The 286,203-nt window shown below is 40.5% G+C and overlaps 19 protein-coding genes and 2 long non-coding RNA genes across 26 annotated transcripts in view; 10 read left to right on the top strand and 11 right to left on the bottom strand.

Moving 5' to 3' along the window:
* grik5 (glutamate receptor, ionotropic, kainate 5) overlaps positions 1-97,764 on the top strand; it is a 120,001-nt gene extending 22,237 nt beyond the window's left edge. For 2 of the 3 annotated variants that reach the window (XM_072460208.1, XM_072460209.1), the window contains 19 exons: positions 52,909-53,070; positions 53,683-53,847; positions 59,534-59,631; positions 59,881-60,046; positions 65,210-65,388; positions 67,546-67,599; positions 69,270-69,428; positions 69,740-69,892; positions 72,542-72,646; positions 74,741-74,848; positions 76,283-76,486; positions 78,299-78,412; positions 78,897-79,006; positions 79,243-79,416; positions 82,864-83,029; positions 85,747-85,972; positions 91,179-91,307; positions 95,384-95,550; positions 96,688-97,764. In XM_072460208.1, coding sequence (XP_072316309.1) covers positions 52,959-53,070; positions 53,683-53,847; positions 59,534-59,631; positions 59,881-60,046; positions 65,210-65,388; positions 67,546-67,599; positions 69,270-69,428; positions 69,740-69,892; positions 72,542-72,646; positions 74,741-74,848; positions 76,283-76,486; positions 78,299-78,412; positions 78,897-79,006; positions 79,243-79,416; positions 82,864-83,029; positions 85,747-85,972; positions 91,179-91,307; positions 95,384-95,550; positions 96,688-97,305 — 3,207 coding nt within the window. In that variant the 5' untranslated portion in view covers positions 52,909-52,958 and the 3' untranslated portion in view covers positions 97,306-97,764. The remainder of the gene's footprint in view (positions 1-52,908; positions 53,071-53,682; positions 53,848-59,533; positions 59,632-59,880; positions 60,047-65,209; positions 65,389-67,545; positions 67,600-69,269; positions 69,429-69,739; positions 69,893-72,541; positions 72,647-74,740; positions 74,849-76,282; positions 76,487-78,298; positions 78,413-78,896; positions 79,007-79,242; positions 79,417-82,863; positions 83,030-85,746; positions 85,973-91,178; positions 91,308-95,383; positions 95,551-96,687) is intronic. The other variant, XM_072460211.1, reaches the window with a different exon arrangement.
* A 4,900-nt stretch (positions 97,765-102,664) lies between these two features.
* On the bottom strand, positions 102,665-111,921 carry LOC140374095 (cell adhesion molecule CEACAM2-like). Its single transcript, XM_072460879.1, has 9 exons — positions 111,888-111,921; positions 111,500-111,820; positions 110,531-110,806; positions 109,357-109,605; positions 105,200-105,301; positions 103,969-104,307; positions 103,553-103,655; positions 103,051-103,085; positions 102,665-102,949 (listed from the first exon to the last, which is right to left on the bottom strand). Exons 1-9 carry the CDS (start codon positions 111,919-111,921, stop codon positions 102,678-102,680), a joined length of 1,731 nt encoding a protein of 576 aa, XP_072316980.1. The 3' UTR covers positions 102,665-102,677.
* A 3,128-nt stretch (positions 111,922-115,049) lies between these two features.
* On the bottom strand, positions 115,050-116,567 carry LOC140373630 (uncharacterized). Its single transcript, XR_011929039.1, has 4 exons — positions 116,508-116,567; positions 115,374-115,841; positions 115,213-115,244; positions 115,050-115,135 (listed from the first exon to the last, which is right to left on the bottom strand). It is a non-coding gene; the product is annotated as an uncharacterized lncRNA (long non-coding RNA).
* A 793-nt stretch (positions 116,568-117,360) lies between these two features.
* On the bottom strand, positions 117,361-169,887 carry LOC140374094 (hemicentin-1-like). The gene is given in 17 exon segments (XM_072460877.1): positions 117,361-117,674; positions 118,482-118,751; positions 118,819-119,100; positions 119,300-119,566; positions 119,645-119,899; positions 154,654-154,677; positions 156,386-156,637; positions 156,715-156,987; positions 157,137-157,403; positions 157,481-157,762; positions 158,168-158,491; positions 158,586-158,685; positions 167,504-167,535; positions 167,783-168,031; positions 168,901-169,176; positions 169,296-169,613; positions 169,766-169,887. Coding segments are annotated over 17 exon segments (3,825 nt in total). The 5' UTR covers positions 169,806-169,887.
* LOC140373998 (cell adhesion molecule CEACAM1-like) lies at positions 124,568-125,809 on the bottom strand. Its single transcript, XM_072460758.1, has 3 exons — positions 125,725-125,809; positions 125,328-125,651; positions 124,568-124,848 (listed from the first exon to the last, which is right to left on the bottom strand). Exons 1-3 carry the CDS (start codon positions 125,768-125,770, stop codon positions 124,568-124,570), a joined length of 651 nt encoding a protein of 216 aa, XP_072316859.1. The 5' UTR covers positions 125,771-125,809.
* Positions 126,435-129,445, bottom strand: LOC140373997 (cell adhesion molecule CEACAM8-like). Its single transcript, XM_072460757.1, has 6 exons — positions 129,406-129,445; positions 128,756-128,902; positions 127,598-127,876; positions 126,742-126,996; positions 126,558-126,657; positions 126,435-126,488 (listed from the first exon to the last, which is right to left on the bottom strand). Exons 1-6 carry the CDS (start codon positions 129,443-129,445, stop codon positions 126,482-126,484), a joined length of 828 nt encoding a protein of 275 aa, XP_072316858.1. The 3' UTR covers positions 126,435-126,481.
* On the bottom strand, positions 144,500-146,474 carry LOC140373621 (cell adhesion molecule CEACAM6-like). The gene is made up of 5 exons (XM_072460217.1): positions 146,365-146,474; positions 145,916-146,233; positions 145,409-145,684; positions 145,083-145,334; positions 144,500-144,813 (listed from the first exon to the last, which is right to left on the bottom strand). Exons 1-5 carry the CDS (start codon positions 146,405-146,407, stop codon positions 144,704-144,706), a joined length of 999 nt encoding a protein of 332 aa, XP_072316318.1. The 5' UTR covers positions 146,408-146,474; the 3' UTR covers positions 144,500-144,703.
* LOC140373620 (cell adhesion molecule CEACAM6-like) lies at positions 159,394-161,503 on the bottom strand. The gene is made up of 5 exons (XM_072460216.1): positions 161,374-161,503; positions 160,925-161,242; positions 160,418-160,693; positions 160,092-160,343; positions 159,394-159,822 (listed from the first exon to the last, which is right to left on the bottom strand). Exons 1-5 carry the CDS (start codon positions 161,414-161,416, stop codon positions 159,713-159,715), a joined length of 999 nt encoding a protein of 332 aa, XP_072316317.1. The 5' UTR covers positions 161,417-161,503; the 3' UTR covers positions 159,394-159,712.
* A 1,113-nt stretch (positions 169,888-171,000) lies between the features above and the next one.
* On the top strand, positions 171,001-185,502 carry LOC140374092 (cell adhesion molecule CEACAM5-like). The gene is made up of 10 exons (XM_072460875.1): positions 171,001-171,101; positions 171,305-171,625; positions 171,989-172,261; positions 172,339-172,605; positions 172,755-173,027; positions 173,106-173,423; positions 183,297-183,608; positions 184,632-184,913; positions 184,987-185,238; positions 185,312-185,502. Exons 1-10 carry the CDS (start codon positions 171,059-171,061, stop codon positions 185,407-185,409), a joined length of 2,439 nt encoding a protein of 812 aa, XP_072316976.1. The 5' UTR covers positions 171,001-171,058; the 3' UTR covers positions 185,410-185,502.
* Positions 174,616-175,884, top strand: LOC140373629 (uncharacterized). Its single transcript, XR_011929038.1, has 3 exons — positions 174,616-175,000; positions 175,581-175,667; positions 175,752-175,884. It is a non-coding gene; the product is annotated as an uncharacterized lncRNA (long non-coding RNA).
* A 2,207-nt stretch (positions 185,503-187,709) lies between the features above and the next one.
* pafah1b3 (platelet-activating factor acetylhydrolase, isoform Ib, gamma subunit) lies at positions 187,710-189,628 on the bottom strand. The gene is made up of 5 exons (XM_072460223.1): positions 189,202-189,628; positions 189,038-189,127; positions 188,832-188,948; positions 188,596-188,718; positions 187,710-188,262 (listed from the first exon to the last, which is right to left on the bottom strand). The coding sequence occupies exons 1-5, from the start codon at positions 189,280-189,282 to the stop codon at positions 188,002-188,004; spliced, it is 672 nt and encodes a 223-aa protein (XP_072316324.1). The 5' UTR covers positions 189,283-189,628; the 3' UTR covers positions 187,710-188,001.
* A 693-nt stretch (positions 189,629-190,321) lies between these two features.
* On the top strand, positions 190,322-192,457 carry prr19 (proline rich 19). The gene is made up of 3 exons (XM_072461432.1): positions 190,322-191,565; positions 191,634-191,746; positions 191,831-192,457. Exons 1-3 carry the CDS (start codon positions 190,332-190,334, stop codon positions 192,401-192,403), a joined length of 1,920 nt encoding a protein of 639 aa, XP_072317533.1. The 5' UTR covers positions 190,322-190,331; the 3' UTR covers positions 192,404-192,457.
* Positions 192,458-192,661: 204 nt separating this feature from the next.
* tlr21 (toll-like receptor 21) lies at positions 192,662-195,670 on the bottom strand. The gene is made up of 3 exons (XM_072460873.1): positions 195,438-195,670; positions 195,298-195,331; positions 192,662-195,157 (listed from the first exon to the last, which is right to left on the bottom strand). Exons 1-3 carry the CDS (start codon positions 195,659-195,661, stop codon positions 192,767-192,769), a joined length of 2,649 nt encoding a protein of 882 aa, XP_072316974.1. The 5' UTR covers positions 195,662-195,670; the 3' UTR covers positions 192,662-192,766.
* Positions 195,671-196,521: 851 nt separating this feature from the next.
* cnfn (cornifelin) lies at positions 196,522-197,836 on the bottom strand. The gene is made up of 4 exons (XM_072460948.1): positions 197,711-197,836; positions 197,505-197,630; positions 197,290-197,426; positions 196,522-196,631 (listed from the first exon to the last, which is right to left on the bottom strand). Exons 2-4 carry the CDS (start codon positions 197,626-197,628, stop codon positions 196,539-196,541), a joined length of 354 nt encoding a protein of 117 aa, XP_072317049.1. The 5' UTR covers positions 197,629-197,630; positions 197,711-197,836; the 3' UTR covers positions 196,522-196,538.
* A 1,581-nt stretch (positions 197,837-199,417) lies between these two features.
* On the top strand, positions 199,418-201,275 carry cxcr3.2 (chemokine (C-X-C motif) receptor 3, tandem duplicate 2). The gene is made up of 2 exons (XM_072461177.1): positions 199,418-199,679; positions 200,024-201,275. Exons 1-2 carry the CDS (start codon positions 199,644-199,646, stop codon positions 201,107-201,109), a joined length of 1,122 nt encoding a protein of 373 aa, XP_072317278.1. The 5' UTR covers positions 199,418-199,643; the 3' UTR covers positions 201,110-201,275.
* Positions 201,276-202,786: 1,511 nt separating this feature from the next.
* On the top strand, positions 202,787-205,599 carry LOC140374409 (C-X-C chemokine receptor type 3-like). Its single transcript, XM_072461297.1, has 3 exons — positions 202,787-202,866; positions 203,595-203,954; positions 204,633-205,599. Exons 2-3 carry the CDS (start codon positions 203,598-203,600, stop codon positions 205,365-205,367), a joined length of 1,092 nt encoding a protein of 363 aa, XP_072317398.1. The 5' UTR covers positions 202,787-202,866; positions 203,595-203,597; the 3' UTR covers positions 205,368-205,599.
* Positions 205,600-208,243: 2,644 nt separating this feature from the next.
* Positions 208,244-209,593, bottom strand: cxcr3.1 (chemokine (C-X-C motif) receptor 3, tandem duplicate 1). The gene is made up of 2 exons (XM_072461340.1): positions 209,271-209,593; positions 208,244-209,154 (listed from the first exon to the last, which is right to left on the bottom strand). Exons 1-2 carry the CDS (start codon positions 209,583-209,585, stop codon positions 208,414-208,416), a joined length of 1,056 nt encoding a protein of 351 aa, XP_072317441.1. The 5' UTR covers positions 209,586-209,593; the 3' UTR covers positions 208,244-208,413.
* A 3,833-nt stretch (positions 209,594-213,426) lies between these two features.
* Positions 213,427-216,390, top strand: LOC140373619 (nuclear factor 7, brain-like). The gene is made up of 6 exons (XM_072460215.1): positions 213,427-213,983; positions 214,896-214,991; positions 215,083-215,313; positions 215,419-215,441; positions 215,521-215,639; positions 215,815-216,390. Exons 1-6 carry the CDS (start codon positions 213,573-213,575, stop codon positions 216,354-216,356), a joined length of 1,422 nt encoding a protein of 473 aa, XP_072316316.1. The 5' UTR covers positions 213,427-213,572; the 3' UTR covers positions 216,357-216,390.
* Positions 216,391-217,480: 1,090 nt separating this feature from the next.
* On the top strand, positions 217,481-219,741 carry LOC140373618 (zinc-binding protein A33-like). Its single transcript, XM_072460214.1, has 7 exons — positions 217,481-217,566; positions 217,675-218,150; positions 218,260-218,355; positions 218,422-218,652; positions 218,737-218,759; positions 218,827-218,945; positions 219,025-219,741. The coding sequence occupies exons 2-7, from the start codon at positions 217,746-217,748 to the stop codon at positions 219,570-219,572; spliced, it is 1,422 nt and encodes a 473-aa protein (XP_072316315.1). The 5' UTR covers positions 217,481-217,566; positions 217,675-217,745; the 3' UTR covers positions 219,573-219,741.
* A 391-nt stretch (positions 219,742-220,132) lies between these two features.
* Positions 220,133-236,935, top strand: megf8 (multiple EGF-like-domains 8). 4 transcript variants are annotated; one of them, XM_072460207.1, is made up of 44 exons: positions 220,133-220,375; positions 220,905-221,094; positions 221,165-221,328; positions 221,417-221,626; positions 221,730-221,910; positions 222,003-222,091; positions 222,239-222,452; positions 222,547-222,730; positions 222,821-222,966; positions 223,033-223,143; positions 223,243-223,394; positions 223,594-223,695; positions 224,700-224,847; positions 225,216-225,379; positions 225,680-225,883; positions 225,980-226,177; positions 226,266-226,514; positions 226,579-226,697; positions 226,859-226,990; positions 227,242-227,355; positions 227,460-227,543; positions 227,610-227,849; positions 227,922-228,106; positions 228,183-228,396; positions 228,482-228,719; positions 228,808-228,940; positions 229,020-229,261; positions 229,332-229,442; positions 229,525-229,643; positions 229,737-229,962; positions 230,196-230,367; positions 230,447-230,610; positions 230,697-230,832; positions 230,935-231,166; positions 231,254-231,380; positions 231,463-231,661; positions 232,676-232,890; positions 232,968-233,163; positions 233,229-233,397; positions 233,481-233,673; positions 234,097-234,267; positions 234,353-234,483; positions 234,563-234,695; positions 234,794-236,935. In XM_072460207.1, the coding sequence occupies exons 1-44, from the start codon at positions 220,352-220,354 to the stop codon at positions 236,297-236,299; spliced, it is 8,631 nt and encodes a 2,876-aa protein (XP_072316308.1). In that variant the 5' UTR covers positions 220,133-220,351; the 3' UTR covers positions 236,300-236,935. The 4 variants fall into 4 exon arrangements, with proteins under 4 accessions (XP_072316308.1, XP_072316306.1, XP_072316307.1 ...); XM_072460205.1 differs by having other exon boundaries at positions 231,451-231,661; XM_072460206.1 differs by having other exon boundaries at positions 221,417-221,633; positions 221,734-221,910.
* Positions 236,936-238,490: 1,555 nt separating this feature from the next.
* Positions 238,491-240,566, top strand: LOC140374319 (uncharacterized). Its single transcript, XM_072461178.1, has 2 exons — positions 238,491-238,901; positions 239,067-240,566. The coding sequence occupies exons 1-2, from the start codon at positions 238,592-238,594 to the stop codon at positions 240,434-240,436; spliced, it is 1,680 nt and encodes a 559-aa protein (XP_072317279.1). The 5' UTR covers positions 238,491-238,591; the 3' UTR covers positions 240,437-240,566.
* The last annotated feature ends 45,637 nt before the right edge of the window (positions 240,567-286,203 follow it).

The raw sequence follows: 286,203 nt of genomic DNA, 5'->3' as shown, positions 1-286,203 counted from the left end.
GTTCATGGGAGTTTGCCCAACCAGTCCACATGTGCTTTGTGGATCTGGAGAAGGCTTTCGACCGTGTCCCTCGGGGCGTCCTTTGGGGAGTGCTCCAGGAGTACGGGGTCTGGGGCCCTTTGCTCAGGGCTGTCCGGTCCCTGTATGACCGGAGCAGGAGCTGTGTTCGCATTGCCGGCAGTAAGACAGACCTGTTCCCAGTGCATGTTGGACTCCGCCAGGGCTGCCCTTTGTAACCGGTTCTGTTCATTGTTTTTATGGACAGAATTTCTAGGTGCAGTCAGGGGTCGGAGGGTGTCCGGTTTGGGGACCACAGGATTCCATCTCTGCTGTTTGCAGACAATGTTGTCCTGATGGCTCCATCAAACTCAGACCTGCAACATGCACTGGGACGGCTTGCAGCCGAGTGTGAAGCGGCTGGGATGAGAATCAGCACCTCCAAATCCGAGGCCATGGTTCTCGACCAGAAAAATGTGGCTTGCCCTCTTCAGGTGGGTGGGGAGTCCTTGCCCCAAGTGGAGGAGTTCAAGTATCTCGGGGTCTTGTTCACGAGTGAGGGAAGGATGGAGCGTGAGATCGACAGGCGGATCGGTGCAGCGGCTGCAGTGATGCAGTTGCTGCATCGGACCGTTGTGATGGAGCTGAGCCGAAAGGCAAAGCTCTCTATTTACCGGTCGGTCTACGTTCCTACCCTCACCTATGGTCATGAGCTTTGGGTAGTGACCGAAAGAACAAGATCGCGGATACAAGCGGTCGAAATGAGTTTCCTCCGCCGGGTGGCTGGGCGCTCCCTTAGAGATAAGGTGAGGAGCTCGGCCACACGGGGGGAGCTCGGAGTAGAGCCGCTGCTTCTCCACGTCAAGAGGAACCAGCTGAGGTGGCATCTGTTTTGGATGCCTCCTGGGCGCCTCCCTGGGGAGGTGTTCCGGGCATGTCCCACCGGGAAGAGGCCCCAGGGAAGACCCAGGACACGCTGGAGAGACTATGTCTCTCGGCTGGCCTGGGAACGCCTCGGGATCTCCTGGAGGAGTTGGAGGAAGTGTCTGGGGAATCCCTGGTTAGACTGCTGCCCCGCGACCCGGCCCCGGATAAAGCGGAAGAAAATGGATGGATGGATGGAAGTTATCGCGCCAAGTTTTGTTCAACTTGGCGCGATTGGCATTTGCCATAGTAATGCTTAGTATTGTTGTCGCTACTCCCCACAAAAAAATGCTTAAACCATATTATCATTTGTCTGTAAAGCTGGGCAAGGTTGTCACCAGGCCCTTTTTAAATCAGCTGTACTTTAAGCTCAAACTTTCCTCACCTGGAGATGTCTGCTTTCACCATGCGTCAGGCTCCTGCAGGATCCAGACTGCTTTAGTGCAAAACTGTTGTTTGGTATTTCGAATGGGTCCTAAAAGCTAACCCGAGCATCACTACTACTGCACAGAGCAGGAAAGAGCTGGGACAGCACAAACGAGACCCGTGAGAGCGCTGCCTTGTTCTTAGGGATTCAGAGGTTGAATGTGCCTGATACTTAACAGCATATAGCAAATAGTGACAATCTGCCTCATATTCTGTTGTTAGCGGCGTAAACATTTGTGAAAGAATACGTGCGTAGCTCCAATAACGCGAGGACATTGCACCATGTGAGGAGAGGTTTGAAGCTTTCGTGTTGTCTGGACTCTGCAGGCTCTATCCACAGTCCACAGTCAAACAGTGTGAGGCTGCAAGCTCAGTTTGTCTGTACTCAAGCTCAACAATAGTGTAAATGTGCAGACTGCACTCTTATAACTAAGATGACCCGCACTAAGATGACCCGCACTAAGATGACCCGCACTAAGATGACACTAAGATGTCACTTTTTCAAAAAATGGTCATTCGCACACTCACCCCCCACCCTTTTGTTCTTTCCAAGAGGCTGACTACCATCAAACCTCATGCATGAGCATGCAACAGCGCCGCTGCTATACATGCGTTTGTTTATTAGTGTGGCTGGATCGCATCTCTTGTCTCCGCAGATTTCCGTCTCTTCTGAGCCAGCTTGAGAGTCTCCCCTCTTTCGCTGAGCCACAGTCTTTCTCTGTCGTCCCTCAGCCATTTTTATTTTGTGGTCCTAAGCGTGGAGCTACACTGAAGGAACTCGCTGCTAGCTTCGCTAAACACACACGGGCATATCAACCACGCATGCGCAGCTAGGGGAACGTGCTGATATCATGGGAACGAGCCAGAACGACGCTGCAGGTGTGCAGTAGGACGCAGGGAATGATTTACATGTGGGAGAACTACTTAGCTGTCCACGCCACGAGGAAATGAGACTCTGATTGGTTGCCAAAAATTCTCTATTCAACCTTTAACCCTGTGATAATTTGATGGCGTCTGTCCAGGGTGCACCCCGCCTAATAATAAATAATAATAATAACTTTTATTTATATAGCGCTTTTCAGTGACCCAAAGACGCTGAACATAATAAAAAAGGGGGGGGTATTTACAGACAGGGGGGGACAGCACGTACAATACACAATAATATACAGATAAAATGAACAAGACAGAAGAAGTAGAAAGAAAAAGATGGGGATGTAACAGGGGGTAGAAGAGTAGGCAATGGGGTAGAGGAGGCTAGGGGTAGGGGAGTGTCATGGAATTAGACATACACCCGATGCTATTCCTTAACACATTGAGAACACAATTCAACTTAGAATATGAAACGACACAGAAACATCAGACATTTGTGTGGCATGCATGGGAGAAAACGCGGGGACTGTGTCAGCCAGGCCGTTGTAAGGAGCCTGGCTGACCCTCCTGCGTCTGACCCCCGCGTCTCACACCGTTTTTTCCCATGCTGGTTGGTTTTATTAGATATTCTGGAAAAGGCGGGTCACATTTCTCATTGGTCAGCCTCACATCAAGGCACTTGGTATTTTTCCGTAGAGATCAAGCCTTGGGTAAACATTACCCAGACTCCTCTGGGTTATCACCCCCCCTAGGGTAAACATCCTTTGGCCCATCTTTACGACCCCTTCACAAACAAATGCTGTCACACACCCGTTCTTCTCTTAGACTAATGATGCAGATAAAATATCACTATTATGCAGATAAAATACATCACAGAAATATAATCATATATTCACATTTTATCACAGGGAGGTCATAGGCTTGGGTGATGAGGTATGTTTTTAGGCGGGATTTGAATGTTGTGAGTGAGGGAGAGTGGCGGACAGGTTGGGGGATGGAGTTCCAGAGTCGGGGTGCTGTTCGGGAGAATGCTCTGTCGCCAAAAGTTTTGAGTTGGGATGTTGGTGCAGTCAGGGTGAGAGAGGAGGCCCTAAGGCCTAAGGCCCAAAGTCACTAGAATAGGCTCCAGTCATTCGCGACCCCTACTGGGAACACGAGGTAGAAAATGTATCTGATTTGTGCAAATTTCTTGACGTTTCTGGGGCTGGGTACCTTTCAATTTTGGGAACCAGTACTTGAACAGTACCTGGTTTTGGGTACCTCTTCTTGTTTTAATCATTGTCTAGCATTGTCTAACAAGAATTATAATGTTCATAATTCCAATGAAAATGGATTAGGATTAAAATAACGGCAGGATAACAATTAAGTCAAGGATTTCAATGATAGACAATGATAAAGCAAACTAAAGTGAGAAGATTTGTCAGCCAGTCCTCTTCAGATGCCAAAACAACTGCTTGGTTGCTTAGGAATCAAGTCACAAGCTCCAGTAATTTATCTTGTTAGCTCTTTATTAAGTTTTCTCATGATATTGAGTGCAGCAGTTTGGCTTGTTTGTGTAATTATAATGTGAGTGACTGCCTTGTGTGGTCTTCTAAATATTCTTGCATGTGTTAAACTATATTTCTCTCCTTATGTGAAAATACCAACAGGTTCACAAATGTTGAGAAATTTTAGAAAGTGTTTGCTACAAGAACAATTGACTCAAAGACAGGAATCAAACAAACCAGTGAAACAGCGAACAGCCACGTTTTGTTGTTGCTCTGATCCCGAGCCAAAATCGGGCTCACTCACATATGTATGTGTGCAGCTGCCGAGTTGCCGTGTTGATCTGTGGCAGAAGCTTTACGGTAAATAAAAGCTCAAGTCCTGGCAGGGAGACAGGTGCAGCGGGGCCAGGCCAAAGACGGGCTACTGTAACTCCAGACTGCAACAAGGGGAAGTTGGGAGAGGGAGTGTGAGAGGAACGCGCCAACCGGACAGTCTTTTGAAGTGGTCTGTATTGGCATATCATGAATAAATATGAGGCGAGGCTGAAGGTGTGAAGCTCATTAGAAACCGAGAGGCCATGTTGATAAAGCAACTCAAGGCATGCCGAAAAGCCACGCAAGTTCAGTCACTGATGTTTATCGTCCTAACCCTTCTGCTTGTCTAACTGTGAAAATGAGGAGCCTGATTAAAAGAGAATCCTGTGAACCCGAAAAGCCCACGTCAACATGAAACATCTCACATTATTATGTATTGAATGCTTAATGTGTCAAAATTTGGCACCGATTATGTTGACACTAATAGCGCAATTTTATTTATTAAGGGATGCATTATCCAAACAGTCTTACTTTAATGTCATCCAATTTATGATATATTGAAAACTGTTATTAGCTATCTGTTGCTAATAACAACAATAACAACGATTCAACTGATTTATGCGGGTCACTAATTGTTTTAAAGGCTAACATAACTAATCCAGTTATGACCCAGACAATGATCTGGATTCACCAGAAGATACTAGCACAGACCTTTGATGTTGCTTAATGTACCGATATAAGCTTTTAGAATTCCATCTTCCATCCAGCATAAGCCTGTTTGTTTGTTTCCACGCCACAGGTGGTTGGACTGCTTGTTCATTGCTGTGGCAGAAAAGCCATGTATAAGTGGGTTTTAGATTTATCCATAGCAACAAGAGCTTTCAGTTTGACTTATAAACAACAGCTACAGGCCAAATAATAGTGTCATAGATTCTGCTGTTCATTTATTTCATCAAAACACCAACAGTCCTACGATGTCATTTTTAATGGTACTGTCTTCTTGGTCACTGGCTTTGTGAAAAAGTAGTTGCTATTTTTGGTCTGAGCAGTGCATGTAAACAATCGCAACATTTTTATTCTATTTATAACAGCAAAAAGTAAAATAATACATAACTAAACACATCCCCTGTAGTCAAGGTAAATATGTTTTCAGAGGTTAAGGCTAAAGGATTGTGTGGGGGATTATGGGGGAGTTGTGTTGTTCACACTGACCGGGGGTCGTAACATGTGAAGGGCTCGTCCTTTAAACTTTGTTTTTTTTTAATCTGCACGTTTATTTTAATTATTTGTTTGTTTTTTGTCCAAAGATAATTGATCACTTGAACATATTTTTATTAACGGTTTGGGATTCCTTCGTAAACAGTATATGGCATTTTCCACCTCGTTGTTTGCATTTGATGAGAGCCAAGGGTCGTAACAGCCTCAGACAGGTCTATTAAGAAAGCATTATCTCAACTGTCAAGCATCTTGTTCAGATAGGCATTTTGTAATAAACTTCATAATGTCGAGTATTGTTGATAACAATAACACAAATTTCATACTGTAACTCTCCCAGGCTAGACCAAGTCATGCCTACGCTCTCAGAATATTAAACCATTCTACCTTGAGGGCTGCCAATATGCATTTGCTCCGTATATATACGGACACAGCCTTTGAATGGCAGTGCTGTGATTGGAAATAGTTCACGGTGAGCTGTTAATAAAGTCCTCTGGAGTTTAATGGCCTTCAGCATAGCAGACTGCCGGTTATGAATCACCCTGTACATAACCAGCAATGCCTGCCAGCCGCCTGGACCTCCCATTGAGAAGCTCACACATTTCATAGCAGTCAGTGTTTTAGCCTTTCCTCTTGATGTTCTTAAAACCCAATCGCATGTCAGAGGTTCATGTGAAAGCTTCAGAAAAATCAGTAAGTCTTTCTAAAGGCGTGTCCGGGTGGAGATTAGGCAACCCCAGTTTAAAAGAAAACGGGTGAAGGAATGTGGTTGTGTCTTATAGCATCTGACGGCTCCTCTATAATAGTAGGCTAATCCTTTTTCTACGTGTCAGTCTTTCTTCCTTTTTGCTTTCCACATTGGCAACATTCAGCAAATCCTTAAAAGATACCCGTGCACTGATGATAGTGCACGCCATTTACATCAAATACATAAGAGAAAATAAGCAGTGTTTTTGTGTTACAGGCAGAAAGGAGCAGACTGTGGAAGAATACAGGATTATTAAGATGTGACATTAGAATGGGATAATTGAGGTGTATTAGGTGTGAAAGTTGACAGATTGATAATTTGTGAAGAAATATGTTTAATAAAAAGGGAAAGAGGGACTTTGTTGGTATTAAGTGGTACTTATACTTTTACTTTTACTTGTATATGTTAGTTCTTTAAAAAGCGTGAATCTTCTTCTAGATTCCTGGTGGTTTCAAACAAAAACAGAGGAATATTAAAAGCAAATGATCAGCGAATAATTATGTTTTCTTTTGTAGAATATTATGGCCGACAGCTCACTCTTTTTTCATTTTTGTCTCGTCTTTGTCAGCACCTTTCTCCCTCTCAACTCACTGTCCATGAAATAACTTAAATTGTTGATATATATATATATATATCCTTGATGTGTCCTGTCATTCAACCTGACATGTGTCAAAACTGGTCAGGCCAAAAAATCTGCCCTGGACCAGGACCCTTGTAAGTGGGTTCAAGTCACGCTCAAAGCCAGTGCTGAAGCAGTACGTATTCCTGGCATTGTTCTACAAGCTCTTTAGTCACCAAATTGACTCATTATAAGTGCTAATGACAGGTGTCTCTTTGTATTTGGTTGGCGGAATGGAAACACTGCCAAAAGCCTGCTGTTTGCTAGCTCTGAGTTGCGCCAATTTCTCTTGTGCCTGGAAGAGCTTTATCTTCTGTTATGCACTGGTCCAACTTACAGATAAATTAAATAAAGATGAATCGCTACGCTGACATTTGATATCCACCGCTGCATTGCTTTAATAACATTGATGTGACGTACTCAATTTAGCTAGTTAGGCTACTTCAAGAAGGAAAAAGCCATTTTGTCTCTTCCGTCATTATCTTTCTCATCGCACACAATGATCACTCGGAGCAATTAAAATGGATTAACCTCCCATCCAGTTCACATCGAGCTGTTGTGTCGTTTGCAGCCTGCCGTCTCCGAACCCTGCCTCATGCTTTTTCCCACCTCCGCTCTCTTCCAAGACCTGTTCAAAGTAATAATGGTGTTCTTGCTGTGCAATAATGTGGTGCTCTCGTCCTTTTGGAGGCTGTATTGAAATCTCGATCCAGGTCCCTGAGCAGTGGTCTATCTCCTTCCGTATCAGAAGGACTGATGTTATCTTGCTCCCGAGGTGAATTTTCTGCTTCACACAAATTACCCCTTCTCCCCCTCCACCACTACTACCTTTCTCCCCAGCTCTGGGCATCCAATATTTTGCTATCTCCTGGTTATCTTCTCTTCACCAGCACATTTCCTCCATCTTGGTTCTGTCTCACTCCACTCTCTTAATACTCAGGCCTCTTTGTCACACTTCCTTTTCGGCTTTATCAGCCCCCCTCAATCGGCTGTCCTCTGTCACTCCCCAGTATAATTTAGTGTCCTGGCACGTTCCTCAATACTTTCTTTCATGTCTCGGGTCAGGAAGCATTAGAGTGTAACCTGCTAAATTGGAATGTTATGGTTAGACAACACACATACGCATGAGAAACTCTTGACTTAATGGACAATTTAGCCCACCTCATTGTCAAGGCCTTTACATTCATTATACGCTCTCTCCGGCCCGCCATTATCTTTCTCTTCTTTTTCTTCTATCATTCTCAGCCTTGTTTGTCTTCATTCCCGAACCCGTGGCTGCTCATTTTATTGTCCCCACCCTCTCATATCCAATACCTCTCTCCTCGTCTTCCTCACCACCCGCTAGACAGACTGTCCAGCCTCGTTGCTCCTGCCTCCTGTAGTAAATGGTAAAATAATAGCAACAGCCAGCCATAAATCAAGCCAATTGAAAAACATCACTATTAGAGTCTCCCCTCTTTCCCTCATCTGTTCCTTTCTGTGCCCTTCACCTTTGTTCCAGGAGGGAGCAGGAGAGGGGACCGTGACTATTAGCTGGAGTCATGTCGAAGCAGCAGCTTTTCAGAGAAGGTCAAGGATAAACGTGGCCCATGTGTGCATTTGTAACCCACTCCACTGAGAAATTACATAACGTGGAATGATGGCATTTTAGTCCCAGGAAATGCAGGACACAGAGAAGGATAATGGATTGTGTATAAACCACGTGAATTAAAGCTATATTGCCATAGGAAGAAAAAATACATTTTGTTATATTAAGCAGTGGGCCTGAAATTAAATTTGTATCAAGCTTGACAGACTGTAAATCGTTTGCATCTTTCTTTATATTATGAATTTCATGTTACCATGTAGGTTTCTCCATTTTAAGTCAGTCAACATTTGATTTGCTGTCAACAAGAGATTGCTACAATAATAGTCTACCTAGAGCTTCAGACCAGAAAGAGCGTTTCTGCAGTGATTTGTCCTGTTTTAAGAGAGCTGATCTCTTGAGCCATTAGCTAATCACATTTCCATTTCACCAGCTGCTCAATACATTTGTACACTGGCACTTGATCTGGACAATGATAAGAAATATTTGTATGAAATGGAAATGTTTAACATTGATTGAAATGTATGGAGGTTGTTTGGCAAGGGATTATGTTTTCATTCACTGTGCTGCATCGTAATAGCATCAAATAGAATATTGGAGCGAGTTAATATATAGTTAGTGGGCTAGCAAAGGTTCAAAACTAATTGTCATATGAATTGAGTTCATTAATTGTCAAAACTCATTGTTAAAACACCAATTCATTTTAGGCTATTTTACATTGACATGCAACACAACATATGTTCTGCACATTTCCAGTCTTTGTAATTGATTTGCAGGGCTGACTTGGCGAGTGCTGGTTTGAAAATCGTGATGATCTTGAAGCTGTTACTGATGTGTGGTTGTGTGGTTGTTCCTCTGTGCACTTCTGTGTCTTGACCTGGAGCTTGGAGGAGAGGGTTCATGTGGAAGAAAGAATATCCTTGTGTCAGCACATCCAGCGTCCTCTGCTGTGTGTGTGGGCATGCATGTATTACAAGCTTAAGGCAGGGAAAAGACAATGCGTCACGCTGGAGAAATGGCAAAAGGCAAAATGAATGAAGTGATAGCGTGAACAAGACAAAGGCACAAAGCCTGATGGAAACAGGGAATTTGCAGCAATAGTTGTGAGTGAGGTCATGCGTTTAATATGATACGGTTAAGAGACACGTTTAGCCTCCTATTTTCATTCATAGAAGATAAGAACAGCGATGCGCACACAAATCAATGTACGCACATATTTAGTCACAGCTACTGATTACAGCCAACAATGCGTTGTTCAAGCTTTATTGGACCAATAAATACAGGCATCAGACTGAGGACTGTCTGGATGCGGTTGCTGTGGCAGAGTGAGGCAGGCGTTTTTGGAGGCTGTACTTGAAAGTGGCAAAAGCGATAAAAGACCAGATATAGTAGAGGGAATACCTCAAATATACATACATCATTTGCTTCTTGTTGTTGAGGCGAGATCAGATGATATACTGTATAATACACAAAATAAAATACTTTTTTCATGTAAGCAGGAGCTCATGTAAGCATGAGTCACAGTTTTGACTCTGAAATTGATCTGATAATTGCACCAAGAGACTACATAATTTACACTGTGTGTAATTACTTCAATAATTAGCTGTTTTACTACATTTTTGAGAACCTGAAATCATGAAACCTTCACTTTCCACATGCCATTTTGTTTTTGTAAAAAGGGTGATGGAGTGTTACAACAGAAATAGACATTGGTAGTTCTCTTACCAAAAGATTTATTGTGCCCCATGAATGGCAAGAAGGAGATTGACTTAATAAAAACAGCAACATTAACTGTTGGATATTATTGCATGCATCTGAAACATTTTGAAGACATTGTCAGTTTGCCACTTTTCCACTAGACCTGACATGATGATATGACATTATATCGACTTACTGTTCAATAAATATTTTTTGGAGCTCGATTGTGTGTACTTTTGCTTTGCACCAACGGGAAAGTTTTCCTTTTTGTTTAGTTTGACATTTGAGCTGAAAGGGGTCCATTACACTAACTCTTAACTAACTACTTAAGTTTAACATTTATTTATTGCAGCTCATGTTTTGTTTTATATTGCTCTTTAAAAAAAGCAATTCATATCCCAAAATGTTGAGGGCTGAACTCAAACCCACGGCCCTGCAGTGGCAGCAACCACACATGTGCAATGCTCTTAACCAATGCACCACCGGCGAAATACTTTATTGTTCATTTTAAAAACGTGTTGTTAGAATTATAATGCTTTTGGCTGTGTCAATGGCATGACTTATTTTTTTTGTTTATCATTATATTTTCTGTAATTTATCATGATGCGTTCTGTAATATTATCCTGATAGGTCAAATCCACTTAATTGATAAGTTCTATGTAAATACATAAATCAATCATCTGAATCATAAATAAGCAGTTATCGAATATTTTAGTAATCTAGTACTCTATTTACATTCCAAATATAATGCCAAATCGACTTTTCAGAGCTTTTACCCTTCCAGTACCTCATGTGCCCAAAGTGGTTCAGCTTTAGCTAGAGAACAGTGTCTATCCTTCTCCTCGGATGAGCTGATTAACAGGGACTACCACACTTTTCAGCCCATCCTCCAGGAAGCACTCTGTACCTATGACGTGAGGCCAGTGAGTCATTATGCAGCATTAGCTCTGTGTCGTTCACTTTAGCCTCTGTGTTTTTACCCCATCATTGCAGACTTTATATTTCTTACTCACAGCCAAACTAGAGCCACAAGTCGTTCTGTGCGCTCCAAGCATCACAGATTCATGTGGTTTTAATTAAACATGTACATTAAAAAAATCAGTGAGGCAATAAAATAATAATCAAAGCTTTTTATAATCTAATTACTCTATTTCATACTCAAATAATCATTTCAGTTAATGAACATTTTGTGGAGACTCGTGGACACTATAACGTGTGTGTTATTGTTACCATAATAGGACTGTAAAAATATCATTAGCCAATTGTTATTATGATCATTATTATTATTGTTAACACAATTTCTAAGCATTTTGGGAACAGTTGTCATTACATTTACATCAAGTCGTTGGGTATCTTCAAGTTGCACAGAGTGGACAATCAGCAACCATGTGATTAAGAAACATCTAGTAGGCTTTGAACTGAAGAACTCCACAACCACTGTACGACCATTATACTCTTAAAAAACAACAGACTTTTGCATCCAATTTGAGTAGTTACTCGTGCTGATGCTGCGCTCTCACACACCCGTGCAGTGACACATCCTGACAGTTACACACACTGCGTACATTCCTACAGAGCAGGAGGAAGCAGGCGCAAAGGGCACACTGCAGAGGTGCTGACGGCTGTCATGTTAATATGTCAGAGTGCTCTGACCAGGAGAGACGAGTACAAAGAGCCAGGGAGCCGCGTGAGCAAAGTGGAGAGACTTTTTTATTCTTTAATTATTTATCTGTCTATTCCTTAAAGTGACATCTACTCCGACAAAATGATTAAGAGCTGTGACAGGAGCTCCTGTATGTCATCGTACTAAATGTCCTGTTTGCTGAACTTGGCAGGTCCAACTGAGGTCAAGTTATTATTTAATGAAGAAATCACTTTGAGAATAAGATGGTTTTAAAGTCAAAGGAAAGCTTGATATGAGCTAACAAGATTTGTGGCATTCAGTTATGCCACTTTCAATGATGTTTTGAAAGTTGAAATGCAGTCCTAACAATCCAGCTACTTTGAAATCCACTTTGATAAGCAATTACAAAATAGTGGCACAACAGCAGAATAAGCAGTATATCAAACTAACTAAGATCTTTCAAGGGTTATGATACCGTCGCCATGGGCACGGGATCTTCTTGTTTTTTGACAGTATTTTCCAATTCCATTGACTTCCTATCAAAATGTCAAACAGCATCGTCTTATAAATTATACCTTGTTTGTTGTTGATTCCTCGTTTGTAAGAGGTTAAGTAACGTTCAGAAAACCAGGGTTGATTGCGGGTTGATTGCTTCACATTTAAAAAAGAAAAGCATCCAGTTTTTAAAAAAAATTACAAATTCTATGCAAATGATGGGCTCTGGCAACTTGAAAGCCATATGAAAACAATTAAAATCTTGTAATTAAGTTGTTAAGTAGCTGATGAATTATGCAATACATAACATATTATGCCTTAAGGTACTGCATTCTGCATTGTGCCATATTTTACAGAAGTAAATAATAGCACTATCAAATTATATTTTTAAAATTCCGTATTTTGCAGATTTAATACAAAATAATGAGGTAAAGGTGAATGCTGGAAAAGTGGAATAAATATAGGTGGGCTTTGGGGGGCCTCCTACTGTATCATATGTAAATGATTGTGTAGCAGATGAGAGCTGGCAGGGGGGAATGGAGATAATGCGGATCTGGGAATTAGGGGAGGAGCAGAGGAAGGAAGGCTGGGCAGAAGTCAGAACCGGGGAACGTGGAAGACTGCAAGATGAAATGAAGGAGAGTGTGGTCCTCTCCTGCCCCTAAGGCACTATCCTCATCCTCTTAATCAAGACCGAGAACAAAGATATGCATGTTATTAAAAATCAGGCCCGTCAAGGAGCAAGAGAACATAGAGAAAGGAAAGGATAGAAATAAATAATGGCATAGTAGAGTATAAATATAGAGATCCCCTCCAGGCATGTGCGGTTGCTCTCTTTTCTGGAGCCATGAAGGCATTTCTCTTTTGCCTTCTTCCTTTGTATAAATATGTGTTGATTTTCAATGCTAGGATACTCTGTCTCCATTTAAAGAGATCCATTTTCTGTTTTATTAGCTTTGTTCTCGTTTCCTGCCTTTCACCTGCTCTTCATTTTATCCTCCCGTTTGATTCATGCTTTCTACTTCGTTTGATGCCAAGCTAATCATCCCGTGCATTTACATACAGAGCATAATGGGGCTATAGGCCTATTACTGGATTAGGCTGGCACAAGATTTTTCACTTTGTTCTAGTTACCATGGATAACAGAGTGAACCAAACTGCGGCTCTGTGGTATTTACGGTAGGTTTTTGTACTGTAATTCAGTATAATCATAATCTAACCACAGAGTTTGAACCACCGTATTCTTTGTGTCAATCCTAAACTCTGATAAAATGAGAATTGGATCATGAAGTGCAGCAATGAAATATTCTACACTAGAAGGCCAATGATCCCTAGTGGCTCATTCATGATGTGGGGGAAATCATTTACTTGCTAGGCCCTTTGAGTCTGAAAGGCACAATATAAATACTTTTATTATCATTAAAGGGGACATATTAGGCTAAATCAACTTACATTTGTTTTTAACATTGTTACTAGAGTGTTTCTGCATCATTAGTTTACTCAAAGTTTTATGTTGATTGATTCATGAATGTTTGAATAACCCTGTAATGAGGCTCGAGTTTTGAGTTTCACTTACCTCCTATCCCCGCCCACATCCTTGTACTTAGTTATGATTATTTGAGAAATTAAGACTCAAAGTGACAGTTGTTCTAAAATGTCACATAGTGACTTAGAAATAAGATAAGTTAAAAACCTGCCACTAGTGATGGTAAAAAGGCAGAGCTAGTCAGTTCTACAGTTTTGAACAGGAAGTCTGTTTCTATTATTTAACCATTTTAGATATATATATTGGTGTTTACAATAAACAAAATGTATAATAGTAATATACATATGTTTTAGTTCACTACTAAGTATCTGAAAAACAAAACAAAACCTTCAACCAACAACAATAATTCTGTGGCAACCGGACAGTACTCAATATTATGGCGGAGGCAATCATCTAATATGTCTCAGCTCTTTATTCACACTCACACAATCAATGTGGTTTTCAAAACACTGAAACCTTTGAAAAAAATTTTTTAATGATTGATCACTCCTGGACAAATGAGAGACTACACCAACTTGAATCCAAGAAAATGTTTTTTATTTCAAACATATCTCAATAATGACTTAATGTTAGTTCCATTGACATTCTATAGGGCGCACATGGCATTATCCAGGCAATTGAGAAAAAAAGTGTACGCCTCGTCTACAACCTCACGTTACGCAAAGGCAATAATTCACATATTTCTGTCTGAATATAAGTGTGCTGATTGCTAGCCCACGCTGTCTCGATACCTTCACTTCTCATTGCTATTCCTCAGTGATGGGCTCTATCTCACTGTCTTATTAGCTTTGTTCTCATTCCCCGTCTTTCACCTGTTCCTCATTTCACTCCACCACTTGCTCGCCCAACCCGTCTCTCCCTCACTCCCTTATTTTGTCTGATGTCAAGCTAATCACTGTTCCTCTTCGCTCGCCTGCCTCTATATCCTTTGGCCGAGGCGGAGTGATTACAGCCCGTGATCTATTAGGTGTGTGTTGGCGTGACGGCGAAGGCGTGTGGTGAGGGAGGGCAAAGGTCCGAAGCGGAAGGGGGTGGTCTTATACTATTAGCAGGATTTAGCTGTAGGTTTGAGGGTGTCATGGTGTTTTTAATTTTTTGAGCATTTAGACTGAGATAATTGCAGGATCGAGTTGTGGCACACGCTCGCAGACTCATGATTACGTGTCACACAGCCCAGACTTCATTTTTCAAGCAATGTTAACCGATTAAAATAATTTGTGGCGTTGCAGTAGCCTAACTTTTACTGTATTGTTGATCTAATTAGATTAATAAATTCTAGATCAATTTTTTTTGGCTACCTCTTGTTGACCTTGTAATTCAAATAATATTCAAGGCCCCAGAAATCGTCTCTGTATGAGACTAGACACAACCGAATAAAACAGGTGGGTTTGTCGCTCTTGTTTTAACAAAATCCCAGCTGCTGTCAAAGAAAGAGCTCTGTGATTTTACAAAACAACATAATATTGTATTATTGACTAGAAAATATGAACACTGTCTTAAAAGTAAACAAATAAAACTATGTTGCTATAAACCTTTGGTGAATGAGAGCAGCAGCAATCCCAAGCCACACAAGACATCTTTTATAAATCACTATATATTGATGTTTGCAAGTAAGTTAGTTTTGAATATTCAAAAGAGGAGCCATTTCAGAATATTATTAGGAAGTCATTTGGAAACACCAATTTACTTTTAAAAGCTTGAAATCCTGTGGCCTTAAAAGATTTTGTGTAAATGGACTAAAAGCATGTACAATATGCTCCCCCCCTCTGGGGCAAGGACTCCCCTGCAAAAGAGATGCTGCATTTCAGTGGGACTTTTCTGGTTGAATAAAGGTCGATAGAATAAATCTCACTGGAGCTCTTCTTGGTGATCTTCTGGTTGTCCCCAAACAACTACATTTTAAACAGGTGAAAGTTTTTTCAATACTAATCCTAATACCCATACTGAGGTATTGAGAATCCGTTTGTATGTGTTTTTTGTTATCAATAACTCTGCAACAGTAAAGACTAAACCTACGTCATCAAGAGCTTTATGCAGCAATTTATTTTTAATTTGGGATTCAATCAAATATTGCGTCTATATAGCCTTTCTATACATTTTTGTAATTTGCAGAGGAAATGCAGGGTCCTTTAAAGAGATTTGTGGACAGTTGAGAATATTGAGCTCTGCATATCTCTGCATATCTCTGCACAGAAACTCCCAGTTCAGAGCTGTTGAATAGTAGCTTCAATTGCTTTTTTTCTACACATCTCGCACATTTTCTACTATGAAGATTCAGTTACTCTTGCTAAAATGCAATCATTGTTTCCTGCACTCTGCTGGCTGTGCTTGTGGCAGAGCTGTTGGCTTGAATCGAATTACGGTCTGGGTCGTCATGTTATTACATCTGCCTCTTTTATTTCTCACAATGTACTTTCCAATTGGTGCGACTTAATCTGACCTTCTCTTGTCTGCTCGTTACAAAAACACAACACCAGCCTGTTGACTACTTTGACCTTTCCCCAACCTTTGTCTTTATTATGGTTTGGACGTTTAAAGCAAGCACAGATGGCTATTTGTACCGCTTGTTCTTAGTGCCCTCTGCGCTGTTGAGCTCTACCTCTACCACCACTCACACTCAACACAATGTGACACAAAGCGTTTATTACAATAGTTTAACAATCTGCAAATGCAACCCCAATTTCTCCTCTTTTTGAGTCTTTTCCAGTATGACAAATGCACAACACGGAATGAGCACATTGGGAGAAAGCAGGTGAAATTCTCAGCACTAGATAGGACCAGGTGCACAACATGATTGGTTTTCTAATAGGGAAGTGGGCTAGAGACACAGGCATGATGCGGGACCACCTGGGCGAACGTATGTGCACATGTGTTTTATGGATCTTGTGTGTGCGGCGGTGAGGGCCTGTAATGCCTCCTGTTAGGCTCATTAGTCCATCACGGAGAAGCATCGTGGTCATTAACAATGCACCAATCCATCAAAATGAAGACAACAAGTCAAGTAGCCATTTTACCTCCAGGATTTAGTGAACAGTAAACAAGCACCAGAAAGTGGCAGTGACTCAGTTGGCAAAGTGGTCATCAGTTGGCGGAGCGATTCCAGCTCCCTCTGGTGAATGCTGCCATTGTGTCCTTGGGCAAGACACTAAACCCTCCTTGCCCTCAGTGTGTGTGAACACTGGTGTGTGAATGTGTGTGTGAATGAGTGGGTGAGTGGTTCCTTGATGTAACGTGCTCAAATTCCTTGAAGGTGGACAAGCGCTGTATAAACAGTGACCATTATCAAGGTGAGCTTACTGGCCAAATTTGCATTAATGTAAATTATTACTAAATGGAACTGATAATTTGCTTCTTTTTATTATCCACCACACACAAATTTACCACCAAGTCTACCATTTGCACTTGTCAAGCCAAAAGGGAGCTATTTTAGATAAAACAAGCTAATATTAACTAAGCTAATTGTCTTTAATGAAAAGTTTGCTGAAGAAAAGTATCTCCACTGCCTTAGTAAGTAGAACTCCTGCCAGCATTGTAATGACTAATCTTTAAGTGGGTGGATTTTTGGATTGTTTCCCCTTTTTAGATTGTTACTTGTGGTTAAATTTGTAAAAATAAATGTAAAGCAAGCATTTGAAGTCATAAACTGGATTGAAAGTGTTTTGTTATGGTTTTTCTGACAATGGCTTTTCAACTCAAAAAAATGTAAACGTGCACATTGAACTGAAACCATTTCTTTTGAGATGTTACTAAACGTAAAAATAAACCTTCAGATATAAACCAGTGTTGAGGCTAAAACTACCAGTATTATTGCCAGTTCTATACCATACCCTTTTAGAATGTGACTTCAAATTGAATGCTCAGGTCCCGTCCATCCGACCTAAACATCATTGTGCAGGCCACATTTGTTTGTAATGTGAGCGACCACATACATGAAAAAATTATGATTGATTTGATTTAGGCATCATACCCTGCAGTGTGAACGCAGCCTTTGATACAAAGGTAACCCATCACATCACAACCTTTGCTTTGGAAACCCTCTTTAAATCTCTTATCCAACTTCATCATTCATAGTGTTCATTCACAGTTCAATACAATTTCACATTGTGTGTTTTTTCTTATCAGTATACTTGATGATGAATAGCCAAACCTTTAATATTTGTTTTTGAACCATGATGTGAGCAGAGCTTTCTCACTTTCAGTTCAAACGCTGCACATGTGTATACTCATGCTGGTCCCACAGTGGTGCTGAATACGGCCAGTCAATCATTGCATTGGCTCTTTGTCGGGGAGTAACATAAGCTGCTTGGCATGCAGTAGACGTGGCCTCCTAGCAGACTTGACTAATGCAAATGGCACACAATTCACGTGCCAATCAAAAGCCGGCTAGACGTGCGTGGGTGGGCATGTGTGCTCACTTACTTTTTTATGTACGCTTAATGAAATTATTTGATGTGCTAAATATACCTTAGCGTGGATTATGACACAGGATCAAAAGAAGTGAAACATACACACAGCTACACACATTTTTCACATCTCCATTGTCCGTTAGCCTGATCTGAATCCTGCCGCTTCTGCCACAGGGATGGTCATGCTAATAAAGTCCCCTTTGAACTGCACCGAATTGACTCAAAACATGCAGAGAAAGGGGCTGGAGTGGAGGTCAAAATTGAGTTGGGAACAAAGGCAGGTAAAGAATAGATATATTGTAGAAAAGTTTCAGGTAGATTTTATCCAGGTATTTGCAGAGCGTGCAAAGAACTAAAGGCTACATGGATGGTTTTCAGTTGATGAAAGTTTCAACCTCCATTTTAAGTTTTAAGGTCATGGACGAGGGGTGTTTGACATCTGACATGTGACATTTAAGAGTAGATGTTAGTGGACGTCTCCCTGGCATTTTAGTTGTTTTAGGATAGTACGCAAAGGGAAGAGAGAAATTTGAATGTGAACTTTCCTCTGGCCCTGGTCTAACTGGAGTTATACACGCCGTTGTCAAAAGGCAATTATAATTTAGTTTCTATGCTTGTGTGAATACTCAAAAGGTATTAGTTAGATTAGTTTTGGTAGTAGATGGGGAGGCCATTGTTGAAGATTCAATATTATATTTGGTATCACTTTATTTTAGGGTACACATATTAACGTCTAACTAGATGCTAATTAACATACTAGTAAATGGTAAATTAGTAGCTTATTAGTACTTAATCTGCCCTTATATTTCTGTCTGTATCTGTGTGCAGAGGTACCACCACTGAGTGTGGGGGAGTTACTAAACAATGGCCTAATCTTGCTGCATAGACATGATCAGTGGCTTTGCTGATCAGCCTAAAATTTCAAGTTTTTGCTCCTCCACAACTACATAAAATGTCCCTGTTGGCTCACAGCCCTGAGTGTGACACTATGCAGCTTTCAGGATATTACTATCCTCGCTGACAAGTCCATGGCACCTGAGAATGAAGATACTTATTTGGACTGCAAAAAAGGCTGTAGCCGGACAAAACCACACTGTACTGGTCACTTATGGCCTTACTAGACGTCCGCAAGCATCCTGAGATCTACGGGCAGTGTGCAGTTACTGTAGCACTGTGGAAGCAATGTGACATCTTGTGTGTGGGCCTGCAGCAGCTCTAGCCCTGCCCAGGCTTTCTTTCCTACTAATGAGGATGGAGAAAGAGGTCATGATGATAGCCCATCTAAATAAGGACCTTGATGTGACTTTAACACTGTGTCATGGTGTGTTACTGTGCATGTGTATTTGTTTGCGCTGTGAGGTGATGTCCTCCCACCTTCCTGCTGTTATGTTATGACTAGCACACTTGATCCAAGCTCACTGTCAACAGGAAGTGTCATCCATGCAGCTCAGCCATCAGCAAAGTTCCAGCCATACAAGCACTCACAGGTATACAACAAGGAATACATGTCTAATTTAGTTTTGATTTAACCTTAAAGCTGAGATAAACAATGACATTCATGTTCATACAAACACTCTTGTCACTCCGCTGTTGGCCGGCGCTCAATGCCCATGTTTGGCGAACTTACAATAAAGTCTTGTCAGAAAGAGTGAGCACATCTCCGCTCACCTGACAGGAAAGTCAGGGCCATCTTCTGTCTCCGCTAACCAACTTCCCTCGCTCCAGCTCCGTTCTCCCAAGGCACTCTCTTTAACACGCCACTTAAATTCAACCCAAGCTGACATACTCTTACTTAACACTGACACGTCTCTTGCTTCTGTCACTTTTACTTATTTACGTTCCACCATGACTGACCACGTACGAAGTGATGACTGTTTTCAACCTAATGGATTATAAACCCCCACACAGGACCAGCAATCACTTACTTGAAATGACTGGTGTTTTTTTCTGTCTCAACGGGGCATACAATGAGAGCCAACCTGTTTAAAGTTTCATGCTGAGATGGATCTATGCCTTTAGTACAAGGCTTAGCGGTAGCCTTACATCAGTAATAATGCCACTCGGATCATTGTGAACGTAACTGTTAGAACAAAGCCTTATTCTGGATCAGATTCATGTGCACAGCAGATGAGCAGCTGATGGAAAAGGCGTTTGCTCTACATCATGTGACATTTGCTCGCTTGAGTGAATTCCCTGTTACTGTTGTTGAAAGGATTTTCTTTCTGTGTATGGACTGGTAAGAAAAATCTTTAGGAAAAAACCCAAATAACTTGCATCTTCGAGTTTGTATGTTTGTCAATGCTTTGTTTTTCTGTATCTGCTTCAGCGACAGTTAGAGTGACACCTTCCTCCATTTGTTCATATAAAGGTCAGTAGGCTATTGTAGCTAAAACTAATGTATTTCTGGCTGAATGAAGAGCGAGTACAGTGATGGCTGCTGGTATTATTGGGTCAGTGGGCTACCAAATGCTTATGAGATGCTACAGCACATCCCCAAGTTGGCATATTGTGTTATTATAAGAAACATTCGGCAATTCCACATTTTTTCAATGTCATATTTTACAACTCTGCACTCTGAACTCTACTGGTACTTGCTCGTATTTTTGCCCTATTGTATTACCGGTATATAGTGTCTGATGATGTATATGTATGTCATAACTCACTACATAACTGTTTTGATTAAAGGAATAATAGAGGATTTTTCGCCGATTTGAAAAATCAGCAACCTGTTAGTCCCTTTTTTTTGCGCACACTCACCCACACCCTCCTGTTCTTTCCGAGAGGCCACCTACCATCAAACCTCGTGCGTGAGCACGCAACAGCTCCGCTGCTACACGTCCAATTGTTTATTAACACGACGGATCGCATCGCATCTCTTGTCTCTGCAGATTTCCGTCTCTTCTGAGCTCGAACACAGTCTTTCTCTGTCGTCCCTCAGCCATTTTTGTACTTTGCGGTCCGAAGCGTGGGCCTACACTGAAGGAACTTGCTGCTTGCTTCACTAAACACACACCGGCATATCAACCATGCATGCGCAGCCAGGGGAACGTGCTGATATCCTGGGAACGAGCCAGAACGAGGCTGCAGGTGTGCAGTAGGACGCAGGGAATGATTGACATGTGGGAGAATTACTCGGCTGTCCACGCCACGAGGAAATGAGACTCTGATTGGTTGCCAGAAATCCTCTATTATTCCTTTTATAAATAAATAAAAAGTTAGCAAGAATAATTATCGATAATGAAAATGCAAGAATTTCGTTACACATATTAATCGCAGAATCATATAACAATTTCTATATTTTAAGTATCGAATGTCTTGAATTATTTAAAACTTTGGACCTTCTCTGTCAACATTTAACTCACAACTCTACACAATTTCCGGGTTTAATAAATGACGAGACAACAGCAGCTTTTCCTGACGTCTGTAACATGCTTTATCAAGAAAATCAAAATTAAAGAATTTAAATTCCTATTATAAACTGACTTGATTTACATCAAGCATGCTCTTGTGTGTGAGGTGTGAAACCTGCTGGTCAATCTTGGTAACACACATAGCAACAGGAATCTGCTTTACTGCTGGCCTTGACAACGCCTTTGTAATCAGTGTTTGTCTGTTTGTCCTCCGTTTTGAAGGTAAATAACATTGCCAAGAAAACATTGAGGACAAAGGAACATAATAAGGCCTTTGAATAATACAAAACAACTATAGTGTAACAACATAGATGCACCAGTGCCTTTGTTTGAAACTGTCTACAGTGGTGAAGAAGAAAGAGTTGATCCACTTGGAGCCATGCCCTGAGTTGATGTGTGCTTGTACTTGTTTGATTGCTGGCCATGAGTACAGATGCAGCAGCTGTTGTTTGTTGACCTGTCCACATTGTGTGTGTCTGGTACGCGTCTGCAGTTCATTACACCCGAGCCTGCAGTGGAGCCTGGGGCGAGCCTGCTCAGACTGATGAGAGAGCATCCACTCTCTTCAGCTCTATGGCCTTGGATGGCATACATACATATTACATATATTCTTCTACACATCAAGCACATTCCGAGGAGATTTTAATAAGATTTCTGTGCTTGTCAGAGGACCTCTCGCATGTGGAGGTAGCGATATCAAATTATGGAGCTGCCTGAATTATTCTTATAGCTTTGCACATATTATGCACAAAGCAGTGATTAATTGTTATGGGGTTACTTTAAATTGAAGATTATTACTTCTCCAAGGATGTTATTTCCTCTGGCATTCAATGTTATTGCTGGATTTGTTAGTCATCCAGATAAATGTTTGGAATTTATCATACTTTGTGGAAAAGGTGTAGCTTGGAAAAAATAACAAAGTACACTTTATATGAATCAGTAACAGTGTGTGGTGAGTTCAGTGATCATAATGGAGGGACTTTGTGGCTCTAGGACATTATTGTCACTTTGGAAAAGACATTCTAATTCTAATGTCCTGTTTCAATCATAGCCATTCCATGAATCTTAAGCATGCAACGTCAGTGCTATGTTATTGCAAATATTTTATAAAGCGCCACTATAAGCAAGCTTAACTGACCTTAATCAATAGGGTTTTCTGACCAATTTGTCTGCCAAGATAATAAATACGGCTTTCCAGCCAGTCTAGAATACTTCTAGAATTCATTGTAAGCATGTATGAGACCTCAGATAAGCCCAATTGCCATGCTGCTCTGTGCCCCCCGGAGCTGTCCTGGTGTACTGCAGATCACATATGCCCACACACAGATGGGCCGGGTGATGGGCCGGGAGTGCTCAGACCTGTGCTCCTCATCAGCGCTGTCCTGATTGGGTCGTGTCGGTCTGTGTTGTGTGTGGCTCTAACAAAGCCCGGGGGTTTTGTTTGAATACCAGGCCCGAGTCCTGCATCACTCATTCCCACACAACACATCAAAGAGGCAGGAGCTACAGCCATTCCATATAAGGTTGTTCTTGAATCATCCCAGTGTTGTCTTAGGCCCTTTGCAGAAAGTAGGGCAGAGTTTGGGCCTGATGACCAGATTTGGCTGGGTGCTCCTCCCCTGCAGCCATCTAGCCTGACTCCAAAGCGTGCTGTTCCCATCCCCCTCAGTTCCTCCACTCTTACTAACTTGTTTTGATTTTCTGCTTATGTTCTCCTCTGTGAAGGCTCATCCTGTTCGTGCTGTTTTGTCTTTTCTTTTCCCCCAAACAAACTTCCTCTGTCTCTTTGTTCTTGCACTACTCATCACTTCCCTTATTTTGCTCTCCTTTATCCGTCCCCTGCAGGAAGCGTCCAGCTTTACTAGTCTGGCAGTGTAAACTTAGTGCCGGCTTGCCCTCGGCATATTCCGCCTTCGTCCCTTGGTCTGCAATCAGTGCTGTCACAACATGCAGGAGTTGGCAAATTTGCTTATGTGCGTGAACACTTTAGTTGTGTTGGAAACTGTGAAGGTGTGAATGCACGCACACACACCCACACACCCACACCCACACCCACACCCACACACACACACACACACACACACACACACACACACCCACACACCCACACACACACACACACACACACACACCCACACCCACACCCACACCCACACACACACACACACACACACACACACACACACACACACACACCTCCTGGCTGTGGGTTTGATCGCCTGGAAAATGAATTCTAAATGCAGGGCAAAGTGGCTGGCAGGGATCACCTTGGCTCCAAGCGGCACTAAAACTGGAGCACACATCTCACATATTCTGGACCACACAGCTTGAAGAGAAGACACAAGCCAGAGCAGCTTTCTTAGAATATTTCATGCCTATAAGAGTAGAAAATAAAAGAGGAAGTGTCTCCTCCAGTGGCCCAGCTCTCGCCTTCCCTTTGAGTCCTTCCAATGTTCCCTTTGCTGTCTCTCTCCTAAAGGAAGCAGTAGGAAATGCTATGTTGAGATTTTCAAAGAACATATTGTAGTTTGAACACATCATGACTGCCTCAGACTTTTATTAAAGTTGCGCAGACATCAACCTTTCTAAACATAAAGAGGCTACAAAATCCCATTCACACACACATTCATTGACTGCAGGGACCTATTTGGTGCACACATGTGAATGACAGCCAAAGGTTTTATCTCGTTTGGAAATGGTTTTAAATGCCAAAGCAAGAAAGAGAGAATATAATATTAATCAGTTTTGAATGAACTCATGTTAAATATTTAAGCATATTGGTTTATTTGTGTTTATTTGCTCTTGTTAGTTATGTCCTGGAGAAACATTTTTCCCACTTACAACAGTGAGAAAGTAAACAGTGCTCACCAATAGAGTTTGTTTCTGTACATGAATACTACCAGGTACTACAAATAAAATTGCTCTGTTATCTAAAGCAACATACTACAGCAGACTAGCACATTTTTGGCTCAGGGGCCCTCTGTTTTAATCCACCCCCCTCAAGATAGTTGTAACTGTTATTGTAACTGTCTTCGCTATGTAACGTGTCTGCACTCATGTCCTTAATAAATATTACATGAAATGAATGAAATAATAGATTTAACAGCCTATATTTTACAGAAAATGATTGCACCGATGATCGCCTTTCGCCACTTGCCTCAATTCGAAAATGGCCCTTGGAGGAAAAATAATTGCCCACCTCTGTATTATAGGGTAGTTAAAAACGATCTATTCGTTAAAAAAAAGCCTAAATATTCGTACACTGCATAACCAAAGCAATCAAAATCCAACAAGTACTTATATGACCAAACTCTACAGTGAATACATTTCCAAATCAGGAGTACTTGAATGTTATGAAATACTTTTCGCTTGCCCGACTGGAACCTGGAGAGGCTCATCTATCATTGATCAAAGCCTTCTTAAGATTAAGCATTTAAACACTGATTGTCGATGTTTGAAAATGCAGATGTCAACAAGCATCTTACGGCAGCTAAGCCGCCTGCAGGTATGTTATTTAAAAAAACAACAAAAAAAACAGCACAAATCCATAAAAATAATCAGTTTTCTGAATAGGCAACAACTTCTGAAATAATAAATGCAGACTAAGATTGGAGCGTGGCTATACTCTGACACACTGAATCTTTTTTAGTTGTTGATGTCTATGCGCGGTGCGTTTTGAATAGTGTTTGCATGTGTTATCAATGCGGGCCAGACGACAGAGCCCTTTAGTGGAGAGTTAGCTCAGAATAGCATGAAGATGAGCTGCTGGCTGCCTTACTGGCCGCTGCTGTGTGTCAATGAACATGTGGATTTGTTTGATGCTGGATGCTACTAAGTGTTAGGTAATAGCGAAAAACACAATGGTTGATCTATTCCTGAACATCGGCCAGTATATTTAGCACTCATCCACCCACAGCCACTCACTGTGCCCTCTCTGCCACTCTGTGTCCTCCAGCTTCTACTCCCACTTTGTTATACACTATCGTTCTTTGTCTCTGGACCTTTTCCTTGTCATCTTTTTTTTTTAACCTCCTTTTTGCTTCTACAGCCTCTGTGCCTAAGCCCTCTTCACTCCTCCATCACTACCATTTCCCTCCCTTGCCCTTCTGCTCCAGTCTTTTGCACCGTTCCTGTCCTCCCTCCTCTCCTCCCCATCCATGCCTGGCTTCCATCACATGCATGCGTAGTGTCGGGGGGGTGTATTGATTGCACGCTTGGGCTGACAGGCACTGTAATAGATGAGTCGGTGTGCCTCTCTGCGTCCCTGTATGTGGCACAGGAGGGGGTGGGGGTGGAGTGGGGTAGGTGGTGGTTCAAAAGGGGGACCAGGCCATAACTCACCTGACCAAGCGGTAGGGCCAGCGGGTAGAAAGTCAGCCAGTTGGAGTGAGAGACATGTATGCCTGACAGGACACATATCCAAGTGAGCTTAATATAGGGCAACTTTTGGGGAAAATTGCACCACATTTAACTCGACAGCTTTAATGACCAGGAGTTTTATATGGATAAAAACACTGGCAGTAAAATTAACTAGGAAATTCAGCTGCCACAGTCACTTGTCCCTCCTGCTGTCAAATTATTTTAGTTACATTTGTCTCCCAGTGGACTACTTTTAAAAGAGCAATCGCATGTTAGTGGATTTATATGAGAACATCAATAATCAGAACCATGGACAGCGACATACACAGCCATTGAAATTATACATTCAGCAATCAATCAACAGCAATTTGGGCAGCAATCAGTAATATGGGTAATATCAGTCAGTAATATGTATCACTAATAATGAATAGGTATAGTAATGAATAATTTTTCTTACTTTCTTAGATTGATTATGAAATTGAATTTATAATTATATTTATCTTTATGAGTCTTAAGCAGGCTACAATGTGTAAATCTGATTATCATCATCAAACTGTAAAGTTGCAATTAGTAATAATTATATATATATATTTTTTAACACAGACATACTGTCTAAAACCAGCTGTAAGTGAAAATTGTTCAATTGATCAATGTCAAATTAAAATAAATAAATAAGAAATTAAATTCAAACTAATGCAACATATTGCATTAGTTTGATGGTACTCTGTCTTTGAAAACACACCATATTCTTATGTTGGTGAATTCAGACCCTCAATAATCTGCACTGCGGTGTGGACGCAACATAAACTGCAGTTAAAGTGCTAATATGGGCAATTCCCTTAAACCTATCTCCTTTCTATCACCTGGAAAAGGCGGTTTGCAGCTTTGTGTTGGCTGTTTTATACTTTATTATGGACACACACACTCTTCTCTCAAGGTCTTTGGACATTGTCATAATGATAGCACTGCCTTATGCAGAGCATAATTGAAAGTGGAATAGCTTTTGTTCTGCGGTGCTGATCTAATGACAGAGCATGTAACATCCGAGTTCAGGTTGAACTGCGTTGTGAATAAAATACATTGTATATAAAACTAATCCCTTCAAATCTGTTCAGCGCCTGTGGCCTAATTACGGGACACACCAACGTGTGTCATCGTGTGTGACAAAAATGTTATCATCGCTTCTGCTGGCATAGAGTACACAGTCCACATTCACTCTGAATGCAGTCATCATTAAATACAAAATGCTTCTATCATTCACAACACAATTGTATAATGGGTTGCCACCTAAGGAGAGGTATCAGTTTTCATTAGAACAAATACTACATATTAGAAAAATGTGTTACCATTACCACTATAATAAGGGTGAGATTATTGTAATTAAAAACTGTAAAAGCAACACAATACAGGATTATATAGAATTGTTGGTTTTCAGCATTGCCCAGAAGGCAATTAAGTTCACATTATTTTAAATAAAACGTTTTATGAGCATTTATTCACTTTTTTTGTGTGAGTTAAAAGGCTATTGTAGAAAAAGATTCAGTTATAGTCATCTGGACTTTTTCCTTTCTCATTTATAATGGGATTTTAAATCCTTGGAGAGGTAGATGCCCAGAAGCATTCGGATGCTAATCAGTTACTCAGGGAGGATAGAGAGTAAGCCAGGTTACAATAGGAGGCTGATAGCCCATTGAAGGGCTGACAGGAAAACAAAGAGGCTAATTTGATTGTAAACAAAGAGGGTTAGTTTCTGGTGAAACCAAAAATACCTTTTATCAGGAGGTTTGCAGATTGAAAATGACACTCGGTGTTTCAAAACGTTTAATTTTTCCAGATAACTACAACTGAATATTTTCTACAATGGAACAACAGTGGTGTGTTAACTGGATATTTCCCACAACTAAGCATATTCGTTTTATATTGTAAATAGAAACTTGTCAATGCCGTATCTTGTTAGCTCTTGGAAGCTAATCAGGGTTTGGCCTGGTTAGCATTTGGACGGATGACTGCAGTGAGGTGGTAGAGCATTCTGTCGTCGTGTCCTTGGCCAAGACGCTTCACCCACTTTGCCTCCAGTGTCCATGTATGCTGGTGTTTGTGAGAGTGAATGCGGGATAATGACAGGAAATTACAATCCGGTGTGTTTACATCACATACATATCACGTATGTTCATTAACATGCACTTTCCTAACCATATAAATAAACAAATAATTGGTCATAACTCAATCCTAATGTATAAATTATTATAATATATATTATATTAGAATATATATATGTTTCACTATATATATATATTTTCTGCTCCCGTCTTGTCTAAAATGTGATTGAGCTCCCCAAACACATTTGTCCACAGTTTTGATTACATTTTATTTGGGAGTTTATTAATCTATAATTAAGTGAAAATGACCTATATCAAGTCAAGTGAGTGTTTCTTATTGCTGATGCCACTTCTATTGGTATAAAAAATGCATGTTGATATCTATAATTCTGTTGTGAATCGCAGAACTCCAAAAGCTAATGTACCGTGGGCTAACTAAGTGCATTATGCAGCAATTCATCAGCACTTGCAACTGATTTACAGAACAATGAAGCAACCAAATGCAAATTCCGCATTAATCGTGTTGTAGTTGCATAAATATTCCAGCAGAATTAGCTTTAAGCATATGCCTCACGCCGGCTTAATTTGTTGCTCATAATGTGAGAGACCCTGACTGTTTAGTGAAAGTGAAGAGTTTGATCTCAGAAAGAGCATGAAGGGGGCTAATTGACCCTATTATTTTACGGTCATGGAAACAAATGCATGCAAATGATTTTTGGAATTGAAGTGTGATTCTGCTGCTTCGTGTCTTCCATTCAGTATTTGGTGTTCTGTAACAAAGCAATCTGTCCGAATGCTGAAATATTGACTTTCAGATTGATTCAAGGCCCGACTGGTGCGAATTATTCATAGTTTGTCAGACACAATGGTTTTGATCATGTGGACTGGTGTTCTGGTGCAGACCCCTGGCCCCAGTGCTTCCTTTCTGACCTTGAACTGATTCGGCTCATTCTCATGGAAAGATGGATTACACGTCACATTCAGCAGCTTTGCCCGCTAAAGCAGTGTGTAAGGATCTAATTATACAATTATGAAGATTTAGACAAAACAAACCCCGAAAGGGAACAAGCGGTAGAAAATGGATGGATGGATGTAGACTTCTTATTTAGTCTTTTGTGGTGATAATAAGTGCCTACTTTTGCATATTATTTAGTTGAAGCAGCACAATGCATTAGACTCAGTGCTAAAGCGCCTTTTACTTATTTACTTATTTAACAGCTTCTTATTTTGCATTCATTTGAAATCACTGCCGGAGTATCTGCTTGAAATAATGATCACAAGTGTCTTCATCCGCAGCACGTTAGGCTTAGAGCATGTCCTTTTGTGTTTTTCAGCCCCGTCCCAGAGGTAGGGAAGAGGAGAAAATGTCTCTTGCCTGGGGCATCTCAAAACAATTTGAAAATGCTGTTGTTGGCAGTGCATTTAGCACAGATGGATACGCACATAAAAAGCTTTTTATGCAAAAGTGATGCACATCCACGTTTCCAAAGTGCCCAGTCACTCCATATTTCTGTGTTTTGCTGAATGCCATGTCCCTCCCGCTCCTCTGCAGTCACACACAATCACACATTACAATGTGATGTGTGTCTTGAGCGCAGATGACCAATTTTAGGCTCACACATGAATGACAGAATGATACAACATATTGAGGACACATGCATGCACCATATTCAGGAAATCAGCCATTTTGGGCCAGTCCAATTTTGGAACATATGCATCATCATTAGCCTAAGGTTAGAGGACCTAGTTATTTGATTGATTTAGGCTTAATGCATTTAACTAAACAAGTAAGTCTTCTTTTGTAAAGGCAAACATCAAATATAAGGTAAAATAGTCATAGTGTTTCTAATTTGTAAGCTCATGCAATATCTACGGAAAGCAGAGTAAATGATGAAATCACTTGATTAAAGGAGAAATGTGTTTTCCCCACAACGAGAGTGAAGCAGTTAGGAAATATTTATCTTGTTGGCCGCTGCATATGAGATTCCCTAAACAGTAAATAGAAGTTTTGGTGTCATATCTAGAGCACAGGGTAGCAAAGTGAAAGGCAGTGCAGGGGAGAAGGACCGACACCATCCAAGGTCACAGGCCGTATTTGTAGCCATGGTGTTGATAACATGACACAATGAAGAAGAAACCCTCAGGGTTCCTCTGTGTTATCCTATCATTTCATTGACCTTCTTAAAATGGATAGGTGTGTTTCTTCTTTTAATCAAATTGCTCATAAATAATGTGATCAATTATGTAATCCAATACAGCCAGCAGGTGTTTTCCAGAAGGAACATTGTCCTTTCAAACACATGTGCTTTTTGTATTGTAATCCTTTTTAATACCGGTATATAGACATACATAGACAGTGACAGGACTTCTCATTCCAAGATGTTATTGGGAGCTCTGTATAATGTATGCATGCTATGATTTCCTATATCACCATAAACGTTCTCCTATTCATGAAGTAAAATATATGTTTTCTTTAGCTTATGCAATATGTTTTGAGTCAGCTAAGCAGTGCATAAAAGGAGTATGTTTATGTTCACTGTACTAGGAATCCGACTATGAGTTTGACAAAATAGGTTGTGGTCTTATGGTGTCATCATTTTCTATAATTTGATCTTAAGGTCAAGGATTGACAAGAATGTTAGCCTGGATTTCATTTGATATCACAACATTTAATGTAATGATATTATGAGTTTAATTATGGCAATGGAAATTAACTTATTAAGAGGAAAAACATACATTGGTTTGTTATTGTCTCATTTCTAACTTCAGACACACATATAGTCATCATATAAATGTGCAACACGCAGGTTTAATTGTAGTTTCTTGACAGGATAATTAGTCATAAGAGTAAATTAGTATTTTTTTGCACCTACTAACTGACCAACAATGATATGATTTGACATTTCCTATTTAAGTGATTTAAATCCTTCATATTAAAATATGTTGGAATATATGATTATATAAATGTGCTACGTAATAATACTGGTAGGTAATAAGTGGTAGTGATGTGTGTAAATACTTAAGTCTTCCACACATGGAGGTCTCTGAGTCAACACAGACTCAAGCTGCCTTGAGTTGCAGAGTATTATTCATGTTGTATATTCACCATCTGGCACCAACAGTAAGTCCTCAGCTATTTTAGCAGAAGCTCAACTTACAAGAAGAGCTGTAGTGTATTTTTTATGTATTTATCCCAAGGCACATTCCTAACAGCACAAAACATTGTCAGACAAAGAAGAGAAGTAAACAGAGTAATTACTACAGTTGTTTTCACATTTGTATCCTATATCCCATTGCACAGAGCAGACGTTTGAAAATGATGTGCAGCTTTTCAAGTCAGAGAACACTCAAAACTAACCAAAGTATCTTCATTTGTTTATTAGATGCTTGTCGAATAAAGAAACAGGAATTATAAAAGATCTGATAAAATAATAGCAAACCCGAAAGTCTTTTTCTTTTTCTTTTTTAGGGCGTTATTGGACTGGAGAGTGCAACGTGAAGTGGGGACTGAGGAAGGACATGCAGCCAATTGTCAGAGCCGGATTTGAACTCGCAACGCTGCTGCGTGGCATGTTTGCTACCCACCGAGCAACTATCAACCACTGAGTGGCACTCAGAAAGTAATTTTCAATCTTAAAGAACTGGTCTGAGAAGCTAAACTTGACTCTGTTCTGAGCTAGATTAGCCCTGCCTCAGGGAGGAGTTATCGCCTGATACTGCCCTGCCTTTGTTCATCTGTTAGATTTGTCTTGGGATATTCCAATCCTTTCCGTTTGATACTAATTATTTGATTGGCTTGCTTTCTCCCTTGACCAAGTTGTGTGAACACGTCTGTAAACAGATCAACTTGTACCTTAATACTTTCAGTTCATAGACTGACTTTCTTTTTTCAAATGGCCTCCTTCACACCTCTTTAAAATCTTCTCTGCTTAAATGCTGCTTCTCACTGTCATCAAACAAGTGGTTGGTGGCTTTAAGGTGAAGGTTGACAGCTGATTGCGAACCAAAGTTTGGTACAGTCTTTTGTGTTTGGTCTCACCAATGTCACAAATGTGACCTTCACTACAAGTAATTGATGGCACGAACTGTAGAGGTATTACTTTTTGTCATTATCTTTCATCCAAGGGGCGTCCTTATGATGTTATGGTAGCAAAATATACTGTTATTCTAGGTATTATGGTGAATATATAGTAATTGTAGTTTCTTGAGGAACTTATATTGGAAGTATTGGTGTTGATTGTAGTGTATTGCAGTAGAGAATTAATGGTTGTATTACTTCGATCATTACAACCACTGTGGTGGGTCACAAGCGTCTTGGTGTCAAACCCAATTCCCAAGATAGGGCCGATGATTTATGAAACACTAAATTTGCCAACCAGCGTTTATTTCTATTCCATTAGAACCCTAACCCGTTTGAAATAACAGTGCATTACACAGATGTATGACTGCTTAGAAAAGAATACTTATAACAAAACTTAAAGTACAATGCTAATAATTGCAGCCTGTCATTCCATATATTATAGCTGCACAATTATCAAGTAAACGCCTCATTTCAGTGTGACTTACAGTAGCATGAGAAACGATTGTTGCTCTTTGGAATGAAGACTCAGTAAACGGCTTTCCCTTTATTTTTCTCCTTTTCTAAATATATTGAATACTCACAAGATCCAGATGTTAAGCAACATAGTTGGCTTAACATCGCTCTCTCTCTGAGTGCGCTGCCTCATCCTGATCTCCGATGACCAATTTTAGATGTAGTCGTGGGTGACAGAATTACACAACCTTCTGAGTGGACGCACAATGCAGTCATAGAACTGCAGCAGCAGAGGCACACCAGGCAGGAGTCAGCGCTTGCACTACATGTGTCAGACTTACTTAAGCCTGACACAGTACAACGCCAGTTCAGAGGTGACTGAGGGAATGCATGTATTTATATTACCAAAACGGGTATTCAATCCAGCTGGGATACAGTATTTGTCGACTGATTGTTAAATTAGGTGGATCGAGAACGTCTATCTGCTTTCGTTAGTGAAAACATTGGTCTGCATTAAGGGAGAACACATAATTCAACATTCAAGTAGAATTTCTCTCTCTTAACGAGATTTACTTTTTTGCCACTCAAGATTCTTGCACCTTTTCACAAAATCCACACTTTTACCTCATAAAATTTTCATGCAAACGCCACGGCCATGAACCAATAGTGCGCCCTAGATTTTGATCTAGGGCGCACTAGATTTTGATCTGATCTCAGTTTGGTCTAGACCCGGGCCTGCTCACAACACAAACAAAGCATAATTATAGTGGCTGGAGATTATATTCATATTGCGACTATTAGAAGATGGTGAATGTTTCTTTCAAACGGTTTTGCTGAAAACAACTGTTTTAAATTCAAGTTCATGAAATATTGTGCAAATAGTCTTACAACATAGATCCACATTCTGATGGTTTCTTTATCAAATAAATCACCCCTCCCCTGCAGTGGTCTCTTTGGATATTCTTTTTTTTACTAAGTTTACTATAGCCTGTACATTAGGTTGGTTGTATATTAGGTTTGTTAACTCTTTGCCTGCCAATGTCCGTCTTTTGATATTTGACATTTCTGTCTTTTAAATCCCAACTGTTGTCTGCCAAAGACGGATATTTCTGTCCTCAGGACTAACGTATATCACGTGAGGGGGGCACCCTGGCGCACATGTTCTATCCCTACATGACCATCCTTGAGCAAAACTCAAGGTGCCGTAACTAGGACCCTGGGGCAACAATCCAGCAATAATACCGCTATCTTTATGAATATTCTGACAAAAATTGTACTGTTTAGCCACCTTTCGAGCCGATTATTTCAAACAAGAAATTGAATGATACTGGATCAGAGTTTGGGGAGGAGGAGCTGGTGTTTCCTGGGACACAGAGACCCGACAGAGACGATCACTTGCAAGAGAGTGGGCAGAACTATTCTCCTGGGGCCTAGAGAGTATTAGCAAGTAAAACTAGCGTGTACCGCTGCATATAATTTGTGCAGCCTAAAAGAGACAATTCATTAGGCACTTTTGTGTCCGTAATGCTGCTTTTGTTAGTTTGAAGTTGTAAAAAAGACAATTGTCATCTTTTCTTTGCTTTGCAAAAAACAAAGCAAAACCTAGCTGAGCAAAAGTTTGTTTTACAAAAGTTTTCTCCATGTGCTTTTTGTATATATTTTTTTTCTGATGAAAACTACGGGTTTTCAAATGGCTATAATGCCTATTAAAGAAGAGACATTGATGTTTCTTTTGGTGTACAACATGCAGTTAAACCTGTAGCACAACATGTTCTATTATTGAAACGTAGCGAAAATCCTGGCAGGCTAGAGAATTGAGCTGGCAGTGAAAGACATAATAATAACACATAATAATACAAATATTCTCACTTAAGCGTAAAGTGTTTTAAGCTGTAACTATCCAGCTTTATACCAGGTCCACACTGTGTATGCCCTCGGTCAATTGTTGGGAATTTAGGCACAGATGGACAGGATTTACGCTGGCAAATGAAAATTCCTACATGTGCTACTGGCCGATAGCAGAAGATATGTCACCCAGGCTGATATCTGTCTGTTGTTTTTGTTTCAAAAAAGTGTGTGAAAAGTTACTGATCACCAAAAAACAAAAAATGTGGCGACACATTTATGTAGATTCATGTCAGCAGCATGTAGATCAAGTCAGCAGAAAACAGGGTCCTCCTCAGTGAAGATCAACTGCACAAAAAGTTTAATTCTGTCTTTGTACAAATTAACTGCACCTTGTTTCTAGCAGTAATTTACAAATTAAAACATACTTAAGTGGTAATTACAAGAGCTATTGTAGGTCTTTTCAAAAACTGCACCGTTGCTTTGTGAATCAATACATAATGTTGACGCTTTACTTTGCATTAAGCACACTGATGTCATTGAATCCCTAGAATATCCCTAAAGTGCAATAGATTTTCTGTTTGTGAATGAATAGAACTAAACAGTGCACTGTAGGAAACATACCTTTACCTCCTGCACCAGTCTACACAAGAATTTGATTTACTGCTGGAGTGGAACTTTTTTTCATCTAACAACTAACAACATTGTTGGTTGATTAGTTGAATTACTTTATCCGTCACAAGAACAGTACACACTTGCTCTAATTTCTGAGAAGTCCCTGTGATTCAATTACTGCCTGCTCATCTCCTCCTCTTAACAAATCAAGAGCCAAGGCTTTGACTAAAGTTATATGCCGTCATGTAGATTTTGTGGCAAGAACGAGCTCGAGGCTTATGTGCGCTAACGAGCCCTTCCTTGTAAAGACCTGGGTACATGCAGGAAACATCATGACTGAACATTTCCCCGTCAGCCTCGACACCCGGTCACGTAGCTGGCGCACATCTTTCCTGACACTGCCGCAGTAGAAGAAACAGCAGCAGCCTAGAGCCCCGCCCCCTCACACACACATGACCACTCTGACTTCTCCCATCGCTCTTTTACCTGTTTCCATCATCCTCTCCAGTCTCCTCTTCACACAGACCCCCTCCCCTTCCCCTACAAACCCCCCCTTCCTCACCCCTCTTATTCCTCTCGACCTCCACTCGGTTGCCACGGCAGCGCAACTAAAAGCCAGAAAGAGAGAAAGACTGATGCAGCAAATGCCGTGTGAGTCATTTAATCCACTACCTGTGTGTCTCTGTGTGAGCACCAGGAGGGATATGTTAAGGTATGTTTTTGCGGTGTGTGGGTGTCCCAAGTGGGAGAAGAGAATAGTCCGTTCATAGCCTACTGTTTGTTTCATACATATCTGAGCCTTTTCTGCTTCTTGCTCTGCAAATATGCAGTTGCTGAAGTTGTTGAACGGCCTTTGGTGATTCATGCAAGTCTGTTGTGCTGCCCTTTACGCCCTAAGCTAAAGAACAACAAGCTACTGACTCAATTCTATCCAACAGAAGGGAAATGCTTTTCATTAGATGGCATTATCGGTCAAGTGAAACACAGCCAGCATGTCGGGATCCTATTGAAGAACAGATGTATGGGGGGCTAATGGAAACACGTGGTTGTAGAAATGCTGCCTGCTTTGAATTTATCAGACAATAAAAAAATATTCTTTTTACGATTGGACTTGTATAACGCTAGTTCATCTAGTCTGATAAATGCAGACTTCAACAACACGTGTATTGTTGCAGAAAGGGACCATTCAGTTAGTATCTCATTTTTATTTTTTTAATGATCACCCCTATTGAAAAAGTGTACTTGCACATAATTATACAGCATCATACATTACAAAAGAAAGAACATCCACTTATTTCTCTTGTCAAGTCCATCAAGGCACCATTGACTAGACGTGGCACAGTGGCACTGAGACGATGTTGTTTCATTCATTTCTTGAATCTTAACAAGAAGTTGATGCTTTTCTATGTGCAGTTTGTCCTATATCCCAGCAACATTAGAGGAAGGGTCAAATGCAGGCAACAAAACACCTTAAATGGCTATTGAGTCGCGGGGCCAAAAGAACCAACTAATTCTTTCCTATTTTATTTTACTAAGGTTACTGAGGGTCCAGCAATTTCCCACCATATTTCTTCCAGAGATTGCAAGCGCTTTCAGCAGCCCCAGAGGGACACTCACATGTCTGTGAACAACTCTAGCAAAAGAGCAGCCATGCTCTATTTCTCCTCTGGGCAGCTGCAGGGCTCGGGCATAGTGGAACCTTTGGCTCTTCCATTTTTTTAGAGGTGTTATGTTCTTATTATTCCAGTAAAATCAACTGGTGTTTTTTCAAGCTGAGGGTTCACTGTTAATGTTTTACATAAAATGTACACAATTTTTACTTTTTATATGCTCGACATTGCACAATAGTTAACTATAATCCACATCTTCTCTGTAGCTTTCATATCTCAAGGACATCTGCTTAATGCTCGCTCAGATTTATAGAATTATAGAAGCCATCAAACATAAATCTGTATGCTTTGTCGCTCTGCTGTAAATCTGATGTAGCGTCTCCTCATATTCGTTTCATTTTCATGAACTTGGATCTACTGAGGCTGACTTTTACAGTCATACTTCCCTATGTTGAGGCACACCATACCCATTAGGCGGCATTTACATAATATTATTTTACAACATATTTTCTCTCATTATTGTGTTGTGTTTTCTTTATGTCTATAATATTCTTCATGCAAATCTCTGTTAGAACTTTTTACATTTTTAGATTAGTAAATTAACTTAATACCCTGACTTAATGGGTGTAGCAAATTAAATTGGAGAAAGTCAACATGTAATTTAGGAAAAACGTCTAAAAATAGTCCACTCATTACTTGACTGTTTTAGGTGGCCCATTTTGCGACACAGTTTGTGGCACTTGGCTTTCATTAGTTTTCTCTGCTGGTACCCCTAATTACTGCTCTCTAATCTAAAATGGTGGATGTACGTTATACTATGAATTTGTTAAGTCAATTCTCTGAGGAAGCATGGAATACAGCATCAAGTTAAAGAGGATGCAAAGTTAGAAGGCTCAAACACTATTCAACACGGGCAGACGTTTCCATAGACACGTACCCTTTTGATACATAATGCGAACCCCAGGAGAGCCCATTCAGAGAGACAACCATCCTCTGCGGATCGCTGCGTACATTCACTCAAATCTCCAAAAGCATGAGTAAAAATGCTGAGGGAAAGGGAGCATTAAGAGTCTTTTGGAAATTGTACTTTGTACCGTAATGAGGCCAGTGATGGTGTCTGTCTCTGCCCTGTCATAATAGATAGCACATACAAAGATGCGGCGACATGATGCAAGTGAAAACAGCGGCTGACGTGGAGTTGTTCTCCACCAGTAATTTAAATTGACAGGAGTCTATTTTCTCTGCGCCATTGTTCTCTTGGCTGCAGCGCTTGCAAAGGGAATGTCACTCTCGCACTTGCCAGGCTTTGTGGAGAATGCAAATCGTGGCTCTCCAAATAAGCCAGGGGGCGAGTGAGTTCAAGGAGAGCTCTTCCTAATTGTGATTAAAATGGTGTGCTGCTGACATAAGCCAGTAGAGACAATCAAGAGCTGCTGTGTTCAAAATGCATGAAGAATATTGGGGAATATTACTTTTTTTTTAGTGCTGATTCAATTCATTTAGTTCTTGACGTTATTCAAAAATGCAACACCCTATTAACAAGTAAATAGGAGTAGTAGTAAGTAGGAGTGGGCGATATTGACAAAAGCATTCTTGTTTTTTGTGTGATTATTCTGGTAACAATATTCAGATGATATTATGGCAATCCAACAGAAATGTGCAAAAACCTGCCTGTAATGTCATAGCTAAGGTTTAAGTAGTCTGTTATCTGTGAATAGACTGTTGCATTTTTTTAAACCCTATCTGGAAGATCACACTGCAAGTTTCTGATTTTTTTTTTAAATTTGCTCTTTTCTAACCTTTTGAATTATTTTTATTATGGACGATAACTTTACGATTACTTCACATAGCCAAAAACTACAGTAGAGGTGGGATAGCAAAATTGATAATATTGCTATCCCACCTCTACTCCACTCAGGAGGCTGTGCATTGCAACAGTTGTCTTGACGACTTTGTGTAAAACCAAATAACAGGCTATGGAAGAACTGTTGAGAATAGTTTGGATTCTCACCAATTGTAAAATATATGGGCTTTGCGAATTTGAGAATTGCATATTTGAATTTAGTGCTGCTCAGTATCTAGGGTTCAATCCACCTGTCTGAAATAATCAGTATGTTCTTTTTGGCTTTGAACACAATACTTTAAGCATTAAGTATGTGACAAATGCAAAACAGAAAATGTTGATTATTTTATTAGCACCATCTGTATATTGCAGTGACATGCATTCAGGGGAGGCAGGGGAGGCAGAGCCTCACCTGTCAATCTTGTGAGAAAAAAAGTTCTTATAAAATATAATACGTGTTAATATTTGTCGTCTGGTATGTATTTTAAACCCCCTTTCTCTTTAATCCAATATGGAACAATAATCAATTAATTAGAATTCGCATGTCCCATAACTCCCGTTCAGATACCGGGAGGCGGAGCGATGATGCAGCACCTCGCACTGCCTCTCGGAGCACACTATAACGCCTCACAAACTGTGCTGGTGCGATGCAAATATTGTGTCTTACTGTCCCTCTGTTTATAAAGAATAAAACACTCTATGCACTCTATATGCTCTGTCCTTCAGAGAATATCGTCAGAGTAAAAGTTCGCTCGGGGAGGCAAACAATACGCCTGCCTCATGGCAGAGGGCGCTCCTGAGCCCGTGGATTGTTGAATAGTCTTCGTTCTTTAACTCATTTATATCTTACCAGTATTTACCATCCGGCTTATCAAAATGTAAAGGTAAGACCAGATTATTTTATTTATTTTGGCTTGAAATAGGCTTAGAATTAGAATTAATTTTGACCTTCTATAAAATATGTGTCACATGTTTGTGTAAAGAATGCTGAAATGAGATATATAGCATAACTCATGGTCTGTTGTCAATTCAATTATGTTTAAAGTGCTCTTTTGGGTTCATTCGCATTTGTAAATCTGACTCTGAAAGAGTCAGTGACTCACTGGCCCTGAACCTCGCCGCACGTCACTGGTATATTGTGAAAATCAATCTGTAGACAGATATGTTTTGTTACTTTGAGCTAGTATAAAATAGTGGTGAAAAAGTAGCAAAGACTCATTGATTTATGCCTTTTAAGTTTTTTTTTTTTTAATAGCCTCCCTACATTATTTATAAATAAACGCTGATGATGACGTCGTTCCCTTATTACGGGACAAGCAGAGTGAGTAAGCACCCTACTTACACATCTTTAGTCAAAACTGTGCACTCAGCTCCTGCTCCCCTCGCCACCTGCACCCATCTGAGCTGTGGGTGGCTTTTGTATGTTGTGTTTGCTTGGGCTTCAATGCAAAGAAACACTAACACAGTCATGCAACGGGGGACGCAGATGTAACAGAACAAAGCGGGAGCACAAGCTGACTGGTAAACAGGCCCCAACATGACAATCCTTGAACCTTCCTGGAGAGGCGGATCGTGTGTGACATGCTCAGATGTGACATTGTGGCAGGAGCTTCAGTGGTTCCCCCTAAAGCAGAGCAATGCCACTGACTTAAGGCCTCTTTGTCAAGGCGAACGCTGTAGCTAGAATTTATCCACATCCAATGGGAAAGAAAGTGGGAATAAGAAAGAAAGAATGGCACAGTTCAAAATGGTCAGTTCAACATTTGTGAATCTTTTATTTAAAGTATTGTGTTTAATAAGTAGACATTTTCCACAAGAACCTGTCCGTCAAGACCTTTTTGGAGATGACGAGTAAATTCTTGTGTTTCTTAACCTAAAGGCAATAAGGAAAAATAGTAGAAGAGGTGCTTTTTATCAATCTAGGCACTTTCTTCATTTTGAAATGCTTTCATCAATTAAGCCATGTCTCACTGGACCTGATTCCCAAAGCATTTCAGCCTGTTCACCTTTATCAGGGGGACAAACAGTTACTGTCTGCCTTATTCCCCTTTTCAATGCTTTGCACGTAGCATTCATCAGCGGTCATTGTAAAAGTTAGATTCTTCCTGGAGTCTTCGGTGTAAAAAATTAATTATACTAAACGTTGTAAATGTGAACTATGTAACTTTTCCGCCACCTGCTTGTCTCTATTTCATTTATCTATCTCCTTGGAGACATGCAGGTGATGCCACCAGGTCAAGTTACAGGTCAGATCTGTGGAGAGGCGACCCCTTTATTGAGCAATAAAACGCCACAATCCATAGAAGACTTTAAAGTCACACTGTGGAACTTTTTTTCTTCAGACATATTCAGACTTTTATTCAAGGAACCTTTTTACCTGACCTTCTTCTTCTTTACCTGACCTTCTACCTTCTTTAATCTGCTTTAAATTTTAGCTGTATTTCCTTTAACTGATGGCTCTGTTTGTGATGGTCTTTTCTGCAACTGAAAATGACCAAAGTAAATGGAGGAAGTTTGTCTTTGTACTTTTACTATACCTTTTGCACAAATATAAACTAATACAAACACATGCTTTTTAATATTTATGCAACAATTTGCTGGGTGAAGGATGAATCAAAGTATCCATGGCAGTGACAGCAAATGCAACACGTAATTCAAGAAACTTATTTTTACTTGACATATCGTGTCTGGTGCTCTATATCTTCCTCTTTGAAAAGCTCCAGTGTACCGTGCTGGAGTTGACACCAGGTCTTGGTCCCAGAGGTGTTCCAGTCGTATCGCAGTCTGAGTTGTTGTTCCATTACATTTCAGGTCCAAAAACTGTCCTACTATTGTGACCCATCTTTCACTTAAAACTATATCATACAACTTTTTCACCTGGATTTGAGGACAACTTGAATGATCAAATAGTACTATATTTAAACAAATGGCTATTGAAATAATTAGTTTGGGGAAAAAAAAAAAAGTATATTATAAGTCCCCATCTAATTTATTATTATATAGGCACTGATGCAAACGTTTAAATTAGGTGTGAAAATTTACATTTGTTTTGATCTCTGATTATACTGTATCTGGGACTGCCATTTAAAATAATAATTTGAATTTCCTTTATTTTTATAAACTGGAAAAGATTAATTGAACATTGATCGAGCTTTACTCGGTTAAAAACTGTTTTTCAGCAGCACAAGACAAAAGAAACACATGAAGAGCAGACAACCACAGACACTACACTCAAACCGTGACTACAAGTGTAGCTTTCATCAGGTGAAGTTTGTATGCCTTTTTAGAATGGGCCTCAGAGCTGCTTGTGCTGAAATAGAGCGACATCATTCCAGAGCCTGGTGAAGATGTGAAAGAAAGATCTCTTCAATTCAATTCAATTCAATTCAATTCAATTCAAAAACACTGTATTTAGCCCCACATGGGCTATTCAGGTGTTCCTTCAGACAGGCATCGGCAGCTCCTGTGAACATGATCACAAATTATGTGTTCACTTAAAACATATTCTGTTCTATTTACAACGGATTAAGGATTTCATATTGTGAAGATTTACTGGGCTGGTTAAAGCTCACACAATATGTCTGGACTGATAAAAAATGTCATGACATTTTGTATAAAGATCTTCATCACCCAGTACATGTCCATGTTTTATTTGGTGCAGGAATCAATTTGGGTGCCTCCTTATGTATGCTGCTTGTATTTTGTGAGATAGGAACAGTTCCTTCTATTCCTAATTTTCTTTTTTGGTAAATTTGTTTAATTTTGCTCAACAGCTGATATATTGTTATTTTATTCTTTCACAATGCTAAGGTGTTATATTTCAATAAAAGAAGGAATGGCCGCATAGCGAGACAACAAAATTTGGTGTTGATTATTGTTGAGGCTGGTTGGTTAAATGGCCTTCACATTTGCTGTTAAGGCCATTTAACAATGAGTAAATATACTTTGTGTTCAGATTAATTACTGGATATATTTTTGGTTTGACTTCATTTTAGTACTTAACTTTACCCATAACCCCTATATTCAGAGCTACATTTTTTATGCTTTTTAAGTAATTTTTTTCCAGTTGGATGAGCAACTTCTAAATAAATAATTTTGTTCAGAATGTGAGCCGGATGCTTTTAAAAACAAACCCTCAAAGTACTGCAGAGGAAACATCTCATAGATCAGGTAAGGCAGAGTAAACAAGAACTGAGGAAATGGTGCACATACAACAAAGGTTGGTTTTAAGAATGTATTAACAACTTTCAACAAAGTTCAAGTGGGGTTGGTTCTGAGGTTGTTTAAGAGTTAATGTGGTGCAAATGTTTGCCAGCATGTTTTGTGGTTTTGAACTTATAGAAACTTATTTTCACTTTTACAGATAGCTATGGGGCAATATAGGAACAGATTATAAGTTTATGTGAATTATTTTCTAATTGGCCCAATGGACTTTCAAAGTCAAAATTGGGTAATGGGGACAATGACTGATAACATACAAGAAAGTAGAAAAGATACTGTACTGTAGTTGAAAAGTTTAGGCGAAGAATTAGTTTAAGCTCGGCAAAATCAGACTTTTTCTGTTTGGGTGCTAGTTCTTGTTCTGTCAGAAAGATTCAAAAGGCAGTTGAAATTAGATAACTGCCTTGTTGGAAGGGGTAATAGTAAAAAGCAATATTGGAAAGACTACACATTAGAAGGAGGAATGGAATGGATGTAGGGAAACTGCTGACTCAATGTGACATGGCTGCTTTGATATTAAGGGAAGTATAGAACACTTCTGCGAAATTGAATAGCACAGGTCTTTTGTACTTCCTGTTCATGTTACACATAATATATTGGAGCTACACATGCACGCACGTACACACACACACACACACACATACACACACACACACACACGGTGCTTGTGTCCTGGGGTTATTCACTCTGATACACTCAGTTTATCGGTGGGCACTGGCCCAGCTGTGTCCAGCAGGCCGACATGGTCGATTAATTATGGGAAAGAGGAACAAAATAAGGATTTGGACTGGTAATAACTGTGTGTCTTCACAGCCACAGAAGCCACAGTGCTCACAAATGTTCTTATGGGAATGATTCATTCCTTTATTATAACTGTCAGATTTTCTTGTGTCATACAATAAGTGTGGAAGTGGAAGAAAACAAATGATTTGTCAAGCCCCCTCCTCAGAACCCTTGAGCTCTTTCCCTCCCTCTTTCTCACTCCCCCTTGTGTCATCGCTCATCCCACCTTACCCTGTTCGTCCTTTTCCCTCTTCGCCTCGGGGCTAGCATTCCCTCATCCCAGCCCATTTCCCCTCTTTTTTACATCCTTCCATCGCTCTCTGCCAAACCAATATCTCCTTCCTTCTGTGTAGTTTCTCGAGCCTGCTTTAGCCCTCCCGTCCTCTTTCTTCACACTCCCTCTGGATAATTAAGATCTCTGATTTTACGCTTTTCTCTTTCATAATAGGAACTGCAGACACTATAAGCTTACAGCCAAGTCCCTTCACACACAAACACACGCACACACACGCACGCACGCACGCACACACACACACACACACACACACACACACACACACACACACGCACACGCACACGCACACGCCCACACACACACACACACACACATATGTACACACACACACACACACACACACACACGCACACACACACACACATACACACACACACATGTACACACACACACACACACACACACACATACATACTAATCTTCATACTAGACACACTAAGATGAATGCCTGCACCGTGGAGCTAAATCTCTGACTGGTCCCCTCTCTAACTCTCCCTTCTGTCTTTATGCTCCATGCTGCACACACACATTCACAGATTCCACACAGTCATCCGGGATATTTATGTATTTCTGCCGTTGTGTATTTCTCAGGCAGTGCCAGCATGTGGGGTGACTTACAGCAGGGTGCAGAATGAAAGCGAGCGGAGGGGGGCTCAGAGCACTGTTCAGACTAGTCTGGTTCATCTCGGCCTCTTGTAGCTGCAGTGTCCCGCAGACTGACACCCAACTGCTACAGAGACTCCTCAGTATAGTACCAAGCACAGTCCATAATACAGGAGCCAGACATAGGCCTGGATTTCACACACTCGTGTGTCATTGCAACTGTGCCTCCTGCTTGTGTCACTGTCCATGGTGCTCACTGTGTAGTAGTTTCTCTTCCTATGCAAACACTGGCTGAGGTTTACTTATGCTACAAGGCTCAAGTAATGCAATCCCTATCTAGGGTGTTGTCTCCTTAACACTGGCTTTTGCAATTAATACATTTAGTCTTTAAATGCATGATCTGTCTCTAATCATTGCTGTTTTGTTTTCTTAATCTAGTGTGAGTTGTACGCTCTTTATTCAATTTGACATACTTGCACATACTTAGCACTTGTACTTCTTGTACACACCATAATGGCTTTTTAAATAGTGCAGTAAAATCCAGGGTTTTGTAGTAGTACAATAGTACTGGGGCTGAATGTTTTATGATTAGAATTATTGTGTTATTGCGTCACCACATCCCTGGTCTAACCAAGACAAACTTCTCCCTTGGGAGACAATAAAGGCTCAACTGATTTAGCCTAATCTCATCTTAATCTTGTCTACACAAAACAGATTGTTTAATGTATGGCCTTGACACTATTGATTTTACTATCTTTAGTTCTGACTCTATGTCAATCTAGGGCTCTATGTCAATCTGCCATCAGCACCAATTTGATGTCTTGATATAACACTTGTATGAGGACTTTAGTTTCCAAAATGCCTATGCTCAGTACAGTACCATGTATCCACACTGCAATTTCTGCCTTTGGTAAAACGTTTCCTTTTTTATTTTTAAAGTATTTTAAAGCAAGTATTTTTTTTGTGGTAAATCATAGTTGTACTTTACTAACAAATCAAACTTGTTTCATTCAAAGACTAACATGTTTCTTTTTGTTGTTTCTTTATGTGTTTCCATTGCCTTATCGCTACTGGCTGTTACAGTACATATCACGGATCTCATTTAAGTATATGGAATTCTGACTAAAAGACTATGTGGGGACAAAATCTAAACTTGTGTAGAAATTAAGAAAAATATTCAGATTTATAAAACCCTCCGCACACTCCAGCAGCTCATTTTCCCACGGATCACACCTGGAGCAGAAATCTGCACACATGATCCCGAATCACATACCGCCTCCTCCACTCCTCCATTTCACCATATAAGGACAATACAAAGTGCCATATGGAGGAAATTTTCCAGAACATGAGCAAATAATGAGCGGGTTTGATTGATGCACGAAGACCAAGAGAGAGGGCCAGAGAGTCTGCAGCAGAGACACAGGCACGTGATATTTGGTGATAACTCTACATTTCTGACTAATTTGCCCTGTCATTACATTTGAACAAAACAGTAAACAAGAGCTCAAGTGTGGCACAAGGGACAGAGAACCCACTAGATGCGCATGTGTGTGCATGTGTGCTCATGTGTGTTCATGTGTGTGCGCGAGTTCAGTAGGTCCCCCTATGTGTGAGTGTGTTGGCGGAAAAGACCTGTCAGCTATGGCTTAAATAAAACAAAAAGAGCCAGCACCTCGTGCATTCCCATGCCCGTTGTTTTCGAAATGACAAAACATTAAAATGACTTCAAAACACCCTCCTAATTCCCCTCACAAGCAGTTGTGATTAAATTAGTAATAGTAAAGAGACCTAAATGCTTTGCACACTAATCTCAAACAGGCTCCTTCTTTCTGAGTGCAGAGCACCTTCTGCCTCATCTCTGAAAGCTCTGTACACAAGGTGCAGAGTTTGGGGACACAACTGCACAATCCCACATCAAGTTGTCTTTTTTTTATAAATCTCAAACTTAACATATCTTTCTTTTGGACCCCATTTTGTGCAGGTGCACCCTTTATAAATGAGACCCCAGCTCAGTAACGCACAGCTTCGAGCTAAAAAATCCTGAAAAATACCACCATCTTTTTTTTGGAGTTTTGATTTAAAGTAGGTGGTTGGCATTGGCATTTCCACAACCTGAAACCTGAACATGTGTGTTTTTGATGTTCACCTTATCCCCGGATGTTCGTGTGGGCGCTGCCATCCGACATAATCTCCCTTCCACTTGTATTGGTTAACATAGGGCTACCAACCTCGAGAGAAAATAAGTTCAAATGTCAGGCCACCCAGGGAATCTTTTTAATGCACAGATGTGGGCGGGGCAGAATAAGGTGAACATGATACTATCCATATTTTTCAGTCACATATTTGACTTGTTTGTTGTCTCCGCCATTTTGAAGACTGTTAGCTAGTCATAAAAAACAGATATGAATTTATAAAATTTAAAATGAAAAGGGTTGCTACTTCAGGAAGACAGAAGTTATGTTTTTAGATCCTTATCTACAGCGGTGAGTAGCTGACACTTAAAAGCAGAAACAAGTCCACAAGCCCTCTGCACTGGACAAGCCCTCAAAGCTTTCAAGAGCACAGACTTTGTGTGCGGGTGAGTGACTGTCTGATCCTAAAATATAAAAAAATGGAAATTGGGCAAGTAGGGGAACATTTATTATCTTATCTCCCCATAATATGTGAACTAGCAATGGCCAGCTGCTAACGTCCTGAAACAAACTCAGTCTGGGGCGATTGCTGATCCCTCCTGACCACAGTAATACATTTCTGGGGGTCTTTTGGGGATGTTACTGAAGAGACTTTCAGCCCAGCCCACACTGCAACATGCGGCTTTCGTCAAGCGTGTGATGTCACATCGGACCCATGAATTAGACATAAAATCACCTTTAGACTTTTCTCTTTTGTGTATTTTACGTATTACATATGCAATTTAATTTTACATATGCATTCAATTTATTTGGAACATTTATGTGACTCTCTCATGTCAGGGTTTCTCGGTCTTGTAGAACAAGACAAGTAGAACCCGTAGATATGACTTATACTGTGAGGTAAACATCTCACAGGCTTGCAGCAGCATTGTTGTCTGTTGTTGGTGTTTTTAGCTCTATATAAATCTCATCAATAAAATTTAAAAGCATGTAATTCATTATTTTTGACAATATTACAAATAAAATTACACAGCACTGACACATAAAGCCAAAAGATTGTTTTAGCATTTTTGCTTATGAAAAGGATACTTGATTGGGGCCGATCCTTAAAGACAGTTGAGCAATTGTATAATCAAAAGTTACCTTTGTCGTAATGGTTGCCATGTCCTTTTTGGATGACATTACTTGTGAAAAGGTTTATAAATATGGAGTAAAAGCTTTTCAGTGTAGCAATCATACTAATCTCTGTAAGCATCTGATCGCATTCGCCAATGTCAGTGTGTCCATGCCAGTTCACTTCCCAGCACATGCCAAAGCCTGGCACCAAACTCAGGCATTCTACTTCAAATTATGTGATTTCAACTGATTCAAATTTCCCAACCTCTGGCATCTATCATTTGAATTTCTAAAAATGACTGTCCAATTGTACATGCTTATGGTTTAGTATTTATTTAGTTTTTCAGTGCAGTGCTCCAATTCTGCTCGTCTCACTGGCCTTTCACAACATAAATACAGTACTGCTGAAACATGTTCCAGTCACAGTGCAAAATTAAATTGTAGTCTTTTCAGAGAATTGCTCCCACAAGACTCATTTACACTTTCAGAGGCAATGAATACAATTAGAAAAATCACCTAGTCATTGACACTTGGACAACACCTGTACAGCCATAGAAGTGCTGAACATATTTTAAATAAAGCCATGTGAAAAACTCTTTTTTTGCTGCAGCAACAGTTTTATATTTTCTGGCCATCTTTTAATCTGGCCAATTAGACAAGAGATTGCATGTAGAAGCAGAGAGGGAGTAATAACGGGGGTGATATCTGTGTAAGAGTACCAATAGCAATAAATGGGTCTCCGCTCAAACACCTTTCAATCTCTCCTCTGTATTAAATTCTGTTCCTCTTTTAATTCTTTTCTCATCCATTCTTCTTTTTTCTCACCTCGGCTTCCCCCCATGCGAGTGTAGACGCTGTAATCTTCTCTGTCTAATGCTGTCGATAGCTCTCAATAACAATGAAATAGGCGGCAGTTCCATCCCATCATTGACAAAGGCACAGGCCCAGGTTAGGATCTTATTCATCATCACACCAATCTGCTTCCTGGTAATAACCAATCAGAAGGCTCCTAGCCAAACGCCGCACAGTCATGATAGGCTCCCAATTGTTTTGATTGACTGCACCTGAGGGCCCGCCACTTCTGCTGGGGGCCCGATCAATATGTCATCACGCTCACACACAAGGCAAGACCCAGCCCTGCCCCGGGATAAGCACAGGCCTGCTGCACGTCTTGTACACACCACAAAAGACACGAGTAAATTGAAAAAGAGGATGCAATGTATGGGGTCTCGTAATGGATCGCATTATGTACAAAAGCTATGCGCTGAATATTCTGTATCACTCTTCAAGTTCATGAGTTATTTATTAACAGGACAATGAATGAATGAATGAACTTATTTATTTGATCAGGGACAATGCACAAAAAACATACTCCTTATAAAAATAAATTATGTCGTTTGCTAGTTTTTGTTGTTTTTTTCCACCTGATAGGTATGAATTATAGGTGCACTAGTCAAAACTTCAAGACATTATTTCACGATGTCCTTTAAACATGCAGGTGGAAGCGCTGATCAAAAATGAGTTTTAACATGCTTTATCTTTTGGCTACTGTGTGCACCCATTTTCTCCACATCTGGAAGGAATAGTGTAATTTCCTTTCCCAGTAATGATTTCTTTGTTGCGGTTTTGTAAAAGAACATTTACAGTGAAAAAGAAAAAGAGAGTCTTTCTAAAGCTTCACAAGACATTTCTGTCTCACTACTCTTCATCCCACACATGATGATCGAGTCTGCACCTCTTGGTATATCGGAAATATTCTAATTCTACTAATGGAGCCTGCGTAAACTCAGCCTGGAAGACCTAACTCCACCCATCTACATCAAGGCCTCCATGGAAGGACCCCTCTCCCCAGCGCCATCATCGCACTCAAGCGGGCGCCCGCCTGTCCGTCTGTGAGAGTCAGATCCCTCACTTCACCATGGACTCTCCCAGGTTTCTGCGCTTATCCCAAAGAGGTTATGCAGTTTTTCCTGGCCAAAGAAGTAGGGTGAAAGGTCAGGGGGCGTCTGTACCATGGCCCTCGCACCTGCTCCTCATCCCCAATCAACGCTCTCAAGTGACTCCTCCCCGCTCCCAATCAGCACCAGGCGGTTGCATTTAAGCCCTCGGGCAGATGGCTCGGCCGCTCAAACCGTACTGCGACCCACCACCTCCCCAGCTCCTCCTCTGCATTCCCCTCATCCTCTACCTTCTCTTCACATCTACCACCACCAGTCTCCAGGCTCCGGGGGGAGACATCTAATACAAATAGATCATGGAGTGCCCATGATTGCAACGTCTTCCGCCGGGGTCTGAGCGCCAAATAACTCACGAATAAAGCTTGCTAAACAGTCCATTCTCGTGGTCTCTTTGTCTCTCCAGGGTGAAATACATTTCATTCTAATCTGATTTCTGTTGGCTTGGTCCCTCCATGTGTCCGGAATAACTTTGAATAACTCTTTAATATATTGAACACTAACATGACAAATACAAGCTGCACCCACGACATGCCTGCTATACAGTTGTCTTCAGACATGCTTACTTTGAGCCGCCAATAATGAGCATAGCCTAGCCATGTACTCAGCATGGTGCATGCTATTAGCCGTACTACTATGTGTACTCGCATGCTAGCCCACCCTTTGACATGACCAAACCAGTAATACGATTGAAAGAACGGTCAGTAATTGCAAGGAACGAGGAGTTGAAAAGGAAGGTCAAAGTTGGATTTATAAGTTACCATGAAAGATTAAAAGCGCAGGATTGTATGTACTTGACATCAAAGACAAACAGGCTCTGGAAAGGTTGGAGTGGGGGAGAAACAAAATGAAAAAAGCTGTGCCGCTCTGTGACTCCGTTCTACGTCTTTTGAGTATGTATTTGATGTAAAAGTAAAAGTAACAACAACAACAACATAGTATATATGCCTTCTTCAAATGTCCTTCCAGCTTTTAAAGCAGCCAGTGTCAATAGAAGGTCATGAGCTGGCTCTGGTTATGAATGTGTAAGTGAACTTGTCTGTTTTTTATACCTCACTCTCAACGATTTATGAAATATTCTCTCGTTATTCATAACTCCCACCAGGAATATGTAGAAAGTGTGAGGCAACGTGCTTTTCTAAAAAGTTTGACCCTTTACAAACAATAGAATAAAAACATTAACAATATATGTTATTTGTTCCAGAATGACAAAAAAATGAAATAGATGATACAACTTGTCTATTTTTTAGTAGAGTTAAGTAGATTTTTTGCCCCACACGGCAGGCAAAAGTGCTATCCACTCAACCACGAGCAGCACCATAACATTTTTAATATTTAACTGTAATCAGATCTAAATGTTTTAAGTTTTTCAAATTACATTATGTACCCTGCAGTGTTGTCTCCATTCTGGATTTTTTTAAATTTATATTTTTGTTAAAAAATGTTTAAAGGATCTATTACTTAATACATACTACTTATTTATTTAATAGTATTATCAACTACTGTATGGCCATTATTAGCCACACTTGTTGTTTTTGCATCTGCAGTTCTCTGAAATATATTGAACGTAAATTTGAACAACTAAAAAATAATTGCACATGATAATGTCATAAAACACATGTACATTTAACATGCTACTGTCTTGTCCAGTCCACTCCCTAAGCACTTGTCAAAGGTCATATTATATCCTTCCATCTCCCTGGGTCAGTGAAAGGTTATGAACCGGCTCTTTTCACTGTTAAGCTTGTCCCGTTGCAGTCTGGGGAGATTGAGATGTTTTCCCTGGTCAGCATCCCCCCCGCTCCCCTCTTTGAGTTGCCTTTCAGACTTCGCCTCCCCAGCGCCACACCATCATCCTGTCTGCTCATCACCCAGCGCTCCTCTGTTCTCACCTTGTCCGCCCTTCATCTCCCTCTCTGCCGCCTTGTCATCTTGTCATTCTGTGTCACTTTTAGCTTATGGTGCCTCTGGAACCAGCTCTGTCTGTATTTTGAGGTGGAGGTGCATACATTTAAAATCCCCCTCTGTGGCTCTGTAGAATATTGTCTGATAGAAAGCGTTTGAGGTGGTTCGGCGTGTGCTTGCCGCCCCATTGATTTTGGTACAATACTGTGGGCCTGTATGTTATTGTGATGCTCGTCTTTGAACTGCCTGGGTAGAGCTGCTAAAGGCTGAGTGTTGTCACTTATATATGGCAGACTTGTACACAGGAGACCCTAGCAGTGCACAGTGTGGTTTATTATGAGAAGGCTGTATGCATGGCCCACTGTTTGATAAGAGTAAATATCACAGTGCTGTCTGGAAGTTTACCCTCAGGGCTGTCAAATTACTAGAAATGTAAAGTGCACTCTAAGCTGGGAAGAGTGGACAAAGTTTACATTTTTAAATGTTTTATCAGTAGTGTGCAGTGACTTTTATGGATGGGCAAGCAGACTCGGGTGTGGTCATCAACATTTAGTAGTAACATTTGCACGCAACATTGGAAGAAAAAATAAACCCTGGTCTCCCACGAGAAGGGCAAACGCCTATCCTATACCTTACGTGTTCTATGTAATGATTAGCGTTTGTTAAATTACTGTCTGTATGTCTAACTAACGTCTAATCATTAGAAACGTGAATAGAGCCTAAGCTACACACAGACCTGTCTCTAAAAGATAGTTTTTAAGTCTGTTTGTTGAAACTTGGCGTTGCTGTTGCTTCGCTTCTCCTCCTGCACATGCTCAGTTAGCAAAACCTGTAAACATCCACAACAGGTTTTTTTCAGCGTGGTTTGAGCATAGATCCATGGTTTTGAGGCTGTGTGGTCCTCAGGGCGCATTTGCAGACATCTAAAGGAAGCTACTGTCTTCTCTGGTTCTAAAAGGGCGGAGCATGAATGGGCTCCTGAACATGGCCACAGACTGAGCGCTCAGACTGTGGGAAAAGCAGACCCAAGCTTCCTGCAGCATTGCACAGTGGACCAATTTAAATATAGTTCTGACACACGGTAATTTTAGATTTTATTGGTCAATCATTGCTTGCCATGATTGCTCTGACCGTACGCCACTGTTTTTACAGTAGTTTAAAGCATTCATCTATTTAAGTACCCAGATTATTTACTCTAAAAAGACATTATTCTCTATAGTCTATTCCCACACATTTACGTTGTCTGAATTTGTACATGCCATGTTTGTACTGTTTTTTCATCTGGTTAAATCATTGTTGTAGAGTAACAACACTCAAGTGTGCTAGTGACTCTTTTTGCTACCCGATGGTCGAGGTTAAGGCCACGTATGCCAGGCTCCAAGTGCACCATGTGGAATTTCCCCATTCTGGGACAAATAAAGGCTTATCTTATCTTAAGTTCAAATCCCGACTCGGACTATTTACTGCATGTCCTCCCCTCTCTCTCATTCCCCATTTCACACGTTCTCCTCCTGTCCAATAAAGTCTATGGGCCATCAAATCTTAAAAAAAAAAAAAAAAAAAAAGCTGCCAAACGTGTGCATTGGTGTGCATGCCTCTGTGATAATGAGCATGTTTCTTCTTCTCAGGTGGTGGTACAGGCAGCCAGCAGACCATTCTCCATGAGGAGCAGTAGAAGATGCCGGCTCTGCCAGCACTGCTGCTGTCAACACACTTCCTGTCCTTTCTGCTAGTCACCATGGCGCCGCGCTCCCTCAGTCAAGCCCCTCTGCTCTCTTCTGTCCGCATGGGTAAGTGTTTAACACACTGTGCACTTCATCCTACTCTGGTCCACTGGAGTCTCATCATACCTGGCCCAAACCACTGGACAGAAAACACCTACTAGATCAAACTGACAAATAAGAAGTGAAAGTAACATCAGGTGTACTGTACATTTATCACAACAATAAAATTATGGCACAGGTGCTATTCAATCGTTTCTTCAATCATTTTGGACACATTTTGTCTCCAAATTGCAATGAAAATCAAAGGCGCTCCCCTTGTGAAGTGACATTGCCAAGCATCATGTTTTATTGTTATTTTACTCTAAATCGTCTTGAGTGTCAAAAATGTCCACCGGCACATTTGTCATCACATGACTCAAACATCAAAGAGAGTGGATGCAATACATTTTTTAAGGTTATTTTGGATAATCTTATGCAAGACTTTTTATTTTTACTTAAATGTTTGTGTCCAAACGTTGACAACCTGAATTTATGTAACTAATTACGGATGAAAATCAACTCTCCTAATGGAAACTGCGTGGATCCCAGTTCCCTCAATGTTCCCTCACTGTTCCCTCTCTGTTCTTTTCTTCTTTGTTTGTTTGTTTGTTTGTTTGTTTGTTTGTTTCCTTTATGTAGCAGCGATCCTGGATGACCAGTCGGTGTGTGGGCGAGGGGAGCGGCTGGCGCTGGCTTTGGCCCGGGAGAACATCAACAGTGTGATGGAGGGTCCCACTCGAGCCCAAGTGGAGGTGGACATCTACGAGCTGCAGAAAGACTCTCAGTATGACACCACTGACACCAGTAAGTGCCCCACGCATTCCACACACAAGATGACAATGCACTGGCCTGGAAGGGTCTCAAAACAAAAGGTTGAAATTACAGATGATTCAACTTTTAACTCCTCAATAGTGTTACAGATTGGTAGCTATGATTGTTTAGTATTTTTCTCACAAAGCTTTAAAGAGAAATATTTTTTTTGTGCCCCCATTTTTTCATCCATTGCAGTTTAATTCAGCATTCGTGGTCAGGACCGTGCTATTCATATGGATTTTGCTAGTCACTGCTTTATCTGCCTCAAACGTTTATTTACTGTAAAAATGTGTCTCTAAAGTAGATTTGATGAGGTTTCACGTGGTTGCATTGATAGAAAGTGCTCATAGGGTCAAAATAACACATTTAGCACACTTTATTCTTAGAAAAGTCAGAGCCTGGAGAGTGCAGAACTCATCCAAGGCATTTTTCTCCCAGCTTAAAAGGGTAAAGTGTGATGAAAAAGTTGCTGGATCCAGATGCAATGCCAAAATGACTCATCACTCCTTTCAGAAATTTCATCACAATAAATTATTTGCTTCAAGTTGTTTCTTTTCACCTAGATTTTGCTCGACCCTTCTTGATTTGTTATCAACATGTCATCACAGTAAATTATTTGCTTCAAGTTGTTTCTTTTTACCTAGCTATTTGGCTTGTGCCTTGCTACTCGCATGTTCAGCCATGGTGTTCAATTTACTTGGCTCATTTCTCCCTACGTGTTGCTCGTGAGTCCGCTTCGTAGTCAATTAAAACACAGATACATAACTACAAACCCCTCTAAATTTGTTAAGACTCAATTGAGAACTTTAATTCGTTGGATATATGAATGAATGAACATGAATGACCCATCAGAGCGCTCCTTTTCATAAAGATGCCTACATATTTACAGAGCCTTACCCTCCGCCGGCTTCATACGGCCGATGGGCAGATTGGTGTGCACTAAGCTTAAACTGTATGATCTTCCACACAACTTGCAGTTCACAACTTTCTGTAACAGCATGTTGTAATGCAAACAAAACATGCCCCCAGCGACCACACATACTTATAGTGCTTCTTGTTAAAAATGTAGAAAATCAATTCTTGTGTGTATGATGCTTTTGCCCGATTGGTTAAAGCATCATGTAATTAGTTGAAAAGAGGCACACCAGTATATGGATTGACTGGAAACCAGTTAGTGTTTGTGCTGATTAGGGTACACGTCATTGGAGACCATTAATGGCCCTCTCTGCTTGTCTCATTAAAAAAGCGTGGAACAGAGCCCTTCAGTAACATCTGGCAGAGTGTGGCAGGCAAACCATGACAACTGCAAATCATCAAATACTAATACAGTTCAGTAACACAGGCCAGCTCAAACAAGACCAGTGCCACTGAGACCGCCCTATTAAAATGCTATCATTATAGGATGAGTTTAGGCTGAGTAAGGACAGCAAATTTTATACTTAGTGAGAATTATCTATATTCAAGTAAATGTACCTTATCAATATTTATCAAAAATGTTTCAAACAAGCAACAATAATGAAGCGGAGAAGTGTGATGCATTAAGAGGAGCAAACGAGATAGTGGAATTATGAACAATACTGGACAGAACACTCATAGGCAGTTGGTTATTAAAGGTGCACTATGTCACTTGTTTGTTTCAATGGAGATGTTATTGCTTTGCTTTGAATGTTGCACAGTATGGCATTAAACATACTTATCATGCATTTATTCAATTACAGGTGTTAATGCTAAAACAAACAAAAAGGGCCTATATCATGAAAAATCGACTTTTCAGAGCTTTTAACCTTCTTACAGCGCTATTGGTACCTCATATATGTGCCCAAAGTGTTTTTTAATTGTTTCCTGCAGTCTTTAGCTAGAGAACAGTCTCTATCATTCCCCTCGGATATGGACGGGGCCTACTCACCACTGGTGAGTGCCGCAGCACGCTTCTCTCTTACAGCCCTTCCTCCAGGAAGCACTCTGTACCTGTAACACGCCCCAAGGTGCCCTGTAACACGCTCACGTTGAGACTACGTCACGGCTTGAGCGGGGGAGAAGGATCTCTTCGCGAGGGTGGGAGCGAATCTCAAACTAAACCGTCTGCATTTCCGGGTTTGTGAGCGGGGTCCAAGATATGGGTGATACTTTATAACTATAGTACTTATAATTATCGACTACGCCCTTAGGGTAGACTATAAAATAGCATAATATGGGATTTTTAAGCCGTGTTGCCTCTCGGCTTATCTGATCGGTAACTTGGCCTGGTGGCATCACCTTCTTGTCCCCATGGAGATGGATACGTTAATGACACACTGTGGGACTTTCCAGTCAAAGCTATAACATCTGTACACATCATCCTCGATGGACCCCCCTCCACAAACAATATAAAGTGCACCGTTAATTCTTATACTGTTTTAATAAAATGGAAAAGTAAGAACTTTTCCTTCAGTGTAACGTCACCACCACTGATAAGTGTAAGTGAATGAAGCAAATGATCAAATACTTGTAATTCAGCTACTCTATGTGCCACTCAAACCAATGTGACATTACTGTGGACATTAGTATTTATAGTGCATTAATAAGCACTAGTTATGTGTTTATAGTCATTTATTAGGATATATCGCTTATAGGAGATAAATGCTTGATTAAACTCAAAACATGCACAATAGGTCAAATACTATGGTAGTCCAGGCCAAGTCAAGCATAAGTTCTGGAGATGGTCGCGAGGTGCTACAGCGACCACTGCTCCTAAAAGATTGTCCCAGAAATGTTTAAGAATGCAGAGCACAAACATCTCAAGGGGAACAATAAAGTGTACCTTTATCCTTATTGAAAACAGTTTGATAAGCAGGAAAGAAAAATAGGTACAATCTCTTTAATATTACCTTCTGGTCTCATAGTAGTTCTGATGTAGATGAAGACCAGTATACATTTAGAAAGAGCTCGCTAATAGTGTCTGGGCATCAATATTTTGAGTCTATTGATGCACTGAACAGTTGTTTTTATGAAGAGACTGAAAAAGCAATGCCAGAAATAAGACAATGCCGTACTAGTCTTTTAGTAATAGGTCATGGACCCTGCCCCAAGCTGCAGCAAAATGTCTGTGTTTTTGCCAAGGTTAGGGTTGTGCATGCCCTTGACCATTGGGCAGGACGTTCTGACAGCCCCATTTGCTCTTGGGGTCTTTTTGAATGTAAAACGCTCATCATCTTTGCACACACATCCTAAGCCCCCCCCCCCCAGCCCTCTCAACAGCCTTCTTGCTTGGGCACACACTTAATCACTAGTTCCCACACACAAATCTAACGCACGCAGCAGATTTCCTTCCACAAACGCGAATACTCCATCACAAACGGGGCGCAGGGAAACAAGTGGCGCGGACTGAAGAAGACTAATTGGGACGAATTAAAACACTGGAGCAAATATACCAAAACGAGTAGAGCTTAATGACTATCAAAATAAGTGCGACACGGATATGCTGTGATTGGGAAGCCACTGAGAAAATGATAAATTAAATAAGCTGCACAACGATGGTGATGGAATAACAGCTCTTAAAATGGTATGTTAAAATATGGGAGCCTTGATTTTTAACAAAGGCAGATGATGAACATGCTTTCCAGTTTCTTCTCTCGCATCAAAGGAACAGCTATTTTGTGTTAATTTATCAAAACAAGTATTAGATGCTATTGCTTTGCTTTTGTCTATTAATGGCTTGGGCTGTGTAAGAGATACACTGTGCTGATGATTTAGCCAAATTAGAAATATACTTTAAAGTGGCTCAAATGCTAGAGCAGTTGTCTTTACTTTCTTAATTACTATTACTTAGTAATTGCTTTGTAACAGCAATTTGTATTTGAACGTTTGAAATTCCATATTATATATACAATACAACCATTAAATTAAATTAACCGTTATTCAACCAGGGAGGCCAGTTAAATTACGGCCTCCCTTCTTCTGAGAGTTGAGAGTTCTCTTTTACAGCAGCACCCTAGGAATTAAATACAAATACATTACAATGAACGTTAAAGAAAAACAGTAAATAAGAACAAGACACAATTCACATTGAAGAACAGTCACAATGAGCAATTAAAATGGAGATTAAAAGGAATTCAAATAGTTCTACAGATGGAAGCTGAGTAAGCTGCAGTAATAGTTGCAATGGTCCATTTAAAGCACTCTTACCCAGTTCACTATTCATGTGTGGAACATCTAGAATAGAGTGCCGCTGTGCTCTAGTGCAATGTGCAGCACAGAATTGCTTAAAAAGTTATCTTAAATCAAATGGGAAAATACAGGTTAAGCGTCCATTAGAATTGATTCTCTCACAAATGTTTTTGAAGCTTCAGCAATACTTAGTGGCAATATATTCCATAAAGCTCTAAACATGACAGATCTGCCCACTGCTTCTGTTCGGGCTTGAGCCAAATGATCAGCATCCTGGTGCAATGAATCTGGAGTCTTTCACGTTAGTTTAAAACAACATCTTCTGTTTGTGTCCATGGGCAAGACACTTCAACTTTGGTGGTGACTGAAGACATAGAAAAGAATAGACACCCCTAAGAGCCAGTATATTTCGCAACCGTTCCCAAACCTGGCTAAGTGAGAAGAACTGTATCAAGAAGGGCATCTGATATAAACTCTTGCCAAAGTAATAAAACATTGACTTACATCTATAAATTACTGCAAAGTAGAGCGCATGCTGTATGGTTTGCTGCATTTGCACATGGAGGAAGTGTTGCTAAATTTAACTGTGACTGTTTCATGTCTCTGTGTGTTCTGTTCCATTTTATCCAGTCTATGATTGGATTCAAAGCACCTACATAGTATAAAAATGGGGGAAAAGAGCAGTTTTGTCAGTCATCATCTCGCTCCAGCTCAGTTTTATTGATCAGCAACACAAACAGCAGGCTGCTCAATTAGTCAGGTATATAGAGAGCAGGAGACTGGCTTGTCTTCCCTCCTCTCACTCCTAATCACTCATGCATCTGCTGGGAATATGAGCTTGTGGATTTTAAGCAAGTGAGCTCCCACTGATACATGCTGTGCACTCAAGCTTGCTTAAATGGAAGGGGGAAAAAAATGATTGAGTCAAAAGCCATGATGGTAGGTCTGTGCTGTGATAAAACAGTGTTGTATTGTTTTCCGATTCAGAAAACGGGCCCTCAAATCATAGTGCGACTTCCAGCTCTTGCTTCACCAATCTGTCAGCATTGTTCAAACGCACTTATGATAACGGTCTAAAAGTCATTAAAAAGCGCTCTAAACAAGTGAATAATAGCAGTAGGCAACCTGTGGGCTGCCCCGCCGTAGTCCTCCGAGTATTTATTGCCAAATAAATCAGCATATAATGAGACAGATTCCACCACTACAATGGAATCAAGGGCTTAACTCAAATTTAAATGCCATCCATCCATCCATTTTCTACCGCTTGTTCCCTTTCGGGGTCGCGGGTGACTGGAGCCTATCCCAGTGACTTCGGGCCTTAGGCGTGGTACACCCTGGACAGTGGCCAACTCGTCGCAGCAAATCACAAATTTAAATGCCACAATTTAAAATCCCCACACTTCTCCCCCCGCACTGCGCCCACTGTATTCCAAGTCTGTCATCAGAATGCAGGGGAGAACACAGCTCCACATCTCTGCATAGCTAATTCTAATTTATTTTCTGCTTTTTTTCTTCTTCTTTTTTTTTGCAGTGTGTCAGATTCTACCCAAAGGCGTCGTCTCTGTCATCGGTCCCGCCTCCAGCCCCGCCTCCGGGTCAACTGTCAGTCATATATGTGGGGAGAAAGAGGTGAGTGCATGCGAAGTAAGCCAAATAAACATCATGCCTTCTAGATAAAAAAGCATCTTGGGGAATTTTCGGAGCCAAATAATTAACGCCGATCTCTTCCTATATTTTCCCGCATAGCCTTTTATCTCTCTCTGTTCTCTGCCGTTTTGTCTCATCTTGCTTTTCTCCCTCTCCAGACTCACTAATGGATCTTCCTTGTGTAGGCAGTCTGTATGTGTATGTTTCATCTCATCTCTCTTCACACGGCAGATCCCTCATGTAAAGATCGGCCCGGAGGAGACCCCTCGCCTGCCCTACCTTCGCTTCGCCTCCGTGACGCTGTACCCTAGCAACGAGGACCTGAGCCTGGCCATAGGAGCCATCTTGCGGTCTTTCAGTTACCCGTCCGCCAGCCTCGTGTGTGCCAAGGCGGAGTGTGAGTGCAGTCTTCATTTTTAAGTGCAGCGTTTGTGTTATGAATAATTTACCATCAGTGAAAAATACTAAACGACGCTATGTGCGCCTAAATAGCCTACAGTTTATATTGACACTGTATAATCAGATGTGATTCTAGTTGGCTCAAATTGAACTGAATCTGAATATTTACGCTGAGGTGCTTACTATGGTTTGTAACTTATTGGGAAAAACTTTGGCTGCACCAAAATCATCTCTCAAGAGTCTCTATTTTCATTTATGAATACGAAATCAAATACAGATATTAAAAAAAATCATTGTCAGTTGTCCTTATATAGACTGATGAAATCAATTTAATTAATTTGATTTGTTTGATTCATTCAGCTAAAGAAAGAACAGGAAACATGGTTATAAACATGGACTACTACAGGGCAGGACACAGCTAGAAATATGATTAAAAAATACATAAAAATGCAAATATTCAATTTCACTACCTTGACATAGATGAATGGAAGCATAACTTGTCTGTATTGCCTAACTTCGTACTTTGATCATGTGGTATCATACTGACAGTTATTTCCTCATAAGCAAGATGTACTCCACATACTATACAAGTATTTTTGAAGTCAAGCAGGCTCCAGGTCTGTGCAGTGCATTGTCGCCTCTCCCTTTGATCCTCAGCTTGAGGGCCTTTTCTTGGTGTTATAACTCTCCAGTGGGATGTTCAAATTTTAAATGAGTCAAAAAATATTCGCACACCTCTTCCGTAGTCGAATACAAACTCCGGGTGAGTGAGTTTTTAAATTTACATTGCCTGGATGTTTTTGTGAGGTGTGAAAGGATTACCTCAGGGCTTCAATAAATTGATTTTTCAGTATTATTATAAACAAATCCAGTTATATGGGCCAAGGATAACATGATTAGTTTTGGTGCAAATACAGATTGCTGTTAAGAATCTGTGTTTCAAGGAATTCATTTCCAATTTTACATACTCCAGTTGTGTGGAGCTGTTTAATATTGTGAGATATACCCCGAAAGGGACCAAGCGGTAGAAAATGGATGGATGGATGGATGGATACATGTTTTTCAGGAAGAGCATTTACCCCTGGACAAAACATTTGAGTTAAAGTTCAGCTTGTGGTTCTATATTGGTACCATTGTGGATATTATATGACCAGTTCCCGGCATGTTTCTAGTTACTTCTCCTGTCTTAGATTGTGTTCTGCACAGTACAACACTCATTTGTACATAGCCTTCTTTGAAACAGTTCAAGTCTTTTGCACTGTACTGTTTTTCCTGCTGTATGCTGACTCCCTTTTTGTTTATGTGCAGATGCCAGCGTGGGAAGGTTTACACATTCAGTTTTGTTGTGCGGATATGACTATTTTACTCATTTTGACGGTCGCAGAGTTCCGCCAAAGTTTAGAACAGAACTCACGCACCGCGGCCATCCTATTACTCATACCCACGCTCACACCGTCTCTTATCCACCTCAGAGGGTTGATAGGCCATGCCAATTTAATAAATATTCCTTTTTTTGAAATGCCTTTCACTATTGGAGGAACATAGGGGATATTTGGCTTAACTTGCCAGGCATTCAGAGAGCTTTAACATCACAGGGGATTTGGGGCTTAGTCACCAGCTCTTTTTATATTCATTTTGAAACACTGCATTATTGATTTATTATGTACTTCCACCATCAAGAGTCATGGGATTTCAAAAAGCTTGGCCCTATTATGACAATAGCACTTGTTCTGACTGTTGTGATTAAAATGACATTGTGTACTTGAAAAATGAAACATTCACAGGGTTGTTAAGCAGTAATGGCTGTAGAAATTAGGGGAAGCGGAAAGAGGCCGGTAGCTGTCTCCACCTAAGAATTATGCAACTATATACAAGAATTAAGCATTGGGCCACTGGTGTAGAAACAATAACATCGTTTTGACAAAAGGAAAGCCAAGCAAAATTCCGAAATACTCATTGTGATGAGTGTTGTCTTTCTCAGTTTCCCTCAGATTCCTTATGGATTTGTCATTTCATTCAACTCAAAAGCTCTTTTAAATGGCATCCGATGTTTTGCCCAGTTTTGATGGAGAGTTGAAGGACTCGATGAGACTTTCTCTCTTCATAGATATCAGAGGCTTGAGATTTCCCCGATAGTTAGCATCCAGGCGGCTGCGGCAGAGACAAGGCTGTACGCTGTGTAATATATTTGGCTTGAAGGTGATCTTTACAAGGTTATCACTCTCTCAGACTCTGACCCACTTGGCTGCGCTATCTATCGCCATGGAGTTGGTTGCCATGGCGGCGGAAAAGGTGCTAACTGCCACTCAACAGGCTTGTTCCCGGCATTGAGAGGCTGTGTACGGATCACTTTGTCCTCATGCCACGTTTGAAAGCTTTACGTACTTGTGTGCATCATTGATTACTGTAGGTCTCCTGAAGCGCCAGCATCAGGACATTCAGGACCTCTTTCAAATCACTCTTTATGTTCCATCTCTCTCTTAAATTAAGAAGTTTGACACATTTTGGTCTTTTTGTGAGCGCCTGAACTCTTTTTCTGCATACCAAATTTTACGCAAAAATGTTAAATGCAATTGAAATAGAGAAAGACAATGAATTATTTAAGTACATAGTGTTTGTAACTATATTTTAACACATATGCATTACAAAAAGCTGTATCGTCAACAATACTGTAAACACTGAATAACTTTGTGTACAAATTGTGCGCTACAGATAACATTTCCTTGAGTTACTGTAGCTTATGTAGGCAATACGGGCTTGCTAAAATCACCAATGACATCAAATTAAATATGGATGCTCAAAGCTACTACCACTACTGTCCTTGCTGCAAGTGAAACCATAACTACTACTATTACGACTTTATCACCACCACTCAAATATTTAGCAGCCAAAAAACACCATGGCCGATGTTTTATTTGTGCCGTATGGATGGATGCTGCACTGTATGTCACTGGGTACAACATTCATTTTCTCGTCTTCTCGCACTGCTGTGGGTCATAAAAAATGTTTACCACATTTTTTTTATTTATCTTGTTTACTCCATCTAGTGTTTGTGTCCAAATGGAGTCTGTCTGTCTTTGCTTTCTTACAGACTTGCTAGTGTTAAAAAGTCAGCCACTCTGAAGGCATCCTAATTAAAAAAGAAAAGAATACCAGAGAATTTGGTCAGTGGAATTTGTCAAATCAATTCGCATATTTTGATGTGGGTCTCTCTCTCTCTCTCTCTCTCTCTCTCTCTCTCTCTCTCTCTCTCTCTCTCTCTCTCTCTCTCTCTCTCTCTCTCTCTCTCTCTGGGGAAGGGTTTTTTGCAGGATAGAGGAGGAGGAGGAGACAGGAGAGAGACTAGACTTGATGACGGAGGTAGCAGATAGAGAGGTTAGGGGCTTATAGTAGGGTGAGTGAGGGGAGGAAAGGAAGCTGTGAAAGTGCATTGATTTTTTTTTTTTTTTCCTCCTTCCTCAAACTAATTAAAGTTTTGGCCTGGTTCAGTGATTACCCCACTGCTTACAGAGGCTTTCTCCTGCTGAAGGGCTTCGATGCACTACCTCTCTCTGCTCCTACCTCCTCCTCCCTTCACACTAGATGCCAGCCCACTTCCTCTTATTTACATAGCTAGGGGTGCTTTACTAGGGAATTACAATTAGGAAGCAGCAGGGTTGACTTTCTAGTGAAGACTTATTTTGTGCATGATGTCAAGTGAGCCTTGACTGCCATTGGTTATACTCCATTTCAAGAGGAATTCACTTGAAGTGGGTAAATCTTGTAAGAGTATTTTGCGCATGCTGTGGTCGTGCCGAGCCGTCCATCTCAGTGTCTATTGAGAAATACATCCAGTGACAGTTATTTCATAATTTTTCTGAAAATCTACACCACGTTGTGAGAAGAATGATTGTGTACATAATTCAAACTAGTGTCTGCCAAGGCTCAGGAGTCATCTACATTTATTAATCCATTCAAAGTGTGTTTTTCTTTTTTTCTTTCTTGGCTGCGTCCAAACTAATGTGAATAAATGTTTTAAAGGATATTAGTCTAGACTGGTGTTTTATGATATCAGGAGGCACTCAATACTTCAATAATCCAAACCATGCCAGATATGAAGTTTTTTGTTACTTCAAATTAAGGCAACATATGCAAAATGAAAACTAGGACATTTAAGATTTCAAACCTAAACGTTAGGCTTTGTGAATTCAAGAGGTTCAAACAAGGATTTGAAAATTTGATGTCAAGTTAAATTGTGTTGGTTGGTAACAATTGAAAACATTTTGCCAAGGTCGAACAAGTTTAGTTAGTTTGTGATTTGAAACCTTTGAGCAGAATTGATTTAAAAATAAAATGTAAACACTATGTACTGAAGTCCACATGGTCTACAAAAATGTTTCAGTTTATGATGGCCTGAGGCTCAACACTTGTGTGAAAACAAAATGTGTTTATAAAATCAGGATTTTATAGACATTTGCTTGCAACAACATTATGTTTGTATTCTGTTTTTATTTTGTTGACCAAATACAAAGGACAAGGAAATGACTGCATTTATGTGTTATTAAAGGCAAACAACCCAAAACCACTCAAATCTTTGAATAACAGAATTTATTATAATTTATTTAATACAACCTTTTGTCATTCAGTGTTGTTTCTGTTGTAGTAAAGAGACTTCATGAAAGAAAATCCTTGTGTGCATAAATCAATGGAACCTATTTTGGAATAAACAGCATATTGTCGGCTTCCCTGCATAAGAACTATAAAGAGTAATAGACCAAATGCCGTCACAGTAGAGCAACAAAATGATTAATTTTGCTCCTAATCCAGAAGTATGGCTGCTTTCCAGATGGCTCTGAAATATAATATGTCAAGAGTGTTTCTCATCCAGCTTACAAACAGAAAAAAACAAACACAAAGGGCTAAAAAAGAACAGTCTCTTTGGCAGAGGTCATGATGAATAAAAAATAAAGCCTTACTGAGAGAGCAAAGTGTCGAATCCCAATCTAATGCTCTTGTTTATTTCCAACACATTTTCGTCAAACTGTTGATCACGCCCCACAAAGTGAGAGAAATAGAGGAAGTCAAGGATGAAGGAGGGTCCCAGTGTCCTCCTGTTCGAGTGTGTATGTAAGTGGTGCTCCACACATAGATATGAGCTTGTGCTGTGGCTGCTGTGTTTCAGGCCTGCTCAGACTAGAGGAGCTGGTGCGCCGCTTCCTCATCTCCCGGGAGACGCTGTCGGTCCGTATGCTGGATGACAACATGGACCCCACGCCGCTTCTCAAGGAGATCCGTGACGACAAGGTGGCCACCATCATCATTGACGCTAACGCCTCTGTGTCCTACCTCATCCTCAAAAAGGTATGGAAACTTTGCTTGTCTTTGTAACAGGAAGTAATTGAGACTTATTTCAAATATTAGCAAAAGCTATTTAAGTTAAAGCAGTGGTATACTGTATGTTGGTCAGGTGTTTGCAGGGCAAACTGGGGACTCCCAGGGTATGATAATGGTGGCTTTAAACTGTTATCCTGAAGTTGTCTAGACTTTTAGCAGAAAAAATTAACAGGTACTCTCACATTTCTCTGATTATCTTGCTTTGAAATAACTATATTACTTTCTTGTATAGAATGAGAAAGTCACATGGTTAGATGGCTAGCAAGGCTATGTCATTGTCACACTGTTACAATTAATACAATTACTTAAAAGTAAAATTACTATTCATTTAATTTACATGTATTGAAGGCTAGACAGACGCACACCACAAACAAACATTGGACAAGGGGATTCCTTTTAACCCATTAATGCCTACATTTCCCCCGGAGAAGTAATTATGAAATGCATTTTCTACGTTTTTTACAAAAATGGTCATTTGATGTGCTCAAAGTGAGAAAGATGCTGTTCTCACAAGTATAAGAGGGGCAGATCCAGATGGATACTGTTTGAGAGGACCTTGGATGTTCTTCACACTCGTTTATCTTGCAGCTAGAGGACCTTGGATGTTCTTTATGCTTGTTAATCTTGCAGCTAGAGGACGTTAGATGTTCTTCAGACTTGTTCTTTATTTAGTTAGAGAACCTTGGACCTTCAACCTTCATAGGACATGTTTCAATAGGAGCTCGAGCAAGCAGCATCTTGTTCTTCAGACCATAGCTTTTTAGTAGATGAGGATGGTGGAGCAGGGGAGGGGTGAACATCATTAATGTCATAATCTGATCATCCATCAGGTCAGTTTGATGTTTTAAACAACCTTCTGATTCTCTCCTCCTCGCAGTCTATATCAGACCAGTCAACAATGAGGGAGTCTTACTTTGTTGCAGGCCTTCATCCATCTTATAAAGAATGTCCCTCATAGTAATCAAATATTAACAAAACATATAAACAAATTCAGAGAGTTGAGATAGACATAACACATTTATGTTAAGATATGTGTGGCCCTATATGTTCTACCCTCTATATTGATACAAAGTTCTATCCCACTGGTCACAATAGTGACTGCCAACACGTTTAGCATCCTACAAGTTGATCTAAATAAAATAGAGTAATTGCAAATAACATTTGATATTGCACATATCACTTCCTATGGCTTTGTTCTTTCGGTTTTTACTTGAAAGTGTAAATATATGCAGCAACAAATTTAGAGCTTCAAAAGTACTGGTGACTGTTGAGTTAATAGTTTTTATATTCAGCCTTCTATTGTCAGGGTGGATAACGGCTATATGATTTACTTTGATCTTTAGGGGCTCCCTAAATAGATCACATTAAAACTGAAAACTGCATGGGCACACAGTAGTACATTTTAACCACCCTGGAAAAAACAGTAAAATGGAAACACACTGAGAAGAAATGTGAACTATAAGCAGCAAATTTAGTGTTGCAGTGCGTCTGTCTTGGGTTAGGGTGAATGTATTCTAATACACACATTATACAGCAGCACAATTACATAGAAGCACTCCATTACAAACACTGATACTAAAAGCTTTAATTTGTGTCATATTACTGGTATCATTTACACTCTTTTATCCAAAATGAGCACTTAAAATCCCCCCTCACTCCAAATGTCTCATTGGAATTGCCTTAACATCTTATTTTCACAATCAGTGCCTGGCGGATCTACATTGTGAAAACAACATTTTCCGCATATCTCCAAGGGACCCACTCACAATCTTAACAAAATGAGTCGACAAAAAGACATGTTTTGTGGTGGGCTGCAGCACAGATGTTACAGAGGCTGAATAAGGAAGCGCTCCGCCCGTAGCCAGTGAGTCAGGCTGGTTTGTGCGTATGGAACGTCCGCCCAAATGTCCGATGATAAAAACAAATCTGATTAACGTATTCTATTCCTCTCCTATTTTGCCCCCCTCCTTTGCTCCTTTGTACCTTTGAATGCCCCCTACATCAATCTTTCTTTCTCACATTATGTTCACCTGTCTGTCCCTTGTTTTACGCTTTTATTGCCAACATTATTTTTTTTCCCTGTCTCACTTTCTCCCTCCCTTTCTTTCTCTCTCCCTGCTGCAGGCATCAGAGCTCGGGATGACATCAGCGTTTTACAAGTACATCCTAACCACCATGGTAAGAGAACGCACATCCTCCCACCACGCAACGCCCTCCTGTCCGTCCCTTTATGGGCAAGCAAAAGGTTACAAAGTTGCAGATGACGTGATAAGGGAGAGGAAGGGAAGCAGCAGTGGTGTGGGAAGATATGTATAGGCGAGGTTGCAGGTAAAGGTGATGACAAATGTGCTAGGGCCCATTTTCCCCCTCTTTTCCCACTCCACCACCAGCCACCCTCTCTGGTTTTTCATCTCCTGCTTTGATATACTCCCCTTGCTTCCTTCCATTTGAATTAATGTGTCACTTTATGCAGCACTCCTTGATTTTTTTTTATTTTCTTCCCCGCTCTGCCCTCAGTATGCTCCTCATCTTTGAAAAAAAAAAAAAATTCCACTGGAGTCATTTCCATCAACCTCTCCTCCACCCGTATCGGTGTTTTCCCCTCCTTTAGGAGCTGTCTATATCGTTTCATCCTCTCTTTGTTGGAGATTAGATGTGTCATTCCCTCTCCTCTGTAGCTCTTTTTTCTTCATTACAATCTCCCTTCCCACACATTTATTTTTTCCACCGGTAAAAAATGTACACACTGTCAACACTGTCACTCACCTGGATTTTACGTCTCTGCCTGAACCAACGAAGGAGAAATTGTGTTTGGAGAGATGGGATCAGCTTGGTGACTCCATGGATGTCTATCAGTATTATTGAACTGCAATAATATGTCTTTACAAATCGTCAATATGATATTGTATTTGTTTATTTATACGAGGGCATTAACCAAGACGAATTCAAAGCTTCTAATCTTCACATTTGTGCTTTATTTAGGATATCGTGAACCAGATAAAAGCCCCTGCTCATAGTTGGTAGCCTGCAGTTCAAGAAGCATAGCGCTCGTTGACTTTAATTAAAAACGTTATCTAACCTTGTTGCATATTAAACAAGTTTTCAATTACCTAAGGATCACAGAGATTATCAGAAGATTTTAGCGTGAAATTCAGGTCAAGCATCTGTCAGAAAACAGCAGGTGGTCTGACCTTGCAATTACAACGAGCTGAATTACGACCTCCTCATCAAAGGTGGTTTTCAAGCATTACGGGTGATTATAATCAGCAAATGTAATGATATCCAATGAAAAGGCTGGAACAACTTTAAGTACATCAATTAGTTACTACATCTTACTTGCCTCTTTTGATTAGGCTGGGGGAAAATCACAGCCGGATTCATAGTTGAGCTTTATCTTATTGCAGGTGACACTGAAATCATCCGGACTTTTTTGTATATGTAAGGTATATGGACACTGTGGAGCACTTTCTGAATAACCACTCGGTGACATCACAAGAAAGTGTTTTGTAATTTGGAGGAGGAGGCTCCCTAAATGTACACAATTACTCAAATATGTATAACTATTGGTATGTTTTTGATTAGGAAATAAAACATGAAAACCTAATTCATTGCTCAGAACAAAAAAACAAAATAGTCCGTAAATGTGCTAAAATAGGCCTCTCCAGGGTCGTCCTTTAGACTTCTGCCCAAACTGCAATGCGGGTGTGATTGGTCCGGCCCACAGTGGCTTGAATCAAACTGAACAGCGTGCACCTGACTAGAGAGATTCTCAAGATTTTGTGAAACAAATATTGTGAGAATTCATCTGAGTCTTTCTACAGTCCTTACTTTCCAACTTTCTTCTCAAGGACTTCCCCCTCCTGAGACTGGATGACATAGTCGATGACCAGTCCAACATCGTGGGCTTCTCCATGTTCAACACCACTCATCCTTTCTACCTGGAGTTTATTCGCAGCCTGAACTTGTCCTGGCGGGAGGGCTGTGACCTCACGTACCCTGGCCCAGCAGTGAGTCCCATTCACACATACTCTCAACACCCACACATTTAGAAGTCATTTCAATATATTTGTCGGTTTGCCAAGCTAAATCAAACTACTTTTTTCCTTAACTGATTCACAGGGCTGTTAGAGACATTCTGCTCCAGTCCTTTTCTTGTATTTAATGGGTATTGATATATCCATCTGTGTCGGGTCCCCATTGGTTTTGCTCATACTTTACATCTATTCTCTCTCCCAGTATTCCGCTTTGATCCCGGGTAACTGTTCAATCAGCGCTCCCTCTAGCTCTTGTGTTGTTCACCTCTCTATGCCTCCTGCAGCTCTCGTCAGCGCTGATGTTTGACGCGGTGCATGTGGTGGTGGGCGCCGTCCGGGAATTGAACCGCAGTCAGGAGATTGGAGTGAAGCCACTGAGCTGCACATCGCCTCAGATCTGGCAACACGGGACCAGTCTTATGAACTATCTGCGCATGGTAAGTGGTTGAGCGTGTCCGTCTGCTATATGTCAAGTACAATGTAATTCAGAAAACGCATTAACAAGACATACTCAAGTGATTAGATGTTCTACGCTAGTGTCCATCACATTGTAGTTTAAAAATAGCAGTGAAGTAGTAATGTAGTAGCAATGAAGTAGTGGTGAATATAGGTTTTAATCTACTATATAAGAATGTTGATTGATGAACACAGAGGTAACACTTGGCATCTTATTAACCCCTATCCACTAGTGATGTGGAGTTTTTACCAACCTGCGGGTCCCTCAATCTTGGAGTTGTATGAACCGTCGCAGCCCGCACCGCACAAAACAATCTATTTTTCAATCCGCCCCGCATTAAGAAGTTTTCGAACGGAAATGCAATGGAGCTTAATTTGGAGTGGGAGTATGCGTCATTCCGTCGCATCCGCTTTCTCCCTCCCACTCGCTCGCTCTCAGTGCAGCGGGAGTCCAGATGTTGAGGTAAATTAGCTCACACAGAGCGATCATGGACAGTGGGGACAGTGACGACTGCACTGACACGTTAAGCTCCAAACTGTTGCTTGTTTTATTGCAATCCGACTCAAATTCATAGAGAAACAAGTCTGATGAGGAACTGAATTTAGACGCAACTTAGATGCGCATCACCACTATCACTACTATCATAAACTAACTTACATACCGTATTTTCCGGACTATCGTAACCTTTTTCATAGTTTTTCATACTATATACTTATACTTATACTCCAGAGCAACTTATGTGTGATATTCACACTTGCAACCGCATTTCATACTCTAGTGCGACTTATATATGTTTTTTTCTTTTCTATTATGCATTTTGTGGCTGGTGCGACTTATAGTCCGGTGCGACTTATAGTCCGGAAAATACGGTACTAAAAACACATATGTAAGAAAAACATTTTATTACCTGCCATGGCCTAGGAATTGAGTCTAAATAAATAGGACATATTGTAAGTTAATATCAAACACAATTGTTCTTTACACAAATAGAGTGAACTATTTGAATCAGTCGTATGATAATTACAGAATATCTCACTCCTTTTTGTGTACTGCATATATTTCTCTTTTTGAATTGAAATACTAATATGAACAAATGGACTTTTCCAACATATTCTTTTTTCTTGACGCACCTTGTACACTCTGCCTGGCTTTTCCTCTTGATCCATTTCACTTGAGGAAAACAATGATTGATGCTCTTGATTTTGTCCTTCCAAATTCAGAAACTAATATGTGATTGTTCTTCAACGACTCTGCTTTCAAATGAGAATACTATAGTAATTCAGTTACAATCCCCAAATGTCAGTTTCCATGTTTGACACATTCAAATCAAATCAAGAACAAAAAACAAAACAGGGAAGAAGACCATGTTTCCTCAGATAATGTCACATAGAACACATAAATAACTTAATACATCATAGCAAATCTTGTTTTTTTTTGCTCCATCGATAATTCTAAATCAGCTAATTACCTTGGTGATAAACATGTGTGTGAAGTACATCCTGTTCCATGCTCATTCTCCCATGCGTGTAACCCCTGTGCTTCTCTGTCATAAGCCATCCATGCGTGCTCTTCCCATTGATGACCTGTTGTCAAAGCAACCAGAGACCCATCTCTCATTGCCTCCGCCCCGACCGCCCAACATCTGTCTTTGTTAGTCAACATCACGGCATTCTCCATCTTCAGCAGGGTGCCATTCATCATAGACGTGCTAACTGTGCCAGCACCTGAGTGTAGTGTGGAACGGCGAGCGGCAGGTTTGGCTCTTATTAAAAGGGCTGTTGATTTTCTCTCCACTGCTCTGCTACAACCGCTCGCTTCCTCTCAACTGGTTCAAACGCTGGGCTGTCTGGCAGTGTTCACTCTGTAACTATGCAGAGTAAGCCTGGGATGAAAAGAACTAGTGTGCGCTATACATGGGGTCAGCTGCTATATATGGGTTAATATATGGGATATTGAGTACAATATTCTCAAAAGGCACCAAACTTGTGCTTACGTTGGTATAGTAGTGTAAGTCTCCAAGACATGTAAGGTATTTCTGAGTTAAGTTTACGTGTTCTCTTCACGTTTGTATGCGACTCTGTACTCAGGTCTCTAACACAAACATACGATTCCCTCTGAGGCCAAGACTCAGTTGTGAATTAAATTCTGATTTGATTTGCTTTCAGTGAATCATAGCACATTTATTGCTTTATTAGTATAAAAGCATAAAAACATATTGTTAATGTTTTAGCTTGACACCCATACATCTGTGTATGCAAAATGAAAACGACTGCTAATTAGTTTCAGAAAGGGTAACAGTAAGTGCATCATACATTTTGTCAGTTTACCCACCCACTATTTTCCTCTGCGTTTGATTGCTGTATTTATGTTTCATACAGTTAAATATACTTTGACACACAGTTGCTAGCGCAGGATTTCTGTATTGTTTGAATGCAAAAGTAACAACTGAATAATAGTTTTCTTTTTTCAAACACGAAGTTGAGCTTTTTAATAAATTAACTTAATGGACTGGGGTGTTTGTACATGTTTTCCTTCTTGCTCTATCTAGATTACATGAATTCCCATATGCCCAAACCACACCAGCTCTTGTTATCTCCTCCTTTCCTCACGCTCTCCCTCCTCGTGCCAGGTGGAGTACGACGGTCTGACGGGCCGCGTGGAGTTCAACAGCAAAGGGCAGAGGACCAACTACACCCTGCGGATCCTGGAGAAACACCGCAGAGGCCACAAAGAGGTCAGCAGCCACCTGTTATCACACAGCAGCAGGTCTGAGCCCCCGCTGGCTCTGAGCTGGGTATAGGGCGTTCTGTGCGATTCCACTGCCAGACGAGACGTTTAACTCTGGGGTCAACATGGTATGGGTCTGTCTCCAACCAAATGTCACTAATGTATATCAAGAAGGCCTCATGCTAATATCAAATAAGGCATATCATACAAAGACACATTTAAATTCCAAGCAGGTTATATATCAATAAAAAAAAAATAAAAAAGGTACTTTTTATTGTTTTGGATCCCTACAATTCTGTAAAAAACTATTAGAACCATACATTTGCTCCACTGCAGTTTGAGCAGACAACAGCATATGCGTTTTGAACTTTAGGAGCTGAAATAAATGAGATGAAATAAAGGCTCTTTAACTTTTCTAAACAGACAAAGTGTCGAACTGTCAATTATCGAGTTTAAAATAAATCTCTCAACCCAGTCACTTATTTTATATTACAATGTTTTGCTGTTGTAAAGTTACTGTAATGGTTGTTCAAATAATATTGTTAGGATATAATTATGGTATTAAGAAAGTTTTGATGAACTTTTAAGGAAAATAACCTGGTATTGGGTTGATATCTGGCATGGCTTGCATACACTAACTACATGGTAGTATTTGTAAGTTTACTTTAATTTTTGCTACAGGATAATATACTGGACAGGGTTGGTACAATGATATTATTACAACCTTATTTCACAAGACCTTGAAATAACATGTACAATAGTACAATAGTCTAAATGTACTATATTTTCCCTGTGGACCCGGCAGAGTGTGTTTTATTGTGAAACTGCACTGATGGGATTATCATTCTCATTCTGTCCATACCATGAATTCTAATTTGCAGTAGAGAATAGAGAAATATATAAGTTTGTGAATCATTCCACCTCCCCACTGCACAACACGTAACCCTCATAGTCCATATCAAGTTATTATTTTGTGCCATATACGGTATAGATGAAACCTGTCCAGTCGGAAGCGAATCATGCCGTAGTGGTTAAATACTTCTACATTTTTGTCCTCTCGCAACAGATGTTTTATACGTCTCCGACAATAAAACAAAACTTCAGACAGTTTTAGTAGCATTTGCTTTTCCTTAGTGAGCTATAAAGGGAAATGGCTGAGATAAAAACCCTGCTTTTAACCTGTATTTGAAAGTCAGGAAGTAATGACGCTTGAGCCCACACGCGAGTACATCCCCAGATTGAGGGTATAACTTCACACTTCATTGACATTGAGGAACACGTTTTGCCATCACCTCCTAATCTGCTAATGTCTTTCTGAGCTCTTTACGTATGTAGGCCAACAACGCCTGGTGTTAACTGGAAATGCCACCTGATAACCGCACTTAAATCTTGAGCTAACTCTATAGGCGAGTTAGCTTTTGATAACGAACATTTTCTCCTCTCAGTGGCAGCAGCAGCAGCAGCAGCAGGGGCAGCAGGAGCAGCAGGAGCAGCGGAGGCAGGCACCACTGCAGGCAGGCTGTGCTGTGCGACCACTCTTAAATGTCAGAGCAGGATAAAGAGTGTCATATAAAAAGGGTGATTCTGTCTAAGGAGCTATTACCTTCTTTCTGACCTGCTGAAAGATGTGTAGTATTATCTCTTAAAGAAATCCCTCTACAACCACACCTATCTTTCCTCCACCTTTGCTGAGCCATACTAATCACCATGGTAGTTAAGAGGCTCGTGAAAGGGAACCGTGAGCTGTTTAATGCATTACAATGACTGGATCAAATGAAAATAGACATTGAAATCAAATGATTAATCGTGTTCGTCATTATTATTTTCTTGTCTTGCCCCGATGGGCTCGAATATTTCATCATGGTAGTCAATGTCCCCGAACAGCTCCGTGGGGAATAATTGGATCCTTTTGCACCCGTTACAATGGAAGCAACACAAAGCTCCAGCCATTACACATGTACGCCTGCTTCTTTTAGAGTACTCAATAGGCCTGATACAGTGGCTGATACAGGGGACAGGTGAAGTGAATTTAGAGCTCACCAGTACATTATTTATGTGACAATAGCCATTGATTTCCCCCTTGTTCTCTCTCCTGTGTCAGATCGGAATCTGGTACTCCAACAACACATTGGCAATGAACTCCACTAGTCTGGATATTAATGTCTCGGAGACGCTGGCGAACAAGACCCTCATTGTTACCACCATACTGGTAAGGTCACACTTATGAGCTGTGGGCTGTGCTGTTGTGTGGAGTGTCGCAGCCAGTTTTGCTGTCACTGCAGCTGAGACTGGGAAAGACAGATGAATCAGCTCAGACTTTTTGAATACAATTGAATGACATTATTCTCTTGTTTATGGAATATAATATAATACTCCGAGCTAACAATGAGCCATAAATCATGCACATTGTATTTTAAATCTATACAAATAATCTAGGTACTTGATTAATATAGGTTTCACGTAACATTCATTTGAATATTTGCTCTTTTCAGCAACAGTATAATTCATTGATGTGCCTGTATCTTCGTGTTGTATAGAAAGAAGAAAGCACAGATTAAAGGTGCACCATTTCACTTTTTCTAGTGGAGTTGCTTGCTTTTCTTCATGGAGATATTATTGCTTTGCCTGAAATCTTCATGGAGACAAGTAGGTGACGCTTCTAGACCAAGTCAGATCTGTGGAGAGGTGGCCCCGCTCACAGTAAGAAGGCATGTTCTCCAAGCATTTTTGAGCTGGTAATTAAGTAAATGCTAGATAGATCAAGGGTGATGAAGGTGTTTTTTCTATCAAGTCTGTGTTGAATTCTGCTGATGTGTATTATGTGTTATTGAGGGCTCTCTCATGGTGCTTTGCATTCTTCCCACAATCCAAATATATAATGGAATGGAATGTAAATGCCCGTAGATGTCCAACAGCAGATGGGGATGTAATATTTTTATTTGTGTATTTGAATCTTTGCCCATGTTGCAGCCTAAACGTTAAACTAGCTTTTGACTATGCCTGAATAAATCCATTCCAGTTTCTGGGCTCTGCATATTGAATCATCTGTTGGCTATAAATTACAAAATCAATTTTACTCACAAGGTCAGGCTGTGGAGGTTGTTCGAAGGATTTCAGTAAAATATTTCATCAACAAAACTGGCTGTTTTACCCCCAGTTTATGGATCATTGGATGTGTTCCGTGAGTCTTCATCAATATGATTCATCTGTAGACATAAATGTTCGATTTATTTAGCTTTCTTGGGCTTAATACAAATCAATTTAGTCTATATCACTTCTGCCAATAACATAGTGTTGCCAAGTTAAACGAGTAAATGGGTTGTTTGTTGGAATCATTAATAGATTTAGTTAATCTTTTGTCTGGCATTCGCATATGTTGTAATTACTAAAAGACTTTATTGCATATATCTGAATAAGTCTGTGTGTTTTCTGTCATTTATGCATAAAGCAATATGTGCATCAGTCTTTCTCTTCCTTGGAAGCCATTTTGCTCCTTGGCAGCATCCACCAAGCCCAGTTTTAGCTGTGTTAAAAATGATGTTGTTTTTTATCACGCTGAATTGAATTCATCTTCCTTCTTGACGTCTTTCCCACATAATAAACAGCGTTGGCCTGAATCATGTCATAATCTCCTTCTGTTCAGGAAAACCCATACATGATGCGCAAAGAGAATTACCAGGACTACCAGGGCAACGACCAGTACAAGGGCTTCTGCGTGGACATGCTGAGGGAGGTGGCAGAGATGCTCAAGTTCTCCTTCAAGATCAAGCTGGTGGACGATGGGCTCTACGGCGCCCCAGAGCCCAATGGTTCTTGGACAGGCATGGTCGGAGAGCTAATCAACAGGGTGTGTATGGCTCCTATCTCCCCCTCACAGGCGCTCATTAGAAACACATAAACATGCAAAAGTGAGGTATCCAGGACTGCCACAGACTCAGGCTTATCACCAGGACATGCTGTCACATGGGGTTTCTGGAGTCAAAGAAGCAAATAATTGTCTTCTTTTTCTTACAGCGCGACATGCCATTTACCATTCATAACAAACACTATACCAGTGCCGAATTTGAGTAGCTATGGGAGCAAACAATTACTATTCTAAAAAGATCAGTTCTCTCACTGGCAAAGAAAAGTCACTGTAAGCAATATCGTAACTATTATAAGGATAATCTAAATATTATGTGGTATTTTTATATGTAAAGTTATGTTAGAGTGCTATTTTGCATGGAAAAAGAGCCAGACAGAGCTACAAGTATTTTGTGATGTGGCAGCGTAATGTTGGGATACCTGATTTTCAAACTGTGAAAATATACATTTAAATGTATCTAGTTCATTCCTAGCTCTCACAAACCCATTTTAATATTTACATTCATGAATTTTTGGGCTTTTACTGTATATTATCTTCAGAAAAACATACATTGTGTATGGTGGGGAATCAATCCACTGACCTTTCACCAACTGTGGAGTAATTTACCAGTTCTTTAGCAGCTTTACTCTCTTTCAGAATATTGGATCAGAAACTTCTTCCTCACACTTTTGCCTGACCTTTACACTGGTGTTTAAACACTTTCTAATAGAATTACCTCAGTCAAGGGCATATTCATCTTCTTTGTTTTTACTCAGTGTAAGAGTACTCATAAGAGGAAACATGATTAAATAGCCACAGATTTGCACAGGCACTGATGCTCTAGCCTCAAATCACAACTGTGCTGTAACTTCCCTTGTCTCAGATTGCCCTCACAGGGGAGAAAGACTCTTATCTAGGACAAAAGCTAACTTGATAATTCCCCATAAGAGAGTGCTAGTATTGCTTAAAATTGTCTGTGCTATCTTTTTCTTTTGCTGTGAACCTATCCCAGCCAGCTCCCTCTCTCCGGTCCAGGCCTATGGCAATGCTGACTGACACTCTGGTTGAAGCAGGCTAATGAGAACCCCTTTCTGCTTAATTACCATACGGTATACTTCAATTACCAGACTGTGGTCCCTATGTGGGGCCCGCCACACTGGTCTGCTCCCCCAGCTCTGCATGCCCTCCCTATTGCCTGATCTCTCAGTTCTAATTAGCTGTCCATGTTCATCAATTAGCTTTTAATGGAGGAGATGGGGGGGCAGCACAGCAACCAAAGACCCACCAGGTTTTATGTAGGTGCAAAGACCAGTCACCCAGTGCTTACTGGCAATTAGCCTTGTTTGGTTGGTGGTTGAACTAGAAGTTGAGTGGTGTGCAGCCTCTTATCCTTTCAAATGTGTATTTATTTACACCAAAACACTTTTATTTGTCAGGAATGTTTGTACTGTTTTTCCAACCCTTAGTTTCAGTTTTGTAAACTCTTCAGTAAATTCCAAATGACGAATGAATTTTGGCAAACTTTCATGTACCACCTTTTTGCAATTTGTGATTTTCAAGTTTTGTGCTTCTTTGAACTTGACTTTATTGACCTTGCTAATTCTAAATGATTGTTCTAGCAAATTTGCTGTCAGGAAATATTGTTATCTTTGTGTTTGTCTAAACAGACCGATATTGGTGTTACACTCATGCAGAAAAATCTACTGATTTCTAATAAATTACTCAATTGAATCCCCCTCCTCCCTTTTCCTCTTTCTTTTTTTCAAACCTACCATTATTTGTCCATCTCCCCGTCTATCTCTGTCAATCCTGCAGAAAGCCGACCTGGCCGTGGCAAGCTTCACCATCACGTCGGAGCGAGAGAAAGTGATCGACTTCTCTAAGCCGTTCATGACCCTGGGGATCAGCATCTTGTACCGAGTTCAAATGGTGAGGCTGCCTGTGTACCTGTGTGCCAATCCAGCCGGGCCATATTCTTCGATTTGCTCTAATATAAGGCAGCAGGGTCTCACCTAAAAAAACAGATCAAACTCAACGAGCTACACCACTTTTTGGGACACACTTTATTTTCCAAGTATTTGCGTGCTTGCTTGCTTCCACTTTGTCCCCGCTGAAATTTATAGGTGTAATTTAAATTGCTCGATAAGTCAGTGCTGTGTAACCGGGTAACAGTGACAGCTTTACATTGCTAATGAGGTTCTGGGCCCGGGCCAAGTCTTCTTCGGCAGTAAGTATTGTGAAACAGAGCGAATATGGATTGTAGCATAAGCGTATCAAAACGTCTGCAGGCTCAATATTAGAACAGACTGAGGGACAGTGCCCTCCTGTGGTGTCAATTGTCCTAACTCTGACTGCATTTCAACACTTGTCTCCACACAGTTATGACTTCTCTATTTTCATCTCCTTTTCACAGGGACGGAAGCCGGGTTACTTCTCCTTTCTCGACCCCTTTTCCCCTGCCGTCTGGCTCTTCATGCTGCTCGCCTACCTAGCTGTCAGCTGTGTGCTCTTCCTAGCTGCAAGGTCAATACATTACATCACACTATAGCGACAGTGCGCACATCTGGGCCACATCACCCTTTGTCTCATTGAGCACATGGCACCTGTCATGCACTAAGATTTTTTACCTCATACAACGTTGTAGACAGTTTTGATAACAATCCAGTGACTGATTGGTGATAGCTGGAAGGATACAAGTAATATTACTGTATGGTTCTTTGACCTTGATGCCTCTTCTCTGTGCTCCCATTTTGTGACAGGTTAAGCCCTTATGAGTGGTACAACCCTCACCCATGTCTCCGGGAGCGCAGGGACATGCTTGAGAACCAGTATACCTTAGGCAACAGCTTGTGGTTCCCAGTCGGAGGCTTTATGCAGCAGGGATCAGAGATCATGCCCAGAGCTCTGTCCACCAGATGTGTCAGTGGTGTGTGGTAAGTCAGACAGACACTTTTCTCTTTTTTTCATATACACATTTAAACAGATGAGCTTAGTTTGAATACATAATTACGGTATTGTTATAATATAATGGCATTCATAATTTTACAAATTGATGATAAATTCATCCTTGTTTAAAGAAGAAATATTGTTAAAGTTATTTAGTATTAAACTACAAGATACATAGATTTTCATTTTACATTTAGTTTATTATAAACTGCAATATTGGTTCAAAACGGCTTAATAATAAATAATAATACTTACATAGACTCTGATGATATTTTGTCTAGCTTTCAGTGTGGTTTTAGAAAGAATCATATTACTGTGTTGCTCTTTTCCTTCCATCAAAGGCTTTGGACACTGTAGATTCTCAGCTTCTCATTAAAAGTCTTAACAACATGGCATTTCTGGTCAAACCAGAAATCGATCACAATGTGCCAAATTGGTATGAGCCTCTTCCGCTTTTCAAATAGTATCTCAGGGCTAACCTGGATCATGCCAGATTGTTCTGTGTTTCACTCTGATTCAAGTTCTTCACATAAATCAATCTGGAAAGTCTCTTTAGGGGGATTTAAAAAAAAATAAAATACAGAGAAGCAGAAAAATCTAAATTATGTTAAATCCAGTTTTCAGAAAGGGAGTGTCTACAGAGCCGCGACGCGGCTCCTGAAACTGCTGCGCTATTTGACCGCGCTGGATTAGACCGCGCCAAGTTAGGGTTAGTGTTAGGGTCAGGGTCAGGGTCAGGGTTAGGGTTAGGGTTAGGGTTAGTGTTAGTGTTAAGGTTAAGGTTAAAGGCGCAATGGATGATTTTTCGGCGATTTGAGAACGCAGGCGGAAGTGCGCATGCGCACTCCCCCGTGCGGACCGATACAACACACACGTGCGTTTGTTTATTAGCGCAACGGAGCGCATCGCATCGCTCGTCTCCCGTAGATTTCTGTCCACTTCTGCGTCAGCTCGAACTGTCTTTCTCCGTCTTCATTTTGCCCCGTACACTGAGGGAACTATAATATAATATTATGATAGATCCATGGGCTTAGGCACGCGGAAACATGGGGAAGAACCGCACGCGGCTGCAGGTGAGCGGTAGGTGCGTTTTATGATTGATACGTGGCAGGACAAATGATTTATCTACGCCACGAGGAAATATGATAAAAAATTTGCTGAAAAAAATCATCCATTCCACCTTTAAGGTTAGGGTTAAGGTTAAGGTTAGGGTCAGGGTTAGGGTTAAGGTTAAGGTTAAGGTTAGGGTTAGGGTTAAGGTTAGGGTTAAGGTTAGGGTTAAGGTTAGGGTTAGGGTTAAAGTTAGGGTTAGGGTTAGGGTTAGGGTTAAGGTTAGGGTTAGGGTTAGGGTTAGGGTTAAGGTTAGGGTTAGCCATGAGGCTATATGGCCGTGCCTCGGTTCCTGAAACTGCTGGGTTATTTGACCGCGCCGCGGCTCTGCAGCCACGGCCTTTCAGAAAAGCACAGTCCACTTTCTCATCCATAAATGTACAAGTGCCATTGTTTTTACGTTTTTGAAAAACAAAACAGTTTTTGAAAAATCCTAAAATAGGCATAAGTTTGGCCGTTGGCGCCGCCATGTTTGTTTTGGTTCGGTTGTTTTGACTTTTGCCCAAACCACAATGCTGCTCTGTGAATGGTTCCAGTCCCGCTTGCGGGCCGCCCTAAATACCATGTGATTGGCCCGTTTACCACTGGGTTGGACTGCGAACTAATCAGCAGGAGCCATTCAATGAGGATTCTCAAGAAGTAACAAAAACCTCATGGCTCCAATTTAGAGCTAATTTTAATCTCGATTGATGTAAATAACCTTTGTGTAGACCTCTCAAATGTCATGTATAATTATTATGCCAATGATACCGCACTTTACTGTTGGGCAACATCACTGAGGCTGGCCTTTGAGTCAATAGAATCTGCTTTCTCCATAGCCCAACTTCAATCCCTAAAGCTAGTGCTTAGCTAAAGAAAACAAAAGCGAGGATTTTTTTCACGTAGTCGTGTGTTACCTCAGTATATTCCTCAAATCAAGACCTCTCAGTGTTACACCACTGAGTTTGTGTCAAATTTCAAGTACTTTAGGCTTTTTACTGTACAAAGGGTGTCTTTTAAAGCTCACATCAGAAAAATATATCTTGTTTTTTATTATTACAGTAAGGCCTGTTTTACCCTCCAAGCCTTTACTGGATTATGGCCATGTCTCTACATTAATGCAACTAATACTTGTCTGCACTCTTAAAATACAGTGTAACATAGCACTTTGAGATTTATAAAAGGATGTGATCAGCTCACCCGTCACTGTGAAGTATATGCAAAGGCTGGGTGTCCCTCATTGAGTGCCCGGGGCTTCACGCACTAGATGATTCTAGTTTATAAAAATATCTGTGGCTGTGCACCAAGTTATCAGTGTCCCCTTGTGCAGGGAGCGGAGGGTTTTTATGCTTATCATGCTATGCGATATGTATAGCTTGTTGGTAAGTCATGTAAGAACAGACTGGGGGAAGCAAGCTTAAACTCCTTTCAATCGGACTTGCGGTTGGGCAAACTCGTCTTGCTTAGGGGTTTTCACTCAATTTAAAAAATAAACTAAAATCCTACTAAAATGTCTGTGCTTTTAAATGATAATTTGCTTTTTATTTGTTCTTTTTTTGTCTCTAAATTGGGTTTTTTATGGTTTTTCACTTTACCCTTGTTCACCCTTGAAAAAGAGGTCTCGATCACAGTGGGTTCTCACTTGGTTAAATAAAGGTGAATAAATAAATTAATAATAATACAAACAAGCCCATTGGCTTCCTGTTAAAAACTACAGAACTGAAAAGCCACACTTCATAGTGACATTTCACCAAAGCAAGCAGCCGATTTTCATTTACAGGTTTTTATTGTTGATTTTTTTTTTTTAACGCTGTTTTGTGAGTCTGTATTTTTTGAACAATCCCCCAGAGAACAGGGCAGAGATGGGGGATGAAATCAGTACAACTTTGAGTAAGCTAATGATTTGGGAATACTATTATAACATGGTTAAAAGCTCATTAAAGTCTATTTTACATAATATATCCCCTTTATGTCTCTTACAGTATATTCTCCATTATTTACAAAATGTAAGGGCTCAGGGTGATGCGTAAACAAGGACAAAATCTCTGACTAAAGATGAGCACTGACCTAGACGGAGGAGGATCTCTACTATAATGTGTATATATATATATATCAGTTTTTCCATGAGCAGCTTATGTTCAGACAATTTTCTGAAAATAACAAGCAGTTCTAAAAAAAAAAAAAGTTTAAGCTTACCAATAGTTGTGTTAAACGCTGGATTAAGAAATAGCAAATTACACTGAAAATGAAAGTGTCTTAAAAGGAAGAATATGTCTACACACATTTAATCTTAACGCAAGGTCACTTAAGAGCCTCATATCAGTTGTTCGATCTGTCTCCCGCAGGTGGGCGTTCACGCTCATTATCATCTCCTCCTACACGGCAAACCTGGCAGCCTTCCTCACTGTGCAGAGGATGGAGGCCCCCATCGAGTCCCCGGATGACCTGGCTGACCAGACCAACATTGAATACGGGACCATCCATGGAGGCAGCACCATGACTTTCTTTATGGTATGACGAGCCTAGTAAAAATATATTATTATCGTTTTGTTTATGTTGTAATTACCCTGCTCATTACTACTTCTACAACAACACCAGTTCTTCCCACTCAAAAAATAAAGGCTGCTTTTATGTTGCTAAAATGTCAAAAGTAACTGGTTCACCTCCATAGAAGAATATTTTTAAGTGAGAGTTTTAGAAACCTAAAGCATTGCATTTAGCATTATCCGAAAGGCTTTAGTAATCAGAATCAATTTAATTATCAATTAACTAAAGCTGTCCCATTTTACTCCACTTCTCACTGTAGAATAAAGCAAAGTTAAATATGAAAGAACTGGTGGCATCATTTGGACAAAAGTAAAAGATAGCAGAATTTTAAGGTAAGTTTTTGACTGAAGCTCTAACCTGTCTCCTCTTTTTCATTCTAAAGATGAAATGGGGATGAGAGAGGGTAGAGACAACTGGCAAAGGGGCTGGAATCAAACCCACAACACATTTGCAACACCCTTTTCTTTTTCAAGTTTTTTTATTGACATTGTTCACAATTTAATGTGCAGAATTGAGTTTACTTTAGAATATAAAGCAAATTAAATTGCCTTTGTGTTTGACTGCATTTAAACCCGCTATGTTAGCCTTTAATACACAAACTGAGGTATGGGTAGAAAAGAAAGAGAATGTAGATAACAAATGGAAAGACACTTCACTCATTTTGCCTGAGAATGTGGTCAGTGCTTGAATGATTGGTGCTGGTGGTGGTCAAAGGTGCCTCTGTCGAAGTTTAGTCTATACAGACTGCGAGAGGCGAAGATCGTTCTCAAGTTCTTTATTTGATGAAAACATGGAAAAACAGGCAAAACAGTAGCGTGTTGTTCGTCTTGAGATTCGAGTCTTCACAAGATTTTGCTGTGTTTTATATCGCTGTTGCTTGGGTCTGATAAAAATGGCCTGACCTTCGCTATGACGTCCGCTTTAAGATTGTTTAGACTAGTCCACAGATGATCAGAAAATACACAGAATAGTTAAAATACACAGAATTGTTCATTTTAACCCATACGCAGCAAGATCGTCTTGACTCATGATAAATAGGACACAGACATGACAATAATTTGATCAATATCCACACCTCTGGCATAGATTGGCAGCCTCACATCCGTCAGTCTGCCCCAGGGCAGTTGTGGCTACAGAAGTTCTTACCACTGCACGTGTGGAGTGAATGAATAATGGCCACAGTGTAGCACTTTGAGAAGCTTTGACAAACCTGTAAAGCATAAGTGCAAGACATTATTATTATTCTTAGGTGATGTTTCCTTTGTGCCATTGTATATAATATTTCAATCAGAGACCATCCTGATCTATGTTGTTGCTACACTGTATCTCGCTGGTATCTTGTATTCTTTATGACTGTTGGTGCTGGTTTTAAGTGGCTGACTGCCTTTGTTTGCAACTGAGAGGGCTTCTGGCATCTGTGTCGACATCTGTGTTTGTCACCAAGCCTTCATGCTTATGTGTGTGTTGCTTTTAGTGTGGGAGTGTGTGTGGGTGTTCGTGTGGAGGTGCGTGTATTAAAAATATGTTTACTCAAGAGCTTACCCGGGAAATGGCGATGTGCCACACAGTGCCAGTCTGGGGGCCTGTTTGTTTATGCATTCTCTGGGTGTTTGTCCACAGCAGCGGTATAAGAACGAGAGGTCTGTGTTTGCCTACACAAGCCACCCAGTGCAACAGTACATTACCTGCACTCTAATCTAATCCATTATAAACACTTCTGCTTCCATACTACTTTGACACGTCTATTTTGTGCATTTTACACAAAAGTAACAATGTAATTTTCCACTTAAACACTTCATCTTGTTGTGTGATTTCAGTACCTGCCATTCCAATTCTAGTATGTATTCTTCTTCTGTCTGTGAGAAATATGATGCACCAGTGCACACCACAAGTAAATAACTTGTTGATTTATTTGTGTTTCTGTAATATATATTTCACCTTTTGGTCAAGAGGTTTATGTTATCCCAGTATAGTCTTTTGTCTTCTGTTGTTGTCCAAAGCCTTTCCAATCCAATCATTCATAAAGAGATAGACACACACAAAAATGAAACGTCAATTTGTCAACAAACTATTTTATTTTAACAATAGTATTACAGTGGAAGCGGTTCAATACTGTTCAATACTGACCTCTATTAGAAGTGTCTTTAAATGGCCTGTACCTGACTTGAATTATTTCTAGTCAAAGTAAATGTTCTTTACACCATTCACTGTATTACAAAAGCATCTAATGAGAATGAGAGAAAAACAATTGACTGTGAAACATAAGCAATTTGTTAAAGAGAAGTTACTGACACCACTTTTTTTTTTCAACCAGGCACATTTTTCGCAAGGAATGAGGGAAAACAACTGTCCTGACACCAGCCCAGACAATGTATTCCCAGTCATGGTGCATTATCTAGAGGGAGATCATATAAATAATTCACAAAGTGGGTGGCGACTGGAGAACCATGTAGAAACAACTGTTTGAGTCTATTCCAGACAGTTTCTTCTGTGTCATTGTGCAATAGTCAAAGTGGGCGGGATTAACAGCTCAAACATGTTCAACATCAGGTAGAGGCCATTTAACTTACACTTTGTTAGTTTTCACCTATGAGTGCAGAAGCAATACACTGTGTTATTTTGTTTTCTTGAGCTCAACGTTTGTTTCATGATGGATCTTTCTTTATTTGATCAACCTCCAGAACTCCCGGTACCAGACCTACCAACGCATGTGGAACTACATGTACTCAAAGCAGCCCAGTGTGTTTGTGAAAAGCACAGAAGAGGGCATCGCACGTGTGGTCAACTCCAAGTACGCCTTCCTGATGGAGAGCACCATGAACGAGTACCAACGCGGACTCAACTGCAACCTGACTCAGATTGGAGGCCTGCTGGACACCAAGGGCTACGGGATCGGCATGCCTCTGGGTACACCACCAAACTAGTCTGTTCTGCATTCATGTTTATTAAAGGAATTGATGGGGCGCTCGTACATAATTCTCTAAAAAATGGAATGAATAATGAATTAATATAATTTACTTTATTGAGAAAACTATGTTCTACAAAACGGAACTAAAAACAAAAACTGAGCTTTGCCGAACCCTTTGCTAAGTGATCTCTGTCAGAGCAAAGTATTTTGTCAATATCTGATATCTTAACAAGGCTTTTAACAAGCACTTTCAACCTAGCAGCAGTTAATTACACCATTCATCTGATCAAAGTCAATGGCAGAGTGACACTTCTTTTCTAGGGGAGACACAAACTTCAGCGCTGTACTGGCTCTACTTAGGAGCATGTGGTTTAAGGCCAAACAAACAAGATAATGTAGTAGACAAGCATGTATTCAATTATGCATGTCTCTATGTCTGGCACGTAAATGAATTCTTAACCTAGTTTAGAATTCCTAGCGTTCAATAGCCTGAGTAAACATGTATAGAAGAACTGTTTTGGCTGGTACTTAAGCTTAAGGAGATCTATAGATTTCTTGTCTCTGACTTCTTGGCCTGATCTAACATGACAATGTGCAGTGGCCTTCACAGGACTGCCACTTGAGAAGACACTTAATCTAAATGATGGTAAAATGGCACCTCTTGCAGTTAAAGAACTAAGAGAAAATGGCTCAAAGGTTACTCAAAATGCTCAGTGAGAAATTTAAGACTATGGGGGCATACGAATCTGTTATTATTATGATTATGGGTGTCATATACAGTTAGGGTTGATTAAATACCACACTTTTCACCTAGAGTATATTGTAGAGAGAAAAGCTGCTTTAGAGCGGCTTTCCTCAAACCCTAAATCTCAAGGTTGTGTAGTGGAAGTGGACTCTTATCCAAAGTGGTCAAGGACATAGTCATTAGTCTCTAGGAGCTATTTACAGTTGAGTGGAGTAAAGTGGGCCACCTATAGCCCCACTAACCTCTTTGAGGGAAATTGTGGTGATAAAACTGCTTGACTAAACTGGGATCAAGATGAGCAACAGATAAGACCAGAAAACCTGAATAAGCACTTTTTTTTAATCTAAACTATTTTAAAGTAATGGCAATAAATGCTTTGAAGAAAGTTCTTTCCAATTCTGGTAAAGCAAAAGAGACAAAAATAAGACCTGAGGAGAAAGACCATGTAGATAAAAGAGCCAATGTACAACTGCTTTCGTAAGTGCACTTCATGTTGAGTCAGTGGCAACGTTTGAGAATAGACTGTACTGTTCCAAACACTGCAATTCCCCCTGAGTGTGTTATTGCGATGGGGAGAGGACTATTTTTGAAAAGGCTTGGTTTTAGTGGCTTGTGATTTATAGCAGCTCCTCTGGGGTAACAGGCCGTGGAGGAGGTGGTCATCTAGTCACGGTGAACAAGCTCTCCACTTGTGCTCTTTTTTCCTTTCAACCTGGAGTTTGTGAAAGTGCTCAGAAGTATTGAGAGGTACAGAGAAGGTGATTGCGTACTCTGGTAGCTGCAAGTAAAGTGTTGTCTTGGTCTCTCAGAAATATAGAGCATAATGGTTTTGAAAAGTATGTACACAAACACTTTTTAGTCACAAAACTGACATTATAAAACAAAATGGAAGGAGGAGATATAAAAAAATCAAAAACATTTCAAACTTTAGCTTGCTCGGGGCTATTCAGCTATGTTGTTGCTAAACATCAAGGCCTATAATTGTTTCTGAAATATTTAGAAACTGCTAAGTTATTAAAACATTCCACTGAATTTTAAGTTTTAACTGTGTTATTTTGAGTTAAGAAATAATATCATGATATGGACATTAGTTACCACATATCTGGTTATAACTTGTATTATTTACAGTACTTGTTTTGTTTTTTTCTTCCATTTTTCCAAAAATGTATTTTGGTAAGAGCATTGGGTGCACGGTGTGGTTAGAGCTCTCGTTTTCCCATGTTACGTGGGTTTGCTCCGAGTACTCTGGCTTCCTCCCACCATCAAAACACACATGTGTTTGATCACTCTATATTGAATAAATGTGAGAATGAATGGTTGTCTCTGTGTCTATGTCTCTGTGTTAAACCTGCGATGGCTGGCCCCTGTCCAGTGTGTACCCCTAAGGGGTAAAGTCACTGGGATATGCCCCAATCATGGGAAAAGTGGTCAAATATATTTGACTTGTACTTGTTCAGCACATCACAGCAGAAACACATGATTTTATATTACTTTAGACCGTTGCCATAGCAAGTATTACATCTTTTGAATAGTTAACTATAAGGCACTGTCACAATACTTGCACTAAACACTATACACTTGACTAAAGTGTGCATTTTCTGAAAATGCAGAAAGTGTGTAAAAGCACCAGGGCACAGGGGAGATAAACAAGAGAATAGGGACAGTCTTCAGCTCTTCAGAGTGTTGTGAATGAAAAACAGCAGTGTAAAACAGCTGTCAGTGTGTTGTTCAACCACAGCTGAATTAATCACAGCCACATCTCAGTTTAATTTGGATCATTTGCTGAATTGGCCACAAACAAATAAGAACAGGCTGAATGTTTTTACAGAGTTTTTGCTGTGCAACATATCATTAACTGTTAAGACCTTTCCTTTGTCTCTTGTTAGCTCTCGTTGCTAAGTTGCTAAGGCAGAAGCTCTGCGCCATTTGAAAACATTACAATGAAATGCATTGTGGGGACTGTACTTAAAGGTGCCATAACATGCTTTTTTTTCACATTTCGTAGTCTATCCTAAGTGTATAATTGATGATAATAATAAGGGTTGTGCAACACCCTTAACATAATAGTTAAGAAATATCACCCAGACCTTGGACCCCCTCACCAACCCGGAAATGCAAACGGCTTGGTTTGATATTCGCCCCCACCCTTGTGAAGAGCAATCTGGCTCCCCCGCCCACCCGTGACGTAGTCTCAGAGCGTGTGTGCCCCGCCCACCCGTGACGTAGCCCCACAGCTGTCTGCTCCGCGCTGCGCCACTCCGCGCGACTCAGTGAGAAACGATAGAACTTCAGATCAACACTACTTTTGAGACTAAATAAATCTGGTGTTTATTCATCATCCCCCCTCCGGAGAGGGGGGATGATGACGCGTGCTTGCCCTTATGACGCGGTCTTGCCCCACCGCCCGTCAGTTTGGAGATTCGAGGAAAGGAGAGTCTGTAATATAGCTAAACACTGCGGGAATCAATTAAAAAAACACTCTGGGTACATATATGAAGCACAAATAGCAATGTAAGAAGGTTAAAAGCTCTGAAAAGTCGATTTTGCATGTTATGGGACTTTAACTGAAGTCTGCATCGCTCCACACTTGCTGGAAGTGCAGAGAAAAGCCTGTGGTGAAGTGCAGATCAAAACTTTCTAAGTATTGGGACACCCTGCACATCTCAGCGGCTCATGCGTGTATTGGGACAGTGCCATGATCTTCAAACTGACACCATATAGCAGGAAGCAACATAGTTTATAAACAGCAAATGTGTTGCCATCTTGCCCCATAACACATTTTGCGTGAAAATGTTGTCACTATCCTACCAATATTTTGCCAACACTATTGCTAACAATCTCTAATTAATCTGGGTAATCAGCATTGAATCCATTATTTCCATCAAACCGCTAACGAAAGACACTGCAATCTACTGCTGTCTCTTTTTTCTTACAAGGGACAAATACAAAGTACAGCACTGACTTTTGATAGTGTAGCCATCTCCTACTGTTCTGGCCTTATTACGCACCTTTGGAGAATAAAAATGGGTACACTTCAGACACCACAAGCCAGCACAGTGACTCAAGATGAAGGCTGGGTCTAAGAATCCTGAAAATATCCTGCAACAAAAGATTTCCGAAGGGGGCTCATCTCAGCAAGTCCCATTAGTCCCAAAACAAGCACAAAAAGGTGATGAAGAAATCTGCAAATACATCTGAAGTGGCTTTGAAGGATTTGTATTATCCAGCTCAGAGCAGGGTTATGATTATGCGCTTGTGCCGTGCAGCTTTCTGGTTAATAAAATTAGACTGGGTGATTCATACTTTGACATTTATTAGCTTGCAGTAACGTTGTAAACCTTACTGTATATTATGGAAGTCGTTTGTGTTTTAACGGTTATAAGAATATGCTTAACAGTCGCGACTAGTACCAAGCATAGGGCCAGTTTTTGACCTGATGAATAAAAAGGATTTAGCGCAAATCGGTGTGTATACATATCAATTTACAGCACAGTGACTGAGGTCTGTGGTTCGACACCCAGGTGCTGTGTGTTTTTTCTGTACAGTTTATGGTATATGTTCTTCCCTGTGTCTGAGTGAGTTTACTGCGGGTCCTCCGGGTTCTCTCTTTAACCTGAAACAATAGGTACAATCCTCCAGCAAAGGGAGTTGTTACGTGTACGTCCAATAGTTCTATAGTAGATCTGCGACACTGTGGCTTTGACTGGCCATTGCTCCTTCACCAATTGTCCTGCGATCAATACAATACACCTTAAGCAAGAAAATGTTGTGTGTGGCTTGCTAATGCTTAAAAGACACAATTCTGTTTCAATCTTTAAAACAACTGCAATTTTGTACTTTGCTTGCGGCAATACTAGCTTTACTAATGGATTGTTTTCTGCAATTGTCTTGACTTTTTCAACCCGTTAAGAATAGCATACAAAAAACTACAAACTAGAAAGTTTACTCTTAATTCTGATCATTTCACAACATAAATTTGGGAATAACTTTATAAAGGCATTAAAGCTTTTTTGTTAGGCCAAAACATTGAACCGCTATGGACTGTCTCATTTGTTTATCAGTCTAGTTATCCTGGACTTACAATGTCAGCCAGCCAAGGACAGGCTTTTGTGATGCCAGACTTAATGTTGCTTAATTCCGACAAGCCTAACTACTAATCCCTCTGTGGATTATGCAAAAATGATTCATAATTAAATCGTCTTTTTGACACCATTCATTTGATGTTGATGACCGGCTCTGATGGTGTTTGTGGCACTTTGTAAACATGATATGACATTGCAGTAATCTCACACTTTATCTGAATAATCCCTGTTTTGTGTTTACCATAATAGTACTTGTAGTAGCTATCTCCAGGCTGCTTTTGTGATCCTTTTCTTAGTTTCTGTTTTAAAAGATAGCGCCTCTAGCTTTGGCACGGTTCACCTCACCTTCTCCATCTCTTGCCCGTCTCTCGCTTTTAGGCTCTCCTTTCCGGGATGAGATCACGTTGGCCATCCTCCAGCTGCAGGAGAATAACCGTCTGGAGATCTTGAAGAGGCGATATTGGGAAGGAGGCCAATGTTCCAAAGAAGAGGACCACCGCGCCAAGGGTCAGTGGACTGCGGCCGTCTATCTGCCGCTGTCGTGCTAATGTCTGCAGAAATCGTCACAATTGCCCTTCCCAGTCCAGCTAATGGCCAACGTGCAACGTGGTGCCCTTGTAGGAAGGACAGTGGGATGCTGAGCACAAAACACTTTTCTTTGTTTGTTTATGCGCTGTGATTGGAATTGTACTGGAGAGGAGAGAATGACAGTGCTTCTTTTGTCTTGACTGTCAGATGAAAATCTCTTTAAAAAATGGTTTTGGTAACAACTTTAACATCAGAGTGCAATATGCAGAAAATTACAGAGGCAGAGAAGAGTTTTTGTTCACTTAGTGTTGTGCATTTGAATATGGAAGGGGGGAGGCAGAAGAAGAAAAAAAAACTTCTGTGAATCAGTACAAAACAGCACAAGAAGCAGAATATATTTTGTTCAGAAAAGCCGCAGTGTCTAAAAACTATTCATAAAAGGAACGAAAAAAGCTTTAGGCACACAGTTTCCAAGCTTTTTGGGGACATTACATAAATTTGCACTAATTTCCCAGTGACTGATCCTTAATCCTTGACTAAACTTTAAACAATGTTGTTGATCTAATATTGAAGGATACATGTCAGCGGCAGCAACGTTGGAACAAAAGAAGTAGCGCTTGAAGTTAACCGTGCCTAAATAGCCATGGTTCCTCTAGGGCGTGGGGGAGGGGGGCATGTTACTGGTACAGACTACTTCCTGGAGTATGGGCTGAAACAGAGCATGCTATGGCCGACCTGCTCATCCGAGGAGAAGGATAGAGACTGTTCTCTAGCCAAAGACTGCAGGAATCAAATCACAAAACACCACAACGTGGAGGAGCAGCGGCGCTACTCCGAGCTCCCCCCGTGTGGCCGAGCTCCTTACCTCATTTCTAAGGGAGCGCCCAGCCACACGGCGGAGGAAAGTAATTTCGACCGCTTGTATCCGGAATCTTGTCCTTTCGGTCATTACCCAAAGCTCATGACCATAGGTGAGGGTAGGAACGTAGATTGACCGGTAAATAGAGAGCTTTGCCTTTCGGCTCAGCTCCCTCTTTACCACAACGGTCCGATGCAGCGACTGCATCACTGCAGCCGCTGCACCGATCCACCTGTCAATCTCACGCTCCATCCTTCCCTCACTCGTGAACAAGACCCCGAGATACTTGAACTCCTCCACTTGGGGCAAGGACTCCCCACCCACCTGGAGAGGGCAAGCCACCCTTTTCCGGTCGAGAACCATGGCCCTGGATTTGGAGGTGCTGATTCTCATCCTAGCCGCTTCACACTTGGCGGCAAACCGTCCCAGTGCATGTTGCAGGTCCGGGTTTGATGGAGCCATCAGGACAACATCGTCTGCGAACAGCAGAGATGAGATCCTGTGGTCCCCAAACCGGACACCCTCCGACCCCTGACTGCGCCTAGAAATTCTGTCCATAAAATTATGAACAGAACCGGTTACAAAAGGCAGCCCTGGCGGAGTCCAACATGCACTGGGAACAGGTCTGACTTACTGCCGGCAATGCGAACACAGCTCCTGCTCCGGTCATACAGGGACCGGACAGCCCTGAGCAAAGGGCCCCGGACCCCGTACTCCCGGAGCACCCCCCAAAGGACACCCAGAGGGACACGGTCGAAAGCCTTCTCCAGATCCACAAAGCACATGTGGACTGGTTGGGCAAACTCCCATGAGCCCTCGAGCACCCGATGGAGGGTGGTCCAGTGATCCACGACCGGGACGAAAACCACTCTGCTCCTCCTGAAACCGAGGTTCGACTATCGGTCGGATTCTCCTCTCCAGTACCTTGGAATAGACTTTACCGGGGAGGCTGAGGAGTGTGATCCCTCTGTAGTTGGAACACACCCTCTGGTCCCCCTTCTTGAACAGAGGGACCACCACCCCGGTCTGCCAGTCCAGAGGCACGGTCCCCGAACGCCACGCAATGTTGCAGAGACGTGTCAGCCAAGACAGTCCTACAACATCCAGAGACTTTAGGTACTCAGGGCGGATCTCATCTACCCCAGGAGCCCGGCCACCGAGGAGTTTGCAAACTACCTCAGTGACTTCAGCTTGGGTGATTGATGAGCCAGCCTCCGAGTGCCCGGTCTCTACTTCCTCTACGGAAGACGTGACTGAGGGATTAAGGAGGTCCTCAAAGTATTCCTTCCACCGTCCGACGACATCCCCAGTCGAGGTCAGCAGGTCTCCACCCGCACCGTAAATGGTGTTGATGAGGCACTGCTTCCCCCTCCTGAGGCGCCGGACGGTTTGCCAGAATTTCTTTGGGGCCGACCGACTCCATCGCCTCCCCAAACTCCTCCCAGGCCTGGGTTTTTGCCTCTACGACAGCACGAGCTGCAGCCCACTTGGCCTGCCGATACCTGTCAATGACCTCAGGAGACCTACAAGCCAGAGTGGCCTGATAGGCCTCCTTCTTCAGTCTGACGGCATCCCTTACTTCCGGTGTCCACCACCGGGTTCGGGGGTTGCCGTCACGACAGGCACCGGAGACCTTACGATCACAGCTCCGAGCAGCCGCATTAACAATGGAGGCGGAGAACATGGTCCACTCGGACTCAATGTCCCCAGCCTCCCTCAGGATATGGGAGAAGCTCTCCCGGAGGTGCGAGTTGAATACCCTACTGACAGAGGGCTCCGCTACACGTTCCCAACAGACCCTCACAATGCGCTTGGGTCTGCCAAGTCTGTCCGGCTTCCTCCTCCGCCAGCGGATCCAACTCACCACCAGGTGGTGATCGGTTGACAACTCTGCCCCTCTCTTCACCCGAGTGTCCAAGACACGCGGCCGGAGGTCAGATGACACGACAACAAAGTCGATCATTGACCTCCGGCCTAGGGTGTCCTGGTGCCAGGTGCACTGATGGACACCCTTGTGCTTGAACATGGTGTTTGTTATGGACAATCCGTGGCTAGCACAGAAGTCCAATAACTGAACACCGCTCGGGTTCAGATCGGGGAAGCCGTTCTTCCCGATCACCCCGCTCCAGGTGTCACTGTCATTGCCCACGTGGGCGTTGAAGTCCCCCAGTAGAACAACGGAGTCCCCGGTCGGTGCACTGTCCAGTACTCCTCCCAAGGACTCCAAGAAGGCCGGGTACTCTGCACTGCTGTTCGGCCCGTAGGCCCCCACAACAGTGAGAGACCTGTCCCCCACCCGAAGGCGAAGGGACGCGACCCTCTCGTGGCGGCTGAGCTGAGGTCCTATAAGCAAGCCCACACCAGCCCGCCGCCTCTCCCCGCGGGCAACACCAGAGAAGTGGAGCGTCCAGCCCCTCTCGAGGAGATGGGTTCCAGAGCCCAAAATGTGTGTGGGCTAGCCGATATCGCTCAACCTCCCGCACAAGCTCAGGCTCTTTCTCCCCCAGCGAGTTGACGTTCCATGTCCCCAGAGTTAGACTCGGTGTCTGGAGATCTGGTCGCCGAGGCCCCTGCCGTCGACTGCTGCCCAGATCTCTTTGCACCGGCCCCTTATGGATCCTCCTGCGGGTGGTGTGTCCACGGAAGGGCGGCCCCACGTCGCTCTTTCGGGCTGTGCCCGGCCGGGCCCCGTGGGGTAAGACCCGGCCACCAGGCGCTTGCCATCGAGCACCCATTCCAGGCCTGGCTCCAGGATGGGGCCCCGGTGACGCCGATCCGGGCGACGTAAACGGCCTTGTTCTTTTACTCATCATAGGGGGCTTCTGAACCGATCTTTGTTGGTTGTGATGTGATTATTTAATTGATAAGCACTACTTTACACTACAGACTTAAAATAAACAGGCGATAAGCCCTCAAAGTTACATCAGTCTTTCATACTTGGTTGGTGCCATGAGCTGCATATAAAAGCGTTTCCTCTCTCCATGTTCTACTGCAGTTTCATACCTGTGGAGACTTGAGGATATCCTTAAATCTCCTTCTTTGAAACCTCAGAATGATTTATACATGAAGCTTATAAAAACATATTCTGAATCTCTCTGGGCATTATCCTCTTTTCTACAAGTCTTTTCCTCATGTCTGCTTGGTCAGTATAACATGTTCTTTCTTCTGTCTGTCTCTATTGGCCTGGCCGCTGCAGGTTTGGGCATGGAGAACATCGGGGGCATCTTTGTGGTGCTGATCTGCGGCCTCATCATTGCTGTGTTTGTGGCCATTATGGAGTTTGTTTGGTCGACGCGGCGTTCAGCAGAGACCGATGAGGTATGCCCCCATACCTGCCCTCGCCGACCCCACAGACACACCCCAGTAGGTTCCCATGGCATCCCGCCAGTCCTTTTGACGCTTGTGTTTGCCTGTTTGTCTGTGTGTACCTGTGTATCATCGGTGTAAATCTCTTGTCTATTTTGATTATTTTATGTGTTGTGCATGTGAAGTGACATGATTTGTGAGATCTGACAAAAAAAACTATCACGAATAAGTTCAAAAATTTGATTTCACTATGCATGTGTTAAGCCATTGTGCCCTGTTACTGTCCTGCCGTATAGCAGTTAGTGTAGTGTTAAACGAATGTGTGTATGGATAAGCAATATTGATGAAAGCCAATATTTGCTTGCATTAAGAAGTAGTGTGATCTTTTTCCTTGGCATTAAATGTCATGATGTATCTTCTCTTACATGCCTCACATGTACACTGGTATTCTTCGTTTCCATTCTTGGATTCCTTCGCATCCATCACATTGTGCGTTTATGTGTCTCTATCTCTTTCTCTCTCCTCCGCTCATCCATTTGACCATCAGTGTCTGTTCTCTAAGAGTGACTACTGTTTTTGTTTGTGTGAGCACATTCTTTCTTATTATTTCAATGGGTTTGTGAAAATGCATTGTGTTTTTGAACTCTAGTAGCAGTGTTGTTGGAATGATGAAGATCTATAGGTTTAGCTGCTGTGGCGCGTGCGTGAGTGTGCTCTGTGTTTGGGCCTGCTTGTCCGTCCATATTACATAGTGACATAATGAAGTGTCCATGAACTAAACAACATTTTGGTGTTTTTTGTGTTTAGATTGTAATAACCCTCTCTGCTCCTGGGATTCTCTCCCATTTCTACCATCACCTCACCTCCCCTCACCTCTCCATCACTGCTCTCCACGCTTCCATTTGTTGACTTCTGTGCCCTTGCTTCTCCTGTGACTCTTTGGTTTCCCACGCTTCACTGGGTCTGTTTTTTCTGATGTGCTCCTGCCTTGTTGTTTTAATTTCTGGCTTCTTTTTTCTATTTGCTTTCCCTCATGTCCGTTCCTCATCTTTGTGTCCTGCCTCACCACCGTCTTGTTCTGCTGCCTGCTTTCTTCTTCGTGTCTGTGGCACCCTTCCTTCCTCCCTACTTCCTTTTCCCCTCCTTTCCGTGTTTCCTTTGTCCCGCCCGTCCCTCCTTCTTTCTTTGTTGCAGGTGTCTGTCTGTCAGGAAATGATCACAGAGTTCCGAAACGCCGTCTCATGTAAGAAGAGTTCTCGCCTGCGTCGGCGCCGGCCCCTCAGCAGTTCAGCGGCCCTGCGACACCCTGCCCGCATCGCCATGGGTGCCCCGCGGCCTCTGCGTCTAGTCCGAGAGATGCGCCTGAGCAACGGGAAGCTCTACAGTGGAGCAGGACCCCTGACTGGGGGCACTGGAGGGGGGTGTACAGGACCTTCTGATGTTGGCCCGGGACCACAGCGTATTCTAGACGACCCTCTAGGAGCCAACACCACCCCTCCCCCTCCAGCGCCCACCCCAGTCATGCTGCCGGGGCGCGGGTGCACCCACGTGCGCATCTGCCAGGAGTGTAGGAGAATCCAGAACATGAGAGCAGGGGGCAGTATAGGCTCCACAAGCAGCAGAATACCCCCCTCATCTGCCCCCCTGCCCCGCCTACCCCCACCTCCACCCCAGTCCTCCTCTAACACAGACAGTGAGGGTGGAGGGGGGCCCAGTCCGAGGAGACTCCACCACAGCCCCCCGCCCCACAGCAGCCGGCCCTGTCCGCCCCAGAGCAGTAACACCACAGACCTTCTGGGGGACCAGGACTGAGAACAGGACACTTCTTAAAGGACCAGTGTTTTTGTTACTTTGGACAAAAGCTGTTAATCTTAAGAGTGATCGTCTTTGAATTGACTTTTTCAGAGAAATAAAACTGACAAAAGAAACTCTGCCCGTACACAGAACTGCTCAGTGGGAACAAGTCTGCACAGAAGAGAAGAGACAGAAACTTCTTTAGTTTCCTCACCTCCAGAATCAGAGGCTTTCACAGACACTTTGTTGAAAGAGAACAATCTCTCAATTGAAAGAGAACCCCGTCAGAGGACATACTGCATCTGTATGTGATTTAAAAGAACAACTAAAGACTTTCAGAGAATGGTTTCCTGTTGTTTTCTTTTTTCGGATGTCTTGTTTTGTTACCATTGTTCAAAGTGGGAATCCAGAGTTAAATACAATCTATTTGTGACAATATGGTGGATTATAAAATACGAGAAAAGAGATTTGACTTATTTTTGGAGTTTTGTGTCTTCTTCTGCATGTGCCCCCGGCCTTTGGGAGTAGCTGAATGAATGCATCACAACAACAGTAACAGATGATTCTACATTTTGGCATCTGAGCCTCCGGTAAGTCTCAGTATGTCCTCATAGTGAGAATCCATTCAGCCTCGCTACATCCAGAGATAACCAGCCCAAAGGGGAGTGTGTGCGGGACAGCCAGAGTTCAAAATGTGAAATTAATGTCCCTTGTTATCCTGAATAAGATTTGCCAAGCCTGTACTTTTTCACCTTTGTTCACAAAGCGTAGCGGAGATACAGACAGTGAGAGAATGGGAGAATCAAGTAAAAAAGTGGGAAAGGAGCAGAGCGCACGCAGGAGAATCCCAATGAGACATGCTCAAGTAGAAGGGCTCCATTAGATCTGTCCTCATCTGTTAATTCTGGGCATCTTCTTTGGGGCTTGTAAATGCGCCAGTGGGCTACTTCCTCGCTTTCTGTTTAACTGACAGACTTGGCCTTCCACAGTGGCGACTCCTGCCAGACTGATAGACTCAACACACCCTCGTCAATACTGTCTCAAGCTTTTGATCGCGTAATTACTCCCTTTGGTGGCTGCAAACCCATTCACGAGGGGATTGACTGAAGAAAACATGCTGATAAAGAGAACTGCAAGAAATGAATGTTTTAACATTGGCTATTAAAGGAATTGAGCCTCTTTTAATGGAGCGCTGCTAATGTAACAGCCCATTGTTTTGTAAAACTCCATCCCTGCCTTATACTTTATAGTACTGTAATAGTACTATATAGCAGTGTTTCCCAAAGTAGGGGTCAGGCCCCCGGGGTCACAAAGCATGAGTTAGGAGTCGCAAGCTGATTTAAAGATATAATGTTAAAATTCTGACTGAATGTATTTAATGTATTTTAATTGAAAACAGTCGGTTTTAGTGAAATCTGGTCAGATAAAACAATAAACTACTGAAATAAATACAATTAAACCTAATTTTAAATAGTTTAAAACTCCAAATTATTACAGAAATCTATTTCATTTTGCTGGGGGGGTCCCGGGTTGGTTTCATGGTTATTTTGGGGGTCCCGCCCTGAAAACCTGTGCTATATAGAATTGTATTAGCTCCAGAGACCCCAGCTGGCCTTCATGCTTGGAATTGTGCACGCTTCACATGCTGCTAATGCCTCTGTGCACAGTGTTGTTGTCAGGAGGAAAATCAGGCACAAGCCCGACAGAGGTAAGATGAAAGAACACATCTGTGTGATACACGTGATACTGAGAGTTTCCACCCAATCCTATGCCTTAGGTTCTGCCTCACAAATTAATTATAAGGACATTTGATCAACACCTGCCATGGTAGGCCCTGTCTTTTGAAATGATCAAGAACTGAACATCTCAGTGGATACATAGGTTCCTTTAACCTCTAAATCACATGACTCAGTGCTACTACTTACGTACAATAATAAGACAACACTATCTTTTGTGGCAAAAAGTATAAACGGCTTCCCTACAGTCAATGCTCAACAAACAGGATGTAGCTTTATTTGTGCTCTTCTTAAAATAAACCACAATTTTCTGTGCCCATACTTTGAGTATCATGTTTGTTGTTGCCTTTCAGATAACTATTTTTACAATTTTCATATTTTTGTACCTTTCTTTTCTGATCAACTTCCTTACCAACATGTGCTATGTCCACATTTAACTAAAGGTCTTCTGTTAATCGTATCGCTGTTTTGGGATGTGACATGATGATTGAAAACCACCACGGCAAATCCAAGGGTGCCTTTTTGTGGCAAAACATATCTAAATTATATTCAGACATTACATGGAGATTATGATTAATGTTATTGTTATATATTATTATTATTATTATTATTATTATAATATTAATAATAAGGAAACCGCAATTTAGCAGGTGTCCCTTGGAAATGTTGAGCGCATGACATGAAAGAATAAATTATACAAGACTACTAATTTCTCACTGCTAGTTTAAACTACTTAGCCTATAAGTTAAGTTACACAACCACTTCCTAATTTTGAATTATCTATACATGTTAGACAAAAAAGAGAAAAAAGTACTCTAGCTGTATCTTTGCATGCTAAATATTACAATAAGTATTTTCTTCCTTTACTAACCCTAAATGATTGGAGGTTGGCTCTTGAAATACAAATTCATATTTGGTACCACCACTCATAATTTTTTCAATCCTGTCTCTTAATATCTCATCTCTGAGCGCTGTTGTACGATGTGTTCCTACTCCATGCGCAGAAAGAGATTTGTTCACACCATCATGCCCCAAATAATGAATGATAAGTGTGTTTGCCCACATTACATTGTTCCCTAAATGGATTGCTGTCAGCTGAGGTCGGCGTGTATTCAGTGTGTCTTCCTCTTGCTCTTTGTTTACTCCTGTCTCTGTGCGTGGAATGCTGACAAGGCTCTGAGCATATACACCCGCAACATCTTCATTTGCCATTCCCTTGATGTTAGTAACCCCCAACCGCTTGTTATTCCCACAAATACATCTTTGGATTGGCCTTCCCCCTGTTGTCTGTGGTTCAGTCTGTGCACAAGCGTACTGGCAGCACATAAAAAGTCAGAATGAAATGTTTAAGACATCTGCAGCAACATGTTCCAGGAATAATGTGGGAAGACAGCAACACATAAATATTCATTTATTTGTTGCAGGAAGAACTAAGATGTAAGTTTCGCTCTCATCTAGTTTCCTTTATAAGATAATAGATCTAGAAATTGAGATCAAAAACTATTTCCTTCCATGATAGCACTTGTATTACATTTTTTTTTCTCCCAGTGTATTATTATTTCACCTATTCGTTCATTCATATTTATATACAACTTCAAATGTTTTTTTCTCTCTCAAAATTATAACATTGGGACATAAATATCCGCCCTGAAGTACCTACGATACTTTACTTTATTTTCTGGGATTTTTCTTTTTTTTTATTCATATACATCTATATATCTCTTCAGTTTTTTAAAGCATATAAAGAGAACAAAATATGTTATTAATGTCTATTACTCTGTCAGTCCAGTTCTTGATTGTCGGTTCAGTTTTTGTCATCCATTTTATCGTGATGGCCTTTTTTCCTGTATATTTATTTCTATATATCTATTTATTTATTTTGTCCATTGCAGGAGTTTTGTGGCCCAGATTTCTTAAGTGGAAGGACAATCTGCAGTGAGATTTATTTCAGATTCAACTCCAAAAATGTAGAATTAATACTCAAATACTAAATATGAAAAATATGACATCCAAAATCCACTCTGGATTTATTTAGCATCTAATATGTCAACAATATGAAACAAGACAATCAAACCTACCTCTCTTAATTTATTCAGATTTATATGTCTCAAATATGTACAATTTTAGCATTTTTGCACATCTAAAAAGCCTTATCTTTATTCTAAAATATGACATGATGAAAAAGTTGTACTACTGTCTTTACTTAAATTGACCATAGATCAACTATAACATTGATATCTCTCTGAAAAAAGCTATTCATCTGCAGAGTCTCCAATAATTTATCAATCACAGCTTTTCTTCCAGTCGTGCCAACATCACACTCTAAATCACATCCTGATCCAACTTTAAACAAAACACATTTTCTGTAAAAGCAGCACTTCAGAGACTTTGCACTTCAATACAACAAAGATGAATGCGATTAACGCGCTTTTGGGGAGAAAAACAAAGGTCTGCACAAATGTATTAAAAACAGTATCACTATTGCACAAGTATATTGGGACATTTTCACAATTTACAATAAAACAAGGAAACAAAACCATCTTCCTCCAGCAGGATTTAAATAAAAAAATATAACTACAACTAACATCAAATGTGGATTCCGCATGGCAGTGACTGAAAAACAGGATGATGGTAGATTTATTTTTATTTTTTCTAATAGCAAATACAATTAAGTTAATAAATAAAGAACTTCAAAATCAACTGAAAGATTGGCAAAGGAATAATAACATAGAACTTAGAACATTACAGAACACAACACGACCAGAGAGCGAACATCGAAATAAGAACACAAGAAGACATCAACTAAACTTCAATAGAAACAAAATCACACCACATTTAAATTAAATAAAAGTCCCACTTAGTCCTCAGTCTGTTAAATTTGTCAATTTTCAAATTAAGTCCGAATGTCAGTTTTCTATCTGTCTGATCAGTGTGTTACTCAGTCAGTCCAGTTTTTTCTCTCGTAAGATTTCATGTGAACAACAGTCTCGTAATCTGAACCTATTATTATTATTACTTCATTTACGGTAATCAAATTACATCTATAGATTTATACAGGACATTGTAACTTCAAAGTCTGTTTTTTCTCATTGATCATTATTTTTTCTCCCATAGAGACATAAAGGTTAGAACTTAAAGTAGCATCTCACACACCAAATGTTCCAATGTACTTCACAAGATTTTGACAGATCATACAGATATCCAGCTAGTCTATCTCTAACCTGATTTATTAAAGTTTTACCTCGCAAACATTTGGGCAAAATCTGAGTTTTTACTTCAAATATTGAATTTTTTTTCCAAAATCCCCTCTTTTTTAATCTAACACTTCAAAAAAATTGAGCAACACATTTAAACTGGCTCTGTGGATTTGCCAGATTAATAAGTCCCAAATGACTGTGATTAAAAAAAGAAAAATCAAATTAAAAATGCCTTATACAAAATCATTACAAAATGAAAAACATTATGACATTGCATTTATATAAATACATTGCAGAAGAAGTTTTAAATGGATATATTTAAAAAGAAAAATGAACAGATAGGTAAGGAACCGTGTGATTGGACAGATTGGAGCTCATCAGGTTTAAGACTTGTGGTGAACCATAAGGCAAAAGACTTACTATTTGAATATGTACATTCATGCTTCTTTTTTTCTTACTAGATTCTCATGACTTGAGTGTACAGTGTCTCATCTCGTCTCCTGTTCATGTTGACTTCTGAATATGTCACATGATTATATGAAAAGTTGACACGATTGTGATTGGACGGCTGCAGCTCTACATCAGAGTAAACCACCTGCAGTGAGAGGGACAGAAGAGACGATGACAACAGCAGAACAGCAGACAAGGTCCAAATGACAGTGAGGCAGCTTACGTCTTCTCTTTTTATAAGTGATGGTCTGGATGGATCCGTGACAGCATTTTGAGTATCTAAAGATAGACATTCCATTTATAAATTGAAGGAAGTAAAAATGAAACAAAGAGTCGTTAACAAAGAATCACTAAAAGAGGGAAGTAAATGTACTTCTCACCTATTGAGATATTGTTCCTGGAGGAAGTTGGACATCTGAGTTTGAAAGATAAAACGGTATTTTTAATGGTTGTTAAAAAAAAAAATTAAAAAAAAAGATTCAGTATACTGGTATAGTGACTAATATACTCATCTCAAAATCATCAGACTGAACAAACTGTATATTTTTGCTAAGGTTCCTATTCTTTAATGATAAATTAGCCATTTCTACACTGCAAGAAACATATTTCAAGTGAATCTACATTGACTGAAACTGACTGCTGATACTATTTAATGCAACTTACTGCTACTATCAAACTAACTATAAAGCATTACATGCTCCACTCAAAGACATAGTATTCTATTCTTTAAAATCTCTGTTATTAATTTACCACAAATTAGAAGTTGAAAATATAATTTTGATGATACTATTCTCATGTTCCTGTGCCAGACTACAGTCCAGACTACAGTATATGGACATGAATAGCTTTTCTTTAGTTTTCATTCCAGTACATTCCACTGACCGTCTGATGACAGTGAAGTAAAGTGTGGCAGCGATGATCCCGAACAGCAGTGTGATGCTGATCACTATAGCAGACACCACTCCCGCTGATAACGGCATCTGGGCTGGGGAAACATGCAGCTCTGCATAAGCATTAAGGTAATCAAGCACACACATTACAAACGACTTTGAATGCATTAAACTGTAATTAAAATGTGACTGTTTAAATATGAAGTAAAAGGTCAGAGTAAAATACTAGAACAAATTACAGTACACAGAGTATGTGTTATTAAATGTGAACAATTATTCATCTAATAAGAATATATTATATATATAAATATAAATATATATATATATATATATATATATATATATATATATATATATATATATATATATATATATATATATATATATTATATATATTATAATACTCACTTTTTACAAATAGTGTGGTTCTTCCTGGAATAGGACCACTTGGAAATGTTATCAGCGTACAGATGTACTCTCCTGCATCTTCTATATCCAAGTTTTTGATGACCAGGGAATATTCGCTCAACTCCAGTTTTTTCATGTACAGCTTATGTATAGATGTCTGCGTACTGTTCACAACATGCACAACAAGTCTGGTGTTGTTGACTCCAGGTGCCTGCAGATCCCACTGGGCTTGAGTAACTATTCCCTCATTTTGACCGGGGATAAGGTGACAGGGCAGCATGACTTCTTGTCCCACATATCCCCACACCTCGGGCATTGTATGGATTTCAGCCTTCAAAACTGACAAGAAGAAGGGAGAACACAAAAAGAACACACTATATGTTATATTTTATCTTGGTTTAACTATGAATATCCTATAATGGGCAAATAAGGGAAGGATTTAGGAAAATATCCAACTATTTTCTAAGAAATATTGCAATATTAAGTGGATTTGATCTAACTGCAGTTCCCTGTGCACTTTTCACATAGTCCCAGGAGATTTAATATTGGAGGGAAGATTGAAGTCTTAATTTGCTTAAATGATAAATGATAAAACACACAGTTTATGTCTATATTGCACAATATGAATTAGGCTAGTCTTAGGTTTGTAAAAAACAAAAAATCTAAACAGTAAATAGACATCCAGTAATATTTGATTGATTCATGCATGTTTGAGTAATCCTGTACTATTCAGTACTATTCAAAAAGTAATTTTTCAACAATAAAAACACATAAATGATCATCTACTGCTTGTTACGGTGAAATGCCACTATGAAGAGGTGGAGCTCATCAGTTCTACAGGAAGTCATAAGACTTGTTTCTGAAGCCGTTTCAGACCAATATTGTAATTTACAAGGAACAAACTGTAAAATAAAAATCTACATTTGTCATACCTTTGCGCTAAATACCCCATAAAAAGCATAATATTTCTTATTTAGCAACCAATAAATTACTTTGGGGAAACTACTACTGTAAAATGTATTTATAGTTTTAAAAGTTTAATCTGTTACATAAACATAAAATAATGCACAAAACATGGTATTTTTAAAGGATAAACCACTACAAATATAAACAAAGTTATCACAGAAGGAACAATTAACACAAATGTTAAAGCAATTTAAGTCAACTTGTAAAATATAATTCTCAGGTGAAAACTACTCTGATAAGTACAACTTATTAAACCGTTTCTCACCTGGGAGTAGAGCAAAGAGCACCATCAGCACAGCACAGACCTGGAGGGAACAGAGGCTCAGGGCCAGGCTTCGTTTCATAGTTGTAGTAACCTTCTGAAGCGCTGAATGAAACACAACGCTTTTCTCTTCATGTGAATTCACCATTTCCCCTAAACTCAGCGAAAACTGCACAGCAAAGTTAAGCAACACGGCACAAAACAAGTTGAATACGATGGGGAAACAAGTTAACGATACTGAATCATAACAGCAAAGAGGAAGTCCAGCTGAAAAAAATAAGTAATAATACACATGGATATTACTGTGAAAAGCAGCTCCAGAGTGTGCCTTTCTCATCAAGAAATGACACATGAACACTCAGATGTGGTTGTCACAGCATAGTTATATATAATACCTGACCCAGACCCCTAAACAGATGTTTACACATTTAATAACATCTCCATTGAGAAGAGCAAGTGGTGGAACCTCCTCCAAAATCCTTTAAGGTTAAATATACACAAAAACTTATGACTTAATACCTTGTTTCTCTCTAACAGTTTACACTATTTGATTATAGTTTGTGTGATTTCAATTCTAAATGACTGCACTCGTGGAACTGTGTGAAGCACATCATAATGATGTGATAATTACACCTGCTTGTCTCCATCACTTCCGATTGCACCAGAGCAGACCCTGCTGTCATCATGTGTGTGTCATAGTCAACTCAGCCCACTTCCTCTGCTCATGCACCAAACTATTCCTTTGCAATTCTATGTCTCTGCTGAGTGTCTCCATGATGTGAATGAGAGGTGAAAAACAAAATCACGTTTGACATTCAAAGAATCTGTTTTATTTGTATTTGCTGAAGTTGTTCACAGCATACAGTTTTCTGAAACTTGACAATGCTCTATTTAAATGAACAAACTTGAATATCTTAACCATGTCCTATAGACACCAGGAAGTAAGTCTTTGGATGTCATTAGTTTTAAACAGTCTAGTGGACCAATATGTTAAAATGTGTTAAAAAGATGTTAGACGATGTGTGCAAGTACAAGCCTTGGTACAGAAAATACTCAATGTTGTAGCCAATTCAGATTCTGAAATTAAAGCTATTGTAGGAGGAGATGATTCATCAGACTTATGAATAAAAATTCAGAAAGGATGTGAAGTTACTTGGGGTGAGGATAGTAGATAGAAGTAGATGAATCACCATGGTTATCCCTGAAGCACAATATTTAAATGCTGTCTGTGTAGGCAAGACAATATCTGACTTTAAGGATGTAAAAAGAGCAATAAACCCAACAGTGGATTAAGCATCACACCAATAACCCCATGTCAAACCTCCCACAGGACCCTCCATTTTAGAAAAGCCCTGTATTATTATCTCAACCAATCACAAGCTGTGTTACAGCGATCCCCTGGTGCTCAGCAAGGTAATCAGGTCATGGATGTAAAGCCTTGTGTGTCGGACTTGGCTGCTTCTCCGCTGCATGCAAATGAGTGGTCTACAGGGAGCCACAGCCATAAATGAATAGAATAGGCTCAGCTCTGCATCCTAAATTTTGTGCTCACTAATCAGAGCATGCACACAGTTAACATAATGGAAACCATCAAGTGAAGGCCAAGACTTAAATGAAAGGAAAAACACGTCCAAGATCATGCATTTGCATTACTGCGCTCCAACATCCGGTGGTTTAACAGGTCATTGGCTCGTGAGATTCATTTGGAGTAATATGGGTTGAATTTGCTGAACAGAACTTGTATCTCACTGCAAATGTTGAGCACAGTGGCTGAGTTGCTAGCACTCCCACACAATGAGAAGGTCTTGGGTTCGACTCCTGGGTCAGACCGGGCCTCACCATGTCTGGTTGGGTTCTCTCCATCAAAAGATCCACGACCTGCTTGTGTCCACAGAGATGCAATTGTTTTTTCATTATCTATGTTCCATGTCCATAAACGTATCCATGGAGACAAGCAGGTTACACCAGCAGGCCATTTGTGCATTCAAACACCTGTTGTTGAATACATACACAATAGAGACATGTAACACAAGAGGGTGGAACTTTCCAGATAAAGCACTAACATCTCCATGGAGAAAGGTTACATCATTCAAATAATGTACACGGAAATACAGTAGAATACAGTGTTTTTAACTTCATTGTCCCAGCATTTGAGCCATCCTTCAGCAGCTGGAGAAACAGGATACAGGCTTGGTCAGGAGTCAATGCTAGCTCCTCATCCACTGTGCTAGTATATTTTATGCTTTATTTAAACTACTACTACTATTACTATAAATCATTCTGAAACTTAATAATAAATATGCAGGACAAATTATTTCAACTTCCTCAATATGTAACATTTTGTCTACCACACTAAATGCTTAGAACGTGTAGCAGTAGCACTTCTTTTTAAACTGTACTATTTAAAAGTATCCATTTCCACCTTTGACTTTTATAGCTTAGCACCTGTCTTGCCTTATATAGCTGTTGGCCTGTTACTGTTAACCATCCTTCATGTGCTGAGCCCGAGGAGTTGAGAGCTCAGGGTCAAACCATAAAACCAAAGATCACACTAGCAATCAGCGGCACTGTCAGATCCTCCATGCATCAGAACCCTATTGTACTGACCGGGGTGAGTTTGGAGCAGGAGGGGGCCTGGCGAGCGGCGCACACCACACGCACACCACACGCACACCACACGCACACGCACACCACACAGGCCGGACCACTGCCTATAATAAGACAGACACCAGCTGACCTCTGAGGTGAAGATGTGAAGCTGTCCAAAGTGTGGAGCGATGAAGTAAACAGGCCTCCGAGCAGGTGGGAACAGCACCGGTCTGTGTGCTGCTATGTGTTTTTATGTCATAACCTACAGATATGTGGTATTTTAACTAAAAGAAGGCACGCACAAACACTCACAATCATAACACATGAGGATAATTCCATTTATTGTCTTATAGTATCTGATCTGGGAAGAGAAAACAAAAATTTAATTCATAAAAGCTTGAAACTTAAAGGGGCTCTATGTAAGTTTTTCTCCATGTGATGTTCTTGTGCGTCTAACATTCAATGTGATGGGAGTAAAAAACACCCATCATTGCAGCAGATATGTGAGGAGACTGGTATTATTGCTGACATCTGGCTGGGCGATGTATATTAAAAAATAAATAAAAATCTCAAAATACAATATTCAGATTATATTATGTCAATCCAATAGAAATGTCTTAAAACATATTAGTTAAGTTAAGTAGACATAATTCTAAGACAAATGTGAAATGTCTGTAAAATTATTCACAAAACTGTGACTCTTTTTGTAGCATTATTTTGTTTTAATTGTTTTTGTATAATATACCTGAAACACATAACACATAAAAATAAACCGAACAAGAAAGAGAAAAAAGCAAGAAAACGAAAAGTAAAAGAGTTCTCCAAAGAAAGTCAGTCTGGCATACAGTATGTCCCCTTGTGTACCCGTCCTATGTGTCCCAGTGTCCGGCAAAGTCTTTCCATTTTGTAAACGTCCTAAGTTATTTCAGTTCAGTCCTTACAGTCCGATTTATAGCATTTTTTTCTTTTCTTTTTACACACAACACAAGATATACCTGATATTCAAATATTGCATACTTTCAAAATTACATTCCCAATAGTATTTACATTTCGATATATTCCCCAGCTCAACAAAAAATAAGAAAAGTTTCCTGAACAAAATCAGTGAACCTTCTACATTCAGGTCATAGAGCAGAGCACTGATGTTTTATGGAGATAGTGTTTTACATGTCTTTATTAATGTCATGTTCTCATGTTTATTATACCTTATATATTTAAAGTTGTAGTTGTGTGACTGGCAATTACATACAGTAAAATGCATAAAACATAAAATAATCACTGTAGCCAGCCATTTCCTCACAGTGGATATACATACACCTGAAATGATATTAAAACACAACACAGCGAATAAGACATTGTCACACTTTATTATTAACATCACCTCTTCATATCTCACCTGCCACTTCCCACAGTTACATTATCTTGCCTAGGGTCAGCACACTGATCATCACCAGTGGAAGTGACCAGCAGGAAGCACTGCAGGACGCTGGGTGAGAGACACACAATGCTGTAATTAAACTGTCACGGGGACGACTTGGGTAGACAGTGATGGATGAACTACATCCACTCACCTCTCAGACTCAGGAGCGTAGAGTTTCCTTGCATGGTGACCGTATTGTAGGCCATACAGGTGTAGTTCCCTATGCTGTCCAAACCGAGGCGCTCTATGGTGTACACGGAGCTATTCACCTGGGTCCTGTTGCCGTTGAAGGTCCAGCTGAAGAGGGCGGGAGGGATAGAGTCTGCAGTGCACCGCAGATCCACCCTCTGTCCAGGGGAGGATGACCATGGGCCGATGATGGTCATGTTATGGGGTCCATCTATGCAGAGAAGATGAAGAAAGGTTTTATTAGGGGTCATTTTCCAGCAGGTAAACATAAACTAAAGTCATTTTAGTGCTGGGCTGAGTCTTAAGAAAAACATTTTTTAATAGTTTTGCTGATGATTTTGGTGATCTTTGTAAGTTTTCTTTCTGGTTGGACATGGGCAGCAGATTATAGGTAACTACAGAACAGCAATCATTTTATAAACAGGGGCCAAAATGACCCGATAGTTATGATTTGACCAATAACAATACCTGATAATAACACCTGTGAAATTGTGAATTGTGAAATTATTGTTTGAAGTGTCAGAAAAAGTGATTAACTGTATTTTTTCTTCTCAATCTGCCACTTATGAGATGTAAAACTATGTTATATTTACCACAGGGGCCATCCCACCAAACAAAGCAATAACAACAAAAAACAACAACCACGAGGACCTGTCATATGCACTTTAAGAATCCATAAATCCTGTTTTGTGTAAGTTATAGGTGCACTATGTTGCTTTTTTCCACCCTCTTGTTCACAGCATGTGTTGCCACCAGGTTAAAGATCTGCAGAGAAGCAAGCCAGCTCACTGTAGTAGTAGAATGTATCTTTCATTCTGCTTTTTTAATCTTTAAATGAATATACCCCTATTTCATTTTCCACCCTTGTGATTATTTGATCATTTACATTGCAACATTTTACCTACACAAAAAGACAAAGAGTAGCTCATTTATAATCTGGCAGCACTGCCCAAACTTCACAGAATTGCCCATAGGAACAAACCATGAGAGGAAATGTCAGCCATTTGATTAAGGGACATTTGTCCTGTGGCATCTTTCCTCCTCAAACAAAAATCATACACCACAACTTGTACCAGCCGTGAGGGAAACAATTGATCATAATAATGTCTTCTAAAACCAACATAACCTGGACTCACAGTTGACGGTGAGGTTGTAAACTGCTGTCTCAGTGCTGACTGGGTTGCTGACTTGACAACGGTAGTTGCCGTGGCTGGAGCTGTGGACAGGGTGGATGTAGACAGTTTTGTTGTTGATGGAGAAGCTGACCCTGCTGTCTTCCCGGAGGGGCTGGCCGTCTTTGGACCACACCCTGGTGCTGATGGAGCCCGAGGCCTCGCAGGTCAGGTTAGTCAATGTTTTACCTTCTATCAGGACCAGTGCAGGGCTGTGGATCTGTGCTTTTGTCACCATAGCTGGGGAAATATGTCAGCTTAGTCAGACATTGGGCGTTTAGGTCTGAATATCCACATTAGTCACTGCACAGGGCACTCAATATGATATGTTCTGTAGTGCACTAAACATTTCCCACATTTGTTATTTTTTTCTTTTTACATCGGACTGAGGTTTCCAAAAATTCAATGTTATTGTTTTTATTTAATTTTTTTCCTAAATATACTGACAAAAAATAATGAGTTGATATTCAACAATATTCAGATGATATTGTGTTAAACCAATAAAAATGTTAGAACACATCTTTAAACTTATTAGTTGTGGTCTAATTTTCAAACAAATAGGAAATGTTTGTCAAACTAATCACAAAAGTGCAGAAATATCTCCTTTTACAACATAACTATTTACATTGTTATTTTAATGAGCTATTTTTGTAGAGCTCATTAAAATAACAAATGAGCTCTTTTTGTAGCAAAAAGAGCTCATTTGTAGCTTCACAATGAACAATATACCCAATATTCAATTTTGCATCTCATTAAAACAACATTCACAATATTATGTAATATGATATTATTTAGATATCATATTTTAATAGCTTTTTTATATTGATACTCCAGCTTTGTAAATAGCACTAACTTTTAAAATGTTTTTTTGTTCATAATTTCCTTACATAACATTTCCTGTCCATAGGTTCTAAACTTGATCCTATGACTTACCATATACATTGAGTGTTGTCCTGCCTTGCTTCTGCAGCCCTCCGTCCGGTGTAATGGTCACTGTGTACTCCCCACTGTCCTCTGGCACCAGCCTGCGGAGCTCCAGCGCCCCGGTTCTGCGGTTCAGGGAGATGCGGCTGACGTAGCCGGGCCCGGTCACATTGGTGCTAGTGGAGGTGATGATGTTCACTCCTTTGAAGCTCCAGCTCACCGTTAGGAAGGGTTTTTCCGGAGGGCTTAGGCTGGTGATGAATGTCACTGTGCCCCCTTCTGCTCCGCTCAGGGGCCCAGCAGGTACGATCCCCTCTCCAGAACACAGTCCTTCACATATTAAATATAGATTATGTTACATTATATTACGATATAGATATGTTCATTTAACTCTTACCTGCTAACACCAATAGAAAAGCGAATGGAGGCATCTTCGGGGAGGGATGTGGCAGGAGTCTTCAGGGTTCTGGGTGTCTTGATCTTTTATTGTCCCACGCCCACAGAACAGAAGCCGTTGCATTTTCTCCCACTGCAATGACCTGCACAAACAGAGGCCATTGTTTACAATACTGCTGTGTACATACAGCTAATTGCTCCTATCTCTAGTGCAGTGAGTCATTCGGCTCTTTTGGATGCACTCACCCCCAGTCATCCAAATCAATTAGAATAGGTCCTGAAGTCAAAGAATTTACCCAGTTTTTTTCAGCATAAAACATAAATGGGATAAACTACCTCCACCTGCTTTTGTCCATGAAACATACCTTGTAGTTTTCACAGTATTCTGGGTATTAATTCTAGTGGAGTTTATGCACCACTGATTCTAAAGCACACTTTTTTTTGCTTTGCAGTTCAATGCGTTTACTGCTTAACTTCTGCAAAATACATCTGATAATTTGAACATCCATCAATAAATAATTTCCTCTTCTTATGTGGGTTCAGTTTCAGCAGTTTTTAATGAAACCTGTAACGTTTGAGTTAGAAGAAAGTTCAAAAGCTCGTCATAAGCGAACATTTGAAGCCCTTTCTTGATGAGTGTTTTTTTTCTTTAAAATTGTAATTTCACAGTCAGATCGATGTATGTTAATTGGAGTAATAGTTGTTGGGAAGGGTCTGTGGTTGGAGAGAAGCACGTTTGTTTACAGTACTTTTATGAGGTCCAAGTGAGTGATTTTGGTCTTTTTTTACGAGGTTTAAGAGCAGCAGCAGTGAATCATAGCATTCTTTGTTGAGGAGGATGAAAGCAGCTCAGGATGCCATTCACCCCCTTCAGGCGGAATCACGTACAAAATACATCACAGGCCTTACTGTCTCTACAGTTTAATCGTATATGTCTCATACTATGGTCCTCAGTCTCACTGTGATGGAACTGATAAAGCTTTATTACATGACACATGGCCCCATGAAAGACACAGCACATACAGCTAATAGACCATAAAACAATGTGGTAATAGAGATCTGTCAGACAAGTCTATATGTGACTTCAATGAATCATGTGCAGTGTGTCATCAGCAAGAATGTCTGTTATACAAAAATCTGTATAGAATCGAGATTTCTAAATAATATAGTATGGGATGTTCCATAAAATAATAAAATATCTTTACTATTATTGTACTTTTCTAGACCCTTAATAGATGCTTCACAAATTGGTTCTTTATGCCAACACATTTGGCAAAGTTGATAAAGTGTCTTGGCCGAAGACACAACAGTGCATACATTGCTGGTGGTGCAGGAGATTGAACCACCAACTCTTGTTTTTATAAATGCTTGAAGAAGCCCAATAATAGGGAAACAACAGTTCATGTAGTATATTTACAATACATCTGAGCAGAGAGTATTTTCCCCTGAACGACAAACACTACAACAGGAATACTTGTCCAGTTCAATCCTCTTTGATTGTGATCTTAGTAAAGTTAGTAATGCCAAAGGTCAAGAGCATTATAGCACTCCTATACGTTCAAAAAACACATTCCATCCAAGAGGCTTTCCAATGTTCCACATAATACCTAGATTTTAGGTGCTTTGCAGCTTAATTAAACATACATCCTGAAAGTCTTTGAGGTTCCCCTGGTGGAGGTATGAGTACAAATATTTATTTAAATAAATCATTCAACAGTATTGATATTGCCTCAAAGCACCATCACCTTATCTTCAAAAAAGAACAAAAAGCCTTTTATGAGCTCTTAACTAAGTCTGCAAATACTATATATCACTGCTGTAACATAAACACACTACTCAAGTTGACTGATATGCATTGAACCAGAACCAAACAAAGACCCATTGTGTGTGAGCGTTTTAGATTTTATATATATATATATATATATATATATATATATATAGTGCACTTTAAGAGCTCTCCACAGTTTGCTTGATTCTTTGCCAAACGCAAGAACAAACAGTTTGATTATATCAGAAATGTTAGCGTGGAAATTGGTCTCAATAATGTTATTTTTTGCAATGTTTTTTCCAGTGTTCTTGTGTACTAGGTGAGATATGATTATCTCTAATGGATAATAGCTATTGATCTTTGTTAGATTTGTCAGCTTGGCCTCTGCTCTCTCAACAGTGCTGCTCCAAAATCTACTGATACTAAAAAATAAAGCAGCTACTGCCAAATTCTGTCTTTCCAATGGACACCTCATCTCGTCAATTCCTACCGTCTCCCGACACATTGATAACGCACACATACCAGTGTATTAGGTACATACTACATGTGTACATACTGTATGTATACATGTAAACGCATGTACTCTACAACTGTGCAGCAATATAATATATGAATAAATATATATTATGTATATATTTTTTTACTTTGTTAAGCAGGATTCTTCACCTAGTGTGTCCTTTCTGTGATCAGTTAACCAGACCACAGCCTCACCTTGCCTGCCCTTGGCCCAGCGCTTGTCCCATCAATGATTCACTTGTGTCATAGTAATTGGCTGATAGCGGCTCAATGATAACATCAAATGGACGAGGGATCAGAACAACTCCAGCAGATGTGTCTTTGTGATGAACTGTCTCAGGATAAATGCACATTACAAAATATCATAAATAACAAAGTCCATTTATTTTCACATCGTAAAATATTTATTCCAAAGATGAATTATGAACTCAGAAGCACAGTGTTATTGGGCTTACAAATAATTATTAACAAGGGAGAAGATGTGGTGCAATTTTCCATTTGATTAATGGGTGACCCTTGTAGTACACAGCACTTGATGGACGTAAATAAACAGATTTTAGAAGACTATGACCAATAAAACTGCAGTACAAGTAGAAGTAAGGCATGCAGTACAAAAATAGTATAACCCACAGCAACATACATTCCATTAAATAGCTACAACCAGGGTACATGGTGTCCTGTACAGATTAACTTTACACTACACTAACCTTTGGTCAAAATTATGTTATTTTATTTTACGTTATATTTGAGAAGTACCCAACCTTTGAAAAAACTTCAGAATTTAGTTTGACCTTTCTTTTTTCTGCAGAGGGAAACACAGATTAGAAAAGGGACCACTTTGTACAAATACTGTCACATGTTAAAGAAGATCTCACTGACCTTCAAGGGGACGGCGTACAAGTGGTTCAGTTCTGGCCTTGTGATCTTATAGACATCTGAATGTTGCTCCTTCACGCTTTGCTTTTCTACAGAGTCCAAACAGATAAAAAGCTTGAGCTAACAACACAACAGAACAATAGCGCTGAATGAGATCGATGCTAACCTTTTAGATGTGCCGGATAATTGCTGTTTAACCTGAATGAGCGTGCGAGAAGCAGGAGGAAAAAGTCAGGCTCGCAATACCGCACTAGTCTATATGTCTGCGTATAATGTGATTACAGTGACATGGACCATTATGCAAACAGGTATAAATAGGTTTCTTACTTTTTTCTCTTTTTTACACAGCACACAAGTGTCACACACACTATGGCAACAAGGAGACAACTTCCAGCAGTTATAAGAGTAGCCTTTCCAACAGCATTCATGCAGTCGCAGTTTGAAAAGTCTGCAAAACGAAAAAAAAAGTCCATATATTATTCAACATTCTCTGGGCATTCATCCCACATATCAATGTATCTTTGTTATTTTTCTCACAACCTAGAACTTTTAACTCGTGGCTGGCTGCCTGACTCTGACTTGTAGCCAGATTGACAGCGTTACAGGTGTAAGTCCCGCTGTCTGTGCTTCTGGTTGACTGGATAACATAGACGGAACCCTGGTTGGCGATTGGATTTCCGTTGAAGTGCCAGGTGAACTTGGCCATGGGCAGGGACTCGGTGGAGCAGTAGAGCGTGGTAAAATCTCCGGCATGCGCAGAGCTGGGGCCTACTATGGTTGTCCTGTCAGGCCCATCTGTAACACGAAGAGGAACAACCCACTGAAGCAGTATTCTGAATCAATATACAACGTAAACAGGATGTGGCCTTGTTCGAGCACATATACGGTACACTACTGCCGTGGTGGGAATAGCTTTGAGACCAAGGAATCTTCTGACATATGAGAGACTGCACTGTGTTGTGGATGAGCCAATAAAGCCAATAAAAAAAGATCAATATTTAGCAACATTGGTGCTTTTGCAAGTTCATTTCACATATTTAAGTTGTTTTTTTGTTTTTAACTAATAAGACTTTGATTCACACATATTAGAGATACTGCAGCTTTAAAAAGTATCCATATCACTCAATTTTAGCCACTCAAATTTACTTTTCAATAGTTGCATAGAGAATAAAATGGCACTGTTTCTGATGGTATTATAACTATACATTTACATTTTCAGAATCAGAATTAGAAATCAAAATCAGAATAGTAAGTTTATTACCATTGACCAAGGAACAAAATTCAAGAACATAGGAACAGATCTTGATACTGCGCGTGTAAAAAATTTATATTATCATGTATTATTTGAGGTTGAAACATTTACCTTAAGGTTTTATAAATCATCTTTGTATACTGCGTATCATTGTGATATATTGTTACATCTTTTTAATGTCATAATAAGGCTATTGTTTTAAAACTTACGTTGGATGTACAAAGGAAGAGGCTGGCTGATTCGTGCGCTTACTCCATTTGACACGTTGCACCTGAAGGGCCCCTGGTCATATCTGCTGGCGTTTACTATAGTGAGAGTTGCGCCTCCATCAGTGAGACTCACTCTGTCACTGGCTGTGACTTCAGAACTTCCATTTAACCAGAGAAAAGACAGAGAGGAGCCAGAGGCAGAGCACGAGAGAGTCACAGAACTGCTGAACTCCATCAATACTGAGATATTTGATGTCACCTTCACAGCGTTTATTGGCTCTGTCGACAAAAATAACAGGCAACATAAACGTGTTCTTTGCGGTGAACTTTTATGAACGAATTACAGCAACTGAATTGTACCTTGTATAAAAATAGCTTCGTGACAGATGCTTCATATTTGAGAGTTTTGTTGTTGTAAGCCTGGCAGCTGTAATTACCACTGAAATCCATATTTACGTTCAATAGCTGGAGTTCTGGTTCTGCGTAAGACAGTGTGCTCCCATTGAAAAACCATTGCCACTGTGCTGCTGGTCTGGAGTCAGCTGAGCAAGAAAATGTGACGTTTGCACCTCTTGGATGGTACTCTTGAGGTGGAAATTGCTTCAGGTTGACATTTTCTGGCCCATCTAGAGACATTGTATAGAAGGTTGCATTTACTCATTCAAACAGGCGTGAAAAGAAAATGAACAAATCAAGGACGTCGATGCATGTGTGACAATTGCTCACACATGTAACAGAAAACGACAAAATTAAACAGCCAGGCGCGCAATAAACAGCAAATTAGCGTCAATCACGCGTGCCGTGATGGTTGTAATAATCATGAATCACGGAGCACATTTTTATGCAAATGGTGTCAAAGCATGGCAGACGGTAGGAGCGGTAACTCACAGCTGACAGAGAGGAGCAGTGCGTCACTAGTGCCATCACTGAAATGATTAAACGCATGACACAGGTACGGGCCCTGGTCATAGCGTGTCGTGTTATTTATAGTGAGGGTAGAGCTTTCGTCAGTGAGGTGGACTCTGTCGCTCGCTGTGAGCTCAGAGCTGCCGTTGAACCACAGGAATGAAGGGAAGGATCCAGAACAGGAGCAGGAGAGAGTGACTGAGCTGTTGAACTCCACCAGGTCTGTGCTGCTGGGAGTTATCACCACGTTCGCAATGTCAGCTTTAGAAGGAGAAGACAAAAATGTTCAGGTTACAAGGGTATAAAAGTATTCTGATACACCGTTGGTAAAAATGCAATTGAATCACAACTCGTCTTGATATTCTTTCTTTTTCTCAATTCTAGCGACCATGATGCTGTGATTAGTTTGTTTGGCCTGCCACGGTCAACACAAACGTGGGACTGGCCAGTGAGAATAGGAAGACTAGCTCCTTGTTATGTGCCATATTACAATGTGGCATAGGCAGTGCCTTGGGGGCCTTCGGATTTAACAAGTGGCACGCAACTGTAATCATATCCACTACCTAGGTTTGTATCAGTAACACAAAAACAAAAATGTGGTAGGTTAGAAAGGGGCGAAGAATGTAGGTGTAAGTCCAGTACACCAGAATTAGACAGTTGGTGTAGAATTGTTTTTCTTATTTTCTTATGAATTGTAATGTTATCCAAATGACTAAAGTGCAATGTAACAGCTTTCGTAATTTGTAATAAAATGTAAGGTTCTCAAACTTAAAGTCACAACTCCAAACGTGGGACGCAGGAGATTTCTGATGGAAAGTCTTTTTTTGAGTGATGAGATGAGCCCACTGGTGGCTCTGGGGCCCTTAGATATGTAAATATATTGCACAACTGAACTTGACCTGGAGGTAACTGAGTTCTTGGGTAAATTATCAACGAGACCACAATGTATTTTAATCAAATTGCTGATTGGTATACAAGGCTTATCAATCATATCACTAATGATCGTGTGCTTAGGTTTGATTTTGCATCATAAAATCGCATCGGAAAGTGAGTCGGCCTTAAACTTACATTTCACCACAGTTACAGAGGCAAATTGAGACGTTTCATTCTTCACCGTTCTGTTGTTGTAGGCTTGACAGCTGTAGACTCCGCTCTGGCTCATCTGGAGGCTCACCAGCCTGAGCTCTGCACCAGTGTGAGGCAGACGCTCTCCATTCACAAACCACTGAATGAAGGCGGGCGGCCCAGATGCTGTCAGGCACAACAAACTAACATCGGCTCCTTCATCATAGTATTTTTGTGACGGAGAAATAGTGAGGTTAATCTTCTCTGGGCCAACTGCAGTGGGAAAAAAGTCACATTATGTTTCCATGCAAAGTATTTGACAGCATGTGAAATGACTTACAGATTATAGTGAGGCTAATGGGATCACTGGAGTGGCTACTGACGGGATTGAATGCATGACATGTAAAGGGTCCCTGGTCAAAGCGGCTCACTTTGAGAATAGTGAGAGTGGAGTTTCCATTAGTAAACTGGACTCGGTTGCTGGTTGTGACCTCAACGCTGCCATTGAACCACATAAAAGACAGAGAGGACCCAGAGGCAGAGCAGGACATTTGAATGGTTGAGCTGTTGAATTCCCACATTTCTGTAGCATTAGAGATTAGGAGGATGTTTGATACTGGCTCTGTGGGAGGAGAATAAATACATTCAATGGGTCAACAATGTGACTGAGTGTTAGGGTTTCAAGATCATTTGTAATTCCAAGTCAGGGGAACTAAACCTGCAAGTGAAAACAATGCACTCACAGATATATTCTTGAATTGTATTGACTGCTAGTGTGGTTTTGTTTTGAGAATGCTTGAATATAATAGACTATGACTTACCCAGTACAGTGATGGGTAAAACAGTAGAAGTTGCAAATCTCAGAGTTTCTCGGTTGAAAGCCTGACAGCTGTAGCTTCCACTGTCACTCATCTGGATGTTTCTGAGAGTATACTGTGGTCCAGTGTGGGATTGCAAGTTACCATTAAGAAACCAGTTTATTTCAGCAGAAGGTTTTGAGTTGGCGATGCAATTAAAATTCAAGTCTGAACCTGTAGAAATAAATTCTCCGGATGGAAATGTTGTGAAGTTAAGGTTTTCTGGTCCATCTTGAAGAAAAAACAAAACAAAAACATTAGTCTTTATTTGATGCTTCGGATTATTTTACATTAAAATGAAATACTTACAGCTAACTAAAAGTTGTATTGGATCACAAGTGCCATTACTGACTGCATTGGTCACCTGGCACCTGAATGGTCCCTGGTCAGAGCGCCTCACAGTGGATATAGTGAGAGTTGCACCTCCATCAGTGAGACTCACTCTGTCACTGGCTGTGACTTCATCACTGCCGTTTAACCAGAGGAAAGACAGAGAGGAACCAGAGGCAGAGCACGAGAGAGTCACAGAACTGTTGAACTCCACCAAGTCTGAGCTGCTTATGTCTACAATCACATTAAAGATGGGAACTGTAACAAAAATATATATATATATTGGTTAGTGGATCGATGGTTAGTATTTTTCATTGTGACTGAAAAGAAACCAGAAATTCATCACTATTCAGTCAATATGCTTTATTTGAACTAAAACTACTGCAAACTAAATATTTTTATATGATGTGGTATCGTGCTCACCTGATTTCAATCTTAGATTTGCGTATAAAACATTAGTAGTAGTAGTAGCTAAATATATAGATTGTGTTGTCACACATCAAATAATTTTCAGCCTAATGTTAACCTGTTACCACCCACCTATTTTCGCCCTGTGCACAATGGTTGGACATACCCAAATGGCATTGCTTATTAAAAGAGGATCTTATGTTCCACATGCAAGTGTGATGCATAATTAGAAAGCTTAGGCCTTCTAGTTTCTGCAGATGTGCACATGAACACTGTCAGGGCTTCAGAACTTACACTACAGAGGCCCAAACATAAACAAAACATCCTTTTTTAGTCTCGCCTGAATATTGTCAATTTGTAATGGTCCTGAGCATGACATACTTCATTGTGTGCTTATGCTGTTCACTGTACATGATGTTTATCTTGTTGACAACAACTGTGTAAAGTTTCAGAGCTCTAGGAACAGGCATTTTGGTGCTGTTGACCTTTTTGTATCAAAAAGTATATTCGGAACAAGTGATCCAAATATGTGCCAACTGTGCCAAACTGTTTTATTACAATTTTAGCTCCTCTATGATCATAAAACATACATTTTGATGTTTTGTAGGCCACTAATAGCAATTATAACCGCTAAAAAAAAAATATGTGAAAATGTGTAAATATGAGTTTACCCATGAATTTCCCATATAGAGGTAAAAAAAAAAAAAAAAAATTATAATATTTTTATTTTATTTTTGTATTGGTATAATAATACATACATCTCACAAAATGCACGTCCAAAAGGCTAATAAAATCAGAAAACGTTATGCGCAAAATCCTGCCGAGAAATCTGGCTCTTTACAGCCTTCCCGGAGCCTTACGCACGTGAACAGGGAGAATTCTGTGTCAATAAACCCTTTGTCCCGCCTATCAGGAAAAAGGTCTCCTGACTGGCTAGAATAATATGTCACTCAAAGTCTCCTGCGTGCCTGCTAGCAGAAGCTAAGGGCTAAAAACAAAGATGGACGCGCGCTTCGGAAGCGCCGAATTTTTTTCCTCCGGAGGCTGTAGCAAACAAACCCGGTGACAGAAAAATTCGTGGATGGTCTCATTCTGTAGGAAACAGTCTAAGGAAGAGATCGATGTCAAACACTATCGTATAAGTCAAACAGGTCATTTGTTATGGACGGAGAAATGCGGCGGACAAGCGCATTCTCGTCCGGTGAGAAACGAAGAAAAGTTTGTTTACTTGACAATATCTCGAAATCGGATAACTTCAGGAAAAATACAAGTGGATATTGTTTTTCAATGATTCCTTACGGACAGACTGAGTACAAGGATGTACAGAATTAAAGCCGTTTCGTCCGTCATAAACAGCAAACAGGTAGGACATGCGTTTGTAAAAGTTGAGACTTTCTCACAAACTATTGGCAATTGCTTCTTGGGGCATATTATTCAATGTAAATCAATGACATATTCGTTTTGTTGAGAAAATAAGCTTTAAAATGATGTATGGCTTGCTGGTATTGACCACGGAAATAAAAGTGATGATGTAAGAGAATATTTGAGATATAGAAAATGTTCGCCGGCGGACAGGTGGGTGGTAACAATGCAAATTTGAACATGCTTAATGCTAAACTTAGTGTTCATTCAGACGTATTCTGACACTAATGGGATATATTCAGTTCTTTACCAGTAGTAATCCATCGTAATTTATCGTGTTGTCCCACATTTCTTTTATTTACTTTTTATATCATTTTTGCCAATGGATCTGTGTTTGTTACATATGGTAAGAAAGGTAACGTTTTTGACGTTCTATATAAAGCTTTATTGAATGTATTACTAATGTAATAGTAATGTGTACTTTGTAATAACCTGTAAAGTTACATTACAGTTTTTTAACCTAAACTTAGGTTTCAAAAAACTCTAATTTGAAGCTTAAACTTACTCACCATGCACTTGCAGTTTGCATCGTCCAATCAGCTGTGCTGCTCCTGATGGGATAATGGTGACTGAGTACTCTCCTTCGTCTCTGACAGTGAGGTCCCTGAGCTCCAGAGATCCAGAGGGTTTGAAGAGAATGATCCTATCTGTATATACAGGGTTTGTGAGGTTTGTACTGCTAGACACTATTATGTTAGTGTTAATGCCCGATGTATTTTCAAAATTCCAGGTAATAACCAGGAATGGTGATTCTGGTGGAGTCAGCGTAGTTGTAAAGGTAACTTTCCCTCCTGCAGTAGCTGTCAAATAATCTGGAAGCACTCCTGTCCCATGGCTTGGACCTATGGGAAACATTTGGTAGAATACAGTTAAAATGATATTGAGAATTCCAAACTTTCTCATAACTAGAAAACTAAAAGCTCACCGAAAGCTCCCAGGAAAATGAGAAATATTACAGATGTTTCCATGCTGCAGGCTGTGCATGAGAATGATTTGCTTATAAGATACAGTTGTTGTAAATGTGTGCTACAGGAGGAGGGGAGAGAATGCCTTCACTTGTATACTAACTACACACTGCCCAGACTCCAGAAGCACATTGGTCCCATTAATGAACACGGGGAGTAATATATCAATTAAACAGAATTTCCAAAACAGGACTGTTATGTGACTAACTAGATTTTGTACTTGATAGGCCTTATAAAGCATTACATAATATCTAAAAAAAGATATTGCCATTATATACCCAAGTCTTTGCCAGAATGGTAAAAAATGTAATTGTATTCTTGGATTCAACGTATCGTGCACAGTGGCAAAAAATATCATAAACTAGGTGAATATTTGATTAAAACACCAGATTTATTGCTATTATAATACAATCAACACCGACAAAGCTTGTATAAACAAGCACTCAAGATATTAGATAAGAAAGCTATGTCACATCATTATTGTATTATTGTCAAGAAATATAAAATGTTAACTTTAGATCCACCAATTTGGACAGAACTGCTTCACTGGCAAAGCAGCAGGAGCGTGGAACTTCTAACCTTCAACTGTTGAAGGTTAGGGAGTGTAAATTCAACCTTAAGAAGTGGCTTAAAGCTAATGTAGGAGTGTAGTCACTAGTGATTTTGGTAATTATAATACCGGTATATATAATGCTGATTAGGTCGTTATGTCTCTGCCCAGGGCAGATGAACATTAGCTTGTAACTCACTCTGGTCTGTGCAATTTATTGTGCATTGTCCCTGTCAGCTAAATACATAGATAATTATTTATTTATTGTTATTTTAATAATGCCTTTTTATTTCCCATGAATGACTGCCACTTGATAAACAAACATGTAATATACATTATAACTTCAATACAATAAATCAGTATTGTTTAATGTTCACTGTTATATGCTATAAATAGATGGATACTAAGTGATCCTAAGTTTGAGCATGAGCCAATACTATTGACTGAATGTGCACGTGCACATCTTTGATGCAGATTTCAGAGGTTTTTTGAGGCATCAATATAAAATCAATAAAACTTATATATGTGATTGGTTATGAATTTATTACACATATATTCATTAATTTATCATAAGATATCATTGTTTAACTGATGGCTATAAAAAATGTTCTTCTCTTTATGTTATTACCCCTACTTAATATGAGACAGAGCTGATTGTGCTGGAGCGTATGAAGCAGTGAATGAGCACACCCTTGTGGAAAAAGCACACCTTTACAATCTGATAAAAGTGATAGTTTATTGTGGAAACTTGTTGATTAGATATTCTTAATCATTGTTACACATCCTTAGTGAACCGTTTATGGTGTTACACAACATCTGGAGCATAAACATGTAGTTGACATTACACACTGTATTTGTTCAAATTAAACTGAATACATTGATGACCCCGCCTAAAGTCCAAAGTCACTGGGATAGGCTGACCCGCGAGCCCCAATGGGAACAAGCGGTAGAAAATGATTGAACATTGATGAATATTGCACCAGGCTTAATTTCATAATGATTCGATTATACGTCTCATTGAGGTTAGGCCAATGGAAAACATGATGGACACAGAGCCAGTGAGAGGAGCTGAGGAGTCTAGATCAGAAGAGAAGCACATTATTCTCTCTCGCCAAACTCTGACAGAAAGAATAAAAGTAAGAAGCCTATGTACCACGGAGAACATGCACTGCAGAGACCGACTGTCCAGTCACTGTGTTCTTAGCTGTGCAATTGTACTTCCCCAGGTGATGTTCCTCCATCTCCTCAATGTAGAAGACCTTTCCTTTCATTGATACGTGTTTGAATGTCCAGACAAATGAAGCTGGGGGCAGGGTCACACTGTCCTCCAGCTCTGCACCAATGGGTTTCTGCCTGATTTTGAGGGTCAGGTCCATCTGGAACACATAGATCTCATTCATAAAATAAAGCATACACATAGATATTTGAGTCCTGTGTTTTTTATAAAAGCATGCAAACAGTCTTATGTAATCATATATAAACATGGCTCTCTCCATCCTGCACATTGAATCAGTGGATCGTGCAACTTGTAGGCTACAGTTTTACATGGATGTCTTCTTACTTACAATAAACAGTAAGTTCGCATGTGGCCGTAGCAGAACTGACTTCATTGCTGGCATTGTACTGAAACTGCCCTGTGTCCCCTCTGTCCACGGGGCTGATGGACAACACTTTGTTTCCCTCAGAAAAGCTGAACTTGTCTCCCGGAACAAGTGCGTGTCCATCCTTGGTCCACACTCGGTCCTCCACGCTGCCCTCAGCCTCACAGCTCAGGTTTAAGGACAGGCCTTCGACCACATGCGCTGTGGGACAGTCAATGGAGGAGCCCCACACTTTACCTGGACAGCACCGATAAGGAAAGGTAATGGCAATGCATTCATGCTAATTATATATATTTTTACCTAATGTTTCTAAATATATACATATTAGACAAATGCTGAAAATACTTTTTTTATACGCTCTTTTAAAGGAGCCTTTGCATTTTGGTAAAAGGACTTGAACAAATATTGACTTGAAAAAGTATGACACACCGTTCTGTTTAGAATATATAACAACGAAAGATATATATAAGGTCATAATATTAGAAGAAGAAGTCAACAAATCCAAATGACACAGATACGGCGGAATTGCTGTTACCAAAAAATTTAAAAAAGGTTAATAACATGATAATAATACATTCACAAATAGGTTACACTGTTACACTGTTTTTTTTGTGCTTATTTTAAATACTGCTACTACTGCCACCACCAGACAGAACTACAGCATAAAAATACATTGGTTTCGACAAAAGTGTATCATTAATGAACTTAATACTTACTGAGCACCTTTAGCTCGGCTCTTCCATGATACTGCGATGCTGTTTGTGTGATAATGATTAATTCATATTTGCCGCTGTCGTTTTCCGCCAGGTTCCTCAGCATCAGCGAGCCAGTGGTTTTGCCCAGACTGATCCTGTTCTCGTACCCAGTCCCCACCACATCTGCAGCCGTGGAGGTGATTATGTTGGCGGTGCTGTTGAAACTCCAGGTCACAGCCAGAAACGGCGTAGAGGCCGGTCGCACTGATGTAGTGAAGGTCACGGTCTCTGTCGTTGGCACATGGAGCAAGTCAAAAGTGATGACACCAGCTCCGTGGCAAATGCCTGTTGGGGTAAAAAGCACATGAGAAAACGACAATTCTTTCACTAAAATACTGGCCTGGATTCAGTTTCTTACTTGAGAAGAAGAGCACTATTAAAGTTGGGCCAAGTATGCTTGTCATGGTGGTTGAGGCAGTCTGTGCACTAATGGAAACTACAATAACTCTGAGCTTATCATACAAGACACGCCAAGACCTAATAGGATTGATTATTACCAGTTATTACCTCTGCTATCCAATCTTGTTCTGGTACTAAATATTAAATAAATACTAAAAACTAGCCCAACTTTTAAATGTACATCCCAAATACAGTGGATTTGATAACATTTCAGCTAAGCCAAGGAAAACAATGATACTGTTACTATGCAGTATATGATAAACTAAACAAATAATGATATACATTTTTCTGTTATAATTAAATAATATCTATTTCTTCTTTGGGAATAAATAAATAAATAACATTTATAAAAGAACACTTGAACTCTGATATTTATTTATTTATTATTTAAGAAAAAAAATCATTTTTCATGTTGAACAGTAATACCAACATTGTATTTGTCACATGGTAACATTGATATCTGGAATTACTTACACATAAATGCTTACATATAATTAAGTAAAAACATAAAAGCATGTCCTTAAATATGCATGAGATTCTAAAATGTTGAATAATCATAATAAAAGGATGTGTGGATAATACATAAAACATTGATTCTAAACAAAACTATTTACAAACCTTTTCCTTGTATTTCAGGTTGCATTTCTTTGAATACTCATTTAAGCTAACACTTCGCTCTTCATCTTTTCAGATTGTTGATTTCCTCATGTTTTGTCTCATTTCCTGGAAGAGAGAAGATAACTATCACACGACATTCATTTTGGGGTAATATTGTTAGAAATGAGTTCTTACCTCTGATTGTACACGTGACAACCAACACCCACTGAAAGTCCTACAATCACCATACACGCTATTACGATTACAGCAATGGCACCATCAGAAAGGCATGGATCTGCAAAGAAATAATAAAATACAAAATAACCAATCATGTTTTATTTTCTTAAGTGGAAATAACTTTGTTCCGGTTGATCTTTACCTTCAACATACAAGGTGTGCTCCCCAGAGATTGATCTGCCTGTGACTGCGTTTGTCGCCTCACATTTATATTTACCGCTGTCAGACTTAACAGTGTTGGTTTTAATAAGCACCTCGGAGTTATTGACTAGCTGTTTGCCAAAGAACACCCAGGAGTAAGTGGCTGCAGGCACAGACTCTGCTGAGCACAAGATGGCAAGGGACTGCCCTGCTTCAAGTCTGTCTGGACACGTCATTTTAACATGATAGGGCCCGTCTGAAAAGAGAATGAGTCTGTCATGTATGATTTATAAATGATAACTTTAAATCAAAAGAAGGTCAAAATGAATTATACAACAAGAGCCATATATTACTATCATTATATATTATATGTTTAACTAATCAGTGTTATGTGTAGCTGGCATTACATTGCTTTACATGTAGAAAAAGATTCAGTTGTCATCTGGACACTGCTTTTTTGTTTCAACTCTCATTCAAGACTCAATCTAAAGTGACAGTAACCATCGTTGCTTTACATGCTGTAATCAACCTTTTCGAAATTTTTAGTCATGAGATCTCTCAAGCAATGTAACTAGCTACACTTATTTTTTTCAGCATAGATCTTCTTTGACATTTGAGTGTTCAAATTGAAACTACATTGCTAGAAGACCATGTTTGATGCACTGGTTCTGTTGTAATATCTTGGGGGTAGTATAGAACCAAGTAAGTCAGTAACTCTTTACATTCCTTTACTGAATAAAGATGATAGTGAATGGTTAGTGTGTTAGTTATTATCCATTAACCAAGCTCCAGCTCCTGTGATCTCAAGTGTAAAGGAAGAACGGGTTATGATCAATACTTTACAATGGTTAACTCACAGAATATAGGCAGGTAGACCTCTTCACTTGTGCGGTTACTGACTGCATTGGTCACCTGGCACCTGAATGGTCCCTGGTCAGATCGCCTCACAGTGGATATAGTGAGAGTTGCGCCTCCATCAGTGAGACTCACTCTGTCACTGGCTGTGACTTCATCACTGCCGTTTAACCAGAGGAAAGACCGAGAGGAGCCAGAGGCAGAGCACGAGAGAGTCACAGAACTGTTGAACTCCACCAAGTCTGTGTTATTGACGGTTACTGTTACATTAGACACTGCATCTGTGGGAAGAAGTACAAAACACATTTTATTATTACCCACATACTTTATTTATTGGTATAAAATAGGGCTTCTATGGTTAAGGTTTGAGTATTTTAGGTGTTAAATGACATTGATTAATATTGGAAATTAATATTGATGGACATATTTATTTGTTTTAACAAGATAACAGTATGAGCTAAATTTTATACTGTATTGTCATTTTGAGCAAAAAGTTGAGTATGGTTAAAGTTAAAAAGTGTGTCGTCTGCATTGCACCTTTCCTTCAATGTCACTGGGACAACCTGTCAGGAGCAGTGAGCAGCAGCAGTGCTTTGCCTGGAGGGGATCCATCTCCGTTTAGACCTTTGCATATTTGTAAAAACTACTAGGAGATTAGCCTACTATATATGTTCTAGGTCATTCTGTGTTGTGTTGAATCCATGCAGTCAAAGTTAAATCTGTTTTGAATAGCAGCTGAATCATTTATATGTCTTTGCACTAGAGCTGCAGTCGACTAAAGAAACCCTTGGTTGACTAAAGATTTGCATAGATTGATTGACTAAAAGGGAATACAACGTGGTGCTGGCTAAAGCTCTCAAAATGATGAGGTAAACAACATCTTCAAAAGTGTAAAGGCAAAATAAACTGTCCAGTCACTCTCCAGCTTACTCACTCCATGTTCTTTCTCTTTGCTTTTGTCCATAGAAATAATTAAAATTGTAATAAAATAAACAGTTGAATACAATATTTTGAAATCACCATCAACTGTGTCGTGCGCCCTACTGGAAACACAGCACAAACAAACATTGGATTGTGATTCTGACTATCTTCACTGACAAGTACACGTACTATTGGTGAAATTGCATTAGAATATACATCTGTGTGCAGTGTCCACTTGCCTTGCACAGTCAGGGTTGTTGTGCCGACCATTTGTGGACCTGCTGCTGGTATCACTGTCACTCTGTAAGTTCCAGCATCTTTCTGGACCACGTTCCTGAGCTCCAGAGATCCAGTAGAGATGAACAGAGTGATCCTGTTTTCAAACTCTGGAGCCGAAAAATTACCAATATTTGAAGTGATAATATTTTTGGTGCCAATTTGCCATGTTATAGAAATAAATGGTGTTTGTGTTGGACTTAATGATGTGGTGAACATGGACGTGCCGCCCACTGCTGCAACCTCAGAATCAAGTAACAGACCAGCTCCAGAGGCTAATCCTGGCAACAATAGAACATACATTTTAAAGGATGTCAGGTTTATCATTGCAATTATTCAGATTCAGACAACTTTATTGATCCCAAAGGACAATTCATTCACAGCATAACAAGAACAATTCACACACACATAAACATACAGTGTGTCCATTTCACACTTTAAAAAGAGGACGTCATTAAGTTGAATCCAGCAGAACACAACAGTATACAAGATCTTTTATATTATAATATAATATGAAATCTATTTATATATAGATATAACAGAAATAGCAACATTAACGCGGTGTACTCTACTTGTGTGAACATATGTGATTAATTATATTTAAAAGTCTTACCTAAAAGACCTCCAATGATTATGACTCGTAAAGTTCCCATTGTCGACTGTGTCTTCTTGGCTTTGGGTGAAGATCTGTTTTTGTGAGGTTCAGAAAGCACAAGACAAGTATTGTGAGGGGTTTTTACAACTGCCCCTCTCTGTGTAATCTAGGCCCCTGTGTACTTTAGTGAATTATTGTCAGGACGTGGAAATGACCACATGAAACAAATATAATAATATTCGACTTGTAACTGAGTCGTTGGACCTAGTGTGTGTTTGATTGTAAAAAAAAAAAACACAAAACAAGATTTACTTCAGAATAGAGCTTAAAAGATTTTGCCATGGAATTTTTTTTTTGCCAAGGAATTATGTTTGCGATTTGATTACGATTGTTTTCCCTGCATTAACATCAGGCAAAAAATAACACATTATTTATAAAGACTGCTCAATTTGCCTGAAATTGCTATTCTAATTCAAGTTAATGCCTAAGTTAACTGAAAATATTTTAGCTGGTAGAATAATGTTGTGGGTGTTAATCGCTGCTGTATGTCCTGTTAGAACATCATCAATAATCAGGCACAATGTTTAAGCTGTGTTTTATGAAAAATAACTATGGAAACTACAGCATAGAGCTGCCAATCTTGCAGCTCTAAGCCAATAGAAAAACAACAACATTCAGACAAAAATGAAAAAGAAAGCTATCACAAAATAATGATAACAACAACAACTATTATTATTATTCTTTGTTTTTTATTACTCAGACAAACTTCTTTATGCATTCCTTAGAAAATAATCTTGACAAAATGACAAAAAAAATAAAAACAAAATTACGTGGTAGTGTCACGAAACATGATACTAGCACGTCATTTTGTTTTGATTTACATATTTAAACTTTCACAAAATAAAGTGATAGTTTCATGTTAAACCGTGAAATATGATATGATAAAAGTAAGTAAATCAAGGAATGCTACCCAATTTTATGTAGGCACCATTGGCAGTGCTTCACTTGCAAGGACCACGCCACAATAATGGAATATGAAAGAATGTTTATTGATAATAGTGATGATGGATAGATGATGGAGCGATGATGGAGCGATGATGGAGCGATGATGGAGCGATGAGAGTTGGCTGGGTGGAGACTCAGGATGGGGGCTCCGTCTCGGGTAATCAGCACAGCCGATTCAGAACCCCCCCTCCGTAGATGGTGATGTGTTAAGATGAAGATGATAGAGACATGGGGTGGGAGGGTGAGGTCGAGAGAGCAGAGTCAACAAGCGATGCTGGGATTGGCCTGTGTATATATAGGCCTTCTGGGTAATTAGAGGCGTGGTTAAAGAGTGGAGGCGTGGTCCTGCTCCCGAACCCAAGTGAACAAATAACCTCGTCAACTACACTTCACTAGCAAGGACCACGCCACAAAAATTGGAATACAAAAGAATGTTTATTGATAATAATGATGATAGATCGATGATGGAGCAATGATGGAGTGATGATGGAGCGATGATTGAGCGATGATGGAGCGATGATGGAGCGATGATGGAGCGATGATGGAGCGATGATGGAGCGATGATGGAGCGATGATGGAGCGATGATGGAGCGATGAGAGTTGGCTGGGTAGAGACTCAGGATGGGGGCTCTGTCTCGGGTAATCAGCCCAGCCGATTCAGAACCCCCAAAGATGATTCAAAATGAAGGAAGATGATCTGGATCTCGAGTGGCACGAGGGAAGAGGAGCTGGATAGTCAAGCACACTTTGAAGTAGCTGGATGGAATCTAAAACAGTCTGTCCATTACTGAGACGAGGATTAATACTGGTGCATTGGAATAGAGTTTTAGCGCTTGTGGGTCGTCGACGGAAGTACATGGGTGTGAATAAGGTGCGAGAGTGATAGGATTTGAACAAGCAGTCGTTAAAACTGGATTTCGTGGTGGAGTCGCCTTGCTCCGGAGTGGAGAGAAAGGTTGGGGGAAGCGAAATACTTGCATGGATGAAGGAGTTGACGAGCTGCAGATAGTAATGAAGTCAATATGAGCGATGAATGAGGGAACTTAATTGAGAGCTGAATGAGATTAAGGATGGGTGGAAGGAAAGATATGAGGGTAGTCCGATTTATATCGTTCCTGAAGATCGAAGAGGAGGAATTGAGGCCATCGTCGAAGTTCAGTGTAGAGCGTTGGATTTGGGACGGTGCATCGAGAGTAGGAGTTGATTACGGTGACTTGAGTATAGGTTATGCGTGTGACGGCTTGATAGAGGAGAATAGACATAGTAGGCATAGTAAAATATCCCTTATTAATCTACTAGAGAGGTCATTTTTGTAATCGAACCCCCAAAGAATGTCCGGAACGATAGTGGGGTATAGTTCTATAGGATGATGTGAATGCCTGGTAGAGGAGGGATGAGTGATGAAGGGAGGGATGAATGAAGAGTCGAAAGAGATCGAATGGAGAATGGACTCGGTGCAAGAAGAGGGTCGAAGGAGAGACTGTAGAGCAGTGGTTCCCAACCTTGAGCCTTTTTGTCATAGCATGAGTATTATTAGTAGAAAAATAGAACGTAACCTAATTGATGATTCAATAAAAATAATTTTATTTAAACATTAAATTCTCAAGCATTGTCTTAATTTTAACTCATATTAATCATGAAAATTAATAATATGTGGCCTTGAAAATACATATGTAATACAAACTAAAAAATAAATAAATATAAATTCAAAATAATCAACCTGTTTTTGCAATATATGGCCTCTTAACTAAAAACAACTGGAGCCCCTTTGAGTAAGTCCCCTTTAAACATGCATTTCAACTTTAACTTTGCTCAGATTCACCATCGGCCTAGTTCTTTTCATCGGTCGTCTGAGCTTCAATGAGACATTTGAGCTTGTCTTTCATAAGCTTTGATAGTCAGGTCTAAAGCAGGACTAAAGCAGGACTAAAGCAAGTCTAAAGCAGGTCTAAAGCAGGACTAAAGCAAGTCTAAAGCAAATCTAAAGCAGGACTAAAGCAAGTCTAAAGCAGTTCTAAAGCAGGTCTAAAGCAAGTCTAAAGCAGGACTAAAGCAGGTCTAAAGCAGGACTAAAGCAGGACTAAAGCAAGTCTAAAGCAGGTCTAAAGCAGGACTAAAGCAAGTCTAAAGCAAATCTAAAGCAGGACTAAAGCAAGTCTAAAGCAGTTCTAAAGCAGGTCTAAAGCAGGACTAAAGCAGGACTAAAGCAGGACTAAAGCAAGTCTAAAGCAAGTCTAAAGCAAGTCTAAAGCAAGTCTAAAGCAAGTCTAAAGCAAGTCTAAAGCAGGACTAAAGCAGGACTAAAGCAAGTCTAAAGCAAGTCTAAAGCAAGACTAAAGCAAGTCTAAAGCAGGACTAAAGCAAGTCTAAAGCAAGTCTAAAGCAAGTCTAAAGCAGGACTAAAGCAGGACTAAAGCAAGTCTAAAGCAGGACTAAAGCAAGTCTAAAGCAAGTCTAAAGCAGGACTAAAGCAAGTCTAAAGCAGGACTAAAGCAAGTCTAAAGCAAGTCTAAAGCAGGACTAAAGCAAGTCTAAAGCAGGACTAAAGCAGGACTAAAGCAAGTCTAAAGCAAGTCTAAAGCAGGACTAAAGCAGGACTAAAGCAAGTCTAAAGCAAGTCTAAAGCAAGTCTAAAGCAGGACTAAAGCAGGACTAAAGCAAGTCTAAAGCAGGACTAAAGCAAGTCTAAAGCAAGTCTAAAGCAGGACTAAAGCAAGTCTAAAGCAAGTCTAAAGCAAATCTAAAGCAGGACTAAAGCAAGTCTAAAGCAAGTCTAAAGCGAGTCTAAAGCGAGTCTAAAGCAGGACTAAAGCAAGTCTAAAGTAAGTCTAAAGCAGGTCTAAAGCAGGACTAAAGCAGGATTAAAGCAAGTTTAAAGCAAGTCTAAAGCAGGACTAAAGCAGGACTAAAGCAGGACTAAAGCAAGTCTAAAGCAGGACTAAAGCAAGTCTAAAGCAGGACTAAAGCAAGTCTAAAGCAAGTCTAAAGCAAGTCTAAAGCAGGACTAAAGCAGGACTAAAGCAAGTCTAAAGCAGGACTAAAGCAAGTCTAAAGCAAGTCTAAAGCGAGTCTAAAGCAGGACTAAAGCAAGTCTAAAGTAAGTCTAAAGCAGGTCTAAAGCAGGTCTAAAGCACGACTAAAGCAGGATTAAAGCAAGTCTAAAGCAGGACTAAAGCAAGTCTAAAGCAGGACTAAAGCAGGACTAAAGCAAGTCTAAAGCAAGTCTAAAGCAAGTCTAAAGCAGGACTAAAGCAAGTCTAAAGCAAGTCTAAAGCAAGTCTAAAGCAGGACTAAAGCAGGACTAAAGCAAGTCTAAAGCAGGACTAAAGCAAGTCTAAAGCAAGTCTAAAGCAGGACTAAAGCAAGTCTAAAGCAGGACTAAAGCAAGTCTAAAGCAAGTCTAAAGCAAGTCTAAAGCAAGTCTAAAGCAAGTCTAAAGCAGGACTAAAGCAAGTCTAAAGCAAGTCTAAAGCAGGACTAAAGCAAGTCTAAAGCAAGTCTAAAGCAGGACTAAAGCAAGTCTAAAGCAGGACTAAAGCAAGTCTAAAGCAAGTCTAAAGCAAGTCTAAAACAGGACTAAAGCATGTCTAAAGCAAGTCTAAAGCAGGTCTAAAGCAGGACTAAAGCAAGTCTAAAGCAAGTCTAAAGCAAGTCTAAAGCAGGACTAAAGCAGGACTAAAGCAGAACTAAAGCAGGTCTAAAACAGGCACAAAGCAGGACTAAAGCAGAACTAAACCAGGTCTAAAGCAGGACTAAAGCAGGTCTAAAACAGGCACAAAGCAGGACTAAAGCAGAACTAAACCAGGTCTAAAGCAGGACTAAAGCAGGATTAAAGCAAGTTTAAAGCAAGTCTAAAGCAGGACTAAAGCAGGACTAAAGCAGGACTAAAGCAAGTCTAAAGCAGGACTAAAGCAAGTCTAAAGCAGGACTAAAGCAAGTCTAAAGCAAGTCTAAAGCAAGTCTAAAGCAGGACTAAAGCAGGACTAAAGCAAGTCTAAAGCAGGACTAAAGCAAGTCTAAAGCAAGTCTAAAGCGAGTCTAAAGCAGGACTAAAGCAAGTCTAAAGTAAGTCTAAAGCAGGTCTAAAGCAGGTCTAAAGCACGACTAAAGCAGGATTAAAGCAAGTCTAAAGCAGGACTAAAGCAAGTCTAAAGCAGGACTAAAGCAGGACTAAAGCAAGTTTAAAGCAAGTCTAAAGCAAGTCTAAAGCAAGTCTAAAGCAGGACTAAAGCAAGTCTAAAGCAAGTCTAAAGCGAGTCTAAAGCAGGACTAAAGCAAGTCTAAAGTAAGTCTAAAGCAGGTCTAAAGCACGACTAAAGCAGGATTAAAGCAAGTCTAAAGCAGGACTAAAGCAAGTCTAAAGCAGGACTAAAGCAGGACTAAAGCAAGTCTAAAGCAGGACTAAAGCAAGTCTAAAGCAAGTCTAAAGCAGGACTAAAGCAAGTCTAAAGCAGGACTAAAGCAAGTCTAAAGCAAGTCTAAAGCAAGTCTAAAGCAAGTCTAAAGCAGGACTAAAGCAAGTCTAAAGCAAGTCTAAAGCAGGACTAAAGCAAGTCTAAAGCAAGTCTAAAGCAGGACTAAAGCAAGTCTAAAGCAAGTCTAAAGCAAGTCTAAAGCAGGTCTAAAGCAAGTCTAAAGCAAGTCTAAAGCAAGTCTAAAGCAGGTCTAAAGCAAGTCTAAAGCAAGTCTAAAGCAGGACTAAAGCAAGTCTAAAGCAAGTCTAAAGCAGGACTAAAGCAAGTCTAAAGCAAGTCTAAAGCAGGACTAAAATAAGTCTAAAGCAAGTCTAAAGCAAGTCTAAAGCAAGTCTAAAACAGGACTAAAGCAAGTCTAAAGCAAGTCTAAAGCAAGTCTAAAGCAGGACTAAAGCAAGTCTAAAGCAAGTCTAAAGCAAGTCTAAAGCAGGACTAAAGCAGGACTAAAGCAGAACTAAAGCAGGTCTAAAACAGGCACAAAGCAGGACTAAAGCAGAACTAAACCAGGTCTAAAGCAGGACTAAAGCAGGTCTAAAACAGGCACAAAGCAGGACTAAAGCAGAACTAAACCAGGTCTAAAGCAGGACTAAAGCTGGACTAAAGCAGGTCTAAAACAGATCTAAAGCGGGTCTAAAGCAAGTCTAAAGCAGGACTAAAGCAAGACTAAAGCAAGTCTAAAGCAGGACTAAAGCAAGTCTAAAGCAAGTCTAAAGCAGGACTAGAGCAGGATTAAAGCAAATCCAAAGCAAGTCTAAAGCAGGACTAAAGCAAGTCTAAAGCAGGACTAAACCAGGTCTAAAGCACGACTAAAGCAGGTCTAAAACAGGCACAAAGCAGGGCTAAAGCAGAACTAAACCAGGTCTAAAGCAGGACTAAAGCTGGACTAAAGCAGGTCTAAAACAGGTCTAAAGCAGGACTAAAGCAGGTCTAAAACAGGACTAAAGCTGGACTAAAGCAGGACTAAAGCAGGTCTAAAGCAGGACTAAAGCTGGACTAAAGCAGGTCTAAAACTGATCTAAAGCGGGTCTAAAGCAAGTCTAAAGCAGGACTAAAGCAAGACTAAAGCAAGTCTAAAGCAGGACTAAAGCAAGTCTAAAGCAGGTCTAAAGCAGGACTAAAGCAGAACTAAAGCAGGACTAAACCAGGTCTAAAGCAGGACTAAAGCAGGTCTAAAACAGGCACAAAGCAGGACTAAAGCAGAACTAAACCAGGTCTAAAGCAGGACTAAAGCTGGACTAAAGCAGGTCTAAAACAGGTCTTAAGCAGGACTAAAGCAGGTCTAAAACAGGACTAAAGCTGGACTAAAGCAGGACTAAAGCAGGTCTAAAGCAGGACTAAAGCAGGACTAAAGCAAGTCTAAAGCAAGTCTAAAGCAGGACTAAAGCAGAACTAAAGCAGGACTAAACCAGGTCTAAAGCAAGACTAAAGCAGGTCTAAAACAGGCATAAAACAGGACTAAAGCAGAACTAAACCAGGTCTAAAGTAGGACTAAAGCTGGACTAAAGCAGGTCTAAAACAAGTCTAAAGCAGGACTAAAGCAGGTCTAAAGCAGGACTATAACAGGTTTAAAACAGGTCTAAACCAGGTCTAAAGCAGGTCTCAAACAGGTCTAAACCAGGTTTAAAGCACGACTAAAGCAGGTCTAAAGCAGGACTAAAGCAGGTCTAAAGCTTGACTATAACAGGTTTAAAACAGGTCTAAACCAGGTCTAAAGCAAGTCTAAAGCAGGACTAAAGCAGGACTAAAGCAAGTCTAAAGCAAGTCTAAAGCAAGTCTAAAGCAGGACTAAAGCAGGACTAAAGCAAGTCTAAAGCAGGACTAAAGCAAGTCTAAAGCAAGTCTAAAGCAGGACTAAAGCAAGTCTAAAGCAAGTCTAAAGCAAATCTAAAGCAGGACTAAAGCAAGTCTAAAGCAAGTCTAAAGCGAGTCTAAAGCGAGTCTAAAGCAGGACTAAAGCAGGACTAAAGCAGGATTAAAGCAAGTTTAAAGCAAGTCTAAAGCAGGACTAAAGCAGGACTAAAGCAGGACTAAAGCAAGTCTAAAGCAGGACTAAAGCAAGTCTAAAGCAGGACTAAAGCAAGTCTAAAGCAAGTCTAAAGCAAGTCTAAAGCAGGACTAAAGCAGGACTAAAGCAAGTCTAAAGCAGGACTAAAGCAAGTCTAAAGCAAGTCTAAAGCGAGTCTAAAGCAGGACTAAAGCAAGTCTAAAGTAAGTCTAAAGCAGGTCTAAAGCACGACTAAAGCAGGATTAAAGCAAGTCTAAAGCAGGACTAAAGCAAGTCTAAAGCAGGACTAAAGCAGGACTAAAGCAAGTCTAAAGCAAGTCTAAAGCAAGTCTAAAGCAGGACTAAAGCAAGTCTAAAGCAGGACTAAAGCAAGTCTAAAGCAAGTCTAAAGCAAGTCTAAAGCAGGACTAAAGCAGGACTAAAGCAAGTCTAAAGCAGGACTAAAGCAAGTCTAAAGCAAGTCTAAAGCAGGACTAAAGCAAGTCTAAAGCAGGACTAAAGCAAGTCTAAAGCAAGTCTAAAGCAAGTCTAAAGCAAGTCTAAAGCAAGTCTAAAGCAGGACTAAAGCAAGTCTAAAGCAAGTCTAAAGCAAGTCTAAAGCAGGACTAAAGCAAGTCTAAAGCAAGTCTGAAGCAAGTCTAAAGCAGGACTAAAGCAAGTCTAAAGCAAGTCTAAAGCAGGACTAAAGCAAGTCTAAAGCAAGTCTAAAGCAAGTCTAAAGCAGGACTAAAATAAGTCTAAAGCAAGTCTAAAGCAAGTCTAAAGCAAGTCTAAAACAGGACTAAAGCATGTCTAAAGCAAGTCTAAAGCAAGTCTAAAGCAGGACTAAAGCAAGTCTAAAGCAAGTCTAAAGCAAGTCTAAAGCAGGACTAAAGCAGGACTAAAGCAGAACTAAAGCAGGTCTAAAACAGGCACAAAGCAGGACTAAAGCAGAACTAAACCAGGTCTAAAGCAGGACTAAAGCAGGTCTAAAACAGGCACAAAGCAGGACTAAAGCAGAACTAAACCAGGTCTAAAGCAGGACTAAAGCAGGATTAAAGCAAGTTTAAAGCAAGTCTAAAGCAGGACTAAAGCAGGACTAAAGCAGGACTAAAGCAAGTCTAAAGCAGGACTAAAGCAAGTCTAAAGCAGGACTAAAGCAAGTCTAAAGCAAGTCTAAAGCAAGTCTAAAGCAGGACTAAAGCAGGACTAAAGCAAGTCTAAAGCAGGACTAAAGCAAGTCTAAAGCAAGTCTAAAGCGAGTCTAAAGCAGGACTAAAGCAAGTCTAAAGTAAGTCTAAAGCAGGTCTAAAGCAGGTCTAAAGCACGACTAAAGCAGGATTAAAGCAAGTCTAAAGCAGGACTAAAGCAAGTCTAAAGCAGGACTAAAGCAGGACTAAAGCAAGTTTAAAGCAAGTCTAAAGCAAGTCTAAAGCAAGTCTAAAGCAGGACTAAAGCAAGTCTAAAGCAGGACTAAATTAAGTCTAAAGCAAGTCTAAAGCAAGTCTAAAGCAGGACTAAAGCAGGACTAAAGCAAGTCTAAAGCAGGACTAAAGCAAGTCTAAAGCAAGTCTAAAGCGAGTCTAAAGCAGGACTAAAGCAAGTCTAAAGTAAGTCTAAAGCAGGTCTAAAGCAGGTCTAAAGCAGGTCTAAAGCACGACTAAAGCAGGATTAAAGCAAGTCTAAAGCAGGACTAAAGCAAGTCTAAAGCAGGACTAAAGCAGGACTAAAGCAAGTTTAAAGCAAGTCTAAAGCAAGTCTAAAGCAAGTCTAAAGCAAGTCTAAAGCAAGTCTAAAGCAGGACTAAAGCAGAACTAAAGCAGGACTAAACCAGGTCTAAAGCAAGACTAAAGCAGGTCTAAAACAGGCATAAAACAGGACTAAAGCAGAACTAAACCAGGTCTAAAGTAGGACTAAAGCTGGACTAAAGCAGGTCTAAAACAAGTCTAAAGCAGGACTAAAGCAGGTCTAAAGCAGGACTATAACAGGTTTAAAACAGGTCTAAACCAGGTCTAAAGCAGGTCTCAAACAGGTCTAAACCAGGTTTAAAGCACGACTAAAGCAGGTCTAAAGCAGGACTAAAGCAGGTCTAAAGCTTGACTATAACAGGTTTAAAACAGGTCTAAACCAGGTCTAAAGCAAGTCTAAAGCAGGACTAAAGCAGGACTAAAGCAAGTCTAAAGCAAGTCTAAAGCAAGTCTAAAGCAGGACTAAAGCAGGACTAAAGCAAGTCTAAAGCAGGACTAAAGCAAGTCTAAAGCAAGTCTAAAGCAGGACTAAAGCAAGTCTAAAGCAAGTCTAAAGCAAATCTAAAGCAGGACTAAAGCAAGTCTAAAGCAAGTCTAAAGCGAGTCTAAAGCGAGTCTAAAGCAAGTCTAAAGCAAGTCTAAAGCAGGACTAAAGCAAGTCTAAAGCGAGTCTAAAGCGAGTCTAAAGCAAGTCTAAAGCAAGTCTAAAGCAGGACTAAAGCAAGTCTAAAGTAAGTCTAAAGCAGGTCTAAAGCAGGACTAAAGCAGGATTAAAGCAAGTTTAAAGCAAGTCTAAAGCAGGACTAAAGCAGGACTAAAGCAGGACTAAAGCAAGTCTAAAGCAGGACTAAAGCAAGTCTAAAGCAGGTCTAAAGCAGGTCTAAAGCACGACTAAAGCAGGATTAAAGCAAGTCTAAAGCAGGACTAAAGCAAGTCTAAAGCAGGACTAAAGCAGGACTAAAGCAAGTCTAAAGCAAGTCTAAAGCAAGTCTAAAGCAGGACTAAAGCAAGTCTAAAGCAGGACTAAAGCAAGTCTAAAGCAAGTCTAAAGCAAGTCTAAAGCAGGACTAAAGCAGGACTAAAGCAAGTCTAAAGCAGGACTAAAGCAAGTCTAAAGCAAGTCTAAAGCAGGACTAAAGCAAGTCTAAAGCAGGACTAAAGCAAGTCTAAAGCAAGTCTAAAGCAAGTCTAAAGCAAGTCTAAAGCAAGTCTAAAGCAGGACTAAAGCAAGTCTAAAGCAAGTCTAAAGCAAGTCTAAAGCAGGACTAAAGCAAGTCTAAAGCAAGTCTGAAGCAAGTCTAAAGCAGGACTAAAGCAAGTCTAAAGCAAGTCTAAAGCAAGTCTAAAGCAAGTCTAAAGCAAGTCTAAAGCAGGACTAAAATAAGTCTAAAGCAAGTCTAAAGCAAGTCTAAAGCAAGTCTAAAACAGGACTAAAGCATGTCTAAAGCAAGTCTAAAGCAAGTCTAAAGCAGGACTAAAGCAAGTCTAAAGCAAGTCTAAAGCAAGTCTAAAGCAGGACTAAAGCAGGACTAAAGCAGAACTAAAGCAGGTCTAAAACAGGCACAAAGCAGGACTAAAGCAGAACTAAACCAGGTCTAAAGCAGGACTAAAGCAGGTCTAAAACAGGCACAAAGCAGGACTAAAGCAGAACTAAACCAGGTCTAAAGCAGGACTAAAGCAGGATTAAAGCAAGTTTAAAGCAAGTCTAAAGCAGGACTAAAGCAGGACTAAAGCAGGACTAAAGCAAGTCTAAAGCAGGACTAAAGCAAGTCTAAAGCAGGACTAAAGCAAGTCTAAAGCAAGTCTAAAGCAAGTCTAAAGCAGGACTAAAGCAGGACTAAAGCAAGTCTAAAGCAGGACTAAAGCAAGTCTAAAGCAAGTCTAAAGCGAGTCTAAAGCAGGACTAAAGCAAGTCTAAAGTAAGTCTAAAGCAGGTCTAAAGCAGGTCTAAAGCACGACTAAAGCAGGATTAAAGCAAGTCTAAAGCAGGACTAAAGCAAGTCTAAAGCAGGACTAAAGCAGGACTAAAGCAAGTTTAAAGCAAGTCTAAAGCAAGTCTAAAGCAAGTCTAAAGCAGGACTAAAGCAAGTCTAAAGCAGGACTAAATTAAGTCTAAAGCAGGACTAAAGCAAGTCTAAAGCAGGACTAAAGCAAGTCTAAAGCAAGTCTAAAGCAGGACTAAAGCAAGTCTAAAGCAGGACTAAAGCAAGTCTAAAGCAAGTCTAAAGCAAGTCTAAAGCAAGTCTAAAGCAGGACTAAAGCAAGTCTAAAGCAAGTCTAAAGCAGGACTAAAGCAAGTCTAAAGCAAGTCTAAAGCAAGTCTAAAGCAGGACTAAAGCAAGTCTAAAGCAAGTCTAAAGCAAGTCTAAAGCAGGTCTAAAGCAAGTCTAAAGCAAGTCTAAAGCAGGACTAAAGCAAGTCTAAAGCAAGTCTAAAGCAGGACTAAAGCAAGTCTAAAGCAAGTCTAAAGCAGGACTAAAATAAGTCTAAAGCAAGTCTAAAGCAAGTCTAAAGCAAGTCTAAAACAGGACTAAAGCAAGTCTAAAGCAAGTCTAAAGCAAGTCTAAAGCAGGACTAAAGCAAGTCTAAAGCAAGTCTAAAGCAAGTCTAAAGCAGGACTAAAGCAGGACTAAAGCAGAACTAAAGCAGGTCTAAAACAGGCACAAAGCAGGACTAAAGCAGAACTAAACCAGGTCTAAAGCAGGACTAAAGCAGGTCTAAAACAGGCACAAAGCAGGACTAAAGCAGAACTAAACCAGGTCTAAAGCAGGACTAAAGCTGGACTAAAGCAGGTCTAAAACAGATCTAAAGCGGGTCTAAAGCAAGTCTAAAGCAGGACTAAAGCAAGACTAAAGCAAGTCTAAAGCAGGACTAAAGCAAGTCTAAAGCAGGTCTAAAGCAGGACTAAAGCAGGACTAAAGCAAGTCTAAAGCAAGTCTAAAGCAGGACTAGAGCAGGATTAAAGCAAATCCAAAGCAAGTCTAAAGCAGGACTAAAGCAAGTCTAAAGCAGGACTAAACCAGGTCTAAAGCACGACTAAAGCAGGTCTAAAACAGGCACAAAGCAGGGCTAAAGCAGAACTAAACCAGGTCTAAAGCAGGACTAAAGCTGGACTAAAGCAGGTCTAAAACAGGTCTAAAGCAGGACTAAAGCAGGACTAAAGCTGGACTAAAGCAGGACTAAAGCAGGTCTAAAGCAGGACTAAAGCTGGACTAAAGCAGGTCTAAAACTGATCTAAAGCGGGTCTAAAGCAAGTCTAAAGCAGGACTAAAGCAAGACTAAAGCAAGTCTAAAGCAGGACTAAAGCAAGTCTAAAGCAGGTCTAAAGCAGGACTAAAGCAGAACTAAAGCAGGACTAAACCAGGTCTAAAGCAGGACTAAAGCAGGTCTAAAACAGGCACAAAGCAGGACTAAAGCAGAACTAAACCAGGTCTAAAGCAGGACTAAAGCTGGACTAAAGCAGGTCTAAAACAGGTCTTAAGCAGGACTAAAGCAGGTCTAAAACAGGACTAAAGCTGGACTAAAGCAGGACTAAAGCAGGTCTAAAGCAGGACTAAAGCAGGACTAAAGCAAGTCTAAAGCAAGTCTAAAGCAGGACTAAAGCAGAACTAAAGCAGGACTAAACCAGGTCTAAAGCAAGACTAAAGCAGGTCTAAAACAGGCATAAAACAGGACTAAAGCAGAACTAAACCAGGTCTAAAGTAGGACTAAAGCTGGACTAAAGCAGGTCTAAAACAAGTCTAAAGCAGGACTAAAGCAGGTCTAAAGCAGGACTATAACAGGTTTAAAACAGGTCTAAACCAGGTCTAAAGCAGGTCTCAAACAGGTCTAAACCAGGTTTAAAGCACGACTAAAGCAGGTCTAAAGCAGGACTAAAGCAGGTCTAAAGCTTGACTATAACAGGTTTAAAACAGGTCTAAACCAGGTCTAAAGTAGGACTAAAGCAGGTCTAAAGCAGGACTAAAGCAGGTCTCAAACAGGTCTAAACCAGGTCTAAAGCAGGACTAAAGCAGGTCTAAAGCAGGACTAAAGCAGGACTAAAGCAGGTCTAAAGCTTGACTATAACAGGTTTAAAACAGGTCTAAAGCAGGTCTAAAGCTTGACTATAACAGGTTTAAAACAGGTCTAAACCAGGTCTAAAGTAGGACTAAAGCAGGTCTAAAGCAGGACTAAAGCAGGTCTCAAACAGGTCTAAACCAGGTCTAAAGCAGGACTAAAGCAGGTCTAAAGCAGGACTATAACAGGTTTAAAACAGGTCTAAACCAGATCTAAAGCAGGTCTCAAACAGGTCTAAAGCAGGACTAAAATAAGTCTAAAACAGGACTAAAACAGGTTTAAAGTAGGACTAAATCAGGACAAACAGGACTAAAGCAGGAGCAGAGCAGGACTAAAGCACGACTATTTACAATCAGACACACATTCATGGATAATTGAGCTTATGAATTTAGACACGCCTAAAACAAATTTGTACATGTCCCGGGACGAGACCGCGGTCCATCTTTAATAACCAGACATGTGGGACAACCCGCACATCACACACGTACCGTGGACTCGCGCAGATCTTTCAATCAACGAAGAAGCCCGGAAACACGCATTCTTCCGGTGCCACGGCGTGTTCCAAGCACACGGTCCTTACGCATTTACACCAAATAATCAATGAAGCTGTTATTTCCAGCATCACACGGTACTTTGACAGAGCGGTTTTTCAGATGAACCGGGGCTCTTAGGTCACGGCGGAGCAGCCGCAAAGTAGCGCAGAGCGCTGCGGTAGTGACTGTTGGTGTACTCATTTATGAAAGAAGGGGCAAGAATCAAAAAGAGTTAGAATGAATGAAATGTTTAATCCCTGCCATGTACAAGACTAATACAGATAAACAGAGCGCTTACCTGAAATGTCTCTGTCGAATGTGAGGCGACTTAACGGGCGTAGTCCGGACGCGCCCTGTCCCTGTGCGCTCAATTTATATTTACACAATTTATGCATTTTTCATATGGGACGTGATATGAAGGTTGACGCCTTCTCTCAGTATTCTTCCATTCGCCGTTGTATTGCACAGAGATGTCCTTGGGTCTGCAGCTTTCTCCTTATCTAGGAATTTGGTCTGTGTGAGGCCAGTTTCAGCACAACTCTAGAGTTAATATGGTTGGTATTCAAAGTACAGTACAATAAAGTAAAGTACAGTACAATAAAGTAAAGTTAATATTTGGTATTCCCTTCATGACGCACCGCAAAAGCGGCGCATTCTTTTAAAAATTGTATATTTTTAATTATAGGGGACCCCACCCCCAGCTTTTCCGCCTATGAATTAATAAATGTATAAATGTGTTTATTGTACATGTATATGTATAAATACAATACAAACAAGCATCCCAGACCGCTTTGCTTCATGGTCTTGGTTTTCAATTGTATGTTGTGTGGCAAAGTGCACCCTGACTGAGAACTCTATGAGAGGGGTTTAAATCTGGCTATTGTAAGTCATTATATGAAAGCCATGTAACTGAAAACAGTCTTATCAGAGACCTTCTTATAGTCCAAATCGTCTCGCAGTCTGGATGTGGCCTGCGGTCCGCCTTTTGGAGACTAGTGTACTATTTTCTCTGTGGGGAAACATTTTCCACGTACCCTCTGCAGTACCCTCGCGTACCACTAGGGGTATGCCTACCCCCGGTTGGGAATCACTGCAGAACCAGAAGGGCGTATCACGTGGCTCTGCAGGCGACATCACTGAGCCCGGTGGCTCTGTAGGTGATATCACGGAGCCCGGTGGCTCTGTAGGAGAAATCCTTGTGCCCGGTGACTCTGAGAAAGGGGTTCAGGGGGATGATTGGTGCCGCTGCCGTGGGTCGGGGCGAGCGTGTGGACGTTGCCGTGGGTTCTTCAGTGTAAAAGTTGTTTTTCCTTGAAGTGTTTCTTTCTGGTGGTCCGTCGGCTCGATCTGTGCAACGTTAGAAAATGATCAACATTGAAAATGACTTTTCTTTCTAATATTTCTGAATTACATGAATAACTCACCACTTTTGTTCATCTTACCAGGGCTGAAATGCAAATACAACAGTGTTAGTATTTTTTCCTTGAAGAAGATGTAAATTAAATTGTTAATGACTTACTGGCATTTATAAATAAAAAAACATCCGACAACAGCTCCAACAACAACCACTAAACATGCAATAATTATTCCAGCAATGGCCCCGGCTGAGAGCTGGTCTTTAGGTGCTACAGGTGAAGAAACAGAGACATTACACTTTGCTTTTGAAGCCTGAGAATCTATCAATCTGAAATAGTTGTTTTTAACACAATTTTGTACATTTTTGATGGATGGAAATAAAATATCTTCTGATCAAGTGAATAATCAAAAAACGCATAGAGATGTTTTCCTAATGTTGTCCACCTTTAATAGAGCTTTTGTGAATATTGTCATTTCTCTTTTTTTTATTGAATATTGCCTTTGTTGCAATCAGAGCTAATGCGTACAGTACATTTACCTGTGACGAGCACTCTGTGTGATTCTTCAGATGTTTTCAGTGAGATATCATTTGTAGCTTGGCAGATGTACTCTCCACTGTCTGACAATTCACTATTGTCTTTTGTGAATTCAAAGGAACGAGCTACAATTGTCCCATTTTTCTCCCAGACGTAGCTGGAAGCTGGTAGAGATTTTGCTGAGCAGCTCAATTTGAGTTTTGTTTTTAATAGAACGTCATTTTGACCTGAGATTTGAACATTTTCTGGTCCATCTGAAAGACAAAAATAAGACATATAATAATCACAAAAGCATGTTCTAAACTAAAGTAAACTAACAAACACGTACAGATCACAATCATGGAGTAAATTGCTTCCTGATGGCTGAGTGGGTTGCTGATTCTGCACGTGTACCGCCCACTGTCTTCTCTGGTCACACCTCTAAACGACAACACTTGTTTTTCATGGTAAAAAGTTATGTTTGCAGAAGAATTTAGAGGAAAACCATTCTTCATCCACTCTCTGGTGTGGATGGAGCCAGAGGCATTGCAGGTTAAGTTTAGTGACGTCTCCTCCTCTGGCAGTTGTTGTGCAGACGATGTGACCAGAGCATTAGAGACGTCCTCTGTGGGAGAAAACACATTTGAAATGGTATGAGCTCCTGTGAATCGACACCAAAGAGGGACAAATGTAGCTATAGTTTTGTTTTTTAGATCTTTTGTCATTTTCCATTAATCCACTGCCAACATCTATCAACAATAATTAAACAAAACTAGTTTGTGAATTAGCTAAATGTATTTGTCATGAATGATTTGTGATTATTTTTAATTTGTTTTTTGGTTTTAGTTTGACTTACCCCATATGTTTAATGTGGTGGATCCATTCAATAAAGCGCCCTCTGCTGTTGTAATTGTAACATTGTACTCTCCATTGTCTTCTAGAGTCAAGTTGGTGAGCTCCAGAGACCCAGTGGAGAAGTACAGAGTGATCCTGCCTAAATACTCTGGTGAGGAAGTGTTACTAGGAGTAGAAATGATAGTTTTATTGCCAAACTTCCATTGTATTGATGCAAATGGGGTTTGTGTTGGCTCAAGAGATGTGGTGAACCTCACAGCATCTCCTACAGCTGCGTTTACAGGATTATGAGGCAACACGACAGCATCTGAGCTAAAACCTGTAAAATAAAAGCACATTTCTACTAACTTTACCATACAATACAAACAGTCCTAAACTTGATGCTATTATTCATTATTATTGAAGATTTAGAGGAGATTCACAGCATGTTATCTGAATTACTGTTCTTACCCCAAAAAGACGCTCCAATTACGATCAAATTCATCAAATTCATCACGAATGTTGATTTTCTAATGCGTTATGTGTCAGCAAGGCTCGAGGTAAAGTGAAAGAACTCAAGACCAGGAAGAGCAATGTTTGATTTTACAACTATTACAATCACTGACCTTATCTTTCTCTGTGACAATCTTTTAATTATTATCCATGTGTTGCTGCTGTCAATCCAGTGATATAAGCATATCCTGGTATATGTGTAAATATCTGTAAAATGTTCCTTTTAAAACCACACGACTCGAGCAAGACGTCAGTTTAAATAGTTTTTTAGCATCAGTCTATTCCCTGAACAAAACACAGGAGCAGCTCACGTGAACTGAAATACATCCTAAATCAGCAAACGGCAAACATGACAGATGAACATTTAGTGTAAGCTCTGTCCACCAAAAACCCACAAAAGGGTTCAGAGTAAATTAAGAATAACAAATACTTGTTCCGTTACTACTGTAGTCAGTATGAGTGAGCAGTACTTTAAGGTTTAACTGGTGATGGTACTGGAGAATATTTTCACTGTGTGGGGTTTTCCTTTGGTTGCATCAGACAAAAAACACAGTTTAAGGAAGTCATTTTGTTAACAATAGTGTGTATAGACTCTATACTACTATGGGCAAAACATTAAAAAAAACAATATTACTTGGCATGTTTGGCGGGCCGGATTATAAAGACAAACGGGCCGCATGTGGCCCGCGGGCCGTAGTTTGCAATAGAGTCTTATCTGACCTTATTAGAGAATATGAGTTGGCAGGTAAAGTAGGTTCACCATTTGCCCTTCCACGCCACATATTTATAACTGGACTGGGCAAGGCTAATAACATGTAAACTATAGATCACCAATAACAGATAGCACTTTGGCAAGATCAAAAGCTGAAAATCTGACATCAATTGATTGTCCAAATGAACCAGTAAAGAAAAGTAGTAATTGTTACATGAACTATTTATTGTTTATTGTTTAATTGCATGGGTTTGGTTTGAGATCTTCTTTCTTTGTCAGCAATGCATTTGTTTTATGGATTCAAGAGCTGGGTGTTTGGTCATACATAAAATAACTCTTTTATTCGATTAATATTTATGTCCCACATGGGGAAATTTCATTGGTGCAACGCAGGTAGATACAGAGGTAGATCCAGAAGAACAGATCACTTATAGGAAGTCTGAAAAACACTTTCAGTAGAAGATCTCCTATAAATAAATAAAAACTCCCATAGACAAATAAATAAATAAATACCATTTCATGTGATCCCGACAGTAATTGCACATGAATATGTGTCACGACAGCACATAGATTGCACATGAATTTCACAGTTAAAGGGACAGTATGTAAGATTTCATAAACATTAAGCTGTATATGCTCATTCATATTTGGCTTGTTGTTTTGCCCAATAACAGATATTGTCACTGCAGATACCGATATTTAGATTTTAAAATCTTAAATTTAAATATTTCAAATATTAGTCTTTTTTTTATTACTATTTCGAACACTCCTGAGAAAAGAAACATGTGAAATACATAAACAATAGGGTATTTGTACAAAAAGAGTGAGATGAAGTGCATAAAATTGTTTAATCTCACCCCACAATGTTATTTATCACACTTGAGGATATGTAAAATATTTTCTATACTCATTTTAAAGTCATATTGTCCCCTTAAAAGACATCGCACATTTTGTGTATATCACTTGTGAAAGGTTATTACTTGCTTTATACATGATTTGAGTCAAAAAAATGTACTATATCTGTAAGTTTCAATAACTTTGAACAAAGGATGTGTATGTTCCAGATATCCAGCCTTCTGTAGGACCTGTAGGCCTTTTTTAAAGAGTGATAAGTGGTTTGAATAAAGTGTATTTCCCGAGATCTCCACAGTAACTGAAATAAGGCAAGATTCAACTTTTCACTTTAGTAAAAATATTCACAAACTGTATTTTTTTGGGAGATACAGTAAAATAATTTGCAGCATGATTGTATGAACATACAGCCATATTTTAGCCAAAATTATCATTTTATTATTATATTTTTACTCGTGCAAAATTACTGATATTGACTAATTAAATTCAAATCTGAGAAAAATTAATCATGATTGAAAACAGACTCATTAATTGCAGTTAATCACACTTAATTATGATGCACTAAATTGCACGTTAAAGACATTGAATGAGCAAAATACTTGCATGGATATAGGAGTTGACAAACTGTAGATAGTAATGAAGTCAATGAGCGATAGATGAGGGAACTTCATTGATAGCTGAATGAGATTGAGAATGAGTGGAATGAAAGAGAGCTGAGAGGGTAGTCTGATTTAAGACGGTTGCTGAAGATCGAAGAAGAGGAATTGGGGCGAACGTCAAGTTCGGTGCAGAGCGTCAGATTTCAGGACAGTGAATTGTGAGTAGGAGTTGGCCGATTATGGTGACTTGAGTATAAGCGATGTAGATGATGGATTGATAGAGGGGAGTAGACGGAGTGTTGTCGAATGAGTGCCTTCCGGCTGATCGAACCACCAAAGAACGTCCGGAACGTACCCAGGAGCCAGAAACGAATTGCCCTCCCTTGAGCCTCGGACTGAGAGAAAGAATCATCTTAGTGCAGAGTCCGATGGTCGCCTGAAAATATCTGAATGCGGGAGTCTGTTACTTCTGTGTTTTAACTTGAGAGGTGCTCTAAAGTTACTCATCGTAGGGAGGAGAAGCAGATTATTGTAGAGGAGACTAAGCGCATGAGGACTGTCTAGTGCGTGCGGTGGGTCGGAGCGAGCCTGTGGCCGCTGCTGTGGATCGGAGCGAGCCTGGCTGCTGGCGCCGTGGTTTGGAGTGTGCGTGGTTGCCATTGGCGTGGTTGCTGCCGTGGATTGCCGTGACCGTGGCTGTCGGCGGGGATCTGAGCGAGCGAGGATGGTGCCAGAGATCGGAGCGAGCAAGGCTGCTAGCTTGGATTGGAGCAGCGAGGCCTAGCATGGGTCGAGTAGTAAGCTAGCATGAGCTTAATGGTAATGGTGAATGGGATGAGGGGTGAAAGAGAGAATGAGCGGCGTTGGCATGGAATATGGCAGAAGCCCGAAGGCGACGTGAGCATGTGTGAGAAGGCAAGGCGAACATGGTAAGATGAGGTAGCATGAAAAGCAAGAGCTATACAACCTGGCTCCCGCCACCAAAGGGAGCTGAGCTCGAGGTGCGGGCCCGTGGAGCGGTGGTGGCGTCATCAGCTGCACGCGCTCCAGACGTGGAACCAGGAAGTGCGGAAGCTGACGAAAAGTGGATAATTATCATCGTAGCGTCTGAAAGAAGTGCCTGTGGGCCGGCACGCGGGAGCGGCGCGCGGGAGCCACAGCATTTGCTTTGCATATGTAACAATGCCAACCTATTTTTAAAACAAGGGACAGGGAACCCTCATGATCATGGGTTCGATTCCCGGACCAGACCAACATCACATGATCTCTCTGGGTGGAGTCTGCATGTCCTCCCCGTGTTACCGTGGGTTCTCTCCGGGTTCTCCGGCTCCTCCCACCGTCCAAAGACATGCATGTGTTAGGCAAAATTGTTGACTCTAAATTGGCCCTAGTGAATGAATGTGAGCGTGAATGTTTGTCTGTAATGTCCATGTCTCTGTGTTGGTCCTGCGATGTGTTGGCCACTGTCCAGGGTTTACCCCGCCTAGGGCCCAAAGTCACTGGGGTAGGCTCCAGTCACTCGCTACTCCGAAAGGGAAAGTGGTAGGAAAATTATAGTCTGCATTGCAATAAAAAGATTACAAAGTACATTAAAAACATAATAATAAAGTGCATTTCCAGGCAATTTAGCACATAATTAAGTCCACTGATAGTCAACATTTTCAAGAACGTTTTTAAACAACCACATTCGATACTCTTCCATTAAGTGTAATCCTTAACTCTTTCGCACCCTTTACGCCCGGCTGTAGTTTTTGTCAGTTGGTCTCTTTTTCTGCCTTAAATCTAAAAAAGAAAATATAAAGTAAAGTCACAAAACAACTAAGCTAAACTATGCAATGTTTGAGACTTACTTCTTACAAATGAAATAAAATCATAAGTCCTATTACTATTCCAGCAATGGCCCCACCAGAAAGAGGTTTGTCTGTGAATAAATCAATCTCTTTCAAGATGAATATTTGTACATTTCCAGTCTAACTTCACACTTGTTGAACATTACCTTGGATAGACAAGCTGTGCTCCCCGTGTAGTGACTCTCCAGTGACTGAGTTTGATGCCACACATATGTATTTACCACTGTTGGATTTGTCCATGTTGTCTTTGTGAAGCACAGAACCATCTGATATCTTTTCCTCCTCAAACCTCCAGGTGTAAGTGACCGGTTCAGACTCAACAGAGCAGACTATCACTAGAGACTGACCAACATATAACGTATGTTCCCCTGTGAGCTTCAGGCTGTCAGGTCCATCTGAAAAGAACTCATTTAGTTTAAAGAAGCCTTTTTGTGTCTGTAATAGTTATAATCTATGACACTTGTGGATCATTACGTTTTATTCTGGACATTTTAGATCGCAATATTGACACTAACAACTTTTTAATTTGTGCCAGAATGGCTGTGCAACGCTGCAGAATCTTACGTACGTCACTGTAGAAGGAAATAAAGTATGAATTGAGTAAAGGGCAGTGAGTGTATCGTTGGAGAAATATTTTCTGCTGTGACAGATTGTGAGCCATAGTCACTTAATATCTTAGCATTCAATTTACTTTTAACAACATTTGTTGGTTCCCATTCTACAAAGTTTGCACAGCGTTCTCTTTGTCCAAATATTGTATTTTTGTCAAAGGTTAAGTATTACTTTATCATCATGTGACCTGTAATGTAATGAGAAAGTACAGGAATCTACAGTACATGTGATGTCAAGATCATGGTGGGCATACATGTCATCAAGAACAAAAAGATGAATAATAGTAAGAATTTTAGTATAAAAAACAAGTAATATAAATTCAATTTGTACTCAAATGTAAACCAAAATGTAAAGTGTTTTCTTTTGTACAAGCTGTTTATGTCTCAATACTTAAATATTCCAAAAGGTTTGATTTCATAAAGCTGATTACAGATGAATATGAATAAAGTGTTTTTCAAAGATTTTGCTCTTGTTCAAGATTATGATTTTTCTGCTCACTTCAAATAGACCTCATGATATTCTCACATCCCTCAATCTAAAAATAATGAAATATATAATGAAATGAAATGTTATTACTTTAAAGATGGTGGAGGTTGGGACAACTCTGACATGCACAAAATAAGGTACAATATCCATAATATTGCCATGAAGAATATTGTATATAAATGCAAATCAGAATGATTTTTTTTTAATTTCTAGCACTAAAATGTATAATTGATATAATAATATCACACACACACACACACACACACACACACACACACACAGGAACTGAGTACTCTGAGATGTGCCGTAAATGACACAAGATTTGTCTTTTTTCAGCACAATGATGTTCCTCCAACAGCAGAAACTGGACTTTAGTTTGAAGATGGTTAATAACTGATGATCTGACCAGAAGTGGCTTTCAGTTTCCCATCGCCTTGTATATCAATATATATTCATAATCAGCTACAACATGATTTATGGAATTTGATTAGTCCTTAGAATTGGTGCTTGTGGATTTATGATTTTGTTTCTGCCGCTCTCCACTTCATCCAGCTTGTTCTGGTTTTAAAGTGAATAAGTCTTGTTTTAGTAATAGTGTGTTTTTTTTCTCAAATAAATAATTTGACTCATGTTTCACATTTTGTTGTATGTTTTTTAAAGCTGGTCTCAGGAAACAGCTCATCATTTATTTTCAAGTACAGATTATGAAAGTTAATTTAATGTTAATTGGTTTTGCAATTAGTTTTAAAAAATGCATTCAATACAATTATTTTGCAAAGAAAATATATATGTTTCACCGTAATCAAATGTGAAATGCCTAGTATTGGACCTATGATTTTATTGTGTGAATATAAACTGTGAGGTGCCAACAGATCAACTTCCTGCAAACAATAAAAGTTTAGATTACAGTTATGGCACTAATTTAATTCAATACATTTGACTTTCTTATCAAAGTTATGAAAACAACATTTCTAAGATTTCCAACAATCTATTCTACACCATTCTATGTATTTAGACCATTTTTTTATCTTTTAGAGAACAGTTCTTCCTCTGAGTGTGGGCTGATGACCAACTTAGTCCAGACAATAAAGTTATCTTTCATTATTTTTAGCAAAATATTTTAGTCACAGTATTTAGTCTATAGAGAATAGAGTATTTTATGCTGTCACGCTCACAATAAGAGCCTATTGGAAGTGAATCATGAGCCACATTCTGCAGCCATCTATCCTGGCACTATTATGAACTAGTAATGACTTAGACCCACCAGAAGAGGTCAGTGTTCTGCTGCTAGATATAGAAACCATAACAATGTATTAATGATTTTTCGAGAATTCTACATGGACTGGATTCTAGAACATGATGAAGTCATATGACAGATGTTGGAAAGAGGCAGATTTTCCCTCATGATGAGAGCATTGTTTCTTGTAAGAAATAGCCATCGCAATAAGTACATTACAAACATTGAGCCTGTGACAAGACGCTTGAACTCAATATATAACACAGCAAATATAATTTTAACTGACCCCATTACAAACAGGTGGCCTTTAGAATGTTGCCCATTTTCTGATAATATTTGCTGTGGCAACATCTTTCATATTAATATGAATTAAGTGATATTTTAATGTTTTGTTTTTGTTTTGTCATTGACCTGACTTCTTCTCTTCAGATGATTAGACTCAGAATAAAATGTCTTAAGATAAAATATGTACCCCGTCCCCTACACTCTTAATCTTATAAATGTTTTGTAAACGTCTCATTCATGGCTGTGATAGTTCGCCCCTGAGTGAACTTTGGACGTGCGGCTGCTCAGGTAATCACATATGTTTGCCTTAATATCAGAACTGTTTCAACAATAAGATGTAAAACTTACAATTAATTAATTTATCTATATTTACAGTGGCTTATTATTTCATAAATGTCTTTATTTTGTAATTTTCTTTAAACAAACCGACACCAATACCATGGTTTTTTTTGTGTGTATTGTTTTCATAATCTAATGCCAATCATGTATATTTAAATGAGGGACTGACACGTGCTATTGGTGAAATTGCATTAGAATATACATCTGTGTGCAGTGTCCACTTGCCTTGCACAGTCAGGGTTGTTGTGCCGACCATTTGTGGACCTGCTGCTGGTATCACTGTCACTCTGTAAGTTCCAGCATCTTTCTGGACCACGTTCCTGAGCTCCAGAGATCCAGTAGAGATGAACAGAGTGATCCTGTTTTCAAACTCTGGAGCCGAAAAATTACCAATATTTGAAGTGATAATATTTTTGGTTATATGTTATGTTATGTTATAGAAATAAATGGTGTTTGTGTTGGACTTAATGATGTGGTGAACATGGACGTGCCGCCCACAGCTGCAGCCTCAGAATCAAGTAACAGACCAGCTCCAGAGGCTAATCCTGGCAACAATAGAACATACATTTTAAAGGATGTCAGGTATATCATTGCAATTATTCAGATTCAGACAACTTTATTGATCCCAAAGGACAATTCATTCACAGCATAACAAGAACAATTCACACACACATAAACATACAGTGTGTCCATTTCACACTTTAAAAAGAGGACGTCATTAAGTTGAATCCAGCAGAACACAACAGTATACAAGATCTTTTATATTATAATATAATATGTATGAAATCTATTTATATATAGATATAACAGAAATAGCAACATTAACGTGGTGTACTCTACTTGTGTGAACATATGTGATTAATTATATTTAAAAGTCTTACCTAAAAGACCTCCAAGGATTATGACTTTTAAAGTTCCCATTGTCGACTGTGTCTTCTTGGCTTTGGGTGAAGATCTGTTTTAAACACACAAGATGTACTACAAAATCAAAATCGGGATTTTTTTCAAGGAATATTAGAATTACGATTTGAACGTGATTGTTTTCCCTGCATTAACATGCGAAGCAAGCAAAAAATAACCATGCAGCGATTATCATGCGTCCTTGTGAGTAGGCCCCGTCTGCAGATCCGAGGAAAAGGATAAGGACTCTCGCTAAAAACGGCAGGAATCAATCAAAAAAACACTTTGGGCACATAAGAGGCACCAATAGCACTGTAAGAAGGTTAAAAGCTCTGAAAAGTCGATTTTGCATGATATGGGACATTTAAATCTGACTGACTCTCACATTAGACACTGGCTCTGTGGGAGGAGAGACAGAGCAGCTTAATCTACTGTATGTCCCTCACCTTACAAAAAGTCACCCTTTTGACCTTAAGGGCTCTCGAGGGTCCCCACTTTTAAACTGTCATGAAATCCACATAGATTGATATTTTTTCTTCTTTCTGAAGATCCAGCAGACTCAGTAGACTTAGTATATCAATATAATATGTTTAGTGCCAAATGACCAGGTTATTGATATAAAGGTGTTGGAGGCAGCGATGCCACAGAATCAGGCGACACACCAGCTCCTGACGCTAAACCTGAGGGAAATCACTCAATGTTCATGAACAAATATATCATACAAAAACAATTCACATAAACTTTATAAATGTTTATTTATTCAATAATTACAATAGTTCTTACCAGAAAGAGCACAAAAAAATAACCACTTGAAGACTTGAAGGCTGTGTTTCCTTTGGTCTGAAGGAAGTACTCCTACACTGTATATTCTACACTTAACAGTCCCATTTATGTTTTTACTTTTGCACTCCTTATTTTAAATATATGAACTATCAACTAACTTTCTAAAACATACAGTTACATAGTCATACACAGAATCAAATATTATTTAGATAATTCCTCATCAATGATACACAATTTCACAGTGACACATCATTGAACACACATGACGTTAGTAAATGATAAAAATCAAATGTACAGCAGGTGTTTAGTTTCATGTAGAAGACAAGATTCCTTTTTTTGGCATATATAGTATGAGCTCCTGTGATTCGACACCAAAGATGGACAAATGTAACTATAGTTTTGTTTTTTAGAAATATTACATCTGTCCTACATGAGCAACAAAACTACAGCATTGCACGGATTTAAAACAAGAGCATTTTATTCCATGTTTGTTGAATGAATGCTAAGTTTTTAATGTATAGAGTTTATAGAATGGTTTATTTAATCCCACTGCAGAGGCATTGGTGTATTTCACAGTATGTACATATATTCAGAACTATTAAAATAAAGTTAAATGCAGGAGTCTTACACACAACACAGCCATTTTCAAACACAGACAATAACAATACTTTATGTGCCGCACTACTTGAATTTAAAAATAGATACAAACACAATTTATAAGGTTTGATCGTATAGATTTGAATCATTCTCATAAACATGATCTTTATCCGTGTTAAAGGTGTGAATATTTGAAGTGTTCTCGTAGACATGCGTCTCCTTCAGACCTGTATGTGGAGGCGTAACAGACATAAAGCATGGTTTTAGAATATTTCATAAACTACAAGAATACTTACTCTTATTACTTCTTTTTTTGCCTTTTCTGAAAAACAAACAGAACAGGGTCAATACAGTAGGCCTATGTACATTAAACCAAGACTGTAGATCTTGTTCTAATAACTTACTGGTGTTTATACAAATGTAAAGCTCCTGCAGTCGCTCCAGCAACAATCACTAATGATGCAACAATGATTCCAGCGATGGCTCCAGTTGAGAGGCCCTCCTGAGGTACTAAAGACATAGAATGAGATACAGTGAAACAAAACTGCTCAGATGTAGTGACTTAAGCAGAGAGCACAGTGCCATTTAGTCACTGCACAAGTTACTGCAGATGATGTAGATCTGAATAAGTGAATTCATGTCTGTGGAAACAGCCATTCAATACGGCTGGTTTAAAGGATCTATAGTTAGTCTGTTTGTCATCTGAAGAAAGATTCTGTTTTTTTACCTGTCACAAGCACTGTATGTGAAGCCTGGACTGTTTTCTTTGTGATTTCATTTGTTGCTTTACAGATGTATTGTCCACTGTCTGAAGATGCAGCAGACTCTTTAGTATATTCAGATGATTGAGCGAGGATCGTCCCATTCTTAATCCAGGTGTAGTTAGCAGTTGGTACAGAGTCACAAAAGCAGCTTAATTTGAATGTTTTGTCCTCTTGAATCTCTTTTGGACCTGAGATTTGGACATTTTCTGGTCCATCTGAAAAAATAATGAAGAGTTAAAGTAAATGTTTGACGTAGATGATGAAACATGAAGCGTTTAGCACTGACACTTACAGTTCACATGCAGAGAGTAAGACACTGTCTCACTGTTGATGGAGTTACTAATTTCACAGACGTAAGTCCCACTGTCTGTTCTGTTCAGGACTTTAAAAGACAACACTCGCTTTTGTTCATAAAATACAATATTTTCAGAAGGTTTTAGCTACTGTCCATTTATCAACCACTTTCTGATGGAGATGGAGCCAGAGGCATCACAGCTTATATTCACTGAGGAGCCTTCCATCGGCTCATTGGACGATGACTCCACAGAAATATTCATTATTCTCTCTGTGGAAGAAAAACTAAATATCACAAAGATTTCCTCACTGAAGATGTTAGATTAGTTACAGTAAATATTGCAAACTTAATGACATAAAGGCAAATTATGAAGATACGTTAAACAGACAAATCTTATGGATAAAAGACACTGCTCTTACTCAACACAGAGATGAGTCCAGGCTCAGAAGTTGTGTATCTGAGAGTTTTGTTGTTGAAAGCCTGACAGCTGTAGTTTCCACTCTGGTTCATCTGGATCTTCACCAGTTCTAACTGTGCTCCAGTAAAAGACAACAGCTCTCCATTAAAAAGCCATTTAAAGTGAGCTGCAGGTCTGGAGTCAGCTGAGCAGGACAGAAGGACGTCTGAGCCTTCCTCATAGTCATCGATTTGTGGAGACGTCTCCAAAATGACATCGTCAGGTCCGTCTGAAGGAAGAAAACATTGAATCAAGTGAAATGTGGAGAGTCGTGAATGTGATTAACAGTAGACATCATTCACTCACAGCTGATGGAGAGTTCTGCAGTTTCACTGCTGCTGCTACTGACAGGATTAGACACTTGACATCTGAATGGTCCCTGGTCAGAGCGCCTCACAGTGGATATAGTGAGAGTTGCACCTCCATCAGTGAGACTCTCTCTGTCACTGGCTGTGACTTCATCACTGCCATTTAACCAGAGGAAAGTTGTCAGGTTTGCCCCATCAGCAGAGCACGAGAGAGTCACAGAACTGATGAACTCCACCAAGTCTGAGCTGCTGACTGTGACTCTCACATTAGACACTCGCTCTGTGGGAGGAGAGACAGAGTCATTTAATCTACTGTAAATGCAAAAAGAAAAAGAGAATGGTCAGTGTTAGTCAGAGAAACAGCTAAAACCACAACAGTAAAATTGCATATTTATGATGAAGAACAAAATAACACAGAAGTCTTTTAATTCTCATGAACACGAGACTCTAATAAATCTGACAATTTATTTATTTATGATCACATGATTAACTTTACATAATTTTAAAGTATTTATATTTTATATTACATTATCATCCTCTGACAATGCTCTTAAATGTTCATATAAAATGATAAATTAGAATATAGTTTATAATAAATAAATCTAATGGTTAAGCAAGAGTTATATTTGTGTGCTCATGACACAAATAGTTAATAATAATAATAATACAAACAAATGATTATTACCATAAATGTTCAGTGTAGTGAGCCCAGTTATTGATGCACTTCCTGCTGGTGTAAGGGTAACACTGTACTCTCCAGTGTCAGTAAGAGCCAGGTTCCTGAGCTCCAGAGATCCAGTAGAGATGAACAGAGTGATCCTGTCTTTATACTGTGGAGAAGTGAAGTTACCACCAGCAGGACTTGAACTGATTATGTTTCTTGTGCCAAATGACCAGGTTATTGATATGAAAGGTGTTTGTGTTGGAGGCAGTGATGTGGTGAACGTGACTGTGTCTCCTTCAGCTGCTTCCACAGAATCAGGCAACACACCAGCTCCTGACACTAAACCTGAGGGAAATCACACACTGTTTGTAATGTTTAATACAAACCAAACAAGCATAAGTCACACAAACTTCTTCATAGAAATATTACTCTTTCTTACCAAACGTAGCACACAAAATAATCACTTGTAGACTCATCTTTTGTTGTGTTGTTTTCACCCGGACAGTGGCGACATGAAGTACACATAAGGAAGTACTGTGCTGTTTATGTCTATAATATACTTTGGTTAATGATTAGACACTGGACCAAATTCCATATCAAGCTGTTCAACAAATAAATGATAACTTTACACTCATTAAAGCATTTGTTCCATAAGACTAAATAGTGTGTTGAAGAGCATCATTTCTAAAATGTACAACACAAAATATTAGATATTAGTGTCACCTTTTTTCTATGGTGACTTTTTTTGGACTGACACTGTATGTGAATTATAAAGTATCTAAAATTATTGATAAATCTTTCTGAACATTAGTATTTATTCAATAATTACAATAGTTCTTACCAACAATAGCACAAAAATAATCGCTTGAAGACTCTTGTTGTGTTTCCTTCAGTCTGACACTGGCATTAAATATATGAAATGTATTTAAGGAAGTACTCCATTGTATATTCTACACATGACCCATTTACATGTGAGTTTTTTGTTTTGCACTCATTTAAAAAATATAATGTTTGTCTTACTGATGTATCAACTAACTTTCTGAAACATCCAGTAACATAGTCATGCACAGAATCAAATATTATTTAGATAATTCCACAACAACAATATAGAATTTCACAGAGACACATAATTGAACAGCATGACATTAGTTAATGATAAAAAGCAAATCTACAGCAGGTTTTTAGTTTCATGTAGAAGACAAGATTGATTTATTTGGCTCATATCATGTTAAGTATTGTACATGTCTGAATTAGACTAACAATGGAATATTTGGTTGTTCTAAAAATAAAATTAAATATTTCTGTCATAAACGGTTGAGGGATTTTCATAGACATGTTCTTCAGTGTAAACGTTGTTTTTCCTTGAAGTATTTCTTTCTGTTGGTCCGTCGGCTCGATCTGTGCAACGTTAGAAAATGATCAACATTGAAAATGACTTTTCTTTCTAATATTTCTGAATTACACGAATAACTCACCACTTTTGTTCATCCTACCAGGGCTGAAATGCAAATACAACAGTGTTAGTATTTTTTCCTTGAAGAAGATGTAAATTAAATTATTAATGACTCACTGGCATTTATAAATAAAAAACCCTCCGACAACAGCTCCAACAACAACCACTAAACATGCAATAATTATTCCAGCAATGGCCCCGGCTGAGAGCTGGTCTTTAGGTGCTACAGGTGAAGAAACAGAGACATTACACTTTGCTTTTGAAGCCTGAGAATCTATCAATCTGAAATAGTTGTTTTTAACACAATTTTGTACATTTTTGATGGATGGAAATAAAATATCTTCTGATCAAGTGAATAATCAAAAAACGCATAGAGATGTTTTCCTAATGTTGTCCACCTTTAATAGAGCTTTTGTGAATATTGTCATTTCTCTTTTTTTTATTGAATATTGCCTTTGTTGCAATCAGAGCTAATGCGTACAGTACATTTACCTGTGACGAGCACTCTGTGTGATTCTTCAGATGTTTTCAGTGAGATATCATTTGTAGCTTGGCAGATGTACTCTCCACTGTCTGACAATTCACTATTGTCTTTTGTGAATTCAAAGGAACGAGCTACAATTGTCCCATTTTTCTCCCAGACGTAGCTGGAAGCTGGTAGAGATTTTGCTGAGCAGCTCAATTTGAGTTTTGTTTTCAATAGAACCTCATTTTGACCTGAGATTTGAACATTTTCTGGTCCATCTGAAAGACAAAAATAAGACATATAATAACCACAAAAGCATGTTCTAAACTAAAGTAAACTAACAAACACGTACAGATCACAATCATGGAGTAAATTGCTTCCTGATGGCTGAGTGGGTTGCTGATTCTGCACGTGTACCGCCCACTGTCTTCTCTGGTCACACCTCTAAACGACAACACTTGTTTTTCATGGTAAAAAGTTATGTTTGCAGAAGAATTTAGAGGAAAACCATTCTTCATCCACTCTCTGGTGTGGATGGAGCCAGAGGCATTGCAGGTTAAGTTTAGTGACGTCTCCTCCTCTGGCAGTTGTTGTGCAGACGATGTGACCAGAGCATTAGAGACGTCCTCTGTGGGAGAAAACACATTTGAAATGGTATGAGCTCCTGTGAATCGACACCAAAGAGGGAAAAATGTAGCTATAGTTTTGTTTTTTAGATCTTTTGTCATTTTCCATTAATCCACTGCCAACATCTATCAACAATAATTAAACAAAACTAGTTTGTGAATTAGCTAAATGTATTTGTCATGAATGATTTGTGATTATTTTTAATTTGTTTTTTGGTTTTAGTTTGACTTACCCCATATGTTTAATGTGGTGGATCCATTCAATAAAGCGCCCTCTGCTGTTGTAATTGTAACATTGTACTCTCCATTGTCTTCTAGAGTCAAGTTGGTGAGCTCCAGAGACCCAGTGGAGAAGTACAGAGTGATCCTGCCTAAATACTCTGGTGAGGAAGTGTTACTAGGAGTAGAAATGATAGTTTTATTGCCAAACTTCCATTGTATTGATGCAAATGGGGTTTGTGTTGGCTCAAGAGATGTGGTGAACCTCACAGCATCTCCTACAGCTGCGTTTACAGGATTATGAGGCAACACGACAGCATCTGAGCTAAAACCTGTAAAATAAAAGCACATTTCTACTAACTTTACCATACAATACAAACAGTCCTAAACGTGATGCTCTTATTCATTATTACTGAAGATTTACAGGAGATTCACAGCATATTATCTGAATCAGTGTTCTTACCCCAAAAAGACGCTCCAATTACGATCAAATTCATCAAATTCATCACGAATGTTGATTTTCTAATGCGTTATGTGTCAGCAAGGCTCGAGGTAAAGTGAAAGAACTCAAGACCAGGAAGAGCAATGTTTGATTTTACAACTGTTACAATCACTGACCTTATCTTTCTCTGTGACAATCTTTTAATTATTATCCATGTGTTGCTGCTGTCAATCCAGTGATCCAGTCTATTCCCTGAACAAAACACAGGAGCAGCTCACGTGAACTGAAATACATCCTAAGTCAGCAAACGGCAAACATGACAGATGAACATTTAGTGTAAGCTCAGTCCACAAAAGAGTTAAAACCAAGAATAACAAATACATGTTCCGTTACTACTGTAGTAAGTATGATTGAGCAGCACTTTGAGGTTTGACTGGAGAATATTTTCACTACTTGAGTTTCTTCTTTAGTTGCATCGCACAAAAAAATCAGTTTAAGGAAGTTAATTTGTTTACAATAGTGTGTATAGACTCTATACTATAGAGTCTTATCTGACTTTATTAGAGTGAGTATGTGAGTTGGCAGGTATAGTAGCCTACTGTACCTGCCAACTCACATACTCTAATAAAGTCTACTGACCACGGACAGTAGGTGCACCATTTGCCCTTCTACAACACATATTTATAACTGGACTGGGCAAGGCAAGTTTATTTGTAGAGCACAATTCACAAGGCAATTCAAAATGCATTAAAATCACAGAGACATGACAAAATCACAAAACAGTTGAAGACCTAAAAGAGCAGAGTACAAAGCAAATCCTTTCAGTCGTATTCACAGCTAAACAAAACTGTTTTTAGCTTAGATTTGAACATTGTCAGAGTAGAACCTGTCTCACATCTTCAGGAAGAATGTTCCAGATTTTAGCTGCATAAAACTGATAGGCAGATTCCATATTTAGTCCTGACTCTGGCACCAGCAGGAGGCTGGTCCATGTTTAGTCCTGACTCTGGCACCAGCAGGAGGCTGGTCCATGTTTAGTCCTGACTCTGGCACCAGCAGGAGGCTGGTCCATGTTTAGTCCTGACTCTGGCACCAGCAGGAGGCCGGTCCATGTTTAGTCCTGACTCTGGGCACCAGCAGGAGGCCAGTCCATGTTTAGTCCTGACTCTGGCACCAGCAGGAGGCCGGACCATGTTTAGTCCTGACTCTGGCACCAGCAGGAGGCCGGTCCATGTTTAGTCCCAACTCTGGGCACCAACAGGAGGCCGGTCCATGTTTAGTCCTGACTCTGGGCACCAGCAGGAGGCCGGTCCATGTTTAGTCCTGACTCTGGCACCAGCAGGAGGCCGGTCCATGTTTAGTCCTGACTCTGGGCACCAGCAGGAGGCTGGTCCATGTTTAGTCCTTACTCTGGGCACCAACAGGAGGCCGGTCCATGTTTAGTTCTAACTCTGGGCACCAGCAGGAGGCCGGTCCATGTTTAGTCCTGACTCTGGCACCAGCAGGAGGCCGGTCCATGTTTAGTTCTGACTCTGGCACCAGCAGGAGGCCGGTCCATATTTAGTCCTGATTCTGGCACCAGCAGGAGGCCGGTCCATGTTTAGTCCTGACTCTGGCACCAGCTAGAGGCCGATCCATGCTTAGTCCTGACTCTGGCACCAGCAGGAGGCCGGTCCGTGTTTAGTCCTGACTCTGGCACCAGCAGGAGGCCGGTCCATGTTTAGTCCTGACTCTGGCACCAGCAGGAGGCTGGTCCATGTTTAGTCCTGACTCTGGCACCAGCAGGAGGCGGGTCCATGTTTAGTCCTGACTCTGGCACCAGCAGGAGGCCGGTCCATGTTTAGTCCCGACTCTGGGCACCAACAGGAGGCCGGTCCATGTTTAGTCCTGACTCTGGGCACCAGCAGGAGGCTGGTCCATGTTTAGTCCTGACTCTGGCACCAGCAGGAGGCCGGTCCATGTTTAGTCCTGACTCTGGGCACCAGCAGGAGGCCAGTCCATGTTTAGTCCTGACTCTGGCACCAGCAGGAGGCCGGTCCATGTTTAGTTCTAACTCTGGGCACCAGCAGGAGGCCGGTCCATGTTTAGTCCCAACTCTGGGCACCAACAGGAGGCCGGTCCATGTTTAGTCCTGACTCTGGGCACCAGCAGGAGGCCGGTCCATGTTTAGTCCTGACTCTGGCACCAGCAGGAGGCCGGTCCATGTTTAGTCCTGACTCTGGGCACCAGCAGGAGGCTGGTCCATGTTTAGTCCTTACTCTGGGCACCAACAGGAGGCCGGTCCATGTTTAGTTCTAACTCTGGGCACCAGCAGGAGGCCGGTCCATGTTTAGTCCTGACTCTGGCACCAGCAGGAGGCCGGTCCATGTTTAGTTCTGACTCTGGCACCAGCAGGAGGCCGGTCCATATTTAGTCCTGATTCTGGCACCAGCAGGAGGCCGGTCCATGTTTAGTCCTGACTCTGGCACCAGCTAGAGGCCGATCCATGCTTAGTCCTGACTCTGGCACCAGCAGGAGGCCGGTCCGTGTTTAGTCCTGACTCTGGCACCAGCAGGAGGCCGGTCCATGTTTAGTCCTGACTCTGGCACCAGCAGGAGGCTGGTCCATGTTTAGTCCTGACTCTGGCACCAGCAGGAGGCGGGTCCATGTTTAGTCCTGACTCTGGCACCAGCAGGAGGCCGGTCCATGTTTAGTCCCGACTCTGGGCACCAACAGGAGGCCGGTCCATGTTTAGTCCTGACTCTGGGCACCAGCAGGAGGCCGGTCCATGTTTAGTCCTGACTCTGGCACCAGCAGGAGGCCGGTCCATGTTTAGTCCTGACTCTGGGCACCAGCAGGAGGCCGGTCCATGTTTAGTCCTTACTCTGGGCACCAACAGGAGGCCGGTCCATGTTTAGTTCTAACTCTGGGCACCAGCAGGAGGCCGGTCCATGTTTAGTCCTGACTCTGGCACCAGCAGGAGGCCGGTCCATATTTAGTCCTGATTCTGGCACCAGCAGGAGGCCGGTCCATGTTTAGTCCTGACTCTGGCACCAGCTAGAGGCCGATCCATGCTTAGTCCTGACTCTGGCACCAGCAGGAGGCCGGTCCGTGTTTAGTCCTGACTCTGGCACCAGCAGGAGGCCGGTCCATGTTTAGTCCTGACTCTGGCACCAGCAGGAGGCCGGTCCATGTTTAGTCCTGACTCTGGCACCAGCAGGAGGCCGGTCCATGTTTAGTGCTGACTCTGGCACCAGCAGGAGGCCGGTCCATGTTTAGTCCTGACTCTGGCACCAGCAGGAGGCCGGTCCATGTTTAGTCCTGACTCTGGGCACCAGCAGGAGGCCGGTCCATGTTTAGTGCTGACTCTGGCACCAGCAGGAGGCCGGTCCATGTTTAGTCCTGACTCTGGCACCAGCAGGAGGTCGGTCCATGTTTAGTCCTGACTCTGGCACCAGCAGGAGGCCGGTCCATGTTTAGTCCTGACTCTGGCACCAGCAGGAGGCAGGTCCATGTTTAGTCCTGACTCTGGCACCAGCAGGAGGCCGGTCCATGTTTAGTCCTGACTCTGGCACCAGCAGGAGGCCGGTCCCTGAGGTCCTCAGAGTGTTTTTCCTAGTGTACTAAATTTAATCCTAGGTGTTTTATTTTTCCAAAGAAGTGAGTGATAATGAAGTCTAGTGATTTAGACCAGGTGAGTGTGGGGTGGGTTGAGATCATTGAGAATAAATAGTTTATTTTTGGTAAAATTGTCATCTTTATTGCTGCTCTCCTGTTATGAAGAGGGGAAGGTTGAGCCATCTAAGTCTTCTTCTATTGTCTTTAGCAGTGGTGGGAAGTTGGAGGAAATCTTGATACGTAGGTGAGTGATGTGATCATGGCATAATAGGTCTGGGTGATTGGTGGGATGCCAAATCCCATTTAGTTTGATGTAATGTAAGGATGGATGATTTATTCCAATTAATTGCATAATCTGTATTTTTTGAAAAAGACTGCATTGTTTTGATTATTTCTTGACTAGATGTTTGAGGTTCTTGTATAAATAGGAGTAAATCATCTGCATAAAGTGAGATTTTAAGGGCTTGTGCTGTTTCAATTCCTCTGATTGATGGGTTCAGGCCGATGCTGCTGCCAGGGGTTCAATGAAAACGTTGAATCGAGATGGAGAGAGTGGACATTTCTGCCTTGTCCCTGTGAAGTGTGAAGCTTTGTGATAATAGTTCATTGGTTGTGACTGTGGCAGATGGGGATGTGTATAGAATATTGATTCAGTTATTGAATGACTCTCCAACCCAAATCTTTGTAGTGTGGTGATAGACATTTCCAGTTGACCTTATCATAAGCTTTTTCTGTGTCTAATGTGGCTATGAGTGTATTTCTTTTGTACTGATGAGTAATGCATTCAATTATATAATATGCTGTGTTGTATGTGTTTTCCTTTAATAAAGCCGGTCTGATTTGGATTAATGATATGTCGTGTATATTTTTTTCATTTCTAGGAGATAATGCGTTGCTGATTTTTATGTCAATATTTATAAGTGAGATGGTAATTAGATGTGATGAGGTAGGGTAGTAGGGATGAGAGATATTAGGGCTGTGTTCATGTGGGATGGGAATGCAGTGTTTTGTTTTATTTCTATTATTGCAGGTTTCAGCAGAGAAGACATCCGGTCCTGGTGCTTTATTATTCTGCATTTGACTCAGAGCAGAGTGTAGTTATTTTCGAGTGATTGGCATTTCGAGAGTGTCGACTTGTTCCGGGTTGAGTTTCTCTAGGAGGATGTTAATGAGGAATTGCTTTATGTCTTCTTGATTTGGGTCCAAATCAGATGAGTTTAATTTTGAAAGATTCTTGAAAAATGTTGTCTATCTCGGTTGGTTCGTTGGTTAGCTTCTCCGCTGAGTTCCTAATAGAGGTTATAGCTGCTTTTTCTTTATTCCTTTTGATTTGATTCGCCAAATAAAGCCATAAAGCTTATGGTGAAAAGTCTCGTTACAAAGTCAGTGAATAAGGAATGGGTTTCTTTTGTTTATTATTTCATTAAGCAAGAATTCATTGTTTTCTTAGTTCTTTATGGATGGTTTCTGATGATTATTTGCATGTTTTTGTTTAGTTTTTCTTCCAGTTGGATTTCTTTTTCCTTTTTATGGACTGAATATGAAATAATTTCCCCCATAATACTACTTTCCATGTTTCCCAGAGTAATGTGGCTCTAGAAGACACTGTCAAACTCTGAATCGTGATATGAAAAGTTTATTACTTTTATTACTACAGTGAGTGAATCAATCTGAGAGAAGTTTTGTTCTGAGTGATAGATGAGCAATGAGCTCATTAGTTCCCCATGTGTAAATGAAATAAACGATCCTGATTGCACAGCTCTGTCTAAGTTTATGCTGAGATACGACAGAGGAGGTTCTGACCAGACTGAGAGATCTTGTAGATACAGAAGGAACCAGTCTGAGGCTTGGCCAGATTTGTAAATGATCAGACAATAAGAAAAAGAAGCCACAGCTTTATTACTTTACTGTAAAATACATTCATTTATTTGATTTGATTTAAATACTCACTAAGGTGCTTCAATAACACAAGCATAAAGTAGACACACTGTTGATGTTCTGTAAATGACTTTACTGAGCTCAATCTTCACAACTAAAATAAAAAGAAGACTGCTTCATGGGAAAAGGTGACAGTGGAAGTCACATAGTATTTTCATAACCAAACATGTTTTACCACTTCATGGTGTTTAGCCACATGCACGAACCAAAAAATATGGTTAATGTTTAGTAATATGTGTGTTGTGACCTCTGTCTGTGAAAGGTGCTATATAAATAAAATGTACTTACTTACTTACTTACTTAATAGTTATCCTTAGCTCCACCAATATCAATGATCAACAGCAATGTATCAGATGCATTCTGTCACACAATTATCTTCTGCATTGCAATAAAAGGATTACAAAATTCATTCAAAATAAAAAAATAAAAGTGCATTTTTAGGCAATTTAGCACATCATTAATGAATTCCTCAGTTCCACTTATGGTCAGCATTTTCAAGTATTATTTAGAACAAACATTAAAATTGCACAAACAAAAGCTTTACACAAATAATTGAACTGTGAAAGAAAAGGCTGTATCCACGGTTCTAAAAGTGTAATTCTTTACTCTTTTGTACCCTGTACGGTCGGCTTGGTCTCTTTCTTGGATCTAAAAAAGAAAATATAAAGTAAAGTCACACAACTAAGTTACAGTATAAACAATGCAATGTTTGATACTTACTTGTTACAAATGACGTATATAATGATGCCAAATACAATTCCTTCAACTATCATAAGTCCTATTACTATTCCAGCAATGGCCCCACCAGAAAGAGGTTTGTCTGTGAATAAATCAATAACTTTCAAGATGAATATTTGTACATTTCCAGTCTAACTTCACACTTGTTGAACATTACCTTGGATAGACAAGCTGTGCTCCCCGTGTAGTGACTCTCCAGTGACTGAGTTTGATGCCACACATATGTATTTACCACTGTTGGATTTGTCCATGTTGTCTTTGTGAAGCACAGAACCATCTGATATCTTTTCCTCCTCAAACCTCCAGGTGTAAGTGACCGGTTCAGACTCAACAGAGCAGACTATCACTAGAGACTGACCAACATATAACGTATGTTCCCCTGTGAGCTTCAGGCTGTCAGGTCCATCTGAAAAGAACTCATTTAGTTTAAAGAAGCCTTTTTGTGTCTGTAATAGTTATAATCTATGACACTTGTGGATCATTACGTTTTATTCTAGACATTTTAAATCGCAATATTGACACTTAACAACTTTTTAATTTGTGCCAGAATGGCTGTGCGACGCTGCAGAATCTTACGTACGTTACTGTATAAGGAAATAAAGTATGAATTGAGTAAAGGGCAGTGAGTGTATCGTTGGAGAATTCGAGCATCGATAAAATGGGGACTGTCGTTATCTCAGCACAAGAATGCATGAATTACTCCCAAATGAAATGGTTTGAAGAGAAAACAATTATAAAGGGTGCACGGTGGCAGAGTGGTGAGAGTAAACGATTGTCTGTGTGTCAATGTCTCTGTGTTAACCCTGCGAAGAGCTGGCCCCTGTCCAAGGTGTGCCCCACCTAAGGCCCAAAGTCACTAGGATAAGCTTCCCTAATGGGAACAATCTGTTGTAAATGAATGAATTAAAACAATTATAATCTATTTAAAAGCTCCTAAAAGTCAAACTTGCATCAGTGAAATTCTCCAACAGTTGAAAAAAAGACTAACTTAGCATACTTTAAACTTAACAGTGCACTACGTTCCCTATATTTGCCTTCATAAAGACGTTATTGCTTTGTCTGAAAAAAATCACAGAATAACATTAAACTGACACTACCAGATTTAGTGGAGAGATTTATATTTGACCTAAGGAAAAGCAACATGAAAAAGGAACATTACGGTACATGAAAAGCAATAATATCTCCATGGACACAAGTAAGTAATGCAGAAAAGTCACTTAATGCACCTTAAAACTTCATTACAACAAGATTGAATATGTTTTAAACATTACTCACACTTGATGTTCAGGTACATTGGCTCACTGGTGCTGCTACTGACGGGATTAGACACTTGACATCTGAATGGTCCCTGGTCAGAGCGCCTCACAGTGGATATAGTGAGAGTTGCACCTCCATCAGTGAGACTCACTCTGTCACTGGCTGTGACTTCATCACTGCCATTTAACCAGAGGAAAGACAGAGAAGAACCAGAGGCAGAGCACGAGAGAGTCACAGAACTGTTCTCCACCGGGTCAGAGCTGCTGACGGTCACACGTGGTTTACTGACTTTATCTGTTGAAGGGACAAAAACAACCTATTATGTCGTGAAATTTGACAGAAAAAAAAATATATATTTTGAATGTTTATCATTGAATATTTAAAATCTTAAAATAAATATATTCAAAACTCACCATCTACTTGTAATGTTGTTGTTCCCAGCTCCTGTGCTGCTCCTTCTGGTATAATGGTGACTTTATACACTCCAGTGTCATTAAGAGACACGTTCCTGAGCTCCAGAGATCCAGTAGAGATGAACAGAGTGATTCTGCCTTCATACTCTGGATTAGTGTTGTTACCAGTGCTTGAAGTGATAATATCTGTGGTGTTAATTTGCCATATTATAGAAATATATGGTGTTTGTGTTGGATTTAGTGATGTGTTGAAAGACACATTTCCTCCCACCACTGCATTTATAGAATCAGGTAACAGTCCGGCTCCTGCAGATAAACCTGTGGAAGCCACAATGCCATTTTAATGCTTCATTCTTGTTATTGCTAACATAACAGTTAAAAGTGCGAACACAACAGTTAAAAGGAAATGTTGTTGCTTCAGCTTCACTGAATATTAACAAGAATATAATCTAATGTAAAAGTTGACTTACCCAGCAAACTCATGAGGATTGCAGCTTGTATAGTTTCCATGGTTTAGTCTAATGTCTAATAATTCCTTGTCTTTTCAGTTTGAGGTCAGTGCAAAAAAGTGAGAAGAGCTTAAAACAAGGAAGTAAAGCAGCCCTCCCATTATCTTGTTGACATATAAGTTAGTTAATTATTATCCTTTTATGTGGTTGTCTTGATATAACGAAGCCCTGTATAAACTGCAGAGATGTCTCTTATTACAAAAGTGTAACATCATATATGATGGTCGGTGTAATCCCTCATTCGTCCAGGCGTGTTCCATAGTAGAAAAAGCTTCAGTTGTAGTCATCTGGACTCAGTTTGAAACTACGGTTATTGACAATGACTCTTGGATGAGAGTCGAAACGTCTACTTTTTCAAACTGAGTCCAGATGACTACAACTGAAGCTTTTTCTACTATCATATATGATGAAAGTTGTCCTATAGTAAGTGTATCGTGCCAACAGTTGCTAAGTGCGTAGAGGAGACTGACATCCTGCTGGGCTCTGATTGGCCGACTGTATATAAGAGCCTATTCTTTTCTGATGTGACAGATTGTGAACCATAGTCACTTCATATCTGAGCATTACATTTACTTTTTATGACATTTGTTGGTTCCATCTCTACAAAGTTTGCGCAGCGTTCTCTTTGTCTAAAGATATTATTTAGTCAAAGGTTATGTATTACTTTATCATCATGTGGTTTGTAATGTAATGAGAAAGTTCAGGAATCTACAGTACGTGGGATGTCAAGATCATCATGTTCATACAGGTCACACAAGAACAATAAATAAAGAATAGTAAGAATTTTAGAATAAAAAATAAGCAATATAAATTAAATCTATACTCCAAAAATGTAAACCTAAATGTAAAGGTTTTTTTTTTTTGAATAAGCTGTTTATGACACAATTCTTACAGATTCAAAAGTTTAATTTCATAAAGCTGTTCACAGATTAATGTGAATAAAGTGTTTTTTTTTAAAGATTTTGCTCTTGTTCAGTGAGTAATTGTGAATAACCATAAGATTGAGATGTTTCTGCCTAATTATGTTCTCACATCCCTCGAATCTACAAAATTATTAAATATACATGTTAAAATTCTTGACGTGGTTGAAGAATAAATTATGCAGTAATCATGTGCTACATTAGGGGGCGCTCCTCTGCTGTGAGTCCAGACTACTGCAGAGTGATATTACATTTAGACACTCCCTCTGTCTCATTTACTTCTCACAGAGTTTATGAGTTCAGGCTGCATTCTGCTCTTTTCCTGAGAACAAAAATGGGATTCCTCACATTCTGTGTTGTTGCTGTTGCCTTTACAGGTAGGAAAAAGTATATTTTACTTTGGTTAAATGTTGTGATTAAGTGTTGGTGAAATACTACAGGTATATTAAAAGACAAAACAAAGAATTATATGACAAAAGGCAGTTTATCTTAATATGTTGAAGAGAATACAATTTTAACCTTGAGTTTATGAATATTATGTATTATGTCTGAATGTTTTTGTGTTTAATTATTATTCCAGGTTTAGTGTCAGGAGCTGGTGTGTTGCCTGATTCTGTGGAAGCAGCTGAAGGAGACACAGTCATGTTCACCATATCACTGCCTCCAACACAAACACCTTTTACAGCAATAACCTGGTCATTTGGCACTAAAAGTATAATCACTTCAAGTGCTGGAGGTAACTACACTTCTCCAGAGTTTGGAGACAGGATCACTCTGTTCATCTCTACTGGATCTCTGGAGCTCAGGAACGTGGCTCTTACTGACACTGGAGAGTACAGAGTTAACATTATACCAGCAGATGGTGCAGCAATAACTGGGATCACTACACTGAACATTTATGGTAATGTTTGTATTATTATGTAAATTAATTAATGACTCTCATTTAAGCACCATATATGTAACATAAACATGTATTTGGATTAAAATAGATTTTTTATTAAAGTTGATCTGTATTTTAATATTATTCTTACACCATATTCAGGTTCTTGATTGTTTTATGATGAATACAAACATTATAGAACAGTAATCTTTATAAAATCCTCAATCCCAAATCCACCTCACTGAGGCCCTAATTTAGATGCTGAGCCCTGTAGGTTGAGAGTCACTGCTCAAGGTGAAAGTGGGCTGGCACAGGCTTATATGATCGCCATGGCATTCATTCTCTTTTTGTATGTTTATTAAATGACTGTCTCTCCTCCCACAGAGCGAGTGTCTAATGTGAGAGTCACAGTCAGCAGCTCAGACTTGGTGGAGTTCATCAGTTCTGTGACTCTCTCGTGCTCTGCCTCTGGCTCCTCTCTGTCTTTCCTCTGGTTAAATGGCAGTGATGAAGTCACAGCCAGTGACAGAGTGAGTCTCACTGATGGAAATCTCACTATATCCACTGTGAGGCGCTCTGACCAGGGACCATTCAGATGTCAAGTGTCTAATCCTGTCAGTAACAGCAGCAGTGAAACTGCAGAACTCTCCATCAGCTGTGAGTGAATGATGTCTACTGTTAATCACATTCACGACTCTCCACATTTCACTTGATTCAATGTTTTCTTCCTTCAGACGGACCTGACGATGTCATTTTGGAGACGTCTCCACAAATCGATGACTATGAGGAAGGCTCAGACGTCCTTCTGTCCTGCTCAGCTGACTCCAGACCTGCAGCTCACTTTCAATGGCTTTTTAATGGAGAGCTGTTGTCTTTTACTGGAGCACAGTTAGAACTGGTGAAGATCCAGATGAACCAGAGTGGAAACTACAGCTGTCAGGCTTTCAACAACAAAACTCTCAGATACACAACTTCTGAGCCTGGACTCATCTCTGTGTTGAGTAAGAGCAGTGTCTTTTATCCATAAGATTTGTCTGTTGAACTTATCTTCATAATTTGCCTTTATGTCATTAAGTTTGCAATATTTACTGTAACTAATCTAACATCTTCAGTGAGGAAATCTTTGTGATATTTAGTTTTTCTTCCACAGAGAGAATAATGAATATTTCTGTGGAGTCATCGTCCAATGAGCCGATGGAAGGCTCCTCAGTGAATATAAGCTGTGATGCCTCTGGCTCCATCTCCATCAGAAAGTGGTTGATAAATGGACAGGAGCTAAAACCTTCTGAAAATATTGTATTTTATGAACAAAAGCGAGTGTTGTCTTTTAAAGTCCTGAACAGAACAGACAGTGGGACTTACGTCTGTGAAATTAGTAACTCCATCAACAGTGAGACAGTGTCTTACTCTCTGCATGTGAACTGTAAGTGTCAGTGCTAAACGCTTCATGTTTCATCATCTACGTCAAACATTTACTTTTACTGTTCATTATGTTTTTCAGATGGACCAGAAAATGTTCAAATTTCAGGTCCAAAAGAGATTCAAGAGGACAAAACATTCAAATTAAGCTGCTTTTGTGACTCTGTACCAACTGCTAACTACACCTGGATTAAGAATGGGACGATCCTCGCGCAATCATCTGAATATACTAAAGAGTCTGCTGCATCTTCAGACAGTGGACAATACATCTGTAAAGCAACAAATGAAATCACAAAGAAAACAGTCCAGGCTTCACATACAGTGCTTGTGACAGGTATTGACTTCTTCTTTAATCACATTAAAAAATCTTTCTTCATTTTAGCACATCTTATGAAACCTGGTTCAGTTCTACCAAAATTATATCTGAACAATTACTTGGTGGTCGTGTTGACACAATTCAAACAAGATTTCAAACTTTATCTTCGATACGTATTTTGATATCACAAAGATCTATAAATTGCTCTTTTTTTTAAAGCCGAAAGACTGTAATCTTTTGTGTTTGTGTTTTATGTTTCTTTGCGGTCTTCTACCAGTTTAAATAAAAGTCAACATCTTTATAAAACGGTTTAGGAAAATAACAGTACTTTCTGCTATTGATTTTTGATCTCTTTTTCGACCCGACTTGGTGGTGAAATGATTCAGCACAATCAGTTTTACAGTTCAGTTCTCAGCACACTTGCTCTCATTGTTCTTGTTTGTTTTACGTAGAAAATAGTGTTGTGTGTTGAAATTTGACTGCAATTCACTGCATGTCATTCCCCAGTCTCATCCCCATGTCAGGCTGAACTATCCTGTCAAATAAAACCTATGGGCAAAAACATCCTTCAAAATAAAAGAAAATAGCCTGTTTGAGCACACGCTGCATTCTGTACCAGTGCATATTCCTGGGCTAATCTCATATGGAAAGTGACAAGTGTGGGACGGCTGAAGGAGACAGTGGGGAAACATGTACATGTGTACACGACTTCAGACATTTGTGAACCGTCGTGTTTGACCTTGTGGAAGTAAAACCTGCCTGTCTCTAGTTCAGTGAGTCATCCTTCTTATTTAAGATTTATTTAACACTTGTACAGAATCATTGAATTCAGCGTTGGACACTTTGGATCTAACTCTGTCGCCTTCAATATAGAAACTCCTAGATAAAAATAGATGCTTTAATAGATAAAAAATAGACAGTATGGAATAATATATAGAGACGAGCAGTGACAGCTTACATACTGTATATTATCTAGTACCCGATTTTCCCAAACTATTATTTTAGTGAAAGTTGTTTTGACGTATTTGCTATTCTGACATGTCTTCCGTCTTACAGTAATGTTCAGATATAGATTAGTTTTAGATTGTGTAGATCAAATCTGGTTGTGAAAAATGAAACCCTGTTTGGGTTTCTATGTGGGCTGTTTTTGCAAATGTCAGTTTTGAATGAGAAGTGTGTTAAAGCAGTTGAAAAAAACTACACATCTACATATGCACTTTGAAGCAGTGAATCAGTTTGTTAAAGTTGTTTTGTTCTCTTCAGTCACCATCACAATCCCCCCTGACAGTGGCTGTGACACTGGATGCATCGTTGGAATAGTATGTGGATGTATTGTGCTCGCTCTAGTCGTGTTTGGCGGAGGGATCTACTTTCTCAGGAAAAAGTGGGTGAAAATCTTCATGTGTAATTCTGTGTTGTGTTGAATCCATTCAGATCGTTCAGTCAAACTTATCCAGTTATTACACGATGCATATAACTGAGTGACTTCATGATTATTCTCTCCCTAAAATAGAAAACTTGAGAAACAGAGAAACACTCAAGGAGGTAAGAGCAAATACAGATGTTTAACTACAGTTACAGATCACTACATCACCTATTTATTTTGTTATTACTTTAAAGATGGTGGAGGTCGGGACAACTCTGCGTATGCACAAAATCAGGTAAAATATAAAAATGTTTTCTAGTACTAACGAGTACAGTGTAGTATTGTGATATATACAGACAATAATATTAATTTCACTGAATGGAAATGGAGTAAATGGAGTAAATACAGTACAGTAAATAAAATGAGCAATTATGAATAGTTTCAGAGTAGTCTAATTTGAATTTGGTTTGACAAAGGTTTATAGAAAATGTAGTTTCCTTTTTAAAGCAAGATTTTTGGATTGTGAGTTTATAAATGTCTACTTTGCTATTATAATTTAGATTTTATAATGAGAATGCCAATCCTGGCTTGTGCAGTAAAATCTGTATCAAACTCAGTCCTTAGTTTATTACATGTTTTAGACTTTGAACCAGGAAGTATGATATTCAGATGAACAAACCCCGGAGCTGCAAATGAGCTTGTGTGTAAAATGTACACAATTGTTCTTCAAAGTCAACACTTTTGCTCTCTTTGTCCCATTTTGTCTTCTCTGTCTCTCTTCATAGTTGCTGCGCATAAAGTGTTGATTATAAAATTTGCTGTAGTATTTTATGATAGCTGCTGACATGATGGTTGTTTCTGTGCTTTTTTTCTAGGAGGTGAATTATGCTGATGTCACGTTTGTCAAGAAGGGAGCTGGTGTGGTGCAGCTACCTTGCCAGAATCAGACAGAAGACGCAGAGGTGAATTATGCTGATGTCACGTTTGTCAGGAAGGGAGCTGGTGCAGTGAATCTAGCTTCCCAGAATCAGACACCATACGCAGAGGTGAATCAAGGCAACAAGCAACCTGGATCCAGGCTGCCGACCTACAATGACCACGTGACAAAAGGGAGAAGACCCCCTCCTCCGCCCCCGACGACAGGAACTGAATACGCTGATATTCGCCGGAAATGACACACATCGCTTGTCGTTTTTCAGCGGACAGAGTGATGTTCCTCCAACAGCAGAAACTGGACTTTAGTTTGAAGATGGTTAATAATTGATGATCTGACCAGAAGTGGCTTTCAGTTCCTCATGCACTATAAACGCTCGCCTTGTATGTAAATATATATTCATATTTAGCCACAACATGATGCAAATTATAGTCAGTTTATTTTACTCTGTTCAGAGATATTTTATAGAATTTGATTACTCCTTAGAATTGGTGCTTGTGTATTTTGTTTCTGCAGCTCTCCACGTCATTCAGCTGATAAATAGTGTGTTTATATTCTAATATATAATTTAACACGTCTCAGGTAGAATTTTAAAATGGTTGAAAGATATAATATTTTGTTGTATTTTTTTGAAGCAGTTTATTTATCTCAGGAAAGAGCACATCATTTATTTTCAAGTACAGATACAGCATTATGAATGTTTTGTAATTAGTTTAAAAATTTGATTCAATAAAATAATTATTTTGCAGAGAAAAAATATATTTTGGAATGTTTTTTTTATTTTTATTTTATTTTTTTACTTGCTTAGGGGCCTGAAGAAACTAGCCCCATTTAATAAACAATTGGCTGAGCCTTCGTTAAGCTGAGACTGTAGTTTTGGACTTTGAGGTCTGTTTTACTCTAATCATAATTATAAACAAGCTCTGCTCAGAGGAAATTCAATTTAAATCCCGTCTAGATTTTCTTTGTCAAATGTATCAAAGAGTAAAGATGGTGTTTGGAGGTAGAGTCTGATTGACACTAAAATGAGCGTCTGTTGTTTTTTGACAATCCTCTTTTAAAAGCTGAACATCTGTTTTTGGGACTCTTAATAAAGCAAAAATGTCCAGGTGAACTCCATCTAAAATTCCTATTAATTTATTTTATTTTAGGGTATTTTTTTACTTGTGGGTTTGGAGAACAAACTGACACTGATGCTTCCCAGAATGATTGATTAGACTGAAAATATGTGGGTTACAGCTTTATTTTTATGTACAGCACATCAAGCAACTTGAGAGTTCACTTTTATAAGATGGTGGAAAAAGTTCAATAAATTAATAAAAAGTTCATGCGTGGGAAGCATAATGGGCAAATGTGAAATCTCTAGTTTCATTCTCCGTGTGCACATCATCAGATGGTGACAAGAATGCTCTTCATGTACAGTATTTATTGGAGCTATGATTGTATTGTGTGAATATAAACTGAGGTGACAGGGATCAGACGAGATAAGCGGGAATATAAAATAGGCCAACCGATCAACTTCCTGCAAATAATAAAAGTTGAGATTACAGTTATAGCACTACTTTAATTCAGTGCTTTTGACTTACTTATCAAAGTTATCTACTAACTACATTTCTAAGATGTCCAACAATCAGCACAATTCTATGTGTTCACACCATGGCTTATAGAGAACAGCTCTTCCTCTCTGTGTGGGTTGTTGACTTCCCTGAACACATCAGATGACTGAGTGAGTTACAATCAAAACTATTTAATTGGCTGTTTAAATGTTAAGGGATAAAAGTTCAGCCACTTTGACTTTTATCGAAGCAAATTTGTAGTTTGTGAACTTGTTCACTGACAGCAAATTGGGCAACTGTCCTCTGATCATTAAGGTGTACATCTGAACTGATCTACAAAGTTACAGATTGTTAAAATTATGGAGAGCAGCAGTAACTATACTTTTATTATCAGAAATACAATCCTATCAATAGTCTATTGCCTTTCCACTTTTCATAAGAGATAAACTCTGTGTCCTGTAGGTGAACCTTAGTCCAGACAATAAAGTTCTCACAATAAAAAACTTAAATATTCACTCTTCTTTTCTTTTAAAAAAACAAATTATGGGAAACTATTTTAGTCAAAGTATTTAGTATAGAGTATTTTATGCAGCCACGCTCACAGTGAGAGAGCCTAATGGAAGTGAATCATGAGCCACATTCTGCAGCCATCTATCCTGGCACTATTATGAACTAGTAATGACTCAGACCCACCAGAAGAGGTCAGTGTTCTGCTGCTTCTACATGGACTGGATTCTAGAATATGATGAAGTCATATCACAGATGTTGAAAAGAGGCAGATTTCCCTTCAAGATGAGAACATTGTTTCTTATAAGAAATAGCCATAGCAATAGGTTTGTAACATTGACAAATGTTGAAACTAATAATTATTAGTGACAAGACCCTTGAACTCAATATATAATAGCGCAAATTTAATTTTAACTGACCCCCTTTACAAACAGGTGGCCTATAGAAAATTGGGATGAAACTGTGCCTTTAACATTAGCCAGCTGCCCGTAGTATCTGATAGACCATTTTTTTCTAGTGCTTTGATTAAACTATTTCAAGAGCTGGTATGAAAAAACAAACACACAAAAAGGGGAAAGTAAGTCACATCCAAAATGACATCTGTCCATTTTCTGACCCTATTTGCTGTGGCAACTTCTTTAATCTTAATATGAATTAAGCAATATTTTAATGTTTTGTTTTTGTTCTGTCATAAACCTGACCTCTTCTCTTCAGATGATGCGGTAAAACATATACCCCGTCTGCTACACTCTTAGCTGATACATTTTTTGTAAGTGTCTCATTCATGGCTGTGATTGTTGGCTCATGAGTGAACTTTGGACGCTTAGGTAAGATTTTATGATTTTATGTGAGGAGCAATGATGAGGGAGTGAAACAACCACTACAGTGTCAAATATTAATGGGATTATATTTTGTTTCTGAGCAGGAAGTATATACTGTATATAAGTATATTTGTCAATATCTAAATTGTGGCTAGTCATTGGCCCAACATAGAAAATAATGTAAAACCTACAATTATCAATTATATATTTCCATCCATCCATCCATTTTCTGCCGCTTATCCGGGGCCAGGTCGCGGGGGCAGCAGTCTAAGCAGGGACTCCCAGACTTCCTTCTCCACAGACACTTCCTCCAACTCCTCCGGGGGGATCCCGAGGCGTTCCCAGGCCAGCCGAGAGACATAGTCTCTCCAGCGTGTCCTGGGTCTTCCCCGGGGCCTCTTCCCGGTGGGACATGCCTGAAACACCTCCCGAGGGAGGCGCCCAGGAGGCATCCGGAACAGATGCCCGAGCCACCTCAGCTGGCTCCTCTCGACGTGGAGGAGCAGCGGCTCTACTCCGAGCTCCCCCCGTGTGGCCGAGCTCCTCACCTTATCTCTAAGGGAGCGCCCAGCCACACGGCGGAGGAAACTCATTTCGACCGCTTGTATCTGCGATCTTGTTCTTTCGGTCACTACCCAAAGCTCATGACCATAGGTGAGGGTAGGAACGTAGACCGACCGGTAAATCGAGAGCTTTGCTTTTCGGCTCAGCTCCCTCTTTACCACAACGGTCCGATGCAGCGACTGCATCACTGCAGCCGCTGCACCGATCCGCCTGTCGATCTCACGCTCCATCCTTCCCTCACTTGTGAACAAGACCCCGAGATACTAGAACTCCTCCACTTGGGGCAAGGACACCCCACCCACCTGAAGAGGGCAAGCCACCTTTTTCCGGACGAGAACCATGGGCTCAGATTTGGAGGTGCTGATTCTCATCCCAGCCGCTTCACACTCGGCTGCAAACCGTCCCAGTGCATGTTGCAGGTCTGAGTTTGATGGAGCCATCAGGACAACATCGTCTGCAAACAGCAGAGATGGAATCCTGTGATCCCCAAACCGGACACCCTCTGACCCCTGACTGCGCCTAGAAATTCTGTCCATAAAAATTATGAACAGAACCGGTGACAAAGGGCAGCCCTGGCGGAGTCCAACATTCACTGTGAACAGGTCTGACTTACTGCCGGCAATGCGAACACAGCTCCTGCTCCGGTCATACAGGGACCGGACAGCCCTGAGCAAAGGGCCCCGGACCCCGTACTCCCGGAGCACCCCCCAAAGGACACCCCGAGGGACATGGTCGAAAGCCTTCTCCAGATCCACAAAGCACATGTGGACTGGTTGGGCAAACTCCCATGAACCCTCAAGCACCCAATGGAGGGTATAGAGCTGGTCCAGTGTTCCACGACCGGGACGAAAACCACTCTGCTCCTCCTGAACCCGAGGTTCGACTATCGGTCGGATTCTCCTCTCCAGTACCTTGGAATTACCCGGGAGGCTGAGGAGTGTGATCCCTCTGTAGTTGGAACACACCCTCCGGTCCCCCTTCTTGAACAGAGGGACCACCACCCCGGTCTGCCAGTCCAGAGGCACGGTCCCCGACCGCCACGCGATGTTGCAGAGACGTGTCAACCAAGACAGTCCTACAACATCCAGATACTTTAGGTACTCAGGGCGGATCTCATCCACCCCCGGAGCCCTGCCACCGAGGAGTTTGCGAACAACCTCAGTGACTTCAGCTTGGGTGATGGATGAGCCAGCCTCCGAGTGCCCGGTCTCTACTTCCTCTACGGAAGACGTGACTGAGGGATTAAGGAGGTCCTCAAAGTATTCCTTCCACCGTCCGACGACATCCCCAGTCGAGGTCAGCAGGCCTCCACCCGCACCGTAAACGGCGTTGGTGAGGCACTGCTTCCCCCTCCAGAGGCGCCGGACGGTTTGCCAGAATTTCTTTGGTGCCGACCGATAGTCCTCCTCCATGGCCTCCCCGAACTCCTCCCTGTCCCGGGTTTTTGCCTCTGCAACAGCACGAGCCGCGGCTCGCTTGGCCTGCCGATACCTGTCGATGACCTCCGGAGACCCACAAGCCAGAGTGGCCTGATAGGCCTCCTTCTTCAGTCTGACGGCATCCCTTACTTCCGGTGTCCACCACCGGGTTCGGGGGTTGCCGCCACGACAGGCACCGGAGACCTTGCGACCACAGCTCCGAGCAGCCGCATCAACAATGGAGGTGGAGAACATGGTCCACTCGGACTCAATGTCCCCAACCTCCCCCGGGACATGGGAGAAGCTCTCCCGGAGGTGCGAGTTGAACACCCTACTGACAGAGGGCTCCACTACACGTTCCCAACAGACCCTCACAATGCGCTTGGGTCTGCCAAGTCTGTCCGGCTTCCTCCTCCGCCAGCGGATCCAACTCACCACCAGGTGGTGATCGGTTGACAACTCTGCCCCTCTCTTCACCCGAGTGTCCAAGACACGCGGCCGGAGGTCAGATGACACAACAACAAAGTCGATCATTGACCTCCGGCCTAGGGTGTCCTGGTGCCATGTGCACCGATGAACACCCTTGTGCTTGAACATGGTGTTCGTTATGGACAATCCGTGGCTAGCACAGAAGTCCAATAACTGAACACCGCTCGGGTGAGATCGGGGAAGCCGTTCTTCCCGATCACCCCGCTCCAGGTGTCACTGTCATTGCCCACGTGGGCGTTGAAGTCCCCCAGTAGAACAACGGAGTCCCCGGTCGGTGCACTGTCCAGTACTCCTCCCAAGGACTCCAAGAAGGCCGGGTACTCTGCACTGCTGTTCGGCCCGTAGGCCGCCACAACAGTGAGAGACCTGTCCCCCACCCGAAGGCGGAGGGACGCGACCCTCTCGTTCACTGGGGTAAACTCCAACACGTGGCGGCTGAGCTGAGGGACTATAAGCAAGCCCACACCAGCCCGCCTCTCCCCGCGGGCAACACCAGAGAAGTGGAGCGTCCAGCCCCCCTCGAGGAGATGGGTTCCAGAGCCCAAACTGCGTGCAGGTGAGGCTGACTATATCTAGTCGGTATCACTCAACCTCCCGCACAAACTCAGGCTCTTTCCCCCCCAGCGAGGTGACATTCCATGTCCCCAGAGTTAGTTTCTGTGTCTGGAGATCTGGTCGCCGAGGCCCCTGCCGTCGACTGCCGCCCAGATCTCTCTGCACCGGCCCCTTATGGATCCTCCTGCGGGTGGTGGGCCCACGGGAGGGCGTCCCCACGTCGCTCCTTCGGGCTGTGCCCGGCCGGGCCCCGTGGGGTAAGACTCGGCCACCAGGCGCTCGCCATCGAGCACCCATCCCAGGCCTGGCTCCAGGATGGGGCCCCGGTGACGCCGATCCGGGCGACGTAAACGGCCTTGTTTTTGTTGTCATCATAAGAGACTTCTGAACCGATCTTTGTCTGACCCGTCATCTAGGACCTGTTTGCCTTGGGAGACCCTACCAGGGGCTTGAAGCCCCCGACAACATAGCTCCCGGGATCATTTGGGCGCTCAAACCCCTCCACCACGTTAAGGTGTCGGTTCAAGGAGAGGCAATTATATATTTACAGTGGCTTATTATTTCATTACTTTCTTTATTTTGTATTTTTTCAAAACAAACCAAAAACTTTTTTTTGTTTTTACATGTATTTATTTTCATGATCTAATGCTAATATTTTTTTAATTTTCATAATTTTAATTATGACAGTATAATCAAAAGCGTTAGAAATCACACAAAAAAGAAACCAGTTAAACAATGTCACTGTAAATATGTAATGTTAATAGTTATAGTTTTAAAAGTTATTTTCATATTAAACCATTGACCAATTCTGACGCTGAGGCAAATTTAAGATATTAACACTTCCTGCTCTAGAAACAAATTCTGTTTCATTGGATTTTCATTGGATTTCCATATTTTGGTTTATTTTTGTGTTAATTAATACTCCAACGTTTTCATTTAAAATCTGAACCAATTCAACGTTTCAAAAACCTTAGTGACGTCGACCCAACAGCAGTTTCAATAACATACCTTCTGTCATAATTTGTCATATTGTGTTTGGCCATCTACAGAACTTCACCCAGCTCAGTAAACTGACTTTGTAAAGATTTCTTTGTGATGCTGAATGAATGACGACTAAACAACTGTGAACAGGTGCAGATAAGAAGGTGGGTGCAGTGTCAGTGTGGGTTTATGGGTGGGGGTCATGTATAATAGTGAGGAAGGGGTTAGTGGCACTTTCAGAGTGAAAACACAATGGAGATGGAGAGACTGATGTTTGCCACTGTGGCCCTGCTGCTGTCACATCAAGGTAGGCTCTGCTACTGTGTTGGATGGAAGTGTCTAGAACAAATCTGAGATCATTTGAATTGTAACGTTAATTAGCTTCGGCTGTTTCTGTGGTACATCCGCCCATTTAATTGCATACATTTTTTACATGTATATTCTGTACCTATGTTTTTCATACACAAATTAAGCAAAAAATAGAATTGCAAATTATTTAACACAATTGGTGATGGCACAGTGAATTTCTTCTCATGGACAATACAGAGTTTGACAATTAGAATGTGTTATTACACTATACAATATTCATATGAAAGGAAGGCCAATTTCATAGCATTACCAGTATACGTATAGACAGTATAAGTGTAAAAAAGTACTCCCTAGTCTTTGCTATATTTACAACTTGTAAAAACAACAACAACCCTAAACTGGCAAATGCATTTTATTCTGATCCCACATCAGTTCCTTGTTGTTCTTCTCTCCCCAGAGGCCTGTGGTGCTGTAGAGGTCAAACCCTCAGTTAACCCAGTGACGGTGGGTCAAAGTGTCACCCTGTCCCTGTCCCCTCCTGCCTCCCTGAACAGTGGCAGCTGGGCAGTGGGAGAAGCCCTCATACTCACCTGGACCAGATTAGGCGACCAGGACCAGGTGGCTGTCTACCCCAACCACTTGGGCCGGGCGTCCATAGATGCCAACAGAGCTCTGACTTTAAGCTCTCTGAGTGTGAATGATTCTGGGGTGTACACCATGAAGAGCACTGACCCGGAACTCACCGCATCTGTCAGCCTCATTGTACTTGGTAATAGTTCATCTATCAACGTTAGATAAACTAAGCATGTTAGATATTTATTAACATATACTGTAAGTTATTAACAAGGCCTTATTACTTTACAAATGTGTGCCTGTTTGGAAGTAGTGCTGTAGGTGGCAGTGTAAGACTAAAAATGTCTTTCATTCATTTTCTACCACGTGTTGCCGTTAGGGGTCGCGGGTGACTTTGGCCTTTAGGCGTGCACCCTAGACAGGGTTTAACACAGAGTCATGGAAACTTGTCGGTGTAATCCCTCATTCGTCCAGGAGTGTTCCATTGTTGAAAAATATTCAGTTATAGTCATTTGGACGTTTTGACTCAATAATCCAAGAGTCATTCTTAATCTGCGTATTGAGTCTGGGACAGAGACAGAGACACACAGAGAACCATTCACTTAATTCATTCATTCACAGTTGCCAATATACCGAACACATGCATATCTTTAGACGGTGTGAGGAAGCCAGAGAACCTGGAGAGAACCCACGGTCACACGGATGTATTTTTCTGAACACAATTATAATTACGATTAGATTTGCGATTTATGTTTTATTAATAGGTTTCTGTTAAAAGCTCATATTTAAATGCAAATTGATAAACATACTGAAATGGGCCTTTGAACTGACAAACTCTGACAAACTGCTACTTTGTGTAAAGCAGCTGTACAGCCCTTCTCTGGGTGCTGCAGACTGGCCAACAGAGTCTGACTGCGTCAAAGTCACTAAAGGAAGGGTGAGAGCTGTCCCTCAGAATCCTCTGAGCAGATATCATACTTTGTTCATCACACAGATTGGGGAGAGCTCTAATTGGGCCACAGATGATTTTAGAACAGATTTTTAGTTCATCAGACAATTGGGGTCCTGAACACTAATGGAAGAACCAATGGAGGCGAATGGTATAATGATCTCAATTAAAGACTATTAGAAACTCATTGTATAGGTCCACATCTTATTTCTGGTGTAAAATGTAAACGTTATTAACTGATACACTCCTTCATATTTCTGTCCCCCACAGAACCTATTTCAAACGTTACATTGAGTGCCAGTGATTCTGCTCTGATTGAACACACGAGTGCTGCTGTGGCCTTGTGTTCCATCTCCTCGGGGTCCTCTGTTTCCCTCGCCTGGTTCAACAGCAGCTCTGAAGTCACAGCCAGTGACAGAGTCCGCCTCACTGAAGGAAACTCCACTCTCACTATAGTCAAAGTCAACCGCTATGACCGGGGACCCTTCACATGCTCGGCCTTCAACCCTGTCAGTAATGCAACCAGTAATCCAGTCAACTTCACCATATACTGTGAGTACAACATTGTAATACATTAGAATCCCATTCATTTAATCTATGGTTCTTATTGATTTATTTCATCTAGATGGGCCTGACAATATGAACCTGACTCTTGGATCCCACACTGTCGGATCCAATGTGACTGCAGTGTGTTCTGTTGAGTCCCATCCTCCAGCTCAAATGCAGTGGGTTTTCAAAGAACAGCTTTTGAACACCACCGGCTCAGAGCTGGAGTTGTATCATGTCACTGAAGGCCAGAGTGGCTCCTATTCTTGTTTCGCTTTCAACAATGAGACAAACCTGAGCCACAATGTCACAGGATACCTTGAAATAAAAGGTGAGAAGTGAAAGAAATTACAATAAAGGGAAAGTTTGTATGCTTAAAAGATTTTTTTTTCTTTTCTCAATAGATGCCAAGTCAGGATCAGGACAACCAGATCGTGCTTTGTGGTTTCTCTGTCTGAAGATTTGGGCTGTAGTGACTTCTTTAACATTTTCTAATATATAAAATATACAATCAAATGGATAAAATTAATCACTAACTTTATGTCAAATTTAAACAGGGGATTGTGACCATGAAAATACAATCTGTATTATTTTAGTTTAATGTTTATTACTGTGACCCACGCACAATAAATCCCAAATTTATATTAAGTAGGTAATTTTCTATCACAAAAAAATATTATAAAAATGTATTTGATTTTGTATTATATAAATATGCTTAAACATAATCATAAAATCACATTGAGACTGGACTGTTAGTATTTTGTTGCAGCAGGCATAGGATATCAATCTATTATCTATCTATATCTATCTATCTATCCTCTCAAAATAAAATAAAACTAAAATGTCTGCAACAAATTCCTGTATGATCAAATGAGCAATACCCATAATTTCACACAAGACAATTCTACGCCTGGAAAAAAAAAGCTTTGACATGCACTTCATGGCCAATATTTGTTAAGGTGTGTGCGAAGGTTGGGAAACAATAGAATAACAACCCACCGAGACGCGGTAAGATTTTATCAGCTTTAGGCCTATAGGACATTGGGTTACATAAATACAATGGAAGTTATAACAATAGAAGTTTGTTCAACTTAAAATAATCTAAATAGAAACCTGAAACTACAAAGTAACAGTGACTTTTGTCTCCTTTTTGTCAGACATGTTATTTATTTTACTAAATACTATGGGTTTGAGAGTATCAGGGCAATTCTAATATATGATGGTGATTTAAAATGTCAAATGTGGCGTGATTTTTACAATGTGGAAAGTATTGAGTGAGGGTAAATATCACTTACAGTCAATAATCCAATCTAGACCTCTAGCATTGTTGTCTCACAGTCATTCGCTCAATGTCTTTAGTTATAAAAAGTACATGTATAGTTCAAACAATCACACAAAAACACTCTTCTGTATAAACGTTAGCTTTTTATTAGTGAATACAAACAATGGAAAGCATGGTTATAATGTTGTTTAAAGATATATGAAGTTAAGAGAATGTATGCATGTAAAAATGTTTGGTTTAGAAAAAAGGATAGATGGTCACTTATGATAATTAGAAGGGAACGATTGGGCCATGCTCCTTCGCCTTGTTTAAAAAGTGGCAGTTCTTCAGGTGTTTCATCTTTGTCCCTTGGCACAGTTTTCTCACTTTCACAAAGATAAAACACAAGTGAGTATTTTACAATTTATAAAATATGTTATGTTTACATTTTGGACCTCACATTTTTTGCCCATTTTGTTGCGTCGAACAGACTTGGTGCAGAGACAGAAGTGTTTTTCTTCCCATCTTCCATTTACTGGTTACAAAACAAAATACAAAAGTTCAACTAAAAATCATAAATCAAGTCAATTGTTAATGTATTTTAATCATACCTTTGCATTTACAAAGTCTGTTGTGAAACTTCAGATCCGCAGACATTGGGCTTCCCATACCAGATTCTATAATGCACAATATCTATAAAATATCTTAAAAGACAAATATGATTAAAATAAACCTACCAGGTTGGCAGGGCTTCAAAGATGTGCCATGCATCTTGTGATTTCCTTAAATATAACAATGAATTAAGAAATATTACCACAATATCACATTATTATCAAAGAAGTGTTTAGTCTGTTACCTTGAACTTGCTCCATGTAGTATATTAAAAGTAAAAGTGGAAGCCATATCATGTGGGATGCCATGGTGTTGTCAAGTCCTGTGTGCAGACCCAGTGGTGAAGTGTGAAAGGTGTGCCTCATACCTCTTTATAAAAGACGGTATCCATATCAGTAATTTTAACCGGGTCTATTCACTGCCTGCCAGTGCTTTGAGACATTTGAGCCAAAACTTTTTCAGTGGGTGACAGTGAATGAGTAAAAAGCAGTTTCTTTGCCAGTAAACCTGCATGAAACGTAAGACAAATGGATTTTGGCGATTGAAAGGACAGATAAGTAAATTGGGTTTCATTCCAGTGTTCGCTTTCTTTTTACACATCTCAAAAAGCATGGCGGATTTAAGTCAACTAGAACAAAGTTAATCTGACATCTTGAAGTGTCCTTGTGATGACCCTATAACAATCAATTATAAGGACATTGTTCAGTCAACTTTATTAAAGTACTCTACGTCGCCTGATATGAGCATATATAAACTCAATAAACAAGACCATTTTGCTTTGTTTATATTTAATGCAACATAGGAAGTAATATTCAGGAATAGGCAATGTATATATGTATATAGATCGATCGCAATAAAGATATCTTAAGATAAGAGTGATGAACCTTCCAAGAAAGTCCTGTAACGTCAGATGATCTTACATACAGTAATATAGTGCATGTACAAGTTTATATCACAATAAACATCGCTTTGTATCTTAGCATTGTGGCAACTCATCATCACTCCCACAAGTACAGCAGAGCATAGGAAAAAAACAAAATTGACATTTGTGAAAAAAAGAGAAATAATACTGAAAAGACAATGGGAAAAAGAAAACCAAATTTGTTCTTAAGCGATCTTTAACCTTTACAAGGATCTGTTAGCTTAAAATGTGGAATTGACAAGGGTAAATAGGCAAGTGTATAAGTACGTAGAACAAAAAAGTTATTTCTTCAAAATTGTTCACTGCTCTGCAGGTTTTTCCAGCAGAGACTTGATATGTTCGTGCAGAGGTTCGCACACAGCTTGGTAGCCCTTGGGAGTCAGGTGAAGGTAATCGTACATGTCTTGGTGGGAGATGCTGCCGTTGGAGAGCACAAAGCCGGGGTCAACATTAAAAAAAGAGGCGTATGGAAGAGAAGATAAGGCCTCCTGCACCAGCTTGTTCACACTGGCATTTTTGTCACGCAGAGAGTTTGGCATTTTACCTCTAGGGAGAATACCCTAAAAACACAAAAAAAAGACAGATTTGAAAAGGAAAGTTTCTTTAAATGTTTTGTACCAACAAAACAAAAGTTGGAAATGCCTCCTGACAGGGTTGCCACAGCGGCACTGAAGGATGCATTAATTTACTTCATCTGGGAAAATCTTTACCCTTGCAGGATAGGAGAAGTATCTTTGGGTGAAATCTATTTTGTGAGTGTTATGCATCAATTCTCTTTTTGGCATATTGATAAAGTAAACACTATAATATGTTCTGCATTGTTAAAATACAAGTGCTACTGGAGATAAGGATTTAGACAAGGATGTGGGTGTATAAACAAAAGTATAACATACAAGTACAAGCGTATGAGCTTGTGGGAGCTTGTTCTTGATGACTTGGATTATGGCCATAATGCCGCCACAGATTTGTTCAGCAGTGTGACCATGGTTGTTGGTCCCTACCCACAGGACGATAACCTAGGAGAAAAATGCACAAATAAAACAATGACTGTTGGGTAAAAACACTCTTTTCAGTATAAATAACTAGTTTCCACAAACACAAAGAATCAGTTGTGCAAATAAATGCAGACCTTGGGGCTGATGTTATCAAGTTCACCATTGGACAGTCTCCACAGCACATGTTGTGTTGCATCACCACCAATGCCAAAATTAAGAGAATGTAGAGGAGAAAACAGCTGTCGCCAGATCTGTGTAAAAATATATATTTTTTTACACGCACGCGCACGCGCACACGCACACGCACACGCACACACGCACACACACACAGTGCATTTACCCCAAACTGATGCATCAACTGAACTAATGAGTCTCCAATAAAAACAACTTCTGGCTCCTTTCCTTTGCCATCCGACACAAAACGTTCATGCTGCAATGAAGAAATGCAGTTAGGGAAAAGTTAGGGAAGTACAATGAACAAGTCGTTTTCTGCAGTTTACACACCATGGACATCCAGCGTCCATCTCCCTGAATGTCTCCACAAGGGGTGGGTGTGGCGGCGGGGTTTGCTTCTTCTGCACTCATGACTTGGTGTTTCTAGATTTGGTAAAAGCTGTGGCTTTGGTATTCTTGGTCGTGCACCCGAAGTACTCACTAAAACATTGCATCAATAACGTACACGATGCTTGGAGTGAGGGTTAGCTTCGGCAGCTAACGCTAGCTCTCTTTATTGATGCCAGTAATACACAACAGAGGCTGTAAACACCACACTAACTGTGTGCAATATTGTTTAAGGATGAAAAGAAAACGCAGAGCTGTAATAAATCACGTTTAGTGCCGGTTGAAAGTATATTAATGGACTTAGCATACCCAAAATGAAATGATCGACATCACCCAGATTCAGGAAGTGCACGTTTGATCAATGTTGACTGTACCATAATTACCTGTCGAGGCGACTAATAACCAATACTCATTATGATTTGATCAAATGACATAAAATAATGTCTAGTCATTGGATTACATATCATGTTAATGACATTCACCGACAAAAAAACAGCGCAATGTGAGCGTAGATCTGTAGATACACAAATGCCCCCTGTCTGTCGGAATGGACTCGTCTGGTTCTGCTGCTCATGCGCACACCTGCGACGTGAGGTTGCCGAGCAACGAGACCTCTTCATGCCAGAAAATCCAACGCGAACTTGGTAAAACGTGGTAAAACTTTTGATATATTAAATGGACTCTTTCTTATTTGTGGTAGGTTATTCATCTTTAATGACTGATGTAGCAACTCTCTCTTCTCTCTGTTTAAAAAGTAACAAAATACCTGTTGGGAAAGTGCCAAATCCCGAAAGTAAACTTCGGCTAAAGCTAGCGTTAAGTGTTTTAGTGCGCAGTGTTTTAACGGTTTTCCCCGTACACATTTTAATTTGATTATTTGATAAACACTGTGAATCTGAAAGTCAATTCGGAGTATTAATAATGTTCTTTTAAAGTACGCTTTTATTATATTATTTTGATAATAACATTGAAACGATTAACGGCTAACTTATTTAACTAATATGATTATTCAATACACACAGTATCATATATAATATATACACCATGTATTTTTTAACAGAATTCTGTCCAAGATGAGCCATGTGAGTGGAAGAACCTCTTCAGCTAAAGACAAAGCCTCTAAAGCCTTTTACAGAAAAATAAAATCAGACTGTAAAGATGCAGTACTCACAGGCAAGGCGGGTGCAGTCTGCAAATATGCAAAGTGCAGTAAATCAGAGAGCCAGCACAGAATGAAGAAGCTGCGAAGCCGCAAAGAGAGGAATCAAATACGAAATGGAGGAAAAGAAGCCCCAAGAGCCAAATCTTGCCACTATTACTACAACCATCTAACCAGCAAAGATGTCTCGTATATCCACCAGTGTTGTCATAATACATTAGACGCACGTCCAAATATTGCGCCTGTTACACATGAGCCTGTTGTGATAACAGACAGCCGCCTCATAGGACATCATGGCCTCTTTAACCACGAAGTCAAGTCTATTGACATTGAACGTCTCCTGAGTGAGCAGAGGAAACTTGACAGAAGTGGAAAACTGCAAGAAAAAAGCTCTTCAATATTTGCCAATCCACCTGTAAATGAAGCTGAATACTTGTTAGATTCTACAAATGACGAGGCTGTAATATCTAACAAGAAAGCTCCAGAGAATAATTCCAAAAGGCAACAGAAGAAAACACCAGAGTCCAACAGTCAGGGGTCAGAGCTCACACCTGGGCAGAGGTCAAGGAAAACACAAATTTCTTCGGCGGAAATGAACAAAAGTGATAACTCCACCGATGTTGTAGTTACTGGGACTAAAGAGGCCCAACCTGCCATGTATGAAAACAACAGTGAATCACGCCAGACTCTGTGTAGCTTTAATAAAAACAACAAGAGTGTTTTACCAGGATCTTTGCCATCTATTAAAAAGCGTACTTCGAAAAACCCTGCTTCAGTCCCTAAGCCAAGCCAAGTTGGACACTCCACTCCTCCACTGCCTTCTAGTCCTCACATGGCAGGAACTTCAAGCAGCTTTAATGCACGACAAGAAAACCTGGTTGCTGATTCTGTAGCCATGTCTGTGAAGGCAATAGCAACCGGTCTGTGTAGCAGCATTTCTTTTTCACTGTTGAAAGAAAACAAAAAGCTGGTGGCAAAGAGCAGAAAGGCGCTAGTGAAAGAACTGCGGCAGAGGCACGGAGCTCAAATGAAGAGCAACATTTTGAAAGTCCAGCAACAGTTATACAACGATGACGGCCAAGAACAAGTGGCAGAGCAGAGTCATAGCCCAATATTTGCAGATAGAAAAGAATGGCCCTTTTCTACAGGTAGTGTGCACGTTGTTATTGTGGTTACTTGTTTGAATATGTACTGTAATAATGATATTGTTTTTCAGGTGAATTCCCGACAGCATCTAAAGCCAAAGGTTTTCCCACATCCTCATTTGAAAAAACAGGAAGATTAGTCTTTGACTGGAACTCAACTGACTGGTCCAACCCACTGGATCAGGTAAGATATTATACAGAGACCCTTATGTTATATGCAGAACTTATGTTCAAGTTGATAAATTGCTCTTTTGTGTTTCCTGTAAAGAACACAGAATGGTTGGGGACTCCGGCTGAGAATCCCGCTGTTCTGAGTGGCGCCTTCAGTCCTATCGGCTCTCCACTGTTCTCCGAGGATTTTGAGTTAAGAAATTCAGTGTTGAGAGAGGAGAGGGAGCATTTGTTCGCTCCGTCTTTTGCACCGTCCTGCTCAGGTGGGCCTAGAGTCTCTGGTCACGGCGATGACCTTTTCATCAGCACAGGAGGAAAAGAATTTGCCGTGCCTGGATCAACAAAAGATTATATGACTTTCTCCAACATAAGACAAAGAACGAGTCCGCTTAACTACAGCGTTGACCCTCTTCTGTATTGTCCTCAGATGCACAGCTCATTTGAAAAACACAAATACTCATATGGAAAGTCTTTCTCTGATGAAAGTGCTTATTTTCATCGTGAAAGGTCTTATGAGCCGTCCAGACATGTAAGCTTCCCCTCAGCTTTCAGACCTGTAGACTTGGCAAACTACCCTCCCTCTCACGTAGTCGAAAGGGAGGGTCAATCGACCAGTTCCTCTTTTCTGAGTCCTGAGCACTGGTCCTTTCCTCCCATGAGACTGTACTGAGCTACAAATTCAAAAGCACACCTGCAAAAAACTGCTTTGGCCAAGAAACTGTGCTTTTTTTTAATTTATCAAGCTTTCTTCACAACATTAGTTACAAAGTTTTAAATGATAAAACAAAAGACAAAAAAATATGGCTTAAGTACATATTTTAGGTGTTATGATATGGTTTTAGGGGTTTTTAGGCAAGAATTATACAAAGCAATAATAACTTTATGAAAACACATTGCATATTATCTGCTATTGGTTAATTTTATAAAGAGGCATTGTCAGCCCGAGATTATTTTCTGTATCTGTATTCCTGAAATCCATCACAATTTTATTTATTATTTACATTCTCATTCGTTTCAATAAATGTGTATAAAATCAAGGTTGCAAATAATGTGTTTCATCTGACATTTCAGACCGTTGTGCTTCCTTGTGGTAAAAACTGTCACCACTTTTGCACTGGTCAGTTTCACATTGGCCACTCTCCTTCATGGCTCGCCGCAGTTGCGTCCAGAACAGCTTTTGCGCCTGTGCCGGGTGTGTGCAGTCGGACCTGGGCCACTGCAGATAGGTCTTCTTGAGCATGACCTTCCTCATTTGGTGGTAAGAGGAAATCTGCTGCTGTGAAATGGTCTCCAGAAAAACCAGCAGCAGAACGTCGCGGTGCTCGTTGAAAAGGCGATAGCTGGCCAGTTGAATCTCCAACGAACACCACTCGCTCCGGAGAAAGTTCCTGCTCACCACACAGAGGGTTTTACGGCTGCTGTAAACGGCTGAAACGATGTTGTCCACAATGTTGCGTCCAACCTCAAAGTCTCTGTGGTGGAGGCAGAGTTTGAAAGACGACCCGTTGCCCTCCAGATTAGGCACCAACTCCTCCATAACCCACTGTTCATCAGAGGAATTGTACGAGATAAACGCGTCGTATGCGCAGTTTTCTTCCTTATCTCGCAGACGGCGCCACCGCTCGCCAAACCAGGCACGAAACACAAAGTAGCTGTACTTAAACGTCCAGTAGAGCTTCGTGTAAATAATGGGAACCAGTGTGAAAACAAAAACAGCAGCTGCGGTAGTGAAACAGAGAAACAGTCCAAAATCGACATAGCACACCTTCGTATCGAAATTGTAGAATCTATGTTTGGTGCTTTCCTGACAGGGATGGTCATGTATGTACACCACCTGGACATCAGGGTTGTTCACCGTCCAGTTTTGCAGCTGCAGGTTCTCACAGGTGCAGCTCAGGGGAACACTGCGTATGTCCATGTAATGCAGATGTGGAAGACCTTTTAAGATATCTACATCTATACTGTGCATCACATTGCGGTTAAGCTGCAAGGATTCTAGTTTTGTGAGGTCTCCAAACACGTCTTTTGAGAAATTCTGAAGGCCCATGTTTTCAACTACGAGTCGGGTCAAATTCTTTAGGTTCTTGAACACTCCTGGCTGAAGTTGAAGGACACCGACACAGCAATAGTTAAGTGTTAAATATTGTAGCTCGGTCAGCTCAGCAAAAGCATCTGAAGCCAGCTTAGAGATGTGATTGTTCGTGAGAGACAGATTTTTCAAAGAGTGGAGGCCCCGAAAGAAATGTGGTAAAAGAATGAGTCCATAGGGCCGCTGTGCGTCTAAATTCAGCTCATTCAACTGACTGAGATTCAAAAATGGCGAATTGATTGTTTCGGACATAAATCTGATTGTATTGCTCTTGAGGCTCAGCACTTTGAGTTTATCAGAAAATGCATAATAGAGAGAAGTGTCGATTTGTATGAGATTGTTGTCGTCTAAAATAAGTGTCAACAAACTTGTGAGCCCATGAAAGCCTTTTTTTTTAATCGGAGTGATTTTATTTCCCCCGAGGTCCAGTGTTTTCAGCTTTCCTAAACTGTGGAATGTCATGCAGAAAATGACTGAAATGCGGTTTGAATTTAAGTTGAGTATTTCCAGGTTAATTTGGTCTTGAAAAGTCTCATGGTACAAGTCCGTCATTATATTTTGGTCCAACCGTAGATGCTGAAGCTTTTTTAGACCCGTAAGAGCCCACCTGCCGAACCACGCAATTGAGTTGATGTTTAGAGAAAGATTGACCAAATTTGGTGTGTTATTGAAAGCATTATCACTGACTGTCAAAATGCGGTTGTAACGGTAGCTAAGGTCTGTGAGATTTTCAAATATAACTTTGTTTTCATTGCATGAGACAAGTTTACTCAGACGATTATGCTCAGCTTTAAAAACTTGAATGTCTTTGGTGCGATTGAGAAACAATAGGCAGTTAGTTTCATGCAGTCTGTTTCTGGATAAGTCGAGCCGCTCAATGTGTTCAGGGCAGTACTGCAGTGAGGTCGATGACATGTGGCCTATTAAATTATTATTCAGCCTCAAATTTGTAATATGTTTTGCCCTTTTACCTAGGATTTTACAAAACTCTTCAAGTAGACTGTCATTTTTCAGACCAGTGTTGGAAAAATCCACAGAATTAGCCCTGATGTCGCTATTATTTAAAAGATGAATTATGTTGACATTTGTGTCTTGCAAACGGAAATTGTTTAAATGAGACATATCCACTCCTTGAAAAGCCTCTGTTGAGATCGGATTGAATGACAAATCTAGATACTTCAAATTGCTGAGGGAGGAATTGTGGCATCCCAAAGAGGACAGTTCTGACAGTGATGAGGGCAACGAGGCATCAGAGTGTCTGAGGGAGGTCAAAGTGTTAATCCGATAAGGCACATCCCAGAGAAGAGCTTTGTTCACTTGCCACACCTGAGGGAGCTACGCCTGGATCAAAATGAACTGTCAACACTGGATGAATTTGCGTTTCAAAACCTGCATCAACTTCAGCTTCTGAATTTGAGCACAAATAACATATCGCATTTAGAGCGCCTTTTATTTCAAGACCTGGACAACCTCACATTTCTGTCACTTGCTGAGAACAAGATAAAAGTCCTCCCAAACCAAATATTTCTCACTGTTTTAAAATTACAATCGCTGCATTTGGAGGAGAATCATCTAAATAACTTTTCCCAAATTGCTTCTGCTGTTTCTCACCTACAGCATCTGAGAACCCTGAATGTTTCTTTTAAATGAGATGGCCAGGTTGATCGCAGACGGCGGCAGGTCACCCACAACTGCAGTTACATTTCCCTCCTTCCGTCGCCAGCAGGAGAATGTATTTCCATAGTATTTGATGCAGTTGTTAAAGCTGTAGCTGGTGACAAGGTGAACAGCGTGAAGCACAGCCGTAACTACCAGCAGCTGCCGAATTAGGCTGGTCATGTTACTTTTTAAAGCATTTCCACTATTGAATGACGCTGAAATATAAAGGAAAAAGTACTAGTTAGGTTTTATTGATGGGAAAATATACATTTGAACAGCGTTGATTATAATTTAATTGTTTTTAAAGTAAATTCAAGTATACAATGACTACAGTCTGCATATTCATAGGTCAAATGCCTTACCTTAGAAAGATATTTTGACAGTTTCCAGGTGCAGTAAAGCTTTGTTTCTCTTCTCACCAAGTTATGTTAGTTTTGTAATGTCTTACTTCCTCATTGTCCACTTTCATATCTCTTTTATCTTTCCCCGTTTCTCTAGTTGTGTTAGGTTATTTTACACATAGGCCATAGGCTGTAGCCTGTATCGTTCAAGTTTGCTACACCTGTCACAAGACTAAAAAAATACTTCAAATATAAAATTATCATTGTACCATTAGCTCATGACCAAAAGTTCTCCACTCGCATTATTAAGGTATATCACTGAAACATGTCTCACTGCATAGGAATTTTGTAACGCACGTGTTATTTGACCCAGATATATAACATCCAAATACAGTACATATAAATAGAGAAAGATATATAGATCAAAAATGTAACTTCGAAACAAAACTAACAACAAAAAACTACTTGCCAGGTTTTTATTTGAGAAGAAAACATGAAAAACAAATCTTAACATTTCTCAGTGTTACACTGTAATGGATATAGATAGCATCTCTTTAAGCTGCAGTATTTACATTTTCAAATAAATATTGTGTGCATTTATATGTAAAAGGGAGGGGAAGTAAATCTGCATACAGTGGATTTTCACAAACGTTCTGCTTCTTGAGTTTTTCTCGACATGTTCCGTCAGCTTTTAAACAGACATCAAATCTATTATGTTAGTGTCCCCTCATCTTCTGCTCGCGAGCCATCTGACATAATCCACACAGCGTGCAGCATGACATGACCACCCAGTCGTCACACACCGAGCCCTGTATGGAGGCACAGAAACATTTGTATAAGTTTACGTTCAGAAATAACCAAAATACAAATGCATAAACTTTGCCCTTATCATTGTTTGTTTGGGATCTGCTCCACAAATGGTTTAAAGACGGCACCAAGTTCTACCAAATAAGTACTTTTGTATATTTACGCCGACACAGAAGATACTGAACTCTGTGTCAGTTTTCGTTTAGTGATCACAGAGATATGAACATAGGCTGAACAGTAAATTCTGCTTGAGAATAGATGTTATGCACTCATACTGATAGACTCAAAAACAACATATTTAAGGAGAGAAAGGTTATCAGTTCATCAGTGTATTATCATTATTATTAAAGATAAATGTGTAGCTGCAGTTTTCCTGTTCATCTGGTTTTCTACTGCAGCTTACTTGATTTAAAAGTCAGATACAAACAAATTATTTAGCAGAGTTGTAGACCTTTATATTTATTATTAGACTGTAGCAGCTCTTTAAGTTGTGTTTTTAGCTCTTACAGGAGAAATCTACACATCATTGACAGTCCTTTTGGCCACTCACTGCTCTAATTCAGAACGCTGAGACATCACCTGCGTGACCTCTGACCTGCCCTCCAGCCCAACTTCAAACTGCCGGTATTCTAGGCTGTTGTGATTTCTGATTGAACTTACACTGATGTGATATCTGCTCCGAATGCTGGTCCTCAGAGCGATCATGGCCCCCGGGAGGAACGGGAGGCAGCAGCTGTCCCCGTTGTCCTGGGCCACTTTGCAGCCCAGGATGCACGGGATGAAGGTGGCACACAGACCTGCGGGACAAGACAAGACGCTGAACTACAAGAGCCATTCACAGACGTTCAGGTGAGAGTCCACAGAAGTGCCCGTACAGATGCCACAGTCTTCACAGCAGTCGCACACGTTGGAGTTCCAGTCCGAGGAGCCAGAAGTCACGGTGTACTGTGTCACGGTGACCTGGGGCTGCGAGTTGATCACATTCGGTTGGTATGCCATGACTGAAAAAAATGAAAAATGTGCCAATAAGTTAGAGTTACAGTACTTTCAAATACACAATAGGAATACAGTCAAAACCTACCTTTACAAGTGTACTCCTCGTGCGGCTAATTATCAGGTCCTGACCAAGCAGCCGAGCGTTTGCCCTTAGCTCTTATACCCAGCGTGACATCATCAGTCCAGTTTCTTTGCCGATGTGATGTGGTCAACAATGAAAAGCCGAAACCTCTCAAAGGACACACAAAAATAAGGTTTGATTTAGAGGCGTATATCCATTCTTTACATTGGGAGTGCCTGTGATAGTATATTCTTTATCAGCGCTGCTTGACTAACAAAGCAGCCATGTGGTCCATATTTGCCTTTAAGTGGCTTTGCTTTTGGAACAGGTGTGCTTTGTGTACTCACTGTGGGTCAATAAGTGTAGGAATATAAGTCTCAAAATGAGTCAAATGCAAACTATCCTTTTGAAATACAGTATAATGATCAATGCATGCAGTATTTGGCCTCAATATACCGCAAGGCATAATAGTGTGCAAGGCATGTAATTGAATGGATGTTGAGGCGGTCAGAGGTGGGTAGAGTATAGCCAAAATCTCATGTCCAGTAAGAGTAATGTTACTTCATACTAATACTCAAGTAAAAGGTAGTAGTAGAAGAAATTGCTCAAGTATTTGGGGGAAACTACTACTCTGCAAGTGTGTGTACAAGTATGTGACCGAAACCTACGTGGAAAAGTCCAATTTGTTGAAAAAGTGACTCAGGTAAATTTAATCGCTATCCACCCCTGCATCCTATTAAAATATTGCGTCTTAAGTCTTAAAATACTGCCTATAAACTACTGCAATACAACATTAAAATGCCAGTAGTTTCTAATTTTGAATTGCACAATGACTCCTAAGTTACTCATCAGGTTTGTCCAATGAAGAAGTCTTAAAGTACAGCGTTTGCTACTTTGCTGCTTTAATTATTGTAAAGTACATGTGAGTCTGTGAAGACACATGTGAAATATCCTCACCGTTACTTTCTGTATACTATGCATAACTTACAAACTTTTTTATATTTGCAACATCGTAAATAGTTTCACAATAGAAAGAACGGCCAAGGACAAACCCCTAAGCCATGCTTAATATTGCTCAATTACATTGTAAAGCTGGAAGTCCTATTATAATGTCTGATACAAATATGACTTATTTTATTCTAGTTTCATGTTATGTCTTAACCATATTACCTAAAGAGCACGTTCCAGACTCATATAATAATGACCAAATGTCAGTTGTTATTACTTGTCAGGAATGAAGTCACAGCATTCAGTTAAACCTACATCTAAAGTTCAAATGGTCGATGTCAAACTGTTTGTGTGATTTGGTTTCATGACTTTATCTGACATCATTTACAGACATTTCCTGTTAGTTTCTTCTTAAACCTATAGCTAAGTGTTTGTGCACTAAGCGTTCTATCCACTTCTTGCGTTAGGTTCCTGTGTGAAGTGGAGGCCAACGTGAGCTTTTAATATACATTTTTAAAATATATTTTTGGGAAAATAAAGAATTTATGAATAAAAGTAATTCTGATTGTAAAAAACAAAAATAATAATAATAATAATAATAATATTTTTTAAAAACATTTTTAAGTGAATTCAGAAAATAAATCCAAAATCTTTATTCTACTTGAATGCACCGTTTGTTGTCTACAATTTTTTTTTTTAAATTGTGAAGTAAGACATCAGAATTTGCAAAGACATTTGTAGTCGGCGTCGCTCTGTCTCAGACTGCATTGCTTTTTCTAAATGTATGTTTCACAGTTTTTCCTCTCACACTCATCAATTCCTACAACTTTGTTTGCTGTCTAAAGGACTCAGTTCCTGAATTTACAACTTCTTCTTTCTGGACCTCTTCACTGGACAAACGGGACAAATATAGTAAAAGAAAGAGGATCTTCGACTAGTTTGTTCAAGAACAGCACGCGATCTCTATCTCTTCATAGGTGTTTTACTTTGCACCTTATTTACAAAAACTATGGATCAGGTGACTCCAACTGTTGAGGACTATTGGGTGAGTGGCTTTTTACATTATACACATCATTTTATAAAGTCATAGATACATAGATAGTGCATGAATTGGTCAAGTTCAAAGAAATAATTTAATTTTGTATTATAAATGTAGTTATATATATAGTCCAGTCATGTAAGTAATAATGATAATAGCTCACTTATTGAGCTTAAATCATTGAGGTCAAAATAAAATCATGTATATACAAAACATTTATTAAGTCCGAGGAGCACAAGCTAGATCAAAAATAATTGTATATATTGCAGTAACCTGTTTTGGTTTGAATGTATTTAGCATATACACATACATAAGTAAGGGAATTATGAGTGTGTTTTATTTCTCTGCAGCCAGACTATGGCAACTTTACCGTGAGCACAGACCAAAGTGCTGCCCCCTGCAGCCAGGCTGATGCATATGGTTTTGCTCAGAGGTACTCCCCGGTCATGTACAGTCTGGTGTTTGTACTGGCACTGCTGGGGAACATCCTGGTACTCTGTGTCATCCACCGCTACAGAAGCTCTCAGAGTGGTGGGGCCTGTGCCTTCTCCCTCACCGACACGTTCCTGCTTCATCTGGCCATTTCTGACCTGCTGCTGGCCTTCACCCTGCCCCTGTTTGCTGTGCAGTGGGCTCATGAGTGGGTTTTTGGACTGGCTGTTTGTAAGATCTCCGGGGCCTTGTTCTCTCTCAATCGCTACAGTGGTATCCTGTTCCTTGCCTGTATTAGTTTCGACAGATACCTGGCTATTGTTCATGCAATAAGCTCTGGCTGGAAGCGCAACACATGCCATGCCCAAATTGTCTGTGCTTTTATTTGGATTCTTTGCTTGGGCCTAAGCGCAGTGGATATCATTTATAAGCAGGTTGTACCAGTAGAAATTGGAACATCCGAGACTCTCCTTTGTCAAGTATGGTTCCCTGTGAACCAGTCAACACAATGGCAAATTGGAATTCAGCTGGTCAGTGTGATCCTGGGCTTTGGGCTCCCTCTGTTAATAATGCTCTACTGCTACATCCGGATCTTCAGATCTCTGTGCAATGCCACGCGCAGACAAAAGCGCAAGTCTCTGCGTCTTATTGTGTCCCTGGTTTCTGTGTTTGTCATCTGCTGGGCTCCGTACAGCTGCTTCCAGCTGACTGACAGCCTCCTGAAGCTCAACCTGCTCTCTGCGAGCTGTGGCCTGGGACATGTGCTCGATATTGGGACTCTGATCACAGAAAGTGTGGGACTGTCACACTGTGCTCTGAACCCTCTGCTATACGGCTTTGTAGGTGTGAAGTTCAGAAGGGAACTGACTCGCATGTGCAAAGGTTTACTGATTGGCCGAGGCTGGTTGGGGATGGAGGTATGGAGACCAAGAAAACCACGAAGAACAACAGGGTCATGCAGCTCTGCAGATAGTGAGAATACCTCTTATTCTGTGATGGTGTGAAGATGAGGAAATGAGTCACCACATTAAATACAAGGGTGTGCAAACGGTAAAGAATCAGTGTAATCTTTTTAGGATTACATGTATGTGCAGCTGAAAGTTTTGTACTGTGATTTGTGATTTGTTATTTTTGAATGCTCAGCAGTCAAGTATGAAAGCTTGATATATACCAGAACATGAATGTGACTGTCCTTTCAAATCATCAAAAATGTCTGTATGTCAACTGTTGTGAAACTTCTCCATTTCCTTGCAGAAAGGCTTGTTCAGCAGTTACAAATTGCAGCTTTTATGCACATTGCAATATTGTATTTGTCTCAACTGCATGTATGATCAAAAGTTCTCACAGCCGCACTTCTATTAAGTGAAACATGTTTTCTTCTCGGTGTATTTTTTTTTTTAGAACAAATCACTGTACATTTAAACCATCTGTATTTTGTCTGAGTATGTAGAATTTTTAAATAAAATAAATCAATTATGTACATGTTTTCAGTTATTCCAATTGAAATATTCCAATTCCAATTAGTTACTCCATTCCAACATAATATTGCACTTAAATAAACATCACAGTTGCATAGACCAGAGTGCAGTGCACAGCAATAATCACAGCATAAAACGCTATAATTATAAAAGCAATGAATGGGCTGTGTTATAATGCATCTGATTAGTTAGATTAGTTGGACAGGCAATGTCAATTTTTGTTGAATGATACATTTTTAGAACCCCACTTTGTCCAAGGGTTTTTAAAATAGACGATACTAGGAGGAGATGATGCAACATTTTGAATTGTATGTGTGATTGGGTTGTATTTTTATTCATCTTAAATAAGAGTATTATCTTTTTATAATAGCTACATATGAGATGGCAGCCTATTGGTGCAGCAGACACATTTGGTTATTTAAATAATTGTTCATTGGAGCTGCTTTTCAAGCCATGTTCTTGAAGATTTTTTCAACATTTGAATCACCTTTTTTATTTTTGGTTTTATTTTTTGCAACCTTAACTATTTGATAAGGATGTATGCATGTTAAACAATAGATTAGGTGTGTGTGGTTTGCCCATTTTTTAAGGATATCATGAAATATATTTGTTTTAACTTTTGGTACTAATTGCTCTCATCTAAATTTGAATTCTAAATGATAAATGTCTCTTCGGTAATGTCTCTGGGAAAGGGAAACGCTGATATGCACGTAGGAGGCCTCACGTGGAACTTTTCCAAATGGACCTAAGGACACAGTCTAAGGAATAAAGTCTGGCGGTAATGCAACACTCGGATGCCAACCGCCATAAAACAACAACAACAACAACAACAACAACAACAACAAATGGACCTAAGATCAAACCCTCACTGACGGCGCCATCTGCTGGACTCTTATGTGTACTGCACATTATTTTACTGCCTCTGCTTTGTGTCCAGCGCTCGCTCTGATCCGTCAAACCAAAATGTGCGACGAACAAACCGGAAATCCAACAAGTTACCCATCAAATTATAAATTGATTTGAAACTAGTAATTAAGTTCAATTTATGGATTACAATTCCACTTGTTATTTCCGTTGTTTCTGGAGAATTGTTGATTTGCTATGGTATGTTTATCTCAAACAAAGAACATGATTACAGTTAATGACACCGACTACAATTTTGTGGGCACTTTATTTTGAAATCTCCTCCGTCGGGCACATCCTGTTTTGCAGTGAATGAGTCGAAGCGAGCGTGGCTGTGCGCGGACTCCAAAACAAACAACTGTGAATAAACTCTGCCCTTGGTAGGTGCTTTTTGTATAAATACTACACAGGACATACACAAGTAGTGAACATCTCCTGACCCATTTGTAGGACATAGGCTATTGGTGGGTTTCTTTAGTGAAAATGCCACATGCGCGCTTTGTCTGTGTTTACATTGGTTATGTATTTAATGAAGCTCGTGATATGATCTCGTTCTCGGCCCTAACACGGTTTAATACATGTCGCTAATACGTTTTTGTTTCCATTTGACGAGCGCACGGCAGCTGCACAGCCTCCCTCCAAAAGCAGAGACGTGAACCCTGCGCCCTGCGTGAAGGAGTTTATGGTTTCTTTTCTGTGACAGGTCTGTGGACTGTCTTTGTTAAACTGAAACACACACTGTCTCGCGACTTCTGAATTAAACTAATTATTCACTAACTTGGTCATTACACTACTACTTTTGAATGTGTCTTAATATTTCCAGCTACCTATGGAACGCATCATCTGACCCACTTCCTGAAAACATTGTTCTGCTCTACAGCCACGTTTAGACATTGAAGAGTTTAGAGTTGTTATTAGCAATACATGGACTTTCCAAGATACACTGAAAATGTTGCCTCATCGTCAGTGACCTCACACCATGTGAGAAGTGTGAATCGACCCAATGAGGTTTTGCAAGATCATTTCCCACTCATGACCTGCAGAAAGAAGGCTATATAAGAGGCAGTACCGTGTTTATATCATCTGTCTTTTGCTTTTGTCTCGTCAGAAGATGGCCACAGACCTGGAAGTGGATCTTGGAGGCCTTTTTCTCCTCAATGGCACTTATGACTATGACAGTGACTACACATTTGAAGAGGAGCTGGAGCCAAAAGCAGCCAAAGCTGTGCTTATCCCTCTCGTGCTCTCTTTAGTGCTGGCTCTAGGCGTCCCTGGTCAAGCTCTCATCATGGTGTTTCTGGGTCTGAAGAAACAGAGTTGGAGCAGCTCGGACATCTTTGTACTCCACCTGGGTTTAACCGATGTCCTCCTCCTGATCACACTGCCTTTCTGGGCTGCTCAGGCTGCACTTCCCTTGGGTTGGTGCTGTGGATTGTTCTGGTGCAGGATCAATGGAGCATTATTTAATGTAAGTACTAAGCGCAAGTGCAAAAGGCTAACGTGGAAAGGATTTTTTTTTTTTTCCTGGATCTGTTTAAGTTTAAGACATAAAACTCAGAAACAGTTTGTCAACAAGGTTTTGTAGTTTTAAATATATCTCCATGTACAATGTTCTATTCAATCATCCACAAGGCCAAAACATATTGAAATTGAGGATTTCATAATCAAGATTTTCAAAGTCAGATAAACATATAAGGTAATCAGTAAATTACACATGTACTTTTATGGTAGGTTTAATGTAAAGATTCACACTTGTACTTACAATGTTATTACATTGTAATTATTCAAATTTGAATAAACTCTAAAGCAAGCATTTAGAGACTTTTACTTAATCCTATCCTTCAAAAGAGTTCATTCTTTGGAGGAACATATTTGGCTATTTTCTCATTTGATGCCATCTATTAAATGTCTGCTTTGTTTTTGTAAATAAGATTTAGGATATTTAATTGTTTGAGAAAAATATAATCGTGAAGTTGTTACGATCTATGTTAGGAGATATATAAATATATAGATATACTTTTTTTGCCATTCCTTCAACACCTTCTTGAGGATTTCTAGGAAGTGAAGTGAGGAAAATAGAAGTGAAAGTACAAAAAAGAGTGTTGCACAACCAGTGTGTTAAGTTTACTTTATGTTTTGTTTATAGATCAGCTTCTACTGTGGAATGCTCCTGCTGCTGTGCATTACAGGCGAGCGATTCCTGAACATCATTCATTCTGTCCAACTCTTTACCAAGACACCTCAGCTGGCTCACTTCACTTGTTTGGTCATCTGGCTGTTTTCTGTTCTTCTGGGTGTTCCTGACTGGGTTTCAATGCTTTATATTGAAGAAAAGAATGAAGAAGGTGAAAATGTCTGCTCCTGTAATGCCAACATTTATAGCTCAAAATGGCAAATACCAGTCAGGGTCATACACCATGTGACCTTTCTGCTTCCAGTCGTTGTTCTGACCGTCTTCTTCTACTTTCTCCTGAAGCGACTGCAAGACTTTACCAAGGCTCTTGAGAGGTTGCGAGCTGTAATGTTAATTCTTACCCTTGTTCTCGTCTTCTTTATCTGTTGGACGCCTTACAACGTCACACTCATGACTGACACTTGGAAGAGCCGATCGAAAACATATGTGACAGGAAAAACGGCTCTACAGGCAACGTTAGCTTTAGCCTGCGTCCATGCCTGCCTCAGACCTCTCATCTATCTTGTGCTTTGTGAAAAATTCCACAAAAGCACTCTAGCAGCTGTCAAATGTAGGACTGAAGAGTTAAAAGGAGATTTGTGGGAGTTGGGTGTGGGGAGTAAAAATATGCCCGGTCATAGTAGTGATCCAGAGGAGATGAAACAGATGAATATTGTGGAGCAACAGTTACAGTCAGACCAATGCTAATGACCGAGAGGAGGTTACAACTGTTTCTCAAGTGGTGACCTTTCAGAGGAAGCTCGAAGGGAAGTCACGTCAGGAGGTGAAGGGGTTCAGAATTTTAATGATGACTAATGGATATTTATGTAAAGTTATCACACTGGGCACTTTATATGGGAACACTGCAGTACTAGGCGAAAACTACAGTATAAAAACACATTTGCATTGTATCATTTTTGTATATATATAAAAATAATTTGGGTAGAACCAACATTTCTGCATTTTGCATTGAGGAACATTTTTATATTGGTTTTACAAAAAATCATATTATGTTAATGTTATAATATGTATTGGTTGAATATATTTTGGTTAATTGTTTTGTGTAATGTAAAAAAAAAACATCTTTTATGAGCTTTTAACCATGTTATAAAATGTGTTACATCATAAACTTACACAAAGTTGTATTTTGATTAGTTCATATAAGGAATTGTGCGTCTGCATATATTATGGTATAGTTTAATACTAAATACCCCCCAAAAAGCATGATATGTATTCTTTAATAGATATATTGTTGAGGCTTTTCTGTAACATCCATTTGTTGGGGAGAAAGAAATACACAATATTTGTGAAGTTTTTGCACCAAACCACTATACAATGTACAATGTTTTATATGTAATTGCTACGCTATTACGTTTATCAGGAGAGGTGTATCAGGAGAATATTTGATATATCGCAAAATTACAGTGTTTATGGCAAGGTTGGTGCATTATGCCTGCTCTGATTTTAAATCCACCATTCTTAAGAAATCTAGATATTATTGGAATATTGTCAAACATGTTTAAACAGGAGAAGACATTTAACAGGGAATTTCCCCCTGGTAAATCCTGCTTTCGTTTTTGACTTTGGAGGTCTGACTATGGGTTTCAGCTAATGATGTCATGTAGTCATCTGACTGTGACTACATGAGATAATCATGGTAAATAGCTTGTTCTTTCAGCTGAATTGCCTTTGTACCTTTGTAAGAAAAGAACTAAGGTTTGCTCTGTATTTAAATAGTAAAAGCGGACTGGGGTGAGGAAAAAAGAAGTAAAAAGTACAGTTAATATGCTAAATGCAATCATTTTGTATTGTGGACACTGGGATGTATGAAATATTGTGTTCCAAGTCTTTTGGTTGGTGTTTATGTAAATGTGTGTATTTTTCTTAATTTAAATTAAAAACAATAATTGGCTTGACATATTTGACCTTTTCCATTTCTTTTATATAGAAAAAGAAGGATTGATAATGTACTGAAATGTTGCATAAAATTATTTTTAAAAAATAATTGTGTGTAAAAGCAGAAGTGATACTGAATTAAAGGGAATCTGAATTAGAATTATACATTGCTGGGGAGAGTATGCAACAAGTAGTCCCAGCTAAACTGTTGGGTCTTGATGTCTGGTGTTTATGTGATCGGTCAGAATGGCCATAGCATTGTTGTAACCAAAACAATGTCGTCATTATGTCAAACATGACACAGAAATAATCACAAAGTCTTAAACATGATGTCTTAAGTCATATTGTTCTGAAGTGTGGTCTTCTGCATTTCAAAAGGATTTAGCAAAAATACAAATTGCTCACAACAAAACAGCAAGAGCTGTTCTTGGTTCACTATTAGAACAAGCTGAGAAATGATGTGTTCCACTCTGTCGTGGCTTAATTTAGATAGAAGAATACAAGTTATATTTAACTTGCTTTTATACTGAATCAAATTGTTTACTGCGATTTTGTAAATAAGCATAACACAATAATTGCAGCCATAGGTCATCTCATCCCACCACATTCTTTTTGGAAAGAACTGTTTTGTACAGAGCGATATCCATTTGGAACTGCATTCCTATTACAATTCATCAACTCAAAAATAAACAAACATTTAAAATGAACCTTGTCATGTGTTAGACATGTGTTAACACTTGCTTTGAAAAATGTCATTTAAATGTGCACTGTACACGATTATGGACTGAAATTTAACATTAACATTTCAGTGTTCAAGTGTGAAATTGTTAATGTAATTCAATATACAATGGAATGACTATGTTATTGTATTTGAAATAAAAACAGTTTTTAATTGCAATGGACCTAGGAAGACTAGCTGATGAGATCCATTTATATAAACTAATAGACAAATAGATGAGGGTTGAATGAAGTTTGTAACAGCCAATAGAAGAAACAGTTAAGAGTATGTTTTGACATTATAGGCAAACTAATGATTTTTAAAGTAACTATCACTATTCACTACTACAACTACTACGATTTTTTCAATTAGTATAATGTCATATTTTGTTTTTAATCACTTGTAGTGTGATAAGCCTACAAATTTGGATTTTAATTAAATAAGTTCACTTTGTGTTGCCATAGATGTCGGTGCAATACCTCATTTGGCTTGAAACTTTTTCTTTCACTTGCTATAGAAATGTTTAGTGTGCACACCTTTGTATGATATTTGAAAGGTATTCTGCTGGTCCTAGCCTAGTATATGTTTTTTATTTTTTACATAAACCCTTATCTACTGAAGGTGTTATAGCCTTTGTTTCTTCAAAGTTTGTAGCTTTTAACCACTCGTCTGTAGATGGGTGGCAGTTTTTAACACACGGTTTCTATTTCCTGTGAAAAAGACAAACGCGATCACCGAGACCACATGAAACAGTACTTTCACCAGTGCACTATTCAGATAAATTGTTGCAGAAAAGAGAAAAACCACCACGTCGGAAAAATATATACATTTATTTTTTTTTAAAGTAAAGGTATACTACTAGGTAAGGAAGTATAAGCAGTTTTCACAAAATGTTCTATACACAATATGCATGAAAAGAGCTGTTTGTGCCAGTCCCAAACCTGGATAAATGATGGAAAACAGTTGGGAATGACATCTGGAGGCAAACTGCATCATCATGGGCCACAAAGAGGCAGATAAAGTGTGGATAATGTAGGACAAGTCAAAAGATACAGGAGGTATTACACAAATGTATGTCATAGTAAGGATACGAATGCTAAAACTGATATTCGGCTCAGTGTTTCTAACGTGTGTGATCCCTCAGATTGCTGTAGAATTGGACGTGTCTCCAGACTCGGACCACATGGAGCTCTTGCGACTACTGGCAATAGATGAACGATGGATTCTGGTCTTGATGACACAGCTCATGGAGCTGAGGACGTCCAGGAGCTGACGACGGAACTTCACCCCCACAAAGGCGTACAGGATTGGGTTAAGGCTGCAGTGGAGGTAACCCAAGGAAGACGTGACGATTCTGACCCTCTCAATCCTACTCCTCACATAACACGTCTGGTTGTTATTGCTGTTAGAGGTGAGAGCCTGCACCATAAGTGTGACGTTGTAAGGAGTCCAGCAGAGGAAGAACACAGCTACGACACCTATGATAACTCGAGATGCCCGCTGCTTTTGAAGGCCACGGGTGCCGCAGCGGAGCCGGCGGAGGATGCAGGAATAGCAGAAGATGAGTACAGCAGAAGGCAACAGGAAACCCACTACATGAGAGATCAGACTGGTCACCATCAATATCACTTTGAACGTCTCAGGGCCAAATACTAAGTAATCGTGAATGCATTCGGTTATGTTGCGTCTCTCATCATACTGAGAATCGAGAAACATCAGGTCTGGGACTGAGAGGAGCAAGGAAAAGAACCAAACAAGGAAGCAGCTGCTTTGGACCACACATGGGTTCCTCCGAGAGTACATCTGCGTAGCATGGACAATGGACAAGTAACGGTCCAGGCTGATGCAGGCTAAAAGGAGGATCCCACAATAGAAGTTGATCTGATAGAAAGAAAGAGAGGAGTAAGTGACTCAATAATGAATGAATGGAAAGTCAAAGGAATACATATGCAATGCAGTGATGATTATGACTTGCCTGTGCGGGTTCTCAGACTTACCGTAAACACAGCCCCTGTAATCTTGCACAGGGGAGTCCCGAATGTCCAGCCGCTCACAGCCTCGGAGGCCCACAGAGGCAGGGTGAAAAGCAGCAGAAAATCAGCCACGCACAGGTGCAGGATGAAGGTGTCAGTCACACCCAGGCCTCTTCTGCTGCGGAACAACACTCCCAGCAGAGCCCCGTTCCCCAGGACGCCCACCACAAACACCAGCGAGTATAGCACCGGGATGAACGTGGCCTTGAAGTGCATCCGGTCATGGAGATCACATAGGCCTTCATTGTTTTCATTTGTATCGTTACCGGCTTCATCCATGTAGTTGGTAAAATTGTAATCCCAATCATCCAAATCCCCTCCCTCTAGGACAAACTTCTCCCTTCACAATAACAGAATGAAGCAAAGGGGAAATTATGGGCAAGCCATTCTCATTATCATTTTGTTTACAGTATTTGTTTGAGAAAAAAATACTGACTCAAAGAGCAGGTCTATGCTGCTACAGCCCATTATCTATATTCCACATACTGTATTCTGTGTTATACACATACTGATGGAAAGAGTACTTGAAAATGTACTCAAGTAAAGGTACACACACAAAGATAACATTTTCTGCTTCCAAAATATTACTTCAGGAAAATATGCATAAAGAAATTACTCTCGGCCTTATGTAATTGTTTTAATAACATTTTAGATTAGTCTTTGGTTAATTAAAACTGGGTTTAAAGCTGATTAAATGGTTTTAAACCATAATATGTTAATGTGTAATGTGTTTGTAGAAAACAGGAGAGACAGAGGTGAAACAATAGAATGATTGGGATTTCTACTACTAAGTAATCTTGTGATTTGAAATGTAACTATTGCCTTACAATTAAATGCATGCTAAAATGATACTCGATTACACATACAAGTATGTTTATATGTCAATAGTTACTTTCCAGCTCTGTTTGTACAATATTGTGATATCACTTTAAAATCCTATTTAGATGAAGAACACTATGAGTGCTTCTTAATTAGATCGGCTTGTAATAATAAGACAGATGTGTAGACTACAGAATGTCAGATCTTAAACTTGTCAAAACAAAACTCTCAGTTCCATGTTTCTCTAGGTACAAAAAGTAAGAACAGGTACATAGTATGAAACTCTAAAATTTGAATGGCGCCCAAAGAGCAGAATTGAAATATGAAATAGTTTTTACATTATATTGACGATATAGAGATAATAGTTTGATGTCACCACATCACTGTCTGTATGCGGTCACATTTGACAACATATCTCACACAACAAAATACCCAATCTAAGGTGCTCCATAATGACACCATTTATCTTACATTTCTTAAAAGGTAAGCAGACATAGCCATACAAATTGTCCTATTTTACAGCCTAATAAATGTTTTATATCATATAAAAAATATGTCTAACATACCCAAATGTATCCATCACTCAACACATCTGTCTAGGAGGAGCTTCAAAAGGTGTCTGTGTGGTTAATTGAAAGACTAAAACTAAACTCTAGCGTCACGGAAGCGGACATGGAGGGGAGAGAACCACAAGTCATGATCTCACTATGATACTTTACGATGTTCTTTTTGTTCTTTTCACATGTTTTGATTTTACGTGTTATTCGTGTGGTATCAACTTCACTGGGACATATTAGTAAAACAATTAATTCTTATTTTATTGTCAACATCACATTTGAGACCACATTCAATTTTAACAATCAAGTTTGACAAGACTTTTACTACAGTTTTACTTGTAGACTTAATCAAATGAGTATCAGTCAAACCCATTTGCCTTGGACATACTTTCCATTTATTTGCCCTTTGTGCGTCAGACTACATTCTATGTATTAGTTTTACTCTTCACTCTTCATTACATTGACAAAGGTGCTCTGTGCTGCTAAAATCACAGTTTACACGGATGTGCTTACATGCATGCAGCTGCTCTCCTCCTGCGCTTACCCTTTTCAGAATCGTATTTTTCACACCTTTTTTTAAGGCCCGCTACATGCAAAGGTTACACCTGCACAGACTGTGGCTTTTTTAGAATATAGTTCCTGTTATTCACACCCGTGCTCTTTCAGCACATAACTGTATTATGTATTTAATAGCAAATATGCAAGTATCTGACAACATAAAGAAATGTGCTAAAATAAAAATTATAATATTAACGATGGATTAGTCAAATAGTATTAATTAGTCACTGAGATGTGTTTGACAATACATTTAGGCAGAAAGTGCTTTTGATCATCAGGTGGAAAATGAACACCTGCCTATATGGTTTCTCATTCCCGTTGAGCTGCTCCTTCCTCATTTCTGTGTTAACTTATTGCTTTACCATAACAGTCAAAAGCATCATAAATAATATATAAATATGACATAGGCCCATGGGTAATGGATGATAATATTGTATTGTATTGTACAGCAGCTAGCTGCAGTTTAATAAGGCTATTACATTGATAATAGTGGAATAAAACCAAATACATCATGTTTAATTTCATGCGATGATCTTTTCAACTTATATTTTAAAATGTTTGAGGTCCATTTTCGTACTATAAAGAGTCCCAAAATGATCCATATTGTTCCAACTGACTTGTTTGTACCTGTTGTGGTTTTAAATGCTTTGTGGTTGTGCTATGACTCAGGTCCATGTCTGTTCCAGAGTCTTTGTCAGTATCTCTGCTGACAAAAAACTGAAAACAGAATGAAAGCCCAAATGAATATGTTTGTTATCCAATAAATAAAAATAGTAAAAAACAGAATTAAATAAAATAAAGGGAAGGGAAATCCAAGCTCCAAATGAAACAAAAATATTTTAAACGAATGCAACAAAAAAACAAAAACAAGACTTCATTTGTAAGTTGGGACACTATAGCTTCCAGGCAGGAGAGATTCAGCAGTTCTTTGCTGCCACTGTCAAGTACAATGAACAAGCGCTTTAGAGTGAATATGTTTTTTTGAAAATGTGGCACTGTTTGTGGTGCAGGTTTTGTGCGGCGGGATTCCTCCCAGCCGCGGCGCCTCATCCATATTAAGATCGCGCATGGTGCACAGATTTGAGCATCAGTGTGTATCTCTTTTCCTCTCTCCCTCGCGTGTTGCGCTCGGTTCTGGACATCCATTTGAGAGTTAATTTCCCAAATATTGTACATTCTAGGATTGGTAACTCCTGGGTCTCTCCTTCGACCCTAAAACCACGAACTTCCTCCAAGGGTTCAGCACGTTCGCACCGGCTCCATTCTACACTGACTGTAATAAATCAAAGTTTGGAGTTTCTGAGTGTCGGCTCTGACACCCGGCCGGACTGTGGGACTGTCCCGGGGCCCAGGCCTGCTGCTCCGGACCAGCGCCACCTCCTGGTAGGGTATTTGGGCTAAGTGCCTTAAGTGACAATCTGGGCTGCTGTTTTACTCTTGTTATTTCTGTGAATTGTGTTTAAATGTGTCCACTGTTTTAAGGTGTGAATGAGAGTAGTCTACCGAATTTTAATAGTAAAAATACAAATGTTGTGTTATTTATTCTATGCTTTTTCCCATATGAGTCTCCTGGTCCACTCTATCAAACAATCTACGCTTGCCTTTATCTGTGTATGTGTCCCTGGCACCAATCCAGGGTGGCAAGTAAATAACTACCCATTTAACCCATGAATTGGAATTTATGTGGAAGACATCCATCAAAACATAATATCCCTATGGTAGCCACGACATTTGCATCAGAGAAAGAAAATATCAGAAATAGTGCACACACAGAGTATGACTCGAATTAAACATACTTTTAAAAACAACATTTCCATACTTGGTTCGGGAGTTCAGACCATCACAGATTCTGTATGTTGAGAATCGAGCGCACGACTAAATCAGTGCTCTATTCTTTGTCTATGCTCTATCTGTGCATTATTCTTCCGTGTGGCAGCCTCTGTCTAAGACAAATATAGTAATACTGAATCTTGAAGACAAATAGGTTTTGATTGAGGAAATTCAGTCTATGCCTCAAAATAAGACATTAATAATAAATTAGAAAACATTTTCTTTACCACCTTTTCTATTACGCAGTAGTGACTATTGGTGGTCGCTAGAGGGCAGCGTTACTATTTTAGCGTTTGATCAAACACGGAAATAAAACACGACCAAAAAAACACAACAAAAGTTCTTCTTCTTGTTTTGTGTTTTGCAGTTTTTGCGTCAAAATTTGAGCTGTTTTTCAGTCCTAGACATATTGGAGAAACGCGGGAGTCAAATAGCATGTTTTAAGGTCGTGTTAAAAACGAAAGTAGCCACAAGTCAAGCTGTTATTACTGCGCTGTCAGACATGGACGTGGACATGGAAAACGAGACTTCTGAGGCGCTGCGTCGGGACCTGACCTGTCCCGTGTGTCAGAACATCTTCCGTGACCCCGTGCTCCTGCAGTGCTCCCACTCCTTCTGCCGGGACTGTCTGCGCCAGAGCTATCGGGTCAACAAAACGTGCCCGGTCTGTAGAGAACCTTTTACTGAAACGCAGACAATCGCCAACCGTGATCTGAAAAACGCCTGCGACACGTTTGTGACGCAGACCAACTGGACAAGCCCCCCAAAAGCGGGTGAGTTTTGTTGCAGCGTCCACCTGAAGCCCCTGGAGCTGTACTGCGAGTCCGACCAGAGGCTCGTGTGTGTGGACTGCGCCACTCAGCACGGCACGCACCGTCTGCTCAGCGTCAAGGAGGGCGTCCCACTGTGCAAGGTATAACTTCAATTCAATCAATTATTGTCCTGTGTCTAACCCACCTGCAGCGTGTCTGATCCGTGAAGGTGTCACTCCTTTGTTTATCCACGTTTATCCACGAGTAAGGACTAAAAGAACTGGATTTTGAGCATGACACTTCCAATGTCCCTCATGCCATAAACTGTTCCTTTACATGTTTAGAGACTGTTCCCTTTCGACTGTTCAGAGTGTTACTGTGCACAAAAGCAATTAAAAGAACCTATTCTCAAAATATAAGATAAGATATTCCTTTATTGTCCACACATGGGGAAAGTTCATTGTTGCAACGCAGGTAGATACAGAGGAAAAGAACAGATCACTTATAGGAAGTTTAAAAAACACTCTCAATTGAAGAACTTTTATAAACAAAAACTCCTATAGACAAAACCTCCCATTTCCCAACAAGGGATGGAGGGGGGAAATAAATAAAGATTAAAATAAAAAAATATAAAATAAAATAAAAAACAGCTAGCGTAAGACAAGATAATACTTCTAACAATAATAATGGAAAAATAAACACTCTATTCTCATCAGTTATGCACATGAATGTGACACCATTGCATGTGATCACGACAGTAATTGCACATATGACAGAATTGCACATGGTTAAGTCAGTATTGCGAGTGTTCAGGACTAACAGTGTTTGTTATAAAGTCTGACAGCAGCAGGAAGGAAAGACCTGCCAAACCTCTCAATATACACATTCATATCTGGAAAAACATCCACAACAACTTTACTTTACCATAGTATTTGCTTTCTGAATCTGAAAACAGGTTTTATAGTATCTGGCTGTCAATAAAAGATATGTGATGACAAAACTACATATTTTAGCCTAATCCTAATAATAATAGCACTACCTGTAATAATACACTGTATTGTCATGATTTGCAGAGCGAGCTGAATGCCAAAGTTGAGTTTTTTGAAAAGAAAATTACTTTGTATTCGAACATGCAACAGAAACTTGCCCAAATAGTTGACCATATTAAGGTAGGTCTGATACCGTCATCAATCTTTGCTGTCTTTACACAACGTGATTCAGATTTGTTCAGTTTGTCGACCTTTTTTCCCCACAATGCAGAACCAAGCAGGGGAGGCAGAGCATCGGATAAAGGAGGAATTTGAGAGGCTCCACAACTTTCTTCAAGCTGAAGAAAAAGTGCGCCTCAAAACCCTGACCATTGAGAAAGAGGAAAAAATCTCAGCTGCACAGCAAAATATATCTAAAACAGAGGAGCATTTAAAAAGTCTTAAAGAACATCTGGACACTCTGAAAAAGGAGCTGGACAATGAGGACCTTCCACTTCTGATGGTAAGACTAATTCATAGAAAGGAATTACAACAAATTGAAGAAAAATATTACTCTTGCGTATGTTTAAATGTTATAGATTGACCCAAAGTGTGTTCATTTTTGCAGAATTTTCAGAACATTAAAAACCGGTAAGTAAAACACACCATTATTATTGTTTGTGTCATTGTTTGCTCTTGTTTTTTAATCACTGTATTTGTGCCTCCATAGAACATATTGTACAAAGAGTGCCCCCCAGATTGAACAGAACTGCCTCCTGCTCATGAGTAAGCATGTTGGTTCTTTAGGATTCAACATCTGGAAGAGCATGAAAGACTGTGTCCAGTATTGTGAGTACATTTAATCATTTGGTCTCCACACAGTATATCACCTTCTTACCCGTATTACATTTATTCCTTAAGCTTTTGGTCCCCTTAGCTTAAGACCTTCCCTGAAACTTTGTGCCGACAACTGTACCGCACCTCCTATTTTATTTGTATTTAAAGTGAATTCTTCCTTGTACAGATCCGGTGGTACTCGATCCCAACACTGCTTCCCCGTGGTTGGCCTTGGGTCCAGACCTGACCAGCATGAAAGAAAGCCTGGAGCCACTGTCTGTCCCTGACAACCCAGATCGCTTTGACCCATGTGTATTTGTCCTGGGTGCAGAAGGGTACGCCTCTGGGAAACACAAGTGGGAGATCCGTGTTGGAGACAACCCCAGGTGGATCGTGGGAGTGTGCAAGAAATCCGTGCTGCGGAAAAAGATGTTTAGAGTTTCGACCACAGGTGGAATGTGGGCAGTCAGGCTCAGCAAAGGGGTGTACGCCGCTTTAACACCAGAACGTACACAGCTGTCTGTAAACTCATGCCCAGAGAAGATCCGTGTCAAGCTAAACATGGACAAGGGAGAAGTGTCTTTTTATGATGGATTAGCAGAGAAACACCTGGTCTCTTTCACATTTAAATTGGAAAAAGGTGAAAAGGTGTATCCAATTTTTGGTCCAGGCCTCCAAAATGTGCCCATGATTATTGTCCCTGGAAAAGTCGCAATACACACCTCCTGACATAGAAAATATGAATAAAAATGATGGCTTTGAATTAGATGTCCTTTGTGTCACGCAGATGGGCTCAGCTTAGAATAGCAAGCATATTTTATGACAGTTTAATCAATTCAGAGTTAATTTGATTGACTGAGACAACAACCCACTCCTCTGCAAAAAGCCACACCTCGTCTCGTCCACCACACCTCTCTCAATCCCACTCTGTCTCTTGTTTCGTCTTTCGGCCTTAAGACGTCACCCTCCCCTTCTGTAGATCCTGAATCGGCTGAGCTGAACGCCTGAGACGGAGCCCCCATCCAGTCTCTAACCAGCCACCTATTTCATCTAACATTGTCATCATCAATAAAGATCTTAATTGCGTACGTTGTTCTGGCGTCGTCCTTGCTTGTGAACAGGCTATGGAGTATGTGGCGTTGTTTAAAATAAGTTGCGTTTACATTCTACAATTTGATGATGATAAAGCCTCAGATTGTGGGCAATTGCAAGTCCATTGCATTGGACTTTCCCATGAAAAATATCAATTCACAAATGTTCCTGATGACTTTCTCAGTGAATAGACCTCAGAATTCATTCTATTACAAAAAATAAACCTTCATTTTAAAGATGCATGCAATGTTGTATGCAGCTTAATGTGAGGAACTGGGAAAATGTAAGTAATATGTCCATAAAAGCCTTAAAATAACGCATATTTTGCTTACTATTGCTTGTATTGCCTTAGTCATTTTGAATAAGACTGCAGGAGGGTAGCTATCAATTTGGTGACAGCTAATGGGATGGGTATACAATGAATTAAACAAATACAACGTTATAGCCTATATATTACATGTGTGCTTTTCATGTACTTTGTATCAGGGTGCGGGCATGTTGGTGCATGTGATTGTGTCTCTGGGTGGGTTATTTGGCTCTGGGGGTCAGGCAGCTGAGGGAGTGGTTAGGTGGGGTCATATGGATAATGTTAATACCCTGTAAAGCACTTATATTAAGTTTGATTGATTGATTGCTCAAATGTATTAACTACCCTGTCTTTGTACAGTTTTTGACAACATTACAAAAACGAAACAAACAAAAAAGTAGGTTCCATTCCCAAAATTCCCAAAGAAGTGAGTGTAGTGGATCGCTTTGCTCGCCAGGGGGCAGAGTTGAGCTGTAATACCGGGGAGCAGTGTCATACACGGAAATGGAAGCAAAGACCAACTTGTGCTCGCCGTAAACTGTAAGCTGTTCTCTAATTGCCTATGTTCCCATTTATATGTTTACTTTGACGATTTAATACTATTTTGTCTTCTACTATATATCGTCGTAATATTTGGTATTTTCCTAGGTTAATGTTGTTGTTCTGGGTTGTGTTGAAAACGAAAGTACGTTTGTGGCCCCCCATTATCTCAGCGTAACATGGACGAGGACATGAAAGACGAGGGGTCGGAGGTCCTGCGTCGGGACCTGACCTGTCCCGTGTGTCAGAACATCTTCCGTGACCCCGTGCTCCTGCCGTGCTCCCACTCCTTCTGCCGGGAGTGTCTGCACAGGAGCTGGAAGTTTAACCAGCAGTGTCCGTTCTGTAGAAAACCTTTCACCGAGGACCAGGCCGTAACAAACCGTGACCTGAAAAATGCCTGTGAGACATTTGTGACGCAGACCAACTGGAGAAACCCCCCAAAAGTGTTTTATTGTAACCTGCACCAGCAGCCCCTGGCGCTGTACTGTGAGAAGGACGAGGAGCCCGTGTGCGTGGAGTGCGCCTCTCTGCACAGCACGCACCGCCTGTACAGCATCAAGGATGGGGTCCCCCTCTGTAAGGTATTCAAGAATGTACACTCACACACTTGTGCTCACCACTGAATACCTACATCTGTTTTATTCTCTTCATAATCCAACAGTAACACTTGATTTGTGTTTACCTATTCAGAATGAGCTGAATTGTAAAATTGAAATATTCGAAAAGAAATACGATTTGCACAGAAGAATGAAGCATAGATTTACCAAAGCGGTGGACTATGTGAAGGTAATCCCACAATGATCAATTATCCCTTTTGTTTTTTTATTAACACTTTTTATTTAAATACTGCAGCAACAAGCAGGAGATGCAGAGAAACAGATCAAAGACGAATTTCAAAGGCTCCACAATATTCTTTATGCTGAAGAAAATAAGCGACTTGAAGTCCTGGCCAGTGAAGAAAAGGAGAAGATAACAGCTTTAGAAGAAAAGATATCTAAAACAGAAGAGCATTTGAAAAGTCTTAAAGAACTCTTGGACACTCTGAAAATAGAGCTAGGAAATGAAGACCTGCCTCTTCTGATGGTAAGAAGTGAAATGCTCAAATTATGAATAACTGCGACATGTACTGTGTTTACATTGATCTGTGTCTCTGTTATGACATTGCAGAGTTTCCACACATTAAAAATACAGTGAGTACTTGTGCATAATAGATATCATTGTGGAATGTGTTAGTAATGTTCCTTCCATTTTTGTCAGGGCTCAATGGACAAAAGGGGACCCCAAACTTACTCATAAGGACATTCTGGATATGAGTAAACATGTTGGTGATTTAGGCTTCAATGTCTGGAAGAAGATGAAAGATGATGTTAAATATAGTATGTAAAACTTGAAAAGCATCATGTTTCTGGGCAGAGAATATGTAACTTATTTTTGTTGTACTTATGTGTATTGCAGACCCAGTGGTACTAGATCCCAACACTGCCTCTCCGTGGCTTGCCTTGAGTCCAGATCTGACCAATATGAAAGAAAACCCAGAGCGACTCAGTGTCCCTGACCTCCCAGATCGCTTTGACCCATGTGTATTTGTCCTGGGAGCAGAAGGATACACCTCTGGAAAACACAAGTGGGAGGTCTGTGTTGGAGACAACCCCAAATGGATTGTCGGCGTGTGCAAAGAATCAGTTGTTCGGAAAAGAAAGTTTACAGTGTCGTCCAGTCGGGGAGTGTGGGCCATAGGGCTCAGCAAAGGAGTATACACTGCATTAACACCAGAACGCCCAGAGCTGCCGGTAAACCGACCTCCAGAAAAGATCCGGATTAAGCTCAATATAGACAAGGGCAAACATGAAGTGTCTTTTTGGGATGCAGTGGCAGCAAAATTCTTGATCTCTTTTGATTTTGAATTGGAAGAGGATGAAAAGGTATATCCAATTTTTGGTCCAGGGCTTCGCAGTACACCAATGATTCTGGTCCCAGGTAAAATTGCTATACACACATCCTGAAAGAATTAGTCATTTAAAAATGCTCAGCCTCTTACAACTAAAACAAAAGTACACCTGCCGAAATAACCTAACATAGGAATTGAGGCTACTGATAGTATTTAGGCCGAAGTAGGTGAATGATGTACTGTACTACTGTGGACAATGGGGTACTTTCTAGGGTTGGATAATTACTGGAGCTTTTTTGTTTTTTGTGTATATATACGTATATATTGGGGTGTGAAATTATGCTATGTAATAAAATATTTTCAATATCTATACCTGTCTTATATATATAATACCTATATAGATATATGTCTATATATTTTTGTTTTGTAATCTGTTTAGCATTTGTTATTGTGTTATTATAGACGGATTAGCTTCCAACACAGATGTTCAATGTTTCTAGCCACAGGATGGCAGTATGGATTCTTCTGGCTTTTGTGTTAACAACCGGCCACTGTTGCCCCGGCGTAAACAACGGGCATCTTTTCATCAAGCAATGTCCTATGCCTTTTCTTTAGTAATCAGCCTTCTCTTTTGCACGATTAATTACTGTTAGCACGGCAATAAGAAAGTGCTCTGCTGGATTTGAAGTTGCGGTTTCGCAGTCACTGAAGATTGATTACGCATCTGGATTTGGCCGAGGCAACTAGCATTAGCATTAGCTCATATCAAGGTATCACCGCTGAGCTGCCTTAGCTCCAGGCAACGAAGCTGCGGCTAGCTTGTCATTTTAGTCACCGTTGTTGATAGGGACCAGAAGCAAACCGAGCCACCCCATTCGAAAATGTAAACCTAACATGGCCTCGAAGAGACGGGAACTGGTGAGTATGATCATAAACAGAGGAACGACTTTTCACGGGGCCAAAATGATAACGATATAGTGCAGGTTAGCATGACTAGCTGGGCTTTTGCATTAGCATTGTTATGATAGCAGCCTGCAGGGAGACCAGATTTAAAGGACACACGATTGTCACCCTTATGTTCTAAGAATAATAATATCGTAATAGTCCATGGAAACATGCATAATCGCCTAATGCTATTTTCTCCATAATTACTTCATTTGGCTGCCCATATGTTTCGATCCGTAAAAAAAAAAGGAAAGCTCAACAGTATCTCCAATGAGTCTGTGATTTAACTTATGTATTTTGATGACAGTGGGTTGTTGATAAAATACACGGAGATGCACATTAGACCCTGTCAATGTAGACATGTGTGTGTCAAACTCTGTACTGCATCCAGCAATGGCACTATTTTCAATGTGATGAGTACAACAAATTAACGTGATTATACATTGTGTACAGTACAGTGTACATACGGACTTACTGTATATTAGATATTGTTTTATTTCAGGCTGTGCCAGCGATGGCATTTCCCCTTCCTGTTTCTGCCATCCTCCTGGTTTTTCTGTTGCTTGAGCAACCAAGGTGTGATGCAGGTGACTGTAAGGGCCACAGACAAGTACTGAGGGGCCCACCAGGCTATGTCACAGATGGACCTGGAAACTACTCTGTCAATGGGAATTGTGAATGGCTCATACAAGGTATGTAACGTGTAATTTATTTATTTGAATTCAACATGATGTTAACACATACCTTTCTACCATCATCTAGCTCCCAGTAACAGTCACAGGATTGTCCTGAATTTCACCTTTATGGACACAGAGTGTACCTATGACTACCTGTTTGTTTATGATGGAGATTCTTACCAAAGCCCTCTTCTTGCCAGTCTCAGTGGAAACACTCTGCCACAACCTATTGAAGCAAAATCTGGCAAGGTAATATGGCTTAACATTTATTATTGTAATGTATATAAATCTTCAATGTCACAAGTTTTCTACTACAGTTGTTCTGCTCTTGTTTCAGATGCTGCTTCATCTCTTTAGTGACGCCAACTACAATCTATTAGGCTTCAATGCAACATACACCTTTTCTACATGTCCTGGAGCTTGTGGTGGTCATGGCCGCTGTGAAAGTTCAACATCAAAATGTCACTGTCATCAGGACTGGGGTGGATTATCTTGTACAACACCTGTGTGCTCTGCAGCCTGCTCCATCCATGGTCAATGTGACAAGGTTAGAAGTGATACATGCTTAACATTGAAATACTATATATTTAGATATATTTATTTGCAAGATACTTAACACTAAATAGTTGTTTTACAATGCTGTCTTTCAGAAAGGTGAACGATGTCTGTGTGAGCCAGGCTTTATTGGCCAAAGCTGCCAGCTTGGCCTCCGAGACGATTATGGAGCAGGGCAGTGGTGGCGTGTGAGTGAGGGCAACCCTTACACCCCTCCTAGAACTGGTTCCGCTGGGGTCTACCTTTCCTCCTCTGGATCCATGTACTTGTTTGGTGGTAAGGGGTATTTTATTTCAAACTGGTAATATTACCCCTTAATAATACTTATAATTTTTAACCTTTTTGTTTTCTTTCTTTTTTTTAATCAGGCTTTGACCTTAATAGGGCACTTGGTGACTTGATCAAATACAACATCACGTCTAACCAATGGGAAAGCAGATCTTATGGTCACTCTCCTGTAAGTATCATGATATAAATATTATTGCTCATTTCTAGTTGGTTAAATAAGTTGGCCAATAAGCAATTAATGCAAACTCTTCAGTAACTTTTTCTGAGAAAGTTTTTTTTTAAGTAGGAATTTTTTTGTCTCATACATTATTTTTAGGTGGCTCGACATTCCCATACAGCTGTAGAATGGACTGGTAATATGGTTATCTTTGGAGGCGAACTAGCTAATGGCTCCTTGGCTAGTGATGTCTGGATGTACCGGCCACTTCAAGATGACTGGCAGCAGCTTGGATTTTCCTTTTCACAAGGTGCTCCTAAACTGGCCAATCATGCGGCGGCTGTAGCAGACAGCTATCTCTATATTTTCGGAGGTGGGCATTCTTTTCAGCTGGACATTGTACTGATATCATCAGTAACTTTAAAAAAATAAATGTAATCATATTTTTGTTTACTGCTCCTGTACAGGTCGCACTGAAGAGGATATGTTTTCTTCCTCCTTGTTTCGCTTTGGCCTACATGGTTCGGGCCGATGGGAGGCTGTTGAACCCACAGGAGGGAAACCTCCTGCAACTGCTGGTCACTCAATGGTGTTCCACAGCCCATCAAGAACGCTGCTGGTGTATGGTGGGCACAGACCCACCACAGCCAGGTATACATTTTTACTGAATATACATTAGTGTGTGTTTTTAAATTTAATTAACATTTTATACACAAATAAATTCATTTTTATTTTGTTTAGGTTCAGCGTCAGGGTGAACAACACTGACATGTTTCATGTAGACCGACGCTTTTGGACCTCCTTGCGTTCTCGCTTTCCAACAACTGGTCCCAGAGAAAGAGCCTTCCACTCAGCCACAGTCATTGGAAATTACATGGTGGTCTACGGTGAGCAGAGGACATGGGAATATGAGCAGGGCTTGTGTAAAGATAACAGTTGTTTTTGTTTTTCAGGAGGAAATGTGCATATTCACTACCAAGAGGAAAAGTGTTATGATGAGGAGATCTTTTTTTATCATCTTGGTTGTCACCAATGGGTCTCTGCAGGGGAAAGCTTATTGCATGGTATGTTCATGGCATCTCCATGATTAATATACATAGTAATGACCTATGTAATATATCATTGTAATCTTAAGATCACATCTGATGTATTTGTTTACTAAGGTGGCGAGACAGTGAGAGGTCGTTACTCACATGTCGCTGCTGTCATGGATGGACGAGTGTTGCTTGTTGCTGGCGGTTACAGTGGTGTTGCACGAGGAGACCTGGTGGCATACAAAGTACCATTGTTTGTCACTAGTGATCAAGGTGACAGGGTGAGAACATTGAATTGCTTTTAAATATTGAGTTTTGAAAAACTGAAATGCATACATTAGATCATTCTTTGGCTTGGGGTATGTCTACCCTACAAATTTAAATTTTATTCACCCAAAAATATGCATGCTGTTATTATATTTGGGGTATCATGAAGGTCATGCATTAATATAGGTTATCATTTGATTATTTTATTTACAGGATGCCGTCTGTGCTGAGGCTCTGGATGAAAGTATGTGCCTTAAAAACCCAGAATGTAGTTGGTGTGAAGGTCGTTGTCGAGAGTACCAGCCCACAAATCCGGTAAATCTTAGGAAATATAATGTTTAAAGCTGGTTTCCTAAATGTCGGTGTAATCCCTCATTCGTCCAGGCGTGTTCCATAGTAGAAAAAGCTTCAGTTGTAGTCATCTGGACTCAGTTTGAAAAAGTAGACGTTTCGACTCTCATCCAAGAGTCATTGTCAATAACAGAATTTAGGTCGAGAACTCCGATATTAATACTGTTCTGTGGTACGACCCGCCCATTGGAAGGAGCCTTCCTGAAGTAGAAAGAGTTGTTGGTTTCAACAGAAACTCCCCCCTTGTATCTACCGAGCTAGCCTATTCAGAATCTGTAAAGCTGTAAAGAACGTTACATAGGTGAGACGAAACAGCCTCTATACAAGAGGCTTTATCAGCACAGAAGAAATACTAGTTCAGGTCCACAGAGTGCCGTGCATCTCCATCTTGAAGCCTCTAATCACTCGTTTGAAGACGGTGAGGTGAAGGTTTTAAGCAGGGAGAAAAGATGGTTTGAAAGAGGAGTCAAGGAAGCTATTTTTGTTAAAAAAGAAAGACCTTCTTTAAACAGAAATGGAGGGCTTAGGTTTAATCTTCCTGTTATCTATAATGGGTTACTGAACCCCTGGAAAGGTAAAGGACCAGGGCATTCAAATGCTAATCAGGTACTCAGGGTGGTTGAGCCAGGGTCTCACTAAGACAAAGAGGTTTTAACAGCCCATTAAGATTCTGAATAGGCTAGCTCGGTAGATACAAGGGGGGAGTTTCTGTTGAAACCAACAACTCTTTCTACTTCAGGAAGGCTCCTCCCAATGGGCGGGTCTTACCACAGAACAGTATTAATATCGGAGTTCTCGACCTAAATTCTGTTATTGACAATGACTCTTGGATGAGAGTCGAAACGTCTACTTTTTCAAACTGAGTCCAGATGACTACAACTGAAGCTTTTTCTACTATGGTTTCCTAAATGTTTATTTATACTATAATATTATTTATTCTGTAATAATGACATGTTTTTTCTTCATAGTGTGGGAGCACTGGTTGCCTGGGCTTAGCGCGCTTCCTGTCTGATTGCCAGTCTTGTGTGGTGTTCAGTGGCACACCAGCCTCTCTGGCCCGTGCCCCTGGTGAATTTGGCTGGTGTGTTCAGAATGAGTCCTGCTTACCTGTGTCAGGTGAGACCCAGGAAGGGAGGAAGGAGCGCTACCTGAATAGTTCAGGCCAAATGTGAAATCTAGTGTAGTATTATTATGAAGAGTAATGGGAGCTGAGGACCACACTCTTGTTGCATGTGCTATGAGTGAAACATAGTGACTTTACTTAACCAACCTGAAATGGCACTGGCAACTCACTCACTGGTGCCTCTCCACTTCTGTGCGATGGTACAGTTAAGTCATGTTGTATCACCTCTCGTGTTGTGCACATGTGAAATGAGAGAACAAGTCCATAGTCACTCCTGTTGAAGAACATTAATGAAAGAGTTGTTTGTATCGAGGTCAGATGTATCTATATGTGTGCTGACCTCTCCCTCTTGGTCTCACAGAGCGAAGTGCGTGCCGCGTGGACCAGATCTCAGGGGCGTACGGCTGGTGGGGGGAGCGTACCCTTTTCTTAACCTCCCTCCACTCCTGTCGCACCGAGAACTATGTCCCGGGACTGCACCTGCTCACCTTCCAGCACCCTCGCAACGACTCCCAGCCTGACAAGGTACGGAGTTGTGGTCATAAATATCTTTCTTTCCACGTAAACTTATCCCTCCTTCCTTCCTCCTACTTTACTCTGAAACTAACTTCTTCTCATCCTAAGATTTTAAATTTATTTTCATGTCCTGACTTTCTATATTTTGACTCACATTGCGCCTCTTTTCTTTGTCTTCCTATGCATATGCTATTCCTTTTAATAGTTTTGCATTGTAACTTGAGCCGTTTGTGGAAAATAGGGTTTTGTTGATGTGTTTCCATCCACCCTCTGCTATGCTTCAACTACACCCCTCCCGCCTTCCGCTAGGTCACTATTCTTCGCAGTACCAACATCATCTTAAGCCCTACCACTGAGATGGATGTAGCTCTACAGTTCAGGGGCTTTATCCATCCTCTCTGGGGGGCTCCACCACCTGCCCCCCCTCCAACAGACTCTGTTTCCATGTGGGCTCGCATACAGAGATTACATTTCGAGGCAAGAATGGCGTCAGGACCAAACTCCAGCCAACTGGTATATTTCTTTCTTTATGAAGTGATTTTAACATTTTATTGTTTCAATTGTCATTGCCTATACATATCTGTAATATCTTTTGACTTGATTGAACAGGAGGTGGTGGGTCGTTGGGCAGCTCAGCAGGAAAGGGAATCAAAGCTTCTGGCACGCTCAGATGGAAGTAGACTGTTTTCCAATCTAACCAGAGGAAACCATTACCTCGTTCAAGCTGAAGGATATCTTAATAACTCCGGGTCTGGACAAACCAGTGAGATGGCTTTAATCTGGAATAGAACATTACCTGGTGGGAGTGTGAGTATTCAAACAGTTAAATCGGCTTCTTGTCTTATTGTTTTTCATCACTTATGCTTAACTATTTTCCATCCGTTTCATCTTGCAGGAGATTTCCTTCCTCTTTCTAGAACCTTATCGGTCGGGGTCCTGCTCTGGCTACATGTCCTGCTTGGCCTGTCTGTCTGACCAGTCTTGTGGCTGGTGCCCCTCCTTGTCTCGTTGTTTGCTACGTGACCGTCCGGATTTGGAACCTTGTCCTGAGGCAGATAGCAGAGTTGGTCTACGCCATCTGCTGTTGGCTCCACAACACTGCACACTGTGTGAAGAATACAGAGACTGCTCAGCTTGTACTCAGGTATAAACATGAATAGCGCTAGAATTGTAAGAATTATTTTTAACAAGTATAAACTGACTTGTAGGATCCATTCTGTGAGTGGCAAATAAACTCCAGCAAAAAGGGTGACTATCAGTGCAGCCGCCGTGGAAGGATAGATGGATCTATACGTGAGCCAAAAGGATGCCCTAAAGTGTGCAACCAGTAAGTGAGGCTAAATTTAATATTTGTTAGGTTTGATATCACTCTTAATAGTTTTCATGAACAGGAAATTGTGGTCCAGGATAATAAATTTGGCAGCTAATTGGCTATTTTGATATTACTCTAACCCTTTTTTTTATTTATTTTTTACCTTTTTCCAAAAGGAGAAAGACATGTGGAGAGTGCTTGTCTAATTCTAGCCAGTGTGCATGGTGCGAGTCTGCCCAGGCCTGCTTCTACTTTGCTGCATATCTCACAAAATACCCCTATGGAGAATGCAGGGACTGGTATGACAGGTAAATATGGTTCTTAGGAGCATGTTTTATCTCTCTAACCCTGAATTTAACCCAGATAGTTGTTAATATTTTTTTTTATTAATTTATTATTATTTGCCATCATAATCTTGTGCTCTAAACCTGTTTTCTTAGTAGTGAAAGAGTCGGATAAGTCAAACTCTGGGTTAATTCAAACTGCTTTGTTAAATGGAGCCAAAATCCCACATTAAATCCAATTTGTTTTTATTGTTCTTTTGTCCTGTTTTTATCAGTGTTCATTCAGTTCCCCAATGTAAGCAGTGTTCAGCTCTGAGCACCTGCACAGATTGTTTGCGGACTTTCCAGTGCGGCTGGTGTGGCGATTACAACAATCCTACTATTGGAAAGTACGTTTTGAAAATTCATCAAAATATTATACAAAACACAATATGATTTTAGTACACAATATCCTTTCACACATAATTCATTTCCTTTTCTAATTATTTGTCAGATGTCTGAGAGGAGACTGGGCAGGAATGGATGATCCTTCAGTGTATAATTGCAGTGTTGCTGTGGCTGAAGCTCAAGCGGCAAAGTAAGTAAAGAATAACATGAGAGTCAATATTCATTTTTCAAATTAATTATTCCTAAATCCCTTTAGCCCTGAGCCCCAAACATCAGCTCCACCTCGACCTTTAGAAATGGAGATTGATCTTGAGCATCTGGAAGATGAAGATCAGGATGCCATCTGGTCCTACCCCACCTGCCCTGATGTAGAAGAATGCAGACTGGGTTTACATAACTGCCATCCCTTTGCTACCTGCATTAACACACCAACATCATATGAGTGCCATTGTGAAAGAGGGTTTACAGGAGATGGTACATTACATTGCAATCAGACGTAAGTATCATAAGCAACAGTTGTGTGATCATAATCAAAAACAGGATGATTCTCATTGTTTTGTTCCCACAGCTGCTATAATGAGTGTCGCGAGGGCCAGTGTAGTGGAAGCCCACGTTTTGAGTGTGAGTGCGCACTTGGCTGGACATCAGATCCAGCCACACTGGTTCTGAGTGGTGTTGAATGCGATGTGGACTGTGGCTGCAATTTCCACTCCACATGTATAACTGCACCTGGGATCTGTGATGAATGCCAAGGTATGAGTTCTAGATGTTTTGTTTAAAGATGTTATCTTAAGTGTTTTGTCATTAACAGTCCTGCTCTCTCTTTCAGACTGGACTACAGGCCCACACTGTGAGCACTGTCGTCCGGGCAGCTTCGGCTCAGCTCTGGCTGGAGGAGGCGGCTGTGTGCCTTGTGAGTGTAATGGCCATGGTGACCCCCTGCGAGGCTACTGTCACAACCAGACAGGCCAGTGCTACTGTACACACCACACTCAGGGGCCGCACTGCGAGACCTGTCTGCCTGGCTACTATGGTGACCCCAGGTAAAAAAAAAAAAAGTATCATAAAAATAGTATTAATCACCATATACTTTATACATTTGTGTGTGTATACATATATATTTTACAGAAACAATGGCACATGCTACCGCCAGTGCCAAGGGCGTTCTGTGCTGCTTTCCCCCACCTCCACGGCTCTCCCTCTGTCCTCGTCTTTGGGCTGGCGAAGTGGCACAGAAGGGAAAGGAGGCCTTTCACATTGCTTGTGGGTTCTTTCTGTGACCCCAAACTTGTCTCCCTGTCTGCCTCGACAGCTCTGCCCCCCTGTAGCCATCACTCTACACCCTGACTCTCATACACATTGCAAAGTGAGTATTATTGAGTTTATTTTCTGCATTTTATGTGATATTTAATAGTCATTGCATTTGCAACAATCTTCTAACTTCTGTTTTACAGAACTCTTATGTGTATGTTTTTGATGGCTTGCCTCGTTTTCTGTCCAATGGTGTGGTTCACTCCGATCACAATTTGATTGGGGCTTTTTGTGGTACTACCAGGACTGAGCCCATAACTGTGGAGGCAACGTCAGGTAAATGTCACTTTGTCATTGTATCACAATTTATTCTATTTTGGAATGATAACTTTGATAACCTTTTTAAATGTTTTAGGTGTAATTTCAGTTTATTATGAAGCAAACGTCTCTTCCAACAAACCTCAAGGTTTCAATGCGTCCTTCTGGATTCAGCGGTGTGACTCCCCCACAGAGGATGGAACACCACTTTGCTCAGGTGGAGCTCAGTGTATTGGAGGGATCTGTCAGTGCCCTCAAGGATTTGGAGGACCACGCTGTGATCGACCTATATGCCCACATGATTGTGGAATTGTAGATGGTCGAGGAATTTGTAATACGGTAAGCAAACTGGCTTCACTAATTTGTTGAAACATTTTATGCATAATGCATCCTACATGTTGTTTTGCAGACTTTGGGAGTGTGTATGTGCTCACACAGCTGGGCTGGTTCTGACTGCTCTGTTTCCCGGGACTCCAACAGTCTGATTTGGGAAACAATGTTAGACACCCAACTCACAGCGGTATAACATTTGTCAAATAAAATAAATGCCATAATTTCTATTGGACAGTTAAAAACATTATTTAATGTTTTATTCGGCATAGAACCACGCTCATAGGTTTCTCCAAAGAATGGGACACTCTCTGTTATCTGGACCACAAGGGAATCTTTGGATGTATGGAGGACTCTCACTGTCTGAGGGCATCCTGGGAAATGTCTACAGGTATGTTTTTGCCCAAAATGTTTGCCCAGATTAGTTGTACTTTTATTTACTACATTCTAATAACATTTTGTAACTGTGATTGTGTTTCTATAGATATGCTATTGCTGAGCATCGCTGGACCCAAATGCTAACCAGCTCAGTTGAAGAGGGTGCAACTCCTAGCCCACGCTATCACCACGCTTCTGCTCTTCTGACCAGCTATGACTTTGGATCTGGCAGTCACAACTTTATGCTAGTGGTCGGAGGGGTCACTCACAGTGGTGTTGCCATGGATACTTGGAGTTTAAATCTCAGCAGCTTAGTCTGGCGAGAGCACAAGGTTTGTCTTTACCTACTCTTTTAAGTTCAAGACTTCCTTCTTTACTAATCTAGTGCACTCAAAGTTCACATATTATTAAGTAAATTAGGTCTCAATCTCTTGCAATTGTATGTTGTAAGACGCTCAGAGTTCCAAATGTAATTTACAATTGTTGATTCATTTTTTAATTTAAACACAAAACCATTATGTGTACATTATTCACATCAAAGATGTTTCCTTTTTTCCCCCGACAGAGTTCAGTTCTCCCTCCGGTGGCAGGTCACACTCTGACAGTCCGTAGAGACTCGTCTGTGCTGTTGATAGGGGGCTACTCTCCAGAAAATGGCTTCAACCATCATCTGTTGGAGTTCAGCCCTCATTCTGGAAACTGGACAATTGCGCCTCACACTGGCACACCACCTACGGGTATTTGAGATATAGTACTGGTACTTATTTAATAATTATGAATCTTTTGTATTGACACGCTTAATTTCCCCCCCACAAGGTTTATATGGCCACTCAGCAGTTTACCACGAGCAAACTGATGCAATCTATGTTTTTGGAGGCTATCGCTTTCACGTGGAGACTGTAGAGCCCTCAGGAGAACTTTATAGTTTGTACTACCCAAACCTCACCTGGTCTTTACTTGTTCCATCACAGGGTAACAAGGTAAAATGCTAATTTCACTGAATGAATGTACATTTTAAATGGTGAGTTAATATATTCACTGAGTTTTATATTTTTGGTTTTGGCAGCCACTGTCTCGTTTATTCCATGCTGCTGCCCTAATTAAGGACACTATGGTGATTGTTGGAGGCAGGACACAAGCAGAGGACTACAGCAACTCTGTGTCTTTGTACCAGATCAACTGTAACACTTGGATACAGCCAGGTGGGAATTATTTTATTTTATTTCTTTCTCATTCTGTTTTATTTTAAGACATTTTGTGTTGTTGTATATTAATCAACTTTCTCTGTGGAATTGCTTTGTCAGTTTCTGTTGTTGGAGATCCAGTAAATCGCTCAGTGTCTCTTGCCATGACCAGCTGGGGCGGTCGTCTTTTCTTGTCTGGAGGCTTTAATGGAGTCACCCTTGGAAGACTACTTACTCTTACTGTCCCTGTGGATCCTTGTGCCCTTCTGCCCACGCAAGACACTTGTAACACCACAACTGGCAGTTGTATCTGGTGCAGAGGAACCTGTGCCTCTTCTGATATTGCAGAGAGGTAGTTGTATATCAACTTTACATTCTGTTTGTCCTCTGTAAATAAGCATGTGTCATTTCTATATTTATTTTATTTTGTTTCTTTAAGAATGGGCTGTTTCACTGGTCAGTCTCCATGTTCTCCAACCCCACGTCAGGCAGATCAGTGTCGAAGATTGAAGACCTGTAGTGAATGTCTTGCTCGGCATCCCAAGACATTTACAAGTCCATCCCAGGTATTACACATAAATCATTCTCCTATTAATAAATGAGTAGTTGACAATATTATTTGACTTACCTTTTCAGCCTGCTCTACAGTGCAAATGGTGTACAAATTGTCCGGAGGGCGCGTGCATCAGCAGTTCGGTGAGCTGTACATCTGAACACGACTGTCGGATCAACCAGAGGGAGATCTTCTTGTCCAGCAACTGCACTGAGACGAGCTGTGAAGCCTCAGACTGCCCCAAGTGCACTGCCTCTGGGAAATGCATGTGGACACGCCAGTTCAAGCGTACAGGTATTCAAGATTCACAACTGGCATTTTCAGTTGGGCCTCATCCGTGATTTGAAAAAAAAAATAATTCTTAACTTTCACACAAGAAGGATCTTAGGGAATTCTGCACCAGATTCAAGACGTGTTTAAGCTGCCTTCTTAAATGACCAACGTCCAGCTACGAACACGACCACATCACTCATTTACATTTTATTTACAAAGAAATGCCCTCTTAACTTATGTGACTGCGAGAGAGTGTGAACAAGTCTGCATTGTTTGATTGTGTTTTCCACGATGGGGAGAAGCAGGGCTGGTCATGGGGTTTGGGGGAATTTAGGCACAAGTGTGTGCAACAGTGGCTCATATGGAGTGGACTGGGGCTGGGACAGACTGAGGCTGTCACTGTCACAGCAAAAAGTCTGTGTATGACTAAAGAGCCTACTTGCTCTATAAAACTTTACTCGTGTTATTGTATCACTTTTCTTTTCTCTGCAAATTAATTTTTTGATATGTTTAATTTACAACCATGGAGGAATTATTTTTGGATGAATTATAAGAGTAATGATGTAAAACAGCAGAATTTTGTACTCTCTATTTGCACACTAGTGATCGGGATTCTGAGGATTTGTTTTTCCAGAAGAACATAGTACTGTCAACATTTTGTGAAAAAAAATCTTCATAAGAACCCTTGTGCTACCCTCAACAATAGTTAAAAACACTTTTTAAAAGGTATTTCTTTAAACAATAAAGACAAACAACAGCTCATGTTGTGGAGGGGAAGGCGTTCTACTACAGACGCCTGTACGTCATTCAGACCCAAAGATAGCACGAGGGATATGCACAACTTTGTCATGAATAAGGTTCATTGCATTGCAGAATGTGCATATAACCACAAACATCTAAAGAAAAATACTCTTGCCAATAGAATCAATTTGAGTGTTTAAACTGTTACTGTTGATGCATAATAGATATTCCTTTTCGCAGCAGAAAAAGTAATTACTTCCAATACTATTTTTTTTTTTTTTTTCTTTTTTATAGGTGAAACGAGACGAATTCTAAGTGTCAACCCTACATACGATTGGACATGCTTTAGTTACGCTCTGCTCAACGTCTCCCCAATGCAAGTGGAATCTTCTCCCCCTTTGCCGTGCCCGACGCCCTGTCACACCCTCCACAACTGCAGCCTCTGCCTTGGCTCACGCGGCTCTGACGGAGGCTGGCAGCACTGTGTGTGGAGCATGGCTTTGCAGCAGGTGAGACTCAATTATAGTATTTGGTTTATGTTCATTCTGCTTTTGTTGATACATTTTGAACTGTTTTTTCTTCTTAGTGCATGAGTCCGTCTTTTGTGCCTTTGCGATGTGAGGCGGGTCAGTGTGGACGTCTGCTCTCTGGAGGAGACTCCTGCTCTCCTCAGTGTTCTCAGCTCACTCAGTGCTCACAGTGCATCGCTAGGCCACAGTGCGGCTGGTGTGCGGCCAAAGGGGGGAACGGGGCCGGCCGCTGCTTGCAAGGTGGACTCGAGGGTGGGTAAAATCAATGTAAATGCAAACATTTATTGGCATTACAATAAACAAGTTTTAATTTTCAGGCGTCAGTGAGGGTGTTTGTCCTCAGAGAAACAGCAGCTGGTCTTTTCTGCGCTGTCCCAAAGAAGATGAATGTGCTAATGGGCATCACCACTGTAACAGCACCCAGGACTGCCATGACCTGTCCGAGGGATATCACTGCACATGCAAACAGGGTTACATACTGAGCAGGTAAGGGCTACATCATTGTAGTAATGTTGGGTTATTATCTTTGCAATAATAAATATATATATATATATATTTTTTTTTTACAGTGTTTCAGGCCAATGTGAACCAGTGTGTGCCCAAGGCTGTGTTAACGGGACATGTGTATCTCCTGGAATTTGTCAGTGTCACTTTGGCTTTGTGGGGGATAACTGCTCTTCCCAGTGCAGCTGCAACAAACATAGCAACTGTGCTGGCGTGAACAAGCCAGATGTTTGCCTCGAGTGTCACAACAACACTATTGTATGTATATACGTCATATGGTATTTGTCTAAGTCTTAACAGAGGACAAAAATAACAGCATATTTCAGAATTTCAATCTGCTAAGATAAATTGGTGCTCACATGAAGAAAACATTTTAAGACAGCTTAGTTTAAGTTGAAATTGGCTATCAGGAGCTATGGATAGTTGGAATCCACTACTGAACAAGGGCTGGTTTAGAATGGAAAACATTCATCTTGAGGTGTCATATCACTATTTCTGTCTCTCTCCTTATTCTTTTTGCATGCTCCACTCAAAATCTGGCTTTGATGCACTTGAGAAAAACCTGAAACATTTGTACATTTTATTTTATTTTATTGGGACTGCACTTTAATATACCGGTATAACGTTTCAAACACAACTGTTGCTTTTAATGTTGCAATATTATTATTATTCTTTTTTTAGGGTAAACACTGTGAAAAGTGCAAGCCATTGTTTGTGGGCTCTGCCAAAGGGGGAGGAACTTGTCGTCCTTGTCGAGAATTTTGCAGAGGAAATAGTGCAATATGTCTGTCACATGATGAACTAAAGAAGACCCAGGAAAATCCCAGACTGTTTCCTTTGGATCCCAGCAATGTATGTTGTTGAAGCCTATTTCAAGGAGGTTCAAGTATTTTATACGCAATACACACAGTATCTTTAAAATGTATTATCTTTTCAGATTCAGAAATGGATCTCTGAGGGTCCAACAGAAGAAAATGCTGTCTGTGTAAATTGTCAAAACAACAGTGTTGGGGACCAGTGTGAGAGCTGCCTCAGTGGATACTTTCTTTTGCAGGGGAAGTGTGAAAAGTAAGCCATACACTTTGTTGAATACAAGGGTTAAAAAAAAAAGTATATAGTTTTCTACTCTATAAACTATGTTTTGCAGGTGTCAGTGTAATGGACATGCAGACACTTGTAATGAACATGATGGCACTGGTTGTCCCTGCCAAAACAACACTGAGACATCATCTTGTCTCAGTAGCTCACAGAATGATCGCAAGGATTGCTACAGGCAACAGGCATGTATACGTCATTATTTTAGGACTTATTATGGGTTGAAATGTATACTTTAATACTAATGAGGACTATTTTTGATTTGTTATTTACCTGTCAACAGTGTGCCAAATGTAAGGACTCCTTCAATGGCACCCCGGTAAATGGCCGACAGTGCTACCGTCAGTTCAATGTTGACACAGAGTGCTGTTTTGACCCAACATCACAGACAAATTGCTTTCATGATCCCAGCATTCGCAATCTGCCTATGGGACGCACTGTGTTCTTTGCTGCCCAACCAAAATTCACTAATGTGGATATTCGGGTCACAATTGATGTAACTTTTGGTGAAGTGGAAGTGTATGTGTCCAATTCCCATGACACTTTCATTGTGGATGTGGATCGCAGTTCAGGTATTCATGCCATCAGCATTGACAGAGGAGAGGAATCTGCAACTCGTTTAACAACTACTGGGATTGACAAGGACTCTCCTCCATCTCCTATAAAAGTGTATGCAAATGCATCATCTAGTCTTGGAGGGCCAGTGCTTTCGCACAATCCCTTGCAGTTGCAGGCCAAATCACCTGGTGGAGATAGAGAAATTCGTGAGGAAAGGGCAGAAGGACTAATCAGCTACATTACTGTGTGGAAACCTCAGACAGTTTTAATTGTTCGTGGTGTTCGGGACCGAGTGGTCATAACTTTTCCCCATGAAGTGCATTCTCTCAAGTCCAGTCGTTTCTACATTGCTCTTAAAGGGGTTGGAACCAAGGAGCGATATGGAGAGTCACAGGGACTTCTGTTTTTGAGACAGGACCAAGCTCATATAGACCTTTTTGTCTTTTTCTCTGTTTTCTTTTCCTGCTTTTTCCTATTCTTGTCCGTTTGTGTGCTTTTGTGGAAAGTTAAGCAGTTTCTGGATTTCCGCCGGGAGCAGCGTCGCCATATCCAAGAGATGACAAAGATGGCATCAAGGCCTTTTGCTAAACTGACTATATACCTGGAGCCAGAGGAGCCCCAGCTTGTATACTTGCCTTCAGCAGGTGGGGGTGTGGGAGGCACTACTGTATCTCTGACTCATGCTCGTACAAGTAAATTAGGGGGTGTGGTGCTGGGGCAGAGAGGTCGTGCAGGAGCAGTTACCTACAAACACGAGCCGGGCTCTGGACCCACCGGCCATCATCACCATCACCTCGCCTTGGGTGGAAGCGGAAACAGTGGCCAGCACTTACCACTGCACTACCTGAACACCCACCACTATGCCAGTACCACATCAGGCACCCCTGGGTCTCACCACCACCACCCATCCACATACAGCGGTTATCAGCACTTCTGCCGCTCTGACCCCTTCCTATCACAGCTCATGGGCTTTTCGTACTCCTCTTTTAAAGTTGGGCCTATCACGCTGGAGCCCACAGATGACGGCATGGCTGGTGTGGCCACTGTGCTTTTCCAGCTGCCTGGGGGTCTTTTGGCTCCAAATCGTGCCTGTTTGGGCTCAGCACTAGTTACTCTGCGTCAAAACCTGCAAGAATATTGCGGCCATGGCAACAATGGGGGTCATCAAGGGGCAGGTGCAGGGCGCAAGGGTCTGCTTGGGCATCAGCACCTAACCACTATGGCAATGTAAGCTATGGTTAAAAAAGAAAAATGAGAATGAAGTGTTTATAGATATTAAATGCATCTCTGAAGGAAACATGGCTAAAGGTCTAAGCTAAGTCAGAGTGTTAAAGCATTATGAACAAAGCTGTACACACTGTAATAAGTGTCTTTCTGTTGTTTTGCCTAACTATATTTCAGTGCTTGACTAGACCAAGCTGGTTCCACAGTGCTATGCACTGCTAAGTTATTCCACAAACAAGTTGCATCCTATCTTTAATAACATGTGTAAGAGGGCATGCCTGAAGGTCTCACAAAAGGACAGAGGCTCGGCTGATGTTTAAATCTGATTTCATGTAAGTGGCATTGCTTGCATTTGAACCAACATGTGCTTTATACCACAGGAAGTGACAATCAGAACTACCATTTCAAACAAGTTGCTTGTTAAGACAAATGGTCAGGATTTTGATTGTCTGGTCAAGAGGTTTAGAATTCACTGTAAGACCAGCATTGAGTGTTAAGTTGAAAAGACTTAAATTTCTACATTATACTGTAACTTAATTTATTTGTTTTATGTTTTGTTTCTATGTGTTCACACTTGCCTTGTCAGTGAGTCCACTGGCTGCAGTTTTGCAATGTGTGTATAAAAATGAAGAAAAAATGTCCCAATATGTGATCACATTGGGGCTGGTTATTCTAACTGCTTTCTGCTGGCACCCTGCTCGTCTAGATCAATGGTTCCCATAGTGGGGGTCGCGAGGCTTGAGCTCGGGTCGTGGATTTGACTTGGAAGATTTGGAATGATGATACTATATTTCTTTTTAAACTTTGGAAACACGGCCTATTTTAGTTAAATTATGTAAATTAACACAATAAGCCACTCAAGCAAACAAAAATTAAACCTATTTTTAAATGTTGCAGCCTGAAATGATCTCAGATGGCAATTTCAATTATCAGTGGGTGTCCCGGATTAGTTTCAGTTATTTTGACGGTGCTGGGCTGAAAAATTCAGGAACCCCTGGTCTAGATGACTACAAACATAAACCATAGCTACAAATCATGCCTTTCTAGGAAAGATTTCGGAAAAATACAGAATGGATGTTCTTAGTCTGTAATTACACTGTTAATACTTTTGAGTTTTTGTTCTCCTGGTGAGAAATATTAAGGAACTTGACAGCAATTAATTTGCTTTGATAGACTGAACTTGCTCACTGTTTAGTAACTGTTACATTTTCTTTTTGTTTTCTACTTTGCACTGCATGGAGGCAAATGGCCCCAAAAGTAATGGAACACTATGAGGGGGTGATGGTCATTCACAATAACAGTGAGTGGTGCTACTGGATTGTCATAAGTATTCCTATAATTATTAGAAGTTACATTAAAAAAAAAAAAATTAAAGTAACCGAAACCCTCTCAGCCCTTGAAAAATAAGCATTGTACTTTTGTTGTGAATGTTCTGTTACATAGGCCTACCATATTTTGTACATACATGTGTGCTTTGAAATAAGGGAGCTTTGTTGTAAAAATGTGCATAGTACAGACTCTTTTAGAGTCAAATAAACTCTATATGAAACAATGAGTTTGTTTTATTTATTGTGTAAGTTATAGTGGTGGTTTTCAGATTCTAGAATGTGATGATAGATGGGTGGGACAAATTGATTAAAGTGGACTTGTGTCAAAGACATGTAAAAGATAAGTCTGGCGGTAATGCAACAATTGGATGCCAACCGCCATAAAACAACAACAACAACAACATGTAAAAGATAAATTCACAGATGTTGACTGATCATTTCCATTAGTAACTAGACCCAAGAACTACGTATATTACAAAAACAATTATTAACAACTATTAAAGGAATTCAGACCGATGAGAAATTACACCCAAAAAATGTCCTTAAAGTCCTCTAAATGTTAATGTAATGTAATAGGAAGCTTTGGTTGAAACGAGTCCTCTGCTGCTCCTTTAACAGTTCAGACTGTCACCTGGGCAACAGGGACCAGTTCATCTGATTGGTTGAAAATAGAACGGAAGCGAGTATTCCTCTTCCTGTTTTCTCTCTGAGGCTGCTTTCCATGTCTGCTGAAGTAATGCTATGTGCAGGAAACACAAACGCGAGTTAATTAAATAATGGATGTATGTCGTCTTCATTCAGACTGTTGTTTGCAGCTGTGTGACAGTAAGTGAGTTTCAAGCACCACGAGTTTGCAACTAGCAACTGAACGCTAGCTAATATGCCAAGAATAAACACAAGGACATTATCTGTATTTTCTTCTTATGATTGCTAGTGTACAATTAGGTCTAGGCATATGAATGATCTAAAAGATGACAACAGTCAAGCAGATCAAATGTGAGCCAAAGGAAGAGTTCACAGAGATGTGCATCAGTGAAGGTGATCTCGATATCCACATCAAGGAAGAACCTCATCTGCATGAAATTAGCAAAGGACAACATGGAGAAATAAACGATACCCTGGACTCCAGATGTGACACGAAAGCTGATGAATCTTGCAGGACTACTGTGATTAAGCAAGATCCTGGGACGTGGCTTAAAGAGGAGAACAGTATCCTAGAGACAGGCACAGAAGGTTGCTGCAGCAGCGCCCTAAACGTGGATGTAAAGGAAGCTTCTTCAGGTAAAAGTAATAAAGAGTTTGACATGTTTAATCGTCCCTGAAACAAAAGTGACTTTGTTAGATTCAAGTAAGTGCTGAATAGCTTTATTAATTGGTTATGGAAAACAATAATTTACTTTCTGTATTTGATCTGGTGTAAAATAACATTTCCCTTTCCTTTTTTAGAGACATCAAACTTCTATCCATGTCCATCCTGTGATATTTCCTTCACAGCTCTTGGTTATTTAGAGAAGCATTTGAAGTGGGTCCATCAAAAACAATGTCGAGAAAACCTGAACAATTGTCTTTCAACGTTAAATCTGCCTACACATGTCTGCACCATCTGTAGCAGCACTTTCAGAACTAAAGCGACGCTCAGAAAACATTTGAAGGCAGCTCATCCTTCTCCTCCTTCACGAAGACTCTACCCATGTCCAACCTGTGCCCGCAGCTTTCAATACTTAAAGTCCCTGAAAAATCACTGCCAGAGATGGCATGATATGTCCGTAACTACAAGAGGTGGGCATCTCAGTTGTGCCGATTGTGTTAAGAGCTTTAAAAATACTTGGGGCCAAGGGCGTCATATGTGCAATGAACCCAACAATGAAGATGAAGACAAGCCGATCTGTGTGGACATCGGGGTGAAGTGCCGTCAATGTGGCAAATCACTGGGTTCACCTCAAAGCCTGGAGACGCACATGCATACTCACACCGGGGCCCGGCCATATGTCTGCAAGGACTGTGGGAAGAGGTTTGTGGAGCGTAGTTCTTGGGGTCAGCACATGAAAATACACACAGGGGAGAGGCCCTTCAAATGTGAGGTCTGTGGGAAGACGTTTATACGCTCGTGTCACCTTAACAACCACATGGCCACACACACTGGCAAGAAGGAATACTCCTGTCCGGAATGTGGCAAAGAATTTGGTTTAAAGACAACATTATATCAGCATATAAAAGCTCATTCCAATGAGAAACCTTTTTCATGTCCGGTGTGTTCCAAAACGTTTCGAATGCATAGGAGCCTGAAAATTCACAGTTACGTGCACAGTACAGAGAAGACTCTCCAGTGTGGGGACTGTGGGCTTAAGATTAGAGATATAGGAGCCTTACAAATACACCTGCGCACACACACGGGCGAGCGGCCGTACCACTGCACAGTGTGTGGAAACTGCTTCGTTCGCCTCACACATCTCAGAAACCACCAGCGCACTCACACGGGCGAACGACCTTACAAGTGCAATGATTGCGACAAGAGTTTTGTGCAGTCTGGAGACCTTGTGAAGCATAAGAGAATCCACACTGGAGAGAAGCCCTTTGAATGCCCAGAGTGCCATCGTCGTTACACTTCCTCTAGTGACTTGGGAAAGCATCGCAGGATTCACTCTGGCCTGCGTCCCTACACGTGTGGAGAATGTGGGAAGACGTTTCGCTTGTCAGGGCAACTGAAAACCCACAGGAGGACTCACACTGGAGAAAAGCCCTTCGCTTGCCCCATCTGCCACCGCAGGTTTGCACGTTCTCATTCCCTCTCTGGACACAGGGCAAAGTGTTGCTGAATGTAGAGGTTGGAAGGATTCTGTTGTAGGTCATGTCAAGTATCTAAAAAACAAATAGCATTCATAAGTTCAGAGCAAATGATGAATTGGGAAAAACAAAACAAAAAACGAATGTACAGAGAAGGGTTTATTTTGAATGACACTACACAAGAGGCAGGTTAATTTGCTTTATATGTTTTTACATGAATAAAAAGAAATATCTTAAATCCTGAAGTGTTTCTGTATTAATATTATCAGACATCAGCATAATTTACTGCATTTTAATCCAATAATTTAAGATTAATAATTTTGTAATTGTACGTAAATCAGTAATCTAGCTCTGTTAGCTCCTATTTGTTTCCTAAATCTTTTAAAAAGTCTACACATTTTTTTTTCTCAGGGAAAGCTTGAAATATACAAAACTCATTTTGAACCCTTTAGTGGCCCAAATGTAAACACACATTGTTTTAATTGTAGATACATATATATTTTCTATAAAATATATTCTATATATGGAGGGTATGTAGAATTTCCTAACCATGACTTATATGTGTCCCAGATAGGACAGAAGGCCAATCATTTTACTGATGACCCCTACATCTGGAATGGAATAGAAAATAATTTTAGGCATCTCATTTGATTAACATTCAACCATGTTTTAATGTTTAAGTATTATCATATTTTTATGTGTCATTTACAAACAGTAAATGTAAGAAATCTGTGTAATCCCTCATTTGTTCAGGAATGTTCCATCGCTAAAAGCTTCAGTTGTAGTCATCTGGACCCAAAAGGCATTCTCACTCTGTGGACCTGGTCTGATGTTCATCCTTCTCTGGTCTGTGTAAGCCCATCTGATAATAGTTTGCCTTGTTGGTCTATTTGTTTTTACGGTTTAAGCTTTCCAAAAACCCTGTCCAGATGACTACAACTGAATCTTTTTCAATGATTAAATATAATCCTGAATAAAGACCAATCATGTTTAAACACAACAGTTGACAACAGACAATAAGTAATATAGAGGTCTAAAATAAATTCAGCCATTATTGTGAAAAGAAGAGTTTTCAAACAGGGTATAACACGCCCGTGGGACATTAATATATTCATTACAAAAGCTTTGGACATGATGGCCAAGTTGTTCTGATGGTCACTACCTAAAGCTGCTGCACCAATCATGCATCAGTGCCAGTGCAGCCTCTGCAGCTCAGTGAGCCTGGAATCTGGAGGAGAAGGAGCAGAACATTTGACATGGACTGTCCATGTCTTGTATGTGTCCTCTATCTGCAGGTGGAGACACTGGCAACGATGTTTTTTTTAACCATAATAGCACAGGATACACCATCCATTTAACCCTTTGCAAAATAATTAAAGTGCAACAAAATAACAGCATAGATCAAAGTTGTCTAAGTTTTCAATACAAGGACATTCATTTCCACCCGACACGCGTCACTGAAACAAGGCCCACTACTAAACCTGTCCTGGTCCCTTCAACGGGAATTGCTCTATTATTTTATGTCCGCAATTACGAGGACAGAGCAGTAACTACGGCTCCTGCACAGATAACAAAGATGTATTTAGGAGTAAATAATATCGACTGTACCTTTGTTTAAAGCTAGAATCAATACTTCTTAAAGCGTGTCCATTTTTCATTTAGCCGCGTCATGTCTGTGCGGAGGAGGGGCAAAGAGATGAATGGGTGGATCCTCTAATTCCCCCTGTTGCAGTTATCATAATTGCTGAACAACCACGGTTTTTAAAGATCGGGCTCCGGGAGAGGCAAGCCGCACAAAGAAAGTTAATAGATTTTGAAAATTGAGATAGATTGCATGGCAGTCGTTTTTGGAACGTTCCATCGGCGTGGCAGTCAGATGGGCAAATATGATCTAGGGCTGGAGTTAGGGGGGCAATGCTGCACTCAAGAAACAAGGCAGCAGAGATTGTATCCTGGCAAATGAAGGTGTTAGTGTTTACTCTCTGTGTGCAGTGTGTCATCGTTTGGGGCCCGATAGCCGGATACATCAGCGTCAGAGGCCTATTCCAGCTCCAGAGCAGATGACTCTTCCCATCCAAGAGCCAGACTGAAACAGCAGTTCCCCTCACCGGTCACCAGGGGGAAATGGATACCTGTGCAAGGCAAGTTTCTGAGAACAGGGACTCTAGAAGTTTGGGCCTCGTTTTTGGCTTGGGACTTGTGTGTGAGGGGATTGTGCACAGCAGAGAGGATGCTACAGTAAGCAAGCAGCGCCTCTTCTGTCATCATAACCATGTCATTTGTCTGCTGAAGATGGCTTTTACCACCACAAAGGGATGTTGCACAGCACTGATTTGTCCAGAGGGCCCTTTATTTGCTTCCATCCATTTTGATATCGGTCATTGTTTTCACATTTACAGGCTTTCTCCGCCGCCTTCGAAATCTTTCCCATAGGTAATTTTCACCCCTTGCTCAGTGCAATTTTCTGTAATATTTTGTTTATTATGGTGGTGATGCTTTCCTTCCCTAATTTTAGAATTTTACACTTTGGCTCCCCAGCTCTTATTTCTCCTCTACTCTCATTCATTGGTCATAATATCAGTGTTTGAAGGACATTTTTCTGTCATTGAACCAAACATAGGTACAACACATGGACCTATATGGCTGCTGCAAATAGAAACATAAACCATTTATTAATACTTCCTTGTTGCAATACCAAGTGGCAAAACACATCTTCAATCTCAACCTCTTGACAGACTGTTGGTAGTGTTTTAGGTTACAGAGAGTGAGAGGATTGAATTACCCCATATTGGATCCTATAACGGTCCAGTAGAGGGGATTTTCTTTTTGTGATGTAATTTGAGCTATCCAATTTTCCTTGTATTTACTGTCTATATTTTGTCAATTTGGCAGTGGAACGCCCTGCGTGCGTTGGCGCTGGATGTCATTGGTGTCGTCGCGCTACAGTAGTTTTGGTGTTGGCTGGCCTCAGAGGTCAGTGTGTGGGAAGAGGAGGTGGCTCTGCAGGGCTTTGCTGCGGCTCTCGGTCTGTCCCTTTGGGCTCCGGCAGGCCCGCATGCACTTCTCTCATTCATGAAGAGGTCAGAACACGGGTCAAAACACACTTTTGACTCCCCGCAACACACTTGTGCATGTGGGCGTACATGAAACCGGGTATTTTGTGGGCCTTTGGAAAGCTGCAGCTGGTAGCGACTTAACTCTTCTCGTCTCATGTCCAAATGTGCCTAAAAGCATGGCTCACACAAAGGAAGACCAGAAAAGAGCCATTCAATTGTGCTGAGAGTGGGCTGCGGAGTTACACATAAAGGGATGGAAAAACACTGTTTATTCCCTATTAGTATCACCACATTGACAGGTTAGTGAAGAGGCAAGGAAGATTTCTCCCTCCCTTAACCAACACTCACAATAACAAAAAGAAACTCTGAAGGCCAAGACCAATGTGTTCCCCAACCAGTCATTTGGCACAGTGGCGACCAGCGGAGTGGATCTTTTGACCACAACCTCCCTCCCTCCTCTCATCCCGCTGTAACCTCTTGCACCCTCTGTCTCTTTAGCGAAAGGGATAGAGATGTGGCAAGCGCCCGAGACTGACAGTGTGCCCTCCCTGCTCAGTAAATATGAACTGCACCCAACAGACAGACTCATTCATCACAGGGGAAAGAGAGGGAGGGAGAAGGGAGAAGGGGGAGGGAGGGGCAGAGAGGACTAAGAGAAATGTCCCAAAGACGAGGGACACAAAAAGGATGGTGGGAGGACGAGGAAGCAGATGGAAAGAGGATAAAAGAAAGGAAAGTGTTGGGGTGAACAGGGTGGGAGAGAGAGAGAGAGAGAGAGAGAGAGAGATAACATGCTGAAAGGGGGATGAGAGGCCAGGCTGATTGAAGGATAAATAAAGGGTAGCGGATATACATGGAGAAAGTAATAAGTTGATGGAGGACATTTTCTTTCTCATCACCACTAGATCTTGTGTTGCGATTGCTTAAGCTTCATGTCATGCGAACATTTGATTCTGACGCCCTCCAGTCCGCGGAGTCGGTTTCACAGTCTGACTTGTTGCAATTTGACCTTGAATTTTCACTTAAACATCTGCCAAAGTATCACGGTCAAAAGTTAGACACAGAAGCCTGTGAGCGTGGCATGTTTATCCATTCTATCTATCTGTATTTCCATAGGCTTTATTTCGATGTAACAGAACGATGTTATGTGACTCTCAGTCTTGATTTTTCCCAAAAAGTTTTAGTTTTAAGAAATTATCTCCTATTATGACATAAACAACATGCCATACTGTTTAGCACAAGCACTTAATGATCATTGACCGGTAATTAACCTTCCTGAGATACCTACCTGCTTTTAAGTTAAATAATGAAAGAAACTGAGAGCACGTGGAAGTTGGGGCAGATGCAGTTTACCCAGTGTGTTACAGAACTTTATTTCTGTGCCTTAACTGAGAGTCAGACTGGGGGAAAATGCCTCCAAGGGGAACATAAACATAAATGTGGAGCTACAAACAAATCAATCTTATACAATAGATTATTGGCTTTGTAATGATTTTAATTTATTTGCATATATAAAAATGGCAAACTAAAAAAAACATGGTCTTTGCCCTTTACGGTCCACGTCCTCGATTTCCAACAACTTCCCCCCTCTTCACTCTCACCAAAACCACGTCCTCTCCATCTTTTTCCACTCCGACGAAAGACAGGAGAGAAGGAAGATGATGTGTGACAGATGCCACATTTCGACTTTCTGTCAGGGAGATTAATATTGACACAGTGTGTTTCTTACCAGAGGCATGTACTGTGTGTGTTGGGCTTTGATTTCATTATGCTCTGCTCAGCCACTTTTTTCTTAAGAATCAGACAATAACAGATGTGGCGACTGAAATGGAGACACTGATATCTAAGGGGCTGAGTGAACAAGGCGTATCGCTGGGAGGGTTGGCCATCAGTCCTGTTTGCCGTGGAAGTGTAGACCCCCTAAGGATGCCCCGAGCACATAGATCCTTCATTTTATCAGCCACTGAGATTGACGGTGGCAATACACTAAGTTGTTCTTCATGTATGGGATAAAACATACGTAGTTACTGCATTTATTAACGCGTCTATCTCAGTTAAAAGTAATTATCTTTTAAGACCCATGCAAATGCATCACTGTGTAGTCACGACCCAACACGTGGTACACACTGGGATATGGGATGCAGGGCTGATACAGAGAAACTGTCATGGAATTAGACATACACCGATGCTATTCTGTAACACATCGAGAACACAATTCAACCTAGAATATGAAACGACACAGAAACATCAGACATTTGTGTGGCATGCATGGGAGAAAACGCGGGGACTGTGTCAGCCAGGCCGTTGTAAGGAGCCTGGCTGACCCTCCTGCGTCTCACCCCCGCGTCTCACCCCGTTTTTTCCCATGCTGGTTGGTTTTATTAGATATTCTGGAATAGGCGGGTCACATTTCTCATTGGTCAGCCTCACATCAAGGCACTTGGTATTTTTCCGTAGAGATCAAGCCTTGGGTAAACATTACCCAGACTCCTCTGGGTTATCACCCCCCCCTAGGGTAAACATCCTTTGGTCCATCTTTACGACCCCTTCACAAACAAATGCTGTCACACACCCGTTCTTCTCTTAGACTAATGATGCAGATAAAATATCACTATTATGCAGATAAAATACATCACAGAAATATAATCATATATTCACATTTTATCACAGAAACACAAACATTGTGCTAAAGTAAAGGCCATATATTCTCCATTGTGTGTCGCTGAATGGTGGCTAAAGTTCCCGAGGAGGATCTTTGGGTAACACAGAGAAGGTCTGACCTAAATAGAGACGGCTTGAAGGAATCAAAGTAGATCCTTTTTTGCTGTGGGGGCAGGGAGACACACCATATTGCCATTGAATTGTCATATTTGTACATTTTATGAAACGCTTTTTGCATCAAAATAATTTGGTTGGCTCACCTGATAGTAAGATATTTTTCATTTATAACCTTTAGAAATATGTGTTTAGTCTGGTCCTGTTCACTCTTCTTTAACTGTGTGTTATTATGTTATTACAATTGATTGTTGGTTTGTGTAAAGATTTGAATTTCTTTTTTTATGTTTGGTAAAAAAGTGTATGTGGTTCTCAGCTCACAGTAAATCCAACGAAAACAATAAAACACACAACATTTCAACAAATTTACAGTCTTCTAGTCCAGTTCACATCCATCCGTCAGTATCATTGAGTTATCTTTGTTTACCTACACATATAGATCCAAACATAACAGATCAATCCATCTGTAATTCCTAGATGATTTTTTTCTTTTCTATTTTTTTTTCCACCAACGTATTCTACAAACTGCTTCTCGTGCTCGGGCCAAAAGCTCATACCCGCGGCCTTCATTATCAACTTGTAAGCCTCTGAGAACTTTCTGCCCATTATCGAAACATTTCAGAGCTGGATACAAGAGATGGATCCTACAGCTTCCTGATTTTGTAATTTCAAAGCAAGGGGTTTGCTGTTACTGGGAGAATAAAATCAATACGGCTCTCTGGAGGGGTACTAGGTATAGGCGTGTAGATCCCAGCAATATGAGCGAGGATTCAAACAGGAAGGAGTGCAGAAGGAGGAGGAAATAAGGAGGAGCCATGCAGCACAAGTGAATAAACAAATATAAAGCAAAGCAGGGGAGATAATGCAAGAAGGAGACGAGAGAACGGTGAGGGAAACAGTTGTCGCCAGAGACTTTTATTGACCCTCCTCCCTCTCCTCGACGGCACACGTGACGACCAGATAAATTCACACACACCGTGAGAGAAGGCTACTGAGGAGAGTGAGGGAGAGAAATGAGAAAATAAATTACTGTGGAAAGATATGACGATAGGCTACACGCAGCTTTAAATCTAAAAGGGAATTTGCGACACACTCCACCAATTTGTCACTGTTTTCCCCCCCCTTTCCAATTCTTTTTCTTTTGTACCTTCCCCTTATTATTTGTCACCCCTCAATATCCTGATGCCCCTTAATTCACCCCACTTTTCAACTGTAGGCATGTCCAATTCTGTTTTGCAAATGTCGTCTTTATATTTGCTTTGAGGCCATTGTCACATGAGGATTTCTTGCTTTATTCCTCTCAAAGAGCATACAAGTCTATACGTCTCTGTAATTTATGACAAATCCATAAATCTATCCAGCGGGGCTGCTCTTTCAATAGGTTTCCCTTCATCTCTAACTACCATCAGACCTGGCCCTCCTCCTCCTCCTGCTCCTCCCGCACAATCAAAATCTGAGAAAAAGGAGGAAATGAGATGCATCGTAGAAGAAGAAAAAAAAATAGAATGAGCAGTCCCGCGGTAAAGGATGGCTGGAAAAGAGGTGGAAGAATGGAATGGAAAAGAACGAAAACGTAGACTTAAAGTATACCCCCTCTCTTTTATTTAATTTAGACGCCAGGCGAAAATCGATCCTGCCATTCGATACGCAATCCGAATCAAGGCGAATTAAGCGGGCGGAAATTAACTCTGAAAATATTTTTGATGGAGTGGCTTGTAGTCTCTCGGCCAAATGGACTGCAAAGTGGAACAAATGACAGGGGCCTAGTGGTGGAGACAGCGCCGCTCCATCTTCCATTAGGCCATAATGGGATAGGTCCAGCCCCCTAGCTCGACTCGGCTGCATTAATCAAAACAGCCGCTATATGAAGATTTATGGTTCTCCACTCCAGCGAAGCCAGAGCCGGAGCCAGTTCTCGGTGTGTATGTTTGGAGGAGGAAAAAAAGGAGAAGGAGGGAGGGTCGCCATCCTCTCCTTCTCTCCTTCTTCTCCCTCCCTCGCTCCCTTTATCCCGCCTATGGACTTGGCCCCTACCTGTGGGCCTGTGCACATCACACACTCATGCCGCTATAATCCAGACACTGTGTAATCGCATCTTGTCATTTTATGTCAACAAGCGTGACAAGGCCTGATTCCCTGGTTGAGGTTGTAATGCACCTGTAATAGTCAGTTTATATGCATATGACCACGGTGCTTAATCTGATATTACGTTTGCTGATGTGGCGCCCACTGAAATATATGGCACTGTGACCTTCAGGCGACATTAGCAAGCAAAAGCAAAAGCTAAACATTTCCGTTGAGCTGTTTGTCATTCAAGCTCTCCACTACATTTAGGATACTATAACACACTTTTTTAATTGTTCGAGAGAGCTCCACAACACGACTAAAGCACAATGGTACAGAAACATGTTGATTTTGACTTTGAATGAATTACGCTCTTCTATAACAGAAGGAATTCTCTGTTTTATTGCTGACACTTTGGTGAATGTCTCGTCCAACTCGTCAACTCTATATTGCACCACCTGTGAAATAAAGCCTACTGGCCTACGAATATATAAAAGTCGACAATATTGACCCCTTTTTTATCAGCAGATAGTGTTGTCACGATGAGTTGGATATTTCAATGGTAAACAGCTTTTTTATACAAGATAATGTAATTTTCAACAATTAATACTAGATAATTCAAACACTGTCCAGGAAAAGTCCAAAAAGCATTCTATAGTCTTACCCTTTGAACAATGTTTCTCAATCCTCCTCTGTTCTCTCCCTCTCCAGGCTGTATGGCTTTCCTCTTGTCACCCGTCCTAACCAACATAACAAACAGCCGACGGACCAAATGGGCATCCTGAGGTGTCCCGCGGTGAGACTTTAGATTACAGCTGCCGTCGCCGCCGCTCCCCTCACCGCAGCAGCAGCCCATTAGGAGCGCTGCGCCCAGTGAGCTGGCCACTGCTGTGACGTGCCAGAGGGACAGACAGGGGGAGACAGTGTGACGGAGAAGAGTGCACAGCCTCCAGTAGTTTGGTGCTGGGATCCATCCAAAAAACTTCTGGCAAGTTTTGATGAGATGAGACTGATGATCGGACCCACTGCTGAGAGAGAGACCTTGTTTTACTTTCTTATTTTTTCCCCCCACCTATTGTCTTTGTGTGTGTGCGTTTCTCTCTTGGATGAACTCCTGGATGGATGGATCACACTTCTATCTATTCACAGGCACAATCTCTATTACCTAACTTTCACAGCTCTTCCCCATTCTCCCCTCTCTTAACCCCTGTATCTTGTCAGTGTTTTTTCCTATTATTTGTGTCCCCTCTCTTTCTCCCCTATCTAGTTCCCTATCTTATTCCACTTCAGCCCCTATAGTCCCTCATTCGCTGTCCTCTGGCCCACCTAACTCTCCCATGCGGATAACCAAATCAGCACCGAGACATCTCTATATCCATCTCTCCTTTCCCTCTTTTCCCCTTTTTCTTTCCCACCATCGTCTTTTTCCTCACGAGCACAGGGGAAGCTCGCTGCCAGTTTCAGTCTGCCAAAGGGTTTATTTAAATTAGAAACGCTTCAATCTCCCCACTCCCCCTCTTATTTTTTTTTTTTTTTTTTTTCACTCTTTACCTCTTACACTGAGCTGGGGGTGACTCGCACCTTTCTCTACCAGCGCCCTCCAGAGTCCCGTCAATGCCAGGCAACTTTGTTTTGCAGATGGAGAGGGCTGGAAGAAGCGGTCCAGGGGATGTAATGAGGAAGGCGAGAGGAAACGAGGGAGAAGAAGAGGTGAGAGGTGGTACAGACGGACTCAGGGGGGTCAGTAGAGACCTGTTAGTCAGTGGACTTTAGTTCCTTCTTTCTCTCATGGCTCATTCCACTCAGATTAAGATCTGCAAATAGCTTTGGGCTACTGCACCTGGCTTTGAATCTCTTCTCACAGCACACCGTTACCTGCACTGTTTTTCATTATCACGTCTACTGCAGTATAGAGCACACTGCTGCCATTTGGTGTAATAAACAAGCAGTCATATTTCATAACAGTTGATAATTTTGTTTGTATTATTAGCTGAAAGGAAAGCATTTGACAGGTGAAATTTGAATAATTTCTAAATAATTGTAATGCCTGTCTGTAAACAAGAGCATAATGTGAGAACTTGCCATCAGATCTAGCTTTTTTGTTGTTGTTTTTTGGCTTTTTTGCAACAGGAATTAAAAACGTTAAGCTCAAGTAGTTAAAATCGTAAGATAATTGTAAGTGACTGTTTCAAGTTGGACAGCAGCCATTAACTGATTAGCAAAGAGCAATGAAGAGCAATATAGTACTAAAGAAAAATGTATAAGGATAAACACCTTTATGCCACTGACACAAAAACACAATAAACCCTTTCCCAGGATATTATTGCAACAATTAAAAGCCACATGACACAATATAATTAGTGATAGAAATTATTCATTTGACACTCAACAGCTCAGATGTTATTGTAATTCAAAATGAATACAAAACATTCCCCAACAGTTTAAAGAGAAAATACACACGATAAATATTGACAGCAAAAATAAATTGCATCAGCTCTTATGTATTGAAAATGTTATATGCTCCTGACGCTCATCACTTGTTTTAAATTGGGAGATTTACTCAGCGCTGCACAGACATTTTCCATTTGTTGTACATCCTCTAATATGTCTTTAATTGTAATGAAGCCACAGGGTCATGTGCGAACTGTATAGTATTTAATTAGTGCCTCCTAATCATTCCCTTCACAGTGTAATGACTGACCAGGAAGAGGTCAGTCATCACACCTAATCATCTCCTCTGTTAACAGTGACCCGTCTCTCCGATAATCCTCTACGACTCCTTTAGCGGGCTCTAATCCCTCCTCCTTGCCGCTGTGCCAGCCCGGGGACCCCCTCCTCCTAACCCATTAACACACAATTATTTTGGGGGGCTGACACGGCACGCAGGGGAGGAAACGAGGTGTGGAGAACACAGGGGGACCGGCACTGTAATCGCTGAGTGACACTAGACGAGCTCATAGATCATGGACATTATTAATACCATTGTTAAACACCCCATTCAGCCGCCGCCACCAGTCAGACACACACACACACACACACTCACACATGTCCATGCTCGCTCGCATGGATACACACATACAAATCCCCCCAATCATAGCTCATTCCCAGCACACGTCTTTATAGAAGCTGTCATTCATGCTTGGTGAATCGGCATCCATTTCATTTGAGTCATTTAAACAATGCCGCTCATTACAGCACGCGGTTGAGGGGTAGAATCATATTTACAATTACAACTCTGAATTGGGAGAACAGGGTATTATTCACTGACTAGTTTCCCTATGACTGCCGCATCGCTAATGACGGTAATTCCAGGTTTTGACGTGATTAGCTTGTATACGATTTACTGTGACTTGCCGGTAATGACCAGGGAAATGCGGCCTTTAGACGGCAGCGGGGGCCCATTCCAGGCAGAGGAGATTGAAAGGCGAAATGCGTACGTGTGACCTGTCCATTTAACCGCCGGGGTGCTGGGGAGATGGCAGGGGGAGAGCTGGGTGTCCCTTGGGTGAAGGGTCTGGGGAAATCACACTCTCACTTTCACCAAACAAACAGCAGCTGGCTAATGCTTACGGTGCTACTTTCCATATCCTGGTTAGTATGTAAAGTATTTCCAAAGTACTGAAATACACAACAAACTAGCCAAGTGTTGAAGGAACAAACAAGAGTGTGGTTTGATTTGTCATTTATTAGACATTCAAGGCCACTGTAAAGCCATAACCAGCCGACACACAGGCGGGAGAGCTGTCCGTATCTGAGCAATAAATGCCAAGGATGGAACATTTTTTTAAATTTTATTCCCATCATCTTGATATAAGGCTCATCAGTGATTCAATTTGTCTTGTGACTTCCATAAACTGAAAATCTCTGTTTCATTTATGAAAAGAAATGATGAGGAAATGTGGGGCATCTGTAAAGCGTAGCTCTATGAAGTTCAATGCATTATCAATTCTATGTCACTGTTCGTGCTGCTGAACAGTTTTTATGATTTAATTATACCTTCTGGGAGTGCCCTTTTGGAATTATGGCAACTAAACCTGTAACATTTGAACTGATGATACTCAAAGATAATCTATGTGAAAAAACAAACAAAAAAGAACTAGCTTAAGGGGACTTATTATATGAAATAGACTTTATTATGAGCTTTTTAACATTATAACTATGTTTACTCATTGTCTTATTCAAAGTAGTATTTTGATTTATTCATGCATCTTTTATTGTCCAAAATTTGAGGGTTTACTCTTCTCCTCTTCTATCCCCGCCCACATTCCAGTATTTGCAATTATTCAAACTCAAATGTAAAATATTTATCTCTATGTTGTTGTTGTTGTTGTTGTTGTTGTTGTTGTTGTTGTTGTTAATAATACTAAATGTCTGACAAGGGCATAATATGTCACCTTGAAAATGTAAAGAAGGAAAATCTGCATTCCAATACAATCACCAAATACTTACCAACATATTATATTTTTGCAGGCGCACTTGAATAGTTACCTAACCTGCACCAATAAAGGACTTTGAAGTGAAATACACAGTTACTTAAGTATTCCCCCGCTCCATTAGCTCTGCTCAGGTCTTTTTAAGCTCCTCTAGTGCCAGCTCATTGATTTCTTAACTAATCACTCTAATTAAACTGCCTTTTATTCATTCAATGGTTTACATGCTGCATACCGCCAGCATTTCACAATTAATTGCCACACAGCTATGCAGAAAAAAATCTGTCAATCTGACCGCTAGTTTTTGGATGTGGAAATTTATCTCTGCTTCACTCCAAACTTTTACAAGTCCCCCTTTCACTCAGTGTAGCCACGGCCTGCTATTTAAAACTCCCTTTGTCACCTGAAGAAATTGGTTTGCTGTTTGTGCTACGTGTTATAAATACCAGTTTTTGTCTATGAGTGATTCTGCAGGAGAGGATGCACACCCTTATTATTTGAAGAAATTACAACAGTAAACTCATTAAATAAAGAAATAACACTGCCAAAGAATTATACGTTGTCTCAAGTGTCTTTGTTTGATGGATGTCTGTTTATGACTCGTTCCGCCAAGAAATCCCTACAACATTTCTTTCCTGATAATATATCAATTTATCAGCTGTGATTTTTATGTTAATTTCCTCCCCCCTCTTCGCTATAAAATAAAGTATCTTCCACCCAAACGATCTTGAACTAATTAAGCACACGGTAATTAAAATGCAAGAGAGAGGGAGTCGGAGAGGATAAACGTCGAGGATTGTTATGGAAACGTTGAAGTTAATCAAGCTTTCAAATTATTGATAACATCCTTAGAACAGTGATCGATAGGGAAGACATTAAGTGGCAAAATAAATCGGCAACCGTTGAGTTCTGATGGGTGTGTGCGTAAGGCAATGCGCAAAAAACAATTAGGCTCATAATACATAATATTACTCTGAATGACAAATAGGAGATGTTTTGTGTCTTCTCAAAGTTATGGAGGTAAAACACTGGGGAAACAGTGGGTCTTTATCACGCGCACAAACGTCATTAATCAAATGTGCGCATTCAAATTGCATTGTGAACTCCAAGAGACCGAGTTATTGACAAGCGCTGATATGAATATTTCCCCGTTTGCACAGCTTTAGCAGCAGCAGCGTGTCTGTATGTTTCCATGTGTCTCCTGCTGCTGTTTACGCCCGTGTCAGAGCCTGTGTGGCATGTACTTACAAGGCGCTTCATCATCCCACCAGCGATAGCAGCAATTCACCCATAAAGTGGCTCTTTCGCCTATAAATAATATTCAAGTCGCTCCATTGTTAAGTGAAAAGTTGACTGGTGTTTGATTTTTTCGTATTTTTTTCCTTCTTCTTCTTTTCCGCGGCGACCTCGGGTTAGGACTCATACATCACGGGATGACAGCTATAGAAAGGCCCTAAATTAGCAACTAAATCGAATATTGATCAGCTATGTGCGGCCCTGCGAGTCGCGCCTCCTTGCCGTTTTTTTTCCAAGAGAAAGAGAGAGTGAAAGGGGGAGAGGAGGGGCAGATAGAGGGAGGAGGGGGCGCGGGGCCGGTGAAAGGTGCTTCTTCCACCTCGCTCCTCTCGTTCCCTCTCTGTGTGAGTTTAAGTGTTTGTGTTGTGGGCTCAGAGCAGAAAATGTCCTCAGATTGGATATACGGCTTTGCTATGGAGCTGCATGCAGTCATAATGTTAATTGTGAAACTCCACATCACACCTTTTGACATCACATCCTGATAGTGTAATTTCCCACCACGACACGCACTTATTTGCATTTGTTGACATAAAGTTCCAGTGAAGTACCTCATTACGCACTCGACTATTGGATCTTATTTATGGATCATCGGCTGTGTTGGCGCTGTTGGATCGACTTGTCTCTTATCCCCTGCTGCTGGGGACGAGTGGGAGGTCGGTGGCGCGCGCGCGGCAGGGACGCGGTTGATGAAACGATCAAGAGCAACTCCCCCTCTTCCACTTTCCTTCTCCGGGGAAACGTTGTGTGTCCGTGGTGCCGGAGCCCAAGGCCGGGGGGAGTGGGTGGTCAAGGTTGCGCCGGGTCAGTGAGATTAGCCCCCGCGCGCTGTGTAACAAAGGGCCACGATCGTCAGGTGACGCCGAGGTTGTATCAAAGTATCGGTTGTAGGACAAGTGGGCCGTAAAACAGGGATGAGCTGCGGATTACTGCGGCCTAATTGGAAAGGATGCTTTCACTTCATTAAAGAAGTTCAATCGGCTGGCTGTTTGCTCTGGTCATTTAGTGTATCAACTCTTACCCTGCTCTGAGTTTAGCCTTGAACATTGGATCATCAGATTATCGACTTTGTATAGCAAGCTATCTTTGGACTTATTTGAAAGTGTTGCACGTAAGAGTTTCGCTTTCTCCGCTCAGTCGCTGTCCGCGGTGCTGAACTGTCGTGACTCTGTCCTGCTGAAATTCACTTCAATTGCCGTCTCTCTGATGAAGATAACTTTGTCTTACAAATGTTCATGTGTCTTGGACGGTTAGAAAATAAGCCTATTGTTCCAACCAATCCAGTCTGTAAATGTATCTGTAAATGTTGTGTATATACTAAGTCGATTTTTATCATATTAGTAAATTGAAATTGTTTTTCTAAAATTCATGCCTTATTTGATATAGTTTGCTCTATTCACCAAATAGGAGACTAAAATAGCGAGTTACCTACTAAAACTTTATAAACCTATCAATGAAAGTAGGGGATTTGATGCAAATGTGTAGCTGGTTAAGAGGAAGCTCTCTGTCGCACCTTGGGGTTTTGAGTTGAACAATGTTCAGCCTCTTCAGCTGTAAAATGTGTATTGAGGAAAGCAGAGTGCTATACAGAAAAGTTTGTCTGTAAGACACCCTCACTTCCTCCTCCCCCTGCTCCACAGCACCTCACGTGCCTCGCGGGCAACTTGCAGCTCTTCAGAACTCAGCTCGAGGACATTCCGGGAACCATCTGTTTCCGACAAAGCTCGAGCTGCGCAGGAAGCCAAACACACACATTTGCGAGGAAAGGTGCTTGGCTGCCAAAACCTGTTGTGAAATGTCTCCCTCCCCCTTTTATATGTCATGTTAAAAAATATAACGTTACAAACCGCACACAAGCATAAAAAAACCCCATAAAAACAGATCTTCTGAAAGAATAAGACCCAAGTTTTATTGACTTTGATTGTTGGTATGAGGCTCCAAGCACTGTAAAGTCAGTCAAAACAACTTTACACTGAAATTAGTCCAGTAGGAAATTGACGGACTGAAGCTCAACTAAATGAACTTTATAGCTTCTCATTGTGCTTTTGGAAATGGCTCCCTGCAAGCAGACAACTGTGATGGTTTTTGGCCAAATTAAATCAAATTAGCCAAAAATGTTTTGGGAAAAAAGCTTTAAAAATGTATATATGCAAAGATCAATCAAAATCAATTTGCACTTTTAGCAGTTTGTGCTCACATTGTTTGATTGTTTTAACACAAACAAAAGGGGAATTTATTCATTTATTTGTATATATATTTGAATTATATAATTTCTAGCCAACTTTATAACTTAAAATATCTCATGTTGAGCTGCTACTTGAGGATTTAAAATACATCTACATTAAAAAATTGAAATCAGAACAAGTTTTTATTTTTTATTTTTTTTAATGTAAATATGCATTTAAGACCTTAAAGCAGTCCATAAACGATACCACCTATAGCGAGAACTGAATAACATCCCCAAAGTTGTATTCTGTGGTTCTCTACACATAAAGCTCCTTTTAGTGGCTATTGTATTTTTATGTGTGCTAGATGTTGATCTTAACAGAGGTTTGTCCATTGTTGTTCCAACTTGACCTTTGAATTAGTTTTCAGTCACAGACAATATGGCTTTTATCCCAAGCTCTTTACAAGTTGAGCTTTAAGTAGGAGCTAACAGGATACCTGTGCATTACTCAATAACAAATGCATACACCACCTACTCTTGTAAGGTAAGTATATCACACGGCTGAGAAGTATCACAAACAGCCAAAGAAACGAGCAGAGGAATGAGGGATAATTGCATTAGAAAGAGAGAGGGCCAAAAGGAAGGAAATGATTAGAGGAGAAGGGACTAATATCCGATAAAGAAGAGAGGAGGAGGAAGGGACCGGCTGGAGAGGAGGTTCACTTACCGCGGGTCGCTCAATACGTACTGACACTCTCCCTTTGTGTCAATAGGCAAACACACTGCTGTCTCTGTGTGTGTGAGACCACCTCTGTAAGTCTAATATCCCTCCGCTCTGTCCACAGGCCCAGAGGAGATACAGCGCCACCATCACTCATATGCCATCCATTCTCAACTCCTGTGAGTCTTGTCTTAAAGTAAGTATGTTGTTTAAGTTTTTATAATATAGTTATATATATTTATTGTATAAAACCATCATTAAAGTATTTTAAAAGGCATTTTTATTTTGATGCTTCCTTTAAAATGGCAGTTGTTTTTTAGTTACATTATCATTGCAAACCATAGTTGTTTCAGAGACATTTAGAATACATATTCCCTATTTGAATACATCTGTAACCCAAGTTTAAAAACTTTGGCCCGTTTTGGCAAGTTTCTTATTATATACTCCTGTAACCTTAAATGGTTATTTTTCACCTTGCCTTTATTCAGTCTCAAACGTGTCCTATCTCTGTGCATATCTCCCCTCATGGCTCCCATCTATCATGAGCCCCCCCATTCTCTCTCTTCTCTAGGCGGCCTACCTTTCTTGTCATTGACCCCTGCCCTGGGTGTCTGGGCATCGACTCGCCTCTCTCCGTGTCACTGGAGCTCCCTGTCAATACTTACCAGGTTTGGCCACCCTCTGAGCTGTGGTCAGAGATGGGGCAGAGCAGACACACTGGATGCTCCGCAGCGCCAGCAGATAAAATAAAAAGGAATGAGAGAGAGAGTAAAACAAAGAAGGATGGGGAAGAAAGTGATAGAAGCGGGCGCTGTGCAAATCCTATTAGGTTGTTATACTTGACTAGAGCCTGCTTCACTTTTTGACACAAAAAGCTTTATATGAGCCATATCTTGGAACTTTTTTATGTTGTCTTTGTCTCCCTTTCCTTGGGCAGATAGGACTATAAATTAGACACTGTGTTGCTGTTCAAAGATGTATACCTGAAAGTTGCTATGCTGACCTAAAATGTGCTAGCAGTTTCCTTTGTCAAAGGTTGCTGGCCTTTGTTAGTTTGTTTGTCCCTCTAAAACTTAGTTCAGTCAAATATGAGTTGAGTCTTGTGGATATTAGGATTTTTATTTAATCTGTGTACAGTCCAAATATATTTGGGACTATTATTGTTTTGAAGTGTACTGTGTTGGGACAGGACACTTGTTTATGAAATACATTTGACATATTCCTGGTTCTGGTAGTTTACCATTTACTTTGCATTAATAGAAGTATTGTGAACCACACATTATGTATGGTATTACGTTTTTATGTATTTTCAATTCTTTATCTGAATGCCGGTTGGAGAGACCAAAAAGTTAAACCATCACAAACTTATTGTATGTAGACTGTTACTATAGTCTAATAGAATTAATTGTCTTTATTCTTGTGTACAGTGGCATTATAATGCTTAGTGTAGCCTATTTTACAGTCTGGTCCATCTGCGTCGCGCTCAGACTCACATTCCTTTCCCCTTTCCTCCTTACACTTTTCATTTCCTCTAATCTCTCATTCTCTCCAGCTTCGGCTCCATGTCACTTTGATTTCCCTATCCACTGGCCTGTGCGGCGTGTGCTCCAAGTGACCAAGCATGTGTGATATCTATTAAAAGAGCATGGTTTAATTGTGTAAATCTCCAACAGAATTATAAATGAATCAATGTTATTATTATTATTATTAATAATATAATAATAATAATGATTATGATAATAATAATAATGATAATAATAATATGATGATGATAATAATAATAATAACATCCAGTTTGTAGGTTTGCATTCCACAGTGGTTTGACATTTGTAAAAACATGGAGAAAGCCTTGCTTATTGTTGAGAAACATTCTAAATGAATTATTGTCTTTTATTGCAATCGGTTGGAGTTTGACAATGAGTCAGAGTAAAACTATAACCACAGTATTTGTTTGGATAAAACATTTGTCTGTGTAGCATATGAATGTTCATGTTCATGTATATGTACCAGAGATTCCAGAGGTACATGGGTCGTATCCATGCGTGCTTAATGCATGTGCGCCTGCGTCTGGCCTGGTCTCTATATGAGAGTAGACAGTGTGTGCTGGGAGCAGAGCAGTGAGAAGGACAGAGGGGCTGTGGGGGGAGAGGCAGCAGCGGCCGGGCCCCCTCTCGTAGACAGTTTGACTGATGACATGCATTAAACAGTTAATCTGTCTGATTGAATGTTTGCTTCCTCCAAATTGAAACATTAAACAACAAGGCGAGAGAGAGAGGCTTGGAGAGGCCGCGGAGCAGAGGGGGATATGGCTTCATCTATTGCCCAAATCATGCAAAGCATGAGACTGGAATATATAATACTGTCCTGAGAGCTACAGAGGCAGCAGCACAGGGAGAGGCAGATTGGAAGGGACAGAAAGAGGAGTGAAAATGAGGGAATGAGAAGAGCAGTGAAAGAGAGATGAGAATAAGAGGGCTGTGGAAAGGTTTAGAGGCAGACACACAGATGAGTGAGATGGAGAGGATGCAGTGCAATGGGCCCATAGAGGCTCCGTGCAGAGCCAACACAGGCGCTGAGATAAGGCACTTTCTTTAACACTGTGTTAAAAGAGCTGTGAGAAATTAAAAGATTATAGTCTCTGTTAACAAAGCCCCTTACTTAACCTCAGAGCTGCCAGTGTCTAAACACCTTGTTGTCCACCTCTGCGTGCCGACAGGAAGAGAGGAGGCAGTCGTCAGTGTTTGCTATGTGCTTTTACTTCCTGGGGTCACGACCCCTCTCAAGAGCGTGGAACCTCTTTATGCTGTCAACCTGCTTCCATTGGGACAGACAGAGCAATGTGCACCCTTTCAAGCAACATCATTCTGTGCTAGAGGACACCTCCAAGACTTCAAGCACCTCCAAACACTGTAGGCTTTTGCAGTGCCCTAAAATAATAATAAAACAGTTTCATATCTATGGTAGTTCCTCCAGAATTAGTTTTGTGACATCTGGTGGCCCTGCACCAGTTAGTTTTTTTTTTGTGATTTAATTTTTACAATACGGTAAAAGAATAGATGGACAGAGGGAGCGTGAAACCCAACAATCAGACACATAAACGATAGGTTAGCTTTTAACAGAGCAGTTGCCACAGAAATGCTGCTGGTAGATTGGGAGAAATTGGGTGACCTCTGGCTGGTGATGTGATATGTCATTTAGCCTTAGCCTAACCCTGTTCCCTCCCCAGGTTCAACGCTGTCCCTCTGGCCAAAATAGGCTTCCCTTCCCTTTGTCTCAAGTGCATATTCTTCACCGGCCAAATGACCATCATTTTCTCCACCAGCTGATTTGGTGCCGCTCTGTACGGAGGAATAATTGCACAAACAGACATCCACTAGGTGTTGATGAGCACATAAGCTCCGAGGCACTTTTCCACCAACTGTCAGTGGCGGCACACAAGGGGAAAAAAACAACAGAGGAAGATGAAAACATTAATAGATAGGTTGCAGGATGGACGGATAAATTGATAGATCTTTTAGAGAAGGTCAAACTTCTGTGCCCACACGCGGGACCATCATGAAGAGAAGAGAAATTGATTGCGGCTCACAAAGGCGCTAAAATGACTAGAGAAATTATTTTCTGGGCAATGAACATTCTAGGAGGCATGGAGGGGTAAGACGAGCGAGAAAAAGAGCAGTGGAAAAGAGCAGGCGTTTCTCAAAGGAACAAAACGGCTCGAGCGGGCGGCTGTCAAGTGGGGTTGTTGTGAGAGAGAAACCTCATCAGGTGTTTCTGTGGCTACTGAGGTGGATAAGGAGAAGTCGCAAATCTCTATACATATCTCTTATACATTAATGTGTTTTCGTACCTTCAACGTTAAATTGTTTTACTTAAGTAAAAAAGGGAAAAAAGTAAAGTAAAGTAAAAAAAAAAAGAAGGTAAAGACTAGATACTAATTAACTAGAATGATAACTTGTTCAAGAAGTTCATTAATCAAAAAAATAGGAATTTGGTATCCAACTAGATATCTGTGTTTTGTCATGTGTGTGATCATCCTCAGAAGAGTTACGTGATGTTGCTGATTTATGTGGTCTTCCTTCCAGAGAGGAAGAATGACGGCGCCCTCTGCCCATGTTTGAGAGAGCAAGAATGCCCCATTGTCTCGGTTTATGTATTATGGGTATGTTTCCGGATTTGTATTGCGTCTTTTATCCAGTGGTGGTATTTGATGAATGTTTATTTGCCTTTCTGTTCAGAGGTTGCATGTTTAGGTGTCTAATTTTCTAAAATATGCCAATTTTGCTAATCTTCCAGCTAGGTACTCCTAACCAAGAACAAGTCCCAAAGACTCCTTTAGTTCCTCTAGATTGAGATCCCACTCCAGATAGATCGTGCTTTTACGGTATTAAAGGATGGGTCCAGACAATGTAGGACTAGAGTATCAATCGGTAAATCAATTATATTTTCTATTTCAATTGCCACTTCTGAACAGGTTTGGCCTAAATATTTAATATTGAGGACGTGTTCACTTGCCATGATTTGTTCCTAGTTTGAACCCTAGTTTAGTCCTGTAGACTTGGTTTGGTCATGTTCTAGTCCTGGTTTAGCCTGGTCTAGTCCTGGTTTCTAGGTTTAGTCCCTGTTTTGATGAGATCTATGTACAAATGAACGCACTCTAAATCTGAATCCCTCCAACAAAGGACTCTTACTGCCAGTTCAGTTTAGAATATATTAGAAGTTAGAAAAAAGCTCTAAATTATTTCCTGCGGTAGTATTTTATGTTTATAGAAATCTTGGCGACAGATCTGTTCTCTATCATTGTTTGCTTTGCACTCTGATGACAACCCACTGGTACATTGAACAGTGGCCTCTTGGGAACTCCAGTATACACAAAACAATAAACAAAGAGTCCCCTGAGAACCAAACTAAACGAGTCGATCACATTACAAGAAAGTCCCTACCTCCTAAAATTGCCACTATAATGAATTAATCGTCTCAGCGTCTTTGTTTTTGATGAGTGCTACTAAGTGGCGCTTCAACACATTAAGCCTTCTTTGCTGACTATTAATTCTGTTATGGCTCCTCTGAATTCTGTATGTGTCCCTTTTGTCGACTGACTTCACTTATTGATAAAGCTAAACAAATAGACTTTGCATCCCAAACTCACAAATGATATGGAGATGCCGACAAAGATGAATTTGGTGCTTGAATGCGGATAAACAATGTGAGCTTGATTGCTAGCACGGAGAGAGGCCATTACTGCGAATCCGTGTGCTAATCGTAATGAATCACTTACTTATTAAGCGTTAATTATGGAGCGCAGATACATCCCATGCAGGCGAAGCGAGAGGGGAGGCGCTCAGAAAGTGGGGGTACAGGCCATGTTAATTTATTCTTATTTATTAATTTCCCTAATTAAAACTACAAGGCTGTGAATAGAAGTGTTTTCTTTGGTGGAAACAAATGGAGGCTCGGGTAAAGCGAATCTGAAACCAGGCGTGACGTGGTGTAAACATTAAATCATGTGAAGTGATGGTGCTTGTTCAGCTGTTCATTATTAAAATGGCTTTATCCAATTGGGCTGTCCCGTTATTCTTTATGGCTGTATCCTACATGGGCCTCCCCTCTCTCATGATGCGCATGGCAGGTTTTACTACAGCGTTCTTGCATGCATAAATGATAGAAGCACTCAGGAGGCCCAATGCTATAGAAACAGTGGACTTGGACAGGGAATCCTCAAGTTGAGGAATAAATGCTCTTTGAATTTAATTACTGAATCCTTCTATCTCACAAGAATACAACTGAAAATGTCTTTAGAACTGCCCAGCTGTGTGAATGTCTATGTCTTCAACTAGAGGCTTTTTCAGTTTTAAACAATACAACTGCAAAGTCAAAGTACAATGCTATGCAATACATGCAGACTACATTATGTTTTCAATGGAAGAAGTAACTAGACACCAGATAGGACCAAATATCAATAATCGGAATAGTTTTATCAATGACTGCCAAGTGCATTATTTCAGCGTATAATGAAACAGTAAAGTCCAAATCCTGATTCATCCCAGATTGTTTTATTCATGTTGCCCCATATAGGCTTTATCAGACAGGACAGTGTAGCATGAAATGATGATGAGAGAAGGAAGGGCATACAGCAAACCGTAGACGCGAGATCCAAACTCATGCTGTTGTAGGGGGTTTGTGTAGGAGGTTTGTATGCTGCCCGGCTCACATGAAGCCTGGCATGTGTGCTATCCACCCAGTCACTGAGTGACACCCAGAATGGTTGAAAATACATGTGGGTTATTGCTTACCTTTATGTTTATGTGTAAGAGCTTGATAGTTCCCTTTTATCAGGTGGTTGACAAAAATGAACAAATTAAGAAACATTCTTCTTAACTAGGTAACCATTTAGCATTCTCCAATCGTGCCGGTATAATCTCTGGTTCTGGTTCTGGCCCATTAATCGACTAACTCCATATGGATCTCTCGCCAATGAGGCCCTCATTTAACCAGCAGTGGTCCATTGTAGGAAACCTTTCCACAACATTTTGCTAATAGTTTTTTTTTTCATTTTGTAATAAAAAAAATTCCATTGGTGCATTATTGATCTTGAAAAAAATTAAAATATGATTGTTAAATCCTTACGTTACCCACATATTTAACACATATTTTCATGACAAATGTAATACATCCTTTTGATAAATCCATAAAATCAGACTAAAATGTGTCCAATAGGACGTCGGTTTATGCTGCCTCTTTAAACCTTTTACTGGCGCTAAACAGCCTTTCCCATTTACTCAAATTCATTCATCTGTCTCATTGTTTTCCCTCTTTTCCACTGTTCCTTCTCTCAATTTCCTGCTCCTTCAGTGCTTCCCAGAGCGCTGCACCTGAGTGGGCGGGGGTGTGGTAATGGTAGTTAATGCTCAGTAATATGGGCCAGATATTATAATCTCAACAGTGTCACATTGCGTTAGGAGCAGGAGACTGATGTGTCAATGCCAGGGAGAGCAGGTGACGCACAGGGCTCAAGAAGCGTGGCCCGGTAATCGCGCAATACAGACACACTGATTTTAGGATGGGAGATGTTCAGCACTGTGCTTTGGACCCACAGAGAGAGCTTAGGAGTGGGACTGTGGACTTATATGTTTCTATATTTATATACTGTTTGACCTCTACAGAAAGTATATTGTTGGTATCTTTTCAAAAGTAAGAATTTTTGAATGACCAAAGATTTTGTTATAAAATCTTGAAACAGTTGGATAGCATATACCCCCAGAAAGTAACTCTCATCATCTATCAATTATAGTATGTCCCTTTAGTTCAGAGTTTTTTTTTGGCTCTATCCTGCAATAATTCTAAAATCCTATACAGTTTTTGGGAAATCCGACTCACAGATTAACCACATTTTTAAAAGTATTAACTGTCAAATCTGCAAAGTGAAAAACAAAAGACCAAATACAAGAACATTTGCATTTGTGTGCATTTGTATTGAAGTTTATACATTTAATGCACAGGATATGAAATGCTACTTGATAAATGGGGGTTTAAAGGTACATACAAGCATGCTGCTGCTTAGGCTCAACAACCAGTAGTAAAATGGATCATAAAACACTGACAATGAAATATTGAGAAATAATGTTCAGGATGGCATTATGGCAGCGGACATCAAAAAGTATATATATGGAGACAAAACAACAACACACAGACATGCACAGCACAACTCGGCTTAAGTTGTTTTCAGCAAAGTCTTAAAATATTGGTTGTGCTTTGTTTCAATGTTTAGTGAAAATCCACATATGAAGTGTTTGTATCATATTTGGTTCCACAGGTTATTTTTTATTTGTCCCAGAACAATTCATTTTACAATCACGGAGACTTGAAAGTAACAATGAACTTACTGTTTCAATGTACAATGCTTTCATGTGTTTGCTGGGGATATGCAGTTCAATAGTACAACTTTCAATCATCTGGATCTGGATATCTGGATATGACTGCTACTGGTGACTTAAGTTGCATTCTGGGTACTTCCTGTAACATTAGAGCTCAGCCCAACTGGATCTTCATGCTGCAAACGACAATATTATTCGGCTGTCTTTAACTGTCCATTAACTGTCCGTTTGCTTTCCATTTCAAATCCACTCATTACAAATATCTAGTATTGTTCAGCTGGTCCACCACTAAATAATCTGTGGCCTAAAGTGCTTGAGATCATGGCAGGCGAATGCGATCCATCACTCAGGGCTCTGCCGTTCTGCCGCGGCGGCTGCTCGGCTCGTCAGTGATTTATGCGTGTGTGTAATTGAGTGTTAATAAAAAGTGTGTCCGGAGCGCGTGTAATTGTGTGTTTTCAGGCCCTCCGAGTGTGAGCCGTGTGTAATTGGCTGTTATCGATGTTGTGAGTGCATGTCAAGGCGAACAAGCCGACGGACACCTTACAGTCTGATTGTACTGAGAGGAGCCACCTAAAATGTTTTTTTTTCTACTTATTGTTTTACAAATTCATCCGTACTAACTTTGTAATTTAGTACGTGTTGATGAATGGCATATTGACATTTTGAAACGTTATTAAGGGTTTTTCTTTTCTGGTGATTTTCGGATGAGGGTGTAAACTTCCCCAAACCACACTGGTACATGGTCCAATGAGTGGTGGTTTGGACACAAAGTAATTCAATTTAATGTTGATACTAAGGTGTACTCAGTTTTCTAGGTCAAAATGTATCTTCTTCATGAAAACATATATTTGTGATGAATATTTTTGATGATGCTGCTCCATCAATTGCTGTTGCCCTCATGAGAATAGAGTCGATGATCAAGTGTTTCCCCTTCAGCTCTTTACACAGTATGAAGTATTAGATATGCTCTCTATAGATTCAAAAAAGTCCACTGGAGCCCTCGGACCAATGTTGTTATTGTTTACAGCCAGAGTAAATTTCACAATTCAAACTGAAATTAATTTATTACTATGGAAAACTGCTTTTTTTCTCCCTTTGCATAAAGAAAGCCAGAAAAATGATTTTTAATAATTTCCGTCCAATCTCAAAACTATCCTGCCAAGCAAAACTCTTGAAGCTGACACGTATCCAGGTGTGTGCTTTCTTAACCAAATAATACATTTTAAATTGCTCTCAGTCTGGTTTTCGAATCAGAATCAGAATTAACCAGAAAAGGTTTATTGCCATTGTCAGTGAACAAAATTCACAGGCTAGGAACTTGCTTGGGTGATTTGGTGCAACATACAACAATGAATAATAATAAAAACAAGATATATCAAATCAAATAAGGCATGCAGTAAAGAAAGAAAAATACATTTACTTCAAGATAAAGATAGACTTATGCATACAAAATGTACGGTTAAATTTACATATGTAGTGCAGAAAGTGAACAGTGCAGAGAGTGGTTGATAAAATTATAGTTCAAGTGAGTCCAACAGCAGAAGGAAAGAAGCTTGTGGCGGGATTTTCTGGTCCGGATGGACCGTAGCCTCCTGCCTGAGGGGAGTGGCTCAAATAGGGTGAGAAGGGTCGGCTGTGATCCGACCTGCACGTCCCAGAGCCCTGGAGACATACAGGTCCTGTAGAGATGGAAGTCTGTAGCCGATCATCATCTCAGCAGAGCGCACAATGCGCTGTAGTCTCTGTTTGTCCCTGGCTGTGGCTCCAGCGTACCACACAGTGATGGAGGAGGTGAGGATGGACTCAATGATGGCCGTGTAGAACTGCACCATCATCTCCGTTGGCAACTTGCCTTTCCTCAGCTGCTGCAGGAAGTTCATCCTCTGCTGGGCCTTCTTGATGAGAGAGCTGATGGTGGGCTCCCACTTGAGGTCCTGGGTGATGGTGGTGCAGAGGAAGCGGAGGGAGTCTACGCTGGTGATTTGGGAGTCTGTGATATTGAGGGGGGGCTGTGACTTTCCTGAAGTCCATGATCATCTCCGCTGTCTTCTGGGTGTTGAGCTCCAGGTTGTTACCATTGCACCAGGACACCAGCCGGTCCACCTCCCTCCTGTAGACGGACTCATCCCTGTCCGAGATGAGCCCGATGAGGGTGGTGGCGTCCGCAAACAGAAGTTTGTGTGCAGAGAGAAGAGAAAGTATACAGCCCTGTGTAGATCCTGTGCTTAATGTTCGAGTGTCTGAGACATTCTTCCCCAGCCGAATGCACTGATAGCCCAGGGCATGGTACTATTAAAGCTGCTACCAAATTTACAAATTATATTGCTTTTGCGTTGGAAAATGTGCTGCTGTTTTTGTTGGTCTGTCAAAGGCTTTTGATTTGGTAGATCATTGTATATATGTTTGGATTGACTGAATGCTATTGGGTTTCAAATGCAAAAAAGTTGTTTCTGCTGATGGCTTTCAATCTGAATTTTCTTATATTAACAAAGGTGTTCCTCAAGGGTCCATCCTTGGACCACTTCTATTTGAAATTTACATCAACTCAATTGGTCATAATCTAAAACACAGTTGCATCCACTTGTAGGCAGATGATGCAATTATATATGTTAGGGCACCTTCTGCTGCACAAGTATAAATAAAGATAAATGTATGCTGTTCTCCAAAAGGCACTTTAGTGTTTTAAAACATGTATGTATTCTTACGCTCAATGGTTATGTGATTGAACAAGTACCGTATTACAAATACTGGCCTGATGATAAACTCTCCTTCAACAAACACGTACAAGAGCTGACAAATAATCTTAACAATTTTCCTTCTGCTTTAGAAATAAAACATGTTTTCCTTTTAATTGTAGAAAACACTTAATCCAGGCTACATTTCAGATATAGATTATGGTGATATTATATATATGCATTCTACAGCCACAGTCTTAAAAACTCTGAACTCGGTATATCATTCAGCACTAAGGTTCATTACAGGAGAAGGATACAGAATGGCAATCATTTGATGCAAGAAGAGAACAGCACTGCCTTTTGTTTGTTTATAAGGATCTAGTTGGCAATTTGCCTGATTATATAACATGTTTGCTGAACACCGGATCAAGAATTCATCAATGGACATCTCAGGCCATTTTTAAACTACAGTTGCATAGTCAAGAGTTGGGAAAAAAAGGCTTTCAGCTATTTTTCTCCCTGTCTGTGGAACAAAACACAGATACTTTAAAGCACTGGTTAAAAATGTGCCACTCTGCCAGTGTTTTATTGGCATGTTATTTGTATATCCTGTGTGTTTAACTTTTCTATGTTGTGTTAACATAGAAAAGTCTCTTGTAAATGAGAGCTTGCTCTCAAGGGTCCTCCCTGTGTAATATGATAATAATGTGATTTATTTTAGTATTGATACTTGCCATTATGTTCAATATTAGTTCAATGCTAATATTATTAGTATATGATTTTCTGATACTTTTGACCACTCTAGACAATGGAGTGAAATCTAGTCAAATGTTCACCACAAATTTCAAAGTTAAACAAATAGTTTAGTGTGCAGATCCTATGGGCATTTAATCCAGATTGCAGATGAAGCTCTGCATCCATCCATGATCTTTACAATAACATGCTCAATTTTTTGTAGATTTGTGACTCAAATTGCCAGTCATACAAGATGGTGTGTTGGTTGCATGTCCGTCAGCCTTGACCGTTGCTTGTTGTCCACCCAACCTAGTTATAGACTAGACTTACGATCCATATATATTAATAACAGTATCTTATCATTTTAACAGATACATTGTTTATCCTGTTAGCCATATCCAGCCCATACAAATGACAGTTTGTAATGCACTTTAGTCACAGAATACAGAGCAGTCGGTGTACCCTTGCTGTGTGTATGGGATAAGAGTGTGTGTACATATAGTGTGGTGCGGCTGCTGTTTAATTGATGCGGGCTGGCCATCGATCCCTCCCGCCCAGCCTAATGAAGCCCTGATTGGTTTGTGAGCGCTGGCTGGTTCTGCTCAGCTGCCTCTGCCTCCTGCCCCTTCTGTACGCACACACTCAATTCACCATCACTCTCTCCACCTCTGTCCCTGTCTCGCACTTTACATCACTGAGTATTTTCAGATTTTTGTACTTATTTTACCTCTTTGTTGGCTACAATAGAGATCAATTCTGTGGCCGAATCCAAAAATGACATTTCAATTCCTAGTTATTTGCAGGAGAAAGTACTATGCTCATTATTATTTTTTCTTTGCTGAAATTCTCAAGATGACTCTCAGTGTGTGGATTGTGTGGTTAAACTTGACCCCAACTTCGTAGCTCTTGTCTGATTGATTTCACAAACTTTAGCACATCATGTCAATAAAAGAGCGAGTGTGTAACTTTATGACAATCATTTTCTCTTTTGGTCAGATTTTCCCCCCGCTTCTGTTTGGTAAACTCATTTGCCCTTTTTTCTGGCTGTTCACTGTTGCTAGCCCAATTCTCAACCACTGCGTAGCTCCCTTAAACTCCCCAAACATAATGCAATTTGATCAAGCCTAGAAGCTTAGACTTCATGTTGATATTGTTTTTCTTGTTGTATGCAGATTGAGCTTTGTCATTTTCCCTGGATACATTTTTTAAACTATATAATATACACCAACAAACAATGTTCACCAATTAGGTTGAAATATGCTTACATCTATGTCTATGGTCTATGATATGTTACCATAGAACCACCTTGCCTAAGAAAGCGGTGTGTGCATAAATGGTTGGTGAAGGTCGGAGGGGCCGATGGCTTCAATCAACCTGCCCCAGATCACCTGTGGCTACATAAGTACTGGTTGCTTACCAATATTGAATGTGAAGTGAATTCATAATAACATCAGAGTAGAGTTTCGAGAGGCATCGAGGGATGTATCAAGGAATTATTATTATTCTATAGCTTTTTATATTAAGTATTATGGTAAGCAATTGGCCACAGCTGCATTGTGCTATGGGGCGGACTAGATAGATAGATGGATAGAACTTAATTACCCAAGAGGGAAATTTGTTTTCACAGACATCATGACAGTTGTTTCACACAATAAACATATAGACAATTAACAGAAAAAACATTGACGGCAAAACGGCAAGGTGGCAGCTCAGTGAGCTTGTTTGTAGAGGATGGAGATGGCTGATGGGACAAAGCTTCTGTTGAAGCGAGTCTTTCTCCATTTCAGTGTCTGGCACCGGCAGCCTGAGGGCAGGAGCTGAAAGAGGTTACATAGAGGATGCTCAGTGTCCGTGACGATTGTGTCAGCCAATCAGACTATTGTACTCTAGTTCTGAAATGTTTGGTGCGGTGATTATGTTACACTGTATGACTGTGCTTACAATAACAATACAATTATAACTTATTTCCAATATACTTAATATAATATAATAAACAGTGCTATACCATAAATTGTAATGGATTCTGTGAGGAAAAGGTGTATGATTTTAAGCTGTTTGTTTCTGCTGTAGCCTTTACACGTTCCAGCTAGATTGAGACGTACAATTTAGGCTCAATACCAACCTCCAGTTATAGAACAACTCTTGTTTCAGTCAATGATTTGTCTAAATATGTTTAACTTGACAATGTTAGGCCTGAGAAGTTTCAAACATTGCACCTTTAAACTAAAGCATCAACACAATAAGTGAAGCCTTGCACACTAATCTCCATCTTTGACAACATGACAGTCATGCGAATCTTGTCCACTTTGTGTCATGACGTTGTGCCTCGCTCTCCTCTATCTGTCTCTGTGATGTCAGTGCCGGTTGGAGCTGTTACCTGTCACACTCGGGGTCCGTCAGATGCCCATCCATGTCTGAGCGTCACTCGGCGGCCGCAGACACAGGTATTACAGCACACAGTTAATGGCTTTGTCAGATGGCCTTTCACAGAAGCATCAGGGAGACGGACAGGAGTGCTATCAGTCTGTGTGTGATACTGAGCATGCACATGGAGCACTCAGGGGGAGCTTTGGGAAATAGAGGGCCACACAGGTATCCTTCTGCTGGGTCCTCTCATACAGCCACAGACAGGTCAAAATCTACAGGTCTCTTGTGGACAGCCGATGCACTCTTTGTCACAAATAATGTTTCTGAATAATAATCTACATTGACATGACACAAAATAGGGCACAATTGTTGCACTAGTATTAAACATTTCCCCTTTAAAATAGAATCTGATCTGACCATATTAATTCATATTTGAATTATTTGTGTATGATTTCAATCTTGATTTTGATCTTACCTTTTTGAATCATTGAATCACCATCAACTGGAGGTCAATCAGTCCAGACGTGGCACAAGAACCTCTTCTCTATGAGCATGGTAGGTCAAAGTTTCAGGTACATAGCTGTGGCAAAGTACTATATTTTGTATATCGTTGGGTTGTTGGATAGTTCAAATGTAAAATATTTACACTTTTGTGTTGAAAATAACATTATTGTGCCTATAAATTTGTATTTTGTGGCAAATATACGAGTATTGAGTATCAAGTATTTTTCTTAGTAGGCCTAAGTAATTGAATTTGAGTTTGAAATATAAGTATTGTGATAACCGAAGTCCTTACTGCTGATTATGTTTGCATTAGCTCAACTGTGGATCAGCAACGTAGTACAATGGCTATTCCAAAGCCTTATCCTAAACAGAGACAAAACCTGCCACTCTTAACTCTCACTCCACACAGTCCGTTTACGTACCGTTTTGCAGCAGAAGCTTGTTGCCAGTGACCAACAACGCATTGATCAAACTGCCTCCCAACCTGTGGCGTGTCTTTATTTTGTCTCTGTGATAAAGCAGCCCATACCTTTGGCCTCTCATATACCGCCAAAGCCTTCACCGCGGATTTCACCCACAAAACACGCCAAACCCCAAACGCCACAACTATAAGTGGTGTGTGTTTACAGCTTGTTCATTTCCACTCTCCCAACTCTCAGCAGAGGAACAGAACGGGCGAGGAAAAGAGGCTCAAAAGCAAGAGAGGGGGAGAGAGTGCGTGTGTTTTTTGTCCTGGAGAGAAATAGCCCTCTAGGTTGTAATTGGAGGCAGAAAGGGAGAGGAAAGGAGTGAGGGAGAGGAGGGAGGAAGAGACAGGAGAAATTGCTTGGCTGGGGCTGTGTGGGATGATAGTGTTTTTGACAGGTAAATAAGGCTGTGATTGTCGACAGTTACACTGCACCTCGCTGACCCGCGCACACACAGGCCTCCTCCATCTATATTTCACTCTGACACACGTGCTGACTCGCGCCTCTCTCAGGGTCTGCCGCGACTGCACACACGATGGAACGCACACACAAAGAGGCACAGCACAACTTCCAGGTTTAATATACAACAGTGTGTTAGATGTGTTTGAAGGATTTGCAAAAGTGCCTAGAAGTTAAGTTGAGTGTGTTATGAAATGATCCATTGTGTTGCCATCTTGTTCTTCCTGTCACTCATAGACATGCTTTCACTGGATGTGAATGGTTGTGTTTCAGTTTCTGTTGTCAGCTGTCAGCTGGGGTTGATGGGTTTCATGTAAAATCTCAAGACTGAGATGTGTGACCATTCAAAATAATTTAGTCAATATTCAGATTTTCATTTAATATAGTCAGTTCATGGGCCAAGTCACTAACGTTCACAATTTGTCTTGGACATAGACCCCCCCATAAACCCTGAACTAAATGTGGACTAGACCAGAAGAAAACCAAGACTAGACAAGGACCAAACCATTTTTTAGGACTAAAATGTAAACACTCAAATTTAGGACCAAATAACGACAAGTGTGAACATACACTTAGTTTGGTCCTGTTGTCCAGGTTTAGTCTTGATCTTGGTCCAGGTTTAATTTCAGGTTCATTCACAGTTTAGTCCAAATTCCTGATGATAATTCTGTATCTGCAAATGCTAATTCTCATAAAAAACAGTACAAAGTAATCTGGTAACCTGGCTCTTACTCCCAATCTTAGGTTTGATATCACATTCAGACCCAAAGTAACACAGTAAATTATAAGATAAGATAAGATATTCCTTTATTGTCCCACATGGGGAAATTTCATTGGTGCAACGCAGGTAGATACAGAGGTAGATACAGAAGAACAGATCACTTATAGGAAGTCTGAAACACACTTTCAGTAGAAGATCTCCTATAAATAAATAAAAACTCCCATAGACAAATAAATAAATAAATATACCATTCTTGCACATATTTAACATAATATACAGGAGTATTTTATTTGTTATTCAAATGCACACACTGACATTCAGGCAGCAGTTTCTCTTTTTTCTTGTTTTGTTCTTTCTTGTATATTGCCAATAGTAACAAGATTACAATTAATATTGAGCAACAACCTTCTAGTAAAACAACAAATGCTCAATTTTGTTTAAGGTAATGTGCATTTGAATGTGTAATAAAACTCTTCTTATTACTATGTCAACTCAACTTGTCATCTTAACTTGACTCATCGCTTTATAGGTTTAGCAAGATACCAGAAAAATGACTACTTTCAAACATTCCATTTATCCAAGCTATAGAATATTGTGTCTCTGTCTTGTAACAGCGAGTAAATTATTTTCCAATGTTATCATCAAAGCTAAAGTACAGAAGTCAACTTTTTTGTTTCAGTTTGAGTTATGAGTTTTCCAAATCTGCATACAATTGTAAACACTGTCACACCCAGAAAGCACATTCTACGCAATCAGGTCTAGTTGACATGAATATATTTTGCTATAAAAAAAACATTAACGGCTGTGCATTTAATACAATTTTATTTATGATAACAATTATTGCTTTAATCAACTACAAACATTAATTTAATTATGTTCTGAATGATTTGGGTGATTTTGTTCTCCCATGAACAAGAGTAAATTCACCAGGCAAATCTACAGAAGCTTTTAAAACACAAATTATGAATGATAATACGTGACCCTTCTCATTTGATGGGGCATGAATAATTGTTTCAAATAATCAAGATTCAATCAAGTGAGTTGAAATGTGTTTACATTTTCACCTAGACCACATCAAAAGTGGGACTAAAATAGGACAAAACCTGGAGCAAAATCAGGACTAGACCCATTACTATTTTGGCCATCTTACTTCTCAGAATAGATTAGCCAAATAATCAAATTCAAGAATGGACACATGGATGGCAAAGTACTCAAATCAATGTCTATAAAGTCTAAAAACCTGAATTCTAGATACATTCTAAACACCCCAGTGTTTTTTGTTCCGGGCCAACTTTTGCCAAAGGACCTGTAATGAAAATATGAGGCAGATGTACAGCTGTAGTCTGCCTGTATGGTAGGTGGCAGACAGAAGTGCAGCAGCAGCCACAGCAGCAGTACTGCTATCTCTTCTTCCTCAGCTCTTTCCCTTTCCTCCCATCTTCCCATTCTCTTTTATCAAGTCAACAGCCACCTCCCTCACCCCTCCCTCGGCCTGCCCTCCTCCCTCTGCCACCCCTCTCCTCGCTCCCTCTCTCACTTCAATCTCAAGTGTTTTCAATTTTATTCTAGAGTGGAATTAACTACCCCCGATGTCAAATTGCCGACGAAATCGATAATAATATCTTTACAAAAGAGGATATTCCAGTCTCTCGCGTCGGCTTTTGAAAAATGGAAAATTTAGCCGAGATTGATTCATTAGTTGACACGTTATAGGACGGTATAAGTATTGATCGCGGCCTGTCATGTCCCATCTCGGCTAATCGAAGCTGAGGCGCTCTGTCGATGGGCGCATTTTTCATAATTCCGTCGCCGGGGAGAGAGAGAGAGGCAGAGGGAAGAGTGCAGCCGGCAGAGGCGACTGCAAGGCACACACAGAGACGAGCAGGGGACAAGGGGCAGCTCACAGATAGATGGGGGGAGAGGGAAGGAATAGGTAGGGGGCAAAGAGTGGAAGACAAGAGAAATGGGGTAAAAAGAAAAAGAAAAAAAGAAAGAAAGAACATAATAAAATAGCGTGGATGAGAAAAGGGTCCGTGCGCTTTTACGCGTGGGTCCAGCAGTCAGCTCAGCTCCGACCGAACCAACGGCCTTCTGTTCTGCATGAGCCACGGGGTGGACAGTCTGTGTTAATAGGACAGGTATTGGGGCGTAGATAATTAATGCATTAACTAATTAAAGTCAAACCAGGGGAGATAACGAGGTAGAGCCCGGGAAGAGAGGAACAGGCAGAAAAAGACGGCGGGGAATAGAGAGCGGAGAATTAGAGCGACAACAGGGGGAAGAATGGCTTTTAATAGCGCGCACGGCGCAGTGTGAAAAGGGTAGAGATGAGAGGAGGGAGGGGTGAAATAAATAGAAATTGAATGGCTTGGGTGCGAGCTGAGAGAAGTTCTGAGGCGGAAAAAAATATCAAGAAGGGAGTGGGTGAGAGAAGACACAACGACAATGATGGAGAAACTTTTGATAGTTGGTGCAATTCGTTTGGAAAGTTGGCATTGGCTGCGCTCGCGGGGTTTATAAGTCCAACATAATGCCAGTCCTCTGGGAGTCTTGTCACGACCAGCGCAAATCCAGGGACCCGTCAATCAACAAAGCAGTGTTGTTGTGGAGGAATGGAGACCATGCACCTGTTTGTCATATGCCCCCCAAGCATCCATTATCTGTTATCATATAGTTGTCAACTTATCGTCCTGCAAAATGAATGATGAAGCATGACCAACTCTCCAAAATATGGAATACCAAATGCATGTGTAGCTGGGTAGAAAATATAAGCTCAACAATGTATTTGTATAGGAGCGGCATATAGCTCGTCGGCAGAGCGCTTGTCCTCTGACCCTTGACCCGCCTTGTAGTCACTGTCTAGCGCGAATGTGTGTGTATGGATGGGTGAGTTGTTCATTGATGTAAAGCGATTTGTGTTGAGGAAAAGAAAAGGATGGGAAAAGCATACATGTGCCTGTGTAGCATTAATAAGAGTGACCTCAAGACTATGTTTGTTAGAGGGACAAATAATGATAAATATTCACATTTTGGAATCTTAAAAATTGAGAGACAGTGACTATCTCCCTGCTAACCCAAGAGTTGAAATTCCCTTGTGCTAAAACTCAAGCAATGGAAACAATGTATGGATATGCAATAACAAAGAAATGGATGACAGGGACAGAGCCGGTCTGAAATAACATCAGGCATTTATAAAATAGGACTGACTTTTGCAGTGACTTTGAAAATAGACACGTTTGCCAAACATTGGAACAAACGGGACAGGTACAAAAGGTGACATGGACTGACTTACAGACTACCCATTTTTGTTTTGCCCTGCTGCTGAAACTGGTGTACAAATGAATGAGTCTGTGTGGATCAGTGATGTTAAGCTCTATGAATATGTACATTTTCCATTTTGCTGTTCAATTATGTTTCACAATATCAATATCCATGTTCAACCTAACCTATTGTGAAAAGTGACCACTTGACACCTTCCCTAAGCATTGGGCTGCAGACATGGGAACCTAATGGACACAGCCCAACAGCCAAAGCAGCAGGTGCACACCTCAAACCATATTGATTTTGATAAACTAACTCTAACATGCATGGTGTGAGGAAGTCCTTTGGCACGGACTAGGGAAAATCGAGAATGTGTGTCCACGGGAGTCAAGATGGAGGCCGACCCAAACCTAAATCACCCCAATGATCAAAAAGTGCTGCTTGAAATGGCTTGTGGGATGGAATCAAGAGAAATGAGATACGCTGAATTAGAAGAGATTGGCTTGATGGACTTGGATTAGAAGGAAAAGGAGGAATGGGGATGACGAGAAGAAGAGGAGGAGGAGAGGCGGTGCATATGTGCGGGGAGGAAGAGGGGGCTAAGGGGGGGTCCTGGTACTTGGCAGTCTCAGGGTATCTCAGGTTTTCTCCGGCCGGGAAAGCGGTCGATATTTAATTGTTATTGCTAGCATGGAACGCACGGAAGCGGGGCCTGTACGAAAATTTCTCATTTATTTGGTATTCTTGTTTTCTCTCCTTTTCCCCTCCCTCTCTCCGCCCCCCTCCATGTGTGTGAGGGGTGAAAGAGGGCTACTCTATTGGAAAGGGGGGCACAGGCAGGCTGCGCACAGGGGCTATGGATGCGATAGGGTAAAATCACTGTTCTTCATGCGTCCCAAGTTTATACTGTCCCCAGACGCATCGTGCACCCCCTCCCCAAACCAGATCCCACCCTCACCCCAAATGAAAAGAGAAACAATCTGTCATTTTCATCAGCCGCCCAACCAAATATTACCAACGCTCCAGTCTCAGAGATCGAACCTTATTTAAGAGCCGACGGGATTCGCCATCTGTTTTCAAAATTTCATTCCTCCATGAACTTTATTTTCCCTTGACTTCGGACAAAATTATAACCCCGATCGACCCGCTGTGTGTTTTTCCTTTTTTTTTGACCACCACTGACCACCAGCCCACTACATATACAGCCCTCCATGTCCCTCTCCTCTCACGCACATTATCAGGAGCTTGGAACGCGTGCGTGACGAGCTCGTAAAAGCTGATAGAAACTCAAAAGGCTCTGGAGGTCCGGGCTCATCCTGTGCGTGCTCTGATCCCATTCCATCTCCTCCCGTTACGCACCAGTCTTTTTTCTTTTTTTTTCAGTGCTAACTTTTGTGGACAACTTTTCCTTTTCACCGGTTTCCTGCTCATCCCAACAACACCACGCTTTCCCCTCCTCTCCCCACACACGCTGCATTAATAATTTGCCCATCCCAGTCCCGCTGTAGACCGCGCGCTCCCATTTGTTAAAGTGCTCAGACTCCCGGCTCGGCACGTCGGCAGGATTCCCAACAAACCAAGAGGGAGCTACACAAGTCAATGAAGGTGCATCGGTGAAGGTAAGCAGTCCTATTTGCTCTTCTCGTTAAGACATGTGGCATTAATAATTGAGAATACGCATGAAATTAGATTCTCATGACAAATAGGATATACTTTGGCGCGAGGGAACACATTGTTTGATGTACAGCGCGCACAAGAGTTCCCCGCAGTACACAAACGCGCACGTGCCTTTCCTTATGGGCTCGTTGAAATTCCTTATATACTATTAAAGGTATGTTTTTGAGGTGTTTTGTGATGTGCAGAGGGGTTTGAGGAGTTACTAAATGCGGGGAATGGCGTGTGTGAAGTCAGAAGTGAGGATGCGCAAAAGTCGAACTTTGTTGTGGCTGTGTCTTCAGGACCCTTGGGGGCGTGCCTGGATGTGCACCTGACACTGGGCAACTTCAGATCACTTCTTGTATTTTGTAACTACTTTAAGGGATCGTTTTGAATAAACTCTTGTCAGTTCAGTAACACACCATTAGCTGAAAACAATCCTGTAGCTTTCTGCATCTGCCACCTGCTTAAACAGCCTGCATGCAGATGGTCACATTAATCTTTATGTGATAAAAAGCCTTTTTTCCCTCCCCTTTACTTCCCTATCTTTATTAATTTAAGCGTTCATTGTAACTAGGGTAATCAGAATTAGTTTGTGACCAAGACATTATGACAGCAATAAGAGAAAGTGTAATATTAATTACTTTATGCTATCTTGTCTGTTTTAATGCACAACAACAACAACAACAACAACAACATTTTGGACATAACAATCCTGCCTGTCTAGAATGTAACCAAAACAATATCCCCAGATGACATACAAAATTGAATTCTTTATGGGAAAGTTTACTCAATTTAAAACATTGGAAGCTCCACTAAAAGCCAGTGTGGAGTGCTAAGAATATTTGCATTTAAAGGGATGCTTCACACACCTTCCTGATATACTGTCTGGTGAAATCCTAACAAGTCTTAGTAATTGAGATGTACTGTATGTTGTAGTCTACCTCAGGACCACAAAGCTCCAAACATCTCTTTTCACACAGATTTCCCCTTTATCCACTCAAGAACATTTGTATGTTGAAACCTTGAAACCTTCAGTGCAGATTTATTTCTTCAAATCATCTCCTCCTCTGCTGCTTCTAAAGAACTTTGTCTATTAATGCTGATAATACCTTCATCAATATGACAGTTGCATTCCAAATGGCATTACACCCAAGCTCGCTGTATGAATCAAGGCACAGCAAGGGCACTATGACGGAGCATACTTCCATTGATTAGGCATTAGCTTCTCCTCCTCCTGTGCACAAGTCACACGTCACTTGTTTGCAAAGGAGAGTCTATTTGGGAGGTATTCAAACGACCAGCAGCCAATATTTATAGAGGCTTTAACAGGTAGATTATAGTCGCAGGGAATCACTCCATTGGGGATGCAGACTCCATAAAGGGCCCCAGCGGAGTTAGTTCCATCTGACAGTACAGTCAATGGCCCCAATCATTCCTCATCTGCTTTATGGCCATACAGGCATTTATCGCTGTTATGGGGTTAAAGTAGAGACATTCAAAGGGTTTGTTAAGCAGAGTGAGCAGCATTTAATCAAGGGCCATACTGTAGAGAGTTCAATCCTCCTGGTTTTAGTCTGGGCTCAACCAAGAACCTTGCAATATCGATGCCTCTTAAAGATGCACAGTACTTTTCTTGTAGAAGATCTGCCTCCTATTTTTCCACAGAGCTGATATTACATTGTCTGAAATGTTCTACAGTATGGCAATAAACACACTCTGGAAAAAAAGCATGGATTGCCACCAGTGACACAAGTGACTATATTGTGGTTGGAGTGGTTAGATCTGTGGAGAGAAGAGCCCATTTGCAGTTAGAATGTATGTTTTGTATGTAAGATTTTCTGACCCAAAGGTTTTATTTGACTGGACAGTTATGGCATGAAATAGGTAGAGAGAGAGGTATAGACAGTTGGCAATTGAATTGAACCCATGACCCCACAGCGGCTACACAAGCACTTTTCTAGTTGTTTTTGAGCAACAAATATGCCTGTAATTGAATAATTGCAAGGTAGAAAAGTATAATACCAGGCTGGGAAACATTCCAGGCAAAAAAATAACAATATCTGTGGAGACAAGCAAGGTGGTGAACCCTTTAAATGAAAAGTTAAAAAGTGCTCTTTTAAATAGTTGTCAATACGTTTGGGTTGTAATCGACTTAAGTTGTCAACTAAAGACATGCACTGTGCCTCAACTAATCGACTTAAAAGCGGCTTAGCATAGAGCTGTTAAAAGCTCTCAAAATGATAAGGACTCAAGGAAAAACTGCTGTGTGCACAGAGAAGAACTTGTAAACAGCATCTTCATGGGTGGAAAGGCAGATTCACTCCCAAATATTCAGGTAACTCATTACATGTGTTCTCCTTTCTGCCGCGCGCCATATAAATCATTAAAAGCCAAATAAAATCATTAGTCATTGAATAATAAATGTCTACTAAGACACCATCGACTGATTAATTAACTAAACTTAATTTTGTTCGAGTGGTATACAGAAAGTTGTAGTTGCCTCTAAGAGTCACTCAGACGTTTCTCTCCCTGAACTTTCTCCTGCTCTCAAAGCAATCCCTCATGTGCCCTTAGTCTTCTGCATACTCTCCTCCCACCTGGTGTGATGTGCACGGACCATCTTACCGGAGAGACACCCATAAAGGGATCTGCTGCAGAAGCCACTTCAGCTTTCTCCTGTCAATCTGAAGGAGCAGTATCGCTACTCAGAGCCCTTCAAAGGAAGGGCGCAGTCTGTGCCTAAAACATGACCTTCCCAAGTTCCTGTATTGCAGAACTTTCAAACGTCCTCATCAGTCAGTGTTTATGGCCTTGACCTCCTATTTATTTGCACATCTCTCCAATCTACAGCAACAGCAGCTTTCTTTCAGACGCCTCGCCCCTGTTTTGGAGTTACTGACCCCCTCCGCTCCCCTCTCCTCTTGGCCCGTCTCCCACTTAACCCCATATTTCACAGCTGAACTACGACTAATTTCCCCCCAAGTCCACGAACACTGCTCTATACTGCCAGAGCACGCTTAATTACCCACAATTAAAGGCGAACGCTAACGAGAAAATTGCTCTGTTATTAAATGACTTCAAAAGAACTAGAGTAAGTAAAATGGATTGGAGGGAAAGTTGTGCGGTAAAGCCCTAGGTGGCAGGGAAGAGCTGCTGTGCATGGTTCTGCCTGAAGCGGTCTCGGTGGCGGACCTTAAGCAAAGAGTCCACCGGCAAGACCCACAGCTATAGACTGCACTATTCAACAGATAAACTCTTCTGCTGGCAACATTCACTCTGGTAATAGGGTGTGGGTGCATCAAAGCTTTGCTCCATTGTTAAATTCCATATGAACTTTTTTTCATAAATATATAAAACAGCATTATGGATGTTTTTTTTCCATTTTAGTCCTTGAAATTACTCGTCTCTCCACAGATCTGACCTGCAACTTGGTCTATTGGCATCACCTGCTTGTTTTAAATTAAACGTAATGTCATGCTGTGGAACATTCCTGGCAGACCCTTTTCAAGAAAAGTGACATATTGCATCTTTAATAGAAGCCAAAGTGAACTTATATGATAATGTTGATTTTTATATAAGTTATTAGTTATGTTTAGGTAATTATTTGTAGTAACCATAAATGGATAAGTAACTTACAAATGAATTCAAGATTTCTATTTGTGTTGCCATAACTACTCAAATATACCAATGGTCTATTAGGGCTGAAGCAGGAGACCGTCTGGGCTATATCCAAGGAACAACATTTAAAATAAAATGACACTGGAAAAGAAAAGAATTTCCAAAATTATCCAAACATTGGCCAAATTTGGTCAGCCACAATGTAATGTCACCACTATACCATAAAATAGAGGTTTATGATTATTGTGGATATAATTTTACACCAGTTTGTTGATTTTTATTTTTATTTTTTTGACCCCAGAAATCATGCAGTATATAATAACATTTGAAACATAAACACTGGTTGCAACCTATCTTGTTTCCCTATTATTTATGTGTTGACCAATACATTTTGACAGGTTAATTTCTTTTTATCTAATTGTATTGATCTCTGGTTTGTGGCCATAAAAGTCTGATGACCATTACATTGAACTGAAGTTGAGCGATTTTGTGGGAAAAAAATAGATTTTTGGGAAAAATTAAACCTGAAAATTAGCACAGTTTTTGTTTTGTTTTTTGTTTCTTTTGGCACGTCTACCAATACCTACCCAATTGAATTTCCCTCACCTTGTCACACCATAACCCAGTTGAACCAGTCGACCAACCACGGCCAGTCCTCCAGATGTTGGTTCCTTATTCCCTGTCCATCGCCTTCCCCCACTCTCCAACCTTTCCACACCCCAATCCAATCTAAAACTGGCAAAATGAAACAAATAAGGACTAATTTAGATTATTTAAGTCCAGTTTACAGCGCCCGACGTCGGTATGAGAGGCAGGCCGACGGGAGCTCCAGTATGACGTCCGGATAATTGTAACAGTGCAAGTAATAAGTGCAGCGGCTACAGTGATAGCAATTAGATTTGATTTCATTTGAGAATGCCTCCACAGCTGCTCCCCGCTGGACCCCCTTAACCCCCACCCTCCGGCCCCCCCTAGCTCCCGCTCCTCTTCCCCCTAGATTAAAGTGGGTGTGTTAATTCCGTGGTGTAGCGATCGAACAGCTCTGGCAACAATGGGAAATGGGCTATTGATCAGAACAGCTCAGATTAAGACTAGGCACTCGAGCTCTTTCTTGTTCTCTTCCCCCTTTTCCTTTTCTCTCCATTTCCCACCTTCTTCTTCCTCCTCAGCCTGTCGTCCTGTCCGTCCCGCTTGTGTCATCCCATGCCCACTGCCCCCCTCTACACTGTCTTTTACATTCTCAAAGAGGAAGAGCTTGTTTGCTTATAGATTGGTGAAACCGGTGCAGCGCAAAAAAAACCTTCTAAGCACTTTGTCTTGGAACATCTCACTATTTGTTCAGTTTAGCACCAACTAATGCGCTTGAAGGGTATCCCAGCAAGGAATTTAGCCTGTCTTGTGTCAGGAATTGGGTTTGAACCAGGAATTTTCTGACCCTTTGTGGCGATTAATGAAAACCATGTGATATAGTGGGTCAATTAAGATTACAAAATATACATAATTCCTTAATCTTATGAAAGCACAAAGCACTTTGATTCATGGTAAATCACTGTTCGAGCTAAGGAAAAATCGAATTGCTATATTTCTGACAAAAAAATTATAATTTATGTTTTTTTTGTATCATCCTGTTCAGAGTTCAAACATGTCAAGGCATTAATATTTGTGAGAAAACTGACATCTGAACTGCTAAACTAATTAAAACAAAATCTCATGCATTTCACAACATGTTTTTAGAGGTCTAAGTTTATACAGGGTTAGCAGGGTTTGGACAGAATAAAACACCTATTTTGTTGATTGCAATTGCAATTAAACTTGCGGTTTTGATTCAATTGCAATATATCTTGCGGCACTAGTATGGACCAGATGGCGCAATGGTAAATATTACAATACAATATACAGTAGTATTGTAAACACTTTATGTAGATGGAAGATTCCACTGAGCCAATCTTAAGCCTTTGGAAAATACACTTGGAGCCACATAAACAATCTGTAAATTGCACATTTTTCCTTAACAGAAGGAATGAAGGGCAAAGAACATCATATAAAGGCCATTTTAACCCTTAAGAGACCTGTTCATAAAATCCAGCAATTAGCCTATTCATTAACACTTTCCCGGATACAAAATAACCTATGACGGCGAATATCCTTTTTAATTTTTTTTTTTTAAACAATCATAATTCTGGTTATTGTAATGCAGATTTATGTAAAAGCGAAGTAAGGTTTACATGCTGCTTCATCTAACGGAAGTGCACTGTGCTCACATGCAAGTCCATTAACAAACCAATATTCCACTGTATGACATCCGCTCACATCCAATCTCATACCAGTCCATCTCGTCGATGCGGTGCCGCTATTAAAACTGTCCCTATCAGAAGAGTCGGCATGCCAAAATTAGCTGTCATGATAAGGCTCCGGGCAGGGACACATTGGATTTGCATTGAATAGACATAAAACATACCAAATGTGAGGAGACAGCAAATCTATACAGTGAAAAGTGAGCTAAGAATCCCCTGCTCTACTTATATTAATTAAGTCGGTCAATGGGGATGTGATAGGTCAGTTATTCATCCTCTTGCAGCGCCAGGCCACTCTGTCACTCGTACCTCCCAGGTGTCAGAGCAGAGCAGCGGTGCACGATCAGTGGTTGGAGGTTAGCGGCGTGTTTCATATTTGTTTTTGCCCTTTTGGTGTTTGCAGTGTGACACAGACAAATGCCACCATAGAGAAGAGAAGGATAGTGGAGAGGGAGGAAAGTGTAAGCTGGAAGGCGATAGAGCACTTGATGTTGACAGAATGAAATGGGGGGAAAAGAGGACATTTGTGTGGCATCAAACACTATTGAATTAAGGAAAATATGACATTGTTGAGTGTCACTTGGTCATATGTTTTTGCGTGTGTGTGTTTCTAATTGTTTACAGAATATCTGACTACAACATCTAGTTTATGGTTTAAAAAATAAACAATTAATATAGTAATATTTTATGAAAAACTGTTCATTTGAAGTCCAGGTTATTGGTAACATTCAGGTATTTATTTTTACTTCAAGCTCTCATATGGTTGCATCGATTAAAACATTTCCAAGACCATAAGTACTTGTTTGAACATAGTTATAATCTATTTAAACGTACGCTGTGTAAATTTCAGTTGGAGGGTCCGTCACCTGCTTGCCTCAATGGAGATTATGTTGTTTTCAAGAATGCATGACTGAATGCCTTCCAAATGGCAGTGTCCAGATGACTAAATGTGTTGTTATTATTAACGCACACGCTGTTTATATTTTAATATTTGTATGCCACTGTGAAGCAAATAACAAATTAACATTATTTACATATACCTTTGAACCCTTTTTTTTTTTAATACCATGCACGGCATTGCATTAAAATGGTCTATGGAGACAAGCAGTTGGCGTTATAGGCCAGGACAGGTCAGATTTGTGGAGAGGCGTTTTTTCAAGTTCATAAAAACATCCATAATTAAATGATGCCATACATAAGATAAGCAGATTGCAAAGTTACATAGTACACTTTTAAGTGTAACCTAAGTCTGAGTTAAGTATTAGGTGGGGAATGAAAAGAAATGGGGGTGAAAAATGTGTTGCATTGTTTGTTGTAGGCTAATAAATGCCATTGATTTTAGCTCTTAATGCGGCCTATATTTACTTCAGATTTTCCAATCACAGTAATTACTTTCACAATGACATAAGTGTTGTCATTACTCCTTAGTCTGATGATTATTTACCGTCTTGCTGCACCACACACCACGCGTACAGACAGCGACATGCACTGGCACCACGCGCACACCAGTGGTCACATCAATACAACATGACCCCCATGGGAGCCGGCGTATTGGCAAAGCTTTCATCTGCTGCGTGTATGAGAGAGTTTGATATCCCCACAGCCGACACAAGTCTGAACCCCCCAAACCCGGACAGGGGGTGAGAGGAGCGCCCGGCCACTGCTGGAGACGGCTGGCCGCTGTAACAAGCCGTGATATAAGGCTCGCGTCAGCAGTGGACACTAGAGGGCGGTAATGAGGCGCGCTGGCTGCCTGTGGCGATGATGAATGTGCGGAGCTCTGCCTTTGACCGTGGCCAGGGTTTATCACTGTTGCATATTTAGTAGCTCGTAGTTAGATTTGATCTAGTGTGTAAACAAGGACACTTTGAGGCCCTTGCGTTTAATTATTCATACATGTATTTTCATCAGCCATATCTTCTGTGAGTAAAAACAGACATTTTTGGGCAGTATTGCAGGTTTGGAAATAGGCATGATGATTTACAATTTATCTTCAACTGAAAAAGACAAATTCTTAACCTTTTATATTCATGCGAAATCACTAAGTATCTTAAATGTTGACATTTTTGCCAACATGTCAAGTTGAAGCCTTAATAGGAGGATTTATGTCACTCCATTAAATTAAATTTCCCTAGATATTGCTCATTAAATTTGAACCAACTGGAGCAGGCAATTCAGCCAAACAACTGTAAATGAAGACATCTCTTCAGATCAGACTGTATTAGTCCATGTTATAGGAGACAAATAAAGTTTTGTGCATATTTTAATGTTGAGAGGACATAATATGTGTCAACATTCATGGATTGCCTTTAATCATAAGGTTTTCAGTATGTAGTGTTTAAACTCAAGCACATTTGCAATTTTCTTTTCTCTCTCTTTTTTCTTTTGTCATGAAGTTGCTTTGTTTGTTAAAGTGAGTTCCAAAGGTTTACCTAATTGATTATTAACTCGCTGATTAGGAATCAATTAAATGATTAAAGTTTGTTTAGGACAAAGTCGATTTCCAGGCACGAGAGCCAGAGTGGGCATTTCAGAGCATTTCTACATGACTTTTACAAACGTGGATTCCATCTGGTAAAGAATTGGCACCTTTTGTTGTTCAAGCATATAAGATTTTGACATTTGATCATATTCTTTACTGTAAAGAACAGTCAAAAAG

Source organism: Eucyclogobius newberryi, unplaced genomic scaffold (assembly GCF_026437365.1).
Source record: "Eucyclogobius newberryi isolate DKJ021-1_F unplaced genomic scaffold, fEucNew1.0.hap1 SCAF_3, whole genome shotgun sequence".
NCBI lineage: Eukaryota > Metazoa > Chordata > Actinopteri > Gobiiformes > Gobiidae > Eucyclogobius > Eucyclogobius newberryi.
The sequence above is the reverse complement of the archived record's forward strand: the minus strand, read 5'-3'. Positions and strand labels throughout refer to the sequence as shown.

Excerpts from the sequence above, each read along its gene's own strand:
- LOC140374095 (XM_072460879.1), bottom strand. The coding sequence starts at position 111,921 with ATGCCTCCATTCGCTTTTCTATTGGTGTTAGCAG. Across the intron at positions 110,807-111,499 it reads GACAACACTCAATGTATATG|CTATGGTGACAAAAGCACAG; the intron begins GTAAGTCATAGG and ends ATATTTCCCCAG. Across the intron at positions 105,302-109,356 it reads TACGCTCCTGAGTCTGAGAG|CGCTTCAGAAGGTTACTACA; the intron begins GTGAGTGGATGT and ends TGTTTCATTCAG.
- LOC140373998 (XM_072460758.1), bottom strand. The coding sequence starts at position 125,770 with ATGACAAGCATACTTGGCCCAACTTTAATAGTGCTCTTCTTCTCAA. Across the intron at positions 125,652-125,724 it reads AATAGTGCTCTTCTTCTCAA|GCATTTGCCACGGAGCTGGT; the intron begins GTAAGAAACTGA and ends TTACCCCAACAG. Across the intron at positions 124,849-125,327 it reads AGCCGAGCTAAAGGTGCTCA|GTAAAGTGTGGGGCTCCTCC; the intron begins GTAAGTATTAAG and ends GGTGCTGTCCAG.
- LOC140373997 (XM_072460757.1), bottom strand. The coding sequence starts at position 129,445 with ATGGGAACTTTACGAGTCATAATCATTGGAGGTCTTTTAG. Across the intron at positions 127,877-128,755 it reads AACAACCCTGACTGTGCAAG|ATGCAGTGTCTAATGTAACA; the intron begins GCAAGTGGACAC and ends TTCTTCCCACAG. Across the intron at positions 126,997-127,597 it reads GGTCTACCTGCCTATATTCT|ACGGGCCCTATCATGTTAAA; the intron begins GTGAGTTAACCA and ends TTCTCTTTTCAG.
- LOC140373621 (XM_072460217.1), bottom strand. The coding sequence starts at position 146,407 with ATGAATTTGATGAATTTGATCGTAATTGGAGCGTCTTTTTGGG. Across the intron at positions 145,335-145,408 it reads TTACTCCATGATTGTGATCT|ATGGACCAGAAAATGTTCAA; the intron begins GTACGTGTTTGT and ends TTTGTCTTTCAG. Across the intron at positions 144,814-145,082 it reads ACACAGAGTGCTCGTCACAG|CACCTAAAGACCAGCTCTCA; the intron begins GTAAATGTACTG and ends CTTCACCTGTAG.
- LOC140373620 (XM_072460216.1), bottom strand. The coding sequence starts at position 161,416 with ATGAATTTGATGAATTTGATCGTAATTGGAGCGTCTTTTTGGG. Across the intron at positions 160,694-160,924 it reads CACCACATTAAACATATGGG|AGGACGTCTCTAATGCTCTG; the intron begins GTAAGTCAAACT and ends TTTCTCCCACAG. Across the intron at positions 159,823-160,091 it reads ACACAGAGTGCTCGTCACAG|CACCTAAAGACCAGCTCTCA; the intron begins GTAAATGTACTG and ends CTTCACCTGTAG.
- LOC140374092 (XM_072460875.1), top strand. The coding sequence starts at position 171,059 with ATGGGATTCCTCACATTCTGTGTTGTTGCTGTTGCCTTTACAG. Across the intron at positions 173,028-173,105 it reads TTACTCTCTGCATGTGAACT|ATGGACCAGAAAATGTTCAA; the intron begins GTAAGTGTCAGT and ends TATGTTTTTCAG. Across the intron at positions 183,609-184,631 it reads TGTCAGCCTCATTGTACTTG|AACCTATTTCAAACGTTACA; the intron begins GTAATAGTTCAT and ends TGTCCCCCACAG.
- pafah1b3 (XM_072460223.1), bottom strand. The coding sequence starts at position 189,282 with ATGAGTGCAGAAGAAGCAAACCCCGCCGCCACACCCACCCCTTGTGGA. Across the intron at positions 189,128-189,201 it reads ATGGACGCTGGATGTCCATG|CATGAACGTTTTGTGTCGGA; the intron begins GTGTGTAAACTG and ends TCTTCATTGCAG. Across the intron at positions 188,949-189,037 it reads AGTTGATGCATCAGTTTGGG|ATCTGGCGACAGCTGTTTTC; the intron begins GTAAATGCACTG and ends ATTTTTACACAG.
- prr19 (XM_072461432.1), top strand. The coding sequence starts at position 190,332 with ATGAGCCATGTGAGTGGAAGAACCTCTTCAGCTAAAGACAAAGCCTCT. Across the intron at positions 191,566-191,633 it reads AGAATGGCCCTTTTCTACAG|GTGAATTCCCGACAGCATCT; the intron begins GTAGTGTGCACG and ends ATTGTTTTTCAG. Across the intron at positions 191,747-191,830 it reads GGTCCAACCCACTGGATCAG|AACACAGAATGGTTGGGGAC; the intron begins GTAAGATATTAT and ends TTTCCTGTAAAG.
- tlr21 (XM_072460873.1), bottom strand. The coding sequence starts at position 195,661 with ATGACCAGCCTAATTCGGCAGCTGCTGGTAGTTACGGCTGTGCTTCAC. Across the intron at positions 195,332-195,437 it reads ATTCAGGGTTCTCAGATGCT|GACTTTTATCTTGTTCTCAG; the intron begins GTAGGTGAGAAA and ends TTGGTTTGGGAG. Across the intron at positions 195,158-195,297 it reads TCTCAGCAAGTGACAGAAAT|CTCCCTCAGGTGTGGCAAGT; the intron begins GTGAGGTTGTCC and ends ATCCAGGCGTAG.
- cnfn (XM_072460948.1), bottom strand. The coding sequence starts at position 197,628 with ATGGCATACCAACCGAATGTGATCAACTCGCAGCCCCAGGTCACCGTG. Across the intron at positions 197,427-197,504 it reads CTGTGAAGACTGTGGCATCT|GTCTGTGTGCCACCTTCATC; the intron begins GTACGGGCACTT and ends CTTGTCCCGCAG. Across the intron at positions 196,632-197,289 it reads GGAGCAGATATCACATCAGT|GGCTCGGTGTGTGACGACTG; the intron begins GTAAGTTCAATC and ends GCCTCCATACAG.
- cxcr3.2 (XM_072461177.1), top strand. The coding sequence starts at position 199,644 with ATGGATCAGGTGACTCCAACTGTTGAGGACTATTGG. Across the intron at positions 199,680-200,023 it reads CAACTGTTGAGGACTATTGG|CCAGACTATGGCAACTTTAC; the intron begins GTGAGTGGCTTT and ends ATTTCTCTGCAG.
- LOC140374409 (XM_072461297.1), top strand. The coding sequence starts at position 203,598 with ATGGCCACAGACCTGGAAGTGGATCTTGGAGGCCTTTTTCTCCTCAAT. Across the intron at positions 203,955-204,632 it reads TCAATGGAGCATTATTTAAT|ATCAGCTTCTACTGTGGAAT; the intron begins GTAAGTACTAAG and ends TTTTGTTTATAG.
- cxcr3.1 (XM_072461340.1), bottom strand. The coding sequence starts at position 209,585 with ATGGATGAAGCCGGTAACGATACAAATGAAAACAATGAAGGCCTATGT. Across the intron at positions 209,155-209,270 it reads TTACAGGGGCTGTGTTTACG|ATCAACTTCTATTGTGGGAT; the intron begins GTAAGTCTGAGA and ends TCTTTCTATCAG.
- LOC140373619 (XM_072460215.1), top strand. The coding sequence starts at position 213,573 with ATGGACGTGGACATGGAAAACGAGACTTCTGAGGCGCTGCGTCGGGAC. Across the intron at positions 215,314-215,418 it reads AGGACCTTCCACTTCTGATG|AATTTTCAGAACATTAAAAA; the intron begins GTAAGACTAATT and ends TCATTTTTGCAG. Across the intron at positions 215,640-215,814 it reads GAAAGACTGTGTCCAGTATT|ATCCGGTGGTACTCGATCCC; the intron begins GTGAGTACATTT and ends TTCCTTGTACAG.
- LOC140373618 (XM_072460214.1), top strand. The coding sequence starts at position 217,746 with ATGGACGAGGACATGAAAGACGAGGGGTCGGAGGTCCTGCGTCGGGAC. Across the intron at positions 218,356-218,421 it reads AAGCGGTGGACTATGTGAAG|CAACAAGCAGGAGATGCAGA; the intron begins GTAATCCCACAA and ends TAAATACTGCAG. Across the intron at positions 218,760-218,826 it reads TTCCACACATTAAAAATACA|GGCTCAATGGACAAAAGGGG; the intron begins GTGAGTACTTGT and ends CATTTTTGTCAG.
- megf8 (XM_072460204.1), top strand. The coding sequence starts at position 220,352 with ATGGCCTCGAAGAGACGGGAACTG. Across the intron at positions 225,884-225,979 it reads GACCAAACTCCAGCCAACTG|GAGGTGGTGGGTCGTTGGGC; the intron begins GTATATTTCTTT and ends TTGATTGAACAG. Across the intron at positions 231,381-231,450 it reads CATTTACAAGTCCATCCCAG|CCTGCTCTACAGTGCAAATG; the intron begins GTATTACACATA and ends TTACCTTTTCAG.
- LOC140374319 (XM_072461178.1), top strand. The coding sequence starts at position 238,592 with ATGACAACAGTCAAGCAGATCAAATGTGAGCCAAAGGAAGAGTTCACA. Across the intron at positions 238,902-239,066 it reads TGTAAAGGAAGCTTCTTCAG|AGACATCAAACTTCTATCCA; the intron begins GTAAAAGTAATA and ends TTCCTTTTTTAG.